The sequence below is a fragment of the Pseudorca crassidens genome, chromosome 3 (assembly GCF_039906515.1).
Source record: "Pseudorca crassidens isolate mPseCra1 chromosome 3, mPseCra1.hap1, whole genome shotgun sequence".
Lineage (NCBI taxonomy): Eukaryota > Metazoa > Chordata > Mammalia > Artiodactyla > Delphinidae > Pseudorca > Pseudorca crassidens.
Genome location: NC_090298.1, coordinates 40,699,262 through 40,987,619, shown reverse-complemented (window position 1 = coordinate 40,987,619; position 288,358 = coordinate 40,699,262). Strand labels below are relative to the sequence as shown.

The 288,358-nt window shown below is 39.5% G+C and overlaps 2 protein-coding genes and 1 pseudogene across 4 annotated transcripts; 2 read left to right on the top strand and 1 right to left on the bottom strand.

The window, feature by feature from the left end:
* Window positions 1-156,854: 156,854 nt before the first annotated feature.
* Window positions 156,855-158,595, top strand: LOC137221279 (elongation factor 1-alpha 1 pseudogene; annotated as a pseudogene).
* Window positions 158,596-162,803: 4,208 nt separating this feature from the next.
* MOCS2 (molybdenum cofactor synthesis 2) lies at window positions 162,804-181,678 on the top strand. 3 transcript variants are annotated; one of them, XM_067730660.1, is made up of 7 exons: window positions 162,804-162,925; window positions 164,100-164,244; window positions 167,177-167,304; window positions 167,861-168,011; window positions 168,882-169,005; window positions 179,778-179,908; window positions 180,313-181,678. In XM_067730660.1, exons 2-7 carry the CDS (start codon window positions 164,147-164,149, stop codon window positions 180,389-180,391), a joined length of 711 nt encoding a protein of 236 aa, XP_067586761.1. In that variant the 5' UTR covers window positions 162,804-162,925; window positions 164,100-164,146; the 3' UTR covers window positions 180,392-181,678. The 3 variants fall into 3 exon arrangements, with proteins under 3 accessions (XP_067586761.1, XP_067586762.1, XP_067586763.1); XM_067730661.1 differs by lacking the exon at window positions 180,313-181,678 and adding an exon at window positions 170,900-171,005 and having other exon boundaries at window positions 179,778-180,112; XM_067730662.1 differs by lacking the exons at window positions 179,778-179,908; window positions 180,313-181,678 and adding an exon at window positions 170,900-172,286.
* Window positions 181,679-182,737: 1,059 nt separating this feature from the next.
* Window positions 182,738-287,881, bottom strand: ITGA2 (integrin subunit alpha 2). Its single transcript, XM_067730658.1, has 30 exons — window positions 287,720-287,881; window positions 262,599-262,719; window positions 237,684-237,793; window positions 235,981-236,072; window positions 232,765-232,879; window positions 232,476-232,603; window positions 229,977-230,125; window positions 225,078-225,228; window positions 224,618-224,783; window positions 222,642-222,718; window positions 220,235-220,373; window positions 218,984-219,129; window positions 217,253-217,396; window positions 214,764-214,967; window positions 213,453-213,589; window positions 211,924-212,063; window positions 208,454-208,605; window positions 205,943-206,053; window positions 205,269-205,351; window positions 203,259-203,400; window positions 201,850-201,942; window positions 200,794-200,870; window positions 200,624-200,707; window positions 197,271-197,373; window positions 195,676-195,786; window positions 194,598-194,702; window positions 192,429-192,542; window positions 187,628-187,717; window positions 184,815-184,931; window positions 182,738-184,358 (listed from the first exon to the last, which is right to left on the bottom strand). Exons 1-30 carry the CDS (start codon window positions 287,775-287,777, stop codon window positions 184,278-184,280), a joined length of 3,540 nt encoding a protein of 1,179 aa, XP_067586759.1. The 5' UTR covers window positions 287,778-287,881; the 3' UTR covers window positions 182,738-184,277.
* Between the last annotated feature and the right edge of the window lie 477 nt (window positions 287,882-288,358).

Here is a 288,358-nt window from a genome sequence, read left to right as displayed (position 1 = left end):
AAAGATTTGTATCCAGAATATATAAAGAATAGTTACAACTCAATAATAAGAAAAACAGCTCAGTTAAAAATGGGGAAAAATATATAGACACTTCAAGAAAGAAGCCATAAAAATGATGAATAAGCACATGAAAAAATGTTCAACAACATTGTTTATCAGGCAAATGCTAAATAAAAGCACAGTGAGATACCACTACACACCATGTCCCAGTTAGAGTGGTTAAAATTTAAAAGACGGACAATACTGAGAGTTGGTGAGCATACTGAGGAACTGAAACTCTCACATTGCTGGTAGGAATGAAAAACAATAAAACCACTTCGGAAAACAGTTTGACAGATTTTTATAAAATATGGATATATTTACAACAAAACCCAGTTATTACACTGCAAGAGATCTACAGGGAGAAATGAAACTATGTATCCACACAAAGACTTGTCTGTGAATAAAGACGTCTTTGTTCATAATAGCTCAAACTGGAATTAACACAAATTTCCGTGACCAGGTAAATGGATAAATAAATTTTGTTTATATCCATACTATGGAAGACTCAGTCAGAAAAAGAATGAACCATTGATACATGCAATGATGCATGAGTCTCAAAATATGCTGAGTGGAAAAAGTCAGACACAAAAGAGTACATGTTGTATAATTTCACTCCTCTGAAATTCTGGAAAAAGGAAATCAGGTAAATACTGATAGAAAAAAAATTAGTGATTTTCTAGGGCAGATGGTGGGGTTGGGGTTGACTGTAAATGGTAATGAAGAAACTTTTTATACTGATATATTTTATATCTTGATTGTGGTTATAGTTACGTGGGTATATTTGTCAAAATGCAGTTGTTGAAACTCATTGAAGTGTACACTTAAAATTGGTGCATTTTATTGTTAGTAAATCAGATCTCAGTAAATCTGAGAATTAAATATGTATATCATTTGAAACAATAATCTAATTTCTCAGACTATATCATAAGAAATTGGAGGACTGTGGTAAGATATATGAACAATATTATTTATTGTCATTGTCTTTAAAATCCTTACAAATTGAATTCAAATCCATTTCTGTCAACAGGAGATGGCTGAGTAAGTCCGTAGAATAGGATATTCTGCAGACATTGGAAAGTATGAACTAAAGCTATGTGTATGGACAAAAGAAGTTGTCCATAATAGATAAAGAGGGAATAATGCAGAATACAGGATGGATTTGTACATAAATTATAAATTGTGTTTATCTCTGTCTATATACACATATATGCATGTGTATTAAAGTTCTCCAGAGAAACAAATAGGGTATGTGTTTATACACACACAGACACACACACACACACACACACACACACACACACAATGAGATTTATTTTAAGGAATTGATTCACACAATTGTGGCTGCTTGGTGACTGCACAATCTGATGGGGGAGGCTGGCAGACTGGAAATTCATGAAGGAGTTGCAGTTTGAGTCTAAAGACAGTCTGCTGTAGAAACAAGAAGAGCCAGTGTTACAGATGAAGTCCAAAGGCGGTCTGGTGGAGAAGTTTCTCTTGCTCCAGAGAGGTAAGCCTTTTGTTTGTTTCGGGCCTTCAACTGATTGGGTGAGGCCCACCCACATTGTGGATGGCAAACTAATACTTGGTGTCCACTGATTTAAATGTAAATCTCATCCAAAAACACCCTTGCAGAACATCCAGAATGATATTTGACCAAATATCTGGGCACCCCATAGCCCAACCAAGTTTACATATAAAATTAACCATCTCAGTACACATGTGCTTATCCACAGAAATATCACTTCGTCTTTTAATGGTAGTGTGGTGACTTTCTTAAAAATCAGGAGCATTTTTTACATTTGTAATCAGAAAAATCATTAAGATAGTTCTATTTTTTTAAACTGTTTTCATTGCATTTATTTTTATTGAGGTAAAGTTGATATATTACACTGCATAAGTTTAAGGTGTATGTGTTGATTTGATACATTTATATATTACATTTTTTTTACCACACTGATTTATTTATTATAGCTTTACAACTTTTAAAAAATATTTGATGGGACTATTGTTGCTTCATGTTGGTTATTTTTATAAATAAATAAATAATTTATTTTTAAACATCTTTATTGCAGTATAATTGCTTTATAATGGTGTGTTAGTTTCTGCTTTATAACAAAGTGAATCAGCTATACATACATATATATCTCCCCATATCTCTTCCCTCTTTCATCTCCCTCCTCCCACCCTCCCTATCCCACCCCTCTAGGTGGTCACAAAGCACTGAGCTGATCTCTGTGTGCTATGCGGCTACTTCCCGCTAGCTATCTATTTTACGTTTGGTAGTGTATATATGTCCATGCCACTCTCTCACTTTGTCACAGCTTACCCTTCCCCCTCCCCATATCCTCAAGTCCATTCTCTAGTAGGTGTGTGTCTTTATTCTCGTCTTGTCCCTAGGTTCTCCATGACCATTTTTTTTTTCTTAGATTCCATATATAAGTGTTAGTATATGGTATTTGTTTTTCTCTTTTGGACGTACTTCCCTCTGTATGACAGACTCTAGGTCCATCCACCTCACTACAAATAACTCAATTTCATTTCTTTTTATGGCTGAGTAATATTCCATTGTATATATGTGCCACATCTTCTTTATCCATTCATCTGTTGATGGACACTTAGGTTGCTTCCATGTCCTGGCTATTGTAAATAGAGCTGCAATGAACATTTTGGTACATGACTCTTTTTGAATTATGGTTTTCTCAGGGTATATGCCCAGTAGTGGGACTGCTGGGTCATATGGTGGTACTATTTGTAGTTTTTTAAGGAACCTCCATACTGTTCTCCAGAGTGGTTCTATCAATTTACATTGCCACCAAAAGTGCAAGAGGGTTCCCTTTTCTCCACACCCTCTCCAGCATTTATTGTTTGTAGATTTTTTTGATGATGGCTATTCTGACCGGTGTGAGATGATATCTCATTGTAATTTTGATTTGTATTTCTCTAATGATTAATGATGATGAGCATTCTTTCATGTGTTTGTTGGCAATCTGTATATCTTCTACGGAGAAATGTCTATTTAGGTCTCCTGCCCATTTTTGGATTGGGTTGTTTGTTTTTTTGACATTGAGCTGCATGAGCTGCTTGTAAATTTTGGAGATTACTCCTTTGTCAGTTGCTTCATTTGCAAATACTTTATCCCATTCTGAGGGTTGTCTTTTGGTCTTGTTTATGGTTTCCTTTGTTGTGCAAAAGCTTAGAAGTGTCATTAGGCCCCATTTGTCCATTATTGTTTTTATTTCCATTTCTCTAGGAGGTGGGTCAAAAAGGATCTTGCTGTGATTTATGTCATAGAGTGTTCTGCCTATGTTTTCCTCTAAGAATTTGACAGTGTCTGGCCTTACATTTAGGTCTTTAATCCATTTTGAACCTATTATTGTGTATGGTGTTAGGGAGTGTTCTAATTTCATTCTTTTACATGTAGCTCTCCAGTTTTCCCAGCACCACTTATTGAAGAGGCTGTCTTTTCTCCATTGTATATTCTTGCCTCCTTTATCAAAGATAAGGTGACCATATGTGCCTGGGTTTATCTTTGGGCTTTGTATTCTGTTCCATTGGTCTATCTTTCTGTTTCTGTGCCAGTACCATACTGTCTTGACTACTGTAGCTTTGTAGTATAGTCTGAAGTCAGGGAGCCTGATTCCTCCAGCTCTGATTTCTTTTCTCAAGACTGCTTTGGCTATTTGGGGTCTTTTGTGTTTCCATACAAATTGTGAAATTTTTTGTTCTACTTCTGTGAAAAATGCCAGTAGTAGTTTGATAGGGATTGCAATGAATCTGTAGATTGCTTTGGGTAGTAGAGTCATTTTCACCATGTTGATACTTCCAATCCAAGAACATGGTATATCTCTCCATCTATTGTATCATCTTTAATTTCTTTCATCAGTGTCTTATAATTTTCTGCATACAGGTCTTTTGTCTCCTTAGGTAGGTTTATTCCTAGATATTTTATTCTTTTTGTTGCAGTAGTAAATGGGAGTGTTTTCTTAATTTCACTTTTAGAATTTTCATCATTAGTGTATAGGCATGCAAGAGATTTCTGTGCATTTTGTATCCTGCTACTTTACCAGATTCATTGATTAGCTGTAGTAGTTTTCTGGTAGCATCTTTAGGATTCTCTATGTGTAGTATCATGTCATCTGCAAACAGTGACAGCTTTACTTCTTCTTTTTCAATTTGGATTTCTTTCATTTCTTTTTCTTCTCTGATTGCTGTGGCTAAAACTTCCAAAATTATGTTGAATAAGAGTGGTGAGAGTGGGCAACCTTGTCTTGTTCGTGATCTTAGTGGAAATGGATTCAGTTTTTCACCATTGAGGATGATGTTGGCTGTGGGTTTGTCATATTTGGCCTTTATTATGTTGAGGAAAATTCCCTCTATGCCTACTTTCTGGAGGGTTTTTGTCATAAATGGCTGTTGAATTTTGTTGAAAGCTTTCTCTGCATCTATTGAGATGATCTTCTGGTATTTATTCTTCAATTTGTTAATATGGTGTATCACATTGATTGATTTGCATATATTGAAGAATTCTTGCATTCCTGGAATAGACCCCACTTGATCATGGTGTATGATGCTTTTAATGTGCTGTTGGAGACTGTTTGCTGGTATTTTGTTGAGGATTTTTGCATCTATGTTCATCAGTGATATTGGCCTGTAGTTTTCTTTCTTTGTGACATCTTTGTCTGGTTTTGGTATCAGGGTGATGTGGCCTCGTAGAATGAGTTTGGGAGTGTTCCTCCCTCTGCTATATTTTGGAAGAGTTTGAGAAGGATAGGTGTTAGCTCTTCTCTATATGTTTGATAGAATTCGCCTGTGAAACCATCTGGTCCTGGGCTTTTGTTTGTTGGAAGATTTTTAATCACAGTTTCCATTTCAGTGCTTGTGATTGGTCTGTTTGTATATTCTATTTCTTCCTGGTTCAGTCTCAGAACGTTGTGCATTTCTAAGAATTTGTCCATTTCTTCCAGGTTGTCCATTTTATTGGCATATAGTTGCTTGTAGTAATCTCTCATGATCCTTTGTATTTCTGTCGTGTCAGTTGTTACTTCTCCCTTTTCATTTCTAATTCTATTTATCCGAGTCTTCTCTCTTTTTTTCTTGATGAGTCTGGCTAATGGTTTATCAATTTTATTTATCTTCTCAAAGAACCAGCTTTTAGTTTTATTGATCTTTGCTATCATTTCCTTCATTTCTTTTTCATTTATTTCTGATCTGATCTTTATGATTTCTTTCCTTCTGCTAACTTTGGGGTTTTTTTGTTCTTCTTTCTCTAATTGCTTTTGGGGTAAGGTTAGGTTGCTTCTTTGAGATGTTTCCTGTTTCTTAAGGTAGGATTGTATTTCTATAAACTTCCCTCTTAGAATTGCTTTTGCTGCATCCCATAGGTATTGGGTTATCATGTTTTCGATGTCTTTTGTTTCTAGCTATTTTTTGATTTCTTCTTTGATTTCTTTGATTTCTTCTTTAGATCTCTTGGTTATTAAACAGTATATTGTTTAGCCTCCATGTGTTTGTATTTTTTATAGATTTTTTCCTGTAATTGATATCTAGTCTCATAGCATTGTGGTCAGGAAAGATATTTGATACAATTTCAATTTTCTTAAATTTACCAAGGCTTGAATTGTGACCCAGGGTATGATCTATCCTGCAGAATGTTCCATGAGCACTTGAGAAGAATGTGTATTCTGTTGTTTTTGATGAATGTCCTATTAATATCAATTAACTCCATCTTGTTTAAGGTATCATTTAAAGCTTCTATTTCCTTTTTTATTTTCATTTTGGATGATCTGTCCATTGGTGAAAGTGGGGTGTTAAAATCCCCTACTCTGATTGTGTTACTGTCGATTTCCCCTTTAATGGCTGTTAGTATTTGCCTTATGTATTGAGGTGCTCCTATGTTGGGTGCGTAAATATTTCCAATTGTTATATCTTCTTCTTGGATTGATCCTTTGATCATTATGTAGTGTCCTTGTCTCTTGTAATAGTCTTTGTTTTAAAGTCTATTTTGTCTGATATGAGAATTGCTACTCCAGCTTTCTTTTGATTTCCATTTGCATGGAATATCTTTTTCCATCCCCTCACTTTCAGTCTGTATGTGTCCCTAGGTCTGAGGTGGGTCTCTTATAGACAGCATATATATGGGTCTTGTTTTTGTATCCATTTAGCCAGTCTGTGTCTTTTGGTTGGAGCATTTAATCCATTTGCTTTTAAGGTAATTATCCATATGTATGTTCTTATTACCATTTTCTTAATTGTTCTGGGTTTGTTATTGTAGGTCTTTTCCTTCTCTTGTGTTTCCTGCCTAGAGAAGTTCCTTTAGCATTTGTTGTAAAGCTGGTTTGGTGGTGCTGAATTCTCTTAGCTTTTGCTTGTCTGTAAAGGTTTTAATTTCTCTGTGAAATCTGAATGAGATCCTTGCTGGGTAGGGTAATCTTGGTTTTAGGTTTTTCTCCTTCATCACTTTAAATATGTCCTGCCTTTCCCTTCTGACTTGCAGAGTTTCTGCTGAAAGATCAGCTGTTAACCTTATGGGGGCATTCCCGTGTGTGTTATTAATTGTTTTTCCCTTGCTGCTTTTAATATTTTTTCTTTGTATTTAATTTTTGATAGTTTCATTAATACGTGTCTTGGCGTGTTTCTCCTTGGATTTATCCTGTATGGGGCTCTCTGTGCTTCTTTGACTTGATTAACTATTTCCTTTCTCATATTAGGGAAGTGTTCAACTATAATCTCTTCAAATATTTTCTCAGTCCCTTTCTTTTTCTCTTCTTCTTCTGGGATCCCTATAATTCGAATGTTGATGCGTTTAATGTTGTCCCAGAGGTCTCTGAGACTGTCCTCAATTCTTGTCATTCTTTTTTCTTTATTCTGCTCTGCAGTAGTTATTTCCACTATTGTATCTTCCAGGTCACTTATCCGTTCTTTTGCCTCTGTTATTCTGCTATTGATCCCTTCTAGATAATTTTTAATTTCATTTATTGTGTTGTTCATCACTGTTTGCTGTTTAGTTCGTCTAGGTCCTTGTTAAACGTTTCTTGTATTTTCTCCATTCTATTTTCAAGATTTTGGATCATCTTTACTATCATTATTCTGAATTCTTTTTCAGGTAGACTGCTTATTTCCTCTTCATTTGTTAGGTCTGGTGGGTTTTTCTCCTGCTCCTTCATATGCTGTGTATTTCTCTGTCTTCTCATTTTGCTTAACTTACTGTAATTGGGGTTTCCTTTTCACAGGCTGCAGGTTCATAGTTCCCCTTGTTTTTGTTGTCTGTCCCCAGTGGCCAAGGTTGGTTCATTGTGTTGTGTAGGTTTCCTGGTGGAGGGTACTAGTGCCTGTGTTCTGGTGGATGAGGCTGGACCTTGTCTTTCTGGTGGTCAGGTCCACGTCTGGTGGTGTGTTTTGGGGTGTCTGTGGACTTATTATGATTTTAGGCATCCTCTCTTCTAATGGATGGGGTTGTGTTCCTGTCTTGCTAGTTGTTTGGCACAGGGTGTCCAGCACTGTAGCTTGCTGGTCGTTGAATGGAGCTGGGTCTTGGCGTTGAGATGGAGATCTCTGGGAGATTTTTGCCGTTTGATATTACGTGGAGCTGGGAGGTCTCTGTGGACCAGTGTCCTGAACTTGGCTCTCCCACCTCAGAGGCACAGCCCTGACGCCTGGCTGGAGCACCAAGAGCCTGTCATCCACACGGCTCAGAATAAAAGGGAGCAAAAAAAGAATGAAAGGAAGAAGAATATAAAATATAATAAAATAAAGTAAAATAAAATAGTTATTAAAAAATTATGAAAATTTTTTTTAAGTAATAAGAAAAAAAGAAGAGAGCAACCATACCAAAAAACAAATCAAGCAATGGTAACAAATGCTAAAAACCATACTTATAAAAAAAAAACCAAAAAAACTAGGGACAAATGGTAAAAGGAAAGCTATACAGAGAAAATCACACATAGAGGCATACACATACACACTCATAAAAAGAAAAAAAGGGGAAAAAACATGACTTTGTTCCCAAAGTCCACCTCCTCAATTTTGGGATGATTCGTTGTCTATACAGGTATTCCAGAGATGCAGGGTACATCAAGTTGATTGTGGAGATTTAATCTGCTGCTTCTGAGGCTGCTGGGAGAGATTTCCCTTTCTCTTCTTTGTTCTCACAGCTCCCGGGCTTCAGCTTTGGATTTGGCCCCGCCTCTGCATGTAGGTCGCCTGAGGGCGTCTGTTCTTCGCTCAGACAGTACAGGATTAAAGGAGCCGCTGATTCGGGGCCTCTGGCTCACTCAGGCCTGGGGGAGGGAGGGTTACGGATGCGGGGGAGCCTGCGGTGGCAGAGGCCGGCGTGACGTTGCAACAGCCTGGGGCGTGCTGTGTGTTCTCCCAGGGAAGTTGTCCCTGGATCACGGGACCCTGGCAGTGGCGGGCTGCACAGGCTCCCCGGAAGGCGGGTGTGGATAGTGACCTGTGCTTGCACACAGGCTTCTTGGTGGCGGCAGCAGCAGCCTTAGCGTCTCATGCCCGTCTCTGGGGTCTGCGCTGTTAGCCGCGGCTCGCGGCAGTCTCTGGAGCTCCTTTAAGCCACGCTCTTAATGCCCTCTCCTCGTGCACCAGGAAACAAAGAGGGAAGAAAAAGTCTCTTGTCTCTTCGGCAGCTCCAGACTTTTCCCGGACTCCCTCCCGGCTAGCGCCCGAGCCTCAGCTCCCAGCCCCCACCCATCCCGGCGGGTGAGCAGACGAGCCTCTCGGGCTGGTGAGTGCTGGTTGTTGCCGACCCTCTGTGCGGTTACCTCTCCACTTTGTCCTCCGCACGCCTGTGGCTGCGCGCTCCTCCGTGGCCCCGAAGCGTCCCCCCTCCGCCACCCACAGTGTCTGCCCGCGAAGGGGCTTCCTAGTGTGTGGAAACCTTTCCTCCTTCACAGCTCCCTCCCACTGGTGCAGGTCCTGTCCCTATGCTTTTGTCTGTTTTTCCTTTTTTCTTTTGCCCTACCCAGGTACGTGGGGAGTTTCTTGCCTTTTGGGAGGTCTGAGGTCTTCTGCCAGCGTTCAGTAGGTGTTCTGTAGGAGTTGTTCCACATGTAGATGTATTTCTGTTGTATTTGTGGGGAGGAAGGTGATCTCCATGTCTTATTCCTCATCCATCTTGAAGCTCCCTCTCTACATTAGTTTTTAAATTCCTTTTTATTGTGGTAAAATATACAATACATATTTACCATTTTAACCATTTTTATGTGTACAGTTAAGTGGCAGTTAAGTACCTTCACATAATTGTTCAGCCATCACCACTGGCCATCTACAGAACTTTTTCATCTTCCTAAATTGAATCTATATTTTTAAAAATCTATTTGTTTTTAAGGGTGGCATAAATCAGGTAAAAGATACATCTGTATAATCCCAAGATCTGATTCTTAAAGTGAAAATCGTGTGTCAACAGCTTAGATTAACTAGATTTCAAAAATCCTATTTGCTTATATTGTGTCTCACCTGCTTCCCAATCCCCCTTTTAAATTAGATAGTCCATTGATATATGTATAATTTTCCAGTAACAGAAATTGAGAGCCTGCATTAGGTTTTATTAGGGGTAAACATTTGTTTCTCATTTCTGCTATTTCTTTTCATGTGAAAGAATCTTCTATGAAAATAATCTTGGCCTCTCTCTGCCCTTTTCTTCACTCTTCCCCAGGGAAGGAGAAGTTATTTTCTTATCTGATTGGTATATTTTGGGAGAAGGACCTCTCCCTATCTTTCTTTGAGATCTGCCTGTCTGCAGAGAGCACATGTTCTAACCTTTGCCCACTTGATAACCTGTGCTTTTCCGCTCTAATTATGGAGTTCAGAAATCAGTTTTGTAGCACATCTAAGCCATGTTCTCCAACATCAGCTTTAATGGTAATAAAACTTACATTTTGCTTTTCCTCTGTCTGATGTCTATCTCTCAGTTGGTTTTGAACACCTGTGCGGAACTGAAGGGGTGTTATTTATTTATTTATTTACTTACCTCCTTAAATTCTAACAGGGTACAATAGATTCATCTTCACTATGAGTAGATACGCTCTACCCCCATTCCTCACCATAGAGCTTCTTTGATGCATATTTGCTGATGGGTGGTAAGTTGCCACATGATTACATTGTTCATGGATGTATCACAAGAATGCTCTGAACCATGGTTCACTTGGTTTTTAGGATACATGAAACCTAGTGAATGGCAATAATAAGTCATCACCCTTTACGTATGAGTTCCTCTGTGAATATTTGTACCTGTAAAGGGCATGCATTGTGTTCTTGAATAAAATGGTTAGAATATGAATTCAGCAGTTTATATATAGGATGTCACCTAATCAAAGCATTCAAAATTGAGGTCAGAATATTAAAGTCCTAAATTCATGTATAACCCATTCAACTACTCTGTTTTTCTCAAATGGATGTTAGAATATTTTTAATTTCTATCTGCATTATTTTATGCATTCAGGAAAACTTGCCAAATCTTATAAATAGACATCTAGTTTTATTAGCCCACTACATTTTTTCGAGCAACCTACATTCCAATAAAAATGTCCCTAGGTGCTAAAAATAAAAATTGATATTCATAACTAGTCATCCAACAGAAATCATTATTAACATTAGAAAATCAATGAGTGGCTATTGGTATGGCAGTACACAGATTTAAAATGGCGAAAACAATGAAATCAATTTTTGTATTGTTAGTAATTGAGATGGATGCTGGGAACTATGTTCATATTAAATGTCAAATCCCATTATAAAATATGTCGTTAGAATGGAAAGGTACATAGCAAAAAGCATGTCCACACCCCTGGCCAATGGCCCATTTATTTCAAACAACATTCAATGCAAAACAGAGACATTTCCATTGTCTTTGGAATTCACTAATAAAATTTGGCTTTTATTGCCATATACCTCCTGCCAAAGGATTCACGTCTAGTGCACATTTTCCTGTGCATTGATCCTAGAACTGCATTCTTCATGAACCCTTTCCACACTCTCTTGAATTCCCTCTCCACATTCCTGCTAGACTCTTGAACTAGACCATGGATTTTAATTCTGTTGAACTTTTCAAAATGAGTGAAAAGTATTTAAGGCAAGCCAGGAATTCTCTAAGAACTTTGCTGAGATCTAATTATTCCAGATGATAAAGCATTGCCTTCCAGTACATGTCAGGATTGGGTAGCATAATCTGCTGATATCTAAGGAATGCAGCTCAGCAAACACTTTGGTCTTAGGGCTTTCAGAGGATTGATTTAGATGGGTAATCGTTCTAATGCTGAATCAGAATCCAATTTTAAAGACAATTTCAGCATCTCTGGGAATATAATGGAGCAAAATATAATACAAATGTCCAGTTGTACAAATTCCCAATATAGGAAGTAGCAACTAATAGTTGCTGGGAACTTAAACTTCTTCCTTAATCTACTGATTTTACGTACGAAGGTTGTCACTTAATTTGTAAAGTGTCTCAAGTGGTATATGAGGAACTAGATCTCAAAGAGAGAAGTATTCCTTGGTATTCAAATGGGTACAAATAAGAAAACACTTGAATGATATCTGAGAGGCTGGATTTGTTTTTTTTCACCTTTTTAAAATTTTTTATTTTTTATTGAAGTATAGTTGATTTACAGTGTTTCAGGTGTACAGCAAGGTGATTCAGTTATATGTTTTGTACAGGTCCTTATTGTTTATCCTTTTTATGTATAGTAGTGTGTATTTGTTAACCCCAAGTTCCTAATTTATTCCTCCTCCCCTTTCCCTCTTGGTAACCATAAGCTTGTTTTCTGTGTGAGTCTATTTCTGTTTTGTAAGTTCATTTGTGTCATTCTTTTAGATTCCACGTATGAGTGATATCGTATGATATTTGTCTTTCTCTGTCTTACTTCTCTTAGTATGTATGATATCTCTAGGTCCATCCATGTTGCTGCAAACGGCATTATTTCATTCTTTTTTATGGCTGAGTAATATTCCATTATATATATATTTATATATATATATATAATTACCACATCTTCTTTATTCATTCATTGGTCAATGGACATTTAGGTTGCTTCTACGTCTTGGTTATTGTAAATAGTGCTGCTATGAACATTGGGGTGCATGTATCTTTTTGAATTAGAGCGTTTGTCTTTTCTGGATGTATACCCAGGAGTGGGATTGCTGGATCCTATGGGAACTCTATTTTTAGTTTTTTAAGAAACCTCCATACTGTTCTGCATAGTGGCTGTACCAATTTACATTCCCACCAACAGTGTAGGAGGGTTCCCTTTTGAGAGGCTTAATTTGAAAGAATAGCCAAAGCATGGCTGTAGCTGCTCAAGACAGGTGTTGTACTTGCCAATGCTAACTACAGGATGCTTTCTTGAATGGAGATTATTTTTAAAAGCGGCAACATATTGGAAAAATAAAAAGTATTGACTAAATCCGAATTTAGATTTATCAATCCATTGTGCCATTCTCAGCAAAGCATTGAGTATTTGCTTGTCAAATGCATCTAAAGGCTCTCTTGGTAAAGGAATAGAAAATTTGAAGGTATCTGGTAGTTGTAAGTGGTTCTTGTTGGAGGAAACAATAGAAAAAAAAAAAGAAGCCCTTTTTTTGATGTTGCTTTTGTGTATGAATCTTCTATTGTATCATGTTGAAGCTGTGTGAATAGATTTTCCTAGGGAGAATAGCTCTGTAGCTCAATTCAATAATGTTCCAGAAGAAAAATGGGTAGGAGAGTTAAAAAAATATTTCCAGGCACCCATTGGCTCCGGTAGGATATTATGCCTTCCACTCTCTGTGGGGTCCCAAGGTTTTGCCCTTCAGTTGGTCATAACATGATTTAGTGCTTTTGATGCCCCCCCCAAAGTTTTGTCCTAGATTTCTTGTCCAACAGATAACAATGGTTCATTGTGTCACTCCTGATATAAAAGGGACCTTGGGAAGTTGCAATCCTACTTATTTATCAAAGACCAGTTCAGATGCTTGCCATGAACCTGAAAGTCAAAGATTCAAATTCAACACCCAAAGTCCTTTATTTTAGTACCAGAGGCTTTTTAAACAGACCCTTGACAGCTCTCAAAAGACAGCAGGGTAATAGCAGCTTTTGTCCTAAGGGTTTGTCTATTTTTTTTTTTTTTTTGTGGTACGCGGGCCTCTCATCGTCACGGCCTCTCCTGTTGCGGAGCACAGGCTCGGGACGCGCAGGCTCAGCGGCCATGGCTCACGGGCCCAGCCGCTCCGCGGCATGTGGGATCTTCCCGGACCGGGGCACGAACCCGTGCCCCCTGCATCGGCAGGTGGACTCTCAACCACTGCACCACCAGGGAAGCCCCGGTTTGTCTATTTTTTGTTGTTAAAAATCTTATCATGGAGATTCTGCTGAGCGCACATTGCTCCTTAGCAACCTGTTCAGTTGAAATTAGAATTTTCTTTTTCCAATAGCACTTAGTATGACTCCTTTGGATAGTTACTTTGCTTTTATTTTTCTTATTTGTACTTTCAAACTTCCAATTTAATCACTAAATTTCAGGGCATTAGGCCATTCTCTATCTCTCTCTAAAAACCGCCAGAGAACAACCTTCATACAATGTTTCACTTGCCAAAGGAGGTAAATCATGTCCTACATATCACACTTTGGTTATTCATTAGTCTCAGAATTGTTTAGGGGTTGGTTACAGTCCATAAAACCTATTTATATATGGATCCAGATTAAAAACCACTTTCCTTATGTACATTTATATTAATCAAATAGACCTTTGTGCAACTACTGCAGATTCCAAAATACAAATATCGGGCAGCTAAGGGTGGAGCCTACATCCATTGCCTTGCAGTGATGTACTGTCCAAAGCAGTAACCACTAGATATCTGTGGCTTATTGAATATAACTTAATTAAAATTAAATACAATTAAAAATTTAGTTCATTGGTCACATTTACCACCCCGTATGTTTAGAGTCTACCATGTTGAGCAGTGCAGATATGGAACATTTTCAATCATAGATCAGTGCTATTCTAGAACACTACATATAACATAATCACAATTTTTACCTTTTAATAAAAAGAAACAAACCCACATTATAATGTGTTTTTATTATCTCAAAGGGCAAGTGATATATGTCCCATTGCAGAAATTCTAGGCAATCATATAAGAAGTCCTTACACAATCATGTGAGTTTTACTCTGCATTGTTTATCTTATTATACTTCAGAAAACACCAAGAGGTCACAGGACTTCTTCTGTCATCCTCACAAGGTTAGTGAGTGGCTCAGGTAGAATGAAATCTGACAGCCCAGACCACTTAATCTATGGAGAATCCAGGTGCCAGACACAATGGGGATAAGCATCACAAATGAAGACAATCTCAAATGAGCCTCTGAAAACCCATCAATACACTGTGCAAGTGTTTGTTTTACAGACTGAAATGGAAGCGTGTTTATTGGTTTTCTTTTCAAATTGTCCTTGGAACTGAAGGCTTATTCACTTCATTTCCTCCGGTGGACTTGCAGTGACTATAGAGTTTATGAGCAAGTTATTTAATATGGAAATATGCAAATGTAGGAAATGGTTTTACATTTTTCAACTTGAAGGAGGACATTCAGACACTACGAAAAACTAATTAGCTCAGCCCTTGGTAATAAAATAACTGACATGATTTAAAACTGAGGCAGTGGTATACTGGAACTGGCTTGTATGGGCTCACAAGAGCCCAGTGTTAAACTTTCATGAATTCTGCAAACTGGTTGTTAAATACAGCCATTAGTAAAAATTAAATTATGTAAGCTTATTTATAATATAAATAAATTGTATTAAACACAAAGGTAAAAATACTCAAGAATAATTATTTCCTAATTATTTAACTACATTTTACTATGATCTGCACTCTTCAGGTTATTTATATTTAATATATCTGTACGGTGGAAATACTATATTATGGTGTGCTACTGCACATCTTTTCCCAACTACCTGTAACTGAAATGGTCTATCTACTTGCTGTTTCAACTCACACTACATCTGGTGCTCTTTTGTCAATGAGTCATGACATACAGAGATGAGGAAGAATTAGAAATGCTTTCTGGAGTCCTATATCTGCTGTTTCTTTTTGTAAGTTCCTAGAGAGCAAAATGAACATTTGAATTGAGTCACCAAGCATACGGATGATTCTAGGAGTCAGAGAAAGGATTAAGGATGGTCTTCCAGATTGAAAAAAATAGTATGATTATAAAAGTGAAGGAAAAGAAACATAGAACATGAGTAATATTCAAAAAGATCTCTGTAACCCAGAGGTCATCTAGATCTTCCCACCGTTTTGGACGTGCACACCCCTCTCTCTCTCTCCGTCTCTCTCTCTCTCTCGCTATATGTACATATCTATATATCTATCTATATCTATCTATCTATCTATCTATCTATATATTCTCGCCGCCACGTACCCTTCATGCTTCTCAAATTTTAATGTGCATATAAATTGAATTCTAATTCTGTAAGCTAGAGTTGGTGCCTGAGATTCTGCATTTTTAACAGACTCCCAGGCAAGGCTGATTTTATTCATCTGTGGCTCACACTTCACATAGCAAGGACCTAACATATACATGCATCCAGATAAATATACATATAGGTTTGACATAAGTGTTTGTTGTTGTTTTTGGTAGAATTTATGGGAAGGGGCTAAATAACACTCTTGGATGATAACATGTGCACCGGGGAGTAACCTGCACAGGTTGGAAAGAAAAATCCCTAAACTCAGCTACTTTAAAAGAAATAGAGACTCAGATCATCCATGATACTGTTACTATCTTGGAAATTCAAAGATTTATTGGAGTAGAGCATTGGACTTCTAGATGATGTGGACTCAGGTGTTGAATCTATCCAAAGGAGTAGAAAGAACTAGATGACATCTGGGTTACAGAAACTTTTTGACCATCATACATATTCTGTGTTTCTCCTTCTCCACTTTTATGATCATGTTATTTTCTCAGTCTGGAAGACCATCCTTAATCCTTTCTCTGACTCCTGGAATCATCAATATGCTTGAAGACTCAATTCAAATGTTCACTTTGCTCTCTAGGAACTTACAGAAAGAAACAAATATAGGACTGCAGAAAATATCTCTAATTCTTCCTCATCTCTGTATGGCATGGCTCCTTGACAAGAAAGCACTGGATGTAGTGCAAGTTGAAACAGCAGGTAGACAGACAATTTCAGTTACAAGTAGTTGTATGGGTCCTATTTAAAAGTGTATTTGCTGAGTGGATGTAAATACATAAGCCTTGAGTATTGACAACCTTTGAGAAAAGTGAGATCAATGATTAATTTACATTTGTATCTCCTTAAATGAGGTGGTCAGACCATTAGCCTAAAAACATCTTTATGTGGAGAGACAACTTCTCTTTAGTCTCTTTGTCTGAAGTTGCTTTAGTAAATTATTCATAGACAATGATAGGTAGTCATGGAGAGCATTTGGGAGAATGGCTTTGACTTTGTATTCCTAACGAGTTAACAAGTAGGACTAGGTTCCATGCAGAGTCATTCAAACTGTGAAGAGAGGGCAGTTATATGTCAGGGAATGTGGGAATAGGGGAAGGGTGTGAGCAGAAACAGCACTGGCCACACAGTAAGAAAGTTCAGAATCTGGTACTGGCTCCAGCACTGAGACTGTTTGGACGCTCTGCTTATTTGCCTCTGCGTCATATCCCCTCTCAAAATCAATCACAGGACCACAGAATTTCCTAATTCACCAAGAGCCCTCAGTATTATTTACTTTGAGACCTGATGGGACTCTCAGAATGGCTACAGCTCCTCTGAGTTTACGCAGTATTGAATGCAACACGTTTTTGTAACTTAGAGACCAATGATTTTTTTCATCTGCCCATTTGAAAAAAAAAAGAAAAACCTCTTTTCCCTGAGTACCTACAACACTTTACTCTTATCTGGGCTCAGTTTTATCAGCACTGCTACTTTGTTTCATTTTTTGGGATAGAGTGGATGCATTAGTTCCCTGGATTTGAAATAAAAGCTATATAAAGACATTTTTCATTTTTTTCTTGGTGGCGCTATAACCTGGAATAACCTGTTTTCTTTCCTGGTAACAATATTACAGGAAAACTAAGAATAATTATCAGATATCAGGAATAATTCTTACCCTCCAGAGTGAACTGAGGTTCCTTCTGAGTCCAGCCTACCAAAGTAAAAAACAAATGAATTATTGTCGAAAATCTGGTGAGGTTTACTTTTGACTTCCTTTTGCCTTCCCACAAGGATATATCTAATGATGAACCTTTTTCAAAGATGTGGTTTCCTCATATTACATTTTGCTTTTCTAAATCTTCCTCAAGGGCCTGTCATCCTAAAGTTATTGTCTGTGTCTCAAATCTCCCTCCTTCTCCCTCATTTCTCCTTGAATATCTGTTCGAATACTGGTCCAGTTAGAAATACCTGATAACAGAATTCACAATAAAATATTAATGACTTTGATCCTGTCTAGAAAGTTTACATTTTAGGGCCCTTGGATTTAGCCAAAACAAATGAATACCTACGTTAGAATAATCAAGAGACTAGTTAGCACTCCTAAAATCCAAACCAAACCTCCAATTTCTCCTACATTTAAAGGTGATCCTTGTCCCAAATGGCAATTAAGGACAACCCGGTGTTTAATAGGACACAGGGTCTAAAAGGCATGAATCAGAGCCCCTAGGAGACTGCTGCTCAGTTTAACTAGCATTATTTCTCCAGCATATTCAGATATGTAGTAGACTCTTGGTACCCACCCAGATCCCATTTACCACGCTAGTGTATACCCATCCTTCAGCTACTATGAGTGTTAGCCCCTAGCAACTCACAGCAGGCTTCTTCTCTAAAGAATTGCTCTCAGACTAATGGGAGCTGTTTCACCTTGGATGTTATACCCCTGGAGGGAGTGGGGGTGTTGAAGAAGGCAGCCCACAGACCCTTTGCCTGGAGGTAGGAAAAGATCTGTGATATAGTCATGCTCTAGAATTCCTTATAAATCAGGCGAAGTTGGTCTGCAACTGAGACTACATCTTTGTTTAGTTTTACCTTGGCAGTTCCTGCTTCCTTTACTCCTCTTCTCCTGAAAGTAATCCCCCAATAAATCATTCTTATAAGAATTTTCATCTCAGGCTCTGCATCTAGGTTATTTGGTACTAGGAATAGTTCTAAGAAGCAAATGCTACAGATGGGATTCTAAAATTGGATCTCTGGCCAGGTGGCAGTGAAAACCCCATCCTGGCTAGGTGAAGCCCCGGTAGTTCCTGACATACTGTAGAAGTACACTTGATAAAATGTTTACCAATGGTAAACTGGCATGGGATATAGATGAAAGCAGGTGCACTAACTGATTCTGTGTCTCTGGCATTTGAAAGGTACAAGGAGAAGAGTAACTCTGTGGACTGTGGAGTGGTTTGCTTTTGCTAAATGGCATTTATGTGTTGAGTAGAGTTCATGATAATCTTCAGTCTATTAATCAAGTTTAAAGGAAATTGGGACTTCCCTGGTGGTCCAGTGGGTAAGACTCCACACTCCCAGTGCAGGGGGCTCAGGTTCGACCCCTGATCAGGGAACTAGATCCCGCATGCATGCTGCAACTAAGAAGTCTGCATGCTGCAGCTATGAGCCCTCATGCTGCAAGACCTGGTGTGGCTTATATAAATAAATAAATAAATATTTTTTAAAAAGATCTTTAAAGGAAATTATGTGTCAGAGATCCTCCTTGGTAGCATTTAAAGAAACGCTAATTTCTAATTTCCTAATTTCCATAGATGGAGGGCAGACAAAGCTGATGGCTTGGAATAGGACTTAATTGTAAGTGGCAGAAAACTTTAGAGAAAGTTGAATTCTCAGCCTAGGTTAAGTCTCCTAAGCTAAAGTTAAAACTCTGATAGGAAAGGAGTGGGAGACTGAGGTGGGGATATCTGGGTAGATGCACTTGAGTACCTGAAACTCCAGATTTCCCTGAACCTTTTTGGTCTTTCGACTTGACTATTACCTTTCATTGGAAGATAAAATTTCCTCTTCCCTGTTATAAAACCATGTAGAGGTCTCAAAGGAGACAAGCATCTTTAGGAAAATCTTCCTCATGAGCTGTTCTCTCCCTGCCTACCAGACCCATAACTTGGGGCAAATTTTGGGAAAATTAGATTGGGGAAGTGTCAGACTCCTAAGGGAGAAGAGGTGCTAAATACCAAAAGAGCTACTGGATTTAGTTAACATGTACTGGGAGGATCAAAGAGATAGTGCCTGGGAGTAGATCCTGCAGCTAGCAGGGAGTAATCACAGCTGGATGAGGGACAATGTATTGGTATGGGGACACTCTGGCAAGGGACCCAAGAAGCAGTTTTAATACTCTATGCGTATGGCTTGTAAAAGATTAGAAAAAGCAATGCCTTATGTCAAATGTCAGCAAACTTTTCCTGTAATGGGCCAGATGGTAAATACTTTACACTTTGAGAGTCATATGGCCAATATATAAACAAATAAGTGTGGCCAACAAATTGGGTGTTTCAATAAAACTTTATTTACAAAAAAAGAAGGGCACTGGATCTGGCTCAAGGGCCATAGTTTGCCAACTGCTGCTCTACAGTTAATGAAATAGAGGTGCCAACACTTCTGTGGCAGACGATGAAGCAATATATTAAAAGGTTCCGGAAGTAGGCATGCTAGAATGGACCTATCACATAAGAATGGAAAAGCCACCATCTGACTCTATTCCTTGGGAGGTCTTAAAGGAGACTTTATTTATTAAAACAATAGGGAATGTGCTGGTGAGGGAGAACCAGTATCTTTAAGAAGCATTGAGATGGCTGTCCTCTGTGTGTGTGTGTGTGTATTATATATACATGTATGTGTGTGTATTATATATACATGTATGTATATATATATAAAATATTCATATGTACTGATGGCTATACTTACCATCACTTCCATCGACCCATTTGGGGAACTTGTGCTTCTCACTCCTGAAACTATAAGCTCTGTAGGTCTGGAGGTCCTGCTTCCCAGAGGAAGGACTCTTCCTCCAGAAGACACAATAAGAATCCCAATAATCATTTGTTATATGGTCATTTTGGGGCTTCTAATGCCAGTAGATCATCAGGCTAAGGAAATAGTTACATAATGGTAGGATAACTGACTATAGTCATGAGGAGGTAGGACTGCAGCTACATAATGGGAGCATGAAGATACTTTTGTCTTAAGTTAATCAATTTTGGCATTTTGGGTTTTCCCATGTTCAGTTCTAAGTGTAAATGCAACCACAGCAATCCCGGCCTGATAAGGACATGGTCACTAGGAACTTTTATTCTTAGGGATGAGGACCCACCAAGCAAACCACCTAGCCCTCCCCTCACCCCCTGAATTTTGCAGTTAGAGCTATTACATTGATATAATAATTTGTGAAGAGCTGAAATGAAAAGGAGAGGTAAGATCATCTGCCCTACAGTGCATGCCTTATTCTCTGTCTCCTGACATCACCTTCTCAATAAATTGTTGCATAAGAATCCGCATCACAGGCTCTCTTTCTAGGGAACCTGACCTAGGATTAGGTGTAAAGCAAACTTCCAAGAATCTTACTGGTTACTAATTTCAAGCACAGTTATAACAGAAGGATTTCTCCATAAAGGAAAGTTTGATCCAGCAGCTATCCCAGAGAGTTGTACACACACACACACACACACACACACACACACACACACAAGTATGTGTGTATACAGATGGGTGTATGTGTGCATAAATCACAGATATTTTGTATGTTTCAGTGGGTGAATAAGCCAAAGTCCTCCTCACCCAAATGGCTTGGGAACCTTTACCTTTTAGCATCCAGGAAAAGTAAAGGCTCAAATCCTGAGTGGTGGGCATGCTTGTTTTAGGGACTTGTGGGCACTTGTATCTTCTTCTTAGAAAGGAATGTAGCCTGTATGCCTGCATGGGAGTGCCTGGGATGAATGCATGACTCAATCGCATGTCTTGGAAAAGAACCAGTAAGCACATGGCCTGCTGAGTAGAGCACAGGTGAAGTAGTTTTGATTTATAAATGTACTTTGGGAAGATTTTATGTTAGGCAATAATTGTGACCATTAAACTAGGCCTGGATCTAATTCTTTGGACTTGGATATAAGTGGATGTTTGAAATTAGAGATATTACATTAATACAATACTTTTTAAAATAGCTGAAGTGAAAAGAATAAGGTCATGTGCCCTGTTGACACAGATACATGTATACCTTAAAAGTTACGATAAGAGAAGATACTCAATGACTTGCAAAAGTCGACATCTCAGCAGGAATAAACAAGATAGATCAGAAGATCTGAATCTGAAAACTGTCCCAAATAAAAAACGGCTTTATTTGCATGCTAGAAGCTTTACTGAAGCCACATGTGTGGTTATTGAAATATTTGATAAACGTCAACATGAATCTGGCCCAACATTTTAGTACATTTAGTTTAGTTTCATTAACTATTTAATTTTGAAGTTGGCCTTGTCAGCAATCTCTCATATGCCAAGAATACCAAAAGAAAACTGAGACATTTGATTTTATCTAATAATAAATGAAAATTGCTCAGGTCCTTTTCTGTGAAGGCAGAGATTCTTCAAATCCCTTGGGGGATTTACCAACCAAGTTACTTAGGATGAGAAGAACAGATGAAAAGAATGTCAAAGAATGGCTGGTGTAGAGCATGAATCAGAAGGCTCCATAGGTATGAGAAGGGGGCCGGGAGAACAATGTCTGAACATTTGCTCTAGAAGGGTGAAAATTTGCAGCACAAAAAAGGAGTTATGGGTTGCAGTCTTTATAGATTCTACTCACTAAGGGCCTGATGGAATTTCTTTCATATCTTTGAAATCCTTTGAAATAGCATTTCCTCCAAGTTCAGCTGTATGTGGTTGCCCTGTTATTCCTTCCTGCTTGACTGTTTCTCACAAACTTGACCAAGAAAATATCACTCAGGAAGATCACTGTGGCAGGCTTTCCTTTTCTATTGCAGAACGACTCAGATAACACAACCCCTGTCCTGAGTCATCCAGCATGGGTTGGAGGTTTGGAATCTGGACAGGAAATGATCTAAGCAAGTGATAAGCTGACATCAAAAGACTTGGCGCTCAGGTCTATGGAAGCACCTAAGAGGATGGACAATTCTCTGAACCCAAAATGCTCTTGAGAGCCAGCAAATCTGGACTGGAAATCTTACAATAGGATGATTTCCCATGAAATTTCTGGTCCTTTGTTTCCTCTCAGGTCATAAATGTCATGAGAACAGCTTTTCTTGCTATATTTAAGTTAATCCAGTGCCAGTTTAGGTCTTGGCCAAGAGCCAAACACTCAGAAGGGAGAGACATTGGAAGAAAAGAAAGTAATTGACCATTTTGGAAGAGCCCAGAGAATTTTGTGCACGTTCTGATCTAGGAGCTGCTGGGAGTTATTCTTAACTTTTGTAAGCTGGTTGCCTTATCCCTCTAGCAAATGAAGAGATGTGTACAGGTGGTGGTTATGACAGGCATCTAGCTGAGGGCCTCTACCAGAGCCATCCCTCTGCTGAGGAGCAACTGTTTCAAGTGAGCCATTTTGGAACTCTTAATAGAGGAATCTCAACTGGCACATGTACTTAGACTTGTAAATCCTTAGTCATGAGTAAACAGCCAAGAAACACACTCCAGCTGAAGATTTAAGTTGTCTTCTGAAATGTGAAGAACAACTGGGCTTGCAATTTTGGAACATACAGGAATAAAAAGACAAGGCCAGATTGTGAAGGTGGAACATTGTACTGTGAAGGGTATAGATGGGACCCTTTGGGTACAGATGACTCCCCAAAGAGTGATGGGTGTGGGAAAAGGGAGACTGTGGTGGCAAAGAGGGGCCTGAGTGTGGAAGAAGTATACCTTTGCTATAAGCCCCCTAATTCTCTAACGACATATCAGAATCCAGTCTCTTGGAGATTGACATCTGTTGGGATCCTCTTTTACATATGAATTTTAACTTTTTAAAAGCCTCTGAAACAGGGCTTCCCTGGTGGAGCAGTGGTTAAGAATCTACCCGCCAATGCAGGGGACATGGGTTCGAGCCCTGGTCCGGGAAGATCCCACATGCCACGGAGCAACTAAGCCCGTGCGTCACAACTACTGAGCCTGCGTGCTGCAACTACCAAAGCCCATGTGGCTAGAGCCGTGCTCTGCAACAAGAGAAGCCACCGCAATGAGAAGCCCGCGCACGGTACCGTAGAGTAGCCCCCACTCGCTGCAACTAGAGAAAGCCCGCGTGCAGCAACGATGACCCAACGCAGACAAAAATAAATAAATAAATTTATATAAAAAAAGAAAAGCCTCTGAAACAAATAGATAAGAGGACTGTAGATGTGAAGGTAGCAAGCATCCTCTAATTGATTTAATTAACCCCTCGTTTCGTCTACTGGAAATTCCAAGTAAAGTAACTGTACAAAATGGCACATTCTTATTTTTCATTGCAAATGAATTATACTTTTCTCTATAAGATACTGGAAAATGGTAGGGTCTAATTGTTTATTGGTTCAGTCTTTCAGCATTCATTTCCTGAGTGTTTATTCTCAGACACTGCAATAAGCTTTGGGGCTACAAATGTGAATAAGACATAGATGGTTGCCCTCAGAGCAGGGCTGGCTGCCTGGGTATGCGTCCTTTGCAGTGACATAGGGCTCCACTCTTAGGGGGCCCAATGCTTGGCTTGATGCTCAGGTGTTACTGTCCTGACATTCTTAAAAATTTTTGAACAAGGGGCCCTGCGTTTTCATTTGAACTGGACCTTGAAAATTATGTAGCTGGTCCTGCCTCTGAGGCTTGTTTGAGAAAAAAACCTTGTTAATAAATAACTACAGTACAATAATATCTCATACAATGTGATCATGTTTTAAGAAAAAGAAAGCAATAAGCATATACTGAGTGCTACACTGTGAATCCCAGAAGACCATGTACATACACGTGTTTTGGGGAGGTTATATGTTTTAATTTAGGATGTGTTATTGTAGTGAGAATTTAATACAAATTTACACCTTATAACTGTTTCCATTTTGCCAAGACACTGCAAAGTTGTATGAATTTCCACTGATTAGTTTAGTCTAGCAAAGTCCATAGCACAAAGAGCCAGAGATTATGATTTGTTAAATAACTTTACGTGTACCTTGTCACAGACTGTTTTTGCTTCTTATTCCCTGTCGTATGCAGCAAGCCTTGAGGGGAGGGGGCAGAGAATATGATGCAAAGGAATGTGAATATGTGTGTGTGTGTGTAAATGTGCACACAGCATTTCAGCTAGGGACAGATAGACATTTGGTTATTAATTGCTTTGCTTTGAGTTGGCAATAAGCATAATTTAGTAAACTCCAGTGACAGGATTATTGGAGGGAACTGGTAAGTGTAAGTGAAGGTAGGGATTGGGTGCTGATAAAGATCTGTATTTAGCGACAGAAATTTAGGATAGATAAGGATAAAGATAACAAGAAACTAAAAGTAATGAAATTACCATATGTACAATAATATAGTAACTATGTTTTGTATTCTAATTAGTTTCTTCAGCAAGTTAACAACAACAGCCTTTTGTCCTTTCCTCAAGGATTTTTTTTTTTTTTTAGGAAGCAATTTAAATGTCAGAGTTGAGCACTGGAATACCAAAAATTTCCATTCTCTTCTAAGATGTTTTTTGAAGCTGTTGGCATATATCAATAGATTGTCTTTAAAGATGTTTTTACTACATTATATGAGCAATGCTTTTTTTTTATTATAGGAGTTTCCCCTTCATCCAATGTCATCCCTCTTTAAAACTGAGCTCTCCTGCACTTCATCACCTAAATTAAAAATTAAAAAAAATTTAAAAGAAACAGTCAACCCAATTGCCATACCATTCATAAAAGAAGAGTAACATTGCTTTTTCTTTTCTTTCCATTTATTTTAAGAGGATTGGTTCTTGCCTAAGCTGTAGACTACACATCTAGAATTATGTTTGGTAAAAGGAGGAAAGAATAGATTTTGAAAGAGACGACAGAGGCCTTGGTAACAATTTAATATGATAAAAATGGAGAAGAGATTATAAACCTGCAGGCTTAGGCAGGAGAGAAGAGGTAAAATCAGATACATTGGGACTATTGTGTTTTGGTTACAAGCATTATGATAAAATGAGCATTGTCACCTTCAGAGCAACATTTGCAGATCCAAGTTATGAAGTGAGATGTTTCACAGAGATAAAAAAATTCAACATAGATACATCCTACAGAATGTTGTTATGTCACACTGAAGTGTGTCTGTGCAGGTATCTTCTCGGAAAATAAAGCCCATGAATAATTTTTACAGTTTTGTATATCAGAAAGATGATTGATTAAAATGTGTGTTGATTTGAATAGGCCAGGAGTATCTGTCCCAGTTTCATATAGATAAGCATATATAGGTTTGTCATTTTAAAACCAAGGTGCCCACAGGCAAGAGCATACAGCTGGCTTGGTGGCTCTTCAGCCTTTCTCATTATCACCATCATCATCATTGGGCAATAAGGACACTGTACATTTTGGGATGTTGAGCCCCCACAAGTGTGATACAAATATCAGCTGCTTGGATGTTTCCAGTACTGAGGTCACCCTGTGCAGTCTTGATGTCAGCCGGGAAACCAACATCCTCGACTACATTCCTTATCTCCGAAATCTGTAATGATTCTGGGGGGTGCTATTTCTTCTCATTAGTACTACCTCTGCTCTGAATCTTGCCATATGTGACTGCTGCTCTCTCTCTTCTCCATACCACTTTGCCCCATTCTGGACATGGCCTTGATTATTTCAGTTCCCCAAAATGCCAATAACACAAAGCTGAGTGTGTTTTGCTTTGCAGGTAATTGATATGGACTGAATATTTGTGTCCCATGAAATTCATATTTTGAAATTTTAATTCCCAATGTGATAGTATTTGGGAGGTGGGGCCTTGAAGATGTAATTAGGTCATGAGGGTGGAGCCCTCATGTTGGGATTAGTGCCCTTTTAAGAAGAGACCCAAGAGAGTTTGCTTCTTCTCTGTATGCGTGCACCAAAGAAAGGCCATGTGAGAACATAGCCAGGAAGAGAGGGCCCTTACCAGGAACCCAACCATGTTGGCACCCTGATCTCCAGAAGAATGAGAAATAAGTATTTGTTTAAGCCACCCACTCTATGGTAATTTGTTATAGCAGCCCAAACTAAGACAGTAATGGATTAATGGAGTTGATTACACAGTATAATTGTGGAGACAAAACAAGAAATAGAATATTAATCATCACTGCTCTAACATTCATTAGCAATTTCCTATCCTTCCACATTTTTTTCCTATCTATATGCCCTCCTTAAGTTTTGACTGCCTTCATCTTTTTGTCTCTGGTCCCACTGTACCTGCTAGCCTCCAGCCCCCAAAATCCCATTAATTTTTTATGAAATATAATTTAGCTTTCTGCCCCTACTCTAAGCTACGCTATGATTGAGCACATTTTAATATAAAAGACATTCTGTTGTGCGTGACTACCATTTCACAGCACAAAGTTTTAAGGAGCTCTGCTAACCTAAAAGACTTTCTGTTGTGGGTGTCTAAAATTTAGCAGTGCAAACAACAAACAGATAAACAAAAAACTAGCAGAAGCTGTGAAATTTCACTTTTTTCTTTTAACATGATCAAAAGCTTAGACAAGATTCCGTCTTCCTGGTTAGAGCACAGACATGGGGTATTTTGTTCTCCTTCTTTTAGAAGCACAGATTAAATACAAGTGATGCTTGTAGTCTTAATGATTACAAACTGAGACAATTCAGTGTAAATTGAGTAAATAGAAGAGTCTATTCATACAAAAAACTTTAATTAACTATCAAACATTTAGAGAAGAGTTAACACCTATTCTTCTGAAACTATTCCAAAAAATTGCAGAGGAAGGAATACCCCAAAATCATTCTGTGAGGCCACCATTACCCTGATACCAAAACCAGACAAAGATACCACAAAAAAAATTACAGGCCAGTATCACTAATGAACATAGATGCAAAAATCCTCAACAAAATACTAGCAAACAGAATCCAACAATACATTAAAAAGATCATACACCATGATCAAGTGGTATTTATCCCAGGGATGCAAGGATTTTTCAATATCTGCAAATCAATCAGTGTGATACACCACATCAACAGATTGAAGAATAAAAGCCATATGATCATCTCAATAGATGCAGAAAAAGCTTTTGACAAAATTCAACACCGATTTATGATAAAAACTATCCAGAAAATGGGCATAGAGGGGACCTACCTCAACATAATAAAGGCCATATATGACAGACCTACACCTAACATCATACTCAGTGGTGAAAGCTGAAAGCATTTCCTCTAAGATTAAGAATAAGACAAGGTTGTCCACTCTGACCATCTTTATTCAACGTAGTTTTGGAAGTCCTAGACATGGGAATCAGAGAAGAAAAAGAAACAAAAGGAATCCAAATTGGAAAATAAGAAGTAAAACTGTCACTGTTTGCAGATGACATGATACTAATATATAGAAAATCCTAAAGATGCCACCAGAAAACTACTAGTGCCAATCAATGAATTTATATATAGAAAATCCTAAAGATGCCACCAGAAAACTACCAGTGCTAATCAATGAATTTAGTAAAGTCACAGGATACAACATTAATACACAGAACTCTCTTGCATTCCTATACACTAGCAACAAAAGATCAGAAACAGGAATTAAGGAAACAATCCCATTTACCATTGCAACAAAAAGAATAAAATATGTAAGAACAAACCTACCTAAGGAGGCAAAAGACTTGTATGCAGGAAACTATAAAATATTGATGAAAGAAATCAAAGATGTCACAAACAAATGGAGAGATATACCATGTCCTTGGATTGGAAGAATCAGTACTGTGAAAATGATTATACTACCCAAGGCAATCTCCAGATTCAATGCAATCCCTGTCAAATTACCAATGGCATTTTTTCACAGAACTAGAACAAAAAATTTTAAAATTTGTATGGAGACACAAAAGACCCTGAATAGCCAAAGCAATCTTGAGAAAGAAAAAGTGAGCTGGAGGAATCAGGTACCCTAACTTCAGACTATACTACAAAGCTACACTCATCAAAACAGTATGGTACTGGCACAAAAATAGAAATATAGACCAAAGGAACAGGATAGAAAGCCCAGAAATAAGCCTACACACCTATGGTCAATTAATCTACAACAAAGGAGGTAAGAATATACAATGGAGAAAAGACAGTCTCTTCAGTAAAGAGTGCTGGGAAAACTGAACAGCTACATGTAAAAAAAATGGTACTAGAACATTCTTTGACACCATACACAAAAATAAGCTCAAAATGGATTAAAGACCTAAATGTAAGACCAGATACTATAAAACTCTTAGAGGAAAACATAGGCAGAACACTCTTGGGTGTAAATTGCAGCAATATGTTTTTTGATCTGTTTCCCAGAATAATGGAAATAAAAACAAAAATAAACAAATGAGACCTAATGAAACTTCAAAGCCTTTGCACAGCCAAGGAAACCATAAACAAAATGAAAAGACAACCCTCAGAATGGGAGAAAATATTTGCAAACGAAGCAACTGACAAGAGATTAGTCTCAAAAATTTACAAACAGCTCATGCAGCTCAATATCCAAAAAGCAAGCAACCCAATCCAAAAATGGGCAGAAGACCTAAATAGACATTTCTCCAAAGAAGACATACAGATAGCCAAGAGACACATGAAAAGATGCTCAACATAGCTAATTATTAGAGAAATGCAAGTCAAAACTACAGTGAGATATCACCTCACACCAGTCAGAATGGCCATCATCAAAAAATCTACAAACAATAAATGCTGGAGAGGGTGTGGCAAAAAGGGAACCCTCTTGCACTGTTGGTGGGAATGTAAATTGGTACAGCTACCATGGAGAACAGTATGGAGGTTTCCTTAAAAACTAAAAACAGAGCTACCATATGATCCAGCAATCCCACTCCTGGGCATATATCTGGAGAAAAACATGGTTTGAAAGGATACATGGACCCCAATGTGCATTACAGCACTGTTAACAATAGCCAAGACATGGAAGCAACCTAAATGTCTATCGACAGATGAATGGATAAAGAAGATGTGGTACATACATACAACGGAATATTACTCAACCATTAAAAAGAATAAAATAATGCCGTTTACAGCAACATGGATGGACCTGGAGATTATCATACTAAGTGAAGTAAGTCAGACAGAGAAAGACAAATATGATACCGCTAATATGTGGAATCTAAAATAAAATGATACAAATGAACTTATTTACAAAACAGAAACAGACTCACAGACTTAGAGAATGAATTTATGGTTACCAGTGGGGGAAGTGTGGGGGGAGGGATAGATTGGGAGTTTGGGGTTGACATACGCACACTGCTATATTTAAAATATATAACCAACAAGGACCTACTGTAAAATAAACAAAACTTTAATTAAGAAACTATATAAGTCAGACCTTGTGCTCAAGACTTTCACGTACATTTACATTTGCATACATTTACATATACATACATTTCTCTTTAATTTTTATAACACCCTGGTAGATAGTTTTTAGTCATCTAATTTCACATATTGCTAAGATATTGAGTGTCATGTAGTTGGAGGTGTTGAATAATGGGTCACTACATTTCAGGATGTGTACTCAGTTTAACAAATTAATAATCTATACAATTTAATATACTCTGAAATGATCAGGATTATACCACCTAAATCCACAAAAGTCTGATAAATAATCCAGAATGCCAAAATTTTAATTTATAATAGGACACATCTATTCCCAATGACCATACCTTTGTGTATTTCATCCTTGGAAACTATTTTCTCCCTCCTGGAATAAATATATTTGGGGATCAGGCTATTAATCAGAAATATGTAATTGGAAAATAGAAAGAAAAGTTGTTTGGAGATATTTTACCTAAATTCAGAAAACCTTGATGAACTATTACTACCCCAATGTTTCTTCCAAGGATTTTCCAGTGCAGGCCACCCTCTTTTCCTTGATACATATTTTCTTAAGATCAATTATATATTACTCGTTTATACGTAATCAGGTCATTAATTCATGGGACTGAGAAAGAGGTCATTCCTCCGACTCTGGATTACCCCCAAATCACAGTTTATATACACTACAGAGGAAACGGAAGGCTGAGATTAAATGACTCATCCAGTGTCCCACAGATAACAGGTGCCGGTGCTTTTAGCTTCTACACAACAGAGGGAGAGCCACTGTTTAGTTAACTAAGAGAGGCTGCAGCATCAAGAGCTATTCTGAGGGATAAATGAAATCAACACAAGTGAGTAGCCCTTGATTTATAAGAGGAATAAAATTATTAATATATAATTGGGGCACAAAGCATTGTTTTTGTAGTCTGTCCCTCCTCTCACTCTCATGAGAGGAAAAAATTCTTACCCTCTGCATCAGTTTCTGGGCTCCCCTTTGGGGTAGAGAACCTTAGTAATGGGCAAAGCAGAGGAAAAAAGGAACAGAAATCCAAGAGGCTGAACTGATTTATGCAAGAGCTGGGGGAGAAGTGGGGGGAGCGAGGAAAAAGCTTTATGGGCTTGGTGTCAGGGAGAACATTTTTTTGATGCAAAATGGCAAGTGAGAAACAAAGAATAAGACTCTACATCAGCTTCTATGCAGGAGGACTGGAGAACAGAAACCAGGAGCTTAAAAATTCTTGCTTTGAATTATGAATTAGGTTCTCCTTATTAGTCTTTGCATAATGCAAGCAAAGAGTGGAATTATTCTTAATTACTCTTGGTTATTTTACTGTACTGTTTCTTTGAGCAAGACACCTTGGCAAGGATGGATCACTTGGAGCCCCGGGGTTTTGGGATCACAGTTGGAGGAGACACTTTGTTCCTGAAGACATTCATTTCAAGTAGGGTTAGGGCTGTCTTCATGGGCATGTGGTCAGTGCAACAACATAGGTTCCTGTGCTCAGAGGACACCATGTTTGCCAACTGTAGTGTGAAATTCTTGATAAATTTATGATGTATGAATTTGTGTCTTGCGAGTGAAGTCTGATGGGACATTGGAGCATGAGTGTAGAGAAAAGAGGGCTGGTGGCGGTCAGGCAGCCTCTGGGAGCGGGGCATGGTGTCTTGGTCCCAGTGCCTGAGATCTAGAGCCACTAGGTGGCACAACAGAGTTTAACTGCTTGCCCACCGCGATCTAGAAACTGAGTGATTCCTGGTGCAGAAGTTTAAAGATCCTCGGGGTCTGCCCAGAGTTGGGCCAGTGGGAAGGGGAAATGCCCGACCTGACTTCCTCCAGGATAGCTGGTAGGAGGGAGAACCTGGCAGCGTGAGACCCAAGGGAGTGCACGCTGTGCTCCATGTCGCAGGGCCGGATCCCCAGGGCCTGGGGTTGGGGGTGGGACTAGGCTGGGGTCTGCTGTCTCCTGGCAGGTATCTTTGTGGCCTGGAGTACTCCCTTGACCAGCTCTGTGCTTTTGGGCATACTCTTCCTACTTCCAGCCTTCCTGAGTCTGACTTGTGTTTGTTTCTTCTGGTCAGCTCAGAGGGCCACTGGGGAGGCATCACTGAATACAAATTGGATAATTCTGGTGATTCCCCATACCAGTTAAATCTCTAATATTTCCATGTAATACTGGCACTGCACAATATAAATGGATGGTAGTATTCATGCCAGTAATTAAAAAATTTTTTTTTTTTTTACTTAGGATGACATTAAATAGCAAATAAAAAACAACATAGCAAGTTGAGAGAGATCATTTGGAAGAAAGGACAAAGCTTTATATTTTAGTACCTTCAGTAGCATTTCCCCCCTAATTTTTGAGCAGGGGGCCCTGTTTTTTTATTTTGCACTGGGACTCACAAATTACATAGCCAGCTTCCAGGAGGGAAGTTTGTAAGATGTCATTGCTAGAAGGAGGGAGAGCTAAAACTGATTCAGGCTTAAGATATAAATAGACGCAACATGCTTTACCGCTAGGAATGATGGAATTACTTTGGGTGGATAAAGTGCTGCAGAACTCAGAATCTCTCTAGGATTCTATAGTATAGCAGATTTTATCTCAAACCATGACTTCCTACAGTGTATTTAAAGAACTTCATATTTTTTGGGAAATGAACCATTTCATCAGTTGCAGCATGGGGCATTGCTTGAGTATAGGGGCCATTTGCTTATATTGATATTTATTGAATTTTCCCAAGATCTTTACTTCTTTATATAGAGCCACTGTCTCCTTTTAGGATGGTATCTGTTGGATTTTCCACCAAAACTTGTGTTCCCCCTTCCAGTGTCAGCCCAGCCAGGGACTACATTTCCCAGTCTCCTTGGATCTAGGTGGGATCATTCTGGCCAGTGGAAAACAAACGAGTGAAAATACAATGTGTCATTTCTAGGCAAATGTGTTTAAGAAGTGGGTGTCCTTTCCTTGATTCTTCTTTATACTTCGTGGATCAGCTGCAGAGGAATCCAAGGCTTAGAGAATGGTAAAGCCATAAGATGGAGGAAACTTCTCTTCCCCAATTGACACATGGAAGAAAGCTACCTGGAACATGCCCATTGAACCTGGTCATGTAATAAATACGAAATAAACTTCTCTGGCGTTAAGCCTCTGAATTTGGGAGATTTCCTTGTAACAACTAGCCTGCTCAAGTAGCTCTCACCAAAATCCAAAACAGACTGACTTAAGTGACCTTTAAAAAAATTGCATCTATGCTTCTAATTTTACAGGTGAGGAAATCAAGGTCTTGGAAGTTAACTTATTTTCTCACATAAGTGTAAATAGCTGGTAGCAGAACCAGAGAGCCTGTCCTTTAGTCCAGCTCACTTTCTACTTTGTTGGTGATAAATTCTAAAGGGCACACTTAGTAAACATCTATCTATGACATTCTTTTGGAAGCATTATTAGGTAGAGAACTGTAGTAGCATTTCTTACTTAAAAATCTCAATAGAAGCAAACTAGTCAATATATATTTTTTTCATGATGTGATATTGAGTATTATTCAATGTTGTTAATTACAAAATCAATCTTTTTCTTTTTAATATAACTTTAAAGGTTTCACAAAATGCTAATCTTTTGGTATGCGTGTTTAATTTTTTTTTTTTGTGGTACACGGGCCTCTCACTAACAATTTTCTTTATAGCAAACTTCTGTTAGAACATATTCATTAACATTTCCCAAATGAAAAATGAACTGCCAATCATGAATGCTATAGTTTAAAATTGAATGGCATTTTTGGAGAATGTTAGGAGATTTCTATGAACTCTATCACCAAAGACTCTGCTCCATCAAACAAAGGAATCAGATCAGGAAGGGAGAAAAGCACAAGAGAAAGAATGTGGAAGTTCTCTCCCTGTTTGAAAATTGAATGGGGAAGGGTGAAAATAGTCTTGTGCTCTGGCTTTTTCATAAAAATTGTAGTCAAAGAATAATTTTGTAGAGACTATAATATATGTTAGTGTAACATATTTTGGGTGAGAAATAGTGATATGCAGTGAATGTTGAGAGTGGTTCTCTTTTGGGTGGAACGATTAGGAGGTTTTCATCTTCTGTGTTAAGTATTTCTGTAATAATAGTATTTTGAGAATTAAATAACTGCTTCTGTGAACACCAGACTTCAATTTTGCACAGACCTGAATCAGACCATACACCATGTCAATTCTGCAAGATATTGATTGAAAGGTACTGAAAATCTGTTGTATCTCATAGTGAAGGAAACTGTCAAAGGCAAGATTTTAAGGCATAAAGTTGTCCATATGGGAGAATTTACACAGTGGTGACATATGGAGGCTTCTATGTAAATAAAGTTTGTTAGAATTGTGTTTGTGATATGGATGTGTCATCCTCCCCTTTACTCAGGTCTCCTTTCCCGGTTATTCGAAACTTTCTCATAACTATTTTCATAGTTAACATTAGTTTCACTACATTTTTAGAATGGGGGTGGAGGTGGAGACAGGAAGGAGAGTATTAACCAGGAGAGAAAGCACTCTTCAAGGCAGGCCATGATCTGCGGAAATCTCTCAGAGGTATCTCTCTAAGGCACTCCTGTTCTTAATTTTTGTTGAAACCATGCACACCCCTTTGATGTACTGGGTCTAGTAATACACACCTTCTTCCTTTGCAGCCAGCCATATGAACTTATTTATATCACAAGTCTCTGCCAAAGGCCAGGAAAGAGATCTGTACAGTAATTCCAAACATGGTCAAAAAAGGAAGTGGCTCAGTAGTTTTCATAAAATTCAATGACACCTATCAAATGGCATTAGAAATATTTAGGAAGGACTATTCACAGTTGCTTCAAACTGACATGATAGTACCTGTCTCAAATGAAATTGCACATTACTGGATAGTTTTTAAAACATTCATCTGAAGTCATGCAGTCAGAAAGACAGTTTCAACTGCCCAGAAAAACAGATGTTAAGTGGGGATTGTGCTTTGAAATAGAAATGAAGTCAAGGGTCTTCCATTGCTTTTGAGTAAGTCAAGCTGTCTAAAAAGGAAAACAATTTAAATGAAAAACATTCTTTTATATTGTGGTTTTTTACTCATAACTAACATTGTGTTGTCTTTGTGTGCAATCCTATCTCTATAATTAGGAGAAAATTCTAAAAGCAAAGACTCTACATACTATTGCTAGTAGAATCAGCTGTATAACCTTAGGCATCCACTCACCTTGTTATATTTTATTAAAGGTAGACTTGGTTATAAAAACAACTGTATGAGGGGCAGGCAAGCATAAGATTATTAACTGTTCAATTTATAAATTAAACAACAATAAGTATGCCATAATATATCACACATTTGTGACTCAATTTTTAAAACCAAGTCTTTTTTATCTAAAAAAGGAGAAATTTTTGGATTCTCAAAATAATACTGCCCTTTTAAATTTCGTCACTAATCCTTATGTGCTGAATTCAGACATGTTCAATAGTGTCAAGAAGCATCTTGCTGTCAAAGCATTTATTTTTGCTCAGTTGCATTCTTTAAACCAGTCTTAGGGTACAAGCCTCTGAAAGGCAGTTTGCTCTCATAATCTGTACCCCTGCAATATTTCAATCCTCAGCTTGGAATGTCTTTCATTCACTCTCTCTTGTGGAGAAATCACCATCCAGGCTTCCTAAATGAGGGCAGAAGGCTCACTCAAAATTTTATCCCTAATATGAGATATTAGGGAAAACAATATTCCTCATTGTTTTGAGGGCAGTCCAACTTCATTATTAAGATGAGATCTAGTACGAATATAGGACTCGGGCTTCCCTGGTAGCATAGTGGTTGAGAGTCCGCCTGCCGATGGAGGGGACACGGGTTCGTGCCCCCGGTCCGGGAGGATCCCGCGTGCCGCGGAGCGGCTGGGCCCGTGAGCCGTGGCCGCTGAGCCTGCGCACCCCGAGCCTGTGCTCCGCAACGGGAAAGGCCTCAACAGTGAGAGGCCCGCGTACCACAAAAAAAAAAAAAAGAAAAAGAAAAAAAAGAATGTAGGACTCATGTCTTGTTCTAGCATCCTGTGGAGTTTGGCCAACTCATGTGTGTATGTGTATGTATGTATGCATACATGTTGTATGCATGTATTTGTATCTTTAGAAGAGTGATATGGATTTACATAGCACACTGATTTTAGAGGACCAGTTGGTTTTTAGATAGTAACGAGTATGTTCTCCATAAGTGTACAAACTTGAGGTGCAATTTAGTCAAGTACTGTCTTAGCATGCAGAGCACTGACAGCCAAAATCCTGTTTACCAAATCTGAGGCTGTTGCTCATGTGTTTCAAACAGTTTTGAAAAATGAATTAGGGCACTTCCTTAGAGACTATATTAACGACTTTCTAATATTTGAAAACCAAAAATTTAAAATAATCTGCTAATATATCCAAATACCCAGATATTTGCCATTATACATTAACATGCCTGGATATTTTTGTAGAGAACCCTTAAATCCCAATGTTTGAAATCAGGTAGCTATGGTCTATGCCAACTATGAAAATAAGCATTGGTCCACAGTGGACTTGACTTTGCACAGAGCTTATAAATGATCATTGTAAACTCAAAGGAATCAGGCAGTGCGCTTAATGGAAATCAGGTGTCATGCCTTAGAGACTTTAATAAAGTAGCCTCTCTTCATCACCTAAACATGGGATTTTATGTTTGGAAGAATCCCATAGATACTAGTATTTCCTTGGACTAGGATCCACTAAATGTAAATATATGATGTTTTGTTTTACTTCTTTTTCTTTTAAAGACAGGCCTCCTCTCTTTTTATCTCCCCTTCACCAAGTTTCATTGGATATTTCTGCTATGTTCTAGCTTCCAAACGTAGAGAACTGAATGTGCTTCCTCAAAGGCCAGCCCTAGGCTCTTTTAAAGAACTTAAGCTGACTACTTTACCTTAATCAACATTAATATTTTATGGCATTACCCTTTCCAGTTAAAATTTGCAGAATTTTAACGATGACCTTCTTTACATCAGCTTTCAGACTGGTAATGTGGTCGAACTGAAAAAAATGTAGAATTTATAGCCAAAATGTTTGGGTCAAATGCTGATTTTTCTACTTTAAGGAGGCAACCTTCCAGAACTTCAGTTTTTTCATCTATAAAATAGAAACAGAAAGAAGAAATTTCTGTAATATGCGAAACATGGCTGAGCCTTGAGGACATTATGTTAGGTGAAATATACCAGTCACAGAAGGACAAATACAACATGGTTACACTTATGAGAGGTACCTAAAATCGTCAAACTCATAGAAGCCCAGTAGAGTGGTGGTTGCCAGGGCCTGGTGGAGGGGGAAATGGAAGGCTGCTAATAGCAGGGACAAAATTTCAGTTATGCAAAATGAATAAGTTGTAAAACATAGTGCCTATAGATAATAATACTGTATCACACACTTAAAAATCTGTTAAAAGGATAGATCTCATGATAAGTGTTCTTACCACAGTAAAATAAAAAATTTAAAAAGCCAGGAACACTTACACTTGCCTCAAATGTAGTGGACACATTTTGGGATGATCTGCTTAACTTATTACAATCCAATTGCTCTGAAATCGCTCCTTGCCCACAGGTGGGCCTTGGCAGCCATGTTGGCAGTACAAGGCCCCACTCTGCTGGCCAAAGACGGTTGGACCAGGAAGGGGTATCTTTTCAAACTGGGCTGATCAGAGCTACGCTCTCCTGGGAACTTGGAAGTAAGACCAAGTAATTGTAGTTCAGCTGGACTGGTCTCTTGATCAGAGGTTAAGTAAACTGGGAGTCTTGATGGTCAGGTTGGACACAATGAAAAAGATGTATGAGAGAAGCAGAGTAAGTGATGACAAGTACTGCCCTTCATTCCTCCTGGCCTTCCAGGTCCTTGTTCTAGCCTTATCCTGAGGCTGGTTGCCCCTTGGATTTTATGAAATGATGATGATGATGATGATAAAATGTCTTTTTCTTAAAGTTTGACATTGATTTCTGTTATTTGCTTCTAAGAGGATTGACTAAGCCACCTAAGATGTGCTATGAGTATTAAGCTATAATATTTGGAAGACTTTGTAAGCCATATTGAACTATATAAATACTATATGATTGTTATTGGAAACCTAATTTAAGGAGGGCGAATATTAGGTAGGACAGTGTAGGAGGTACTTGGGAGCAGATAGGATCCTTAGTTAGAACCTCTTTAATATGCTATGTAGATGGGTATTACTCTACTACCTCTGGTCAATTTTGCTTTTAGTCAAGTGATAACATGAGAAGTAGAAATAAATTTGGCCTAAATGTGAAGGAAAGTAACCCTGAAAAATTTGAGAAAGGACTAATTCAACATTTTTAAGCCAAATAATTTTTGTCCTCTAAATATTGTTGAAAGTGACTTACAAAAATCCAGTAACATAATAACCTAAGAGAATTAGTGGAGATCCTGAATCTTCATATATAAAAAGAGATCAAGCAATAGAACTGAAATTAATGATTCAGAAATGGAAGTATAATAGTAATTACTAACAAATATTCTTTTTTCTTATTTTTCTCTGTGACATGTAAATATGTACTTTTGTCAGTGGTTTCTGACCTGAGGGCCAAGGATGCCTGGTCTGAAGGTGTGGGGTTGCAGAGAGATTTAGAGAAAATGATCCTTAAGTTCATATATACACCTGACATTATCCATAGATGTGATAAATATATTAATTTGTATTAAAATAACTAATACTTATTAAATAGTTGCATGGATTATATAATTTAATTCTAACAACAAGCCTAGATATTATCCCCATGTTATGAATGAAATATCTGGGATTTAGAATGATTTAGTAACTTGTTCAGTATCAAACAGGTAGTGAGTGGTAGAACTGTCAGTATGACTCCCGAGGTCTTAACGACCATAGTCCTTTACTTCCAGTATAAATATTATTAGGTTGAACCATAAGAAACTGCCGTTTGTTTAGGCTGAGGTTGAGAACCTGCAAATATTAGCAATTTCAGGATTCAACCTTATTCATTTTTAACTATTAGCTTATATAAAGCACTAATTCACTTAAACACATAATTGAATCTAATATATTTTAGCAATATGTGTTTTCTTATAATGCAGAAGTCGAAAATATTGTCATATGGAGGATATCTTAGCCTGGGTTTCCTAGAAAATAGAACTGGAGACAGAGATTAAGTTCTTTGGCTTTACTGAGAGGTGAAAACTCAGAACAAGAGTAAGGGAAAAAAAGAAGTAAAGCAGGGAAGAAAGAAAAGCGAATACTAGACTGTAAATTTCTGAGCTGGCCACAGCTTAAAACACACACACACACACACACACACACACACACACACACACACACACACACACAGCTGGCTACTCAGGCATACAGGGCATCTTCTTCTGCACACTCTGCCAGTACGTACAGTTTTTCAGAAACATGAAGGCAAAGGAGTTCATCCACTGGTTCCTTCCTGTTTTTTGACTCTCACTGGTCAAAGCTCTTTCTTTCCAGGTTAATTTATCTGGTCTCTGTGGGCAGATCTCCCTCTTGTCATCCGAGTGTGGAAGTTGTAGAAGCCAGAGCCTATCATGGGTTCGGTCTGCTGGACTATATCTGCTATGGGTGCTGACACAGCAGGTTGACTGAAGGTGGTGCTGACACCCAGTTCTCACCCCAGGGGATCCTGAGACATAGCATTGGTACATGAAACCAAGGCAGCAACAGCTGAGGTGCTTCATTGAGTGAGGAGTTGATGCCCAGAGGGCAGGGTGAACCAAGCAGATCTGGGCAGGGTCATAAACTAGACCTGGTATGGAAGAACCTCAATTTTATTGGAAGGTTTGAAGAATTCCTGGTACTCAAACTGAAAAATCACAGAAAAACAGCATTTTTCTTCTGCAAATATGTTGATAATTTTTTTCTACTTTTTTGGGTTGTCTTATTATAAGTCATTCCTAATGAAACCACAAAGTTTTGGCGTTATGCTTTTGGAAAGCGGACTCCTCCCACCCCCAGCCCTGCTCCCGCCACAAGAACAATAGCAAACAAAAAAACCTAGTTTGCTATTCAGGAAAGATTGATTAAGAATCTTATCTGGTACGAAAAGGGAAATTGTATCATTTCTAAATATCTAGGGCTTATCTCTATTTGAGAAAAAATGTTTGTAATTTTTAAAGCCCTCCAGTGACCATGACTTTGCTCTTTACTCCCATTGGAAAGACAGTACCTTCCATAATACAGTGCCCCCAGACACTGCTATATGGACTAGATCTCAAGAATACTCAATTCCCCAGGCCACATTTCTATTGTTGTTGGATGAGTCTCATTTCAATATTGGCCAGAACTGACCTTTCTTAGTTGATCCATTCTGAACAGCCCATGGCTTGAGGTATTAGGATGTCAGCCAAACTGAAGGAAATATAATCTTAGAACACAGTGTATTGCTAATTTTTTCCTCTCTTTTAGATAGGTTTTCAAGAAGAGGCTAGCAATAGGAAAATTGAGTGGGGAAGAGGAGGCAAGGGGAAGAAGATTTTCCGTAATCCCATGTTCTGAGGTTGCCATTGTAGTGTGCAGCTGCATGACAGCTGTCAGTAGTATTGCCCCTACTGTCCAGCTCAGTGATAGTAGGACATTCCGTTCAGGTGGAGAACAAATGATAAGATGATGTGTTTGCCTGAGTAAGGAGCCTATGTGCGAATACAACAGAGCTACTCACTTCATGAAAAATCTTGCTTGTTCTTTTTTTCATGAGCAAAACCCCGTTTTCTACCTAAGACCTGCCACAGAACAAAGACATGATGGAAAATGTTTCTACACCAGGGAGTTTGGGGTCCCTGGAAACCTATTTGGAGTGTACCTCTCAAAACTACCAGGTTTTGTAGTTTTAAGACTCCTTGTTAACTTTAATTGTAATTCACTGTGGAGCTGGCTAAAATTCAATAGCTAAAAGGACTAAAATTCAATAACTAAAAGGTCAAAATATAATTTCATAAAGAATGGGCAAACTAGGTCAGTTTGGAATTGGCTCAGATTTTCTATCTTATTCTTTCATGGCCCCAGATTTGAGTACTTCTTAGAGAGGAATATTTAAAAATATATATATAAGAGGAAAATGAAATTAATTCCCAACATTCTATGGTGATATGACAAGCTACAGCATGATTTTTTTTTTTAAAGTTAATAGTAGAAACTTGGACAATATATTATTTCCCCTGTAATTTCCCATTCCTCCATCCCCAAAATTATACTGCTTAGTTCCTCTGTATTTCATTTTTGAAATTTTAGAAACACGGAAATGGTCAAATGCATATAGGTTAAAAAAAAGACTGAAATGTGAATATCTGGCTACAAGTTTATTGATTAGACTGTAACAAAAATTAAGTCTTAGAAATAGCTTAGGTCAAAGTCCTGGAGTTTTTATATAAAATGCCAAACCTTTAGAATCATTTAACTCAGTACAATGTTAATATTTTTTCTTCTTCTTTTTTTCTTAATATTTATTTATTTATTATTTTTTTGTCTGCGCTGGGTCTTAGTTGTGGCACATGGGACCTTTGTTGTGGCCCGCGGGATTTTAAGTTGCGGCATGTGAACTCCCAGCTGCAGCATGTGGGATCTAATTCCCTGACCAGGGATCGAACCTGGGCTCCCTGCATTGGGAGCACAAAGTCTTACCACTGGACCATCAGGGAAGTCCCCAATTCAATGTTATTATTTTTGTTAACACTTGATGCCTGGCCAGCGATAGGCAATTTGGAAGAGAAGGTATCTGACTTTGTCGCTGCCCTTAAATGAAGCAATATGCAAAGATAATTAGTGACCCTAGGGATGCTCTTCTACATTTCTAAAGCAGTTCACACTTTCCCAAGACTCTTTCATTTCACAGCAACCCTGTGACCTAGGTGGGTCAAATGTTGTTTTCCTCATTTACAGATAGGAAAACGGAAATTCCAAGGAAATACTTTACTTGCCTAAGATTATACAAGAAGTAAGTGCTGTGTGGGACTTAGATATAGGCAAGGTAACATATTTTTCAGTGTGGAACTCCAGTGGTAATGGACATAGATGTTGTTATGAACCACAGGGCAAGACACAAACATTTATACAAAGCTACAAACATAAAAACAGTAAGTAGGTTAATGGCAGCTATTTATGAATAATTCTGAGTAAGTTGTTTCCTCTGCTGAAGCTAGAGCTGCTCAGCTGGTGCTCTAAAGTTCTGGCAGGTCCACTGCTAAAAAGAGTCATGAAAATTGACAATTCATGTACTCTGTATATGTGTGTGTGTGTGTCGGTGTATGTAAACATGAGCATATACATACATGCATATATTCAATAAGCTCAAACATACATTTTTGTGCCTTATCAATCATCTACATTGTGTCAGACATTCTAAGTGCCAAGAGTACAGTGCTAAACAGTAATAAAAAATATATATTAAATTTACAATAAGATATGTTTCTTTTTGGCCTCTGTCAAAAATTTTGAAATTATGAATTTAAAAGTCATAATGGGGCTTCCCTGGTGGCACAGTGGTTGAGAGTCCGCCTGCCGATACAGAGGACATGGGTTCGTGCCCCGGTCCGGGAGGATCCCACATGCTGCGGAGCGGCTGGGCCCGTGAGCCATGGCCGCTGAGCCTGCGCGTCCAGAGCCTGTGCTCCGCAACGGGAGAGGCCACAGCAGTGAGAGGCCCGCGTACCGAAAAAAATAAAAAAATAAAAAAAAATAATGGACACTCAGGTTACCGGTCTTGAAAACATCAAGAGGTACCAACTTTAGGGAAAGAATGTTGGTAATATGTATCTAAAGCATTAAAAATATGCTGTAGAGCCAGCAGTTCAACTCCTAGAATCTATCCTAAGGACATAAGGATGCACTCAACTATATTGTCCATTTAAAAGTTGCTAAGAGAGTAGATCTTAAAAGTTCTCATCACAGGGAAAAAAATTGTAACTATATGTGGTGATGGATGTTAACTAAACTTATTGTGGTGATCATTTTATAACATATACATAGATCATTTAGGTGTCATACACATAAAACTAGTACAATATGGCAGTTATATCTCAATGAAATTTTAAAAAATGAGGCTGTAGAACAGATCAGAAATTGCATATCGGTGGCCTGAGGAACACTTGAAGCCCACAGGCTGCATGTTTTGGTTTGGTTTGGTTTTTTTGGGCAGTGGGTTGTATTAAATTTCTTAATCTTAATTCCTTTAAGATGGCCAGTTCAGACACTGGCCCCACGATTCCTTATTGTCTTAAGTCTGATTCAAACATTTATGTACTCGCCTGGTCCCTATAGGCTTTTGAAATTGCAAATTTTGGATTAAATTATCTTTGAACCAATGTCAATTATGTTTATTTCCCACTGGAACGCCCATGTCCCCTCCCCCTAAAAATGATGTGCTCAAGATTTAACTTCTAGGACGTTTATTTTAGTAATGTTTATAAGAGAGGAAAACTATAAATTTGAATGTAAAACAGTAATAATAATAACAAAGATAATGAGAGTTATATTTATTATGTGTCAGCAATATTCTAAATACTTTACATATATTAATGCATTTAATACATGCAGCAATCCTACAGTTCTAACAATAGTGGTAAGAACTATTATAACCCTTATTTTATGGATGAGGAAACTGCCACATAGATAAGTGAAGTATCTGGCCAAAGATTTAGGTAAAGGGTAGGATCAAGATTTGATTCCAGAGAGCCTGCCTCCCTTTGTAACCAATATACTTAATTCTGGTATGTTCATAAAATAGAATTCTATCCAGCCATTAAATATGTTAGGAAAGTGTCCAGAAGAACATATTTTAAAGTGTTTAAAGTAGTTCCCTTGGCATGTGAAATTCTGAGTATTATTTCATTTTTTTCTCTTTTAGATTTTCTAATATTTGATATGTATATAGTATTTTTAAAATCAGAAATAAGAAGTTATTTAAAGGGGAAAAAGAGCCAAGAGAAGGTTTTGTATTAAAACAACAATAACAACTCAAACTGGGCTGCCTTCTCTGGTCTCCACTGTGACACGCCACCTTTGAATGTGCACAAGGCAAGTGCAAGGGAATCATCCCTTACAAAGCTTTAAGCCTAGTCTGAAACAGCCCAAATGCTCGTATGCTTTTTCTGATCCAAACCATACATTTTGTTACACCATGAACAATAGCATATGAATGTCCCAAGTAAAGTTTAGAGAACAAACTGAAACACTTAATACTCCCCTACAGAAGAAGGAGGTGGAATCAAAACTGTAGGATTCACCAGAAGTCCTCATTTTATTATGATAGACACTAAAGCAGTGACCCTGTAAGTCATTGTATCTGAGGTTCCAGCCACAGCACACTGAGGACACTACCTTGAAGCTTTGCTTATTTCTGGAATATTGCTGTATTCAACTTAGGATGTGGTAACCAATATTAATGTCCTTTGTGTCATCCATGGCATATGGGTATATGGGAATAATAGACAACCTCAGGGAGACGTGTTTGGGATGTCCAATCTCATATATATGCTCAATCCCTTCAAGACTAGGACCCTCTGAGTATGGTTTATCAAGAACCACTGCTAAACAGTAACATCAGAAAGTAATACCATGGATCCCAGCAGGTAGTAGATTCCAAGTCTCCAGAGTTTGGAGGCATGTTTGCCTTCAAAAACAGAATATCCGGATTGAGCAGAGCACCAGTGAAGTGGAAGACGTGGCTGCATAGCAAGAGAAATGTGCAAGTCTGAAAAAAGTTGTCTATGAGTGGAGCACAAATACAAACAACTGGGATTGTGTGAAGAGCCCACAGTGTTGGGACCACTGCTGTAGACTTAGTTATATTTCAAGGTCTGTGTTGTTATACAAAATTTAGGGGTGAAAAATACCATTCAGAGGAGCTGAGTGAGTTTACTTTTAAAACAGTGGGCATGTGCTAATTTGTGTCATATACCAGTGAGGTACCCAAAAGTAGGCAAAGGCTAATTCTTAATAACTATCCTCCCCCATTCAAAAACAGTAAAAAGGGGGAAATTTGGTGCATCCTGAAGGAATTAGAGCAGAATTGGTTCATGCTAATTGCTTAGTCCTGTACCTAACCACCTGTGAGATCAGGCCCCATCACATGGAAATGTGCTAGACAGTCCAAAGCAGAGAGATTGAACTGTGTTACCTTCTACGTCACCAGTGAAGAGTGCTAGTACTCTACTGATCCTGAAACCACAAACAGCCAAGCATGACCCTTTCTTGAACTTCTGTGTTTGTTATATGCCCAAACTACTGCTTGGAAAATCATAGCAACGGTCCCTGTTTAAACGCAGATTTTTTTTTTTTTTTGGCGGTACGCGGGCCTCTCACCGTTGTGGCCTCTCCCATTGCGGAGCACAGGCTCCGGACGCGCAGGCTCAGCGGCCATGGCTCACGGGCCCAGCCGCTCCGCGGCATGTGGTATCCTCCCAGACCGGGACACGAACCCGTGTCCCCTGCATCGGCAGGCGGACTCTTAACCACTGCGCCACCAGGGAAGCCCTAAACGCAGATTTTGATGATTCCCAAGGTAGTTGATGCTCACTGGAGAACCACTCACCAGGTTTGACAGAGACCTTTGGTTTTGCTTGCACTGGGGTCACCTCCATGAGCTGGATTCTTCTGTGCATAAGTAGAAATATCCTGAAATGTTTCACTAGGTTCACTGGAATACTAATATATAGGAATTTTGGTAAATCTGTGAAACATCCTGATACACTGTCTATTATTGATATTTTTGGAAGGTTCAGAATGTTCAACCAAACCTTTAGAAAATCATTACTGTCCTGGAGTCTGTTAAATAAGTGGTGAGATCTCTGAGTTCACCAACTTGGAGGCTCATCACTTTCTTCCTGAAATCTTTGGGTGTTAGACATACTCAGGCTCATTTTCTGGGAACATGTGGCCTAGACTGTATCCATTGAACCCATAAGTGTCAGCAGCAAATGGATGTCTAAAATCAATTTCAGCAAGGAAGGTGAATTTAAGGGGCTAACAGAAAGCAATTAGTGCCCCACTTAGTCACTAAAAATAAAAGGCAAATTAAAGTGACCTTTAGATAAGTTCATCCCAAAGCTGTGGGCATATCTTAATACTTCGGGGGAGTTCTGCTCTCACTAAGCACAAATCAGCCTTGGCAATCTAGCACTGTTTCATCTTGCTTTCTATTCCCTTTATCTATACACCTGAGATATTTACCAGTGAAGTGTGAAAGGCTATAGAAAATGTACAGCATTCTTAACAAAGAGGGACCATTGTAGTCTATGTGTCATACTTGATAAAATTGTGATGATTGGTACTTTGGCTATGGTAGCACTTTTCCTATAACAGATTATAACTAAAAGAGGAATATAATTAGCAGCACCTCCTTTGCAGGATGTAGGACTCATGAATACCTTCCCTTGTTTACTTAAATGCTATTCTTAAATCAGAGGAAAACAGAATGGTTGACAGCAAATCTCATTAGTTAGGAAAATTGAATTATGCAAGGAGAATTAGGTAAAATGAATAGTCATGATCCCAAGATCAGGGAAATTGAGGTGTAAACATCAAATTCTTAAAAATTCCCTCTACCTTCAAAACCAGGTTTGGAGTCTCCACCCTAAAAGCCTCTGGACTCATTCTGGAAATGGATCTACCACATCCCCCATGACTGACTTCTCACACCAGCTCTCTCACATGATGTACCAGGCTTGATGGAGTTCAAAAAGATTCTGTAATAGCGAATCATGGGGCAGTGGGCATCTTCTTGCTCTCAAGAGAAGTAACCAAGAAGGCCGTCCACGTGTGTGACCCTTCACAGGATAATAAAAGGTCAGTTTTTCTCATTTAAAACAATACATTACTCAACAATAAAAAGACAAATAACCCCATTAAAATATTGGCAAAGGGTTTGAATAAACATTTCTCCAAAGATGTACAAATAGCCATTAAGCACAAGAAAAGATGTTCAACATAATTAGTCATTAGAGGAGTGCAAATCAAAACCACCGTGAGGTACTACTCACTACCCATTAGCATGACTGTAATAATAATAATTAAAAAAAACAATAACAAGTGTTGGTAAGGATGTGAATAAATTAGAACCCTCGTATGCTGCTGGTGAGATTGTAAAATGGTGCAGTCAGTTTGGAAAATAGTCTGGCAGTTTCTCAAAAATTTAAATTTAGGGTTACCATATGACCTAAAAAAATCTACACCAAGAGATGAAAATTTAGGTGCATAAAAAAGCAGTTATGCAAATGTTCATAGCAAGTTATTGATAATAGCCAAAATGTGGGAACAATCCAAATATCTGTCCACTGATGAGTGGATAAATAAAATGTGGTATGTCTGTAAAATGGAATATTATTCTGTCATAGGTAAGAGTGAAGTATTGATTAATGCTACAACATGTATGAACCCTGAAAAATTGTGCTAAGTGAAAGAAGCCAGACACAGAAGGACAAATATTGTATGAATTCATTTACATGAAATGTCCAGAATAGGCAAATCTATAGAGACAGAAAGTAGATTGTTTACAGGGGCTGGGAGCAGAGGACGTGGGGAGTGGCTGCTAATAAGCATGAATTTGGGGGGTAGTGATGAAATGTTCCGGAACTGGATAGTGGTGATGGTTGCACAACTTTGTAAATACAGCAAACCACTGACTTCTATACTCTAAAAGGGTGGATTTTATGATATGTGAATTATATCTCAATTTAAGAAATATATTATGGTGCTTCAAGTCATTAGATAATCTGGCTTTAGTTCAAGATTGGTGAGTTGTTGTTAGTGAATTTTTGGAGATGATGTTAAACCTAGAATGAGAGAAAGCGGGAAATGCTCTGCAGAAGGTAAATTTTGGTTTGTTAAATATTCCCTTACCCTGCCCCCACCCCCCCATACACATGCACACACACACACTGTGCAGATTTTATATTATACTTCCATCACATGTAATTTAATTTCTTCTTTTCAGATTAGTCTATCCAAGTAATCCCACTATAACATGACTTTTTCCTTTAAAAAAAATGCTTATAAAATAGGTAAATCTTTAAGATTAATTATTGTCATTTATTTTTCTAATGTTTCCGTTAAACAGTGAGATTATTGTGATTTAAAATATAACGATATTCACAAAATTTTATTTGGATGTACCTTAAGACATGTGACAAAAAGGTCACCACTATATTATAATTGATCTTTTTTTTTTTTTTTTTTTTTGGCCATGTCAGGTCTTAGTTGTGGCACGTTGGATCTTTGTTGAGGCATGAGGGATCTTTCATTGCAGCGTGTGGGCTCTCTCACTGAGGCATGCGAGCTCAGTAGTTGTGGGGCGTGGGCTTAGTTGCCCTGCGGCATGTGGAATCTTAGTTCCCCGGCCAGGGATCAAACTCACGTCCCCTGCATTGGAAAGCGGATTGTTTACCACTGGACCACCAGGGAACCTATAATTGGTCTTCTAAAAGGAGTTGCAAACTGGCACCTTCTGAGCAATAATATCTGGCCTGCAAAGGTATTTGGTTTGGATTTGCAGAACATTTTGTAAATCAAAAATCTTCATAAAAATTTTGAATTTCTAGTTTCTCAAAAAAAAATTAGAAGGCTTGGCATTGCCAACTTCATTTTTCTCCAAGGAAATAGTAGACTGGAGCTAAGAGGTGGTTGCCCCCTTTGGATGGGGCCTTCAGTCTCTATTTTGTCACAGTCCCTGCCATTGCCTATTGCATCTCACATTCCCCTCCATGTCATACGTTTACAGCAACTCTCTGATTCTATATGCATTTGAATTTATGACTTTTTTGAAAATTTGAGTTTATCAGAATTTTTAGTTCTTTTCTTTTTCTCCCTTCTATTTTTCTTTGTTTTCTTCCCTCCTCCCCTCCTCTCCCTCTCTCTCCCTCTCCCCTCTCCTCCCCTCCCTCCCTCCCTTTCTTTCTTTCTTCCTTCCTCTCTCCCTCTTTCTTGTGCATGCAGATTTGTGCTTGTCACCTAATTAGCTCAAATTCAGAGATTGGATTTAGGTTCATTAATTCCTTTATTTTTTGGTCAGCATAGCTCAACTTGAGTGAGGCCGTATATACAGAAACTCCCCAGTGTAGGTTTCCATATATATCAGGGTGATTCATCCCTTGCTGTATTATATTAAATTACTTACAACTTTTATTATAATGGTAGTGATAAAGGCATCACCATTTTCTCTCCCACTTTAACTAAATCAGTCACAGTAATGACTTTCTCTGTTATATTATCCAAACAGAAACACAAAGCAGAGGCATTGGGAGCTTGGAGTGGCCAATGAGTTTAAGAATATTGGACAGTTTTCATAGGGAAAGATGGGCTGTTCTTTACTTACATTTTTCACATTATTTGGTTTAGTAAGATAAAGGACACTTAAATGTGAATCCAACATGATCACATGTTTGGTCTTTCTGGAGGGAGACTCTGAGACTGAGTGTGGTGTGTGGTGTATTTACTGAGGAGTGCCTTGGGATCAACACCCATGGAAGGGAGAAGTCAAGCTGTGATGCAGCCCAGGGACAGTCATGGTTGACCCTGATGGAGCTCTGGAGCTAGAATGGCCCTTCAAAGTTGTTCCCCATTTAGCCAGGATGGCCAATCCCGTATACTCCCATATCAATAAATTATTAGATGTCAGTTGTCCTGGGAAAAGGTGACCTTGGGTGGGGTCACTGCAGCTAAGACAGTCCCTGAAAAGACTGACAGCAATAAGCGTCTGCTGACAGAACACCCAGCAGCTGGGGCAGTAGGTCCCTCATTGAAGGGGCATCTGGGTGATGCATTATGGTCACCACCACAGTTCACACATAGAGTATCAGTTTCAAGCAATCAACGAATCAATTAATAGATGGTTTATGCACATAGTAGGTATTTAAGAGAATGGACTTTATTTTGCTTTCAAGTTTGCTTTCAATCACTTGGTGATTGAATTTTAAGTCTGTTTCTCCCTCTGTCTCTGTCTCTGTCTCTTTCTTTCTCTTTTTCATTTTTAAGCTGGGAGTAGAATGTGCAAACCAGTGTAGACAGAAATGCCAACAACCTACACGTCAACTCTTTTGAAATCATAATAAGCCAGTCCAGGAATCCTCTCACCTAAATACCAATACCTTTAATAGGACTGGAAAGAAAAGCAAAATGAAGCCAATAAAAGCTGCTCTGAGAACATCCCAGATCTTTGGAAGCATGAGCTCTTCAGGATGTGTCTCAGTCATGATACATCTGCTTTACGTCTTCAGTAACTGACTCCTTGCGAATTTGAGTGATACTGTGACAGGCTCCTCACTGATGTGCAAAAGACTTGGTGAGCTAAGGAAGGACCATTTACTTCTGTGCTCTTTTTATCCCTTTCTCCCTCTTCTCATTTATTCCAACAGTATGTTTTGATGTTCTTGTTGCGTTTGGAAAACTCAAACAATAACTCACAAATTATTATTTATAATTTTTTTCCTTCTGTGCTTCATTTGAAATGATTTACACAGAATTTTCTTCAGTGGTAATCTTCACGTTTCAAAGAGTGAGATACTTGTTTTGGTTTCAAAATAGTCTCACAGTCTTTTTCTTTATAACCATGCTTGGTGTCTTTGCAAAGGTCAAGTCTTTTTTTTTTTTTTTGCGGTACGCGGGCCTCTCACTGTTGTGGCCTCTCCCGTTGCGGAGCACAGGCTGCGGATGCGCAGGCTCAGCGGCCACGGCTCACGGGCCCAGCCGCTCCGCGGCATGTGGGATCTTCCCGGACCGGGGCACGAACCCGTGTCCCCTGCATTGGCAAGCGGACTCTCAACCACTGCGCCACCTGGGAAGCCCGCAAATGTCAACTCTTTTACATAGGCTTTTCCTTATTTTATTGAACACCAAATATGCATGCATAAATAAAGTCTTCATATTACATTTTGAAGTATTATTAAGCTTTCTAAAGCTTTATTTCAAACATACCCTGGACATTAGTAGGTTCAGTATGCACACAGTCATTTAAAATAGCCCCTAAAACAGATTTATTTTCAAATTCAAGACTGCCAAAATCACAGTATGGACTTACAGTATGGAATATAGTTTAAGCCAGATAATAGGCTTTTTACACCTTCTTTGCAGCAGATTTTGCTCTGCATCATTTTTTTCACTTTATTTCTTTAGGTGTGGACTTCACGTGTCTTTTTTTTTTTTTTTTTTTTTTTTTTTTTTTTTTTGTGGTACACGGACCTCTACCGTTGTGGCCTCTCCCGTTGCGGAGCACAGGCTCCGGACGCGCAGGCTCAGCGGCCATGGCTCACGGGCCCAGCCGCTCCGTGGCATGTGGGATCTTCCCGGACCGGGGCACGAACCCGTGTCCCCTGCATCGGCAGGCGGACTCTCAACCACTGCGCCACCAGGGAAGCCCACGTGTCTTTGTTTTTAGCTCAGATGCCTCTGATACTTAAGAAGAAATCATCTTCAACAGGAAAAACTGTTATATTTTCCCCCAATTTACATTTTGTACCAACTAGTTCCTTTGTATAGCCATTACTGTTGCATTCCAGACTACTTGTAAACTTTCATTAACCAGCAGTCTGTTCTCATTTAAAATATTTCAAAATTTAAAAATAATAAATCGGTTTAGAGTGTACATTCCTCTTTGTGCTTGAAACTTTCCTAAATATTGACAAAATAGAACTTAAAGACAGTTTTGTCTACTATAAACTTATTCATCTAATTACAATACATGTAGTTGTGATAGTCATAAATGTATCATGACAGAGAGAATAAAAAGGTAATATTGATTAAATACAGATCAAAAATGCCAATGAGGGCTTCCCTGGTGGCGGCGCAGTGGTTGGGAGTCCGCCTGCCGATTCAGGGAACACGGGTTCGTGCCCCGGTCCGGGAAGATCCCACATGCCGCGGAGCAGCTGGGTCCGTGAGCCATGGCCGTTGAGCCTGCGCGTCCGGAGCCTGTGCTCCGCAAACGGGAGAGGCCACAACAGTGAGAGGCCCACATACCACAAAAAAAAAAAAAAAAAAAAAAAAAATTGCCAATGAACACTTGCTTGCCATAGGACATTTGAAGCTGAATTTTACTTAAGTATTTTACTTGGATTTGTTAGTGGGCTGAATTGTAATGGGAGCATGTACCTTAAAGGGCATGGAAAGATTGTTAGAGACTCGTTTGAGAATGGAGAAATTGAATGACAAATAGAAATCACTCACCTATTAAGTTTTTTTCATGTGCAAAAGGCAACATTTAAAAATATATGACTTTTGGGACTTCCCTGGTGGTCCAGTGGGTAAGACTCTGCACTCCCCATGCAGGGGGCCTGGGTTCTATCCCTGGTTGGAAAACTAGATCCTGCATGCATGCTGCAACTAAGAGTCCGCGTGCCGAAACTAAGACCCGGTGCAGCCAAAATAAATTTAAAAAAAATATGTGACTTTTATTACATCTGCTAAGTTAGAATAACATTTCTTCACTCGATGTCACGGTACCATATCTCTGCCTTTCCCTTTCTTGCATGCAGGGAAATTCCAGATAAGTTGAGGGAAATGAACCTCCTACTCTCCATAATCAGTGATCATGGAGGGAAGAGGAAAGAAAAGATTGACTTAATCAGTGAGAAAATATTTCATTTCCTAGAACACTGACATAAAAAGAGAGCAAACTCATGTACTGCTGCTGACTCAGTGTTGACAGGAAAGCCTACAAAGGCTTTTCTAACAGTGAATCATATGGTAATGTCATGTTAGGTAGCAAATCATTTAATTGCCCTTAATAATTTACAATTCCAGTGGTCAGCTTATATGTTGCAGATGTGAAATGCATAAAAACACATTTTATATTATTGCACATTTTTAGTTTGCTTTTTTCATAAAATCCTGAATGCTTTTCTCTGTCTTCTGTGCATTAGAGTTGAGTACAAAAATCCACTGTTTTTGTAGTACTGTGTCTTCAGTCCCTGCCTTAGTCTGTTCAGGCTGCTATAACAAAAATACCATGAACTGGATGGCTTAAACAAGAAACATTTATTCTGTAGTCTGAGCAGCCCAAGATCAGGATGCCAGCATACTCCTTGTTTGGTGAGAGTCCCCTTTTTGGTTCATAGATGGCTGTCTTCTTGCTGTGTCCTCACAAGGGAGCTCTCTGGGGTCTCTTATAAGAGCACTAATCCTGTTCATGAGAACTTCAGTCTCATGACCTAATTACCTCCCATAGCCTCTACCTCCAAATACCACATTGGAGATTAGTTCTCAACATGTGAATTTGAGGGTGGAGGGGACACACAAGCATTTATTCTACAGTAGTCTCCTATACATCTACTTTTTTTTCTCTTCACCGGAAAATATTTCAAAGAACAAAGATTGTTGTTTTTGAGGTACTCTCTGGAGATCCACCCCCCTCTAGTTTGTTTGGAACTGTGTTAGATGCTGTGAAAAATGTAGTAGAATTAAAACATGTGTTTCCTATTGGGGCTGCCCACAGCCTATAAAAATTCTTTGTGTAAATTTGAAAAAGGTGCCCCTTCCCCTGGCAGCCACAGCCCCGCAGGGCCCAAGGCTGGAGGGCAGAGCACCAGCTAGATTTCAGCCTCCACTCAGCTCTCATCTGGGTGCCTGCATGGGACGACCTGACCAGGAACACACAGGGCCTTGTTCCTATCTTCCCTTCAGGAGTCTTCACTGCAGTTGGGGAGAATGATAGATAGGCAACAGCTAGAATACCCTGTGGTGTGTAACTAAATGTGGGATAATGTGGTATGAACTTGGAGTGGAAACCTGGAGAAAATAAAAACAGTGGAGAGGAAGAGTGGGTTTCTACTCTGAGTAAGAGCTTTTGATTTCATTTCAAAACATGGAAGTCCATTTGGGTCTTGCTAAGCATGGTTCAAGATTACCCTGGCTACCACTTGTTGAGAAGCAAAGGCCCCTTTCTAAAGCGTAGGATCTCCTGAGGTTCATGTGCTTTCCAAGGGAGAAGGAAGGGGCTTTCCAAATGACTGATACTGGATTTTCCACCACGTTTTGGCAGATGGAGGTTCAAGCTGGTTCTAATTAAATCTGAGAAAATCAAGAAATGTGCCAGGCATTATGCTAAGTATTGAACATACATTTGAACATACACGTGATCCTCACAATACCCTTATGAGGAAACTGCTTTTCGTGTCATCTGCATTTTACAGATGAGAAAACTGAAGTTTAAAAGAGTTCAGTAACTTGTTGAGGGTCACCAGCTGGTAAATGGCAGATCCTGAATTCAAACTGGGGCAGCACCCACAGGTATCACCACGTGGCCACACTGCCTGGACTCACTAGGGCTGATTCCACAAGTCTTACACTTCACAGCAGGCCTACAGGCTCAGCAAGTAACTTTATGAACTAGTAGTTCTGGCACAAACTGAAGGACTTATGTTAAAATATTGGTATTGTGAATAGAGGAAAAATAGCAGTAACACATGACTGATATCCATATCGGTCATGTGCTTGTTATTCCGTGAGGTCAACAGAGACTAAACTGGATGTAGTTATGGCATGTAATACAAGATAAGCCTGTGTACATATGACAGATGTGGAGCATGTCATCTACACATGCTAATGATGACATACATAAAAACAGCTCAAGTGTTTTTCAAAGCCCTTAAAGGCTTCCTAGGTCCTGTTTGTTAATTGGTGATCTTTTGAGTTAACATTTATTTTATATCTTTCCCACATATATTTTCTTTTCTTTTTTTAATTTTTAAAGTTAATTTTATTTATTTATTTTTTATACAGCAGGTTCTTATTAGTTATCCATTTTATACATATTAGTGTATATATGTCAATCCCAATCTCCCAGTTCATCCCACCACCACCACCTCCCCCCACCACCACTTTCCCCCCTTGGTATCCATACGTTTGTTCTCTACATCTGTGTCTCTATTTCTGCCCTGCCAACTGGTTCATCTGTACCACTTTTCTAAATACCACATATATGCATTAATATACGATATTTGTTTTTCTCTTTCTGACTTACTTCACTCTGTATGACAGTCTCTATGTCCATCCACGTCTCTACAAATGACCCAGTTTCGTTCCTTTTTATGGCTGAGTAATATTCCATTGTATATATGTACCACATCTTCTTTATCCATTCATCTGTCGATGGGCATTTAAGTTGCTTCCATGACCTGGCTATAGTAAATAGTGCTGCAATGAACATTGGGGTACATGTGTGTTTTTGAATTATGGTTTTCCCTGGGTATATGCCCAGTAGTGGGATTGCTGGGTCATATGGTAATTTTACTTTTAGTTTTTTAAGGAACCTCCATACTGTTCTCCATAGCGCTGTATCAATTTACATTCCCGCCAAGAGTGCAAGAGGGTTCCCTTTTCTCCACACCCTCTCCAGCATTTGTTGTTTGTAGATTTTTTGATGATGGCCATTCTGACTGGTGTGAGGTGATACCTCATTGTAGTTTTGATTTGCATTTCTCTAATAATTAGTGATGTTGAACAGCTTTTCATGTCCCTCTTGGCCATCTGTATGTCTTCTTTGGAGAGATGTCTATTTAGGTCTTCTGCCCATTTTTTGATTGGGTTTTTTGTTTTTTTAATATTGAGCTACATGGAGCTGTTTATATATTTTGGAGATTAATGCTTTGACCGATGACTCATTTGCAAATATTTTCCCCCATTCTGAGGGTTGTCTTTTCGTCTTGTTTTATAGTTTCCTGTGCAAAAGCTTTTAAGTTTCATTAGGTCTCATTTGTTTATTTTTGTTTTTATTTCCATTACTCTAGGAGGTGGGTTGAAAAAGATCTTACTGTGATTTATGTCCAAGAGTGTTCTGCCTGTGTTTTCCTCTAAGACTTTTATAGTGTCAGGTCTTACATTTAGGTCTTTAATCCATTTTGAGTTTATTTTTGTGTATGGTGTTACGGAGTGTTCTAATTTCATTCTTTTACATGTAGCTGTCCAGTTTTCCCAGCACCACTTATTAAAGAGACTGTCTTTACTCCATTGTATATTCTTGCCTCCTTTGTCAAATATAAGGTCACCATATGTGTGTGGGTTTATCTCTGGGCTTTCTATCCTGTTCCATTGATCTGTATTTCTGTTTTTGTGCCAGTACCATATTGTCTTGATTACTGTAGCTTTGTAGTATAGTCTGAAGTCAGGGAGTCTGATTCCTCCAGCTCTGTTTTTTTTTTCCCTCAAGACTGCTTTGGCTATTTGGGGTCTTTTTGTATCTCCATACAAATTTTAAGATTTTTTGTTCTAGTTCTGTAAAAATTGCCAATGGTAATTTGATAGGGATTGCATTGAATCTGTAGATTGCTTTGGGTAGTATAGTCATTTTCCAAGAACATGATATATCTCTCCATCTGTTTGTGTCATCTTTGATTTCTTTCATCAGTGTCTATTGTTTTCTGAGTACAGGTCTTTTACCTCCTTAGGCAGGTTTATTTCTAGGTATTCTTTTTGTTGCAATGGTGAATGGGATTATTTCCTTAATTTCTCTTTCTGATCTTTCGTTGTTAGTATATAAGAATGCAAGAGATTTCTGTGCATTAATTTTGTATCCTGCAACTGTACCAAATTCATTGATTAGCTCTCATAGTTTTCTGGTGGCATCTATACTATACTATGTATAGTATCATGTCATCTGGAAACAGTGACAGTTTTACTTCTTCTTTTCCAATTTGTATTCCTTTTATTTCTTTTTCTTCTCTGATTGCCATGGCTAGGACTTCCAGAACCATGTTGAGTAATAGTGGCGAGAGTGGACATCCTTGTCTTGTTCCTGATCTTAGAGAAAATACTTTCAGTTTTTCACCATTGAGAATGATGTTTGCTGTGGGTTTGTCATATATGGCCTTTATTATTTTGATGTAGGTTCCCTCTATGCTCTTTTTCTGGAGAGTTATTTTAATCACAAATGGGTGTTGAATTTTGTCAAAAGCTTTTTCTGCATGTATTGAGATGATCATATGGTTTTTATTCTTCAGTTTGTTAATATGGTGTATCACATTGATTGAGTTGCATATATTGAAGAATCCTTGCGTCCCTGGGATATATCCCACTTGATCATGATGTATGATCCTTTCAGTGTGTTGTTGGATTCTGTTTGCTAGTATTTTGTTGAGGATTTTTGCATCTATATTCATCAGTGATATTGATCTGTAATTTTCTTTTTTTGTAGTATCTCTGTCTCGTTTTGGTATCAAGGTGATGGTGGCCTTGTAGAATGAGTTTGGGAGTGTACCTTCTTCCCCAGTTTTTGGAAAGGTTTGAGAAAGATGGGTGTTGGCTCTTCTCTAAACGTTTGATAGAATTCACCTGTGAAGCCATCTGGTCCTGGACTTTTGTTTGTTGGAAGATTTTTAATCAGAGTTTCAATTTCATTACTTATGATTGGTCTGTTCATATTTTCTATTTCTTCCTGGTTCAGTCTTGGAGGGTTATACCTTTCTAAGAATTTGTCCATTTCCTCCAGGTTGTCCATTTTATTGGCATAGAGTTGCTTGTTGTAGTCTCTTAGGATGCTTTGTATTTCTGTGGTGTCCATTGTAACTTCTCCTTTTTTATTTTTAATTTCCTGATTTGAGTCCTCTCCCTCTTTTTCTTGATGAGTCTGGCTAAAGTTTTATCCATTTTGTTTATCTTCTCAAAGAACCAGCTTTTAGTTTTATTGATCTTTGCTATGGTTTTCTTTGTTTCTATTTCATTATTTCTTCTCTGATCTTTATGATTTCTTTCCTTCTACTATCTTTGGGTTTTGTTTGTTCTTCTTTCTCTAGTTCCTAAGGTATAAGGTTAGATTGCTTATTTGAGATTTTTCTTGTTTCTTGAGGTAGGCTTGTATTGCTATAAACTTCCCTCTTAGAACTGCTTTTGCTGCATCCCATAAGTTTTGGATTGTCGTGTTTTCATTGTCATTTGTCTCTAGGTATTTTTTAATTTCCTCTTTGATTTCTTCAGTTATCTCTTGGTTATTTGTAATATATTGTTTTCCCACATATATTTTCCATTCATATCTCTATTACCGAGCGGGAATAAAGCTTCGGTGTAGGAGTATGGGCAAGAATTATATATTAATTCTGAAGCCTGGGCAACCTGTACAAGGGCCGTTGGAAGGTGATGCTCAGCCAGGCTGAAGGGTGTTGCTGGCCTGCATGGAGAGCTTGAGGGGGCTTTGACACATGAACCCATGAAGTTTTCATTCTGTCCAAGGTAAGAGGAGAAGGGCTCTCAAATGACTGATCCTGAACTTCACATCAATTTTTTGTCAGAATCACATTCAAGTTGGTTTCAATTAAATCTGAGAGAAGAAGGAAAATGAAAGAAGGTGAAATTACCTCCATCGTGAATGTCATAGGAAGGGAGACCACAGAATTTATCATCCTAGCTGAGATCCTTTTGAGGGTAAAAGGGGATTCTATAGGCATGAACAAGTATGTGGAGCACAGTGAGAAGTGCAGCTCACATCTGCCATATCTATAGTTATTTTCCTTTGTACAATATTTTAGAGTTTGGCAGGGTATCCGTTTCCATATATGGAATGTAATAAGCATCCGCCACCATCGATGGCTGATGCTCAGGTGAACAGCTATCATATTCTACCTGGGATATTCCTTTTTTAAAAACATTTTTATTTGAAGCTTATCAAGAATCCTCTATCTCACCCATATGTATATTTGTCTGTTTTATGAATTGGGATATCCAAGATTTGGGCTAGAAAGTCAAAGGTAAGAGGAAGAGCTAATCAGGGAAGTCAAGTGCACTGCTCCTCCAAGTGAACTCCTTAAATGGATACTCCCCAGGTGGGTCTTCAAAGCCCTCAATAATGTATCCTGTCAGTCTTCCTTCTGCTTCTCTGCTCTCTCCACTGCTCTGCCCCCCAACCCCTACCACACTTACCTTAATCTGCCTACTAATCTCCAAAATGTCATACTTCTACCTTGGATCTTTGCTCAGACTCAGAACTGGAATGCACTTCACCCCAAATCTCACCTGCCCCGCTATCTCCCTAGCAGAACGCTGTATTTTAAGTTTTAGTTCCAATGATCAAATCCTGTTAGTAGGATTATTTATATCTCCCCAATGCCATATGTGTCTCCTGTACTATTTATCATACCTTCTCTCTGTAGGGTAACTGTGTAATTTATCATCCAAACCAATATACTTCTGAAAGTGAAAGGATGTGCTAAAAATAATTAACAGGTGTGAATGAATATATAACAAGTTTGAAAAAAGTGAGATGTATCATCAGCCAATTGGAAGTTTTTAGATGTGTGACTATTTGCTCTCGCTATTATGTGAGCTCCAGAAAGGCAAGTGTGTTGGTCAAGATAGGTCAGGTTTATTCTTCAGTAACAAACTACTCCAAAATGTCAGTGGCTTAATTGAAAAAAAAAAAAAAGATTATTTATCATACTATATGTCCAGCATGTGGCAGTGGGAAGAGCCCATCTATCCAGTTACTCGAAATTCCAGCTGATAAAGGCTCTACTGTGGAACTGCACCATCTAGAACAGCCTTCTTGGTTGTCAAGGAAGGGGAAGAGAAACAGGGAAAGTAATGAGCCAGCTCTTCTATGCTTTGGCCTTCCTTCCACTCACAGATCTTTGGCAGAGCTGACCACATGGTCTTGCCTAACTCCAGGGAGGCTGATAAATGCAGCAGAGCAGATCAAATATAGGGTGCACACCATTTTCTCTGTTAACGAAAAGATCCTTGAGGGCGCTGTTATTGTGTATTTATATCCCCACAGTGCCAAGCATAGTGCTGTATATGTGGAAAACAGTCAATAATTATTTGTTGCCTTAAATATGTTAAGTAGTTTGCCTTGCCTTGCTTTCCCTTGTATATTATTTGCCTACATTAAGAGGAAACCTGACATATTGAAAGTCAGGTTTATGTCTGGAAAACTTACCTCTGTATATCAGAAATGAATGCTTTAACATAAAACTGAAAACAAAAATGAGGAAAGGGTGGGAATTGGTTCTTACCATGAGATACTGCCACTAATAAACATATGGAGACTCCTCTCTTTGCCAAAACATCTGTTTGCTGTTGTGTAGACATGGCCTCTCCGATGTGATCTACATTTAAAAGTATGTTATTACATATTGATCTATGACTAAAGGTTACATGTGGAATCTTGTAAAATTTACTGATGGCTTTATGACTGGGAGGTAGAGAGTAAAATCCATTCAAGTAACCCTCAAGCTGAATCTTAGAGATAGCAGGCAAAGAGCTGGAGATAGAAACATGTACTTGTTCTTTACACATGGGCAGAGGTATTTCATGTGGGGGGCAGGATTTCTGGTGCATCTGACTGTGAGAGGACCACATCTATGCACACTCTTGGATGGGACTGGCATGGGAAGTGGAAGGAATTGTGAAAGAAACAATCTTTGATACTGTTGACAGCCCCTTACCCCTTGATCTTCAAATTTTTTCCTCTTTTTTCTTGTGACTCTCCTTCTCCCTGTTTCTCCTCTTATCTCTCTAGCCATTTTCTCTCTTTTTTCTTCCCTAGCTCCTCTTCCCCCAGCTGCACATTTAATATAGTCCCCAGGGGAATTTTATCAGCTTCCATAGTTTTACGTGTCACCTTTCTGCAGTAGATCCAATCTATATATTTGCAAACAATAAATGAAAAATTCCAGTTTCCCAGTGCTCAGTGTCTAGCAGATATCAGCATAATTCAGAAGGTGTAAGTCTATTTCTGGTCTTAGCATTATCTTCCAATGTGACCTTGGGGCAAATTAGTTAACATCTCTGAGTGTTGGTTTCTTTTCATATACAATGGAAATAAAATTTGTTCTGCTTACTCTTGTAGAACTGTAGCGTGGGTAAAATGTGAAAATGGTGAGGATGTACTTTGATGTACAGAACTATTAAAAACATCACTCTAAATATTACCAAGGAAAACAGATCTAAAGCTATAGTCCCAACTACTCTCCTCACCATTAATTCTGAATTTTTACCTACTTGCTGGACACTTATCTCCACACCATTGTATTCCAGGCAATTTAAATTCAACATTTTCGGAAGCAAATTCTATCTTCCCTTCCCATGGGGCTTCCCTTCACCTTGTCCTCTGCATCCTGCATTTCCTCTATTAGTTCTTGGCCATTTTTCTCAACTGGGAGCTTTGGGGTCATCTCTAACACATGTCTGTATTGAATCTTCATACTTGCTTCATCCAATCAGTTTACACATCTTGTTGATTCTTCCTCTAAAATGCCTCTTGAATCCACCCCACCGTTCCATTTAGAATGCTGCTAGTCTTCTGCCCTGTTCAGATCCTGATCATTTTTCTTCTTCTTCCAATCTATCAACAGTATATTACCTCTATACCAGTTATGGCTCATTATGAGAGAGGATCAGTAGATGTTCCTGGGCCCTTCCCTTTGGCAGTGCTGTACACAGCCTGGCACTGCCAAAGGGAAGGGCCAGGTATTTTGGTCCTTTCTGATGTGACCATCTGCCTCAGAGTCTGCAGTCATGATATATTTCAGCCAACCAAAAAATATTCCCTTAAATAAAATACAGAGGCATCTTTGAGGCCCTGGTCCAGGGGATTTGGTGTGTAGTGAACCTATTGAGGGAAGAAATGGGCTGGTACGTTTCCTGTAGTGCAACCAACATCTTACCTACAACCAAGGACAACAATGATGGGATAGCAGCAAAGCTACAAAACTACACTAGTATCACTTGTTTCCAAGTTCCTAATGTCCATGAGTTACAATGGGGGTTTTGGTTACTTAAGTTCAGGCAATGCTTTCTACATCTTACGTTTTAAGCCATGCATCTTTGTGCCCTGAAATAAGTGTTCGTTGTAAAAAAATCTTGTGTTTACTCTGTGAGACGAGCAACAAATGAAGATAAAACAAAACCAGCCTCAAAACTTTTTAGTGTGTTTATTCTTTCATCTGTATGTCTTCTGAAAGGCCTTGTTTTTCACTTATTATATAAAAACTTGTGAATCAATTAAAAACGTCAGGTCTCACACATGTAAACAGAAGAATCATTCTTTCTTCTCCACATGTTTCAAATTAGTCCAGTTTGTTCAATCGGTGAGAAATAAAGCAGTAGACTGAGTTCCTGGCAGAGGATAATCTAGGAATATCAAAGTACTGAAAGAATAATACAACATTAGGACTCAGAGTCAATAAGATTCCTTTCCTGGGAATTTCACTTGAGATTTTCCATAATGATGTATATTGGTATTTCTGAAATGCTATTTTTCCCACTTTAGGTTTAAGTGAGAGACTGTAAAGGCACTGACCTTTCCAGTTTTATCTTACTGCTAACGTTGTGTTAAGTATTTATTTCAGAGTTAAATTTGTCATCTTGAGATTGGTTCTGTTTTCTAACAAATCACAAAATTATAAAAATTAATTGTAGCTTTAAAGCTTCTTAGATAATTTATTCATTTACTTTCCAGAAAAAAGCCTTCTCTCTTTACTAACAAAAAGGAGTTGAGAAAAATTATAAATAGAGAATACATAGTTCTGATTCTGTGTCAGTTCTAAGCCTTTTACATATATGAACTCATTTAATAGTCACACTAACTCTAGAAAGTAGATACTGTTACTATACCCATTTACCTATGAGGAAACTGAGGCAGTGTAAAAAATGAAAAGTGATGACTCCCCATCTTGCATCTCACCTTGCTTGAACATGGAACTCCAAAGACCCTCACTCTCACTAATGTAAGCTTATTTATTCTTGTGTTTATTTAGGTGTTAATGTGACATAATTCATTCATTCTACAAATATTTTTAAGCACAGACACTTACCAGACACTAGGTAGAGCTGGAGATCAAAGATAAAGGCACAGACCCTGCCATAGGAGAGCTTATAGTCTAGCGAGGAGAAAGACGAGCCAAAAGACAAGTGCATGAGTGAGACCAGAGTAAAAGAGCATGTAAATGGGACCCTCAAACCAGGGGTGGGGGTCAGGAAAGAGGGTGAAGTGACATATGTCTTTAAGGTCACGTATGAGAGGGCATCTGGTGCAGGGAGCAAAACATGGATAGTGGGGAGATGGGAAAATGCATTTGAATAAGTCTGTGGGGCTGGCATATAGAGTGTGAGAAAAGAGCTTCAGCTTTGGAATTCAACTAAACTTGACTTGTCTACCACTTATGTGTCAGGTGACTTCAGATACTTATTCTGACCCTCAGTTTGCTCATCTATAAAATAGGGATAGTAGCTACCACAAAAGGTCATGAGGATAAGTGCAATAGCATATTTGTGTCCTGTAGCTGTTATAAAAAGTTACCACAAATTTGGTGGCTTAGAACAACAGAAATTTATCCTCTTACAGTTCGGGGAGGCCAGCAGTCTGACATCACTATCACTGGGCTGAAATCAAGGTGTCAGCAGAGCTGCACTCCCTCTGGAGGTTCTGGAGGGAATCCATTCCTTTTTCTCTTCTGACTCCTGGGGATGCTGGCATTCCTTGGCTTGTGGCTGCATCACTCCAATCTCTGCTTCCATGGCCACATTTTCTTATCATCTTTGGTATGATCTCCCTCTGCCTCTCTCTTATGAGGACACTTATGACTGCATTTAGGGCCCACCTGGATAATCCAGGATAATCTTCCCATCTCAAGATCCTTAACTTAGTTCCATGGGCAAAGACCTCTTTCCATATAAGGTAACATTTACAGGTTCCAGGGATTAGAATCTGATTCTTTAGGGAGCCACTATTCAGCCTCCTCCAATATGTAAAGGATATTGGCAAACCAGAGGTCCTTCATACATTCAAATTCCTACTGTCCCACTATTATGCGTCCGCTAGGCCACTGATGGGCCTTAATCTCAATGGTCAGACTTTATATCTGCTGGCCTTTCTATTTCTAAGCAAGGGATAGACAGCTTGGTCTTCTAGACAAGTCTGGTCACTACACAAATAAAAAGAACACAAAAATGAATAACTTCATGTTAATGCAGGAAATAATTTTGTTTGTTGTGCTAATGAAGTCTAAACTATTAAGATTATTGTGTTGAGGACCCAGTGATACATTTCAGAGAGGGCTTCTCTTCCAGGCTTCATTTTGCCAGATATGGCAATGGGCTTTGTGTACAATTTAGAGTAGTTGTATATTGATCTTTTTTTCTCTAAGCATTACTCATTCTCCTTTGCCTGTCAGTGTATGGGAAGAATAGTCACTGCAGAGGTCAAGTAGCACTTAGGAGCAATTTAAGAGTCATAGCCCTTGGCTATGAACTTTGGGATATTGCTCAACTTTATAGACTCATCAACTTACATTTATTTTGACAAAGAGACAAATATTTTCATAACTCACCAATCCTAAGTCAAGAGGGAAAATCTCAAGGATTTGAAATAAAATATTCATTGCCCTGAAAAAGTAAAAATTTGAATTCACTTACAAAATTACTGTTAACGGAATAAAAAACAATTGGGTATCTGGAATGAATAATGACTAAAAGAATATATATGTCAAGGATGTGATCCATTCTAGGTTCCAATGGTTGGCTGACTTGAAATTCTTTTACTTTGGCCAGTGGGCCTAACTCACCACATTAGTGCTTTAATAGTCATCTGTTTACTCAGAACTGTACCATCTAACACATTTGTCTGCCCACATACTTGTCCCACTTTAGTAGTCATCTTTATCGGTCACTTTTTCCTTTCACTCAGATTATAACAATGGATATATCTTGGGTACCCTCACGTACTAGAGATGTTGAGCTTGCCTCTGAAGAACAGTTAGTCTTAACCTGATTTTCCCCTGAAAATAGAAGCTGAGGCAGGGGCTTGAGGACAAGTGGTTTATTTGGGCAGCTGATTTCAAGGAGCAGGAATGAGGCATTGAGAAGTTAAAACAGGAACTGAGGGAAAGTCAGTCCAAGAGTTGTGATCAGCTGGTTACTACTGTGGGCAATTGGGGCTCAATCCTCTTTAGAACCAGCTGAGAATTCATGTAGAATGTGCATTGGAATTTTTGGCTCAGGAGACAGTAAAGGGGGATATTTATGTGTTGGCTGCTGTCCCCTGTTGGTCAAGGATCCCTTGCACTTTCCATGTTGACATCAGGATGGCTGAGTGGGTCCCTGCTGCAAGGATCCAGAGTGATCATGGCAAAGGGGCCGTGGGGCTGAAAGTGAGCTAGTCCATTTAGCTGAGATGCATGAGGTGCCGCCAGGTTATACTGGCCATAGCTGATGGCTGCACCAGTGCCTGGTCTGAAAAGGTAAGCCGTGAGAACATGAAGTTGGGCACAATATCTAATACCCACATGTGAAGCTAAGAGTACAAAGTATAAATAGTAATTTATGACAGCTAGGGTATCGCATGCTGTGCAGAAGTTATTGCCAAAGGAGTGATAGAGACAGTAAGTATATTTGGGGGTTCATTATAGAGTCCTTCAGGCCTGCATGTTCAGAAAAGCTTACCTGGAAAGGATGGGTTTCAATCTAGGATCTGAAGGAGGGGTAATATAGTGGACATCAATTGTGTCCGCCACTCTGCATCCATTTGCCCTTTTTCTGATAACCAGATCAAAATCCCTCTCAAGATGACTTCTCTCCCCTCAGCCTTGGTGCTTCAGCTTCCTCCAGCTCAGGGGTGGAGCATGTGGCTCGAGCCTATGAAAATCGGAGCATGGTGCTTCCTGGCCACTGGTATTGGCACGTGACCCGGTGAGAGCTGTTACAATGAAATGAGACTTTTGCTGAAATTGCTGGGCTTGCTCTTATTTGCTGGATTGAAAGCAAAAAGGATGCAAAGTTTAGACATGTTAAAGTTGTCCTGCTCCTTCAAGGTGTGAGGCTGCCTGAGGAGGTGGAGTTGAGAAATGGAGAGAGAGAAACTAAGACATAGAGACGATGTTTGAGCCCTGGCATTAAGCACTATTTGAAGCCAGAAGTTCCTCTGGACTTTTCAAGTCTATGAACAAATAATTTCCCTTTAATGTTTAAGCCAGATTCAAAGGGGTTTTCAGTTGCCTCCAACAACAAAAGCAGCAACAGATCTAATAACTTAGGTAACTTTTCGGCAATTTTGTCTTCTCTATAATTTATTCAATTTTTCTTACTTTACTTACAACGATGCCAGTGTTTTCTTCCCTAACTTTTTCACTGGAGGATGAATAAAGAGAGGAGAATGTAAACACAAAGAATCAAAATAGGGTAGGGGTAGTAAAGTGTGACTTGAAAGTTTGATTCTATAAATACAGTAGATAGGTCCGTGTGTGTGTGATATTATTAAATTATCTTGTAGCTTTATCATGTAGATGATAAATGCAGTAAGACTATACTACCTTGCTCCATATGCACTGACCTTATAAATTTGTTGTTGGCTTTATTTGAAAACCGTGAAGGTTATAGTATTGACCAAAAGTCTAAACCAGACTGTTTCTGAAGGAGCTATGGTACAAGAGCTATGGTTCCAAGTGGTACACAAGAAACATGAAGATGAATTTTCAGAAAAGAAAATTTAGCCTGCATGCCAGGCTAGACATTCTAGACAATGAGATGGTTATTACTTATTTATCATATTTGTTGGATTTGCCATCACTTACTAGCTTGTAGGCAAAGTTGTGTATCAAAAAATCTAAAAGGTTGAACGTCCATGTCTGACATTATAGCTCACAGTCTATAGTACACATAAAAAGTAAATTCAGGATGCAAACAACATTTCAAATAAAGCCAAGCAGAGCCAGAGGCTTCAGGAAGGCAACTTGCAATGACAGTGCTGGTTTGTCAGCATTCCTTAGCTTAGGATGCTAAGTGGAAGGCAGCCTGGTCAACCTCACCTTTGCTGTAATTTCAGATTCTTAACATGAACTGGAAACGCAGCTGCTTTTGTATTCAGACATTACTTTTTCATCAGAGTTATCTAAACACTTAATAAGCCATGACCAGTCTACATAATCCTGACCTTCGGCCCCTATAACACACTTTGCTCTTATTAATATATTATAAACGAGTGAAATCACATGAGCGGCCATTTGTGCTGATCACACTTATAGCCTTTGTCTTATGGAAAACAGATATTGTATGGTCATTATTTTTGCCCAAAGTCATATTCGAAGCAGGAATATTACATGTAAATATCTACAGAGTAAACATTAAATTAGAAGGTTGGGGCTGTTTTCTTGGATCTACAATCTCTGGTTTGAAAGTTTAAACTGTCCAAATCAAGCTCTATCCATCTTTTCTTTACCCACCGGATCTTTGCACGTACTTAGAGCTTAATACATATTTCTCAAGTAAATTAATGATATAAAATGTGAACCTTCTTTCAGTAGTAGAAATTGATATGGTGTTCAAGCCTCGAATGACACGCAGCATTGTTTTTTATTGAACTATAGTTGATGTACAATATTATATAAGTTATAGGTGTACAATATGGTGATTCACAATTTTAAAGGCTATGCTCCATTTATAGTCATTATAAAATATTGGCTATATTCCCAGTGTTGTACAATATATCTTTGTAGCTTCTTTTATAGCTAATAGTTTGTACCTCTGAATCCCCTACCCCTATTCACCCCTCCCCCCTTCCCTCTCCCGACTGGTAACCACTAGTTTGTTCTCTGTATCTGCGAATTTGTGTCTCTTTTGTTATATTCACTAGTTTCTTGTATTTTTTAGATTCCATATATAAGTGATATAACACAGTATTTGTCTTCTCTAGTTATTTCACTTAGCATTAATACTCTTTAAGTTCATCTATGTCATTTAAATGGCAAAATTTCATTCTTTCTTATGGCTGAGTAGTATTCCATTGTGTGTGTGTGTGTGTGTGTGTGTGTGTGTGTGTGTGTGTATGTGTGTGTGTGTGTGTGTGTATGTGTATGTGTGTGTGTGTGTGTATATATATATATATATACACACATACACTACATTGTCTTTATCCATTCATCTGTTGATGGACACTTAGGTTGCTTCCATATCTTGACAATTGTAAATAATGCTGCTTTGAACACTGGGGTACATGTATGTTTTCAAATTAATGTTTTTGTCTTGGGATTATTTTTGGTATATATAACTAGGAGTGGAATTGCTGGGTCATATTGTAGTTTTATTTTTAGTTTTTTTGGGAACATCCACACTGTTTTCCACACTGGCTGAACCAATTTACATTCCCACCAACAGTGTAGGAGGGTTCCCTTTTCTCCACATCTTTGCCAACATTTGTTATTTGTTATCATCTTTTTGATGATAGCCATTCTGACCAGTGTAAGGTGATATCTGATTGTGGTTTTAATTTGCATTTCCCTGATGATTAGCAGTGTTGAGCATCTTTTCATGTGCCTGTTGGCCATCTGCATGTCCTTTTTGGAAAAAATGTCTGTTCAGGTCTTCTGCCCATTTTTTAATCAGGTTGTTTGTTTTTTTGATGTTGAGTTGTATGAGCTGTATATTTTGGATATTAACCCCTTATCAATCATATCATTAGCATATATTTTTTCCCATTCTGTAGGTTGTCTTTTCGTTTTGCTTATGGTTTCCTTTGCTGTGCAAAAGCTTGTAAGTTTAATTAGGTCCCATTTGTTTGTTTTTGCTTTTCTTCCTTTACTTTAGGAGACAGATCCAAAAAAATATTGCTGTGATCTATGTCAAAGAGTGTTCTGCCTATGTTTTCCTCTAGGAATTTTATGGTTTCTGGTCTTACATTTAGGTCTTTAATCCATTTTGAGTTTATTTTTGAATACGGTGTGAGAGAATGTTCTAATTTTATTCTTTTACATGTAGCTGTCTAGTTTCCCCAGCACTGCTTATTGAAGAGACTCTTTTATTTTCTCCATTGTAGATTCTTGCCTCCTTTGTCATAGAGTGATTGACCCTAAGTGTGTGGGTTTATTTCTGGGCTCTCTATTCTGTTCCATTGATCTATGTGTCTGTTGTAACACACAACATTTTGTTTCTGTTTAATCTTAAAATCCCATGAAAAAATAGATATTTTAGAGACAGTATTGTCAATCCTCAAACCTGACATAGTGTCATCTAATATGTCTCCAATTATTCCAATATGAAGCAAGAAAGTCCTAGAAATGATTTCTGAAACAGAGTAAAATTTCATTTTAAAAAAGGAATGCCATACAATATTTGGGATTAAAAATAGAAGGTCACAAAATCAAATAGCATGCTTCCTTCTAAAACAGCAAAGAATCATTGCCCTGAACCAATGAGGAGGTAGCTTGGTTAAACAAAAATATTTGGGATTATTTTGGCTTAATTTAGGATCTCAGAAATACCATGTTAACATGGGAATCATTTTGAAGATGATTTGGGTATTTAAAATTGTTCACTGGGGCTTCCCTGGTGGCGCAGTTGTTGAGAATCTGCCTGCCAATGCAGGGGACACGGGTTCGAGCCCTGGTCCGGGAAGATCCCGCATGCCGCGGAGCAACTAGGCCCGTGAGCCACAACTACTGAGCCTGTGCGTCTGGAGCCTGTGCTCCCAACAAGAGAGGCCACGATAGTGAGAGGCCCGCGCACCACTATGAAGAGTGGCCCCCCACTTGCCGCAACTAGCGAAAGCCCTTGCACAGAAACAAAGACCCAACACAGCCAAAAATAAATTAAATAAATTAATTAATTAATTAAAAAATATTAAAAAAAAGAAACTGCCAAAGTGTTTAAAAAACAAATTGCTCACTGAATGACTTTAATCCCTTCTGATGGGATATTTCACTACATCTGAGACCAGCTTGATTTTGTTAAACTTCTATGTCCCGTGTTTGGCCACATTAACCTGAGAACATGATTAGAGTTAGAAAAGCGACTCTGTACAAGATGTCACCTTCCTACTGAACCATATCTGCAGCTCCCCGTGTGTCTCTGGATCACATCTGTTTACTGACAGTGATCCAACCAATGTCCTCATTCACTCACACGCAACATCAATGAGGGTTGCGTGCATGTTCTGACAGTACATGTTGACCCCAAACACAAGTTGTTCAACTGTTAGCCTTGGAGTCCATACAAAAGTGACCTGGATTCTATCTACTCACCTCTGTACATCATCAAAATAATGCCTATCCAAGTTCCTACCCCTGAAGCTTTACCTTCATGGTAGGAGGAAAAACAAATACTGCAGTATGCTTTTATTTTCAGATTTCAAGGAGGGCTATTTTAAGTTGGCTGAAATAATAAAGTTTGTCTTTCTAGCAAATTAAGTTACTTTGGTACAGGGGTAAAATTTACTGGTTAAAAGTATTTCTTTCTTCAAAATGTATAAAGGTACATTTCTCCATAGTTTTTTCCCCACCAACCCTTGACACCCGCAAATAGAGTTAAATTTTTTTTAAAAAAAGAGGAGTTTTTGGAGTTTAAAAAAAAGAGTCTGAGACTTTGCCTCAGATAATCTCAGCATATTTTACAGAGAAAGGATATAGGAGTATTTGAATGATGATAGATGTGGAATCCTACCCTTATCTTCAAATGAATGGTTTGTTTAATGTGTTTTTCTTTATGATAGACAAAAGTAAGATTATGCCTTTTCCTTTCAAGACTGGCAAAATTTTCTCTTCTTTGGTAACTTTTTCTAGTTTTAAAAGTTAGCTTTTCAAAAATAATACCAAAGCATGACTATATAACTTTTACTTTGGTAACTTTACTTGCAGAGCAGCAGTGGATACACATGATTAACATTACAGTCGGTGACCCAGTTTGAGCCAAATTCGTTCTTTTTGCTTACAAGAAAGAGAGGTCTGCAAATCACCACAGACTCATGGGCAAATGTAAGTAGGAGTCAAATGAGAGCTATGACTACACCCAGGGCACTGGTCACACACCAGTCTTTGCAAACACATTTATTTATGTGGGAAGTAGAGCAGACAAAAGCATCTTTTTTCAACATAATATTTCCAAGCTAGAAATAATATGCTACATAAGTAGTAAATATATGGAAGAGTAAATTTAGGAATTGAAATTTTTTTTTTGGCGGTACGCGGGCCTCTCACTGTTGTGGCCTCTCCCATTGCGGAGCACAGGCTCCGGATGCACAGGCTCAGCAGCCATGGCTCACGGGCCCAGCCGCTCCGCGGCATGTGGGATCTTCCCGGACGGGGACACGAACCCGTGTCCCCTGCATCGGCAGGCAGACTCTCAACCACTGCGCCACAAGGGAAGCCCAGGAATTGAAATTTTTAGATGATTGACCAATTTTACTTTTTTGTTTATATATTGGTTTCTCAAAACTTTATGAATTTCTTAAGGCTAGGTACCACATTGACTCACCATTTAGTGTGCAGATTACTAGTTAAGGATTTACAACCCATTCAGGTATTCACTGTGTATTTAGTAAGCACCTATTATGTGCCAGGCACTATGTTAAGTGATGGGTATAGAGTATTGAATGAGGAGGATGAGGAAGAAGTGCCTACCCCAGGTGATGAGGTTGTAATCTGATTTATAAATTTGGAAGAAAAAGTCAGACATATCTAATGCAATGTCTTCCATTTGGGGTCAGCCTACTGGCAGAGACAATGTTTTATGGTCTACTCTTTCATCTCTACGTAAAAGTCCCTATTAGGGACTTTCACCTAGAGGAGGAGGCCTGAAGTTGCTCACCCAATGACTAGGTGAGATTCCTAATTCAGGAACAAAAGTATTGGCCTGCCCATTTGGTCTTATGCTTAAGATTTGTTTTCCCCAAAGATTCTCATCATTAATAAAGTTAACATTTTATCTGCATAACTCTTAAGTCTATCTCTCACTTGGTTCTAAACTTAAGTGGTTAAGAGCAGGGTAGTAATATTGACCCTTTAAAACACTAAAATAGGCTTACCTCTGCCATTAACTAGCAGGATGACCTATGGCAAATTATTTAACCTCTGAGTTTCTCTATCTGTAAAATAAGACTAGGAAGTGATTTCTAAACGTCCTGGTTGTTCAAATATTCTGTGATTCTATGATTGTTTTTAGCAGAAATTGTTTAGAAATTTGATTGAAATTATTTTTTATTATTGAGAGTTTAGAAAATTTCTAGCTTCAAAACTTATTGGTTATGCAGTGCAAGTGTTTAAGACCATGGTCAACTTTGGGAAAATACCTATCAAGTTTCTTTCACATGTGAAATGTTACAGATATACTTGATTTTTGTTGCATTGCTGCTGGTGAGCCCTATAGACACAGGAATTCTGATAAATTTTGTTTTGCATGATTTCCATCAAAAAACTTTCAAAAGTACGGTGCATTTATCATTGTATTCACTGTATTATTTAGTATATTCCTAAAGGAAAGAACTTCCCTTTTGATGAAGCATCAAAGAGAACCAAATCTTCTGCTTCCAATTTACATGTATGATGATTAGACAAATTTTCCACAGACTAGCTTCTGGGTTCTCTTGAATTGTCCAAATACTTCCAACTGCTGTTGGAAGTATGTGAAATTGACCTTCCCGTGAATAGTACTCACGAAGTGACTATGAACTTCCTAATTATATATCACTAAACCCTAACTAAATATATCCCCAGATTGGGTTCACTTCACCTAGATCTCAGGTGTGCCCAGGACTACCCCTGCTCCATGTAACACAAGGGTAAATGTGACAGAGGGTGTCATGGACTGAATTGTGTCTCCCCCAAATTCATATCTTGAAGCCCTAACATCCAACATGACTGTACTTGAAAATAAGGCCTGTAAACAGGTAATTAAGCTTAAATGAGGTCCTAAGGGTTGGGCCCTAATTCGATAGAACTAGTGTCCTTATAAGAAGAGGAGGAGACAGCAGGGATACTCGTGTGCATACTGAGGAAAGACTATGTGAAGACATGACAAGAAAGTGGCCATCTGCTCTGAGAGTCAGGAAGTGATGACTCAGGAGAAGCCAGGCTGCCGACACCTTGATCATGGATTACCAGCTTCCAGACTGTGAGAGAATAAATTTCTGTTGTTTAAGCCACTCAGTCAGTGGTATTTTATCATAGCAGCCCTAGCAAACTAAGTAAGACTGTGGGGAAAGTAAAGTGGAAAGAGTCAGTGATCTTAACTGATTTTGATTAAAATGTCTTAATTCTGCAACTTCTACAAAAATACGTGAGTGGAGGTTCTGCTTCCACTTAGGATGTAGGAAGATGCAGGAGAACATTGATCTCAACCTAACAACAGGTAAAATCTATACAATCTACATACTCACAACTTTTCTGGGGCCTATCAAGGAGTGAGATTGCAAGGCAACCAGGTGGACTGAATTCCAGTGGGTGACAAGCTCCTCTTATAAAAGATGGACACAGGAACTATTTCACCTTTGACAGAGCATTGGAGGAAGAGTCAGGAACCATAAAAGAGGGTAAGAAGGAAACAGCTGAAAATTCAACAAATTCTCCATGGTAGAGTCCAGGCTAACATGACAGTATAGAGCAAGGGTTAGCAAACCTCGACCCATGAGGTAAATCCAGCTTTCTGCAATTTAAAATATTTTATATTATTGGGAAAAACTCAAAAAATAATATTTCGTGACACATGGAAATTATATGAAATTCAAATTGCAGTGTCTCTAAATAAAGTTTTTGGGAACATAGTCACACTTATTGTTTATACTTTGTCTGTGTCTGCTTTTGCACAATGGCAGAGTTAACTAGTTACAATAGACCATATGGCCTGCAGAGCCTGAAATATTTACTGTGTGGCCCCTTACAAAACATGTTTTTTGATCCCTGATTTAGAGTCCTGTAAACCCAAGACACAGGAAAGTTGCACTTACTTGTCAGCTCTCTTCCATGCCAGGTCTCTACCATGTTCTCATGAGAAAGGTTGGGGGCAGGACAGGAGAGCTGAGAGTTCCTTGGCAGTGCACAGACATAAAACCACTTCCTCATCCCCAGAACTTTCTCTCATAAGAAGCAAAAGCTGCAAGCCACCATAGAAGTGCAAGGAAATACTTCTACACACTAGGCCAGGAGAAGATCTAACACCTATGGGGGAAGGGTAGGAGTAAAACCCACAGGACAGTATGGAGAGATAGGAAACTCTCCTTCTCCCCTAGTCTTCCCACTGAGGAAGAGGTAGAAGTCTGAGTGCATTGAAAGGAACTAAGTCAATGGCAAATCCAAACTCAGCTCAGGAATTGAGTAGATTGACTCAACTCCTTATACTAACAGCCTTTCAGAAGAAGAAATGTTTCCTTTTCCAGGTGTATATACTATTGACCTCAGTCTCTACTGCTTTTTTCCCCCACAAAATAACCAACATATTGTACTACAAAAAAATTGTCAGACATTTAAGAAGAAGCAAGGAAAAGAAAACCTGACCTAACAGTCAAGAGAAAAGTAGTCAATAGAACCAGATGAAGAGATGACTTACATGTTAGAATTCTTATTATTTTTTTTACATCTTTATTGGAGTATAATTGCTTTACAATGGTGTGTCAGTTTCTGCTTTATAACAGAGTGAATCAGTTATACATATACATATGTTCCCATATCTCCTCCCTCTTGCGTCTCCCTCCCTCCCACCCTCTCTATCCCACCCATCCAGGTGGTCATAAGCACCGATCTGATCTTCCTGTGCTATGCGGCTGCTTCCCACTAGATATCTATTTTACGTTTGGTAGTGTATATATGCCACTCTCTCACTTTGTCACAGCTTACCCTTCCCCATCCCCATATGCTCAAGTCCATTCTCTAGTAGGTCTGTGTCTTTATTCCCATCTTACCCTAGGTTCTTCATGACATATTTTTTTCTTAGATTCCATATATATGTGTTAGCATACGGTATTTGTCTTTCTCTTTCTAACTTACTTCACTCTGTATGACAGACTCTAGGTCCATCCACCTCACTACAAATAACTCACTTGCATTTCTTTTTATGACTGAGTAATATTCCATTGTATATATGTGCCTCATCTTTTTTTTTTAACATCTTTATTGGGGTATAATTGCTTTACAATGGTGTGTTAGTTTCTGCTTTATAACAAAGTAAATCAGTTATACATATACATATGTTCCCATATCTCTTCCCTCTTGAGTCTCCCTCCCTCCTACCCTCCCTATCCCACCCCTCCAGGTGGTCACAAAGCACCGAGCTGATATCCCTGTGCTATATGGCTGCTTCCCACTAGCTATCTACTTTACGTTTGGTAGTGTATATATGTCCATGCCTCTCTCTCGCTTTGTCTCAGCTCACCCTTCCCCCTCCCCATATCCTCAAGTCCGTTCTCCTGTAGGTCTGTGTCTTTATTCCTGTCTTACCCCTAGGTTCTTCATGACATTTTTTTTTCTTAAATTCCATATATATGTGTTAGCATACAGTATTTGTCTTTCTCTTTCTGACTTACATCACTCTGTATGACAGACTCTAGGTCTATCCACCTCATTACAAATAGCTCAATTCCATTTCTTTTTATGGCTGAGTAATATTCCATTGTATATATGTGCCACATCTTCTTTATCCATTCATCCAATGATGGGCACTAAGGTTGTTTCCATCTCCAGGCTATTGTAAATAGAGCTGCAATGAACATTTTGGTACATGACTCTTTTTGAATTATGGTTTTCTCAGGGTACATGCCCAGTAGTGGGATTACTGGGTCATATGAAAGTTCTGTTTGTAGTTTTTTAAAGAATCTCCATACTGTTCTCCATAGTGGCTGTACCAATTCACATTCCCACCAGCAGTGCAAGAGTGTTCCCTTTTCTCCACACCCTCTGCAGCATTTATTGTTTCTAGATTTTTTGATTATGGCCATTCTGACTGGTGTGAGATGATATCTCATTGTAGTTTTGATTTGTATTTCTCTAATGATTAATGATGATGAGCATTCTTTCATGTGTTTGTTGGCAATCTGTATATCTTCTTGGAGAAATGTCTATTAAGGTCTTCTGCCCATTTTTGGATTGGGTTGTTTGTTTTTTTGTTATTGAGCTGCATGAGCTGCTTGTAAATTTTGGAGATTAATCCTTTGTCAGTTGCTTCATTTGCAAATATTTTCTCCCATTCTGAGGGTTGTCTTTTGGTCTTGTTTATGGTTTCCTTTGCTGTGCAAAAGCTTTGAAGTTTCATTAGGCCCCATTTGTTTATTTTTGTTTTTATTTCCATTTCTCTAGGAGGTGGGTCAAAGAGGATCTTGCTGTGATTTATGTCCTAGAGTGTTCTGCCTATGTTTTCCTCTAAGAGTTTGATAGTTTCTGGCCTTACATTTAGGTCTTTAATCCATTTTGAGCTTATTTTTGCGTATGGTGTTAGGGAGTGTTCTAATCTCGTACTTTTACATGTACCTGTCCAGTTTTCCCAGCACCACTTATTGAAGAGGCTGTCCTTTCTCCACTGTACATTCCTGCCTCCTTTACCAAAGATAAGGTCACCATATGTGCGTGGGTTTATCTCTGGGCTTTCTATCCTGTTCCATTGATCTATATTTCTGTTTTTGTGCCAGTACCATACTGCCCTGATTACTGTAGCTTCATAGTATACTCTGAAGTCAGCGAGCCTCATGCCTCCAGCTCCGTTTTTCGTTCTCAAGATTGCTTTGACTATTCGGGGTCTTTTGTGTTTCCATACAAATTGTGAAATTTTTTGTTCTAGTTCTGTGAAAAATGCCAGTGGTAGTTTGATAGGGATTGCATTGAATCTGTAGATTGCTTTGGGTAGTAGAGTCATTTTCACAATGTTGATTCTTCCAATCCAACAACAAGGTATGTCTCTCCATCTATTTGTATCATCTTTAATTTCTTTCATCAGTGTCTTATAATTTTCTGCATACAGGTCTTTTGTCTCCTTAGGTAGGTTTATTCCTAGATATTTTATTCTTTTTGTTTCAGTGGTAAATGGGAGTGTTTTCTTGATTTCACTTTCAGATTTTTCATCATTAGTGTATAGGAATGCCAGAGATTTCTGTGCATTAATTTTGTATCCTGCTTCTTTACCCAATTCATTGATTAGCTCTAGTAGTTTTCTGGTAGTATCTTTAGGATTCTCTATGTATAGTATCATGTCATCTGCAAACAGTGACAGCTTTACTTCTTCTTTTCCGATTTGGATTCCTTTTATTTCCTTTTCTTCTCTGATTGCTGTGGCTAAAACTTCCAAAACTATGTTGAATAAGAATGGTGAGAGTGGCAACTTTGTCTTGTTCCTGATCTTAGTGGAAATGCTTTCAGTTTTTCACCATTGAGGATGATGTTGGCTGTGGGTTTGTCATATATGGCCTTTATTATGTTGAGGAATTTTCCCTCTATGCCTACTTTCTGGAGGGTTTTTATCATAAATGGGTGTTGCCTTTGTTGAAAGCTTTTTCTGCATCTATTGAGATGATCATATGGTTTTTCTCCTTCAATTTGTTAATACAGTGTATCACGTTGATGATTTGCGTATATTGAAGAATCCTTGCATTCCTGGAATAAACCCCACTCGATCATGGTGTATGATCCTTTTAATGTGCTGTTGGATTCTGTTTGCTAGTATTTTGTTGAGGATTTTTGCATCTGTGTTCATCAGTGATATTGGCCTGTAGTTTTCTTTCTTTGTGACATCCTTGTATGGTTTTGGTATCAGGGTGCGGTGGCCTCGTAGAATGAGTTTGGGAGTGTTCCTCTCTCTGCTATATTTTGGAAGAGTTTGAGAAGGATAGGTGTTAGCTCTTCTCTAAATGTTTGATAGAATTTGCCTGTGAAGCCATCTGGTCCTGGGCTTTTGTTTGTTGGAAGATTTTTAATCACAGTTTTGATTTCAGTGCTTGTGATTGGTCTGTTCATATTTTCTATTTCTTCCTGATTCAGTCTTGGCAGGTTGTGCATTTCTAAGAATTTGTCCATTTCTTCCAGGTTGTCCATTTTATTGGCATAGAGTTGCTTGTAGTAATCTCTCATGATCTTTTGTATTTCTGCAGTGTCAGTTGTTACTTCTCCTTTTTCATTTCTAATTCTATTGATTCGAGTCTTCTCCCTTTTTTTCATGATGAGTCTGGCTAATGGTTTATCAATTTTGTTTATCTTCTCAAAGAACCACCTTTTAGTTTTATTGATCTTTGCTATCATTTCCTTCATTTCTTTTTCAATTATTTCTTATCTGATCTTTATGATTTCTTTCCTTCTGCTAACTTTGGGGGTTTTTTGTTCTTCTTTCTCTCATTGCTTTAGGTGCAAGGTTAGGTTGTTTATTTGAGATGTTTCCTGTTTCTTAAGGTAGGATTGTATTGCTATAAACCTCCCTCTTAGAAATGCTGTTTCTGCATCCCATAGGCTTTGGGTCGTCGTGTCTCCATTGTCATTTGTTTCTAGGTATTTTTTGATATCCTCTTTGTTTTCTTCAGTGATCACTTCGTTATTAAGTAGTGTATTGTTTAGCCTCCATGTGTTTGTATTTTTTACAGATCTTTTCCTGTATTGATATCTAGTGTCATAGAGTTGTGGTCAGAAAAGATACTTGATACGATTTCAATTTTCTTAAATTTACCAAGGCTTGATTTGTGACCCAAGATATGATCTATCCTGGAGAATGTTCCATGAGCACCTGAGAAAACTGTGTATTCTGGTTTTTTTTGGATGGAATGTCCTATAAATATCAATTAAGTCCATCTTGTTTAATGTATCATTTAAGGCTTGTGTTTCCTTATTTATTTTCATTTTGGATGATCTGTCCATTGGTGAAAGTGTGGTGTTAAAGTTCCCTACTATGTGTTACTGTCGATTTCCCCTTTAATGGCTGTTAGTATTTGCCTTATGTATTGAGGTGCTCCTATGTTGGGTGCATAAATATTTACAATTGTTATATCTTCTTCTTGGATCGATCCCTTGATCATTCTGTAGTGTCCTTCTTTGTCTCTTCTTATAGTCTTTATTTTAAAGTCTATTTTGTCTGATATGAGAATTTCTACTCCAGCTTTCTTTTGGTTTCCATTTGCATGAAATATCTTTTTCCATCCATTCACTTTCAGTCTGTATCTGTTTCTAGGTCTGAAGTGGGTCTCTTGTAGACAGCATATATATGGGTCTTGTTTTTGTATCCATTCAGCCAGTCTGTGTCTTTTGGTGGAAACATTTAATCCATTTACATTTAAGGTAATTATCGATATGTGTGTTCCTATTCCCATTTTCTTAATTGTTGTGGGTTTGTTATCGTAGGTCTTTTCTTTCTCTTGTGTTTCTTGCCTAGAGAAGATCCTTTAGCATTTGTTGTAAAGCTGGTTTGGTGGTGCTGAACTCTCTCAGCTTTTGCTTGTGTGTAAAGATTTTAATTTCTCCATCAAATCTGAATGAGATCGTTGCTGGGTAGAGTAATCTTGGTTGTAGGTTTTTCTCCTTCATCACTTTAAATATGTCCTGCCTGTCCCTTCTGGCTTGCAGAGTTTCTGCTGAAAGATCAGCGGTTAACCTTATGGGGATTCCTTTATGTGTTATTTGTTGTTTTTCCCTTGCTGCTTTTAATATGTTTTCTTTGTATTTAATTTTTGACAGTTTGATTAATATGTGTCTTGGTGTGTTTCTTCTTGGATTTATCCTGTATGGGACTGTGTGCTTCCTGGACTTGACTTGATTAACTATTTCCTTTCCCATATTAGGGAAGTTTTCAACTATAATCTCTTCAAATATTTTCTCAGTTCCTTTCTTTTTCTCTTCTTCTGGTACCCCTATAATTCGAATGTTGGTGCGTTTAATGTTGTCCCAGAGGTCTCTGAGAGTGTCCTCAGTTCTTTTCATTTTTTTTGGTTATTCTGCTCTGCAGTAGTTATTTCCACTACTTTATCTTCCAGGTCACTTATCCGTTCTTCTGCCTCAGTTATTCTGCTATTGATCCCTTCTAGAGTATTTTAAATTTAATTTATTGTGTTGTTCATCATTGCTTGTTTCATCTTTACTTCTTGTAGGTCCTTGTTAAATGTTTTTTGCATTTTCTCTAATCTATTTCCAAGATATTGGATCATGTTTACTATCATCATTCTGAATTCTTTCTCAGGTAGACTGCCTATTTCCTCTTCATTTGTTAGGTCTTTGGGTTTTTATCTTGCTCCTTCATCTGCTGTTTGTTTTTCTGTCTTTTCATTTTGCTTATCGTACTGTGTTTGGAGTCTCCTTTTTGCAGGCTGCGTGTTCATAGTTCCCGTTGTTTCTGGTGTCTGTCCCCAGTGGCTAAAGTTTGTTCAGTGGGTTATGTAGGCTTCCTGGTGGAGGGGACTAGTGCCTGTGTTCTGGTGGATGAGTCTGAATCTTGTCTTTCTGGTGGGCAGGTCACATCTGATGGTGTGTTTTGGGGTGTCTGTGGACTTATTATGATTTTAGGCAGCCTCTCTGCTAATGGGTGGGGTTTTGTTCCTGTCTTGCTAGTTGTTTGGCATAGGGTGTCCAGTACTGTAGCTTGCTGGTCGTTGTGTGAAGCTGGGTGCTGGTGATGAGGTGGAGATCTCTGGGAGATTTTCGCCGTTTGATATTATGTGGAGCTGGGAGGTCTGTTGTTGACCAGTGTCCTGAAGTTGGCTCTCCCACCTCAGAGGCACAGCACTGACTCCTTGCTGCAGCACCAAGAGCCTTTCATCCACATGGCTCAGAATAAAAGGGAGAAAAAGTAGAAAGAAGGAAACAAAGAAAGAAAGAGGGTAAAATAAAATAAAATAAAATAAAGTTATTAAAATAAAAAATAGTTATTAAGGAAAAAATTTTTAAAAACTGAAAAACAAAACAAGAAAACGGATGGATAGAACCCTAGGACAAATGGTGAAAGCAAAGCTATACAGAAAAAGTCTCTCACAGAAGCATACACATACACACTCACAAAAAGCGGAAAAGGGGAAAAAATAATAAATCTTGCTCTCAAAGTCCACCTCCTCAATTTGGGATGATTCGTTGTGTATTCATGTATTCCACAGATGCAGGGTACATCAAGTTGATTGTGGAGATTTAATTTGCTGCTTCTGAGGCTGCTACGAGAGATTTCCCTTTCTCTTCTTTGTTCGCACAGCTCCCGGGGCTCAGCTTTGGATTTGGCCCCGCCTCTGCGTGTAGGTCACTTGAAGGCGTCGGTTCTTTGCTCAGACAGGACGAGGTTAAAGGAGCAGCTGACTCGGGGGCTGTGGCTCACTCAGGCCGGGGGGAGGGAGGGGTACGGAGTGCTGGGCGAGCCAGCGGTGGCAGAGGCCGGCGGGACGTTGCACCAGCCTGAGGCGCGCCATGTGTTCTTCCGGGGAAGTTGTCCCTGGATCCCGGGACCCAGACAGTGACTGGCTGCACAGGCTACCCGGAACAGAGGTGTGGATAGTGACCTGTGCTCGTACACAGGCTTCTTGGTGGTGGCAGCAGCAGCCTTAGCGTCTCATTCCTGTCTCTGGAGTCCGCCCTGTTAGCCGCGGCTCGCGCCCGTCTCTGGAGCTCCTTTAAGCAATGCTCCTAATCCCCTCTCCTCGCGCACCAGGAAACAAAGATGGAAGAAAAAGTCTCTTGCCTCTTCGGCAGGTCCAGACTTTTCCCCGGAATCCATTCCGGCTAGCCGTGGCGCACTAACTCCCTGCAGGCTGTGTTCACTCCGCCAACCCCAGTCCTCTCTGTGTGCTCTGACGGAAGCCCGAGCCTCAGCTCCCAGCCCCGCCCGCCCCGGCAGGTGAGCAGACAAGTCTCTCGGGCTGGTGAGTGCTGGTCGGCACCGATCCTCTGTGCGGGAATCTCTCTCCGCTTTGCCCTCCACACCCCTGTTGCTGTGCTCTCCTCCGTGGCTCTGAAGCTTCCCCCCTCTGCCACCCACAGTCTCCGCCCGTGAAGTGGCTTCTAGTGTGTGGAAACCTTTCCTCCTTCACGGCTCCCTCCCACTGGTGCAGGTCCCGTCCCTATTCTTTTGTCTCTGTTTATTCCTTTTTCTTTTGCCCTACCTAGGTACGTGGGGAGTTTCTTGCCTTTTGGGAGGTCTAAGGTCTTCTGCCAGTGTTCAGTAGGTGTTCTGTAGGAGCTGTTCCACGTGTAGATGTATTTCTGATGTATCTGTGGGGAGGAAGGTGATCTCCGCGTCTTACTCTTCCACCATCTTCCCCCTCTCCTTTCCATGTTAGAATTATCTAATGAAGGCTTTAAAATAATTATAATTCACATGTTAAAGGCTTGGTGGAAAAGATAGACAAAATGCACAAACATATAAGATATTACAGTAGAGAGATGGAAACTATTTTAAAAAGTCAAATGGAAATCCTAGGAATAGTTGGATTATTAGAGTTGAATAATTCTTTTGACAGGTTAATTAGCAGAGCAGACACAGCTGAAGAAAAAGAAAACATGGTTAGTCAATAGAAATTATCCAAATTGAAATACAAAGTGGGGGGGAACAGGAAAAAAGGTAGAACAGTGCCCACCATCAAGTGGGCTGACATGAGTAACTGGCCTCTCAGAGGGAGAAAAGATAGAGAATGGGTGGAAGAAATATTAAAAGAGTTAATGGCAAGAACTTACAAATTATGAATCTCAAGAATGAAATAGAATTCGTTGATATAGATCCTACAGACATTTAAAGGATGATAAGGGACTATTTTCTACCTTCTCCATTTCTGCTATTTCATGTACATATACCTTACACCTTAGAAGAAAAGTATAAATCCACTTAAAGGCACAAATTCTCAAAGCTCTTTCAAGAAAAAAATATACAATCTGAATAGACCTGTACTTATTAAATAAATTCGATTCATATTTTTACAAACTCTTTCATTGGTGAACTTTACCAAGCATTTAACGTTAAGGCTTCAACTTGGGGAGGGGGTCGCAATTCAGTCCATATCAAGGATTAGGAAGGGCACTTTGTAGAGGTGGCATCTAAGGATCTGAGGTTTGGGGTGGAGCCAACCATGAAGAATGAGGAAAAGAGCATCGTGGGTGGGGGGAACTATGGACATAGGACACCTTCACGTATTAGAATTTCGGGTTATCAGGAGAAAAAAATAAATCCAGCTATTTCTAGCCTGTCAGTGGTGAGAATTTACAGTCAAACCTCTTGTCTTCAGATTTGTATTCAAAAGTGACTGCACCAGCATTTGAAACTGGCATTTGGACAAGGTCAGGAAGAATACAAAGAGACTAATTATGGGCAGATGGGAATTGCAGCTTTATTTCCATCCCAAACCAACACTACTACTCACTGAAACCGGTTCACTTAAAAGTCACCTCAGTGAAGAATGACTTCTTGGGATGTCTCAATAAGTCTTCAGTGGCTGTATGCCTGCTCCACTGATGGTGATTTTAAAGCATTACCCAATTCCACTGTGAAGGAAGATGCCTCAGAAAGCTCTAAAGTTCTCGTTGGCTAATGTTTACACAGATTCTTAATCTCAGTCTTTCTAAGTCAACTGAAAAATATTTGACATCACATGTTGGCAAAGACTTCTTATGGGCACCGGTTGAAGATTTTAGCTGTAGTTTCCCACTCTTTACCAAGCATCAGTGCCCAGCAGATTATGGTTGAGACGTGCTCCAGGCAGGAATGGGGAATGTGAAACACTGAAATCCTTCCACATCTATTCAACCACACCCCATTTTTATTATCTCCACACAGGGAGGTGAACAGAGAGAACTACTAAGTACAACAGTAGACATGGTTTGTGTTTGATTCATTCTTTCCTTCCTCTGATGGCATAATTATCAACAGTAACATCAGGGCACTATAAATGAGCATCTTGTTGAGTTCAGGCCCGAGGCAGTGTTCCTTTGAAGACAGGCCTTTAAAGGCTTGAAGTCTTAGCTTAATTCACTCAGACTCTTCATGTAACCTTGCGGTATTACTTTTTAGCAATCCTCTAATCAAGAATTATATCTTTAAAAAATTATCTTAAATATCTTTACAGTGCATGGGATTCTGTTGTTTGTTAAAAAGAAATATACAGTATAGTACAGGGATCTATATTCAATATCTTGTAATAACCTATAATGGAAAATTATCTAAAAAAATACATATATATATATATATATATATATATATATAACTGAATCACTTTGCTATACACCTGAAACTACTTTGCTATACACCTGAAATTAACACAGTATTTTAAATCAACATACTTCAATAGAAAAAAAAAGAAATATACAAATATAATGCACACTATATGTTCTGTTACCAATGGGTAAATTGTATTCTTGTTTGATAGATTCTATAAGTCATACTCCTTTGATATCCAGGAAATGGGTTGGTTTCTTTAAGTAATGGCCAAGGAAAATTAAAATTTAAGTTTCTTTACATTGCATTTTGTACTTACACAAATGATAAATAGAGTAATTGCTTATCTAGTTTTCTGTGGTTTAATTTGTACTTGTGGTTTAATTTGATCTTTACTGGCAAATTGGAAGAGACTTTTAAGAATACTTCTGAAAATCTGTTCAATCGTAAGTATTACAATCAAACAGAATCTTACATTTTCCATCAAGAGATATATAAAAATATTTACTTACACATGAACATGAACCTTTAAAACTTGAGTATGTATGTTATAATGTATACATTTATTTAAATTTAGCTTCTTTTTAATGGACTATAATTTTTCTTTCTATTAAAATCATTAAGAATCATTTAAGCAATTATTTAGTGAGTTACATTGCCCTAAAACTACTACTGTGGATTGATCAATTGTAAATGACAGTTATTTAGTTGAAAAATCCACTTGCTGTAAAGGTTGTCAACAAAACCTGAATATTCTAGCTTTTCTCGAAGGACCAATTTTGGGATCTTTTTCTGTTTTTGGTTAGTACTAATAATCTTTTCTTCTTACAAATAATTCCAAGTTTACTTTGTTACAGATGGTATTTGTCTATAGCCAAAAACACTTTCCAGAATGCACCCTAGCTTAATAAACTAGTTTAAAAAGCATCTTTAATAAAATAAACAGAGATTAACAAGAATCAAAACCCCTAAGAGCATCATAAATGGCCGTTCCCACATTACTAGTCCTAGTTTTTTTTTAAAAAATCTAATCTAGAATACAAACGTATAAAAAAATAGAAAATTGATTGTGTGACTGTATACATGATTTAATGGGGCATGGTCACTTGAACGGCTGCCACCTCTGCAGTTTTAAAAACAGGATCTTGCACATCTCTCTAAGCAGTGCCAGATAAAAATGATCACTGAATTTACTACAGTTTAGATGGTTTAGGCTGAAATCCTGGACAGTTGGTTGAATAGACAGGAATAATAATTTTTCTGAACTCAGAATTTTTCTTTAGATTTTTTTTTTTTTTTTGCTGTACGCGGGCCTCTCACTGTTGTGGCCTCTCCCGTTGTGGAGCACAGGCTCCGGACGCGCAGGCTCAGTGGCCATGGCTCACAGGCCCAGCCGCTCCACGGCATGTGGGATCTTCCCAGACCAGGGCACGAACCCATGTCCCCTGCATCGTCAGGCAGACTCTCAACCACTGCACCACCAGGGAAGCCCGTGTCTTTAGATTTTTATATTGGCAGAAAGTTGTGTTTTTAAAAAACATTTTGAATGCCCACTACTTGCCAGGCACTGAACTAGATACCCATAAATAAAATATATATGGTCTCTGCAATCATTAATTAAATATATAAAAACATCTGAAAGATAGTTTCATTCCTGATCATCTTTCATCAGTTATATGGCCAATGAATGGACTTTATAAAGAGATTGTTATTAGAATTTAAGAAAATGAAGTACAAACTCCATCTAAAAAATAATATGTTAAACTAGCAGTGTTAGGTTGTTCTGAACATGTACTGCCACCCAATGGAGATGTGCCCCAATGGCACCAGTTTGTAGGTTTGGAGACCATACATCCTTCTGGATACCATTGTGCAAATCATTCAGTGTGGTGGATGCTTTACCCAGAATGAACTGGATTGTCCTGGGAGAGAGGGGTGGGGTGTGGAACTTTAGCTAAAAATGTTTTCCACTCTAAACCCAGCAAAAAAAAAGCTTCATTCAACATCTAATCTGAGATGACTATAGTGAAATAGTGAAATTGCCTATGAATATCTTGAGTGATAGCAAGTAACAGTAACCATTTCATAGAAACATTACTAACATGCTACAGATAACCTTTCCACGTTATGTATAAATTGTATCATGAATTGAGGCTGGAAATAAACAACAGAATAGACCACAGTTTTTATGGTCTGCAGGACTCTAAATTTTCAGCCTTATTCCTGTTTTGTTTTGTTTTATTTTTGTGGAATCACCCTGATTCTTATGTATCAAGGGCAGTTTGTTAGGAGTCCTGAGTACTCAAGAGGAGGAATGGACTAGAATGTTCCTCAGTGTCCCTTCCACCCTTGTGATTACATTATCAATGTCATTGTTCAAACCTCTGATAAAAAGTATTTAAAGGGAGGGAATTTGTAACTTACCTCAAAAGTTCTTGAAATCACTTGTATGTTAGGTGCTTTTAAAAAGATGTTAAATAGGCATTTTCATATTTTTATTGATTAAGAAATTGAGATAGACTGTACTACCTAAAGCAATCTACAGATTCAATGCAATTCCTATCAAACTGCCAATGGCATTTTTCACAGAACTAGGACAAAAAATTTCACAATTTTTATGGAAACACAAAAGACCCCGAATAGCCAAAGCAGTCTTGAAAAGGAAAAACGGAGCTGGAGGAATCAGGCTCCCAGACTTCGAACTATACTACAAAGCTACAGTAATCAAGACAGTGTGGTACTGGCACAAAAACAGAAATATAGATCAATGGAACAGGATAGAAAGCTCAGAGATAAACCCACGCACATATGGTCACCTTATTTTTGATAAAGGAGGCAAGAATATACAGTGGAGAAAAGACAGCCTCTTCAATAAGTGGTGCTGGGAAAACTGGACAGCTACATGTAAAAGAATGAAATTAGAACACTCCCTAACACCATACACAAAAATAAGCTCAAAATGGATTAAAGACCTAAATGTAAGGCCAGACACTATAAAACTCTTAGAGGAAAACATAGGCAGAACACTCTAGGACATAAATCACAGCAAGATCCTTTTTGACCCACCTCCTGGAGAAGTGGAAATAAAAACAAAAATAAACAAATGGGACCTAATGAAACTTCAGAGCTTTTGCACAGCAAAGGAAACCATAAACAAGACCAAAAGACAGCCCTCAGAATGGGAGAAAATATTTGCAAATGAAGCAACTGACAAAGGATTAATCTCCAAAATTTACAAGCAACTCATGCAGCTCAATATCAAAAAAAACCCAACCCAATCCAAAAGTGGGCAGAAGACCTAAATAGACATTTTTCCAAAGAAGATATACAGATTGCCAACAAACACATGAAAGAATGCTCAACATCACTAATCATTAGAGAAATGCAAATCAAAACTACAATTAGGTGTCAACTCACACCAGTCAGAATGGCCATCATCAAGAAATCTACAAACAATAAATGCTGGAGAGGGTGTGGAGAAAAGGGAACCCTCTTGCACTGTTGGTGGGAATGTAAATTGATACAGCCACTATGGAGAACACTATGGAGGGTCCTTAAAAAACTAAAAACAGAACTACTGTACGACCCAGCAATCACACTACTGGGCATATACCCTGAGAAAACCATAATTCAAAAAGAGACATGTAGCACAATGTTCACTGCAGCACTATTTACAATAGCCAGGACATGGAAATAACCTAAGTGTCCATTGACAGATGAATGGATAAAGAGGATGTGGCACATATATACAATGGAATATTACTCAGCCATAAAAAGAAACGAAATTGAGTTATTTGCAGTGAGGTGGATGGACCTAGAGTCTGTCATACAGAGTGAAGTAAGTCAGAAAGAGAAAACCAAATATCTTATGCTAACACATATATATGGAATAAAAAAAAAATGGTTCTGACGAACCTAGGGGCAGGACAGAAATAAAGGTGCAGACATGGAGAATGGAGTTGAGGACATGGGGAAGGGGAAGGGGAAGCTGGGAAGAAGTGAGAGAGTGGCATAGACATATATATACACTACCAAATGTAAAATAGATAGCTAGTGGGAAGCAGCCACATAGCACAGGGAGATCAGCTCGGTGCTTTGTGACCAACTAGAGGAGTAGGATAGGGAGGGTGGGAGGGAGACGCAAGAGGGAGGAGATATGGGGATATATGTATATGTGTAGTTGATTCACTTTGTTATAAAGCAGAAACTAACACACCATTGTAGAGCAATTATACTCCAATAAAGATGTTAAAAAAAAAAAAAGGAAAAATTGAGATAACCAGTATATTGTTCCATGGCGAGTTTTTAAATAAGATAGTTTGGTGTCAGAGGCTTGCTTTGTTAAGGGAATTCATCATTCAGGAAGAGTTAAAGTAATTTCCAGTTCAGTGAGAATGTTGCTATGAAGGCTCTTTATGTCCAAAACACCACTTCTGCTTTTCCCATAGGAAGTAACAGAGGAAATTGGATGGGACCCCAATGCATAGGAACCAGAGCTCCCTTTTTTTAAAATAGATTTTATTCATTTATTTATTTTTGGCTGTGTTGGGTCTTTGTTGCTGCGTGTGGGCTTTCTCTAGTTGCGACTAGCAGGGGCTACTCTTCGTTGTCGTGGGCGGGCTTCTCATTGCGGTGGCTTCTCTTGTTGCGGAGCACGGGCTCTTGGTGCATGGGCTTCAGTAGTTGTGGCTCACGGGCTCTAGAGCACAGGCTCAGTAGTTGTGGCACACAGGCTTAGTTGCTCCGCGGCATGTGGGATCTTCCTGGACCAGGGATCGAACCCATGTCCCCTGCATTGGCAGGTAGATTCTTAACCACTGCACAACCAGGGAAGCCCACAGAGCTCCCTTTTTAACTTTAGCTGTTAAGAAGGTATGAGCATAGTAATATCCTGATGGGCATGCTGAAAATTTTTTCAGGGCAGCAATTACCTTACTGAATTTATCATTTGATTACCTTAACACCCCAGTCTCCAAAGGGAATAATTACCTAACAATGTAACATGTGACTATTCAACTTATATTATGAAATGTGACAAGAGAGATTAAGTTGGTTTAATGAAGAATGTTAGAATGTTAGGTAAATTTCTTGTATGGATTTCCTGAATAGGTGATTAAAGCTAGGCTTCGTGGGGGCTTTGCAGAGTTTTCCTGTTTATCGAGGTGTCAGAAGTGATAAACATCATTTAGTCATTCGACAAACATCAGTTGCACACTTACTATGTGCTCTGTGTAGATATCTTGCTGTACATGTAGATATAAAGATAAGTAACGAGACAGAATCTTTGCCCAGTCAGGGTGGAGCACTACCACGTCTTGGCCAGCATACGCTGACTGATGGTCTAAGACAGAAGTTAGTTCAAAATATGAATCCCACCTACTGAATGGAAGAGTGATGGGACATTACATTAATTGATCATCACGCAAATTAGTACAACATTGCTATAATTAGGAGCTACTCTGTTCCATTAAAAAATACCTATTAAATTTTTAACAAAAATTGTACCAAGGATAGCAGCTTTTAGTCAGCAGAAAGTTTCTGTGATCAAACCAGATTACTTTAATAATGATAAAGTACTCTGCTAAAAAAGTTATAAATGTTGTATGTATGTCAGATACATAGTGATACTCTAATGACAAACTAAACACATGGGAGTACAATTGCTCTGCTGGGTCCTCATGAATAAATTTGTCTCAAAGGAAGTTGCTAGAGGGCTACAGGGGAATCTACAGGCCTAGTCAAGAGAAAGGCTCTTCTGTCTCACTTGTAATTCATTGGGATTGAGAATCACTAGAGAAGTGCATGTAAATCATGACCCTACTTTTGACTTGCACGAGTCACAAAAGGATCTGTCTTACCCGCTATTTGTCTTACTCTTGGCCAAATTCTCCAAGTACAGAAGTCACTTGCATCTTAATTCTTATAAGCTCCTCAGGGTATCAGTTAGCAAATTCACTCTTTCACTAATAGCTCTCAAATGACATTGCAGTTGAAAACTTTCTAAAGTTGCCCAGCTGACTCCCAGGGAGTAATTTATGAACAGGAAGTTACTGGTTTTGATCTGTGTGGGGGCCCACTCTATAGATCAGAAGATGAATGGATGAATAAATATCTTCATAGACTGTTCATATTTTGGATCTTGATTTACAGTGTTAGAGTTACTTTAATTTGCCTAATTTTATTCCGTTATATCTAACTTTGTCATCCATCATTAATAACATCAACTACACATCCACTGTTTGTAGAACCCTCTGTTATCCTTTTAGTTTTCTAACTCCTTTTAAGGGAGATATTTTGTTTTCTTTTGACAAAATTTATATCTGTTCTTCTCCCTTCAAGTGGACTGAGGAAACAAACTGTTCTGTGGGGGAGAAATATTTAATGTGAAAAGATTTCTATTCTACGACCTCATCTGGACTTTCTAATTTGGACAGTATACAATAAAACTTGATTACTTTGGAAAATGAAAAGAATGTCTTTGGATTGATTTCATTTATGATAAATCAGTGCTTTATGAATGGGTAAACCCCTCAAGTAGTTAATTAAGGAATAGCAGTGGTTCAAAAACCATGTCATACTTCATATGCCCTTAGTGACAAAATGAAAACAGCATTTTGAGTATTTATGATTTCTCCAGAGCCACCCTCATCCTTTATTCTCCACGGACCCACTCATAAAAATCACCTTGTCCTTTCTTTTGATTCTGAGGCTTTTTCTGTGTCTTTAAGACCATGCAGTGTTTCTTGTTTGTCTGTTCCTTCCTATGGTCATTGCCCAATGACACCAGGTCCAGCAAACTTCCATCCACAAGGATCTGAGTTTGCCCACAGCTATGTCTCTCATCTGTCCCTGATTTCTGTTCTCAGTTCTGTTTTCTGTCCTCAGCTGCAGCTTGTCCCTGGAACTAGTCCCAGTTTTAGGAACTAGTCAGAAGACGCTGACCAACAAAATGAGAGGAATAGAAGAGAGATTTCCTCAGCTCTCTCCAACTCTGTGGACCCGGGGCTGTGGTGGTAGGCAGTGAAGGGTATCAACTTCCAGCAATGCCCTTCCATTCTTATTATGGGCATTAGTCCCTTGAATCTTCACAACAACCCCATAAAGTAGATAATCCTTTTATAGATAAGGAAACTGAGATCTCAGGAGGTTAAATCACAGGCCCAGACTGGCACAGCTAGTAAGGATCAGAGCCAGCATTTGAACCTGACACTGGGTATCATGCTCTTAATCACTACAGGTCAGATACCCTATCATGTAAACAGCACCTATGACATTTGGGTTTACCAGCTAAAACAAATGAAATTTAATACAAATGACCTAATCAATTATGTTTTATGTTTGGACTTTAGAGACTCTTGCATTAATATATGAATTTATGGTAGCTAATATTTTTGAGTAGATATGTGCTAGACACTAGAGCTTTACATATATTTTCTCATTTGAATCTCACAAACATGATGTAGAAAGGCAGGTACTACTGTTATTTTTTTAATAAATATTCTACTGAAATAACACATATGGAAAAATGTACAGAATCATAGATGTACCATTCAATAATTTTTTACACATTGAAAGCACTATCCAAGTCAAAAAAAGAACATTACCATCATCCAAGGAGACCCCTCATTCTCTCTTCCAGTCACTATCCCCCCACCCAGGTTGCAGTTACTACTGCTCTTTTGCACTTAAAATAATTGAAAACAGAGGCACAGGGTGCTTAAATGACTTGCTCCAAATCAAAGATCTGGGAAGAACTGAGGGTTGAACTAGATATTTCTTCTCCACTGTACTTTACCCCTTCTGATAGAATTTTATGGCTTCAATTGTAAGTGCTTCCTATGAGTAGGTATTAGGCAAAGACTTGTTTACTCATAATACATTGAGTCCTCAAATCAATCCAAAGAGGTAATAACTATAATTCACCTTTTACAGCGGAAGAAATCAAGGATAAAAGACTTGCAGTGATGCCTTCATAGAAAGTAGTAGAACTAGGATTTGAACCTAAATCTGATTCATTCAGAGTTGATACTTATGGGAAGTAATCTGAAAAATAAATAATGCCGCCCAAATAACTTAAAATTTCTGAAGAGGAGATTTCAAAAGAACTCCTTCATTCTCCTGCGAGTCCTTTCATCTCAGGTTTCACACTTGAGACCTCCACAGCACTTTTTCCCATGAGCAGCACCATTTGTATCATAAAAAAATAAAACTTACTCGACTGGATTCTGCCTATTGGTCATAGTTAAGCAGTTGTGGCATTAGCATGTTATTTTTATCTTCTATTTAAGGGATTGTATCATCCATTTTAATGCTTTGAGTCTTAATTGCACACAGGTTGATTGTCATAGGCAGACCATTAAAATGCCTGTCACTTGCTACCTATTCCATGTTCCCGGAGTCCGAAAACCTTTCTACTGTGTGTGGAAAGGCTGAGGCTATCGAATAGATTTGCTAATGCAATTCTGGCTTTTCTGGAAGTGCTACCAGCTCATTCTGTGTTGCTATTAGAGTGGCCTCACGTGGTTCTTGACCTGATGTGCCCTTCTGTGGTCTTGCTACAACGCTCTCAGCTACACACTCTGGCTCATATAATATTTGCAAATATGTGAAGTGGCAGATCCTATCCGGGAATGCAAAGTATTGTGATTTTTGTTACGTGCTCCATTTTCTCCCTTCAGACCAGATTTTGGACAGTTTCCCTGTTTTATATTATAATTCCCAATTGTATGGGCATTCATATTTCCAAGTTGAATCTCATTTCACGACTTTCTGCCATATTTCTAACCTCTTTTTTCCATGGTGCATTATATCATCTATTGTTACAAGTTCATACAGCTGCCAACTTTACACATTTATCAAACTAGCAGGGGATACACTTTACCCCCACCCTCTACCAAAAACAAATAAAGATATTAAATTAACCTGGTTCTACTCCAGTAGTATAGAGGCCTTACTGGACACCATCCCCTGTCTGGGGATGGCCATTTATCACTGTTTTTGGATGCGATACTATGGCTTGTTTCCAGCCCATGAGACAGGGCTTCCATACGAATAAATCTACTTCAAGGGAGATTTTTGTGCTGCAGTATATTAGCTGTGATATTAAAGATCGGTTCTATTAGATCTATTTAATACTTTCCTTTACACTAATTTTGGTAATTCATTCAAAAGAGGGATTAAGTGTGCCTGGCGTTATGCACACTGTATTTTGTTTAGAGTTCCATTGTTACAGATGTGTAGAATAAGCAGATGTGGGCACTTTGGAAGAGAAAAGTAAAATATTTCCAGGCACCCCATTATGTGCATAAATGCTGGAAATGGTTGATGGCATATATATGTGAATCTCTCTATATACATTCATAGACATGCTTGTCTGAGAGAGCATATGGTGGTGTGCGAAGAGGAACCACAAAAGAGAGAAAGCACTGAACAGTTTGTCGCGAGATCTCTCTTCTACACCAGGCTCTGACACTGTTTCACCCAATTTAAAATAACTGATCTTATAAAGTCTCAGTTTCTTCATAAATGAAGTGTCTAGGTGGGTCAAAATTATTTCTAATGTCCAATGTGGCATCTAAATGTGTGTTTTTTTTCTTTTAATCTTCAGTTTTTATATCGGAACAAACAATATTCCTTTGAGATAGTCTGAGCAAACTTGTATATTGTACGACTCTGTGTCTTTTCTCTGCAGTACTAGATTAGGGGATTCAGGCTTTCTTGGTACATGAGCAGAAAATATTTGATTCTGGAACCAAACTATAGGGAATAAGTGGAGGAATTGCCAATAGTGTTATTTGCAGAACAGAGGAGTTACATCGCATACCCTGGACTGGAAGATTCAACCTTAAGTTTGCTCCTAAAGGTTCCTGACAATAAAATGGAAACTTCCTTGCTTCTGCAGAGCTTCTGCCTTAGAGATGCACAGAATTTTAGACAGGGAGGATATTTGAAGGTCAACTATCCAGTCCCTCATTTTAGGACAGCTAACTGCTCTTAACTTTCCTCTGCATGCTAGAGAGGGAGAGGCAAAAGTTCATAGCAGAGAGGTGGGCCTGCCTTTAAATTCCACTTGGAGCAGGAACCGGGGCCTGCCTCCCACAAGTGGGTCAGCAAGAGGCACAAAGCAACGCGTTAGACACCCTCCACATCTCCGGGGCACGGGTAGGGAAGACAAGGCCAACCAACCCACCTCCAAAGCCAGAGGACAAGACTTTGTCCTTGGATTTTCATCAGGCTTTAATTCACAATTTGAAGGTAAGACAAGTGGCCATGACCTCCCACCCTGGTTCATCTCTCAGAGCTTAGAGTTCAGTGAAAATACAGGTGAGGCAAACACTGAAGGGACATGTCACCCGCAAAGCATAAGAGAGTTGCGGAGTTGTTTATTCACAAAAGTGCTAAAACCAAAGAAAAGTCTGTACTTTATTTAATCAAATGCATGTCATTTAAAGCCAAGTTTCCCAGAGTAAATTATGTCAATTTCTATTACCAGTGAAATCTCTCTATCCTTTAATTAAGTGATCTGCAACACATGAAGTAATGAGATGCTGAATGTTTCAAAAATTATGCAAATACTTTGCAATCACTGGATCCTAAAAACAGTTCCATAAACTATCAAGTGTGCAAACTAGAAAAAGAGAAGTAATCTCCTATTTTCATAAAAATGTATAATTGCATGGAAAGGTTACTAGGAGAATGCTCACCAAAAAATAAGGTGTTTACCTCAAGGTCACAAGATTTTGGATGATTTTTTTCTTTCTCTTTAAACTTTTCATGTATGGCTTAAACAGTTTAAGTAAAAAATTCTTTTGTACTCTAAAAAAGACAAACTTGTATTTTGAGAAATGTTAATGTAGAGCTAACTTTCGAGTATCTATAGAACACCTGAGCTTGCTGTTTGTGGCATGTACTTCCATTTCTCATCAATTCAATCTCTTCTTTTCTTTTCTTTATTTTTTTTAACATCTTTATTGGAGTATAATTGCTTTACATTGTTGTGTTAGTTGCTGCTGTATAACAAAGTAAATCAGCTATACGTATACATATATCCCCATATCTCCGCCCTCTTGCGTCTCCCTCCCACCCTCCCTATCCCACCGGTCTAGGTGGTCACAAAGCACCGAGCTGATCTCCCTGTGCTATGTGGCTGCTTCCCACTAGCTATCTATTTTACATTTGGTAGTGTACATATGTTAGTGCCACTCTGTCACTTCGTCCCAGCTTACCCTTCCCCCTCCCCGTGTCCTCAAGTCCATTCTCTACGTCTGCGTCTTTATTCCTGTCCTGCCCCTAGGTTCTTCAGAACCTTTTTTTTTTTTAGATTCCATATATATATATGTTAGCATACAGTATTTGTTTTTCTCTTTCTGACTTACTTCACTCTGTATGACAGACTCTAGGTCCATCCGCCCCACTACAAATAACTCAATTTCGTTTCTTTTTATGGCTGAGTAATATTCCATTGCATATATGTGCCACATCTTCTTTACCCATTCATCTGTCAATAGACACTTAGGTTGCTTCCATGTCCTGGCTATTGTAAATAGTGCTGCAGTGAACGTTGTGGTACATGACTCTTTTTGAATTATGATTTTCTCAGGGTATATGCCCAGTAGTGGGATTGCTGGGTCATATGGTAGTTCTATTTTTAGTTTTTTAAGGAACCTCCATATTGTTCTCCATAGTGGCTATATCAATTTAGATTCCCACCAACGGTGCAAGAGGGTTCCCTTTTCTCCACACCCTCTCCAGCATTTATTGTTTGTAGATTTCTTGATGATGGCCATTCTGACTGGTATGAGGTGATACTTCATTGTAGTTTTGATTTGCATTTCTCTAATGATTAATGATGTTGAGCATCCTTTCATGTGTTTGTTAGCAATCTGTATATCTTCTTTGTAGAAATGTCTGTTTAGGTCTTCTGCCCATTTTTGGATTAGGTTGTTTGTTTTTTTGATATTGAGCTGCATGAGCTGCTTGTATATTTTGGAGATTAATCCTTTGTCAGTTGCTTCGTTTGCAAATATGTTCTACCATTCTGAGGGTTGTCTTTTCATCTTGTTTATGGTTTCCTTTGCTGTGCAAAAGCTTTGAAGTTTCATTAGGTCCCATTTGTTTATTTTTGTTTTTATTTCCATTTCTCTAGGAGGTGGGTCAAAAAGGATCTTGCTGTGATTTATGTCATCAACCTCTTCTTTTTCTGTTCCTCTTCAACCCCACTCTGATGGAACTCTCTTTTGAATCTCACCAATGATTTGTCCGTTTTAAAGACCTGATGTTCTTTTATCTTAATTCTCTCAGTTTTCTACATATAGCCAGAAACCAACTGGCTATATATTCCTTGAATATCTCTTCCCATAATTTTCAATGACACTGAAATTTTCTCTTTCTCCTTCATCCTATGTGAACATTCCTTCTCCATGCTACCACTGAAATGAGCTATTTTTTTCTCCTGCTCATCACTCCCTTCTTTTGTAAATCCATCCACTTCCACGAGTCTAACTGCTCAAGATTCCACCACATGGAAAGTGAGAGCCACTGAGTGCCAGGCATTGTGCTTGGTGATGAAGATTCAATCCCCAAGAAGACACAGTGTCTTCAAGGAACTCACAAAAAATGCAGCAGGAGCTATCAGCAGCATGGTGTTGATGAGCCTGGAAGGCAGGGATGCCCTCAGAGGGCAGAAAGTGGAGGACCTTATGTGATGTGCTAGTGCTATGGGCCGAATTGTGTCTCCACCAAAATTCATATGTTGAAGAACTTACCCACAATGTGACTGTACTTGGGGACAGGACCTTTATGGAAGTAATTAAGGTTAAATGAAGTCATAAGCGTAGGGCCTTCATCCAATAGGATTAGTGACCTTATAAAAGAGACACTAGAGGGCTTGCCCTCTCTTTCTTTCCACGATGTGAGGGCTCAGTGAGAAGGCAACCTTTTGTAAGCCAGGAAGAATGTACTCATAGAACTGCTGACACCCTGATCTTAGACTTCTAGTCTCCAGGACTGTGAGAAAATAAATTTCTGTTGTTTAAGCCACCCAATCTCTGATATTTTGTTATGGCAGCCCAAGCTGACTAAGGCAGCAAGGGAGTCTGGACTTCATCCTGCAGACCCAGGATTCTTCGCAGGGAAGTACTGCTGCCAGGGGCATTTTGGAAATTTGAGATAGGGTTTTTTGTTGTTGTTGTTGTTGTTTTTACTGTTACAGTGATTGCCAGGTGCTATTGGCATTTACTCAGTAGGGGCCAATGGTGTTAGGTGTTTTCTGCTTCATGGAACATTCCCATGCAGTGAAGAAATGTCCCACATCTACCAGACATTTATGTAGGTGAAAAACATGTTTATCCTTTCTGGGTCCAGAACCAATCTCCATTTTACCCAAAAATACCTAGTGTTTTTATATAATTTAATATACATTGAAATTTTCAGGAATGTCACTACCTGTAAATTGAAAAAAAAATTTTTTTAAATGTCTAAACATTATTCAGAATTTCAGAAAATCATGTTGCTACAATAAAGCGACTCTTGGTGTTCATGATTCCAATATGTATGCCTGTATCAGTCGGCATATATAATTGTCACATGTGATGGCTGAACACATAGATGTAAACATCTGTCTGCTTTATTATGTCTTTAGTGTTTGGTGTCTGGGCTTTGACTATTGAAATATATATTATTTTGTTATAAGTACTTTCTTTATGTTTCTATTTCATAATACCATTAGAAACAATTCTAGATTTTTGCATTGTTTTGTTTTAAATAGGTACAGGAAGGTTCTACTTGTCTATAAATTTTATTTCAGGGTAATGAAAAGGACATTGCAAAATATTTGTTATAAAAATAGGAGGATTAAGAACTACTGCTGAGGAAGATTGGGACCTTGTGAAGAATTTTAAGACAATGATGTAGCTTTTTTTTTTTTTTTTTTTTTGGTGTATCTTAATCTATTCAGAGCCCTTAACTTTCTCCTCTCTCCCCAAGGGGTTCAGAGGTGGACAAGACATAAAAGTCCCTCTTCCTGCCTCCCTCCCACCCCAGGGTGCTGTTGCCACAGGAAATCTGTCCAAGCTCCCACTTTGGAAGTCACTGAATTAAGGCCTTGGGCTTGACTATAGTGCCATAGACCAAACCTAGGGAGAGGCCACCACCCATTTCAATACTATGTCAGCCAGCTTCTTCAAAACCCTGCTCCCTGCTACTGTCAACCTCAGAGGGATGGTGGTAACCTGAAGAACCTTCTGTCCCTTCTGAAGATGTACTTATTTCAGGATGAAGCAAGTTCTGGGCTCGTGGGAGCCAGAAGGATATGTGGCCACAGTGGCTTTGTGTTTGGCAAGGGTACTAAGGATCAGGGTGTCTTTCAGCCACACTAAGTCACACAGCAACATCTCTGTGAATTGGATACCAGTACTACCTGAGGGTCCTACTGAGGTCACCTCCCAACCACATTGCATAATTCAGCTTCTTTGCCCAAATATAGCTCTGTGACTGCTGCTCTAGGAAAGACTTAGAACTGTCCATGCAATGACATAATAAAGCTCTGAAAACCCCACTTCTACGGGCTGATGAACTTTGCCTTGATGTCAGATATGAGACTGGCAGAAGTATCACGTTTTGCTCACCACCTCTTCCATCCATACCAAGAGGAAGAAGATGCTTTGATGCTGGGGATTCTGCCCCCTCCCCTCCCCTCTCACCAGATTCTGCAGCTGGAGCCACTTGTGCTGCATGCTAGGCCTCAACTCCCTGAAGGGGGAGTTACAGTTCCAGTGGATTTCCAGGAGATGGGGGTTGGCTCCAGGTTATGACAATAGAAACATTGGCATGGGCTGAACTTTGATTGCTAGTCCAGGCTGACTGTCTACATCAAGACTGTAGCATTTGGGATATACTTCACTAATGGTTGGGTTAGTGACCCAGGAGACCACATCCATTTAGAGAGGTGCGAGGAAAATCCTGAGATGTTAGGACCATTGATCACATACTCCCTACACCGTACTTCAGTCTTCACCTGCTTGGCTAGAGGTCCATGATTTGACCTTCTTGTAAATGAGCTACCCTTTCTGCTTCTTTTCAGACTTCTGCTAGCATGGACTAGGTTCTCCCACAAAGCCCCATGCAACCTCTGTTCCATAGGTTGTGAACAAACATGCCACTTATGAGGAAGCATATTCCCCAATGCTGGTCGCCTTGCCCTTATTTTCATCATGAATAAAACTGTGTGATTGACTTAGGGTCCATCTTCAAGGCAAGAAGATATACAAACTCTTTTAGACTTCGCAAGTGCATTGACACAAATTTAACAGAGTTTCATTGAGGTTCCAACCACTTTTGGGAGAAACATAGTATTCTGTTTGAAGAAAAATTTTGTGCAGCTCTGCTTCTGGAAATAGACCATGGCCTAAACATGGTCATACTCTTTTAACTGGTATCAATTTCCCTGATTCCTAAGCTCTTGGATCAGATCTTGGGATGCCCTCCAGAGATTTTTCAACCTCATCTAATTTTGGAACGGTGATAAATGGAAGGTCTTGCAGACATGCCTTGTCTAGTATGAGTATACTCTAACACTGTGTGTGGAGACTGTGGTGCCCCACCCAGATTCCCCTTCAGGAATGAAGGATTTATTACTCTAGCTGCTGGGTGTGCTATCAAAAATACTCTTTGGCTGTTAGCCTCCTTCAAGTTTGCCTCAGCTGAAGAAAACAGCCTCACTCAGTGCCATATGCCCTTCCTAGGGTGGTCAACATTCAATGTGGCGAAGAGATAAGGGCCTCGCCCTTTCTCCCCAACTTTTTATTGCTAAGGGAGGATCCCATCTTCAGAGTTACCTAGAGGATCAGCTGAGGCTTCTCTTGAGACTATATCCCAGTTCAGCTTTTCTGTCTGACCTATCTTGCTCCTTTCCACAGGTCTTGGTCCCAAGAGCACTACCTAATAATATCCTATTTGCCAATCTTAGACTCAGGGTCTGCTTCCCAAAGAACACAAACTTCAGTAGTTGGTGCTAGGAGGGCTCTGAGAAAGCAGATGCTGAGATGTGATTTTTGGAGCTGGGTCACCCACGATGGTCCTGAGCCAGGAGCGTATGCATTGGGCTGGATTCTGAGGCTGTTGATCAAGGGAGGAGGAGCATAGGTTTAGAAAAGAGAGAGATTATCAATTTGGGATCGTGTTCCTAAGATACAGCATTTAACATCCAGGAGATGGTGTACACTAGTTACTAGGACAATCCTTAAGAGTTTGGGGAAAATGATGGCCCACAGTAAGTGAGGCAGAAGGGTCAAAATGCCATGGCTTGTGGGGAGAGAAGAGATTGAAAGGCTCAGAGAAGTGGGCATGCTGGAGTGGATATACCATCAGGCAAAAAACCCACCAAGACTGTGTTGCACTGGAATGTCCAGAGGATACACCATTTACTCAAGCAGTAAAGCATGTACTGGTGAAAGGAGCACCAGCGTCACTCGAAAGCTCCATCAATAGTACCCCTTTGTAGCCTGGGGGGATGGTGGGTAATGCCATTACAGAATTAGACCCAAAATAGTGATGTGGATGACAGGACTCTGAAACAATATAGGTGAGATAGATCACTTTACCAACAGAATCCTAGTAGTTGAAATGACTGTCATGAGGGGCAAGGAGGGTGCTAACCCACAGAGAGTTACGGATATGGTTAAAGGAACATAGTGTCCTTAATGACAGATAAAATCCAGGATGGGTAATCAAGAAACTGGGCAGTTTCCCAGTTTTCACATCTGGGGCTGTTCTCGGAACTAGAATCCATTGACTGAAGAAGAGATCAGGTACCCAGGAGGAAGGCTTTGCAAACAATGTAAACAATAATAATTCCCTAATCTTGCCCAAAGGAACCTACAGCCATTTCCTGAGGTAAATATATTCTGGGGAAAGAGTAATACACGTATATTTTGAGGACTTTTGGATACAGTGTCCGAGCTGACATTGATATCTGAGGTGGCTTTATGGGCCCTGGTTAAAGTCAGGGCATGTAAGGGGCAGGTGATAAATGGAGACCTGGTCCACATCTGGTTCCCAGTGGGTCTACTTAGGGTCCATGGACTATCCGTGGCCATTTACCTGGTCTCAAGTGCATAACTGAAATAAACAAATTGGTAGTTGACACAATCCATATTGGTTCCTGGGCCTCTGGGGTAAGAGCAGTCATAGTAGGGAAAGCCAAGTGGAGCCTCTGAAACTACCTTAGCTTAAGCCAAGAGAGTAAATCACAAATAATACATCTGGGGGTTGTAACAGAAACCAATGCCACCCTTAAAAACATAAACGCTGCTATATTTAAAATACATAACCAACAAGGACCCACTGTATAGCACAGGAAACTCTGCTCAATATTTTGTAATAACCAAAATGGGAAAACAATTTGAAAAAGAACAGATACATGTATATGTAATACTGAATCACTTTGCTGTACACCCGAAACTAACACAACACTGCTAATCAACTATATTCCAATATGAAATAAATTTTTTTTAAAAAGTTGCAGGGGTAGTGGTCCCCATCGTATCTCTGTTTAATTCAGGAGCCTGGCTCCTGCAGAAATCAGACAGATCCTAGAGGATAACAGTAGAGTACTATGGAATCTTCCAAATAGTTGCCCCTATTGAAGCTACTGTGCTGGTTGTATTATTATCTTTGCTAGAGCAGATAAACAAATCCAGGAATATGATAATTCACCATTGATTTTGTGAATGCATTATTTTTTCATCCCTATCAGAAAAGAAGTTCAGAATCATTTTGCATTTATTTGGAACAAACCACACTATACATCTTCAGTCTTGCTTCAGGGCTATATCAATTCTCCTGGCCTTTATCATAATATAAAGAGACCTGGGCTTACTAGACACCCTGCGGAACATCACATACGGGCATCATGCAAATCAGACCCTATGAGTACAAAGTAGAAGGCCTTCATAAAATACATGTACTACAGAGGGAGAGAGATGAAACTTAACAAAAATTCAGGGGCCCACCACCATTTTAGGTTGCTAGTGGTCTGGGGCATGCTGGGACATCCCCTTCAAAGTCAAAGCCACATTATTGATTATTGTAGCTCCCACCCAGTGGCAATACCATGCCTATTAATACTGCTTCAACTAATATAGGGGGTGACAAAAAGACTGACAGGTTTGAGGGAGGCCAGAGCAGGAAAAGACTCGGCATCAGTTCCAGGTTGCAGTGCAAGGAGATCTCCTCCTCTAATCATATGATCAGTAAGACATTATGTTATTAGAAGCATAGCTGGTGGGAACAGACACTGTTTAGAGTTTATGGCAAACTTCAATGGGGGATTCATAATACAGATATCTTCAGTTCTGGGGCAAAGCCATGCCATCTGCAGTGTAAAATTATATACCTTTCAAAAAATAAGGTCTATTGTTGAGCCCTGGTAGAGACAGAGCACATGACCATGGGACATCAAATAGCCACATCACCAGAACTACTCTCATAAGTATTATCAAGCCTACCAAACCTGAGAGTCAAATGAGTACAGTATCAATCAGTCTTAAAATGGAAGTGGTACCTCGAAGATAAAGCACAAGTGGGACCAGTAGAGGAAGTGCAAGCATTGTGAGCGGGTAGCCCAGACTCCCATGTCATCTAACACTGTTGCACTTGGGCCTTCCTTGGTTTGCACCTATGGGGGAATTCCTTATGGCCAGGAAATGAAGGAGAATAAAGGCCCAAACTTGGTTCATGGATAAATCAGGTTAGGAATGTGAGCATAAGCCAAAAATGGATGGTGGCTACACTATAGCCTCACTCGGGCATGGCTTTGAAAGTCAGTGGTAAAGGAAAATCTTCATGATGGACAGAACTTTAGGCAGCAGGTCCACCTTTTTTAGAAGGAGAAGTAGCCTGAGGTTAGAGTATACACAGTATACATGGACTTACTGGCAGTGCCAAATGGTTTGCCTCAGTCTGTAGGAAGCTGGAAATGAGAAAGTTTCAAGCCAGAGACAAGTGGACCTATGGGAATGGACATAAAGGGTGAATATCTTTGTAGTTCATGTTGCTGTCTACCTGAGAGCATCTCTCACAGAAGAGGCACTAAACTGTTAGGCAATCAAAAGGACTTGGCAGTAGACATCAGCCAGACTGTGTCATTGGCCACCCCAGTGCTATCATAATGGACATGTGAATCGAGTAACCACATTGGCAAGGATGGAGGCTATTCATGGGCCCAACAACATGAGCTTTCAAGGCTGAACTAACTACTCTTGCTAGTAACAAAGATTAATGGTGAGTCCCCAGTGAATTATTAGATGTATGGTCTGGAACTTAGGAAAGAAGTGTAGGTTGGTGGTATACCTTTAGTACTTATTGGGATAGGATTAGTGTGTTATGGGGGAGAGAAGATGGTAAAGCCTAGGGAGTAACAATAGGTAAATTTATCTCCCTTGGCCTGCTAAAGGGCAGGCCAAGGGAGATAAATTTTAAAGGGAGGCCGAAAAGGAGAAGTTAGAAAAAAAATAAACGAAGAACCAAAGGAGGAGAGCTTTATAAGGAAAAAGGTATAGACAGGTAAAATTGGGATTAGAAAATATCCATTGGTTTTAGCAACAAAGAGGACATTAAAAAAAATTGGCGAGACCAATTTCAAAGCAAACTAGATAGAGCGCATGGAAGTTGAGATGTGATTGGGAACTGAAGAAAGGGATACAGTGAGCGTTAGTTGAATTTTAAAGCATCCTACTAGTATGGGAAAAGAACAGATAAGGTGATACATATAGAGGAAAGTAGTATAGGTTTAAACTAGCTGCTACGGAAAAATAAGAAAGATAGCCAGCTATGTGCACATATAAAGATCATCACGTAGGCATGAAGCCAAGACAAAGTTGAAGTCCACAAATCAGCACTGGCACCAATCAATATCATTTATATACTTTTTCTCTGGGGATGCTTGACTCCCGGGGGTGGGGGGCTGGAATGTATATGGTTGGATTGGCCTAAGAATTGATATAAAGGTAAAGGTTGTCACTGTGAGTGTAGTGGAAAAAATGGGACCAAAAATGTTCAGGGTGCTGGCAAGTGAGATTATAGTGTGACTCACTGTGGTGGGAAGGACAGGAAACCACGAGGACGTGACAGTCTAGGAAGAAGAGGGAGGGCCCAGATGTCTAAGACCAAGAGCTCTGGAAGCTAGGGAGTGAAAGAGATGGCGAGATGAGAGGTTATGGTCAGTTACTGATATACCAGAGTTCATGCTTTCATAGGTCATTCACTTCCAACTGATGGTAATGCCTACCTGAGGTACCAGTATCCTGTGAAGAAGAGCCTTTTATGGCTCACCAGCCCTGGTAGTCTGTGACTGAAGTACAACAAATTCAAAAACTATTAAAAGTGAGGAAGTCAATAGAGGTTGAATAAATCTTAAATACAGATGCTGATGACACCGAGTAATTGAGCTCTGAGCATCCCAGCACCTAAGGCACAGTGGAGAGTCCATAAGGTTATTTAGCTCTTGTCTTATTTTAAAAAGTTATCGTATTAATCTGAAAAGATACTGAATTCTAGAAAGAATGTATTGGGTAGGTAACTTTCAGCATGACTCAGATGAAGCTCATGAAATTGTTCCAGGAGCAGCTCCTGAGCTCTGTAACAGGCCAGGACAGTACCACTGCTACCCCCACCATGCCCAGCAACTACGAGTACACTGATCTTTTTTTCCCTAAATATTCAAAGTGTAAAATTGTCATTTTTCTGTGAATTCTCCAAAGACAACAGTAGAGTGTGCAGATGAGGTGTCAATCATGTGACTCAGATGTCATCAAGAGCCTCCCTGCTGCTTGAACCTTCCAAATGCCATGATCTGTGGGAATTCAAAGCGTTCCCAAGAGTGTCTGCTAATCCACAGGTGGTTTCTGTCTTCTAAACCTCCCTTAACTCTTAGATTTTTCATTCATCACCTTTATCCTACACCATAATGACCCCAAAATGAAAGTCAGTCCTTTCTGCAGTTTTCAGTATTAAGAGACCACAAAGAAATTACTCAAATTAATCACTCTTTCTTAGGAGTCAAAACTTACAACTTAAGTCAAATAATGGATAGAAAACCAAGAGATAGCACATAGAATGCCTTTCCAAGTCAACCAAGCCATGGCCTAAACAAAACTTTATTTTGTCAACTCTAAAATATCATGTTTCTAAACTCTAAAACTTCATCATAGCTGTGATGATATCCAACTTTGTCAATAGTTTCTTTCTTTTTCTATTTTTTAAATCTTTTTTTATTGAAGTATAGTTGATGTACAATATTATGTTAGTTACAAGTGTACAGTATAGTGGTTCACAATTTTTAAAGGTTATACTTTATTTATAGTTACTATAAAATATTGGCTATATTCCCCGTGTTGTACAATATATACTTGTAGCTTATTTTATACATAGTAGTTTCTACCTCTTAATCCCCTACCCCCATATTGCCCCTCCTCCTTCCCTCTCCCCACTGGTAACTAGTTTGTTCTCTATTCTTTTTTTGTTATATTCACTAGTTTGTTGTAGTTTTTAGATTCTACATGTAAGTGATATCATACAGTATTTGTCTTACTCTATTTGACTTATTTCACTTAACATAATACCCTCCAAGTTTGTCCATGTTGTTGCATATGGCAAAATTTCAATCCTTATCATGGATGAGTAGTATTCCATTGTATATATATACCACATCTTTTTTTTTTTACATCTTTATTTCAGTATAATGGCTTTACAATGGTGTGTTAGTTTCTGCTTTATAACAAAGTGAATCAGTTATACATACACATATGTTCCCATATCTCTTCCCTCTCGCGTCTCCCTCCCTCCCACCCTCCCTATCCCACCCCTCTAGGTGGTGACAAAGCACTGAGCTGATCTCCCTGTGCTATGCGGCTGCTTCCCACTAGCTATCTATTTTACGTTTGGTAGTGTATATATGTCCATGCCACTCTCTCACTTTGTCACAGCTTACACTTCCCCCTCCCCATATCCTCAAGTCCATTCTCTAGTAGGTCTGTGTCTTTATTCCTGTCGTACCCCTAGGTTCTTCATGACATTTTTTTCCCTTAAATTCCGTATATATGTGTTAGCATATGGTATTTGTCTTTCTCTTTCTGACTTACTTCACTCTGTATGACAAACTCTAGGTCCATCCACCTCATTACAAATAGCTCAATTTCGTTTCTTTTTATGGCTAAGTAATATTCCATTGTATATATGTGCCACATCTTCTTTATCCATTCATCCGATGATGAACACGTAGGTTGTTTCTATCTCCAGGCTATTGTAAATAGAGCTGCAATGAACATTGTGGTACATGACTCTTTTTGAATTATGGTTTTCTCAGGGTATATGCCCAGTAGTGGGATTGCTGGGTCATATAGTAGTTCTATTTGTAGTGTTTTGTTTTGGTTTTTTATTGCAGTACACGGGCCTCTAACTGTTGTGGGCTCTCCCATTGTGGAGCACAGGCTCCGGACGCACAGGCTCAGCGGCCATGGCTCACGGGCCCAGCCACTCCGCGGCATGTGGGAACCTCCCAGACCGGGGCATGAAACCATGTCCCCTGCATCGGCCTGCGGATTCCCAACCACTGCGCCACCAGGGAAGCCCCCTATTTGTAGTTTTTTAAGGAACCTCCATACTGTTCTCCATAGTGGCTGTATCAATTTACATTCCCACCAGCAGTGCAAGAGTGTTCCCTTTTCTCCACACCCTCTCCAGCATTTATTGTTTCTAGATATTTTGATGATGGCCATTCTGACTGGTATGAGATATCTCATTGTAGTTTTGATTTGCATTTCTCTAATGATTAATGATGTTGAGCATTCTTTCATGTGTTTGTTAGCAGTCTGTATATCTTCTTTGGAGAAATGTCTATTTAGGTCTTCTGCCCACTTTTGGATTGGGTTTTTTGTTTTTTTGTTATTGAGCTGCATGAGCTGCTTGTAAATTTTGGAGATTAATCCTTTGTCAGTTGCTTCATTTGCAAATATTTTCTCCCATTCTGAGGGTTGTCTTTTGGTCTTGTTTATGGTTTCCTTTGCTGTGCAAAAGCTTTGAAGTTTCATTAGGTCCCATATGTTTATTTTTGTTTTTATTTCCATTTCTCTAGGAGGTGGGTCAAAAAGGATCTTGCTGTGATTTATGTCCTAGAGTGTTCTGCCTATGTTTTCCTCTAAGAGTTTGATAGTTTCTGGACTTACATTTAGGTCTTTAATCCATTTTGAGCTTATTTTTGTGTATGGTGTTAGGGAGTGTTCTAATCTCGTACTTTTACATGTACCTGTCCAGTTTTCCCAGCACCACTTATTGAAAGGCTGTCTTTTCTCCACTGTACATTCCTGCCACCTTTATCAAAGATAAGGTGACCATATGTGTGTGGGTTTATCTCTGGGCTTTCTATCCTGTTCCATTGATCTGTCTTTCTGTTTTTGTGCCAGTACCATACTGTCTTGATTACTGTAGCTTTGTAGTATAGTCTGAAGTCAGGGAGCCTGATTCCTCCAGCTCCTTTTTTCGTTTTCAAGATTGCTTTGGCTATTCGGGGTCTTTTGTGTTTCCATACAAATTGTGAAATTTTTTGTTCTACTTCTGTGAAAATTGCTAGTGGTAGTTTGATAGGGATTGCATTGAATCTGTAGATTGCTTTGGGTAGTAGAGTCATTTTCACAATGTTGATTCTTCCAATCCAACAACAAGGTATGTCTCTCCATCTATTTGTATCATCTTTAATTTCTTTCATCAGTGTCTTATAATTTTCTGCATACAGGTCTTTTGTCTCCTTAGGTAGGTTTATTCCTAGATATTTTATTCTTTTTGTTTCAGTGGTAAATGGGAGTGTTTTCTTGATTTCACTTTCAGATTTTTCATCATTAGTGTATAGGAATGCAAGAGATTTCTGTGCATTAATTTTGTATCCTGCTTCTTTACCCAATTCATTGATTAGCTCTAGTAGTTTTCTGGTAGCATCTTTAGGATTCTCTATGTATAGTATCATGTCATCTGCAAACAGTGACAGCTTTACTTCTTCTTTTCCGATTTGGATTCCTTTTATTTCCTTTTCTTCTCTGCTTGCTGTGGCTAAAACTTCCAAAACTATGTTGAATAAGAGTGGTGAGAGTGGCAACTTTGTCTTCTTCCTGATCTTAGTGGAAATGCTTTCAGTTTTTCACCATTGAGGATGATGTTGGCTGTGGGTTTGTCATATATGGCCTTTATTATGTTGAGGAAGTTTCCCTCTATGCCTACTTTCTGGAGGGTTATTATCATAAATGAGTGTTGCCTTTGTTGAAAGCTTTCTCTGCATCTATTGAGATGATCATATGGTTTTTCTCCTTCAGTTTGTTAATACGGTGTATCACGTTGATGATTTGTGTATATTGAAGAATCCTTGCATTCCTGGAATAAACCCCACTTGATCATGGTGTATGATCCTTTTAATGTGCTGTTGGATTCTGTTTGCTAGAATTTTGTTGAGGATTTTTGCATCCATCAGTGATATTGGCCTGTAGTTTTCTTTCTTTGTGACATCCTTGTATGGTTTTGGTATCAGGGTGATGGTGGCCTCGTAGAATGAGTTTGGGAGTGTTCCTCCCTCTGCTATATTTTGGAAGAGTTTGAGAAGGATAGGTGTTAGCTCTTCTCTAAATGTTTGAAAGAATTCACCTGTGAAGCCATCTGGTCCTGGGCTTTTGTTTGTTGGAAGATTTTTAATCACAGTTTCAATTTCAGTGCTTGTGATTGGTCTGCTCATATTTTCTATTTCTCCCTGGTTTAGTCTTGTCAGGTTGTACAGTCCTAAGAATTTGTCCATTTCTTCCAGGTTGTCCATTTTATTGGCATACAGTTGCTTGTAGTAACCTCTCATGATCTTTTGTATTTCTGCAGTGTCAGTTGTTACTTCTTTTTCATTTCTAATTCCATTGTTTTGAGTCTTCTTCCTTTTTCTCTTGATCAGTCTGGCTAATGAATTATCAATTTTGTTTATCTTCTCAAAGAACCAGGTTTTAGTTTTATTGATCTTTGCTATTGTTTCCTTCATTTCTTTTTCATTTATTTCTGACCTGATCTTTAGGATTTCTTTCCTTCTGCTAACTTTGGGGTTTTTTTGTTCTTCTTTCTAATTGCTTTAGGTGCAAGTTAGGTTGTTTATTCGAGATGTTTCCTGTTTCTTAAGGGAGGATTGTATTGCTATAAACTTCCCCTCTTAGAACTGCTTTTGCTGCATCCCATACATTTTGGGTCGTCGTGTCTCCATTGTCACTTGTTTCTAGGTATTTTTTAATTTTCTCTTTGATTTCTTCAGTGATCACTTCGTTATTAAGTAGTGTATTTTTTTAGCCTCCATGTGTTTGTATTTTTTACAGATTTTTCCCTGTAATTGATATCTCGTGTCATAGTGTTGTGGTCGGAAAAGATACTTGATACGATTTCAATTTTCTTAAATTTACCAAGGTTTGATTTATGACCCAAGATATGATCTATCCTGGAGAATGTTCCATGAGCACTTGAGAAAAATGTGTATTCTGGTTTTTTTGGATGGAATGTCCTATAAATATCAATTAAGTTCATCTTGTTTAATGTATCATTTAAAGCTTGTATTTTCTTATTTATTTTCATTTTGGATGATCTGCCCATTGGTGAAAGTGGGTTGTTAAAGTCCCCTACTATGAATGTGTTACTGTCGATTTCCCCTTTTATGGCTGTTAGTATTTGCCTTATGTATTGAGGTGCTCCTATGTTGGGTGCATAAATATTTACAATTGTTATATTTTCTTCTTGGATCGATCCCTTGATCATTATGTAGTGTCCTTCTTTGTCTCTTCTAATAGTCTTTGTTTTAAAGTCTATTTTGTCTGATATGAGAATTGCTACTCCAGCTTTCTTTTGGTTTCCATTTGCATGAAATATCTTTTTCCATCCCCTTACTTTCAGTCTGTATGTGTCTCTAGGTCTGAAATGGGTCTCTTGTAGACAGCATATATAAGGGTCTTGTTTTTGTATCCATTCAGCCAATCTGTGTCTTTTGGGGGGAACATTTAGTCCATTTCCATTTAAGGTAATTATCGATATGTATGTACCTATTCCCATTTTCTTAATTGTTTTGGGTTTCTTATTGTAGGTCTTTTCTTTCTCTTGTGTTTCTTGCCTAGAGAAGTTCCTTTAGCATTTGTTTTAAAGCTGGTTTGGTGATGCTGAACTCTCTCAGCTTTTGCTTGTGTGTAAAGGTTTTAATTTCTCCATCAAATCTGAATGAGATTGTTGCTGGGTAGAGTAATCTTGGTTGTAGGTTTTTCTCCTTCATCACTTTAAATATGTCCTGCCACTCCCTTATGGCTTGCAGAGTTTCTGCTGAAAGATCAGCTGTTAACCTTATGGGGATTCCCTTGTGTGTTATTTGTTGTTTTTCCCTTGCTGCTTTTAATATGTTTTCTTTGTATTTAATTTTTGATAGTTTCATTAATATGTGTCTTGACATGTTTCTCCTTGGGTTTATCCTGTATGGGACTCTCTGTGCTTCCTGGACTTGATTAACTATTTCCTTTCCCATATTTAGGGAAGTTTTCAATTATAATCTCTTCAGATATTTTCTCAGTCCCTTTCTTTTTCTCTTCTTCTTCTGGAACCCCTATAATTCGAATGTTGGTGTGTTTAATGTTATCCCAGAGGTCTCTGAGACTGTCCTCAGTTCTTTTCATTCTTTTTCCTTTATTCTGCTCTGCAGTAATTATTTCCACTACTTTATCTTCCAGGTCACTTGTCCGTTCTTCTGCCTCAGTTATTCTGCAATTGATCCCTTCTAGAGAATTTTTAATTTAATTTATTGTGTTGTTCATCATTCCTTGTTTCATCTTTAACTCTTCTAGGTCCTTGTTAACTGTTTCTTGCATTTTCTTTATTCTATTTCCAAGATTTTGGATCATCTTTACTATCATCATTCTAAATTCTTTCTCAGGTAGACTGCCTATTTCCTCTTCATTTGTTAGGTCTGGTGGGTTTTTATCTTGCTTCTTCATCTGCTGTGTGTTTTTCTGTCTTCTCATTTTGCTTATCTTACTGTGTTTGGGGTCTCCTTTTTGTAGGCTGCAGGTTCGTAGTTCACGTTGTTTTTGGTGTCTGTCTCCAGTGGCTAAAGTTAGTTCAGTGGGTTGTGTAGGTTTCCTGGTGGAGGGGACTAGTACCTGTGTTCTGGTGAATGAGGCTGGATCTTGTCTTTCTGGTGGGCAGGTTCACGTCTGATGGTGTGTTTTGGGGTGTCTGTGGACTTATTATGATTTTAGGCAGCCTCTCTGCTAATGGGTGGGGTTGTGTTCCTGTCTTGCTAGTTGTTTGGCATAGTGTGTCCAGCCCTGTAGCTTGGTGGTTGTTGAGTGAAGCTGGATGTTGGTGCTGAGATGGAGATCTCTGGGAGATTTTCGCCTTTTGATATTACGTGGAGTTGGGAGGTCTCTTGTGGACCAGTGTCCTGAAGTTGGCTCTCCCACCTCAGAGGCACAGCACTGACTCCTGGCTGGAGCACCAAGAGGCTTTCATCCGCACAGCTCAGAATAAAAGGGAGAAAAAGTAGAAAGAAAGAAAGAAAGAAAGAGAGAGAGAGAGGGAGGGAGGGAGGGAGGGAGGGAGGAAGGAAGAGGATAAAATAAAATAAAATAAAGTAAGGTCAAATAAAATAAAGTCATTAAAATAAAAAAATAATTATTAAGAAAAAAATTTTTTTAAAGTAAAAAAACAAACAAACAAAAAAAACGGACAGATAGAACCCTAGGACAAATGGTGAAAGCAAAGCTATACAGACAAAATCTCACACAGAAGCATACACACACACACTCACAAAAAGAGGAAAAGTGGAAAAAATAATAAATCTTGTTCTCAAAGTCCACCTCCTGAATTTGGGATGATTCATTGTCTATTCAGGTATTCCACAGATGCAGGGTACATCAAATTGATTGTGGAGATTTAATCCGATGCTCCTGAGGCTGCTGGGAGAGATTTCACTTCCTCTTCTTTGTTCTCACAGCTCCCAGGGGCTCAGCTTTGGATTTGGCCCCGCCTCTGCATGTAGGTCGCCGGAGGGCCTCTGTTCTTGGCTCAGACAGGGCGGGGTTAACGGAGCCGCTGATTCGGGGGCTCTGGCTCACTCAGGCCGGGGGGAAGGAGGGGTACAGAGTGCGGTGCGAGCCTGTGGCGGCAGAGGCCAGCGTGACATTGCACTAGCCTGAGGCGCGCCGTGCGTTCTCCCGGAGAAGTTGTCCCTGGATCCCGGGACCCTGGCGGTGGCGGGCTGCACAGACTCCCTGGAAGGGAGGTGTGGAAAGTGACCTGTGCTCGCACACAGGCTTCTTGGTGGCGGCAGCAGCAGCCTTAGCGTCTCATGCCCTGTCTCTGGGGTCTGCGGTATTAGCCGCGACTTGCGCCCATCTCTTGAGCTCCTTTAAGCAGCGCACCAGGAGACAAAGAGAGAAGAAAAAGTCTCTTTCCTCTTCGGCAGGTCCAGACTTTTCCCCAGAATCCATTCCGGCTAGCCGTGGTGCACTAACCCCCTGCAGGCTGTGTTGACGCTGCCAAGCCCAGTCCTCTCCCTGCGCTCCGACCGACCGAAGCCCGAGCCTCAGCTCCCAGCCCCGCCCACCCCGGCGGGTGAGCAGACAAGCCCCTCGGGCTGGTGAGTGCTGGTCGGCACCGATCCTGTGGGCGGAAATCTCCCCGCTTTGCCCTCCGCACCCCCGTTGCTGCACTCTCCTCCGCGGCTCTGAAGCTCCCCACCTCCGCCACCCGCAGTCTCCGCCTGCGAAGGGGCTTATAGTGTGTGGAAACCTTTCCTCCTTCACGGCTCCCTCCCACTGGTGCAGGTTCTGTCCCTATTCTTTTGTCTCTGTTTATTCTTTTTCTTTTGCCCTACCCAGGTACGTGGGGAGTTTCTTGCTTTCTGGGAGGTCTGAGGTCTTCTGCCAGCGTTCAGTAGGTGTTCTGTAGGAGTTGTTCCACGTGTAGATGTATTTCTGATGTATCTGTGGGGAGGAAGGTGATCTCTGCGTCTTTCTCTTCTGCCATCTTCCCCCCTCCACCACATCTTCTTTATCCATTCATCTGTTGATGGACACAGGTTCCTTTCATATCTTACAATTATAAATAATGCTGCCATGAACATTAGGGTGCATGTGCTTTTTCAAATTAGTGTTTGTTTGTTTTAAGATATATACCCAGGAGTGGAATTGCTGGGTCATACAGTATTTCTATTTTTAGTTTTCTGAGAAACCTCTATTCTGTTTTCCACAGTTATTCCACCAATTTACATTCCCACCAATAGTATAGGAGGGTTCCCTTTTCTCCACATCCTTGCTACATTGGTTTTTCGTGTTCTTTTTGATGATAACCATTCTGACTGGTGTGAGGTGATATCTGATTGTGGTTTTGATTTGTATTTCCCTGAGGATTAGCGATGTTGAGCATCTTTTCATGTGCTTGTTGGCCATCTGCATGTTCTCTTTGGAAGAATGTCTATTCAGGTCTTCTGCCCACTTTTTTTTTTCTATTAGCATATGTTTTTTGTTTTTTTGAATTTTATTTATTTTTTTATACAGCAGGTTCTTATTAGTCATCAATTTTATACATATCAGTGTATACATGTAAATCCCAATCACCCAGTTCATCCCACCTACACCCCCCCCCCCGGCGCTTCCCCCCTTCGTGTCCATACACTTGTTCTCTCCATCTGTGTCTCAATTTCTGCCCTGCAAACCGGTTCATCTGTACCACTTTTCTAGATTCCACATATATGCATTAATATACGATATTTGCTTTTCTTTTTCTGACTTAACTTCACTCTGTATGACAGTCTGTAGATCCGTCCACGTCTCAACAAATAACCCAATTTCGTTCCTTTTTATGGCTGAGTAATATTCCATTGTATGTATGTACCACATCTTCTTTATCCATTCATCTGTCAATGGGCATTTAGGTTGCTTCCATGACCTGGCTATTGTAAACAGTGCTGCAATGAACATTAGGGTGCATGTGTCTTTTTGAATTATGGTTTTCTCCGGGTATATGCCAAGTGGTGGAATTGCTGGATCATATGGTAGTTCTGTTTTTTTTTTTTTTTTTTTTTTTGCGGTACGCGGGCCTCTCACTTTCGTGGCACCTCCCATTGCGGAGTACAGGCTTCGGACACGCAGGCTCAGCGGCCATGGCTCACGGGCCCAACCACTCCACGGCATGTGGGATCTTCCCGGACCGGGGCACGAACCCGTGTCCCCTGCATCGGCAGGCGGACTCTCAACCACTGCGCCACCAGGGAAGCCCTGTTTTTAGTTTTTTAAGGAACCTTCATAGTGTTCTCCATAGTGGCTGTATCAATTTACATTCCCACCAACAGTGCAAGAGGGTTCCCTTTTCTCCACACCCTCTCCAGCATATGTTGTTTGTAGATTTTCTGAGGATGCCCATTCTATCTGGTGTGAGGTGATACCTCACTGTACTTTTGATTTCTATTTCTCTAATAATTAGTGATGTTGAGCAGCTTTCAAGTGCCTCTTGGCCATCTGTATGTCTTCTTTGGAGAAATGTCTACTAACGTCTTCTGCCCATTTTTGGATTGGGTTGTTTCTTTTTTTGTTATTGAGCTGCATGAGCTGCTTGTAAATTTTGGAGATTAATCCTTTGTCAGTTGCTTCATTTGCAAATATTTTCTCCCATTCTGAGGGTTGTCTTTTGGTCTTGTTTTTGGTTTCCTTTGCTGTGCAAAAGCTTTGAAGTTTCATTAGGTCCCATTTGTTTATTTTTGTTTTTATTTCCATTACTCTAGGAGGTGGGTCAGAAAGGATCTTGCTGTGATTTATGTCCTAGAGTGTTCTGCCTATGTTTTCCTCTAAGAGTTTGATAGTTTCTGGACTTACATTTAGGTCTTTAATCCATTCTGAGCTTATTTTTTTGTATGGTGTTAGGGAGTGATCTAATCTCATACTTTTACATGTACCTGTCCAGTTTTCCCAGCACCATTTATTGAAGAGGCTGTCCTTTCTCCACTGTACATTCCTGCCACCTTTATCAAAGATAAGGTGTCCATATGTGCATGGGTTTATCTCTGGGCTTTCTATCCTGTTCCATTGATCTTTCTGTTTTTGTGCCAGTACCATACTGTCTTGATTACTGTAGCTTTGTAGTATAGTCTGAAGTCAGGGAGCCTGATTCCTCCAGCTCCTTTTTTCGTTCTCAAGATTGTTTTGGCTATTCGGGGTCTTTTGTGTTTCCATAAAAATTGCGAAATTTTTTGTTCTAGTTCTGTGAAAAATGCTAGTGGTAGTTTGATAGGGATTGCATTGAATCTGTAGATTGCTTTGGGTAGTAGAGTCATTTTCACAATGTTGATTCTTCCAATCCAAGAACATGGTATATCTCTCCATCTATTTGTATCGTCTTTAATTCCTTTCATCAGTGTCTTATAATTTTCTGCATACAGGTCTTTTGTCTCCTTAGGTAGGTTTATTCCTAGATACTTTATGCTTTTTGTTGCAATGGTAAATGGGAGTGTTTTCTTGATTTCACTTTCAGATTTTTCATCATTAGTATATAGGAATGCCAGAGATTTCTGTGCATTAATTTTATATCCTGCTTCTTTACCCAATTCATTGATTAGCTGTAGTAGTTTTCTGGTAGCATCTTTAGGATTCTCTATGTATAGTATCATGTCATCTGCAAACAGTGACAGCTTTACTTCTTTTCCGATTTGGATTCCTTTTATTTCCTTTTCTTCTCTGATTGCTGTGGCTAAAACTTCCAAAACTATGTTGAATAAGAGTGGTGAGAGTGGGCAACTTTGTCTTGTTCCTGATCTTAGTGGAAATGCTTTCAGTTTTTCACCATTGAGGATGATGTTGGCTGTGGGCTTGTCATATATGGCCTTTATTATGTTGAGGAAAGTTCCCTCTATGCCTACTTTCTGGAGAGTTTTTTATCATAAATTGGTGTTGAATTTTGTTGAAAGCTTTCTCTGCATCTATTGAGATGATCATATGGTTTTTCTCCTTCAATTTGTTAATATGGTTCATCACATTGATAGATTTGTGTATACTGAAGAATCCTTGCATTCCTGGAATAAACCCCACTTGATCATGGTGTATGATCCTTTTAATGTGCTGTTGGATTCTGTTTGCTAGTATTTTGTTGAGGATTTTTGCATCTATGTTCATCAGTGATATTGGCCTGTAGTTTTCTTCCTTTGTGACATCCTTGTCTGGTGTTGGTATCAAGGTGATGGTGGCCTCGTAGAAGGAATTTGGGAGTGTTCCTCCCTCTGCTATATTTTGGAAGAGTTTGAGAAGGATAGGTGTTAGCTCTTCTCTAAATGTTTGATAGAATTCGCCTGTGAAGCCATCTGGTCCTGGGCTTTTGTTTGTTGGAAGATTTTTCATCACAGTTTCAATTTCAGTGCTTGTGATTGGTCTGTTCATATTTTCTATTTCTCCCTGGTTTAGTCTTGTCAGGTTGTGCATTTCTAAGAATTTGTCCATTTCCTCCAGATTGTCCATTTTATTGGCATACAGTTGCTTGTAGTAATCTCTCATGATCTTTTGTATTTCTGCAGTGTCAGTTGTTACTTCTCCTTTTTAATTTCTAATTCTATTGATTTGAGTCTTCTCCCTTTTTTTCTTGATGAGTCTGGCTAGTGGTTTATCTATTTTGTTTATCTTCTCAAAGAACCAGCTTTTAGTTTTATTGATCTTTGCTATCGTTTCCTTCATTTCTTTTTCATTTATTTCTGATCTGATTTTTATGATTTCTTTCCTTCTGCTAGCTTTGGGTTTTTTTTGTTCTTCTTTCTCTAATTACTTGAGGTGAAAGGTTAGGTTGTTTATTCGAGATGTTTCCTGCTTCTTAAGGTGGGCTTGTATTGCTATAAACTTCCCCCTTAGAACTGCTTTTGCTGCATCCCATACATTTTGGATCGTTGTGTCTCCATTGTCATTTGTTTCTAGGTATTTTTTTATTTCCTCTTTGATTTCTTCAGTGATCACTTCATTATTAAGTAGTGTATTGCTTAGCCTCCATGTGTTTGTATTTTTTACAGATCTTTTCCTGTAATTGATATCTAGTCTCATGGCATTGTGGTCAGAAAAGATACTTGATACAATTTCAATTTTCTTAAATTTACCAAGGCTTGATTTATGACCCAAGATATGATCTATCCTGGAGAATGTTCCATGAGCACTTGAGAAAAATGTGTGTTCTGTTGTTTTTGGATGGAGTGTCCAATAAATATCAATTAAGTCCATTTGGTTTAATGTATCATTTAAAGCTTGTGTTTTCTTATTTATTTTCATTTTGGATGATCTGTCCATGGGTGAAAGTGGGTTGTTAAAGTCCCCTACTATGAATGTGTTACTGTCGATTTCCCCTTTTATGGCTGTTAGTATTTGCCTTATGTATTGAGGTGCTCCTATGTTGGGTGCATAAATATTTACAATTGTTATATCTTCTTCTTGGATCGATCCCTTGATCATTGTGTAGTGTCCTTCTTTGTCTCTTCTAATACTCTTTGTTTTAAAGTCTATTTTGTCTGATATGAGAATTGCTACTCCAGCTTTCTTTTGGTTTCCATTTGCATGGAATATCTTTTTCCATCCCCTTACTTTCAGTCTGTATGTGTGTCTAGGTCTGAAGTGGGTCTCTTGTAGACAGCATATATAAGGGTCTTGTTTTTGTATCCATTCAGCCAATCTGTGTCTTTTGGTGGGAGCATTTAGTCCATTTCCATTTAAGGTAATTATCGATATGTATGTTCCTATTCCCATTTTCTAAATTGTTTTGGGTTCGTTATTATAGGTCTTTTCCTTCTCTTGTGTTTCTTGTCTAGAGAAGTTCTTTTAGCATTTGTTTTGAAGCTGGTTTGGTGGTGCTGAACTCTCTAAGCTTTTGCTTTCTGGAAAGGTTTTAATTTCTCCATCAAATCTGAATGAGATCCTTGCTGGGTAGAGTAGTCTTGGTTGCAGGTTTTTCTCCTTCATCACTTTCAGTATGTCCTGCCACTCCCTTCTGGCTTGTAGGGTTTCTGCTGAGAGATCAGCTGTTAACCTTATGGGGATTCCCTTGTGTGTTATTTGTTGTTTTTCCCTTGCTGCTTTTAATATGCTTTCTTTGTATTTAATTTTTGACAGTTTGATTAATATGTGTTTTGGCGTATTTCTCCTTGTATTTATCCTGTATGGGACTCTCTGTGCTTCCTGGACTTGATTAACTATTTCCTTTCCCATATTAGGGAAGTTTTCGACTATAATCTCTTTAAATATTTTCTCGGTCCCTTTCTTTTTCTCTTCTTCTTCTGGAACCCCTATAATTCGAATGTTGGTGCGTTTCATGTTGTCCCAGAGGTCTCTGAGACTGTCCTCAGTTCTTATCATTCTTTTTTCTTTATTCTGCTCTGCAGTAGTTATTTCCACTATTTTATCTTCCAGGTCACTTATCCGTTCTTCTGCCTCAGTTATTCTGCTATTGATCCCATCTAGAGTACTTTTAATTTCATTTATTGTGTTGTTCATCGTTGCTTGTTTCATCTTTATTTCTTCTAGGTCCTTGTTAAGTGTTTCTTGCATTTTGTCTATTCTATTTCCAAGATTCTGGATCATGCTTACTATCATTATTCTGAATTCTTTTTCAGGTAGACTGCCTATTTCCTCTTCATTTGTTAGGTGTGGTGCATTTTTATCTTGCTCCTTTATCTGCCGTGTTTTTTTCTGTCTTCTCATTTTGCTTATCTTACTGTGTTTGGGGGTCTCCTTTTTGCAGGCTGCAGGTTCGTAGTTTCCGCTGTTTTTGATGTCTGTCTCCAGTGGCTAAGGTTGGTTCAGTGGGTTGTGTAGGCTTCCTGGTGGAGGGGACTAGTGCCTGTGTTGTGGTGGATGAGGCTGGATCTTGTCTCTCTAGTGGGCAGGTTCACGTCTGGTGGTGTGTTTTGGGGTGTCTGTGGACTTATTATGATTTTAGGCAGCCTCTCTGCTAATGGGTGGGGTTGTGTTCCTGTTTTGCTAGTTGTTTGGCATAGGTTGTCCAGCACTGTGGCCTGCTGGTCGTTGAGTGAAGCTGGGTGCTGGTGTTAAGATGGAGATCTCTGGGAGATTTTCGCCGTTTAATATTATGTGGAGCTGGGAGGTCTCTTGTTGGCCAGTGTCCTGAAGTTGGCTCTCCTACCTCAGAGGCAGAGCCCTGACTCCTGGCTGGAGCACCAAGAGCCTTTCATCTACACGGCTCAGAGTAAAAGGGAGAAAAAGTAGAGAGAATTAGTAGAAGTATGAGGAAACAAAGAAGGAAAGGAGGGAAGGAAGGAAGGAAGAAAGAAGCAAAGAAGGAAAGAAGGCAAGAAGGAAAGAAAGGAGGGAGGGAGGGAGGGAGGAAGGAAGGAAGGAGGAAAAGAAGGAAAAAAGACAGAAAGAAAGAAGATACAGTAAAAATAAAATAAAGTATAATAAAGTTATTGAATTAAAAAATATTTAGAAAAAAAAAAGGGACGGATAGAACCTTAGGACAAATGTTGGAAGCAAAGCTATACAGGGAAAATCTTACACAGAAGCATACACATACACCCTCACAAAAAGAGGTAAAGGGGGAAAAATCATAAATCTTGCTCTCAGAGACCACCTCCTCAATTTGGGGTGATTCGTTGTCTAAAGGAGGGAAGGAAGTAAGGAAAGAAAGAAAGAAAGAAAGAAAGAATGAAGGTAAAGTATAATAAAGTTATTACAATTAAAATTAATTATTAAGGAAAAAAATTTTTAAAAAGCCATGGACGGATAGAACCCTAGGACAAATGGTGGAAGCAAGACTATACAGACAAGATCTCACACAGAAGCATACACATACACATTCACAAAAAGAGGAAAAGGGAAAAAAGTCATAGATCTTGCTCCCAAAGTCCACCTCCTCAATTTGGGATCATTCCTTGTCTGTTCAGGTATTCCACAGATGCAGGGTATATCAAGTTGATTGTGGAGCTTTAATCCGCTGCTTCTGAGGCTGCTGGGAGATATTTCCCTTTCTCTTCTTTGTTCTCACAGCTCACAGGAGCTCAGCTTTGGATTTGGCCCTGCCTCTGCGTGTAGGTCCCTGGAGGGCGTCTGTTTTTTGCTCAGACAGGACGGGATTAAAGGAGCCGCTGATTCGGGGGCTCTGACACACTCAGGCAGGGTGGTGGGGGGGAGGAAGGGGCACTGCATGCGGGGCGGGCCTGCGGCGGCAGAGGCCAGTGTGACGTTGCTCCAGCCTGAGGCCCACCGTGCGTTCTCCCGGAGAAGTTGTCCCTGGATCCCGGGAACCTGGCAGTGGCGGGCTGCACAGGCTCCGCGGAAGAGGGGTGTGGAGAGTGACCTGTGCTCGCACACAGGCCCCTTGGTGGCGGCAGCAGCAGCCTTAGCGTCTCCCGCCCGTCTCTGGGGTCCGTGCTTTTAGCTGCGGCTTGCGACCATCCCTGGGGTTCGCGCTTTTAGCCGCGGCTCGCGCCCGTCTCTGGAGTTCCTTTAAGCAGCGCTCTTAAACCCCTCTCCTCGCGCACCAGGAAACAAAGAGGGAAGAAAAAGTCTCTTGCCTCTTCGGCAGGTGCAGACTTTTCCCCGGACTCCCTCCCGGCTAGCCGTGGTGCACTAACCTCTTCAAGCTATGTTCAAGCCGCCAACCCCAGTCCTCTCCCTGCGCTCCGTCCGAAACCGAAACCCGAGCCTCAGCTCGCAGCCCTGCCCACTCCGGCAGGTGAGCAGACAAGCCTCTCGGGCTGGTGAGTCCCGGTCGGCACCGATCCTCTGTGCGGGAATCTCCCCGCTTTGCCCTCCGCACCTGTTGCTGTGCACTCCTCCGCGGCACCGAAGCTCCCCCCTCCGCCTCCCGCAGTCTCCGCCCGCGAAGGGGCTTCCTAGTGTGTGGAAGCTTTTCCTCCTTCACAGCTCCCTCCCACTGGAGCAGGTGCCGTCCTTATTCTTTTGTCTCTGTTTTTTCTTTTTTTCTTTTGCCCTACCCAGGTACGTGGGGAGTTTCTTGCCTTTTGCGAGGTCTGAGGTCTTCTGCCAGCGTTCAGTAGGTGTTCTGTAGGAGTTGTTCCACGTGTAGATGTATTTCTGTTGTATCTGTGGGGAGGAAGGTGATCTCCACGTCTTAGTCTTCCGCCATCTTCAAGGTCCCCCCCTGTTTTTTTAATATTGAGCTATATGAGCTGTTTATATATTTTGGAAATTAATCCTTTGTCCGTTGATTCGTTTGCAAATATTTTCTCCCATTCTGAGGGTTGTCGTTTCGTCTTGTTTGTAGTTTCCTTTGCTGTGCAAAAGCTTTTAAGTTTCATTAGGTCCCATTTGTTTATTTTTGTTTTAAATTTCATTACTATAGGAGGTGGATCAAAAAACATCTTGCTGAGATTTATGTCAAAGAGTGTTCTGCCTATGTTTTCCTCTAAGAGTTTTATAGTGTCCGGTCTTACATTTAGGTCTCTAATCCATTTTGAGTTTATTTTTGTGTGTTGTGTTAGGGAGTGTTCTAATTTCACTATTTTACATGTAGCTGTCCAGTTTTCCCAGCACCACTTACTGAAGAAACTATCTTTTCTCCATTGTATATCCTTGCCTCCTTTGTCATAGATTAGTTGACCATAATTGTGTGGGTTTATCTTTGGGCTTTCTATCTTGTTCCATAGATCTATATTTCTCTTTTTGTGCCAGTACCATACTGTCTTGATTAATGTAGCTCTGTAGTATAGTCTGAAGTCAGGGAGTCTGATTCCTCCAGCTCCGTTTTTTTCCTTCAAGACTGCTTTGGCTATTCAGGGTCTTTTGTGTCTCCATACAAATTTTAAGATTTTTGGTTCTAGTTCCATAAAAAATGCCATTGGTAATTTGATGGGGATTTCATTGAATCTGTACATTGTTTTGGGTAGTATAGTCATTTTCAGAATGTTGATTCTTCCAATCCAAGAACATGGTATATCTCTCCAGCTGTTGATATCATCTTTAATTTCTTTGATCAGTGTTTTATAGTTTTCTGCATACAGGTCTTTTTTCTCCCTAGGTAGGTTTATTCCTAGGTATTTTATTCTTTTTGTTGCAGTGGTAAATGGGAGTGTTTCCTTAATTTCTCTTTCAGATTTTTCATCATTAGTGTATAGGAATGCAAGAGATTTCTGTGCATTAATTTTGTATCCTGCAAATTTACCAAATTCATTAATTAGCTCTAGTAGTTTTCTGGTGGCATCTATACTATACTATGTATAGTATCATGTCATCTGGAAACAGTGACAGTTTTACTTCGTCTTTTCCAATTTGGATTCCTTTTATTTCTTTTTCTTCTCTGATTGCCATAGCTAGGACTTCCAAAACTATGTTGAATAATAGTGGTGAGAGTGGCCATCCTTGTCTTGTTCCTGATCATAAAGGAAATGCTTTCAGTTTTTCACCATTGAGAATGATGTTTGCTGTGGGTTTGTCATATATGGCCTTTATTATGTTGAAGTAGCTTCCCTCTGTCCCCACTTTCTGGAGAGTTTTTATCATAAATGGGTGTTGAATTATGTCAGAAGCTTTTTCTGCATGTATTGAGATGATCATATGGTTTTTATCCTTCAATTTGTTAATATGGTATAGCGCATTGATTGATTTGTGTATATTGAAGAATCCTTGCATCCCTGGGATAAATCCCACTTGATCATGGTGTATGATCCTTTTAATGTGTTGTTGGATTCTGTTTGGTAGTATTTTGTTGAGGAGTTTTGCATCTATATTCATCAGTGATATTGGTCTGTAATTTTCTTTTTGTGTAGTATCTTTGTCTGGTTTTGGTATCAGGGTGATGGTAGCCTCATAGAATGAGTTTGGGAGTGTTCCTTCCTCCGCAATTTTTTTTTTGCCATACATGGACCTCTCACTGCTGTGGCCTCTCCCGTTGTGGAGCACAGGCTCCAGATGTGCAGGCTCAGCGGCCATGCCTCACGGGCCCAGCCGCTCCACGGCATGTGGGATCTTCCCAGACTGGGGCACGAACTCATGTCCCCTGCATCGGCAGGCAGACTCTCAACCACTGCGCCACCAGGGAAGCCCCCTCCACAATTTTTTGGAAGAGTTTGTGAAGGATAGGTGTTAGCGCTTCTCTAAATATTTGATAGAATTCACCTGTGAAGCCATCTGGTCCTGGACTTTTGTTTGTTGGAAGATTTTTAATTACAGTTTCAATTTCATTATTTGTGATTGGTCTGTTCATATTTTCTATTTCTTCCTGGTTCAGTCTTGGAAGGTTATACCTTTCTAAGAATTTGTCCATTTCCTCCAGGTTGTCCATTTTATTGGCATAGAGTTGCTTGTAGTAGTCTCTTAGGATGCTTTGTTTTCTGCGGTGTCTGTTGTAACTTCTCCTTTTTCATTTCTAATTTTATTGATTTGAGTCCTCTCCCTCACTTTCTTGATGAGTCTGGCTAATGGTTTATCAATTTTGTTTATCTTCTCAAAGAACCAAGTTTTAGTTTTATTGATCTTTGCTATTCTTTTGTTTGTTTCTATTTCATTTATTTCTGCTGCGATCTTTATGATTTTCTTCCTCTGCTAACTTTGCGTTTTGTTTCTTCTTCTTTCTCTAGTTCCTTTACGTGTAAGGTTAGATTGTTTATCTGAGATTTTTCTTGTTTCTTGAGGTAGGCTTGTATAGTTGTAAAATTCCCTCTTAGAACTGCTTTTGCTGCATCCCATATGTTTTGGATCATCGTGTTTTCATTGTCATTTGTCTCTAGGTATTTTTTTATTTCCTCTTTGATTTCTTCAGTGATCTCTTGGTTGTTTAATAATGCATTGTTTAGCCTCCATGTGTTTGTATTTTTTACATTTTTTTCCCTGTAATTCATTTCTAATCTCATAGCGTTGTGGTCAGAATAGGTGCTTGATATAATTTCAGTTTTCTTAAATTTACTGAGGCTTGATTTGTGACCCAAGATGTGATCTATCCTGGAGAATGTTCCATGCTCACTTGAGAAGAAAGTGTAATCTGCTGTTTTTGGATGGAATTTCCTATTAAAATCAATTTAATCTATCTGCTCTATTGTGTCTTTTAAAGCTTCTGTTTCCTTATTAATTTTCTGTTTGGATGATCTGTCCATTGGTGTAAGTGAGGTGTTAAAGTCCCCCACTATATTGTGTTACTGTCGATTTCCTCTTTTATGGCTGTTAACAGTTGCCTTATGTGTTGAGGTGCTGCTATGTTGGGTGCATATATATTTATAATTGTTATATTTTCTTCTTGGATTGATCCCCTGATCATTATATAGTGTCCTTTGTTGTCTCTTGTAACATTCTTTATTTTAGTCTATTTTATTGGATATGAGTATTGCTACTCCAGCTTTCTTTTGATTTCCATTTACATGGCATATCTTTTTCCGTCCCCTCATTTTCAGTCTGTATGTGTCCCTAGATCTGAAGTGGGTCTCTTGTAGACAGCATATATATGGGTCTTGTTTTTGTATCCATTCAGCAAGCCTGTGTCTTTTGGTTAGAGCATTTAATCCATTTTAGTTTAAGGTAATTATCGATATGAATGTTCCTATGACCATTTTCTTAATTGTTTTGGGTTTGTTTTTGTAGATCCTTTTCTTCTCTTGTGTTTCCCACTTAGAGAAGTTCCTTTCACATTTGTTGTCGACCTGGTTTGGTGGTGCTGAATTCTCTTAGCTTTTGCTTGTCTGTAAAGCTTTTGATTTCTCCTTCGAATCTGAATGAGATCCTTGCTGGGTAGAGTAATCTTGGTTGTAGTTTCTTCCCTTTCATCACTTTAAGTATATCATGCCACTCCCTTCTGGCTTGTAGAGTTTCTGCTGAGAAATCAGCTGTTAACCTTATGGGAGTTCCCTTGTATGGTATTTGTCGTTTTTCCCTTGCTGCTTTCAATAATTTTTCTCTGTGTTTAATTTTTGCCAATTTGATTACTATGCGTCTCGGCGTGTTTCTCCTTAGGTTTATCCTGCCTGGGACTCTGTGTACTTCCTGGACTTGGGTGCCCATTTCCTTTCCCATGTTAGGGAAGTTTTCGACTCTAATCTCTTCAAATATTTTCTCGGGTCCTTTCTCTCTCTGTTCTTCTGGGAACTCTATAATGTGAATGTTGTTGCGTTTAATGTTTCCCCAGAGGTCTCTTAGGCTGTCTTCATTTCTTTTCATTCTTTTTTCTTTATTCTGTTCCACAGCAGTGAATTCCACCATTCTGCCTTCCAGGTCACTTATCTGTTCTTCTGCCTCAGTTATTCTGCTATTGATTCCTTCTAGTTTAGTTTTCATTTCAGTTATTGCATTGTTCATCTCTGTTTGTTCTTTAATTCTTCTAGGTCTTTGTTAAACATTTCTTGCATCTTCTCGATCTTTGCCTCCATTCTTTTTCTGAGGTCCTGGATCATCTTCACTATCATTATTCTGAATTCTTTTTCTGGAAGGTTGCCTATCTCCACTTCATTTAGTTGTTTTTCTGGGTTTTATCTTGTTCCTTTATCTGGTACATAGCCCTCTGCCTTTTCATCTTGTCTGTCTTTCTGTGAATGTGGTTTTTGTTCCACAGGCTGCAGGATTGTAGTTCTTCTTGCTTCTGCTGTGTGCCCTCTGGTGGATGAGGCTATCTAAGAGGCTTGTGCAAGTTTCCTGATGGGAGGGACTGGTGGTAGGTAGAGTTGACTGTTACTCTGGTGGGCAGAGCTCAGTAAAACTTTAATCTGCTTGACTGCTGATGGGTGGGGCTGGGTTCCCTCCCTGTTGGTTGTTTGGCCTGAGTCGACCCAACACTGGAGCCTACCTGGGCTCTTTGTTGGGGCTAATTGCAGACTCTGGGAGGCCTCACACCAAGGAGTACTTCCCAGAACCTCTGCTGCCAGTTTCCTTATCCTCACGGTGAGCCACAGCCACCCCCTGCCTCCGCAGGAGACCCTCCAACACTAGCAGGTAGGTCTAGTTCAGTCTCCCCTTGGGTCACTGCTCCTTCTCCTAGGTCCTGATGCCCACACTACTTTGTATGTGCCCTCCAAGAGTGGAGTCTCTGTTTCCCCCTGTCCTCTCAAAGTCCTGCAATCAAATCCTGCTAGCCTTCAAAGTCTGATTCTCTAGGAATTCCTCGTCCCGTTGCCAGACCCCCAGGTTCGGAAGCCTGACGTGGGGCTCAGAACCTTCACTCCAGTGGGTGGACTTTTGTGGTATAAGTGTTCTCCAGTCTGCGAGTCACTCACCCAGCAGTTATGGGATTTGATTTTACTGTGACTGCACCCCTCCTAGCATCTCATTGTGGCTTCTCCTTTGTCTTTGGATGTGGGTTATCTTTTTTTGTGAGTTCCAGTGTCTTCCTGTTGATGATTGTCCCGCAGCTACTTGTGATTCTGGTGTTCTTGCAAGAGGGAGTGAGAGCACGTCCTTCTACCCTGCCATGTTGGTTCAGGGCCCTGCCCACTTTTTAATCAGGTTGTTTGTTTGTTTGATGTTGAGTTGTATGAGCTGTTTATATATTTTGGATATTAACTTCTTATTGGTCATATTAGTTGCAAATATTTTCTCCCATTCAGTAGGTTGTCTTTTCATTTTATAAATGCTTTCTTTTGCTCTACAAAAGCTTTTAAATTTAATTAAGTCCCATTTGTTTAATTTTGCTTTATTTCCCTTGCTTTAGGAGGTAGATCCAAAAAAAATTGCTATGATTCATGTCAAAAGTGTTCTGCCTGTGTTTTCCTCTAGGAGTTTTGTGGTTTCTGGTCTTATATTTAGGTGTCAACAGTTTCTTTATTCACTTGGTAATGCAAAGGAACTTCCTTCTTTGTGAGTAAGAATTTTGTTCTTATTGATTGAAAGCATACATGTATATCATTTTGTCACTAAGAGGGCAATTTACAAACCTGTTACTTTGACTGTCCTCTTATCTAGCCTAACTAAATGGGACAGGGGTGGACTGAGGATGCTGTGTGAGGGCATAATAAAAAATTTCTATAGGGGCAAGAAAACTTCACTGTATAAGGTAATTATAGCTATTATCGTTATAGGAATTGGCAAGGGGCAAATGAGTTGTCACAAATTGATTCTTTCAGTTCTATTACAGTAATAACCTTCTTGACACAATTTACAGGGCAACAAACCGTACTCCAAAATTTTTTTTTAATTTACTGATTGATGATTCCACACATTCCACACATAGAAAATGGTGGTGTTCCCTCCTATGTATCAGGATAGATAACCATATAAAAGATAGTGTGATGAAGAGGAAATCTCCTGTTACCAAGTGCATATTACTTTCAACCCTTTCCCTAATCATATTCCCTGAAACTAACCAGTGGTACTTCTGTTAACTTACGTAGGTGGATATTATTTGGCAAATTATGAAACAGTTTGTTATACTTTTTAAAAAGTCAATAGCACAGCATCTGATTCTTTTTAACAAAAAGTTTGTTCCCTTGAATACTTTTATTACTTTTGTCTGTAGATTATAACCAGTTGTTATTTCCATTGAGTAACCCAACTTTTCTAGTTTCTGGTTCCACATAACTGGAGCCCAGTAGACTTAATTATATTAAAAGATGACTTCAGTTAAGTAGCTGAACTCTGCCTTAGCTTGAAGATGTGAGTTTAACTGTGCCTTGATATGTATTAGCTGCCTAATCGATCACTCAGGGGGCTACATATTGTACTGTAGGAGAGTTTGGCTACGTGTTCATGTGAAGATTAATGGAACTGGGTCCAAAAGAATACCCAATGGATTCTCAAATCATTAGTTTTTGGATTATGTCTTTACTTTGGCAACATGTTACAAATAAGCAAGCATGACTGAAATTAATTTATTGTATTCAAGAAACATCTGTAATTCTGCAGTTACTCGGCAAGAAAGAATTAAACAATTTCATCTTTGACCATTTCCCTTCTTATTCCAGCTAAACAAACCTCTCCTTCCCAAATTACTCAGATCCTCTCTTCCAGCTAATAGGAAAACAAAGGGCCTCATAAATAAGCCTCTGTATTGGGTTGGCCAAAAAGTTCATCCGGGTTTTTCTGTAACATCTTACAGAAAATCCCGAAAGAACTTTTTGTCCAACCCAGTATTTATAAATATTAATACATATAAAAACACAAGGATGACATTAAAGTGTCATGAAAAGCCAGCTTAGAGACAAATTAAAGACAAACGCTTCTCGCTTCAAGTGAATCAGGGGCATGTGTGCCAAAGTGTTGTAGCACATGCTATGTGAGAGAACAGGAAATGAGCTCATCTCTTTCTAGTTCTGAAATACGAGCACTGGGGTACAAATCACTTTTGAATATCTTATGGATCCTGGGGAATTATATTCAACAGGACTTTATTTCAATTTTTTTTCCTATTTTATTTTCCTTTCCTTTAAAAAAAGAGAAAAACGATGACTAAAGGAAGCCAAAAAGTACAGTCTATGAAATTGTCATAATGCCTTCTGTCTCATTAGGAGTACTCTCAGCAAAGCTGCAGGGCTAGCTGAGGGATGGGTCGGCCTCTTCTGACCCAGGAACAGTAACCAAAGGCCGAAGGGGATGAGAAATAAATCCTAATAAATGATAATCCTGCTCCAATAACTGACCAACATAATGTTCAAGGGTATTTACTGTGGACTTAGAAAGAAAAGTCTTGAGATTTCGCCAAGGTCAGAAAACTTTTTAATCCCAGCTGATTAACTAGGAAAATGTTCATGGAAATGTTCATGAGTATGTGTTATTGGAAGGTCCATAGGAAGAAGGGAAAAGGAAGAGAAGGAAGAAGATAAATCCAGGTGGTAGGATAAAAAAAAGGGGTGGGGAGCCATTTAATAATAATAATAACAATAATGGAAGGAAACAACAAAATAAAAAGGCAACCTTTTTATTGGTAGAAAATATTTGCAAACCACATATCTGATAAGGGGTTAATATGCAACATATATAAGTCACTCATACAACACAATAGCAAAAAAAAAAAAACCCAAACCCAAAAAGCAAAACAAAAACAAAAAATCGAAAACATCCACACAACCTTATTTAATAATGGGCAAAATACCTGAATAGACATTTCTCCAAAGAAGATATACAAACGGCAAACAGATATATGTAAAGATGCTCAACATCACTAATCATCAGGGAAATGAAAATCAAAACCACAATGAGACAGCACCTCACACCTATTAGGATGGCTTTTATCAAAAAATCAAAAGATAACAAGTGTTGGTGAAGTTGTGGTGGAAAAGGAACTCTTACACGCTGTTGGTGGGAACATAAATTGATACAGCCATTATGGTATATATGGTTTGCAGCCATTATGGAAAACAGTATGGAGGTTCCTAAAAAAATTAAAAACAGAATTACCATACGATCTAGCAATCCTACTTCTAGGTATATATTTAAAGGAAATTGTCAGTATCTCCAAGAGATATCTGTACTTCCATGTTGATTGCAGCATTATTTATCATAGCCAAGACATGGAAACAAGCTAAGTGTCCATCTACAGATGAATGAATAAAGGAAATGTGATATATCACAGTATATATATGCATATATATGCATATATATGTATATATAAATATATATATGCAGTTTTTTCTTTCTACACAGAAACCTTTTTGCCACTTGGTATTGTTTTGAGAGTTTTAAAATATATATTTATTTGTTTATTTATTTGGTTGAGCCGGGTCTTAGTTGAGGCAGGCAGGCTCCTTAGTTGCGGCTCGTGGGCTCCTTAGTTTTGGCATGCGAACTCTTAGTTGGCTCCCTAGTTGTGGCATGTGAACTCTTAGTTGTGGCATGCATGTGGGATCTAGTTCCCTGACCAGGGATGGAACCCGTGCCCCCTGCATTGGGAGCGCAGAGTCTTAATCACTGTGCCACCAGGAAGTCCCCTGTTTTGAGAGTTTTATGGAAGTAAATTGAATGGAATAGGTTCCATTTATTGAATACCTAATATATACTTCCTTTTACAGCAAAATCTGAAGGGGTCTTATCCGGATTTTATAGATAAGGAAACTAAACCTCTGGAAAGTTAATATATTAAGAGATTTGCTCAAATCACACATATAATAGGAAGAGAGTTGGGGTTGAACTTGGGTCAGGCTTTAAAGCCTGACTATCTTACATTACCCCCACCAGAGATCCAACTTCCCCAACCACAAATTGAAGTCTCTGCATTGGTATTTAATTTTTTAAGATTATCTTTCTTTAAATAAGATTTATTATATGAAAATGTCATCTTCTTAATGTAGTTCTTATTCCATAGAATGTTATTTTCTAGGTTCATTTAGGACTTGGTTGACAACAAAATGATGTAGAAGACAGACATAGGGTCAGAAAACAAAGGCTGTGATGTCTGTTGAGCATTGTTTAGACAACCTCATGGTATGTTATTTATGCTTTTATTTTAAATTATGTTTAACTTATAGAGTTAAAGATATGAAATTAAATTGACTTATGGAGTTAAAAATAATTTATAACTCATCTTGTTTTAGAAAGTATTTCAGGTGCCATGAATCAGAGTTAGCTAAGTGTTTCTATACTTCTTCATCTCTTCAAACTAGATTGTCCAATTCTTGGGGCCAGAGACTGTTCTAGCCATCTTTGTTTCTCCAGCAGTACCCAGCAGTTCTTGATGTGGTAAGTCACAAACATTTGTTGAATTCATTCCTGCTGAGATCGCCTGACATGTGGAGTGTACAATGAGGGACTTGTGTAGAAAAGAACTGTGCTGAGTGTGTCCCAAATGAAGTAGGATAGTTTAGAATCAAGGCTAGATGGAATGATTCAAGTTCAAAAATCAGTACTCTTTTTGGATTAGTAGATGACACTTTTGAGTCTTTTAATATCAGTAACATGTTGAATGAAAAACATTTCTACATTTAAAAATCTGTCACTTTGTAAGTATTTTCCTGGGCCAGCAACTGTCATCACTGTACCCTTATACAGTAATAGGTATTATTTCTTCTCTTTTATCAGGGGACAAAAGAGGCAGGTGCCCTGAAAGCACATGGGCTGTTTTTATCCATAGGTTGTGCTTTTATCTATCTACAAGTTTGTGGGTGTTAATGGTTGCCTTCTGCCTATATTCCTTTTATTTTTTCATTTGTTGGCAGATTTTATTTATATTTTGAGAAAATAAAAAGGGCACTTCAAAGACTTTGGTTTTACCTTATTCTTGTATTATTTTTTCACTTGCACGATATGAATGCTCTAGTTAAAATGGAAATTAAAATACAATACTACATTATATATATTTAAAGCTCTATTTGCGACAGTGCAAGGTACATAATAAATAGCGATGGATTAAGAGATTGATCATCATAATTATCCTCTGAAGCCCTAGTTCTGCAGCTCACTTGCTGTTGACTTTGGACGAGTTATATCATCCCTCCAGGTTTCAGTTTTAACATCTGAAAAATGAAGAGAATAAAGCAAACAATATATAAGGACCGTTGAAACTTTAGCATCCTCTGATCAACTGTGGGGCATAGTTAGTTCATTACCTCTGATTTTCCACTAGGAGAGTCAAGTTATATGTATTTTTATGGGGTAGATGAGTTTAGAATCTAGCTTTATATACTTTCTGCTTTTCAGAGAAAAGGCCAAATTCAGGGCAAATTATATTAAGATGTTTTTGATAGTATCATAAATGTTCTTTCTTTTTCAACCACTTAGTGTAGGCCTAGGCCAGGAAGCATGGATTCTTTCTGGAATATCATTTCACTAATGGCATAAAGCCTTTCAGAAATATCACTACTCCCACTGATATTCAAGCTACCCTGACTATAAAAAAATTTCTTAGCCTGCTAAAACTGCCCAATAAGGAAAAGAAATACCCAGCATGAACCTGACTTTAGATGAAAACATAAACTAATCCAAACACAAGTTAACTTGGAAAGAAATTAAACCCTGTCACAGTGAACTCCTAAAGTCTGTGAAAGTGGTTGCTTTTTTTCAGAAGGGTGTTGGGTGGGGAGGCCACCAAGCTACAAATTACAGTATAAGAGTTTGTGGGCCTGTAAATTATTTCTAAAGGATTGATGGTGATATTCTTCTGTTACACAAAACAAATTTCCAGCAAGAGGATTACCAGAGTTGATATCTGATATCAAGCAAGATGAAAAGAAAAAACAGAAAACTTATTATAAGTGCCAGTAAAATACTCAGCATTTCCCCCTTCTTTTTAAGATGGATAATTTAAGTGTGATTTCTTTTACTTTTTTTGTCCCTGGGAATCATTTTTCTGACTCTGGTGATATGTTGATCAACAATGTCATGTGCTCTAAAGATGGAGATGAATTGCAGAAGTCAGACAGGCATTTATTTTAAAAGCTTAGACTACCCAGAGGATCAGAAAATATATCTTGGGTTTCTGGGGATTCTGGAATAAACTTGGATTATACGCTGCTACCAGTAAGTAACTAACACTCTGCATACATTACTACTATATGCTGACATCTTTACTGAGTTATAGAAAAATCTCCAGATAGCCCCTTAGGTACCTGCTTGCTCTCGCACACTTACTGTTGCTCCCCACAATTAGCAATAAAATAGTTGCTAATCACTGGTAGATGATACTAATCAACTCTGTAAAATATGTTTTAAATCCATTTGAGTATCATATGGAAATCAGTATGTCCTGAGTTGCTCCCTTCCATGCAAAGTGTAACTATCTGAGTTGGGAATTAATGTTTAAGTATATGCTTATGGGTTAATATTTAAATTTTTAAAGAAAAATCTATAAATAATTTAAATTAAAATATCTCATGAATAGATGAAAGAAAGGCTGAATGAATGGCTCTCTGTATCTTATTAAAAAAAGATGTGTTGTAGTCTTATAATCTGCTCCAGTATCGTGTGCTACTATTGAAAGAAAACAACAAATATTCGGAGATGGCCATTGCCTTCCCTGGACAGCCTGACTTTGGGAGATTTTTATTCTCAAAGGTTATATACAATTCTGGAAGTTTATCCCATGAGAAGGTTAAGGCCTCTGCAGTCTCTCAAAAACAAACAAAATAAAGACCACTTTCTAAACTGTGGTCACAGAGAGATTTGCAACCACTCAAGTCTGTTTGAATTGATTAGCAGGCTCTCTGTACTCTGATTCCAGCAGGCAGCCCACTCTGACCTTGACTCAAAGAGCAGAAGGGTGACTTGCATTTATATCAGAATTTGGATGCCCATGGATGGATTTAGTGTGTAAAACATTGAACATGATAGAGTTAATAGAGAAAGATGGGTGGAGAGGTAGGTAGAGAGAGTCATAAATGGACAGAGATCACCAGAATTTATTTTTGTGATATTGATTAAATTCACCACAAGGAGAAAAAATTATTTGTAAGAATACCTTCTCCAGCCAATCTGTAGTTTCTGGTATTTAGTAGAAATAATAGGTGCCTGGGACTTTCCCATGCCCTCACTGGTATCAGATGTTAGGAGACTTTTGCACCTGAGTGAACTTGGCTGCAGTTCTGCACCAGGAATTCTGCTAGTCTCTACAGAAAACTGCCCAGGTTTGGCTGGTGCCCGTAATACTGTCGTCAAATTGGACTTGACTTTTAAGTGCTGGTTTGACCTAAGGCATGGCTTCTCCTATTTGTAGTGATCTTAATGTGGCTACAGGAGAATCACGATCGAAGGTTATGTTGCGTGCATCTGCTTTGTATAAATGCTCTATTTCACTTGGAAAAAGTTCAAGTGTTCGAGAGACCACAATTTTTGATTATTATAGACAGACAAATGATGCTCTGGAACTTCAAGAGATAATAAGGAAGTGTTTAGTTTTTCAGGGATAATTGAAAGCCGTCCCTCTTCTTTACATAAGACGTAGTTATCTTAGAGGCACACGTTGCTTTCTTCCTGCTTGGAGCCAGCATACGCATCACTCTGATTTCCTGGAGTTTCTTCACTCCTCCTTCTGCCAAATTACATCCCAGGCTCCTTTCAAAACGCTGCGTAAAACACACATCCTTTGGGGAGCTTTGTGGACTAACCCCACGAAGCTTCAGTCACTCTCACAATATTCCTGTTGGGCTTTACTTTTTAAGACTCAGACATTCATTCATTGAGTCATCTAACATGTGCACCAACTTTATGCTAGGCCTAGTTATAGGCACTTGAGATATATTACTGAACAAAATAAAGATTTCTTTCCTCGAGGAGGCTATATTTCAGTAAAAAGAGTGTGATGCTTAATTTTATGTTACTTTGGCTAGGTCATGGCATCCAGATATTTGGCCCAATACCAGTCCGGACATTGCTGTGAAGATGTTTTTAAGATGAGATTGACAGACTTTGAGTAAAGCAGATTACCCTCTGTAATTTGGGTGACCCCATCCGATAAATGAAGGCCTTAAGAGGGAAAGACTGAGGAAGAAGGCATTTTTGTCTCCAGACTGCCTTTGGATTTGAGCTGCAACATCAAATTTTCCCTGGGTCTCCAACCTACCCTGCAGAATTCAAATTTGCTAGCCCCTACCTCACATGAACAAATTTCTTAAAATAAATCTTCCTCTCTATGTCACTCCTTATATATATATATATATATATATATATATATATATATATATATATATGTAAATTATATGCTATATTAGAAGATAGCAAGTGTGAAAGGAAAAGTGGGGAAAGTAGAGTAGGATAAGGGGGACTGGGAATGTTGGGAATGGGAATAAGACTGTTTTATTAAATAGAGGAGGCTTCATTGAGAAGATGAGATTTGAGAGAATATTGGAAGATACTGAGAGGGTTAGCCGAGTGGCTCTCTGGAGAAAGAGCATTTCAGGCAGAACAACCAACTGAAGTAAAGATCCTAATGCAGGAGTGTGTTCAGGTAACAGCAAGGAAGCTGGTGTGGCTGGAATGGAGAGCACAAAGGGTTGAGTAGTAGGAGATGTGAGCAGCATCGTAACAGGAAGCCAGGTGAAGTAGAGCCTTACAGGTTCATTGTAGAGTGTTGAGCCAAAGCGAGATGTGACTCTGATTTTTTTTTTTCTTTTTTTTTTTGGCTGTGTTGGGTCTTCGTTGCTGCGCGCAGGCTTTCTTTAGTTGCGGCGAGCGGGGGCCACTCTTCATTGCAGTGCACGGGCTTCTCATTGCAGTGGCTTCTCTTGTTGCGGAGCACAGGCTGTAGGCACGCGGGCTTCAGTAGTTGTGGCACATGGGCTCAGTAGTTGTGACTCATGGGCTCTAGAGTGCAGGCTCAGTAGTTATGGTGCACAGGCTTAGTTGCTCCGTGGCATGTGGGATCTTCCTGGACCAGGGATCGAACCCGTGTCCCCTGCATTGGCAGGCAGATTCTTAACCACTTGCCACCAGGGAAACCCTGTGATTCTGATTTATGTTTTTAGAAAAGTTATTTCTGTCTGCTGTACTGAGAATAGACTTTAAAGCCCAAGGGTAGTAGCAGGGACATGTGTTAGCATGTGTTAGCAAAGTGTATCCCTCACCTATTTTTTAGTTGCTGAAAACAGGAACCATTATTTAGCTCACAATTCCTTGGATTGGCAAATTAGACAGGGCTCAAATGGGCAGTCTTCTAGTCTTGTCTGCAGTCAGCTACAGGTCAGCTAAGTGTCTGTGTTTCAGGGAGCTGCCTAGCTATTGGCTTGGACAATGAGGGTGACTGGACCATATGCTTATTCACATGATGGCAGCAGGATTTCAAGAGAAGGAGCAGAAGTGTTCAAGGGCTTTTGGGGTCTAGGCTCAAAACTGACATACCATCACTTGGGGTATATTATATTAGTTGAAACAAGTCATGGGGTGTTCACAGATTGAAGGATTAGAAGGAGCAGATTACACATCTTGATAGGAAAAGCTACAAAGACAGATTATGAAGGAGTATGATATAGTGAGGGAAATAATTGCTGCCTTTTGGCAAACCATCTGCCACAGAGACTATTTTGGATGTCCAGGTGAGAGATGATTGTTGCTTGGACCAAGGTAGTAGCGTGGAGGTGGTGTGAATTGGTCAGAGCCCACATCTACTTTCAATGTTGGGACAACAGGATTTCTTGATGAACAGGTGTAGGGTGGAGAAGAGGAACGGAGAAGAGTCAAGGATCAGTCTAAGGTTTTTGGCTTGAATGACTAGAATGATGGAGTTGCCATACACAGAAATAGGGAAGATTGTGTGTGGAGCAGATTTCTTGGGAGGAGATCAGGAATTTCATTTTAGTCATATTATTTCAAATGTCTGTTAGACATCAAAGTTGAAATGTGAAATAAGCAGTTTGAAATCAAGACTAATGTTTGATAGCTCACACAACTTAATAATAAAAAACCAAACAACCCAATCAAAAAATGGGCAGAAGACCTAAATAGACTTTTCTCCAAAGAAGACATACAGATGGCCAGTAAGCACATGAAAAGATGCTCAACATCACTAATTGTTAGAGAAATGCAAATCAGCACTACCATGAAGTACCACCTCACACCAGTCAGAATGGCCATCATCCAAAAGTCTACAAATAACAAATGCTGGAGAGGGTGTGGAGAAAAGGGAACCCTCCTGCACTGTTGGTAGGAATGTAAATTGGTGCAGCCACCATAGAGAACAGTATGGAGGTTCCTAAAAAACTAAAAATAGAGTTGCCATTTGCTCCAGCAATCCCACTCCTGGGCATATATCTGGAGAAAACTCCAATTTGAAAAGACACGTGCACCCCAATGTTCATAGCAGCACTATTTACGATAGCCAAGACATGGAAGTGACCTGAATGTCCATTGACAGGTGAATAGGTAAAGAAGATGTAGTATTTATATTTATATATATGTGTGTGTGTGTGTGTGTGTGTGTGTGTGTATATGTATATGTATATATATATATATATATATATACATATACACACACACATTGGAATACTACTCAGCCATATAAAAGAATGAAATAATGCCATTTGCAGCAACATGGATGGACCTAGCGATATCATACATACTAAGAGAAGTAAGACAAAGACAAATATCATATGATATCACTTATATGTGGAATCTAAAATATGATACAAATGAACTTATTTACAAAACAGAAACAGAGACATAGAAAACAAACTTATGGTTATCAAAGGGGAAAGGGGGTGGGGAGGGATAAATTAGGAGTTTGGGATTAGCAGATACAGACTACTATATATAAAATATATAAACATCAAGGTCCTACTGTATAGCATAGGGAACTATATTCAATATTTGTAATAAACTATAATGGAAAAGAATATGGAAAAGAATCTATATATGTATAACTGAATCACTTTGCTGTACATGGGAAACTAACACAACATTGTGAATTAACTATACTTCAATTAAAAAAAATTTTTTAAAGGGCTAACATTTGAGAGAGAGGTTTGGGCAGGAGTCCTCAGCAAATAGCTGATATTTAAAACCATGGGACTGAACAATATATCTTCAGGAATGACTACAGATACAACGAAAGAACCAACTATTGAGCCCAGAACTAATACACTAATACAAATACTAATACTGTAGTGTACTAGGAGTTCAGGAAGAAGAAGAAGAACCAATAATGGAGGCTGAGAAGGAATAGCCAGTGATATGGGGGAAAAACAGACCAAAAGAGTGCAGTGTCCTGGAAGCCAAGAGAAGACAGTGATTTGAGGAGTAGGAAAGGACTACGCCGGATCTGCTGACAGGTCACCTGAGGTCATTGCCAGCCAGATCATTGGAGGATTTTTTTTTAAAAAAAGCTTTGGGATTCTCTTGTTATTTTTTCTATCAAGAAATGTTTTCACCTTGGCTGTCACAGGAGTGGCAGTGGTAGTAGTAGTTGTAGTAGTGGTGGTGGTAGTAATATAACAGTGGTTGTAGTGGTGGTAGTAGTAGCAGCAGCAGCAGGAGCAGCACTAGTAGCAATAGTAGTAGTGGTGGTGGTGTAGTAATAGTAATGTAATAGCAGTAGCAGTGTAGTAACAGTAGTAGTAGCAGTGCTGCTGGTGGTGGTGGTTTTGGGGTAGTAGTGTGGTAGCAGCAGTAGTGGTAGTGGTAGTTGTGGTAGTTCTGTAGTAGTAGCAGCGCCATGTTAGTAGTAGTAGTATGTTAGTAGTAGTGGTAGTGGTAGTTGTGTAGTAGTAGCAGCGCCATGTTAGTAGTAGTAGTATGTTAGTAGTAGTGGTAGTGGTAGTTGTGTAGTAGTAGCAGTGCCATGTTAGTAGCAGTAGTATGTTAGTAGTAGTGGTAGCGGTAGTCGTGGTAGTCGTGTAGTAGTAGCAGCGCCGTGTTAGTAGTAGTAGTATGTTAGTAGTAGTGGTAGCGGTAGTTGTGGTAGTTGTGCAGTAGTAGCAGCAGCAGCGGCACCCTGCTCCAGCCACTGTTCCTCGGGCTCCATGTGGATAATCTCATTGCATCCTCACAGTAATCATTTTCTTTATGGATGAGGAAATTAAGTCACAGAAAAGTTAACTAACTTTTCCAGAGTCACACAGCCATAATGTAATGGGTCCAGAATTCAAACCCAGCCCTTCTGATGCCATAGCCTTTCTGCTCACCACTCTACTCTACTGACACACAGGGAGCAGGACAAGTGCTGTTGTAGTGCTGAGGTTCAACAGATTACATTTTAGGCATCAGATTCCGTCATCCTTTTTTATGAAAACCAGGCTTCTGATCCCATAACCATTTTTCTAGCATATCTTGTTCTTATTTATTTACTTAATTATCTCCATTTCAATCTAAAACCAATTTGAAGCAGCTTATACAAATTATACAGCATAATCACATAAAGAATAAGTGATGTGATGGGGAAGACACCTTGCTTCCATCAGGCATTCTAATAACTGGCATAGTCGTGGTAAGGAAATTATAACTTCTATTGCCTCAAAATTTGCTTGCCAACCAGATTCAGAAGGTAATATGCAAATTTTGAGAGACTCTTCGTAATTGTCTATTTTTTTAATATGGTGAATGGTAAATTTCCTATGTCATTTAAGTATAAATAGCATGTTGAACTTTTTGCACTGTACATAATCGAAATATTATCTTTGAATTTAAACACATTATAATTGTGGATAGCACAACAAATGAATACAGTTTATTCCAATTCAAATTTAGCCTTAGAGTCATTTGTGTCTATTTCATGTTTCTCTAAAATAATACAAACAGACTTCCTATTCTTTCTAATAATGTAAAATGCTATAACACAATACAAAAATATGCCTTTGGCCACGAATTATTTTAGTCATAGTGGCCATTTAAATTCATTGTTGGAAGTAATAAATTGGATACGGTTGGTGGGATATTCAAGTGGAGATGCCTGCAGACAGGCAGGTAAGCCTCTGTAACTTTGGTCCAGTGATGCCCCCCTACAGCACAGTGTGGTGGACGAAGTGTGAGTGCAAACCCAGTCAAAGGCAGGAGACACAAACTGACACAAATCCACTCCCATCATCAAACTGTTCCACTTGGGAATGGATATACATGTACATATGTGTGCATGTATGTATGTGTGTACAAAAAGACCTCAAATTCAACATGTTTAAAATGGGGTGTGCTCTGAATTTTTCTTTTTGCCTCCAGTCTCTCAGCTTTCTCTCCATTCTTCGTACCACCACCAGATCAATCATATTAAAGCCTGTGTGTTGTTTTTCTTCTGAAATCTTTAATGACTGTCTATTGCCAGTAAGACCCACGGAATCCATCCTTGCTTGGGCAGGTTGGCTTGCTAAAACAACAGCCATTCCCAACACTTTTCTTCTTCGCCACCCCACTACAAAAGTTGGAAAGCAGATACTTTTTTTACTCTGCCTCTGTTTCCCTTGCAAGTGGCCATTGACTCATTTTTAGATAATGAGATATGACTACCAGAGATTCTTGGAAAGACTTTGCTTTTCTGATAAAAAGAACATATGTGGTTGTTGCTGTTCTTTCTCCCTGCTTCCTATATTGAATATAGTTATAATGCATATAGATTATGCATCCATTTTGCCACCATGAGGAGACAGATATAAGGATAAAAAGTCCCTGCAGATGGCAGAGTGGTAGAAAGACTGTGTTCTGTGAGAACTCTTGAACTGCTGACACAACCCTGAGGCTGCCTACTTCTGGATTTATTGTTAAGAAAACAATAAATTGTCTTTATGTTTTAACCAGACTTTCTGTTTCTTGCAGATGACATTATTCCTAATTCAGCTTTGCATTCAAACATTTACACTATCTGATTTGAAGTTGTCCTTCCATACACATCTGTGTTTTCTTGGCTACTTGATCACCATGTTTCAGAAGAATCTTCACTGTTCCCATTTCTAGAACACTCTCTGGCCTTTCCTGCTTCAGTGACTTAGCTCATGTTATTTCTTCCATGTGGAATTCATTTTTTGTATTCTTCTACCAACACTGCCCTCCTTTCTTTGCCTCTAATCTTGCTGTATAGTCTTGGATATCCAGCTTACATGTTACCTCCTCCATGAAAACTTTCCTGCTCTTCCTGGAGGTGATAGCTTCCTTCTTGAATTCCCCTGAAACTTGGCTCTGTACAACAAAGATCATACCAAGCCCCAGAATATAATTATTTATGTTCTAAATTGTAATCCTTGACTAAAATTTGACTTATATGTCATTATTTCTCCTTGGGAATGGGTTGAACGTAGGTGTTTATTTATTTATTTATTTTTCTAAATGAGTAGATCAGTGAATAAAGGAAATGGATTTTAGGTGTCTACCATGTAAAGTAGGTTGGGAGCAACAGAAATTCAGAAGTTTTGAAATAGAGGGGACTCCATAGATAGAGTCGAAGAGTAGAGTATTCACTTACTGTAAAGAGGCCATGAAAAGTTCCATCCATTTCAGGACAACCTAATGAGGTTTTTGTCGATTGCAAAGAATGAAGCAACTCTTGTGTCTCAAGGCCCATTTTGACTGTTGAGTGGTTGTGCTTTCGTACATTGTTTTTGTTACGTGTAATGAGATTTGGGCACATAATTCTATATATGCTACAAGGAATACTGGGCCCATAAAATATTCTAATAAAAAATTATACTCTTTGAGGTTTTATTCACATGTTTTCTTCATGTTATAACCTAATATGCTTGCTTAGAAAAACACATTTTATTGTTTTTGAGTCATTTCCCCATCTTGAGTTTATTAAACTTGAATTAAAAGAAATTATTCTAAAAACAAAGCTGTTTCCTACACTGCAGCTTGAAAAACTTTTGAAACTAAATAAAGTTAAAATTCAAAACATTAAGCAAATATAAATCTTAAAATTGATAAGGCCTTTCCCATATCAAATATAGACATTTATTATAGCAACATGAGAGTTATTTTTGTCCCTTGGTCTTTTCTAGTTGAGGCCATTTGATTAAAGTGATGTTAAATGCCTAATATTGGGTAATGAACTAAGTTACTCATCCTGTGCCTAGCCCCTTCCCACCCACTTCTAGAAGCAAAGTGTGGATGAGGATAAACAATTCCATGAGGGGAAATAAATATACTTACACATATGTACAGACAGACATATCTATGGCCTTAAAGAGAGAGAGAGAGTAGACAAAAAAAGCTTTGGGAGAAAATATTTCAAATATTTGCCTCTCTCTCCCCATCATGTTTTATAAATATGTATTACAGAGGAAAAAATGCTTAGCAAATAAGGAAAGCCCACTAGCACTCCCTAAAGACTGCTGTCACTACTAGGTCTTGATGACAGCCAGCATTCTGAAGCAATATATCTAAATCATGGACTTTTTTTTTAAAGTTAAGAAATCCAGAAAAGTCACAGGTCCTGATTACAGATTCTGGCGCAATCTCACTAACAGTTTTTAGACATAATGTCCTCTGAGTTGTAAACCCACATATGGGTCCTTTCAGAGCCAATTTCTTCATGCAAGCCTGGAACTCTATCTGCTCCTTTCAGATCTCTCAACAGTTTTCAAGGAGTCAGCCTTCCTTCTTTCCAGAAAGGAACCACCCATTCTTTCAACTTCGTGTCACTAACATTAGTCATCACAGTGGAGGAATAGACAAGGGTAATCATGTTTTTTTAAATTTGGAAACAGCCCAAAGGTTCCAAATTTCTTTCAGAATTAAGTCATTTCCTCGTCTATGACTGTCAGTCTTCTCAGATGTTATTGGAAGTTTCCCTACTTTGTTCACTCACTCATTCACTTCTTCATTCAATAACTTTTTATCAAGCACCTACTATGTGTCAGGCAGTGTTCTGGACTCTGAGGTTACATCAATGGACAAAATCCTAATGGAGTTTGCATTCTAGTGGGAAGAGATGATTATAAACAAATAAATGAAAAACAATATACCAGGTAGTGATAAGTGATACAAGAAAAATAAGCAGATTTATGGGGAAAGAGAATGCTAGGTGGGAGGGCTGCTGTTTTGCCTTGGGTGGTCAGTGAAGGCTGCTCTGAGAGTGCACGCTGAGCAGGAAGTGAGGGGGTGCACAGTTTAGTTATCTGGGAGAAGAGCCCTTCGGGCAGAGGAAACAGGATGTGCAAAGGTCCTGAGTGTGTTGGTGTGTTCAGGGAATGACTGGGGGTCAGCATGGCTGGAGCAGAACGGGCAAGGTGTGTGGGGCTGGAGGAAATGACATTAGATAAGAGAGAGCTGAGGCCAGATCAAGGCCTTGTTGTCCATTTTAAGTGTTCTGGCGTTTATTCCAAGTGACTGGGAAGCAATGGAAGATTTTTTCGAAGAGTGATATCAGATTTAAGTCTTAAAAAATCACTTTGGCTTGCTATGTTGAGAACAGACTGTAGAGGGCCAAGTTCATAAGCAGGGAGACAAGTTAGGAGGCTATTACAGTAATTCAAATGCTAGATGAGCTTTTGTCTTAGAAATTTATGACTCCAGCCTTGTCTGGGTTAGATGTCTAACCAAGATGCTCACCTCACGGCCAGCGTCTGGGCATAGCATTTTCTCAGAACAGTTCATAACCCGCTCTGATTTCATTGCTGTACATATCCCCTATCCACCTACACCACATTCAGCTTCTGTGATGCTCTGCTGGGGGAGGAAGACATTTGGCCTTTGGGCTTTCAAAGATTCTTCCTCTGTGCTTCAGATGTTTTTGCAGGAACTTTGCATTTGTATATTTCTCCTCTTCCAAGGTGTCTCTCTCTCTCTCTCTCCCCCTCTTTTTCTGGGTAATGTGTTTTTTGTCTTTTTTAAAAATTTTTATTGGAGTATAGTTGATTTACAATGTTGTGTTAGTTTCTGCTGTACTGAAAAGTGCATCAGTTATACATATACATATATCCACTCTTTTTTAGATTCTTTCCCCGAATAGGCCATTACAGAGTATTGAGTAGAGTTCCCTGTGCTATACAGTAGGTCCTTATTAGTTATCTGTTTTATATATACTAGTGTGTGTATATGTCAATCCCAGTCTCCCAATTTATCCCTCTCCCCTTTCCCCCCTGGTAACCATAAGTTTGTTTTCTACATCTGCGACTCTATTTCTGTTTTGTGAATAAGTTTATTTGTACCATCCAGGGTGTCTCTGATACCTCTGTCTTTGAGAAATTCTCTTACATCCCTTGGTCCATTTAAAAACAAATCTTCTTGGTCTTATCTGCAGCACATTCATTTATATGTTACCAAAGCAGGTTCTAGCTTTAGCTGGATCTCAGTCTCCTCACCTGTTCTGAGTGGTGCTTGAAATTAGTCAGTAGCTGATTTGCAGCAGATGACATTGTCCTAGGGGCACTAGTGCCTCATTCTTAGCATGAGCAGAATTTGTCCTGCTTTCCTGTACCCCTCAGACCTCCTACAAAATTCCTATTTCCAGTCTGAGAGATGCCTCTGGTCCAGAACTCATTTTAGGAGCAATAATGATTGATAGGCCCTGAGCCTTCATTCCTTTTTCAGTTCCGACCACCTTCTCACGTTACCTATGGCCTAGGTTGCTAGCAGCCCACCAGCCATATCAGCTCATAGATAGGTTTCTTTTAGCCCATACAGCACTGTTTAAAATTTTTTGAATAATTGCCAATACTTAAAAATGATGAGATTTATATAATAACCTGAATTTTTCATTTCTCTTAAAAAAGTGTTAGACTTGGCCAAACTGAGTATGCACGCTCACATGGCAACACCACATTGCAGTTCAGCAGCCGCTGCGTCATAGGATGAGGCATGCGCACTGTGCCCCTCCCAGCCCCTTTCACTGCCACGTCCCCTGCTTGGTGGTTCCTCTGGATACCTGAGTGCAAAACCTTGGTCAGTGCTCTCATTCTCCCATATCCCACTAGCCTTTAAAATTATTCTAGAGGTTCCCATTGCCCATGCAGAATTTTTAAGGATGAGAGTAATCTTTTAAAATTATACAAAAGCAACAACAACACATCCGAACATATAGAAAATAAGAGACAACTTTCACATAGGAAAGAGCAGCTGATTTCTTATGGCTTCTCAAAATGAGTCTCAATAGATTTTGGCTAGTTATCCAGTTTAATGCAACCTGGGTAGCCACTGGATATACACCTTGACCTTCCCCTTGGCCTAGCCTTCCCCACCCCAAATCTGTTCTAGCAAAGTCTTCTGAAATAGGATTTATAGGAAGACCCTCAGTGCAGTGCAACCGTGGACGGAGATATTGGTGCCGCATTTGCCATGGCCACTTCTGACCTAATGCCAAAGTTTCTATTGCCTCTTGGTCCGTTTTCAGATGTCTGTATGGTGAGGGAGGAATTCTCCAATATCCCATTAGAGTTTCTGAACAGTCTCAACTCTGTGGAGTGGAAATTTATAAAGAGTTTATTTCTTCCAGTCACTGCCTTGAACTATGCCTCATTCATTCTTCATTTCTTGTCACTTAATACCATCTGGGATCGATCACATAAATTTCCAGTCACTTCGAGTCATTAAAACTCATTTATTTTAAAGCATCAATCTCAAATTTGATTTAAATCCCATCCCTTCCTTGTAATCTTTCTTGTGTGGTCCGTGGATGAGTCCTTCAGAGGGTCCTGTAGGACCTGTCCACTCCGCAGTTCCCTGACCAGGAGATCCACCTCTCACTCCACTTCTCCCACCTCCCATCTGCTGGTGCCAACACCCCACAGCTTCTCGTTACTGGACTCCCCTTGCCAGGAGGCCACCACTGTGGGCAGAGCAAGATGCCTAAAACCTGGCTACTTTCTGTGGTACCCACTTGACCCACAGTCAACTCGCTCATCTTTGCTACCAAACAGTGGAAGAGGAGACCGCCCCCTCTCTCCCTTCTGCTGTCTCTCTTTCGGTCCCCCACCCAGATAGGCACAGGGACAAATCAGCCAGTTCACTGCCTAGGCAGACGTCTCACCAGGGCATCCATCCATTCTGCTGGGAGTGTGAGTCACGCAGGCCCCAGTCTGAGCTGTTCTCTTGCAGCCTCACTCTCACTTGTCTTGGTGACAGGAGTACCCTCCCCTTCTCCCTGGGGAAGGGGAAGAATCATCTTTCATTTAAACCCTACAGTTTCCCTGAGGACAAGCAATCCATTGGCTCTCACCCATTCCTCTCCGCAGTCCTCTGCCCTCCAGACTGGAGGGCCGGGGACAGTCGCGTGTGGGTGGGTCAGTTCTGCGGACTCTTCGTGCGCCCTGCGGGAACTGTCTGGTCCATTGTTGGCCGCTGTCTTCAGAATGCAGGCACTTCATGATTTCACATGTGGTGTTTTCTGTTCTTGGTGCCAAGCTTGGGAAAGTCTGCTCAGTGTCTGCTGCACTGTTGTATTTGAGCTGGATGAATCAGCTCAAGCACATCGAGGTATGAGAGGCAGAAAGCTCAACCCAAGATGGCTCTGCCAGTGAGGAAGTGTATTGTGTCACCTAACTTCGGCTCGTATGGATTCCTGGTTCACGTGGTGTCCTTAGGTCCCCAGCTCCACTGTGTTTTCTCTGGGTGAGAAATGGTGGATGGAGGAGTCTTGGGGTCCTTATGGAGGCTCACTCAAGGCTCACCTCATCAGACGCCAGCAGAGGAGAATTCACTTTCCCAGGTGCTCAAACAAAAACCCTGGAATGTGACCTAGGTCACGTGCCCATTCCTGACCCAGTAACAGTGTTTGGAGGTGGCTGATGCCACTCAGATCCACCTGAAGTTTGGAAATGACTTTCTTCCATCTCTCCCACATCCTATGACATCCATCAAAGGAGGTCATAGATTTTCCAGATCTACCCTTGTTCAAACATTTCAGAGGGGTATGAAGAATAATGGTTTAAAGTTTAGGACCTTGGAATAGGATAGAACTGGATCCAAATCCTGGCTCTACCAGAGCAAGGGAACGTGACCAAGTACTTAAATTCTCTGAGACTCAGTTTCTCAGTTTTCCCAGCTGTAAAATGAGAGTGTTAATAATACCTAAGTCATTGGGTTGTTAAGAGGATAAAATAAATTGTGCCTTGTATGATTATTATTCTATAATGCCTGACACAATTAGGTGCTCAATAAATACTATTTTTATTGCTAAGAACTTCCTCCTTTGTGGACAGAGACCAACACTATGGAAAAACATACTAAATTATGAAGATTCTCCTTGCATTTCCTAGAAGGGACCAATTTGACACTGTTGTCCCAGGGAGTAAGCAGATTTTCCTGTCAAGTTTCCTGTTATTCTTTGTATGCAGCAAGTGGAGGACTCAATGTGAAAGATGGAGGGTGGGGGAAAACTAAGTATATGAAATGTCTTAAGCATCGGTGTGAGTGTGTGTGTGTGTGTGTGTGTGTGTGTGTGTGTGTGAACTAGGAAGCTTATGCTAGGAGTAACTACCAGAGATTCATTAATCATTTCCAAAGAGCAACATAGGGCGCTTTGGAGAACCTGCCAGATTTTGAGCCACCTCTGAATTTAGCAACACCCCTAGACATTGCCCAGACCTTCTCTTAGATTTGTCCATAAAATGGGGAAAATTGAGGCATTTTTGTTTTGTCATTTAAAGCAAAGCAATCTTGCCCAAATTTCATATTTTAAGGAAATTGTAAAAATATTAATAACATGAATTCAGTTGTAAAATGCATTTTGTATTTATCTTAAAGAATTAAACAATACTGGAATTAAAGGTGAGAGAACATTTTTTTAGTATCAACTAGGAACTGCACCTTTCTGAAAAGTAAAATGTTATTTTTTTGAGAGACAGCAACAGTGGAGGTAATTTCCCAAGTAAAATATGTGAATTACGTTGAAATATATGGTGTGACTACGTAAATATAAAATGTGACAGCCCGTTTTGTATTCCAAAACTGAGCTCCCGTTTGTTGAGATTAAGATAGCTACTGGCGCCCTCTTGTGGAAATGATTATTTTAGCTATTATTATTTTAGGTGTTTAGTTAGAAAGGAAAATCAACACAATTATTAAGGCATACCTGTCATAAATGTGTTTTTTCCAGGCACTTTTGATGACTTCAGATTAATCATATAGTTTTGTTTATACACGAAGTCCAGGAGGAGATTTTAATATGTAGCGTAATGATGGTCTTTGCAGATTTACATTATGACTGTTTTTTTCTTAAGTAGATTTTGATCTGTCATCTGATTCAGCTGTTCTAAGAACCTTCATCAGACCTGGTTTATGTACATTTATATGTCACCTCAAAAGGTTGAACCAGATAGGTACATTAAAATAAAAATACTTTTCACAAGCTTTAAACTTCCGTCCAGCATCTGCCCTGCCAAAACTTCTCTTGATGGCCCTCCTCCAGAGATAGGTTTTGACCCAGCACCTGAACCAGTTTCGATCAAGTGGGAAATCCTCTGCCAACTTTAGCTGCCATGGCCACCTCCATCTCCTTAGCAGCTGGCTATCCCTGCTATATGTCAGAACATAAAGAAGAACGGTCACACCGGTCCAAGACTGAAAGGAACTCTTGGGCTACAGAGTTCTCTGGTATTCAGGGTATTCAAGGAGTGGGTGGCCAACTGCTTGGTAGGCGCACGGCAGAGTGCATTCAAGGTCATTTATTTGGACTCAGTGATCTTCGTCATCCCTTCTAACTCTGAGATTCTAAAGCTCCTCTGTGTAATGTGATGTCCAGCCCTGCTGAATGAACTAACTGCAGATTTGAACCCACTCATTGCAGGTCTCTATGTCCCTCTGGAATTACTCTATCAAGTAAACTCTCGGAACCTCCACAGGACCATTCAAAGTGCACATTAATCAGGGCACTGGAGCATAATAGACATATGATGCCCTTTCACCATTATTTTTAAACAGTTGTGAATAATTATGGAATATATAAGTTATTTTTAGCAGAAAACTGTCAAGCATAATAACTGGTGGATGCCAGTTAAGATAGGGAAATGGTAGAAGGTGTAGGGTCACATATTCAAGGGAAATGTTAAGCATCCTGAGTGAAGGTTTGAATGTGTGGGTTTGGGAGCACAAAGGAGCCGGATTCAAACCCTGCTTCTGTTATTTACTAGATGAATGACCCCAGATAAATGTCTGAGCTTCCTTCATCTATTGATAGAAGAATTATTATGCTTACCTCACAGGGTGGCAGTAAGAATTAAATGGCATAAGAAAATGTGAAGCACTGAGCATGGCATGTAGAAGGCTCTCGTAAAATGCTAGGTATTCTCATTAAGGGACAGAAACAATACAAAAGGTGGAGCCATAGCCAGAAAGGGTCCTTGGTGTTTAAGGCCCCTTAAGCATGGAGAAAGCACACTGAAGTGTTTCCTGTATATAATTAAATTGTGTTCATTGGTTATCCCTGATAAGCTTACCTTATGAATCAGGGGACTATCTCCATCTTCCCTGATATTTTATCTTTGATTATTGACCGGGACACATTTTAATCTCTCAGCATTTGGATTCACACAGTAAGCACTCTTATCTGACTTAATTATATATCGATAAGAGCAGGGCACTGTAATCTGTATAACTCACTGGGCTTTTCATAAGGACATCTCTAAACTCGACAGCAAAAGCTTTTAGGAATCAACAGCTTCAGGTCCCCACAGTGAAGGATCTGTGGAGAACCTTGATAGATTAGCCCTGACTGTTCCATAGTTCAAAGTCAAACTGTTGGATTGGTCAGGCCTACAAACTGGGCGATCACAGTTTATATATACAAAAGGATAATTTACAAAGATAGTAGCATTCAGAAGATGCATAATTTAAGACAAAACTCTTTTGGAGAATGATATTTGTAATTATTAGCTAAAGTGATGCCATCATGTGGCAAAAGCAAAAATCGCATGCACTCAGAGCCAATTCTAAGAGTAGCAATCTTGGACTGATTTTAGTTCATTCATTTTGATAATTGAATTAATGGATTTTCATTAATTTATTTTCATTTACATTATTGTTATTTCAAATATTTTACAGAGTGAAACTTTATTACTGTCATTTAGTTGGATGACTTCAAATGCATGTAATTCAGATGTGCATAAAATGTGTATAAAAGTGCATAAGATATGTAAAATGATTAAATGGACTCCTGAAGCTAAGTGAAACGTGAGGAAGTCCGGACTTGGATAATGTTAACTGAGCATTAGATTGCTTTGCTATTTTTAGAACTCTGTTAAATAATTTGATTCCCTGAGTAAAAATAAATATATAGAGTGCTAAAAGAATTGACCAGCATTAAAAATATAAAGGCAAGGTCTTGTCAGTATGGCAGGCTGAGTGCATGCAAATGTAAAGAAAAGTGAGAAAGATACAGCTGAGGAGGTTTAGATTGGGCGTCAGAAACCTGGAGCTGGGGAAAATGGTGTGTGGGAATGAGAACAGAGAGAAAAACTAGAGTTTTAAATTAAAATATATACTTAGAAAGTTGACCCCTGAATTCCCAGCCACCACACCCTCTGTATGCACAGAACTCCAGGCAGCCAGACTGTCATGCCCCAAGAAACAAACTGGAATATATTGATACCTCTCTGGCTTTTATACCAAAATGGTATGGAAAAACCCTCTTCTTCTGGTTAAGATTAACATGGGCAAGATTTATCCTTCCAATTGAAACAGCTAAAAAACAGGACAAAACATATGAAACAACAGTTCCCAGGACACTAAAGCAGAGAAAACTAAAAAGCAGACAGAGGCAAAAAAACAAACAAAAAAACATTAGGTAAAGAGGAAGAAAGGTAAAGTAACAAGCAAAAATAAAAACAAGACGCTGTAGAGAAATGTCTTTAAAGTACCTAAAGAAAAATAACTATCAACCTAGAATTAGGTTGGATATAGTGTTCTATATGTTAATGAGATCAAACTGATGAACTTGTATCCAAATCATCTCTATGCTTACTGATTTTTGTCTGCTCGTTTGTCTATTAGTTGATAGACTTGTGTTCATAGACGTTGGTTAATATCCTCAACTATGATTGTGGATTTATCCACCTTTGCTTTAATTCTGTCAATATTTGTTTTATGTATTTTGAAGCCATGTTTATGATATACACTAATTTAGGGCTGTTGTACCTTCTTCTTGAATTGACCTTTTTATTATGATGTATTATCCTTCAGTTCTTACACTTCGTGCCCTGTATTTTGTTCTATGTGAATATAGTCACACCAGGTTTCTTCTAGTTAGTGTTTTATTTTTGATTTGCCTGTTCTCTTCTTGAGCTCTATTTCCTTGTGCCAGGGTGTGGAGAACACCCTCAAAGAGAAAGCTGGAATTAAAGTGAGGCTCACCACATGTGCTTTCCTTCCCTCAAGGACCTTAGCCCTTTCTATCTAGTGCCTGTAGAGAGCTGTTTAATGTGGCTGAATTCTCTTTCACTCCATTCTTTTTTCCTTACTTTATAAGTGACACTGCAAGGATCAGCAAATATGGCCTGAGGGACAAAGTGGCCCATCTCCAGTTTTTACAAATCATTTTATTGAAACAAGCCCTACTCATTCACTTACATATTATCACCGGCTGCACGACAACAGAGTTGAGCAGCTGTAATGGAGATCATATGGTTGGAATGTCTAAATATTTACTATCTGGCTCTTTACAGAAAAAGTTTGTTGACCCCTGAGGTACAGAGAAGGAAAAATTATGTGTAGCCTGAGGGCATGGGGTGGGGTGTCAGTTAGGGCTGGAAGAGATTTTTCTCAGCTAGGCCTGCCTGCAACCTTCATTGGCCAGAACAGGCTCTGTTCTCTCTTCTGGGGCTTTATTAAAGGTCTTCAGCCGGGTTTACTTCATAATGCCAGGGGTGTCCTCTTTACATCTAGGGGTAAACTCGGGCTTCAGATCATCCTCAACTTCTAGCTGGATTTGGGCCTCTGGAACTTTTGTTACTTTTAAGGAAATGCAGCCCCGCTTGTGCTCTTGCCGGGTATTCAGGCGTCAGTCATTTCTACTCTCATACTGCTGACAGGTGTGTGAAAAGTGAATTGGCTCCCTTCTTGAGCGCCTTTAAGACGAGGAGGACTTTTCCTGGCCTGTCTACCAAGGACTCTGGGCTCAGCCTCTCCCTGCACCTGCAGCTGCCTCAGATCTCTTTTTTATTTCTGAGGGCGTGGGTCTTCCAATTCTATAGGTTTCTGCTTCACCAAATCCCTTTTGGTAATGTTTTTCAGATTTCTGTTTCCCTCAGCCCCCTCTCTTAATGACTCCAGAAAGTGAGTTCTAGGAGCTGTCCTAGAGCCCATACCGCGCTCCTTAAGGGAGCTTTGCTTTTCATTGGTTATCAACCCTTATTGGGGGCATTTTTCTCTGTTTTTTAACCAATTTGTTGTGTATGTCTTAGATTTTACAGTAATGAAACTTTGAGATCTGGTTTTCCTCTACCATCTGAAACTGGGAGATTCTATATTGGTTTCAGAATATGGTCGGTAAAGAACATATTTGCAAAAAGCTCTTTTGTATCTAATTTCTTTCCACTTGTAAGGTGAAGGATTTGCAATTGGAATAATTAACCACAAGGGGGAGTGTTTCTTTTGATTTTCATTTCCTTCAATAAAACTAACAAATACATATAGTTTATGCTGGGTTTTATGTTTGTGACCAGTGAATAAAACTACACCAGTAGAGGGCTTCCCTGGTGGCGCAGTGGTTGAGCGTTAGTCCGCCGATGCGGGGGACGCGGGTTCGTGCCTCTGTCTGGGAGGATCCCACATGCCTCGGAGCAGCAGGGCCTGTGAGCCATGGCCACAGAGCCTGCGTGTCCGGAGCCTGTGCTCCGCAACGGGAGAGGCCAGAACAGTGAGAGGCCTGCGTACCGCAAAAAAAAAAAAAAAAAAAAAAAAAAAATTACACGAGTAGAATGTGATATTTTGTAAATAATTCTATCCAATCACAAAGCCTAATCAACAATTTTTTTGTACACCTACAAGGTGCAAGGCTCTCCGCTAGGCTGTTAGTAGATGCTACAATCGGTCTTTACAAGCCAGATATATAGAAAGGAGCTTGAAATATTGGGTGATTTGTTAAAATGAGCAATTCCAGTTGGGTTTATGTTGAACTAATAATTTACACAATAACTACTGCATCATCTTTTTTTTTTTTTTTTTTTTTGCGGTACGCGGTCCTCTCACTGTTGTGGCCTCTCCTGTTGTGGAGCCCAGGCTCCGGACGTGCAGGCTCAGCGGCCATGGCTCACGGGCCCAGCCGCTCCGCGGCATGTGGGATCTTCCCGGACCGGGGCACGAACCCGTGTCCCCTGCATCGGCAGGCAGACTCTCAACCACTGCGCCACCAGGGAAGCCCGCATCATCTATTTTTAATGAGAAATTCAAATACCACCAAAAATATCTTAAAGATATGAGTCAAATGTCTACAGATCTCCTACCACACAGTTCAAACTTCCTCATAGAGAGATATTTTCACTTTCCATAAATTCTGCTACACTTAATAAAAAGGTAAATGTGGACTGAGATTTGAAAATCTATTTCCTCTATTTTTTTAACATAGCATACAGGCTTCAACTTGCTTAAAGTCACTGAAGCTAAGTAGCATTTCATGGAGAGTTCCTGATAATGGGCCCAAACATATGACAAGTTACCTGGGGCTAGATACCATTTAATAGCTGAAAATGATGACAGAAAATATTTGAGCAAAATAAGGAATTTATTATCTTGCATAAGTGAAGTGTCCAGGGATGAGGCTTTGTTGGCTTCCTTTTCAGAACTGTTTGAGCTCAGGCTCCTCAAAAATGGCTCCAAGCAGATGCAGTCATATCTGAAAAAGCGTGTGTGTGTGTGTGTGTGTGTGTGTGTGTGTGTGTGTGTGTCTTGCTAATGAAAGTGGAATAAAATCCAAACTGGCTTTCAGGACCTCCCAGGTTCTATATGTTCAGATTCCCTTTAATCTCTTAAAAATCATCCCACCAAGCTCTCTCCCTTATATTTCAGACACACTAGCCTCTCTTCTATTCTTCAAATGTGCTGAGTCTTTTCCTACCCCGAAGCCAGGTTGCCTCTGTCCAGAATGCTCTTCCCCCAGCACTGCACAGGCTGGCTCCTCTGCTGCTTCAGGTCTCAGCTCAGCTCAATGTTCATTCCCTCCTGATCCTAACGAATGTGCACTCTGCTCCTCCCCTTCTCATTTCCTTCATATCACTCATCATAAACTACCCTTATTTGTTTTCTTACATATAGTCTGTCTTCCTAACTAGAAAGCAAGCTCCGTGATGCAAGGACTTTATTTTTATAGTTCACAGTGTATCCCCAGTGCTTAAATAACAATAAACACTCAATAAATATTTATAGAATAAACATATTACTTTTTTAAAATGTCTTTATTGGAGTATAATTGCTATAAATGTTGTTTTAGTTTCTGCTGTATAACAAAGTGAGTCAGCTATACATACACATATATCCCCGTAACCCCATGCTCTTGACCCTCCCTCCCACCCTCCCTATCCCACACCTCTAGGTGGTCACAGAGCAGTGAGCAGATCTCCCTCTGCTATGCGGCTGCTTCTCACTAGCTATCTATTTTACATTTGGTAGTGTATATATGTCCATGCCACTCTCTCACTTCGTCCCAGCTTACACTTCCCCCTCCCCGTGTCCTGAGCTCCATTCTCCCTGTCTGCATCTTTATTTCTGTCCTGCCTCTAGGTCCATCAGAACCATTTTGTTTTTTCTTTTACATTCCATATATATTTGTTAGCATACGGTATTTGGTTTTCTCTTTCTGACTTACCTTACTCTGTATGACAGACTCTAGGTCCATCCACCTCACTACAAAAAACTCAATTGCGTTTCTTTTCATGGCTGAGTAATATTCCATTGCATATATGTGCCACATCTTCTTTATCCATTCGTCTGTCAATGGACACTTAGGGTATTTCCATGTCCTGGCTATCATAAATAGTGCTGCAATGAACATTGTGGTACATGACTCTTTGAATTATGGTTTTCTCAGGGTATATGCCCAGTAGTGGGATTGCTGGGTCATGTGGTAGTTCTATTTGTAGTTTTTTAAGGAACCTCCATACTGTTCTCCATAGTGGCTGTATGAATTTAGATTCCCACCAACGGTGCAAGATGGTTCCCTTTTCTCCACACCCTCTCCAGCATTTATTGTTTGTAGATTTCTTGATGATGGCCATTCTGACTGGTGTGAGGTGATACCTCATTGTAGTTTTGATTTGCATTTCACTAATGATTAGTGATGCTGAGCATCCTTTCATGTGTTTGTTGGCAATCTGTATATCTTCTTTGGAAAAATGTCTATTTAGGTCTTCTGCCCATTTTTGGATTGGGTTGTTTGGTTTTTTGATATTGATCTGCATGAGCTGCTTGTATATTTTGGAGATTAATCCTTTGTCAGTTGCTTCATTTGCAAATATTTTCTCCCATTCTGAGGGTTGTCTTTTCATCTTGTTTATGATTTCCTTTGCTGTGCAAAAGCATTTAAGTTTCATTAGGTCCCATTTGTTTATTTTTGTTTTTATTTCCATTTCTCTAGGAGGTGAGTCAAAAAGGATCTTGCTGTGATTTATGTCAAAGAGTGTTCTGCCTATGTTTTCCTCTAAGAGCTTTATAGTGTCTGGCCTTACTTTTAGGTCTCTAATCCATTTTGAGTTTATTTTTGTGTATGGTGTTAGGGAGTGTTCTAATCTCATACTTTTACATGTAGCTGTCCAGTTTTCCCAGCACCACTTATTGAAGAGGCTGTCTTTTCTCCACTGTACATTCCTGCCACCTTTATCAAAGATAAGGTGTCCATATGTGTGTGGGTTTATCTCTGGGCTTTCTATCCTGTTCCATTGATCTATCTTTCTGTTTTTGTGCAAGTACCGTACTGTCTTGATTACTGTAGCTTTGTAGTATAGTCTGAAGTCAGGGAGCCTGATTCCTCCAGCTCCTTTTTTCGTTTTCAAGATTGCTTTGGCTATTCGGGGTCTTTTGTGTTTCCATACAAATTGCGAAATTTTTTGTTCTAGTTCTGTGAAAAATGCCATTGGTAGTTTGATAGGGATTGCATTGAATCTGTAGATTGCTTTAGGTAGTATAGTCATTTTCACAATGTTGATTCTTCCAATCCAAGAACATGGTACATCTCTCCATCTGTTTGTATCATCTTTAATTTCTTTCATCAGTGTTTTATAGTTTTCTGCATACAGGTCTTTTGTCTCCCTAGGCAGGTTTATTCCTAGATATTTTATTCTTTTTGTTGCAGTGGTAAATGGGAGTGTTTCCTTAATTTCTCTTTCAGATTTTTCATCATTACTCTATAGGAATGCCAGAGATTTCTGTGCATTAATTTTTTATCCTGCTACTTTACCAAATTCATTGATTAGCTCTAGTAGTTTTCTGGTAGCATCTTTAGGATTCTGCAAAAAAAACATGTCATCTGCAAACAGTGACAGTTTTACTTCTTTTTTTCTAATTTGGATTCCTTTAATTTCTTTTTCTTCTCTGATTGCTGTGGCTAAAACTTCCAAAACTATGTTGATAGTAGTGGTGAGAGTGGGCAACCTTGTCTTGTTCCTGATCTTAGTGGAATTTTTCACCATTGGGAACGATGTTGGCTTTGGGTTTGTCATATAATGACCTTTTTTATGTCAAGGTAGGTTCTCTCTATGCCTACTTTTTGGAGAGTTTTTGTCATAAATTGGTGTTGAATTTTGTTGAAAGCTTTTTCTGCATCTATTGATATTGTAGTATGTTTTTTATCCTTCAATTTGTTAATATGGTGTATCACATTGATTGATTGCATATATTGAAGAATCCTGGCATTCCTGGGATAAACCCCACTTGATCATGGTATATGATCCTTTTAATGTGTGTTGGATTCTGTTTGCTAGTATTTTGTTGAGGATTTTTGCATCTATGTTCATCAGTGATCTTGGCCTGTAGTTTTCTTTTTTTGTGACATCTTTCTCTGGTTTTGGTGTCAGGGTAATGGTGGCCTCAATATATTTTAAAAATCAAAGAAATTTACAAGAGGAAGCAAAATATTTTTTTATATTATCCACAGTTCTACCACCCAGATACAGTAACTGTTGTTATTTGGTGAATGTTATTCCATCCCTTTTCTTTGGGCATTAAAGTTATATATATATAATATATATGTAATGCAATTATACTATATATACTTCTTCTTTTCAAATTTTACTCTAATTTCACTTTTATTTTTACTTTTAGTTTATTTACAACAAAATAACTGAAGTGAAACTGAAGGAAGTAATAATCATCAGATTATCTACTCACAAGACATAGTCACCCCTAAAATACCCTTCTAAACTTAACAAGACTGTGAGAACTATTAAGAGGCTTGAACCAATGTTTTGTTAACTACATGTTCCAATTTGGGGCCGTTTCTATTATTATTTTTTTAATATTGTGATGTCACTTACATTTTATTCCATAACCATAATCTGACAATTGTTTTTGTTTTATATTTAAAGGGATTAAAATCTCACCTCCAGTTTTTGTTTTTGTTTTTGTTTTTTACCATTAACTTCCTTATCACTGAGTTTTAAAGTTTGATTACCCTCTTGATTGACTGGATTTTTGCTGAAGGAGATTTTTAAAAAAGAGCTCTTGGTTATTGTATTTTTGAGTTTTTGTGGGTTTAGGAATGTCAGTTTGCCCTTTGTCAACACCAGCTTGGCTGTATGTAATAATTTGGGTCATGCTTTTGCTCTCAGCCTTTTTAAGATATTTCACACCACCATCTTCTGGCATCACATGTTTCAGACAAGTCTAAGTTCGTTGTCATCATTCCCCTGTTTTTCTGTCTGGATGGGAAGAAAATTCTTTATCCTTGACAACTTTGCCAGAACATACATTTGTGTTAGTCCTTGTCAATTTCTTCTGCCGTGGGCTACTACTTGATATCTCCAGCCTCATTTCCCACTACTTCCTTGCAGGGGGCTTGCCCACCTTGCCAACTTTTTGCCCTTCTGTGACCTCGTTATGCTGCTTTAATATTCTTCTGGCTTGGCACAGGCTAGTAAAATTCCCTCATCCCTACCCTCCACCCTGCTGTTTGCTGCCGCTCTTTCCAGCAGATTTAGCTCAAGCAACTCTCTCCTCCATGAGGACTTCCAGAGCACACTCCTCAGGTGACCGGCCACTCTCCCCTTCCACCCCTATGAAATGTAACATGTACCCCTAGTATTACATTTGGTGCACTGATCTACCATCACTGGTTTATGACTGTCTCACATCCAGGACTGTGAGCTCCAAGGGGAGTGCCACCTAGTTTATACCCACATAACTATGCAATTTAAAAGAGTTTATCTTTTTTCGCAAAGGGTTTGCCGCCAGGATACAGGTGTCGTGAAAACCACCGCTAAACCTAAGCAAAAATGGGAAAGGAGAAGACGCACATCAACATCGTTGTCATCGGAAACGTAGATTTGGGCAAGTCCACCACTACTGGCCATCTGATCTACAAATGTGGTGGGATCGACGAGAGAACCATTGAAAAGTTCGAGAAGGAGGCTGCCGAGATGGGGAAGGGCTCCTTCAAGTATGCCTGGGTCTTGGACAAACTGAAAGCTGAACGTGAGCGTGGTATCACCATTGATATCTCCCTATGGAAGTTCGAGAGCAGCAAGTACTATGTGACCATCATTGATGCCCCAGGACACAGAGACTTCATCAAAAACATGATTACAGGCACATCCCAGGCTGACTGTGCTGTCCTGATTGTTGCTGCTGGTGTTGGTGGATTTGAAGCAGGTATTTCCGAGAATGGGCAGACCCGTGAGCATGCCCTTCTGGCCTACACTCTGGGTGTGAAACAACTAATTGCTGGAGTTAACAAAATGGATTCCATCGAGCCACCCTACAGCCAGAAGAGATACGAGGAAATTGTAAAGGAAGTCAGCACCTACATTAAGAAAGTTGGCTACAACCCCGACACAGTAGCATTTGTGCCAGTTTCTGGCTGGAACGGTGAAAACATGCTGGAGCCAAGTGCTAACGTGCCGTGGTTCAAGGGATGGAGAGTCACCCGTAAGGATGGCAATGCCAGTGGAACCACACTGCTTGAAGCTCTGGATTGCATCCTGCCACCAACTCACCCAACTGACAGACCCTTGCCTTTGCCACTCCAGGACGTCTACAAAATTGGTGGTATTGGCACTGTCCCTGTGGGCCGAGTGGAGACTGGTGTTCTCAAACCTGGCATGGTGGTCACCTTTGCTCCAGTCAACGTGACAACTGAAGTGAAGTCTGTTGAAATGCACCATGAAGCTTTGAGTGAGGCCCTTCCTGGGGACAGTGTGGGCTTCAATGTCAAGAACGTGTCTGTCAAAGATGTTCGTCGTGGCAATGTGGCTGGTGACAGCAAAAATGACCCACCGATGGAAGCAGCTGGCTTCACAGCTCAGGTGATTATCTTGAACCATCCAGGCCAAGTCAGTGCTGGCTATGCACCTGTGCTGGATTGTCACACAGCTCACGTTGCCTGCACGTTTGCTGAGCTGAAGGAGAAGATTGATCGTCGTTCTGGGAAAAAGCTGGAAGATGACCCCAAATTCTTGAAATCTGGTGATGCTGCCATCGTTAATATGGTTCCTGGCAAACCCTTGTGTGTTGAGAGCTTCTCTGACTATCCTCCTCTGGGCCACTTTGCTGTTCATGACATGAGACAGACGGTTGCTGTGGGTGTCATCAAAGCAGTGGACAAGAAGGCAGCCGGAGCTGGCAAGGTCACCAAGTCTGCCCAGAAAGCTCAGAAGGCTAAATGAATATTATCCCCAATACCTGCCACCCCAGTCTTAATCAGTGGTGGAAGAATGGTCTCAGAGCTGTTTGTCTCAATTGGCCATTTAAGTTTAATAGCAAAAGACTGGTTAATGATAACAATGCATTGTAAAACCTTCAAAAGGAAAGGAGAATGTGTTGTGGACCATTTGTCTTGTGTGTGGCAGTTTTAAGTTATTAGTTTTTAAAATCAGTACTTTTTAATGGAAACAACTTGACCAAAAATCTGTCACAGAATTTGAGACCCATTAAAAAAGTTTAATGAGGAAAAAATAAATAAATAAAAGAGTTTATGTTGGTAAAATATTGGAGATTTTAGATCAGGAGTCCCTAACCCCTGGACCAGGACCAGTACTGGTCCGTGGCCTGTTAGGAACCGGGCCGCACAGCAGGAGGTGAGCAGCGGGCGAGCTGATAGAAGAAAGCTTCATGTGTATTCACAGCCGCTCCCCATCACTCGCATTACTGCCTGAGCTCCACCTCCTGTCAGATGAGCGGCAGAATTAGATTCTCATAGGAGCGCAAATCCTACTGTGAACTGCACATGTGAGGGATCTAGGTTGCGAGCTCCTTATGAGAATCTAACGCCTGATGATCTGAGGTGGAGCTGAGGTAGTGATGCTAGTGCTGGGGAGCGGCTGCAAACACAGATTATCATTAGCAGAGAGGTTTGACTGCACAGAGACCATAATAAATCAACTGCTTGCAGACTCACATCAAAACCCTATCAGTGAGTGGCAAGCGACGACAATTAAGCTGCATCTGGTGGCAGGCTTTAAGTCAGAATCCGACACTTATTTTAGTCTGCGCTTGGCCCGCCCATTATTTTATTTACCACTTCCATCTGCGCCTCTTTCCGGCACTGCACACTTGTCTCAGTCACAGTTTTGGTAAGCCCACAAGCTAACCCTACCCAAAATGTGTAAAAAACAAACATCACTGGAGAGCTTCTTTGAAAAGGGGGAAAGACCCAATGATGACACAGCAGAAGACTCTAAGACTGCCAACAAAAAGAAAGCTGCATTTAAAAGAAAATACCAAGAGTCCTACGTAAATTACAGGTTCATTGCCACAGGTGATTCACATTCTCCAAGCCAGCTTTGTATAATATGTGGCGACTGGCTATCCAAGGAAGCCGTGAAACCTTCAAAACTGCTTCACCACGTGGAGGTCAAGCATCCTGCATTAAAAGACAAGCCTGTGGAGTTTTTCAAAAAGAAAAAAAGCGTGAACACAAATAACAGAAGGAATTATTGAAGTTCATCAAATGTGTCTGCCCTGAAAGCATCATTCTTAGTGGCTAACCGCATTGCTAAAGCTAAGAAGCCCTTTACTATTGGTGAAGAGTTGATCCTGCCTGCTGCTAAGGACATCTGTTGTGAACTTTTAGGAGAGGCTGCAGTTCAAAAGATGACACGTATTCCTCTTCTGGCTAGCACCGTAACTAGATGAATTGATGAAATAGCAGAGGATATTGAGGCACAATTGTTAGGATTAATGAGTCACTGTGGTACACAATCCAGGTTGACAAGTCTACCGATGTTGACAACAAGGCAACAATGCTTGTTTTTGTGTAATCTATTTTTCAGGAGGATGTGCATGAGGATATGTTATGTGCACTTTTGTTGCCAACACCACAGCTGTAGAACTATTCAAGTCTTTGAATGATTACATATCAGGAAAACTGAATTGGTCATTTTGTGTCCGTATATGCATGGACGGAGCTGCTGCCATGACTTCACGGCCTTCTGGTTTCACTACTCGGGTCAAAGAGGTCGCTTCTGAATGTGAGTCTATGCACTGTGTCATCCACAGAGAAATGCTGGCTAGCTGGAAAATGTCACCTGAACTTAACAACGTTTTGCAGGATGTGATTAAAATTATGAACCACATTAAAGTACATGCCCTTAACTCATGTCTGTTCATGCAGCTCTGTGAGGAGAAGGACGCAGAGCACACACGTCTTCTCTTATACACAGAAGTGAGATGGCTTTCTAGAGGTAGATCACTGGCCAGAGTTTCTGAGTTATGAGAGCCACTCCAGAGATTTCTTTTAGAAAAACAGTCACCCCTGGCAGCACATTTCAGTGACACAGATGGGTCGCAAAACTTGCTTACTTGTGTGACACATTCAACCTGCTCAACAAACTCAACCTGTCACTTCAGGGGAGAACAACAGCTGTGTTCAAATCAGCAGATAACGTGGCTGCATTCAAAGCCAAACTGGAATTATGGGGGCGATGAGTGAACATTGGGATTTTTGACATGTCTCAAACATTAGCGGAGATTTTGAGAGACTGATCCAGGGCCTTCTTTCTCCCAGCTGGTGCGTGATCACTCTTCTCAGCTTTCAAGAGTTTGAGCATTACTTCCCAACCACAAAAGACCCCCGAACTGGGAAGGAATGGATCTGAGACCAATTTGTGAATAAGCCAGGTGAATCAACTTTGTCCGTGCTAGAAGAGGATCAGCTGCTTGAGATCGCAAATGACGGTGCCCTTAAAAGTATGTTTGAGACAACTTCAAATCTCCATACGCTCTGGATTAAAGTCAAGGTGGAATATCCTGAGATTGCCACAAAAGCACTGAAAAGCCTGCTTGCATTTCCAACATCCTGTCTTTGTGAAGCAGGGTTTTCTGCAGTGACAGCAACGAAAACGAGATCACAGAGGAGACTGGACATTAGCAACACACTTGGGGTGTCACTGTCTCCCATCACCCCCAGATGGGACCATCTAGTTGCAGGAAAACAAGCTCAGGACTCCCACTGATTCTGCATTATGGTGAGTTGTATAATTATTTCATTATATATTACAATGTAATAATAATAGAAATAAAGTACACAATGAATGCAATGCACTTGAATCATCCTGAAACCACCGCCACACCCCTTCCGTGGAAAAATTGTCTTCTACAAAACTGGCCCCTGGTGCCAAAAATGTTGGGGACCGCTGTTTTAGATGGCGTGTGGACAAATTACTAAGCAGGCAAAGTGTAAATGTGATACAGTTCGAGTGCTCAGATACGTTGAATGCTTTAAGTCTTTAGGGAACAGTAATAATTAAGCAGAAGGTTGGGTAGTAAAGTGTTAAAGAGAACCCTGCAGTTGAGCGGCGAAAACAGTCGAGCTTCTATAAGGGAGGTGGCAGGTGTCCAGGAGAGTCCGGGGTCAGCTCTCTCACACTTCAGCCTCTCAGCTGAGGGTAAAGACATGCGTGGCCAGCCCTTTTCCCATTTAGCGACACCTACACCTCTCGCCCGCCACCGCGACCCATCTCCGCGAGTGAACACCAAGTTCTAGGAGCCTGCTTAGCAAACGAAGCGGGGAGAACAGCGGGGAGGAGCTAGCTCTGCGCATGCTCTTTGTGGGCGGGGCGGGGCGGGGGGGGGGCGGCGGCAGGCAGGTTGCGCCTGCGCGCTGCGTCGATCAGACGCCTCGGCTTCCGCGCCGGGATACCCGGCTAGGGTTCGCTGGCGGGATGGTGCCGCGGTGCCAGGTAAGAATGGGGAAGCCCTCTGGGCTTGTGTCTGTCCTCGCCTTTTCCCTCCACAGACCCGGTCCTGCTCGGCCAGACCCCGGCGACCGCCACCGCCGCGGTAGGCCCTCCCGACTTCGGAGGCTTTGCTCTGGTCTCCCCAGCGAAAGTCAAGTCCATAACGCGAACGCTTGTTCTGCAGGTGACGGCCTGGAAGACCAGCTGGTTTCTAAATCACCCTTGATATTTGCCCTTGCTTCTCAGATTGTTCGTTTCTAAGACAAGTTTTCAATATAGAAAGAAATGCCCTTAACTAAGCATTCTTTGATGAAATGTGCTCCATCTGTGCATTTGCGAACCTTGATTATTTGCAGACCTCTGATTATTTCGTAGAGAATGATTTGCTTTCATTCACAGGTGGGTTATTTTACTTGGTCGGATCGCTTAGATACCAGGCTGTCTGCATAGGTTTGTCCTAGGAAATAGAAGTTTATCCTGTTTTTCAGACTCATCTGCTTTTGTAAATATCAGGGTTTGTATGTTGCATAACTTAATCCTGGACAGCTGGGTTCAATGTAATGTAGACTGGAATCAAAGGTCATACGACAACCGTGAAGGACGTGTCTTTCATTTATTTGGTCATTTATTTGTGTAATTCATCTCTTGACTCAGACATTTGTTCACTGCTTAAGTATAAAAGGTGCTATAATTTTATGTCAGTTAAAGGCCAACCTCATGGTTTCTAAGAAGATATTGTTAGGATTTTAGTTGTGGCACACATAACATTTATAAAACTAAAAAGCATCTGGAAATTAGTCTGACTTGTACTTAAAACATAAAAATTTTTCAAAATTTGAGCTTGTAGGTATGCTGAAATTTTTATGGGCACTTTAAATTTTTTCTGATTTATAAAAAGTGTCTTTGATTAAAGTAATATATTTGAAAAACAAAACCCAGCGTGGACAGTCAGAAAAGGACTATGGGTTGTTATTGTTAAAAACATATCCTTTCTTTTCAGGTGGAAGTGTTGTATTTTGCAGAAAGTGCTGAAATAACAGGAGTTCGCTCAGAGACCATTTCTGTGCCACAAGAAATAAAAGCATTGCAGCTGTGGAATGAGATAGAAACGCGCCATCCTGGGTAGTTAAAAATTTGCAGAATGTATATGATTAACACTTTTTAATATTTAAAAATGTGTGAGTAAATGATAAAAGTAAAAAGTTAACTTAGATTTCCATGTTTAATGTCCAAAGGATCATTAGTTGTATTTTTTCCTGAAAACTTAAGTTCTAGTATTTAAAAATGCAAAATTCCTTAATAAAGGTTAAAGATATTTTACTTAAAATGCACAGTGAGCTGTGATACTCCCAAAGGGACATGATTATATTTGCTTTTATAATTTACAAAATACTGAAAATGTAGATTCTGCATTTTTGTAACATTAAATGAAACTGTTACGTATTCTGTTAAAAGTGTGTGCTTTAAACTTTGATGTCCTGCCCCTTCTTTAGAGAACTCAAAATAGAAATTTTTAAGATTGAAAGAAAAATGAAAGATAACAAACAGCTGCTGCTGAATTTGAGTTTTTACAATATTTGATTTTTTTTCTGGTTCTTGAAAATGTATCATTTTACTGCTGTTGTTCGTACCTCACTGAGCCTTTTTTGAAACAAAATATAAAAGTGGCCTGTTTGAACGTGTTCAAGGTATATTAGTAGTGTCACTTAAATTGTGTGAATGTTTAACTTGGAAGTCTTAGTGCTGTGTAAAAGACAGCCCACAATGTATGTTCATAAAGAAAATTATTCCTTCTTGATTTCATATCTTTTTAAGTTCTTAAAATGCCCTGATAATCAATGAAACGTAGTGGGGCCTCTTCCTACTTTCCCTTTAACGTTATACCTACTGAGAGGCACCTGGTGTTTTGGAACCTTTCAGGGTATACTTAGTATACTTGTATGCTTAGATGGAAAGCTCCTGGGGAGGGCATGTACTGATTAAGAAATTGTCCTTTTTTTTTTTTTTTGACCTGGTCTGAATGTTGTCTCCAGTCTAGTGTTTTTTTGTTTGTTTCTTTAATTCCCCAAGACACCCAACATCCAGTAAAGAGTTGTTAGCAGTTTACTGCATTCTTTGTGGTGAATAAGTATGTTCTTCAGTGGATATATCCTTTCTCTGCAAAATATGAGTTTAATTAGTGATTTTGCAGATGATGCTTCATAAAGTAATATTTATGTAATTTTGATTGCAGCTAGCTGAGGAGATTTGGAGTCTAACAGCATTGATACATCTAATTATACTTTTTTCCCTTCAGATTGGCTGACGTCAGAAATCAGGTGATATTTGCTGTTCGTCAAGAATATGTCGAGCTTGGAGATCAACTCCTCATCCTTCAATCAGGAGACGAAATTGCCATTATCCCCCCCATTAGTGGAGGATAGTGCTTTTGAGTCACCTGGGTATGTGAGATAGGTTTTTCTTAGCCAGTCTCGTGGAGAAGGATCATACAGATAATAACTTATATATGGTTTCCTTTAACTGTATACTCTTTGTCAGGCTGTCTGTACCAACTCTTGGTAAAGCAGCAACTCTTTATTGGTGCAGATGGACTTATAAATACCTATCATCTCTGCATCAGTTGTGTTGTAAGCAGTTTAATGTCATCTTGATTTGTTCATTCTATTGATTTAACATGGTTTATTGAGATTTTGTGTCAGGCACAGCGCTAGACACTGGAGTTTTAATACTCCTATTTTGCAGGAGGGAGAAGTTAAGAAACTTGTCTAAGATCACATAGCTAATAAGTGGCAGAGCCAACATTTGAGCTCAGATTATTATTGGACTCTCTGTGTAGTTTTCCACAAATATGCTTGTTAATACTGGATAATAGCTCTCCTGGGCACAGAGAAATGTAGAAAAATTGCATAGCTGGAAAGTAAAAAGATCACTCTTCCTGAAAAACGCTTACCATTTTCCAGGTATAAAAAACAGCTTTATTATTGCTAGTGGCTCTAGGACCCATGTCATCTTTCCATCTTTCCAAATAAAGTAAGCCATGCCTGAGTAGGATAATGTGTAAGAACATTTCTGTTTTTTTAAATTTAACCCATTATTATTTTTATTTATTTTTTTAACATCTTTATTGGAGTATAATTGCTTTACAATGGTGTGTTAGTTTCTGCTTTATAACAAAGTGAATCAGCTCTACGTATACATATATTCCCATATCCCCTCCCTCTTGCGTCTCCCTCCCACCCTCCTTACCCCACCCCACTAGGTGGTCACAAAGCACCGAGCTGATCTCCCTGTGCTATGTGGCTGCTTCCCACTAACTATCTATTTTACATTTGGTAGTGTATATATGTCCGTGCCACTCTCTCACTTTGTCCCAGCTTACCCTTCCCCCTCCCCCTGTCCTCAAGTCCATTGTGTATGTCTGCGTCTTTTTCCTGTCCTGCCCTTAGGTTCTTCAGAACCTTTTTTTTTTTTTTTTTAGATTCCATATATATGTTTTAGCATATGGTATTTGTTTTTCTCTTTCTGACTGACTTCCCTCTGTATGATAGACTCTAGGTCCATCCACCTCACTCCAAATAACTCAGTTTCGTTTTTTTTTTTCTATGGCTGAGTAATATTCCATTGTATATATGTACCATATCTTCTTTATCCATTCATCCAATGATGGACACTTAGGTTGCTTCCATGTCCTGGCTATTGTAAATAGAGCTGCAATGAACATTGTCGTGCATGACTCTTTTTGAATTATGGTTTTCTCAGGGTATATGCCCAGTAGTGGGATTGCTGGGTTGTATCGTAGTTCTGTTTTTAGTTTTTTAAGGCTCCTTCACACTGAGGAACATTTCTTAGTATGGTCTGGAGAGGCAGACAGAATGAGGCTTAATTTGTCAACTGAGAAATAAATAATGTAGAAATTAATAATCATCCCTAATTGAAAACTCTTATAAGTTAGGAATGAAAGAAAACTTCCTTAATTTGATAATGTTTTTCTCCAAAATCAAGTAAATATCATATTGGATGACAAAACTTTGGTTTTATTAAAGAAAAGAACAAGCCAAGGATGCTTATTTATTTTTTTCACCCATTTCTTCCCCACTCTTCTGGAGGGTAGTGCCTCAGAAGTGAAGAATAAATATTGTAAAGCCAACTGCCTGGCATTGATAGAGATTGGATTTTCTTAGTCCTATTATTTGGAAATAATAGAATTCTCCATTAGATATGTATCTCAGTTTTATTTGGAAACTGTGGTCACCATATCACCACCATGATATAGAAAAATACTATTGTTTTTGATTTTGTAATTTATTCAGAAAACAATGGGCTGCCATAGGTGTGTGTTTGTGTGTGATGGTTAGAGCTGTTCTTTGGGAAGACTAGGAAGATACTCAGCAACATTGTGTATGATTTGAGTGTGTTTGACAGGGTTTGTAACATGCAGTTTTAGAATCTATGTTATTGTAGAATCGAGTTGTGGGAACTCAGTGTGGTCTGAAGTTCATAGACGATGCTTGGGTTACCTATATCGTATTGCAAGATGAATTGGAAGAAGCTCAGGTGACATGTACAGGAGGTTGAAGCATCTTGGAATCCAGTAGCATCTGAATGGTTTTTTTTCAGTAGCATGGTCCTCTTATCTTAAACACACCTTCCCCAGCCCCCATGCTCTGTCTTAGAACGCTGTTTGTTTCCATAAGTTATCCCTATTTGTAATTCCTATTTATTGCTTTGTTCCTCCTCTAGCATAAGTGCCTGAGCACGGAGCCAGGTCTTTTGTTCCCTGGTCTGTATCCAGTGTGTGGGCTTAGTCTCTGACCCTTAGTGAGTACGAAATAAACGCTTGATGAATGAAATGAGAAGTGCATGGCAAAGGACTTCTACAGCATCTGGTGAATAGGTGTGCAGTCAATTCCTTTATTTCCTCAGTTACTTAACTGAGGTTGTGCCTGATTATGAAATGAACCCAGTTCCTGTGGAGTCATCATTCTGCTTGCCCTCCTTTTTTGGGTAAAGAAAAAGGCAGTTCTGAGTGTGGTGCTTGGTAATCCAGTGGTTAGAGGTGATGTGTGTGTGGATGCAGGAGATAAGACTAGCAATTCCAGAGTTTGGAATGTGTTGGCAAATGAAATAGATTTCATTTTAAGTGATCATGTTAATGGTAAGTTCCTTTTTATATCATGCTTGATTCGTTAGGGATATTTGTAAAATTACTGAGTTTTGCTCGAACTTTACACTTGCTTATTTTTATCATTCAGATCAAATCATGCCTCCTAACGCATCTAATGTAGAAAAAATATATAAATTGAAACATAGCCTATAAGTTGGGTGTTTTTACTCCAGTACCAATGTTAAGGTTTGGTAATATTTTATTTCCAGGAAAGATATAAATGAAGTTGAAGAGAAATCAAAAGATATAATAAAATTCACATCTGAGCAACTTTCAGTAGATGAAGTCTCACAGCTGGTGATTTCTCCATTCTGTGGTGCAATATCCCTATTTGTAGGTGAGTTGTAATTTTCATAGCATCTATTGACTATACAGGACAGTAGAAATTAGCAGGTGTTTCTCATGTTCAGTGTTAATAGTAAGAGGATTTTAAGATACGGAGCAGTTAGCCAAGATTACCCATGGTGGTGAGTAGAAATTTTTTTAGTTCTTGTTTTGTGTTAGTAATCTTCAAATTAACATATGTTAAAGGCAAAAAAGAAAAAAAAAGTAGACTAAAAGTCATTATTAGCAGAGAGAATTCTGGTAATCCTGGGAACATAATATTTTCCTTTTAAGGGTCAAATTCTAATTGTTACAGAGGGCATATATACTGGTTTGTCATTTGAATGTTTTCAGTAAACCTGGCTAATCAGTGTCATTTTATTTCCTCATCTTTGTGATGATTATCTTGATTTTCTAATCAAGTTTTTGTGTTTAGAAAATTTCAAAGTAATTTTTATACAAATTGGTATGCTACTTGTCTATTCAAAAATAATCCTTTTTTATTCTATTAGTGTGCTTTTTCTACTGTAGGAAGAAAGCTTATTTTGTAATTTTGTTTTTAATTTTAGGAACTACAAGGAATAACTTCGAAGGGAAAAAAGTCGTTAGCTTAGAGTATGAAGCATATCTACCAATGGCAGAAAATGAAGTCAGAAAACTTTGTAGTGACATTAGACAGAAATGGCCAGTCAAACACATAGCAGTGTTCCATCGGCTTGGGTATGATTTCCTTTATCAGTTTAAAAGTTTAAGTGTAGTCGTTTTCCGCCTTTGTACTAATTCTGTTTCTGGAATCCTTCATTGGCATCCTGTGTTACCCTGAGAGGGAGGTTTGTTTATCATTCTGGCAGACAGTGCCTTTAAGGCTGCTTGTTACATTGTAACATTTGGAGAATGGCTGATGCTGTAACAAAGTCCAAATGTGCAAGATTCTTTGGCCCTGTGCCCAACAGCCTGTGCTGATGTGTGTTCAAGGCCATGAGACCTTTTCAGAACTGTTTTGTAGTCTGTACCCTGTTTATATGACAGTCTGAGATTGTTTTGATGTAAAAGCCTTTTAAGGTCATTAGATTAGTTTGCTGTTTTGTATCACTAAGAAGAGTGGAGTTCCAGGCTTTGAAAAGAACCCAGCAATGGGACTAAATCTATCATCTATTAGTTATTGGTAACTATAATTTTATTAATGTTATCAATTCTGTTATTTACTATTCATTGCTATTTAATATTTTAAATTCTACCTTATATTCATCATGCGATTAGTTTGTATTTCTAGGCATTACCTGGCACTGTGCCTTGTTTGTTTGATGAGATATTTGTTGAATCAGTGAGGTACTTTTCATCTTGTTGCCCATTCGATAAATTTAGTGGATACATGCTTACAGATTAGTCACAAGCTTGGTACTTCCTGCTAAATGCAACTGGGATGAATTACTGTTTTCTAACTAAATGGGATGTTCAGGTAAAACAGAACTGGATATTTAGTTCTAGGAATGCTTCACTGGAATTTTTATTTTTTTTCACATGTCTAGTAGATTTCTTAACATGTAGCTTCAGAGGAGATGATGAATTTTTTCCTTCATTTTGTTAAAGCTTAGTTCCAGTGTCAGAAGCAAGCATTATCATTGCTGTGTCCTCAGCCCATAGGACTGCATCCCTCGAAGCTGTGAGCTATGCCATTGATACTTTAAAAGCCAAGGTGCCCATATGGAAAAAGGTAAGTTAGGAAAATATCTAATTTTGTCTTTGGACATGATTTTTCTCAGGAATTTTTAAAGAACAAGGAAGAAGAGTACATACAGAGTATGTACTTCCCTGACTTTATAGAATCTTGTTTTCTTTTTCTAGGAAATAGGATGTTTATGTAATAATCTCCTTTCCAGGGTTTATTAAGCATGAAAAATATGTGCCCCAAAGAATGCATGGCCTGGAGAAGACCTCAACAAGTGGTAACAGTTAGAATTCCTAGTCTAGAACGTTCCAGTGGTTCATATATGAAGTATTATCCCTTATATTAGAATTCCCTTGAGTTAGAGGGTCTTTCCTTTGGAGAGCAGGAATAATGCATGGCTATGTAGTCACTGGCTAAAATAGAGACTTCTCAAGGCAAAAGAGCCTTCTCCTAGAACTCCTTCATTTTAGGAAAAGAAAAGTGGGATATATTCCCTCCTTGGAGAAAATGCATAGTAAGTGGACTTAAAAAACCTAAGTAGGAAATTCTAGCTTGTTTTCCATCCATACATCAAACCCATCAATAAAAGCAAACAAGTCCCTGCTTAAATAGAGCATTCTGAAGATAGGAAAAGGCCCAGCTCCCTGATTTCTCCCTTGGTGTAGTAACCTCAACAGTGGGATCACTCTGTATTCTCAGAAATGTGTAATTACACTTAAGAGCCTCAAATTGCCCACAACATTGTGGCTGATAGCAAAGCTGAGGAATGGATTCACTGCCCAGTATAGCAGAAGGCCAGAGTGAAGGACCAGTGGTGAGATGAGCAAATTGGACTCTGAACCAGCACCTGTGAAATTTAGTGACCATATTTTCTGGATAAAAACTGAAACCCATTGTTATAAGGGGATACTTAGGGATTAGAGGATAGGATATGTGAAAGGAATCTGTCTTAGTGAAGCTCAGATATCTGGTTGCTTTGCTGTGAACAAGGCTGCCACAATTTTGATAGACCATGAGACCCTGGAGAGAGCAAGGTAGGAACAGTATTCCAGAATGAATTGTGAGCCTGGCTGGAAGAGATTCTTTGCCTTGGAGCAAAGAATGGACAGCCAGCTGACAAAGTAGATGAGACGGTAGGCCCCCCAAATAAGGGAGTGGGTAGGAGTTGGGGGTATACTCATTGTGGTGCTTCAAGAACTGGCTGGGCTTTCTATTTACTTCTCTGTGTGTAGAGGGTGGGAGGGTGTACAGGTGTTCAGAGGATAATTGAATTTGGATTTCTACCCCTGCAGAAATAGAACCTGACTAGAGAGTGAGAAGAGAAAGTGATATATTCTTATTCCCCTTCTGTCCAAAAATTATCTGAATTCTAGTCTGGTTCTGGTTTCAGCCTGTGCTTTGAGATCATCTGTGATACAGGCAAGGGATGGGCAGGTGGGTAGGGCACGCACTTACAGGGTGTTTGCCAACAGCCCGCAGCTCAGACCTGTTTAGGAACCTTTGGGGTGGTCTGTTAATTTCAAAGCTAATGGAAATACCCCTTTGGCCTTTGGAAACGCATATTTAGAAATGTGGAAGTAGTAGGTGTGTCTGGAAAGAAAAAAGTGTTGAAAGACCTTCCATCTTCCGTACATAACCTTGCCCAGGCTGTCTCCTGTCATGATCCCAAGTGGAATTAATTGTTTATTCCTTTCTGTGTTTGCCCCTTGTCTTGTTAAGGCTTCTTATCTGTCGTTTCTCCTACTTGACTGAGTCCTTGAGTGTAGGGAGCACGTTTATTCCTTTGTTTGCTCGTAATGCCTTATGCAAATGGCCATTGGATTGTTAAAAGAGGAGCAGATATAAATAGTTGTGATGTTCATTTGCCTGATTTATTCAGATATATTTGCATTTATTAAAATGCTCTCCTTTAAATTGTTATTATCGTTCTGCTTTTTAGGAAATGTATGAAGAATCATCATCATCTTGGAAAAGAAACAAAGAATGCTTTTGGGCAACCGATGATTAAACCACTTAGGTTTTTAGAGTCTTAGAATTTGAACTTGGTAAATTCTTTGATCATGTTTTGATTTTTCTTCTCCAGAAGATAGTTTACTGAACATAAACTCTTATGTTACACCAGTGGAACAAGAGAGAAAAAAATAAATAAATGAGTGTTCAGGATGAGGGCTTATTCAGGAACTAGAGATAGAGGAAAGAAAGGCTTTAGGGAAAAAATGGAAGAATAATTTAAATTTAAGGAAAGATGCCTGTGGTAGACATATTATTCTATGACTAAGCTCTAACTGTAACTTGACTCACATTGAGGTGTGGCCCCTCCTCAGTGACTGTCTCAGAGGCTGCCCCCAACCCCCTACGCCCAGTGATATCATTGGTGTCAGGGATGCGTTTTGGGAATGTAGGCAGAACTGGAAGGTGTAAAAAGTCCTTATCGGTTACTCTTGGTATGATATATTTTTAGAATTTATATATTTTTAAAATAAGCTAAATAAACATGATTTTAAAAGTTTAAAAGCAATATCCTGTTTTTAAAAATTCAGTGATAATACCTAAGATTCATCATATGAAGCTTTCTAGTATTTCAGAATCAATAATCTTACCATAATACTTATATTTTATTAGTTATTAGTATTGTATCAATATATAAATTAGCATAAAATTGTAAAACAAGGCAGACTAGCAGCAAGGGTGCTTTGTGTTATAATGTTAGTTATAAAATTGTACCCACAACCAATTAAAAGGGGAAATTATATGATTATTTGGTAAAGTATTTTCAGATAGTTTTTTTTAGCTTAAGCAACATTATCATTAATAAAGTTATGTTTTCTGCAAAATCTTTATACTAAATAATGGTCCAGTTTTTGCTTGGTCGACCTATATACTATCTTGGTAGATCTTAGTGTATAAGTTCCATATAGTTCTTTTTTTTTAATTGAAGTATTGTTGACTTATAATATTTTGTTAGTTTTATGTGTACAGCATAGTGATTTGGGGGTTTTTGCATAATATATTCCATTATAGGTTATGACAAGATTTTGGTATAATTCCCTATGCTGTACAGTAAATCCTTGTTTCTTATCTGTTTTATGTATAGTAGTTCGTATCTGTTAATCCCATACTCGTAATCTATCCTTCCCCTTCATCCTCTCCCCTTTGGTAAACATAAGTTTGTTTTCTATGTCTGTGAGTGTTTCTGTTTTGTATATAGATTCATTTGTGTTATTTTTTTAGATTCCATATATAAGTGATATATAGCATTTGTCTTTCTCTGTCTGACTTATTTCACTAAGCATAAGATTCCATAAATCCATCCATGTTGCTGCAAATGGTGATTTTGTTTTTTGTGTGTGGTGAGTAATATTCCATTGTATGTGTATGTGTGTATATGTCACATCTTCTTAAGCCAGTCATCTGTTGGGTTGCTTCCCTGTCTTGGCTATTATGTAATAAATAGTGCTGCTGTGAACATTGTGGTGCATGTATCTTTTCGAATTAGAGTTTTCATGTTTTCTGGATATATACCCAGGAGTGGAATTGCTCAATCATGTGGTACTTCTATTTTTAGTTTTTTAAGGAACCTCCATACTGTTTTCCATAGTGGCTGCACCAGTTTACATTACCACCAACAGTGTTCAAGCGTTCCTCTTTCTCCACATCCTCTCCAGTATTTATTACTTGTAGACTGTTCGATGATAGCCATTCTGACTGTGATAACTCAGTGAGGTGATACCTCATTGTGGTTTTGATTTGCATTTCTTTAATAATTAATGGTGTTTCATGTGCTTGTTAGTCATCTGTATGTCTTCTTTCGAAAAGTGTCTATTTGGGTCTTCTGCCCAATTTTTGATTGGGTCATTTGTTTTTTCGATATTATATGAGCTGTTTATAAATATACTTTTGATATTAACACCTTGTCAGTTGCATCATTGCAAATATTTTCTCTCATTACGTAGGTTTTCATTTTGTTGATGGTTTCCTTTGTTGTGCAAGAGCTTTTAACTTTCATTAGGTCCCATTTGTTTATTTTTATTTCTTTTGCCTTGGGAGACCTAAGAAAATAATTGCTGAGATTTATGTCAAAAAATATTTTGCCTATGTTTTCTTTTAGGAGTTTTATGGTGTCATGTCGTATATTTAGGTCTTTAAACCATTTTGAGTTTATTTTTGTATATGGTGTGAGGGAATATTCTAATTTCATTGTTTTACATATAGCTGTCCAGCTTTTGCAACACCACTTGTTGAAGAGATTGTCTTTTCTCTATTGTACATTCTTGTCTCCTTTGTTGTGGATTAACTGACCATAGGTGTGTGGGTTTCTTTCTGCGCTCTCTATTTTGTTCCATTGATCTATTTGTGTGTATTTGTGCCAGTACCATGCTGTTTTGAGTACTGTAGCTTTGTAGTATAGTCCGAAGTCTGGAAGGGTTATACCTCCAGCTTTGTTCTTTTTTCTCAGGATTGGTTTAGCAGTTCTGGGTCTTTTGTGGTTCCTTATAAATTTTAGGGTTTTTTGTTCTAATTCTGTGAAAAATGTCATGGGTATTTTGATAGGGATCGCACTAAATCTGTAGATTGCTTTGAATGATTTTTTTTTTTTTTTTTGTATTTCTGTGGTATCAGTTGTTACTTCTCCTCTTTCATTTATTATTTTGTTTGTTTGAGTCCTCTCTCATTTCTTCCTGGTGAGCCTGCCTAGAGGTTTGTCACTTTTGTTTATCTTTTAAAAAAAACCAGCTCTTGGTTTTATTGATCTTTTCTATTGTTTTTGATCTCTATTTTATTTATTCCCTCTCTGATCTTTATTATTTCCTTCCTTATGTTGACTTTGAGCTTTGTTTGTTTTTCTTCTAATTCTTTTAGGTGATAAGTATTTATTTGAGATTTTCCTTGTTTCTTGAGGAAGGCTTGTATCACTATGAACTTCCCTCTTAGAACTGCTTTTACTGTATCCCATAAATCTTGTAAGGTTGTTTTCATTGTTGTTTGTCTTCAGGTATTTTCTTACTTCTTCTCTGATTTCGTCATTGACTCACTGTTTTTTTTAAAAACATGTTGTTTAGTCTCCATATCTTTGTGTTTTTCTCGTTTTTCTTTCTGTAGCTCATTTCTAGTTTTATACCATTATGTTCATAAAAGATGCTTGATATAATTTCTACGGCCTTAAATTTTTCAAGGCTGTTTTGTGTCCTAGTATGTGGTCCAGCCAAGAGAACATTCCATGCATGCTTAAAAAGAATGTGTTTTCTGCTTTTTTTTTTTGGATGTAGTGTCCTATACATATCAGTTAAGTCCAGCAGGTCGTTTGTGTCATTTAGGACCTCTGTTGCCTTATTGATTTTCTGTCTGGATGATCAGTCCTTTGATGTCAGTGGGCTGTTAAAGTCTCCTACTGTTACTGTGTTCCTGTCAATTGCTCCCTTTATGTCTGTTAGTATTTGCTTTATATAGTTAGGTGCTCCTGTATTGGGTGTGTATATGTTAACAAGTGTAATATCCTTTTCTTGTATTGATCCCTTTATTATTATATAATACCCTCCTTTGTCTTTTCTTATGGCCTTTGTTTGATTTTTTAAAAAATTTATTTATTTTATTTATTTTTGGGTGCGTTGGATCTTTGTTGCTGTGGGCGGGCTTTCTCTTGTTGCAGCGAGCAGGCTTCTCATTGCAGTGGCTTCTCTTGTTGCAGAGCACAGGTTGTGATTTTGATCACAAAATGTGGAGGAGGGGAGTAAGAACTATATAAGCAGTAAAAGAATAAGCATAAAGACGTAAAATAGTAGTTATAATCGCTTTTACATTTTCTGTTTGTTTTTTAATCTATGTACTGATTTATTTAAGTGATCTTCAATCCTTACTTTATATTTGCCTTTCCTATTGGTATTTTCCCTTTCCTATAGATTCTTTTTTTCCATTTAGAGAAGACCCTTCAGTATTTTTTGTAGTGTAGGTTTAGTATTGCTGAATTTTTTTAGTTTTTGCTTGTCTGAGAAATTCTCTGTTTCTCCTTCTATTCTAAGTGATAGTCTTGTCGGATAGAGTATCACAGGTTGCAGGTTTTACCCTTTCAGGAATTTGTATATGTCATGCCACTCCCTTCTGGTCTGCAAAGTTTCTGCAGAGAAATCAGCTTATGATGTTGGGGGGGGGGGTTCCCTCGTAACTGACTCTGTTTTTCTCTCATTACCTTTAGAATCCTCTCTTTATCTTTAACTTTTGCCATTTTAACTATGACATGTCTTGGTGTGGGTCTCTTTGGGTTCATCTTGTTTGGGAACCTCCATGCTTCTGGTACCTGGATATCTGTTTCCTTCTTCAGGTTTGGGAATTTTTCAGCCATAATTTCTTTAAGTACATTTTTGGTCCCCTTCTCTCTTTTTTCTCCTTCTGGAACCCCTGTTATGTGTAGGTTGGCCTGTTCTATATTATCCCATAGATCTCATATGGTGCTTTCATGTTTTTAAATTTTTCATTCTGTCTGCTATTCTGATTGGGTGATTTCCATTATTCCATCTTCCAGATCACTTATTCGTTCTCCTGTGTCATTTAGTTGTCTATTCATTGCTTCTGGATTGTTTTTCATCTACGAAATTGAATTATCTATTTTTGATTGGTTCATCTTTAGGGTTTCTAGTTCCTTCTTAATGTGTTCTGTGTTTATAGCAATAATCTGTCTTAATTCAGTTAGTATTTTTATTACCAACTTTTTAGACTCAGGGTCTGGTAGACTGATGAACTCTGTTTCATTATTTATTCTTTCAGGGAATTCCTCTCTTTTAATTGGTGCTACTTCCCCTGCCTTTTCATTTTACTTAACTTTCTCTGTCTCTATGAACTTAGGAGAAAGTTATCTATTTTGGTCTTGAAGGGGTGTTTTTATGTGGGAGCACCCCTGTGTAGACTGTGTGTGTCCAAAGTCTTGGGTGTAGGGGCTGGTTTTGATATGGACGCCAGCCACGTCTTCCCTCAGAGTGTGCTGGCCACTATCACGTTGATAGGGGGTGTGGTTGGTGTCGGAGGATCTAAAGCCTGTGCAGGGTGTGAGGCAGGACTTCCTCTCTGCCCTGTGGCCATCACCACACTGATAAGGGTGGAGTCTGACCCCCAGTTGCTGGAATAGAAGCTCTGAGGGTCAGGCTCAATCAGGCTCCCTTCCCCTTGAGTGTGTGCTCTGCCCCAGAGGAGGGGAGTGCTGAAGCAAGTGAGAGGACCGAGGTGGTGTCTGTGTAGGTGTCTGTGGCTCTGCTCACACACAGCCCAAGGTTCCGTCTCTTCCCCCATTGTGTTTGTCCCAGATCTAGTGCAGGGCTGTGGCTTGGAGTGGGTGGGGCCGGAGCGTTTGCTAAGCTGGGGCTGGAGGTTGGGGCGTGTGGCTGCAGGAATTGAGGTGGCTGTTCTGCCACCAGAGGTCTGGGCTGCCTCAGTGGCAGTCTTCCCAGGACCTGTCTGCCCCAGATCCAGTGCCAGGTTGTGGAGTGGGTGGGGCCAGGGTGCTTGCTCGGGCGGGAGACTGACTGCAGCGTGCTCCAGTGGCACTGCCTGTGCATGTGCTTACAGTGGCCGTTGCTGCCCCACCTGGATCACCCCTGGACCCCCGGACTGTCTCTGCATAGCAAGAATGAATCTTTTCCCAGGGTCCGGCTGGCTGAGCTCTTGTGCCAAGATGTGATGTGGAGTGAGCAGGGCCCAGGGTGTTCACCCTGCTTGGACTGGGGAGTGCAGCGAGGGGGCAGCCACCGGTGCAAGGCCCTCTCCACCCTGATTGTTGGCAAGCCAGCACGCGTGCACTCCTCAAGAACAGAGTTTAGGCTTCTCCAGCCCTTCTGTCTGCCCCAGCAGTTTTCCCAGCAACCAACCAGGCAGGACCCCGGGACTGGGATGCCCAGTCTGTGGCTCAGCCTGCTCGCACCCCAGGAGGAGGGTTCACCTGTGCGGACCTTATCTTCCTTTCAGATCCCTTCCACGGGCGGAGGCCCCAACTTTATGCTTCTTTTCCATCCTACCCAGTTATGTGGAAATCTTTCTTGCCATTTCAGTTGTATAGGAGTTCTTTTGCCAAGTTTCCAGTTGGTTTTCTGTGTGAATTGTTCCACATGTAGATGTATTTTGATATGTTTGTCAGGGGAGGTGAGCTCCATGTCCTCCTACTTTGGCATCTTGATCTGACCTCCATATAGTTTTTAAAGTAATAATATATTGGCATAATTTTGGGCAGTTGACATCATCATAAAATTTTCATTATGCATTTTGGGAACAAAGACTTATACTTTCACACCCAAAGATTTTTTTTTCAGTAACATCACTAGTTACATCTAGTGAAGCATTTTTTACCTAAGGAATTCATTTATTCAACAAATACTGAATGCCTGTTCTGTGCCAGGCACCCACCAGTGGTCTTTGTCTGCCAATTTTAGATACCATGGGGAAGATCCTGCATCCTGTCTTTGGCTGGGACCTATGGAACAGCCTTATGGACACTAGGAATCTCCTGCTTATTTGGTGTTTATTCCTTCACCTATTCAGACATTGGACCAGAAGAATCGTGGGAAGGCTGACAAATCCTCCACCAACTATTCCTTTACTGAGATGGGGTTGTCTGCCTGGTCTCAACCTTACCCTTTCTGAATCCATTGCCTGCCTCCCTCCCACCAAACTTTGTCCTGCTCCTGTTTGAGAACAGGGGCTGGTGGTTGGACGACAGTCAGTTACATTCTGTGTGAAAGCACAGTATCATGAGATTACTGGGCCACCAGATACTCCCGGGATTTTGTACCCATGTTGTTCATATGTTGTTTATTATGCCATATATGTCTGTATGAGGTATATGTGGATTTCAGGATTTTTCTACTCAAATATTTAGAGGATCTTTATTGATGGTAATTAAATATTTAAAGAACATAAAGTATTCTCTATGCATGTTTTATTAAAGAATCATGTCTTAATTTTGAGTAGGTTTTGTTCTAAGTCAGGAACACAGACTATTATGCTTTTAAGTCTCCAGTACAGAGGTTAAGGAGTTAATCTGGGGCATGCTAAAACTGGGATGGAACATCTCTGACAGTTTTTAGCGCATTGCACTGGATTTAAATAGGGTCTTTGATCCCCAGTTTCTTAGGTGTGGCAGTGTTAATTGGTGGTGAGGTAATAAGGGGCTAGCATCACTTTGACACAGCCTTTTTATACCTGTAACTTAGTTGCTTCACTAATTAGAATAGTAACCTAAAAAAATCGGCCTTTAAGTGGATTGTAATGTTTAAAGTCACTTTGGAACTGTGGCTTTGTATGACAGCCTATGTAAATTCACCCAAGAAGTAGGAAACTCAGATTACTTGTGTTTCAAGTTTTTTAACAGGTAGCAAAATTTAAAGAATTTTATCTTTGAATGAAAGTAATAGCAGATGGTCAACAAATGAAGTGTTTTGGGATTTTGTGGATATTTTTGTCCTTTAGATATGATGTTGAGCCACTGTATTCTCAGCATGTTTTGAGAAATAGTGATTAAGGAGCCAGAAGTTTGAATCTTGATCTTAGATCCCTGAATGAACCTACTGGAGAATTAGAAAACAATTCCTGGATATCTTTTGAATCCACTCATTTCTTTTTTCCGCTGCTACATTTGTCATCCAAGCCACCACTCCATTTCTCTTGGACTGTTGCTGTGGCCTGGTGGCAGTCCCCCTTCCTTCTCCCACTTAGGTCACTTCATCATCCTACTTGAACCTTCTGATAGGTAATCACATCCTAGAACTTCAGTGTTCTCACCATGACCTACAGCCTACATGATCGGGCTCCTGCCTGCCCCTCTCACCTCCTCTCTTGCACCAGGCTCCCTGCTTTGCTATGGTGCCTTGTGGCAGGCTTATTCTCCCTAAGAGTCCTTGCCAGTCTCTTTGTCTAGAATGCCCTTCCTCCAGGAATTCCTGTAGTCTGCTTCCTCACTTTATTTCCTCACTTCCTCCCTAATTAAGTGTCACCTCCTCAGAGAGCCTTCTCTGACTACCCTATTTAAAACGGGATTCCTGTTCCCTTCCCTTGCTCTACTTTATATCTTGCAGTGGCACTTAACCACTACCTCATGTACTCCATCTGTTCGTTTATCTCCATCACTAGACTGTCAGCTTCCTGAGGCCAGGGATTTTTTGTCTCCGTCACCACAGTGTCTAACCATGACATGCACTCAAGAGTGCTCAGAAGTTCTGCCCGTGTTAAGTATTGTGTGTGTAGTTGTAGTGCTTACAGATGTGTAAAAGTATCTGGCTAGATGAATGAGTGGATAGGTGCAGCTTTTTCTTCTGCACTCTCTTCCTCACTCCCATCCTGCAATGTCTCTCCTACATAGTTCCTGAGCACCTAGCTGTAGTAAAGGCCTCTCTTAAGGCAGTAATGATTTGTGTGGTGTAGTTAGGTAGCTCACCCAGCAGAGGGCAGTAGAGCTAGGGCTATAGTAAGAACAACTTGAGTTAGCTTTTTACCTTCATTTTGCACAGAATCAAGAAGTTCAGTTTAGTCAGTAGCCTTTTTCTTTTAGTTAGGTTGGAGTGGTCCTAAGATGAAAATCAGTCCCTCCTTTTGAATAAGATTATTTCCAATCTTTAATTGGTATCTTAATTTAAAATATTAAAGGATTATGATAGGATGAGGAATTTTTTTTAAATGTTCTGTGTAGTTTTTAAAAGATGATATAGAATGAATAAAAGGAATTACTTTTTAAAAATACATAAATATAAAACTTCCGATTTGGGACAGAATGGTAGATTTGATACAGGTCTTTAACCTACTCTGTGACAATCCAAAGAAAAATGAATGTTCTTTTTCTTCAGAGTTGTATTTTAATGTACGAAGCATACCAGATACGCTTACTGGTGGTGGTTCTGCAATCAGCTGCCCTTATGATGTGCTTCACCAGAACTGAGATGGGCCAAACTGAGGAAGGCACGTGGGAGTTCACCTGGTAGGAATTGGAGGTGTTTGTGCATAGGTGTGAAAGGCGACACGTACCCAGCAACCTTTGCACTGATGTGCCAGCTATAGAATGAGGGCCAGTCTACGAGCCTGATATGTATCTTGTTTTATAATTTCAGCACGTTCATCTCAGCATATTTAATCCTTCAGATATAAACCCTCTAGCTCACTATTAAAATTTTTTTAAAAACTATGCAGGTGACTACTCATATAGGCTGCAGCGGTTTGACCGATTTTTTTTTTCTATACCAAGCACATATTTATATCTAGAGGTAAGTTGTGCTTTAGAGTAGTGTTTCTCAAACTTTAACATAATATGAATCATCTGGTGATCTTAAACTTCCAATTGGAATTCAGTTCTGTGTGGCAGCTGAGATCTGCATTTTGTAACAGCCTCCAGGTGATGCAGCGCTGCCTGCCCATCGACCACATTGTGAGGAGCAAGCCTTTACACCTAGTCTCTAAGCTATGAAGGCGGTTTAAGGTTCCTGCAAAAGCATCCTTGTGGCCACTGCTACTGGCGGAAGAGGTTAGATACATCTTCACTCTTCTACTGAGTCTTGAATGTGTTCTGAAGCACAGTGAGTGCATAAGATAAATACAGTGAAATACGTTAAGTCGTAAAATTCAAATTCCAAAGTAAATAGCTTTATTTTCAAAATGATTTTAATTGTATTCAGTAATGTGGTATTTAAAGAGGGGTTTACAATTAAATAATAACTTTTCTGTTTGATTCTTATACTTTAATAGGAGAAAAGCTCTTAACTAGTTTGTTGATTACTGCTCCAATTTGATCTTTTGCTTCTCAAAAATCAAACGAATTGTGAAACTTCATATACAAACATGCATATTCATTTTTATATTTTTGGTGGAGAGAAAAAAGACAAAACCCAGTTTATCAAAAAAGCAAATATACTTAACAAAGATTTATACATTATGTGTGAAGGAAACTATCCTAGACAATTTGTCTTTAAAAAAATAATACAATTTAACATAGTTGTGCAATATATACATTTACATTTTGACTTTATCTGCCAAAATAAATCAGGTACGAATGAAACCATTTTTTAATATTTACATAATGGCTACATTTTCATTCTTTAAGGTTCAAAGAAATAGTTAATATTTTTGTTTCAAACTTTACCCCCATGTATACCTTTTACCTCTAGAGGTCTAGTCTTTCGAATTGATTGAAATGAGTATGCGTTAATGAGGGCATAGTTCTAAGAGCTGTGTCTATAATTATTTACTGTGTGCAAATTGTATTCATGATGGACCAGGGAGCTCAGTTTGAGGAATCCTGTTTAATGCTTTCTGCTTAATGATGTCTTAATTTATGGGACTGTCATATTACATTATAGCTGTATATCAGAATAGATTATAAAATTATACCTTCTATAATAACTTGTAGTATAATCACTTGTGTGATTATGATAAAATGGTTTTAGTTTTTTCACATTTAATAACTTTTACTATTTTATAAAAATAGCACAGCCAGCTAGGAATCTGTCCAGTTCTCATTTTGCTGCTAAAATGGACAATGCACAAATTCAAATCTCAATGCAATTTTTTCACAGGCTGTTTCTACTTTAGTATTTTGTAAGGCTTGTGTGGCAGCCATGCATGAAGCAACTCAATTCTTATCACATTCTATACATATTGTCTATACACCATTTATGAAATGGAAACTTTGAAAGATGACATCTTTTAAGCCCCATATTCTACTTACTTTTAAAATAAAAGTATGGCTGAATAGGAATACAGAGCTTTTTTTCTCAATTTTTTAATTTCTTGGATGAATACTCAACCTTTGCTTAAAAGTGCTTGAGAAATACTCCTCACTAGAGCCTCTGCCTCAAATCTGTGATCTGGTAACAGAAGTTGTATATTTAGGCCACTTGCTTAGTGCAGTGGTTCTCAGTCGGGGTGCTTTTGCCTTCCAGGAGGCGTTAGCCAATGTCTGGGGACACTTTTTGATCACCACGATGAGGGGGAGAGGGAGCGTCTGGTATTCGTAGGTAGAGGCCATAGCCAGAGGCCAGGGATGTTGCTGAACGTCCCACAATGCACAGGTCAGGCCCCCCGCAAGAAAGAATTACCTGGCTCCAAATGTCAGTAGTGCCCAGGCTGAGAAACCCTGCCCCAGTGTGATCAATGGTGCAGAGACAAATGGCTAATTTTTTAGTTTATAGTAATCCAACTCCTTCGTGGAAACAGTGCTGTCAAGGCGGCTCATCCAAGGCAAGGCTTGCCAGAGCTCGCAAGCTCCCTGTGAGTATGTGACCTCAGATTAGGGTTTATCATCTAAGGAAGGGGAGGCAGAGTAAAATAAAAGGATGACTTCCAATGTTCTCAGTATATTACATTAAAAAACTAGTAAATATATACAGCAGTTACCCAGTTTATTAAATAGTCTTTATCAACTTAATGACCAGTTTCCCCTCCACTCTTTTTTTAAAACAATTTTTCTTGGAATGAAACAGTGTTTGAATCAAGCTGTTAAAAGAATTGGGCTCTAGCACATGTAACTAGAGAATACCATGCTGTTTTTGCTGTAAACCCCTGATGTTTTATTTCTAATTGTGTTTTTTTCCCCCCTTTGTCAGATGCAAAATAAATTCTGTAATTGTGCAGACAGCCCTGCACTGCCATCACAGGCACCCATGGGCAAAATACCTGTTTTCCTCCAAATTCTTTTCAGTGTCAGATTCTTGGAGGATTGTCTATTTGTGTTATAAGAAACCCAGATAGTAGGTTTTTAAAGTTAAAAGCGTCGCTACTGAGCTCCGCCCCAGTCTCCCCATTTTATAACAAGGACACTGAAGTTTACAGAGGCTAAGTGACTTGTCTGAAGCTTTAGGTATGTACTTTTTGACATAACTGCCCTTTTTCTCCCAGTCCCTCCTAGAGGATAGGTGGGCTCAGAAGTAGAGAAAAGGTGCAGAAGGAGAAATGGGTGGTGGTCCTCACAGTGGCCCATTTACATCATAGGACCGGGATGCTTGTAAAATACAGGTCACCAGGCTTCATCCCGATCTGATGACTAAATAAGACTCTGAGGAATTGGGGCGTGAGACTCGACCAGGTGAGCAAACTCCCAGGTCCTTCTGGAAGTGTAAGTTCTCCAGAAACAGACAAGCACAGCAGGTGCACATGCTGATTTGGTGGTTTCTAATGTCTCCTTGTAACTTCTTGCAAATTCCTGAGATGTTTATACTTTGCCTTGTTTACCCTGCCTGAAATCTCAACAATTAGAAATTCACTTGGGCTTTTCTTGCATATTTAGCAATAAATGAAAATAGCTCCCTGAAGTTAAGGGGATTATACAGTAATTCACGCAAGTGTGGAAGTGAAACAGATGACTTCCTTCTCACACCTGGAGAAGAGCAGCTGCCCTGGGAGTGGGAGATTTGGACAAGGAGGGTGGAAAACTCCGGACTCCTGGAGAGGAAGGTGGGCAGCAGCAGGCATCGAGAATATGGGGGCATCAGGAGGTGGGAGGGGTTCATTGTGGAAGGAGGAAGGATTCCAAAGAAATTACTCATCTTTCAAAAATTCACAAGGTCCCCCCGCAGCCCGTCAGGGTCAGCCAGTTAGTTATGCATCCTAAAGGAGAAAAATTTCCTCCTTCTTCCAGGCGGGGCCTCCAGCAGACAAGATTCTACCATAAATGATGTTACAGAGTTTAAACCAAGGTTTGTGCTTTGGCCTCTAAGTCCTTTAGGCCCCTAACCCTCCCCCAGTGAAATGGAGATTTCCTCTGCAGGAGGCCCCTACCAGTCATCAAGCATGTTTTGATAAGTACATCATCTCAAGAAAGGGACTCTAAGGAAGCAGCTGTGGGCTGACAACAGCAAATTTTACCTAGTGTATCAACAAAATTATCACTGAAAATATCCTCTGTGGCAACTTTGGATAAGCAGCATTAAGTTGAAGACCTGTGGGGGTTTTTTTGCCCATCAGCATCAATATATCCAAGCTAATTATATACCTATACCGAGTACTTCCACTTCTGTTGTTTAAAAACAATCATTTTAAATGACTGGGCTTTTCCCCAAAAAATATTCTGAGAAAGGTTATATTTTTCTTTAAGAGTTCTCCTGTTAGGAAGCATTTCATGTAAACTCTGGACCAGCCAACGTAAAGATCACTTTCCCCCCAACATAAAATAGTCTTTTACCCTTTATACTCCTGCCCTCCCAAATCCCTCACAGTTTCTTTCCAAACTGACCTGCAGTTCTAGTTTACCTATTACATTATTAAGTTACACTGGGATTTTTAAGAAACCCATTCATGCGAATAGTAAACCCTGGCTGTGATGCTGCCCCTTCCCACTGCAGTGGGAACTGCTGGGTGATTCAGCTGTTGAGTTCTGTGGTCTCATCAATTTCATCTGGATTTTTGGTCATTTTTTCATATTTTCTTTTGAAGAATCCAAGCTGTAAGATGATGATGTAAAAACATTACCACTTCTGGCTTATTTTGAATGGACCCAGACTCTCCCCTCCTTGCACCTCTGGGAATCGTGGGGAGCTGGATAGGTCAGTGTGCAGAGTATTGACCTGGCATCAGCCCTTCAGTGAGGAGATTAATACCCAGAGTTGAAATGAATTGCATAAAGTTAAATTTTTCAGGGTCTGCTTACTTGCAGGTGAACAAAACATTCAGTGTCTGGATGAAAGAAGGTTGGAGAAAAGGGACCAAGACCAAGGAGATAAAATCCTTACTGATTGTTTTCAAGAACATGAGTGAGAATTTGCAAATAAACTTGCATTTCCTTTTTTCTTATGATAGACGAGGAGGTACCATATAAAACAGGTTTGCTCTGTGATAAGGAAATTCAAGACAGAGGTCTTCAGGACCCCTGTATCTTTTAAATATGAAACATTTCTTACCTTCCATAAAACTGCAACCAGAGCTAATAACAAAAGGATTCCAGCAATTGCACTTCCTACTATAACTCCGGTTGGTACTTCAGCTTTCTCGTGGGGTTTCATTATGGTAATGGGAATCTGTAAGTGTATATACAAAACAATTGCGTTAATTTTAGCACTGAAAAAAAGTGAGATGGTCAAATCCTCTAATTTTATAAGTGACGGTCTGGAAAGGGGATGTGACTTCCTCACGATCACATTCCTCAGTTAAATATTGTACAGTACAATCTCGAGAGAAAACGCTCCTGCAAATACAGGCAAGGCATGCAAGTCTTCCCATTTCCTTCCTTTAACTGCACTGCATCAGTATTTAGTGGATATGTCATCTCTGACAGTCTCAGATGCTTTAATCACTTATGAAACTTGGAACTTTAGTTTCTGGCATCCAGCCTCATCATCAAGTGAAAGCATTTGGAACCCAGTCTTGGGGAGGCGAGTCAAAAAATTAGCAACACAAATCCCTTGTGATTAAACAGTAACAACAACAACTACTTTGAATTGGGCTCCTAAAATGTTGATTTACTTGATATGGATTGTTAACAAGTAGAAGTAATGTCTCAGGGCTCAAGGTGACCTTTTCAGTGATAAATTGCCCTTGAGGTTACACATGATTCTTAACGTCCACTTCCTGGCAGTCTTTGTGGCTTTGTAATAGCACGGCTGCCGTAAGAGTTCTAACAATAAAACTGTATATTCTTTTTTTGTTGTTTTAATTGGGGAAAGAATCACAACCATTTTTAAAGAGTTAATTTTGGAGCCAAACAAGGGGAGAAAACCTAATTTATTTACTTGATTTAACACTGAATTACAGTGGCAGATAAGCTGCTTTTCACCACAGAATTTATGAGTTGGGCTAAACTTGAGTCTGGCCTTTTGGTGACTATATTTCTTCTCATTTGGATTTTTAAGAGCTAAACTAAGGCTTTATAAATTTAGGAATAAAATAACTAGACTCATGTAGTTCACTGCTTAGTGGCAGTCATATCCTTACTTCTCTCTATTCTAGAACTTCCTAATCCAGGCTCCATGGATCTTTAGGGAACTATGAGTACATGATTTTTGTATCGGCTTTTTAAGTGGGCTTGGAATTCAAATAAATTTAAGAATCACTTGTCTACCTATAGGGATAGGTCAATTTATTATTTGGATTCCAAAATATAATTTTAAAATTTATTTAATTTATTTGGATTCAAAAAATATTTTTATAGACACAAGTAATAGTTGGCCTCGGGCTTCCCTGGTGGTGCAGTGGTTGAGAGTCCGCCTGCCGATGCAGGGGACACGGGTTTGTGCCCCAGTCCAGGAAGATCCCACATGCCGCGGAGCGGCTGGGCCCGTGAGTCATGGCCGCTGAGCCTGCGCGTCCGGAGCCTGTGCTCCGCAACGGGAGAGGCCACAACAGTGAGAGGCCCACATAGCGCAAAAAAAAAAAAAAAAAAAAATAGTTGGCCTCTATTACTTATCAATATTGCTCAGAGAAAACCATGAAAAGAAAAATCTCCCAAAAGGTTCACTGAAATTGTTAACTTGAATTTTTAATTAATGCATTTATTTAATACTGCTTTCTAAAAAAACCCAGATTTCAGCAGAGGTCCAGGTATTGTCTGAACACTACATTTTTCTGAAATGAACTTTTAAAATATCTATAGTACTTCCCCCCTCCCGAGGCTTAGTTCATAGCACTCTGAATTTGAAGGCCATGTTTCCTTTGGCTCCGTTTCTGATTTTCCGCACCCCAGCCTCTGAAGAGAAGGTGCGGGCCTTCGCTGATAGTCCTAAACCAGAAGCAGAGCAGCATCCTCTGTGTGGCATCATTTTTGCTGGGGCAATAGCGGGACAGCAGGGCTGTGAGCTCCACTCTCAGGCATCGAGAGAGGTCCAGAGTTCACAAGGCCATTGGCTTTTTAGCCAAGTCCATAGACTGCAGCAGTGGACTAGTGGCCTGGGGCCAGCTGCCAAGCTGTCCTCGGGGCGGAGCCTTGAACTGGCTTCCAATTCCTAACAAAAGCGTTGGGAGGAAGATGCCCAGGGCTCTGCCAGCAGATTAGCTGAGCATGGAAATCCTGCTATATCTAAATATGGCATATTCTAACCAGAGTTCCAGTGCAAAGGAAGGTTGTCCCGTGCCAGCTCTTGGAACAGTGAGCCTTTGTTTTCTGTGAACGTACATTTCTTTGCCAAACGCTTTTTTTTTTAAAATCAAGAGAAGCATTTATAGTTTTCTAGACTGAAGATCTAATGAATGAATGGATGTTTCACAGTGTCAGTGTCTAGTTTTAAGGAGTACTGCTAAAAACAAGAAAAAGCCCTCTAATAAATGCCTTATTTATTAAGCACACTTAAGCACTTTCAAAAATGCTCTAAAATACTATGTATGATTCAAAGGAGCATAACTTAGATTTCATGGCCGAGGATGTAAACTGCTTTGTATAAGCATGAGCAGAAAGGAGGAGCCATGGTGCTGGTTGACGCCTGGAGCAGGGAGGAGGGAGCCACAGCAAGATGGGGCCCCTTGTGCCTCCTGTCAGATCATCACTTCTGATCCAGCTTTGCCAGCGTGGGCACGAGGGGGAGGGCAAGTACACCAGGGGCCTTTTTTGAGTAGCAAACAAACACCCTTATCAAAAGCTCAGCATGATAAACATTAGCCTTTCAGAGTTTCAGTAAGATACTTCTATATACATGTAGATGCGAACGTGACCGTTGTAAATGGTCAGAAATGGAATGCCCGTCAGAGACTCCAGCGCCCACAGGTAGGGATGTGATGCACTCACCGTGACGGTGTTTTCTTCGATCGCATATATCTGAGGGTTATAGGTGTCGATTTCTGCTGCTGCCGTCAGCTGTACTGTCTGAAAAGTCGACTGGAACATAAGAAGAATAAAGAGTATATTTTATCCTAGCAGAAGTTAATGTATAAAACTTGGCATGTTCCTTATTTATGTTCTTGTGGAAAGTGACAAGAGCAAATGCCAACTCTGAAGACTCAAGCATCTGCGTGTGCTTAAATCGCCGATATGCTGGGACCCATGTGGGAACTTAAACCGTGCGGGTGACTGGGCCCTGCCGTAGCAAATTAAACGAAGTCTCTTCTTTTCCAATTTGGATTCATTTCCTTTTCTTCTCTGATTGCTGTGGCTAAAACTTCCAAAACTACATTGAATAAGAGTGGTGAGAGTGGGCAACCTTGTCTTGTTCCTGATCTTAGTGGAAATGGTTTCAGTTTTTCACCACTGAGGATGATGTTGGCTGTGGGTTTGTCATATATGGCCTTTATTATGTTGAGGAAAGTTCCCTCTGTGTCTACTTTCTGCAGGGTTTTTATCATAAGTAGGTGTTGAATTTTGTCAAAAGCTTTCTGGCCTAACCCTAAATGTAAGGCCAGAAACTATCAAACTCTTAGAGGAAAACATAGGCAGAACAATCTATGACATAAATCACAGCAAGATCCTTTTTGACCCACCTCCTAGAGAAATGGAAATAAAAACCAAAATAAACAAATGGGACCTAATGAAACTTAAAAGCTTTTGCACAGCAAAGGAAACCATAAACAGAACCAAAAGACAACCCTAGAATGGGAGAGAAAATATTTGCAAATGAAGCAACCGACAAAGGATTAATCTCCAAAATTTACAAGCAGCTCATGCAGCTCAATAACAAAAAAACAAACAACCCAATCCAAAAATGGCCAGAAGACCTAAATAGACATTTCTCCAAAGAAGATATACAGATTGCCAACAGACACATGAAAGGATGCTCAACATCACTAACGTTAGAGAAATGCAAATCAAAACTACAATGAGATATCATCTCACACCAGTCAGAATGGCCATCATCAAAAAATCTAGAAACAATAAATGCTGGAGAGGGTGTGGAGAAAAGGGAACACTCTTGCACTGCTGGTGGGAATGTCAATTGGTACAGCCACTATGGAGAACAGTATGGAGGTTCCTTAAAAAACTACAAATAGAACTACCATATGACCCAGCAATCCCACTACTGGGCATATACCCTGAGAAAACCATAATTCAAAAAGAGTCATGTACCAAAATGTTCATTGCAGCTCTATTTACAATAGCTAGGAGATGGAAGCAACCTAAGTGTCCATCATCGGATGAATGGATAAAGAAGATGTGGCACATATATACAATGGAATATTACTCAGTCATAAAAAGGAATGAAATTGAGTTATTTGTAGTGAGGTGGATGGACCTAGAGTCTGTCATACAGAGGGAAGTAAGTGAGAAAGAGAAAGACAAATACCGTATGCTAACACATATATATGGAATCTAAGAAAAAAATGTCATGAAGAACCTAGGAGTAAGACGGGAATAAAGAGACAGACCTACTAGAGAATGGACTTGAAGATAAGGGGGGGGGAAGCGTAAGCGGTGACAAAGCAAGAGAGTGGCATGGACATATATACACCACCAAACGTAAAATAGATAGCTAGTGGGAAGCAGCTGCATAGCAAAGGGAGATCAGCTCAGTGCTTTGTGACCATCTAGAGGGGTGGGATAGGGAGGGTGGGAGGGAGGGAGACGCAAGAGGGAAGAGATATGGGAACATATGTATATGTATAACTGATTCACTTTGTTATAAAGCAGAAACTAACACACCATTATAAAGCAATTATACTCCAATAAAGATGTTTAAAAAAAAAAGTCTCTGGGGGGTGGGGTTTAGATACCAGCTGGTTAAAGCGTCTCTCCCGGTAACTCTAACTTGTAAACGGGGGTGAAAAACAAGGGTTTAGAAACGAAGTTTTTAATTGGGAAAGATCATAGTTTAGGTTTTTAAAAACAACGAAGTTTGTGACATGAGAGAAAATTGAAAACTTGGTGTTTTTAAATATTTACCTGAATCACAAAACAATGTGAAATCAGATTCAAAAGGAAGAGAATTTCTCTTCTGGGTACACATGTGTAAAATAATACTGTTTAAAGGCCATGCATGTCAGTGGCAGACATCCTAAACCTTGTGTCCGTGCTAGATAACATGAGTAATAATTTCAGCTTTCCTAATCTAAGCATTTTTATAAAAAATACTGGATTGGGGGCAGGCATGTAGGAAGGACATACATTTTATGCTGATGTTATTAGTAACCTCCAAAAATGAAATAATTTTACATGCATTCCTGAATCTAGTTACAGAAAAATAATCTTTTTTTCAGTGGATACATTACTGATGTGTATATTGTTTTCTCTATAATCAAGTATTGGGACTGACACTACTTCGAGATGGAATACAATGCCCAGATCTGAGAACTGCCTTCACGTGATCTGGCTACTAGGATTTAGTTTTTGTGGTTACTAGGGCACATAATTCAATACACTCCATGAGGTAATTTGCTAAACTATATCTAGGAGCCAGAAAGAGAGAATGCATATCCAAAAAGTGAGCAATTTATTTCCTTTCCACTGGCTCAGTCTCTGATTAGCCTTAATTTTCTCAAGATGGAAGATTGCAGTAGAAGTTAACCCTGATCACTGGTGTCTCAAACATACATTATTTGGGGAACATTAGGAGTATTGATGATGGTTTAAATTTAAAAAGGAGTAACAGTTAAGTGAATGTTCTTACTTAATAGTCCCTGCAGACTAGAGATGAAAGAATTTCCTTACAACACTGATATATCTGCCCTCCTAAGTCTGGCCCTTTGCACGGGTACGCAGTATCCTGCAGGGTTAACAAGTAACGGTAGGGGTACCATGCACACCCAGGAGATTGAAGTCACACACCTGCTGGCATTCAACAAGCCTTTTCCTTACAAAGGGCAACCAACAATGCCACTGATTTGGAAGCCTGAGCAATCACTTTGTGATGAAATTACTTGAAATGTTGACTTGCACTGCCTCAGAAAAAGGGCAAAAGGTAGTATATTCATGGGCTCTAATACAGGCAGTATGATTCGTATTTCAGACTGGATCTCCTAGATGGTCTGAGAACATCCACTGTTGAAATGGTTCAAAACAAGATGGGGATAAACATTTGACCTTTCATGAAGGAGGAAGATGTGTAGGACATGATATGCAATAACTCTCATGGGTGTTTTTCAGCTTAACTATCATAATAACCATGTTGAAAAAGTATAAATAATACACTTCTTCAGAATTTTGCTTCCAGATATGAAACTGCTGCTTCTGAAAACCTTGGGGAAGGTACTATAAAAAGTCTTACAGTTAAAATGATGTAGCTTTAAACAAACTCAAGAAAAACCAGATGCTTTTTACAGAGCTGGGGTGATTGCCTTTTGATTTGCAACAGTGAGTTTTCCTTCCCAGCTGGCAAAGGTTACTATGAAAACATTTGTTCCTCAAATCCAAGGAGCCAAGATCCAATGGGTAAAACTGAGCGCCAAACTGCAGCAGCTGGGATGATGGTATAACTGCCTGCTTTGCAGTCTTACAGGACTTAGAGGCATCCTGAAGGCTTGAAAGCAAATGCAACTAACAAGAAAACCAAATAAAGGCAAACAAGGAGAAAACCCAACTCCTCACTCCTCCACTTCTCTAGTTTTTCACCTGCCTTTCACCATTCCTCTTTCTACTGTGTCTTTATCGAAGAATATTGCTTATATTTTGGTTCCGGGGCCAAGTTCGGAGGGAGCCAAGTTCTCTGATGTGACATAGAACTCCATAGCAGGGAGGGGTTTGTTGGAGAGATCATGAAGTGGTTAGAAAATAGGGAATAGGGTACGGTTGGTAAGCACCTTGAAGACTGATTTATGCGTTTAAAAAAAATTCACTGTGAGCCACAAGGCCCCCTGGAGGTTTCAAACTAATTTCTGTTTTGCTGCCTCGATCACAGCCAGTGTTAGTAAAATGAACAGCTCGCCGCTTATGTAGTCAGACTTAAGGAGCTCTGTCCATCCTTACTCTTCCCGTGCCAGACTGACATTCTGGCTACCGAAATCTCTGCTGAAAGCAGGTATCACTACTGCCAAGTCACACCTGCCAAGTGCAAAAACACTCTGACATTGTTCTGGCACATTCCTCAAACTTGTGAGACTGAAATGACTTAAAAAAAACTGTAAGCACACTGGGGCTTTCACCAGAGAAGGGATTAAAAACAGGAGAGCAGAGTGGTTACACCTGGCTCTAATAGAGGACGATGGATTCTTAGGTTAGATTCATCTACCAGGTAGTTTGAGATCAATCAACAGTCACCTGGGAGCACAGGGAATGGAGGCGCTTTGATCTGGGTGTGGTGGAGACCATAAGTCAGAAGAGTCAAGAGCAGGGGGAGGAAGACAGAGCAGGTGGCCCACTGCACCCCAGGCAGCTGAGGGGATCCTGACACCATTTCCAGAGATTCTGCTCTAGTAGGTTGGCATGGAGTCTAAGAAGCAGATGCTTTACCAGCAGCCCAGGTGATTCTGAGGCACAGCCAGGTTGGGCAAGCTTTGGAAAGGGATGGAAGCACACTGCCTTCCAAGGTAAGACTGCTCTGGGTCACTGGGCACGGCTGACATTAGTCAGAATGCTGATTTTGTCAGAGGGCGCGACCTTATTGACGGTGAAGGCTTATGTTTCAATGCTATCAATGAGCCGAATAAACAAAGCTGATACTTACTACTGCGAAAGTCCCGTTCCAGATTCTGGTAGACACATTAAGGAAGTATTCTCCTTTCACCTGAAGGTCTTTCAGCCAGCAGGTGATGTTACTACATGAAGCGGTTCTGCAGTTCTTTCAGGTTGGAGTCAAGGGTAAAAGAAGAGAGAGTTAGTACAAGCTTTAAAAAATAAACACCAAAATTTTACAAAGATAAAACCCAGTACTGGGAAGGAGCTAAGGAAATGAGCAATCTCATGAACTATTAGTAGTAGTTACAACCCTTCTTCTGGAGATTTTAGCACTTTGCCTCGAAATGTAAAAAGTGCATGTCCTTTGCCCCTGCCGCTGCCCATCTGTGTGGAAGGCCTCAGGAGATAATAAGTGTGTGCAGAAGAGTACAGCAGGCCTGTTTATTGAACTACTGTTTATCAGAGTTAAAGAGAAACAACAACCCTCGCCAAGACTGTTAATCAACTATAGTGTAAGATTAAAAAAAAACTCCAAAGACTAAACAATCCGTGTTTATCAACAGTGTACTAGTTAAGTAAATTACTGAGTATACACACACAAAATGTAGTACAATTTAGTCAGTGACCTCATGATACAGATGCATTCCTTGAATTTTAAAAAAGTTGTCAGTAAAAGAGTCAGTGGTTGCCAAGAGTTAGGGGGGAAGGAGGGATGAATAGGGGGAGCACAGAGGAGCTTCTGGGCAGTGAACTGTTCTGCACCCCGTAATTGTGGATCCATGTCATCATACGTCCATCCAAACCGATAGAACACGCATCCAGGGTAGCCTAACGTAAACCATGGGCTTTGGGTAATTATGATGCGTCAGTGTAGGTTCATCAATTGAAACAAATGTACCACTCTGGGCTGGGGGGGGCTGGTTCATAGTGTAGGAGGCTGTGGGTAAGTGGGGCAAGAGGTATATGGGAAATTTCTGTAATTTAAACTCAATTTTGCTGTGAACCTAAAATTGCTCTAAAAATAAAGCCTATTAAAAGATCTGTGACATACCGGCCAATGAAAAAAGGCAGCTTGGTCCATTTATGTAACAGTGTACACATGCTTATATGTAGGTTAATGATTAGAGGTAAGGAAGAATGTTCATAAATGTTAAGGGCCAGCTGTTAGATTTCTGGAGAACTTTAGTGTTTTCTTTGTTTTTCGTCTTATGTTTCCTCTATACTGTTCACAGAAGTTGCCTTTGTTACAAAATCAAAACATTTTCATACCCTGAGATGAGTTTCTCCTGAGCATTTTTACATACCTCTGTTCACATTTAGACCACATTTGCACTGTAATTACACTATAGTTACTTAAATAAGAAACTGTTCATTCTGTTTTCCCACCCTTCATGAAATAAAATAATTGCAATAAAAGAAAAACAGGAGAATTTCAATGTTGTTCATAGGGGAGAACTGAGGTTGGGTTAGGTTTTACTGTTTACTAAATGTTTGCTTATTTGAATACTTCATATGTGCCAAGCGCCATGCTAGATGCTAGACAAGTGTCTTTCCCAAAACAGTGGCATAACTCTCGAGCAGGAGATGAGAAAATATTGAAAACAGAGAAGGGTGGTCAGAGAGTCAAATTTAACAGCTCAATAAAAGACGTCAGTGATTATGTGGAGGAGGTGAGGGGGGCTTCACCTCCCACACATGCCCAGCTCCCGCTCAGCTCTTTGCAACGTTTCCACTGTGCACGACACAAAACCAGTTGGACATGGAGTCCTGTTAATATCATGAAATTTGGAACATGTATTTTATAATAATGGCATAAATAATAATTCCAATAACCTAGATTTCAGCTTTTTTTTTTTTTTTTTTGCCATACGCCATACGCGGGCCTCTTACTGCTGTGGCCTCTCCCCCTGCGGAGCACCGGCTCCGGACGCGCAGGCTCAGCGGCCATGGCTCACGGGCCCAGCTGCTCCGCGGCATGTGGGATCTTCCCGGACCGCGGCACGAACCCGTGTCCCCTGCATCGGCAGGCGGACTCCCAACCACTGCGCCACCCGGGAAGCCCATCAGCCTGTATTTTCTTGATTCACACAGATCATCAAAGGCAAAATAGGAAAGTTCTACCACCTGAGGTGGCAGGAAAAAAGAAGTGCCTCAATTTCCAGGTAAAACAAACAATGAATCACTAAAGGAAGTTTTCACCCCATTAACCTGTCCTCACCAGTTCTTTTACATGGCGGAAATTTTCACTCTTGAAAGATACAGAAGAAGATGTCTGTCCTATTTTCAGTGGATTTATTTCGGCTTTGCAACTGATGTCACCAGCCTACAAAGAAGGACATCAAATCAGTCTTAGGAAGCAAGATGGTTTACGATGTTATTTTTTACTCGTTAGGAAATCCTATTGTCACATGTTGGGGCAGGGGAGGGGCTCCCAGGATTCTCTGCACTGTGCTGACCTGGCCACACTTCTGTTCATCACTAATGTAAACCCTGAAGTATTCAGATCCTCCTGGCGTGACTCGATGGCATGGCGCTGGTTCTTGCAGCCCACATGTGATGACACAAATTTGTAATAACAGTTGTCTGTGAGTGGTTTATTTAATTCAGGGTTTTTTCCTGTGGAACAGTTTAGGATTTTGCTTTCCTGTGGTCACCTATAAACAGCGCAGAAGTAACACTGCTGTAGCATTAGCTAAGTGCTAGACCACGGCTGAGCCACTGTCAGGGGTTTGCCTACAGCATCCCTGTAGCCGGAGGGCTTTTAGAGAAATACCCAGAGGGCTTTTAAAGAAAAACACGGGTCCTACAGCCTTAGCCCTGGAGATTCTGATTTAATTGCCTGGGGTAGGTCTGGGCATCACGTATTTAAAAAGCAACCCAGGTGATTAAATGAGCAACCAGGGTTGGCAACTACCAGTTGAAAGTCCAGGCTGGCAGCTTGAAGACCAGCTACTGACTGCAGCTGTGTAGACCAACTACTCTCCCACTATGGGTTCAACCTCTCACTTCCCAGCCAACTAACTTCTCTATAAACAGGGCTCTGACAAAGTCAGATGTTCAGCTGGTCAGGAGGTTTTAATAATTTCTGCCATCTGTACATCCCTAGACTCAGACATTTCTTATAATAATATCCTACTTCTAATATGAAATTAACTGCTTGTTTCCTAGCACCCAGGGTGCATAGGGGTTATCTTTTCAGTTTCTTGTCTGTATGATGCAGACATGACCACCCCCACTTCATGGAACATTTCCGTATGGAAGGTACACGTTCTTATAGGCAGTTTGGCTGCACGTACCTGGTCCGTGTGCACCCCAGTCAGGTACATCAGCGGGTTCTTGCCTCTGGTGTATTGAGGGATATGGATGATTACAGATGCCATGCTGACTGGAACACTTCCTGTTGTTACCTATGTAGTAAGAACACACTCTGATTGCCGCTACATCATACACACGTTGGAAGGAATGGGATCAATAACCCCAGTGTTGATGAAGGGCAGCTATTAAGTGGTAAGAGTGAGTCCATATGAAAGGGAGTCCTTACTTTATGGTCACTCTTTGGCTCACTGTGTTTTACCTCTTGGAAGAATCTCAACATCTACAGTTTTAACTGGTAAATAATTTGTGACTCAGGAGATGATTAAAAACACCTACCATCTGTGGGTTTGGTCTGCTAGGGCATGAAGTCCCACTCTGCCCCTGACTAGCAGTGTGGCTTGGGCAAGGTACTTCACCTCTTTATGCTTCAGTTTTCTCATTTGTAAAATAAAGATAATTGGCATATCAGTAGGTATGCACAGATACAGCCTCTGTTCTCGCTGTTGGAAAGTCTGTCCTAATTGTCCAGGGCTCATGCCCTACTGGTTGTTAAACATTTTAAAGAACACTCATAGGAATAATAATCCTATCAATCTCATAACTGATCTGGGAATTAAATGGGTTAACATACATAAAGCACTTCATACAAAGGCGGATACTTATTACATGTTCTCTGAATATTATATACTACTAATTGACTAAATGTTGCATTAAAGAAGTAGTTGCCAAATACCGTGTACATTTTATAAATTCCAGTATCTGGATCACAAATCAAGACTCCTTTAAGAACTTTTTAAATCACTGAATTATAGAGTTGCAACCATGTGACAGACTTATAGGAAATGTACAAAAATAAAGTGGTAATGACTAAGGGTGGTGGACGGATTCTTCCCTTTTTATTTTCCAAAGTTCATGCAATGTTATTATAAAATATCATTCTCTCATAAATTCATTTCTCTTTATATAACTGAAAACAAACTTTAAATTTGTACTTTGTACTTTACTAATAGCCAATAGAAACTGATTTTAAAATATTTTTATATACTACTTAGCATGACTGTACGAAATAAATATTTGTATACAAATGGTGAGCTTCTCAAATAGAAGTGGTTTCCAAGGATAAATTGGCATACTGATTATATTTCAGAGACTTTTGTCCATAGTAATATTATTATATTACTGCTCTGTTGATTAATGTGCAACATTTGCTTTCAAAATACATCAATTATCTCTTACCCAGGACACATAACTATGTACAAAGCCCACCTGTTTACTTATCAATGGTCTACCTTAGTAGTTCTCAAAGTATGGCACCCGGACCAGAAGCATCAGCGTCACCTGGGAACTTGTTAGAACTGCACATTGTTAGGTCCACCCCAGACCTTTTGAATCAGAAACACTGGAGATGGAGCCCAGTGACATGTGTTTTAACAAGACTCCAGGTGATTCTAATGCGTGCTCAAGTTTGAGAACCACTGGTATATTTCAACTTCTTTTTACTTTCTTCTTCTCCTCGTGCCCTCATTTTTTTACCCCCTTTCTCTTGATTTTCCATTCTTATGTCAGATTTACCAACCTTAATGAAGAAGATGAATTTTGGACCAATATCTTCAAAACTGTTCACAATAGAAGGAATATTCCCATCCGAGGAGACTTCATAAAAATTTATGTTGGTAGATCTGTTGGATGATGTTTGTAAAGCCGAACATTTTAGTTATGCTATTGTTCTTGAAGTTTAATATTTCTTTTATCTAAATATCTTCTAGCTTATTTTACAAGTGAAAGAGTTTACATTTAGGTACAAAACGTTAAATGAAAACAAATGCTTATTATGGACTTATGATCCAGTTATACATTTCTAAGGCTAAAACAAGTTCCTTTCAAAACATATCCCTTAATGATCACTCTGCTGAGATTCTTTGTGTTATATGTGTATCAGTTGTAAAGTTTCTAAAATAAGTACAAATGTATTAAGAATTTGTAGTGAAACTCTTCTCAAGATATTATATCTTGACAGGTATGTCAAGATATATTGACAGGTGTGTTAATATAGTGGACACTTGGTCCTTATTGATTGGATGAATGGATTTATAAGGCAGGGGATTTTCCACTTGGTATGATGGCTGAAATACCATGATAAGATATCGGGCATTAGCTCCTACACTACTCATCACTGGACGCCTGTGAAACGGGGTATACATTTTATTTATTATTCCTTCTCCCTGTCTTCCCTAGTTCCAAACCAGCTCTGACACTTTGGTCTGAATTGGGGTTGGTCAGTCTGTTTCCACCACTGACCATACAGACCATCTCTAAGGTGGCTGACCCAGGAGTTTTATTAGACTAGGCCTAGAGGCACTGGCCTAATTGGACTTCTTTGCTTGGGGCTGCTGAGTAGGGTTTGCAAGTGAAGTGATGACCAGGCCAGAGGGAACCCCACAGGACCACTCAGACTGGAAGGTAACTGAATACCATTCCCTCTCTTCACTCATTTCTGGGAATCTGAGGATGGATTTCAACTAGGGTAGCTTCATTGAGGGGTGGAGGGTAGATAGCAGGGATGGGAGTCTGAGAAGCAATATTTATTCCCAACAGAATTTATCCTAACTACAGGATGTTGATTCTATTTCCTTAAAAAAAAAAAAAATTGGACTGGATATTTTCTGAGATAGAGTTGTTTGGTTTCTTTACTGAAAATCTTGCCTTTTTCTTTTTTTATGCCTTAGAATTTTTTCCCAAATTCTCAAAAGGAAAATATGCCATAGGGACTTAAATAGATGTAGTATTTGTCAAGGCTATGTCTATGAGAGGAAACAATGATTTGTCAGCCTTACATGGAAAATGGGAAAATGGACTAGGATTTAAAACAGAAAGCCTGACCCCAATAAAAATTAATTACAATAAAAGAAAATAAAACAGAAAGTCTGGCTGTGTGTCCATGAATTATTCCCTTTGCCTTCCAGAAGATCTTTGTGTGAGCCCCTAAGTATGGCCAGTTTTTAAATTGATTAATATGCTCTGTTTTTGCATTTTAAAGAGATCCAGTATTTTTCCATGTTACTTAAGTGCTCCTTCAGTTACTTAAATATTGATCAATATATTTATATTAGCAGTTAGCTATACTAGGCGGATCTTGTTTTAGAAGTAATTCTACTGTCATCTATTTCCATCCATCATATTTGCACAAAATAATTACACACTTAGTATCAAAGTGATTCCTAAGGGATATACTCAATAATTGGGTAGGACTTGTTTTCAAAAAAGTAAACTCTGTGTGTGTGTGTGTGTGTGTGTGTGTGTGTATGATGTATATATCCTGGTAGATAAATAAACCCTGTATCTGGAAGGTATTCTGAAAACAGTCAAGTTAGTCATCTACAAAATGACCAGAGGAGATGCGGAGGGATGACTTCACTTTTCGTTGTGTACGTTTCTGTCATGTTTGGATTTTCTATCCATGTACATTTAATATCTTTTTTTACAAAAGACATTAAGAGAAATTACCTGAGAGGCAGGATTAGGAGCCACTTTAGCTTTAGTCTTTATAATTCTCCATACTTTTTTTAACTGCATGATATAATTAAAAGAATATGAGAATGTCTGAGAATCCAATTTACCATCACAAAAAATACATAGCTAAGATGTTAGTAAAAGTGAAGTCCCACTTCAGTATTTTATTTATTTCATCTTAAAATATCTGAAAAAATTGGCCATGGTGGGAGAATGGAATTAGAAAAAGGCTCTATTAACAAAAAGCATTTAGGATGAGAAAGAAGCATTGAAGGTAGGAAGAAAAAGAATCAGGTAATGTGGTGCTATCAATCTCTTTGGCTGCATCTGTTTTCAGTTACTTATTTTAGCAGCTGAGGGCCCTTTGAAATCTGCAGTTACTGAATAATTTTTCAGGGATGGATGACTTGGGCTATACTTCGTTTCTGCTTTTGCTGTTTGCAACTCACTCGATAAGGAAGCATTCTTTTCATCTTCGCTCATGTGTCTCTAGCTCTAGACATAATGACATATTTTCCTTTTTGTTTTTGCTCAGGGATCTGTTGGATGATCTACATATTCCATGCTGTAGGGGCTGGAGTGATGTTAGAGAAATCTGCGGTCACTGGACACTTTGAAGTGTGGCTCCTTGGGGATACGCTGCTGCGTGTTTTCCAGGGGTCACTGATCTGTGCTGCGAAGCTGCCTCAGTGTTTCAGCAGGTAGAGAACTCTGGTTCCCAGGCTCGGAAATGGGTGTCCCCTGCAGCCTGTGTACCTGCATAGCTGTGCCCCAATGTGTCTGTGCCCGTGAACCCACTTCCCTTCTCGAAGGTGATCCTATAGCACCTGTGGTGTCTATACGTTATTCACCTCTCAAGACACAGGTCTCTGAACAATTCAAGATAACTGGTATCAACTAGTACCATTTTGAAACATGCCTAATTTTCTCCTGGTTGGAAGAAACCCCTAGTCTGCTATGTCAGGAATTTTCCAACCAGAAACTAATTTTCTGTAACTAGATTCAGTATTTGTGTTTGGGGCTTCAACGTCCAGGAGTGGGGACATTGCTTGAGATCTCACGTGGACAGTAGGACACAGGCGTGGAGAAGGAAGTGGTGGCAGCTCCTCGGGGCCCTGCGAGTTCTGCTTTGACAGCTTGTCCGAGGGCCTGCGGGGGAGTTTCGCTTGGCATGTGACAGAGGATTATTCCTTTGTCTTTCTGGTGTTGCTCTTAGTCAATAAACCTAAAGGGTCCCTCAAGATTCCCCTAGGCACCAGTTTGTCCCTGGACTTCTGTTTTAGTTGACAAGGAGGAAATATTTTAATTCAAATTCCCCAGTTAAGAATGAGCATATAGAGGACTTGTTCAGTCATGAACCAAATATGTTAAGAGCCAGAGTGATGTCCATGTTCACAGGCTGCCCACTGTTTGACCTACCTTGTTATGTGAATTTCGGCATCATACAGCAGAGAGAGTTTGAAGTTGACTGAATTATCTGCCTTGTTTTCCTCGTAGCTTTCACTATTGAAAGGAACATGAGGAAATTACTGAAAGAGAAATATTAGAAAAGCCTCCCATCATTAATTCATGACTTCATCATGTTTTACCTTAAGGCTTGGAAACTGACAGAGGCCTGATTCTGAAGGTTTTGAAGATTGAAGTCGAAGTTAATAGTGAAAGTCACCTATACACAAAATGAAAATTCATCAATCTATGACGCTTTGTGCTCCGGGACCAACATGAAAAAAAAAAGTGGCCCATAAAAGTAAACTCACTCCCATTTGATTCTGAATTTTATAAACCTTAAGCTTTATAATTTGTAGAATATCTATGTATTTGTCCACCTTGCCTTACCTTCAGAATAGAACTGAATTCACCTGACATATATATACAACACATCACAGGCACTTACACTTATCTGAATTTGAAGGCTTTGTGCTGATGTAAAATTTGCTTACCAGGGGTTAAAAATGATATCCATGACTCTGTAAAGCACTTTGACCAGTGTTGGTCAATGTGTTCAGAAATAAAGAACTTTCTATATCATATGTGCCTTTGGGAATGAACTGCACAGGGGAAAATCCCACTTTTATTAATAACTTAAGGAAAACATGCAGATATTTAAAAACTTCCTCTAAATATGCAGGCAACGTTGATAGTCAAATGGATAAAGAAGATGTGGTACATATATACAATGGAATATTACTCAGCCATAAAAAGGAACGAAATTGGGTCATTTGAAGAGATGTGGATGGACACAGAGACTGTCATACAGAGTGAAGTAAGTCAGAAAGAAAAACAAATATTGTATATTAACGCATATATGTGGAACCTAGAAAAATGGTACAGATGAACCGGTTTGCAGGGCAGAAACTGAGACACAGATGTAGAGAACAAACGTATGGACACCAAGGGGGGAAAGCGGCGGGGCAGTGGTGGTGGGATGAATTGGGAGATTGGGATGAACATATATATACTGATGTGTATAAAATCGGTAACTAATAAGAACCTGCTGTATAAAAAATATAAATTAAAAAAAACACATGCAGGCAGTTATTTTGTGGTGCCTATCAAATGACGATACCTAATAAAGATGGTTCATTGGTTAACACCGATGGCAAGGAGGGGTCAGCATGGATTTAAAGATAAAATGCAAGGTGTACCTGTTGTTCCCTTTTTAAAGCAGGGTAGCCCACATTGCAGGTAACAGACTTCTGAGATGAAGCAATCTGGCATGTCACTTCTGTCCCATCAACCTGAATGAGACCAAGGAAACAATTATCAATTAGTATGCAATGTGTGTATGCGCACACACATACATGCTGAAGGATGTATAAACCACCTGGAAATTCCAGCAGAAAGGTTGGTTCACACCAAGACTTGAAAATTTTATATGAATTGTCCAAGTGGCTAACATACTATTTTTTTTTTTTTGCGGTACGCGGGCTTCTCACTGTTGTGGCCTCTCCCGTTGCGGAGCACAGGCTCCGGACGCGCAGGCTCAGTGACCATGGCTCACGGGCCCAGCCACTCCGCGGCATGTGGGATCTTCCCGGACTGGGGCACGAACCCGTATCCCCTGCATCGGCAGGCGGACTCGCAACTACTGCGCCACCAGGGAAGCCCCTAACATACTATTTTTTATTGCTAAGCAGGACACCCAACAAGACAAAGGAGAGGTCAAATACTGGAATTTTACCCAGAAATAAATCATATTTCTTATATTTTAGAAGCACAAAATAACTTTAATCCACTATTTAGAAATGCTGTCTTTAATGCATACTTTTCTCTCAGTATATTTTCAAAGTTGTAGTTTCAAGAGAAAGACAAATACAGTTTTGTTTATACCTTAAATAATTTAAAGAATCATTTTAGTTTTCCTCAGGATTTTTTCTCTTTAAAATAAGTTGTCATTTGGCACAAGAAATTTAAACACTTAAGTCAGAATAGGTTTAGAACACTAAATCTATTAAGTTCACATTGACTTTAAACTGGATGAAACTATTTTTTAATCCTTTCATCAAACAGTGAATTTGGAAAATCTCAGCTTTTTCCTTCTCTCCTTTTCACTGCTTGGTGGCAGAGGAGGGACCAGAGGGACATTCATGGGCAAGTGTGTTCCTGCTATAGCGATCAAGTCAACATGATTAACTGATCTCATTGGAATGCGGCATCTTGGCAGCAGCAAGACCTGTGGTTACTAAGCTCTGGCTGAGCTGTGGGACTCTAATTTCTCAGAGCAAGTGCAGCTCCCAGCATCTGTGCGGCACCGAGGAAGCCTCATCACACAGATGGCTTGAGGAGAGTTTATGGTAGAGTCTGGCTACTACTGCCAAGTGTCAGGGCAAAGGAAAACTGACCCCAGCTGTGAAGCAGAATTGGTCTAGATACACAGCCAGGATATGTTCCCAAGTGGTTAAACTAGTTGGGAGCCGCAAGTCAGGACTGATCATGCTCAGGGTTAAGGTGTTTCTTCAGAAAACACAGAGGACATGGAGATCTGAGTATAAGGGAGACGGTAATTGACAACAAGTAGGAAACAGATCAGTTAACACAGGGTGCTTTCACATACCGGCATGGACCAGGAAGCAAAAAACAGATTTTCTGAAAAATCAACAACAATCCCACTGTTGTATGCACTTTCCTTTTTGTTTTTCAGTGTTACTGAAAATGTTAACCTTTTGTTTTGGTTGCTGACAATGAAGGGCTGTTGTCTGTTAAAAGTAAAAAGGAGAAAAAGAAAGTCATTACAGTTTTTTTTTAAAAAAGCTAGTATTCAAATACTTTACTCATTAAAAAAAAACTCTTTAGATTTACTATTTAGAAGACTGAGAAAATTGCTTAATCATAAATTATCTTCATAGTAAAATAATATTGACAATGAATGACTAAATGCTACTGGATTTTCTTTTTTGTTGCTTTTAATTACATTGCAGAAAAAAGCACCATCCAAATACAAGTGGTTTTATATTTCTTAGTGTTTTACTTTTATATGGATGAGAGAAATTGAAATTTATGTTTTTATTTAATTTTTTTATTGACGTATAGTTGATTTACAATATTATATTAGTTTCAGGTGTACAACATAGCAATTCAATCTTTTCAGAGATTATACTCCATTCAAAGTTATTACAAAATAATGGCTATATTTTGCTGTGCTGTACAATATATGCTTATTATTTATCTATTTTATACATGGTAGTTTGTATCGCTTAATCCCCTACCTCTGTCTTTCCCCTTCCTCCTTCCCTCTGCCCACTGGTAACCACTAGTTTATTATTTTTAACTGTGAGTCTATTTGTCTTGCTATATACGTTTGTTTTATTTTTTAGATTCTCTATATAAGTTAGAACATAAAGTATTTGTCTTTCTCTGACTTATTTCATGAAGCATAATATGCTCTAGGTCCATCTGTGTTTATTACAAGTGGCAGAATTTTATCCTTTCTATGGCTGAGTAATATTCCACGGGCCCAGCCGCCTCACGGTATGTGGGATCCTCCCGGACTGGGGCATGAACCCGTGTCCCCTGCATCGGCAGGCGGACTCTCAACCACTGCACCACCAGGGAAGCCCCAGTTGTTTGGTTTTTTGAGTTGTATGAGTTGTTTATATAGTTTGGATATTAACCCCTTATTGGTCATATCATTTACAAATATTTTCTCCCATTCAGTGAGTTGTCTTTTTGTTTTGTCAGTGGTTTCCTTTGCTGTGCATAAGCCCTTAAATTTAATTAGATCCCATTTATTTATTTTTGCTTTTATTTCTTTTGTCTTAGGAGACAGAAAAAATACTGCTACAATTTATGTCAAAGAGTGTTCTGCCTATGTACTCTTCTAGGAGTTTTATGGTTTCAGGTCCTTACTCCATTTTGTGTTTATTTTTGTATATGATGTGAGAAAATGTTCTAATTTTATTCTTTTACATGTAGCTGTCCAGCCTTCTCAGCACCACTTATTGAAGGGATTGTCTTTTCTCCATTGTATATTCTTGCCTGTGTCATAGACTAATTGATCATAAATACATGGGTTTATTTCAGGACTCTCTATTATGTTCCAATGACCTATATATGTGTTTTTGTGCCAGTACCATGCTCTTTTAATTACTGTAGCTTTGTAGCATAGTCTGAAGACACTTCTAACTTTGTTTTTTTTCTCAAGATTGCTTTGACAATTTGGGGTCTTCTGTGGTTCCATATAAATTTTAGAATTATTTGTTCTAGTTCTGTGAAAAATGTCATGGGCATTTTGATAGAGATTGCATTAAGTCTGTAGTTTGCTTTGGGCAGTATGGACATTTTAACAAAATTAATTCTTCCAATCCAAGAGCACAGGATATCTTTCCATTTCTTTGGATCATTTTCAGATTCCTTCATCAATGTTTTATAGTTTTCAGAGTATAAGTCTTTCACCTCCTTGGTTAAGTTTATTCCTAGATACTTTGAAATTTAGATTTTAAAGGTTTTTAAGAGTTATAGATGTTTCTTTTATAGAAAAAAATCTCTATAAACATTCACCCAAATGAAGTAATCTAATGTGTCTTTTATTTCTACAGTTTTCACTGAACTTTAAAGGAAAACTTACTGAGCTGCTGGCAGCTGTTGAACATCTAGAACTAGATCAGAGATGCAAACTCCATCATCACCACAATCTTTATAGAAAGGGATCTACAAAAAAGGAAAAATAATCCCAGAAATTTACTCTTGAGTTAAGAAAGCAAATTGTGGAAGAACACATATAGTATTACTCCATTTACATAAAGTTCAAAACCATGCAAAACTAAACAATGTTTTAGGAATATATACATGTTTAGCAACATCAGAAAGAAAAGCATTGATAAATGCAAAATTCAAGATGATGATTTGCTTTAGGGGAACAAGATAAAAGTGGGTATGATGGGGTGGGGAGTGATACAGAGAATTTCAGAGGTATTGGTACCATTTTATTTTTTTTAAGTGGGTGGTGAGCACAAGGTGTTCACTTTATTGTTATTTATTTCTTCAACAAACATTTATTGAGCACCTGTGGTGGGCCAAACACTGCTCAAGGTGCTGGGAATAGAGCAGGGAACAAGGAAAACAAAAATCCCTGCCTTCATGGAAATTACATGCTGGTAAACTTTACATATAAGTAACTGTATTTCAATTAGAAAATTAACAACTTAAAGGCTATGTCCTAAGTATCCTTCAAACACTAAGGCAGTGACTGTGAAACTTTGTCAGCTAGTCTGAATTCCAAGAACGGCAAACCACACTTACACTGAAGACCTTGACTGTCTCAGAGTAGGCTTCAAGGGCAGGGTTAGTGCCAGGGTTTTCCAGACTGATGTTCACACACAGATCCAGAGAGCTAACAACATCAGAGGGCTCCTAAACACACACATACACAGAGTCAATTGATTAGGGCACGGCAGCTTCAAAACAAGAAAACAACCACAAATGTGTTCATGATTAAGGACACAGTCTACTCTCAATCATGCAGAATAGCTCTGTTTTGAATTTTCAAGGGTCTTGCTTCTTCACTTCTGTTCTAAGTCTGCTCTTAGCCTCTCCACTTCTAAGAGACTTAAAAACCTGGGCTCAGTAAAAATTTGAAGCAATAAGTTCTTAGTTAAGCTCATCAGTAATCTCATTATTTATACACAAGTAATTATCAATATTTAGATGAGATGTCCAGTTTTAAATGCTCAGAAGACCCCTCTGTCATTACCAAGCTCTGGGGCTGTTGGCCATGTTCTTCCAATTCCTATTGCCAAGACTTACGGAGTCCTTAGGTGTCCTGACCAAATCTCTGGAAGAGAATATTAGGACCTACAAGGGAAAGAAGTGCCCAGGGTTGGCTGTCAGGAATGGACAAGGGGACTCCCTTCCTTAGAACCTATAGTCTACAAAACCAGATAAAGTGTTTCCCACACTTCAAACCAAGCTCCCCAACTTCTGGCCTAGCTGACTGTTAGTGGCTGAACTGCTCTTTGCACATTGAAGATGATGCACGTATCACTCCACAGACATTAAAACCAACACTGTCCAGCTACAAGTACGACATTTCCTCTTTGTCTTTAGTAAAAACAGTGGAGGATTTGCAGTGTTCCAGGAGGCCTGGGCCGCTTCCGATTTTTGAGGTTTCCTGTCTATTGAAAAATGAAAATAATGCTAAAACAGGGTTGCAAATGCCATCTAGCATTCTTCTTCAAGAAAGAACAATGTCTGTACAATGGTAAGCACTAAAAATGAAGTCTGCATTTTCCTAGAAGTGGTGTCTTTATTATCTCTTAGTTCATTCACAGGCAGGACTTACTCCTATCTTGAGCCCTTTTGGAGGGGCCTGACCACTACAATGGCTTCCTGACTACAAGGAAATGTGTCCTCGGCTGGCTGTAGGGTTGGCACATAGGATGGACTTTGGTATTGATAGCAAATGTGGTGTGTTACGTGGAACACCTGTGGTCTTAGCTGACCACAATAACATCTCGTAAAAACTTCACCAATATACATGTCAGAGAACAGGAGATATATCTATATACACACATACATACATACACCACAGCCTGGCTGTCTTCATTCCCCCACAATGGATTACACATTTAATTTGATCCACCACTTAGCACAAGGGTAAGAGAAAATGGAATCTGGCTTTTACTCCTTTAAAGAAGCTGTATAATTGGCACATTAACAACAACAAAAAAGTCCAGGCCTTCACAAAGAAGAACACTTCAACTTGAATATAAATAACTCAACTGATTTTAGTCCATCCGACCATTAACTTTGTTTTCCCAACTCTTATACTTAGCATTTCTTGAGATGTTATCTCTGTACCATCCATCTACATCAGAAGTATTTGGGGATGCCCCTTAGACCTACGCATTCCTTGGACCTTCAAACCCAAATTTCTGGTGGTGGGGTTCCAGAATATCCATTTTATAAAAGTTTCCTAGGGCTTCCCTGGTGGCGCAGTGGTTGAGAGTCGGCCTGCCGATGCAGGGGACACGGGTTCGTGCCCCGGTCCGGGAAGATCCCACATGCCGCGGAGCGGCTGGGCCCGTGAGCCATGGCCGCTGAGTCTGCGCATCCGGAGCCTGTGCTCCGCAACGGGAGAGGCCACAACAGTGAGAGGCCCACGTACCGCAAAAAAAAAAACAAAAAAAAAAACAAAAAAAAGTTTCCTGAGTAAATTACACTTTCAAATACCATTACATGGTTTCTAGGGGGAACTATTCATGTAATTTATAAAATAGATTTTCTTTTAGTTTTCTCCTGAGAAGCACTTTTCCTACTTGGGAGAGTTTCAAAATCCATGTGAACTGTAGTAATTATGGCATAAGATTATAGCCAATAATTTTTACCTCATAATCTACCATCCTTCACCTATATCAATTTAATCCAATAATGGAAAGGACAATTAGAATTGTCCTTTTCAGTCGTTTAAAAATAAAATTTCTCCTCATATGAAAATGGCAACATAAAATTTATTGTCAACTAAAAGTTCTTCCTGTTAAACAGTTAAGAAAGCACTGTCCTTGATTTCTTTAAGAATCTTATTTTCAGCCCTTTTACTTGCAATCCCAAATAAAATTTAATGCAACTAACTTACACAATAATAGAATGTGACCATATATACTAGTATAAAGGAAATACACTCCTGTTCATAGGTAAGAAAAGCATTAACTAGAAGAACAAGCATTTATCTAACCCATAAGCTTCCATTTTAGGCTTTCGCCATTCATTAGTCTTTAAGAAGAAATGAGATGAAAGGGATGACTGAGGCCTCACCTGTATGTGGATGACGTACTCAGAGCAACTCTCTGCTTGACTTACTATCATGGTCTTCTGCAAGCACCTTTCATTATTTTCTTTAAATAATCCCCTGGAGGTTACTCTGGGTGAATATTGGTCTGCATCAATTGTGATGTTATATACAATGGCTGTAATAAAAGTCATAAAGAAATGTTATTACAAATAAACTTCTAAGGAAAAAGCATCCCTGTTTTATCGTGTCTTACTGGGTAAAGTCTTTGACTTCAAGAAAACAAAAACCAGTCTTTCTATTGATGGCCTGTGAACCATGGATGGCCTATGATATTTGTAATTCTAGTTCTGGTATGATGTGTCAATACGTGACTATGGATGCAAAGAAATGTGATTCAAAGAAACATGGCTTGATGCAGTGGAAGGAAAAGTAGATTCGCCCCCAGGAAATCTACTGAATGAAGTTGGTCAAATTACTTCCTCAAATACCGGTTTCATTGTCCATAAAGTGGTGACGTGAAAAGGAAAGGAACTGTTGAGTGCCTACAATTGAACACATTCTTATATGTTATCTTATACAAGTTTTACAATAAACCTGGAACGTGGATATTATTATCCTATTTTTCAGATTATGAGCAGAATATGATCCTATTTTTCAAAATAATTCACCTCAGTTCATACAGCTAGGGCATGGTCAGAAATAAAGTTTGGGTAATTTTGAAATCAGATCCCATGTTCCTGCTGTTTCTATGCAGTTTTGAGGATTCACTGTTATTTGAGGATGAAGTTAGATACTCTAAGGGGACATGTATAGTGCCTGGCATATTCTAGATGCCTACTTGGGGAAAGGCATGTAACACTGCAGTAACAAGTTTTGAATCAGACGGATGCTTTGAATCCTAATCCCACCATTTACGAGCTTTAGGCAATTTGCTTAACCTCTTTGAACCTCCATTTCCTCACCTATCAAACAGAGATAATAATACTATCCTAGGGAAATGGAAATGAGAAATGTGATAAAAATTGAGGTCAGTAGCCAATGTCCAAACTATCAGAACCTTCAATAAAGTCTGCTGGCTACATGTCCAAAACTGAGAGAGAATATCTGATACTATTAATAGCATCAAATGCCTTATTTGGGAGTACTCTGTCTTATTACTTCCACTATTTTAAAGGTTGAATATACTTCCAAAAGCATTCTATGTGTTACCTTTCAAATATCTGTTAGAAGTGATGTATAATTTTTCTTGCTCCGATGACTTAATGAGGTTAACAAAGATAAAACACAAAGGAATCAAGAACTAAAAATAAATGGTGAAAATAAAGCAAAGGACAAGTTATGCTGGGGAAGTGACTGTGGCTAGGACAAAGTTAGTAGGTGTGGTAATTATACTGTTTTTTTTTTTTTCCAGCAGCTTGGTAAAAATGATACATAGTCACGTAGGCAATATAATAATCCTTCTAATGTTATTAGCTTTAAACTGGAGTGTGCACCTGACGCAATAAATAATAGAAGCCACACGCTTTATAAATTCACTTTTCAAAGTCACAGAGTTGGGATTCCTGTCTTACATACTATTATTGCCAGGTAATTAAGTGACAAATGATCATGACTGTGTGGACCTAAGGCATTAAGAAGAAGGATTCAAAGGGAAAGATGCCCAGTAGCAGGAGACCCTAGACAGTGAGTGGAAGGGAATGAAATTCTCGAAGCAAAACGCCCTTTTTGAGTGTGTGGCAACAGAAGAGGTGAAGTACAGTCAAAAATTGGGAGGAAGGGCTTCCCTGGTGGCGCAGTAGTTGAGAGTCCGCCTGCAGATGCAGGGGACGCGGGTTCGTGCCCCGGTCCGGGAAGATCCCACATGCCGCAGAGCGGCTGGGTCCGTGAGCCATGGCCGCTGAGCCTGCGCGTCCGGAGCCTGTGCTCCGCAACGGGAGAGGCCACAACAGTGAGAGGCCCACGTACCGCAAAAAATAAAAACAAACAAACAAACAAAAAATTGGGAGGAAGATACATGAGACAAATCCATGCTTCAGGGCCAGGAGAGGTGACCTACCAGTCATTTCTGCCAACTAATAGATTTTCCAAATTTATCTTTTATATTTAATGTTTTATTCCCCCAGATTCATTGAAATATCATTGACATATAACATTGTGTAAGTTTAAGTTATACAACATAGCGATTTTATATATTGCAAAATAATTACCACAATAAAGTGAGTTAACATACCCATCACTTCAAACAATTACAATTTTTTTGTGTGTGGCGAGAACTTTTAAACTCAGCAACTTTCAAATATACAATACAGTATTGTTAATGAATATCACGATGCTCTACGTTCCATCTAGCCACTTCATGTTTATACAGTAATGGTTTCTGACTCAACTATCACGGCTACTGAGATGGACGTGCTACAAGGCAGGTCTGTGAGATGTGCTACTCAGAGTTGGGTCTGTGTTTGAACACCTGAAAGGAAAAATGCCAGATGAATATGAAAAGTAGGAAATATGGAAAGCGTGCCAAGATGTGAATCTAACTTTCTTTGTTCGTAAGCTACTTATTTCTTGGTATGAATCGTGACAAATAACCTACCTCTTATGTTTTTACCCTTTAAGCTAGTTTATTTGTTCACCACCTAATGAAATAGCTGTAGGAACTACGGGTTTCTAAATTTTAGAGCCAAAAATCTGATGAAGGGGGATTAGGACCCATGAAACAGTAGCAAATGAAAGAAGGTAGTGTTGGATCAAGGGCTAAATCAATGGCTACGTATTGAGGGAGCTGAGACAATTGGAGCAGGAGAGATGGAGGTGAGATGCAGTGGTTAGAAAGACGTCAGAGAACTTGTGGGACCTCAGTCAGGCCCTGGAAGATGACTGGACCCATCCAGGGAGAGAAAACAACAGCTTCTGCTGACATCTGCACACAGCCTTCCCTACTCTCTCCTGCTGACAGGACATGCTTCAGACTTTCACTCACTTCTTTGGATTATTTAGAAAATGTAAAACATTGGGCACAAATTATATATTGTTTTATACTTTCTCATTATTTCATGCTTATTAAATTTTTAAGAATAGGAATATTTGATCCTTGTACTGAACACACTCTATCGAGATCATGGCAAAGCCAACATACAGTGTGCTCATTTCATACGGGCTTGAGCTCAGTGTAATCTGTGCGTGCCCATGGTTTTCAGTTAGGAAGGTGTGGGTAAGAGAGACTTAAAGGACAGATTGGGAGAGCCTATGATTATGTCATTGAAATTATGACCTTCAGCAGCAGAATGTTATGTTCTAGAGATGACGGACGAAGGTCTAAACAAACCTTCCACGCCAAATTAACCGTTCTCAGGCACCTCAAATACGTGGCAATTCAAATGTCTGCAAGACCCTTATTTCTTTCGGTTTCCAAATCCAAAGTGTGGGTTATGTTCAGGACTAAAACTCTATAAGCAAACCTATCTGTTGTATAGATTATTTCAGGTTTACTCACCCACTTGATTGTTTTGCTTAGCAGGTCTAAACTTGGCGCTGAAACAGAGTTTAAGGTTTATCTCAGCGTTCTTGTTGAGCAAAGTGATTTTTTCTGGTGTGAATGAAGCAACTACAGATACATCAGCAATACTCTGTGACCTGAAAGACATAAATGTTAAAAAAGTTATTCTCAGGAAGTTACCCAGAAAAACCAGTCTTAGCACCTTATAGGAATGTGACCAAAAAACGGCATTAACCTAGCTTAACTGATCCCCTCAATAAACTGATTTGACTCCATGTGTCTTGACTTTTTAGAAGAATCAAATTCACCTTCAAAGAAAAGAGTTTGGCCACCATGGACTATCTAAAAAGGGAATGTCATAATATAGTAAGTATACAGCCTACCAAGCGTGAGGCCAACCAAGGTGGCTACAGGGTGATGTTCACTGAAAGGTATGATTTCTTACAAAATTGTTTACAAATCAGCCATATACTTATGTGTAATCATACCTTGTATTACTTTAATGCTACTTTTAACTGATTTTATTCAGTAAATATATTTTCTTTTTTTCAAAGTCTTAAATATTATCCTTGAGTTTTATTTTTTCCACATGAAGTTTTCATTAAAATGATGCACTAAGGGACTTCCCTGGTGGTCCGGTGGTTAAGAGTCCGTACTTCCACTGCAGGGGACATGGGTTCGATCCCTGGTTGGGGAACTAAGATCCCACATGCCGCGCACAGTGCAGCCAAAAAAAAAACCAATGCTGCGCTGAAAACAATGCATTTCATCCTTTAAAAGCACAAGTGAGATACTGTAAATAGCTTCATTGAACTCAATGTAATTTACTCAATAGGTAATTTTTTTTCTGTTCTTGATGTATTTGGACATTTAAAAAAGCACATTTTTCAGCAGACATGAATGGATAATTGAACTATATTTTCTTGGGGACTCTTGATCAAATTCTCTATTTCTTTTTGATTCCAGTCCTTCGCCAGCCCAATGTATTTACTTTTGTCCTTGACTCACATGAACCTTGAATCCCTTATTGTTCCCCACATGCTCTTAAACTCCTCCTGAGGTCAACGAGAGGTCAGCTAAACCTAAATAATGGCTTCTTGTTTATGACCAATAATTGTAAAAGACACCTTTTAACCACATGAGAAGTTGCACTTTACTTGTGTGGTCTCAGTGTTCAGTATTTTTAGAGCATTCTCATGAGAATTCTTTTCTGCAAGCTGAGGTAAGGCTATTTGGAAGGTAGTAATCAGAAATATCCTGAATACCATTTCAAGACCTTTGTCTTTTCATTGTACTTTTCCTGCTCACTATATAGAGAAGAGAAACTTGATTCTAATGTTAAGCAAATATTTTTTTCCTCCCACCAGGAAAAACATATTCCTTCCTCTATGCAAACTATGACACATAAATGCCTTAGAGTCTTATATAACGCATGTGACGTTTCAATAATACTGGCACAGCAATCTTCTCTACTTAGCAGCCCATTTGTTCGGTAGCTAATTTGTGTCTGTCTCTCACTGACTCACCAGAGCTGAATGACCTGTCCAAAGGCACCAACAGACACATCAGTGATGGAATCCCCATTTAAATCTCCATAGCCATCCAGGGATCTCCCGAAGTACTGGAGGTGGCTCCTAAAGGCGCCATCAGACCCCAAGATTTTCTAAAAGAGCAAGTTTGAGACGAAATCATAGTGCATGACGACTGAAACAGAAAAAAGGCAGCATCGACATTGCCCTGGTATGTTTTTTTTTAAATTTTATACTTTAGATTTATTACAAGAATAATCATACTTTTAAAATTTATTTATTTACTTATTTTTAACATCTTTATTGGAGTATAATTGCTTTACAATTTTGTGTGTGTTTGTGCTTTATAACAAAGTGAATCAGCTATACGTACCCATATATCCCCATATCCCTTCCCTCTTGCGTCTCCCTCCCTCCCACCCTCCCTATCCCACCCATCTAGGTGGTCACAAACCACCGAGCTGATCTCCCTGTGCTATGTGGCTGCTTCCCTCTAGTTATCTATTTTACGTTTGGTAGTGTATATATGTCCATGCCACTCTCTCACTTTGTCCCAGCTTACCCTTCCCCCTCCCCATGTCCTCGAGTCCATTCTCTGCTTCTGTGTCTTTGTTCCTGTCCTGCCCCTAGGTTCTTCAGAACCATTTTTTAGATTCCATATATATGTGTTAGCATACGGTATTTGGTATGTTCTTTATATGGCCGTTTCTCAGGTTGTTTTATTCTCCACAGAATTCCATTGACTTTTCAATCACATCTTATCTGATTATCATTCTTGCAGCCACATTTTCTTCAAAGAAATAGCATGAATCTCTCACATAAAATAACAAAGCAGTGAAAGATCAGTGGACTGGGAAGGAGCTGATGCAAGTTTGGGTCCTGACTCTTCTCCTCGCTCACTTCCTTCAGGTCTTTATTCAAAAGCTGCCTTCTCAGTGAGGCTTTCTTGGTCACCCACTCAAATACCTGATATCTCCCAGCCCTGAAAATTTATTCCCTATTTTAGTTTTTTTAAAATTCCTTATCATTTATTATTATCTGGATTATTTTATCTTATTTATCTCATTTTCCCCGTCTCCTCCACAAAAATGGAAGATCTACAAAGAGCACAATTTTGTCTGTCCGGTACTTCGCAGCATTCCCAGAGACTTATCAGCACTTGACACACAGCAGAGGTTCACCAAGCATCTGATGAATGAGTGCATGAAGTTATAAAACAAGAGGGGTGGATTGGATGGTCCGCACGATACTCTCTAGCTCTAAAGGAATGATACTCACATGTAAATAATCACCACGAAACTGGATTACCTGGGAATACCTCAGGCGAATGGTGCCCTCACGACCATTGTAGATGTACACAGCTCCAGAGTTCTGATTTTCCAAAGGTGAACCAACGATCACATCATTAAAGCCATCCATATTGATGTCTGAAAGAGCTGCAATCGCTGAACCAAACCGAGCATTTTCAGCACCCTCGGGGCCTTCCAGAAATTGGTGCCAATTCAAAACGCCCTTGCAAAGGGGAAAGGGGACAATTAAAGCAAACCTTACGTTAACATATACACACTACTATATATAAAATAGATAACCAACAAGGACCTACTGTATGGCACAGGGAATTATACTCAATATTTTGTAATAACCTAAAAGGGAAAAGCATCTGAAAAAGAATATATCTATATCTGTTTATATATGTATAACTGAATCACTGTGCTGAACTGAAACTAACATGACATTGTAAATCAACTATACTTCAATTAAAAAAAGAGAAAAACTTACAATTTTTATAATTAAAATTCACAGCAAATGATGCCCAAACCAATTTGCAAACCGTTAAAAATGGATAGGATTTTAAACCTAGAATTCAAAATTCTCTATTTATGATGAGACATACAAAATATTTTTTTAGCAAGTAAGGTCATAGGCAATCGATCTGCTCATAAAGCAAGGTGAAAGGAAGCAACTCTCTTTACTGTGGCTGCACAACCTACATAAAAGTGTCCATTTCTTTGTCTTTTTTCCCCCTTAGTATTAGAATCCTCACTCATCTGTTTCCAAATTTTTTGATTTAAAAATTTTCTGGTAAAAATCTACTAATCTCTTCAATAAAATTAAGGTAGAGACAAAATAAAACACAGTATCTTAATTTAGTCCTTATTTAAAAACTACTGAACAACAGAGGCATAATTATAATGGCACAGAAAGTGAAAAATGAGGTTGTTAATATCCCATTATAAGACACACTGAATAATTCTGCCAAAGAAAAGACATTTTCTTGTGAAAGACACAGTCGTGTGGTTTTTTTCCTTCAGATTTTGAAATCAAGAATGGAAATATTTCATGACCTCATAAGAAAGCAATGCTTCTCACCCATGAAACTGGGTCAGTGTTGATTCCTTCTCCTCTATAATAACCTTATGGAAATCAATTTGTTGCTGAGTCTGGTAAAATACTGGAAGATCTTCTCACCTTCAACAATTAATGATAATTCAGACTGACTAGCAAGAAACATTTAAGAAATTGGGGATTTGTTAAATTTCCAAACTAGTAGATATGCTCTTCCCTTATTAAATACTCAATTGCACATTCTTTATATGCTTTAAAGTTGTTTTAACTGCTTCTGATAAAGGGCTAACTCTTACATTAATTTAAATAAATAAGGTAGGACAAACTATCACAACAGATAAATATAATATTTACTATATTAATATTAGCTTCTCTTTTTCCGTCCTTTCTGTATCTGGTCACCTAATTTTCTAGGTCAACCTGTGCCTTTAATTTTGGTTTTCTTTCAGGTTTCACTAAGTTCTCTATACTTATGTGCATGGATTTAGAGAGTTCAGTCTGCAAGTTGGAAAAACTGGGCTTTTCCATGTTAGAGTATGCTTAGTTTTATGTGCAAGAACTGGAATTTCCAAGACTTGGATATATACCTAAATGTTACACTAAGCAATGGAATTTCCTGACAAACTACTGTAGAAAGCATCCAGGAATATATGGAGGTTTCTAAAGTGCCTGGTAAAATTTGTACTTACCACTGTAAAATATTAACAAGGTAGCTTTGCCCTGTTATTGATATACCTTTATAGCAAAGTAGAATAATTGAATGGGATACTTGGGAAATACTCAGATGTTTGTGCGCGCGCATGTGTGTGTGTGTGTGTGTATTTCAAAAAGCAGTGTGCATTTATAATGACTTTATTTGTAAAGAGAATATGTATTCAAAGACCTCGTGGAAAATGGCAGGGCACTATACGTTAAGCTCTAAGTTATGATTATCAATGTGATTTTTAACACTATAACTTAATGGTGACATCCTCAAAATGATGAAATATAAACCATACTCTAGGACTTCCCTGGTGGCTCAGCAATTAAGAATCCGCCTGCCAATGCAGGGGCACAGGTTCGATCCCTGGCCCGGGAAGATCCCACATGCCTCGGAGCAACCAAGCCCGTGTGCCACAACTACTGAGCCTGTGCTCTACAGCCTGTGGGCCACAACTACTGAAGCCCACACACCTAGAGCCCGTGCTCCACAACAAGAGAAGCCACCGTAACGAGAAGCCCGTGCACCACAACGAAGAGTAGCCCCCGCTCGCCGCAACTAGAGAAAGCCCGTGAGCAGCAACCAACGCAGCCCCAAATAAATAAATTTATCAATAAACAAACCATACTCTATATGAAAATTATCATTCAATAATAAATTTTCTTAATTCTGCAAGAATGTAGATTAACTTTTATCTACCAATACTAAAGCAAATCAAACAAAGTCAGTTTAATAATTTTTTCTTTTTTACCTTTGTGATAGTAAACAGGTAGACTCTTCCTTCCTCTTTCTTTAGGTCATTCATGTACATTGGCGCACCTACCAAGAGCACATCTGTAATGGTGTCTTTGTCCACATCGACTGCACACAGCACACTACCAAAATAGGAGCCAATCTGGAGTAACAAAGCATACCGGCCTTAGGATTCCTATACTCCTAGTATCACGCTGAACTTCTGTGTACTCACTCAACAAGCAAAACTCGAGCATTCGTTGCCTGCAAGGTGCTAGGTACCTAAAGATGGATAACATAGCCCCTCCTCTCCGGTTGTATCACAATCTAACATTTGGTTCTTAGACCTCAGGGTGCACAAAAAACACCAAAAAAGTATCTGTAAAATACAGATTCCTGAGACCCATTTCCAGAGATGCTGATACCATGTCCATGGGGTGATCAAGAAAACAGTATTTTAAGTAAGCACTCCAGGTGCTTCTGATGCTGGTGGGTAAAAGACCACATTTAAGCAACACTTAGAAACTTTGTGAGAGGTTGTACACAAAGGCAGGAGGGGAAGAGGGAGGCGGAGCAAATAATTGTGCTTCCGTGGTAAAATATATGATAATAGAGGCAAGTAGCAAATGCTGTGTGATCAGAGTGCACAGGAGTCAGAAGGGCTTAGAAAGATTAAGTATTATTTGAATTGCATCTTAGAAGATGGCAAGGAAGTCGCTAGGTGGAGTGGAGTGGGAAAGCATGAGCGACGTAAGGTCCATGGCATGATCTGGGACAGTGGAGTAGTTCCCCGATAGATTGGGCTGGAGAACTAGTTGCTGATAAAAGGAAATGAGAGGCTGGGAATCTGAATGATCATCATTCCATCCAACCAAGGTTCAACGTATGCCTACGTGAATGCCTCTTGAGGATTCAGAAATGAATCAGAAATGATTCCTTCCATAACACTTGCATTACTTTTCTCAAAATAAAAGCACCCTTCTTTAAAATATTAAAGAGGAGGGAAAAGTATGTGACCATAGCTGGTTTGTGGTCAAGGAAGTCAAAGACTCAGATCTTCTTACTCCTGGAAAGACCATAGAGACAGTGGATCAGTTTTAATCCCAGAGAAGGGAAATCTGTGGATAGTCGGTTTCTCTGATTTAAGGAAGAAAATTTTCTGTTGGCTGTTAGAGTTCAGTGATGCTCATTTCAAATATGTGCTAAGTCCGTGAGTCAAAACTACGTCGCAAGGAAATAGGAATCTATCAGCTGGCCTTTGCTCTCGTGGGCCATGACTGGGCGGCGTCACAGGTTCTGACTACCAAACCGTCACACATCAGAAGAAAGTGGCAGAGAAGGGAGTTGTTTTACTTTTAGAAATGTCAAAGCCACAGGACACCTCGACAAGCCCAGATGTCGCAGCTCAGTCTTTATAATGCTATCCTGCTCCCTTCTCCTTATTCCTCCTTGTAGGGGTTTTCCTACAAAGCGCTGGTTAGGTGCCTGTCATCACTGGGCTTTAATGACAGCTTCACCCCATGAAAGCTATGTGGCCTTAGAAAGGTAGTTAAACCCTCAGTAACCTGTCAAAAGGGGATGGTAGAGCTCAGTACCGTTGTGAAGATTTAAGGAATATTCAAGTAAACACAGATTACAGAGCCAGCTACAGGATAGGCACTCAATAAATGTTAGTTTCCATTTCTACTAACTCCCCACCTGTCCTGTTGTCCCTGAAATTAATTTCATCTTCTTAAACAATGGAATTTACCTGGTCACCTCTGTGAGACTGAATAACTGTGATATTGCCACTCTCATTAACACTGTACAGCACTATCTGGCCGGTATAATTTGCCCGAGGAGCTCCAGCAACGAAGTGGACACTTTTTCCAGTAGAAATTGAAGCCACAGAGTAACCTAGGAGAGAAGGGGTCACAGAGTAGGTACTACTGAATATCTTGGCCAGATAGGCTTGTGAATCTAGCAGAGATGATCAGAGGTCCTCTTCGTTAGTGTGACACACAGTTGCTAGTGATCCTGAGCGCACATCATCCTTTTTCTAAGATAAACTGCTTCTGCCCCTTGGCCACCAGCACTGCCCAGTGGAGGCGGGGCATCTCCCTATAAAGCTGGCCCTAGATTCTGGGTTGTCCCCATCAGCCACTCATGAATCTGACACTCAACCAATATTTCTTGAATGAATAACTAAATGAATTTTAAAAGGTGGAAATTTGCACAGTTGAAAGAACATAAGCTTTGGAGTCAGACAGTCCCAGGTTCAAATTTTGGACTTGCCACTTAGTAAGTTTTTTATCTTTAGGCAAGTAATTAACCTCTTTGGCTCTCAAAGGTAAAATGAGGATAATAATATTTCCTTCAAAGGGTAGTTGGGGCTTCCCTGGTGGCGCAGTGGTTGAGAGTCCGCCTGCCGATGCAGGGGACGCGGGTTCGTGCCCCGGTCTGGGGGGATCCCACATGCCGTGGAGCGTCTGGGCCCGTGAGCCATGGCCGCTGGGCCTGTGCGTCCGGAGTCTGTGCTCCGCGCAACGGGAGAGGCCACAACAGTGAGAGGGCCGCGTACCACAAAAAAAAAAAGAAGGGTAGTTGGAAGGATTAAATGTTACGTAGATAGAACAGCCAACTCAGGAGCTGTCCCGTAGTAGGTGCTCGAAATTGGTGGCTGCTTATTACACGAACAAAAAGACTAGGAACTCCAAATTGATATAAGACTACCACTTACTGTATTGATTCTTAGGAACTATTTCTATTTTGGAGAAACACAATCATGTCCCAGGAATAACAACTGCTGGAACAGCCAGAAGAGATTAATGAGTCAAATACGCAGCGTTTCATGAAGTAGTTACGGGCTAAGGGCTGACTGGCAAAGAGGCAACAGAAATACGTGCAACAAATACACCAATTAGAGGATAGCTCAAGCACTTTGCCGAACTGACCCTGAGATTCAACAAGACGCTAAAGGATGGGATTTAAATTTGCCGAGCCAAAGGCTGCTAGGCCTTACCTAAATATGAACTGTGATTTCTGTCTTGCAGAATTTGGTCAAAGGCTTGTTTCGGAAAGATCAAATGTCCATGAGGTGTCTGCTGGACAACAGTCCCACTCCAGTCATAAGCTCCTACTGCACCCAGCATCAGAATATCCTAAAATAATCGAAAAATGGAAAGCATTAACATCACCTGTAAAGCGTAAGAGTGTAGTGTGTGCCAAACACTGAAACAAATGGTCTAAATTTAAAGAAAAAAAACTAAGCATGATGAAGTAGAATGTATAGGAATTGCTAAGAAGAAAAGAGACAACAGCCCCAAAATGGAAACACTTGTGCCAAGCCCACATCACCAAACCCAGACTTAATACCGAACCTAATTGCAGTTTCAAAGGCCCCCCTCCCAGGAATGTGATCTTAACGGGTCAGTTTGGAATTTCCCGGTCAGCACTAGTGAGGTAATCCACCCGATAGAGCCCTTCTGTCCCCTATAGGAAGGCGAACTTGCCTGAACCAACTGTTTCCCCTTCCGCCTGTAAAAGCCTTCCATTTTCTACAGCTCCTTGGAGCTCCTCTCTGTCTGTTAGATGGGATGCTGCCTGATTCATGAATCATTAAATAAAGCTGCTTAGATCTTCACATTCACTCAGCTGAATTTGGTTTTTTTAACAGACTGTGTGTTGATATATCTCTGAATTGTTTTGATACATTTTGTGCCGGAAGAAAAGCCTTCCCACGGGCCACGTTACCTTGGGCTTCGTTTAGTACAACACATTTTAAAGATAAATCTGCACCACAGCACAGGAGGGGCACATAGCCATCTTCAAATTTCCATGCAAAGGCACATGTTTGCAAATGCCAAACAGTTGTGAGCATTTAGAAAGGAGTCAGAAGCGAGCCTCCAGCCTCACATACTCCTAAGAAGAGCTCAGGATGTGAGGCATCCTCCAGAAACAGGAAGTGCTGCTGCCAGAGGAGGAGAGGTGGGCGCTGCTACCCCAGACCCGTCCTGCTGGCCCTCTTCTGACCCGGTCTATCTTCAACTTCTTTCTCTTCTTTACTCCTTCTCAAATGTTCCTCTAATCCTCTCTATCCTATCCCATCTATTTGAATATGGCACCGCTACAAAAGGAACCTGAAGCTGTGACACTGGATATGAGAAGAAACTGCCATTGGTCAGCACCAGTGGGGAGGGGCCAAAGAGGACAGGCCACTGGGGATTGACTCAAAACCCAATCTGAATATTCGAAGGTACAAGTCATCGCAGAAGGTAGGGTTGGTCAGGATGGGACTTCTTATTTTTAAGTTTTTGATCTTAGATCTTAGAAAACATCAAAGATACGATTTGGGGGGTTTTTTTGTTAATTTTTTTAAACTTATTTTATCGAAGTATTTACAATGTTGAATTAATTTCTACTGTACAGCAAAGTGATTTGGTTATACATACATTCTTTTTCATTTTCTTTTCCATTATGGTTTATCAAGATATGATTTTGGAATGAAAAATACAAAGCCATTAAAAACATAGCAAACAGGGAAATAATGTGTCCCATTTTGAGGATAAGAGACCATGAAATTATGTGAATGATTGTCATAAATCCAGGACTCTGAATCTGGGTGCAGGAAGGGGCTTCAGGGAGTGTACAAAACCTCAAGAAATTGTGTGAAAAATTCTCTCTGCGTGGGTTCACTTAGATTTTTTCTGAGGGAAAGACCTGTAACTTTAATCTCTAACAATTGATACAGAAAAGGTTAGTACACCTTTTATTATAGAGAGAAATAAGGTAATCCTGGTCCTTTATTCTGCCAATCAAATCCTCTGAGTTCATTCTGTTCCCCGAGCATTTCCCAGTGTCACCTCTTTTCCTCTTTTACTATTATTACTACTGCACTCATATCCTGAGTAGAATTAGAATCAGAGGCCTGCGAGATGGATGTTTCTAAGAAAGAATGGACTTCCCTGAGCTAAGAAGATGTCCCATCTCACTCTTTTCCTAACTCCTTACTTTTTCAACTATTTTTTTCTGTCTCTGCTCTTAGAAAAAAGATACGCCGGCAACTCAGAATTCAACAACAGTGATGACAAGAGTGTGTGTTTTTAGCAAATTTTTCCAGTAGTTAATTGATATAAAGAAAACTCCTGCAGTGATAATACCTTGAATTAATATAGTGCCTGTTCCCTGGAGCACTCAAAAGCTTTCTTGTATATTATCATTTTTCTTCCCATAAAAAAATCCCTGTGAAATACGGAAGGGAAGGCATTATTAACCCCTGTTTTTCAGATGATAAGCCAGCAGAGCAAAGAAGCTAAATGACTGTGACTAGAAATGAGCACTGCTGATCACTAGATGGCTGTTTTTCCCACTTTAGTATGGTGGTTACTGCACCCAGAAGTATTAAGGCAAATGTTATCTGATATACACACATTTTGAGGAGAGTAATCTGCACTGAATCCCACTTGTGACATTTCCATTTGGAAGTTGTCTCCTCCTTGAACAGTACCTAGGAAGCAGTTTCAAAAATCATATCACTGTTATCAGTCTTAAATAAAATTTTGAAACACATGTGCACGCACGCACGCACGCACGCACACACACACACACACACACAGTGTTCTGATGTCCACTCAAAAATATAGAGCTGGCAGATTCTGAGAGAGAGGCATCTCTAAGGAAGGGTTCTAACAGATGTAGAAATCCATAATGCTTCTGAGGTAGTGTCTGAAGTTGTTATTAATCTTGATCATACATTAATGTATTTGTTGGCATACTTATGAAATTTCTGATATCAGAGAACACTCAGCATAGGGGATGAGGTAAGATGAAAACTGACATGATTATCTTTTTTAAGAAAATTATCATTACTTGCTAAGAACCTAACTGAATTTTTAGCTTTTAAATATTTGTAGTAATAAATGCACATATATCTCAGATGCAGTTGGAGGAGCCAGGCAATTGCTCTGTAGTGAAGACTGTGCTGAGAGATATTTGGATTAGGCTTCAGGAACTAGGATTCAAGACTGAGTAGGAATTTTACCAATTGGGAAGTTGGTCCAAGTTCTACATATGTGCTTGCCTCTGACACTAGCACCATAAGACTCAATTAGAACTCATTTTCCATACATGTGGCCAAAGCGGTTACATTTCACTAATCTTCGCAAAAAGGAAGCTAAATTTCTGGACTGCCACATTAATGTAGAGAAGAATAAAAGTTTTTAGATAGACCCTTCCAGTGGATAATCGGGAGATAAAGATCTGACTATAGGGATTAATACTTAATTTACACAATCCCCTTGGATCCAGCTTCTGAAGCAGTACTTGATCATAGTAGATGCTCAATAAAATATGAGAGTTATTTGGGTTAACCATCAGGAACCAGGATTTGGGTCATGTGGGACTTTTTACCAACTGGGAATTGTGTTCTAGTCCTGCTTATAGTGAGCTCTTGAACACATGATATTTCTATAGAGACTAGACCTTCCAAGGCCATAGAAGTAAATTATTGTAGATCTGGTTAAGTAAAACGTTTCCTCAAAATCTGAACTATTAAAAATCTTCACTGTATTTTTCTAATTTTAAAAGTAGACATGTTTGTTGCAAACAAATTCAAGAATTTCAGAAATTATGTAGCAGTGTAAAAAGGTAACATTTTTTATGATTACAAAAACTGTTTACAATATGGAAAGGTAAAACTATTTACGATTATAATAGATATTACTAAGTTGCCACCCCAAAAGGTTATACAGTTTATAATCTTATAGTGTATGAGCTTTTTTGCTTCCCCATAATCTCTCCCAGATTAAACATTACTAATCTTTGTTATCTTTTAGACACAAAGTAACATTGATTTCATTTATACTTTAAAATAATTACTAAAATTGGGAATATTTTCTTATGTTTATTGGCCATTTGTATTTTATCTTTTATAAACTACTTATTCATCATTCTTTGTCTATTTTTCTTACTGATGCTATTTAGGAGTTCTCTTTATATAAGGTATATAAGTTAACATTAATAGAACAAGTATGGTAATAAAGAATTCTTTTTTTTTAAGGTTTTTGAAGAACATGTTATTTTATTTTTAATTTTTATTAGAGTATAGTTGATTTACAATATTGTGTTAGTTTCAGGTATAAAGCAAAGTGAGTCAGTTATACATATACATATATCCACTCTTTTTTAGATTCTTTTCCCATATAGGCCATTACAGAGTATTGAGTAGAGTCCCTTGTGCTATACAGTAGGTCCTTATTAGTTATCTATTTTATATACTGTATAGTAGTGTATATATGTCAATCCCAATCTCCCAATTTATCCCTCCCCCCCTTACAACCTGGTAAACATCAGTTTGTTTTCTTGAAAAAAATTTGAAAAAAATTCTGGAAAGGAGGAGTTCATTTACCTTCAATGCTGAAAATTTGTTCTCCTAATGTCCCAGCCTTTTCTAGTAGAGCTGCTTCATCAGAAACATTGAAAAAGTATCTTTCTGTTGGAATACTGGCAATTGCTTTAATTTCTTTTATTAAATTTTTAGTATCAAGGGCATTTCTGTTTAAGTACCCAAGAACCTTGAAAATAGAGGAAGAGGGGAGAAGGCCATTAGTGTTGTACTTCAATTTTCCTATTCGTATTTTCTAGGCTATTTCTGAACACAATAGGCCCTCTAGAGAAGTAAATCAAGTAACACTTCCATATCCTCTTCATTGACAGGACTGCAAATCAGCAAGAAGCAGAGGTAGAGAAAAATATTCTTTTATATTAAGCTATGAACAGCCAATAAGAAAGTGCAGTCTTCAGAAGTGATGTTATAAAGGAATATTAACCCATCAACTGAAAGACAAGTAAAAAGAAAAGCCACTTACTGCTATGCCAAACCTCAGTATATTGTCATTGTTACATTGATCAATTACGGCTTTCAACATTGAACCATCATGGGATTCACCATCAGTTACAACCACCATGACTTTGGTAGCACCTGGTCGTCCACCAGCAGCTGCTGAATAAGCAGAATCTCTGTGGCAGATAAAAGAAAAACTCAATCAAAAAATAAACTAAACACGTGGACCTCTGGTTAGAAATATAAATATGAAACTGACTTCTTTGAGCATAACCTATTGTGATTTAGAATTTCTCTATCAGTGCTGGTGACTTCTGAACTACGTTCTATTCGTAGCTCGTAGCGAAACATATAAAAATATAAATCTTGCTTGGCATTAAAAATAACTTCCATGGTTTCCATGGTGTGTGGGTGTGTGTGTATTTACATCAGGAATCCTTAGAATTATCTTCTGCTAATAAGATTAAACTCATTAAAACTAATCAACAGGGTAAAGATATTCATTCCTGTCATAAATACTACTCATTGGATCTGCATTTATTTTTTTCAACAGTAAATTCTTTTTTAAAAGGTAACAAATATACGTGGTAAAAGAAATCCAAAGCATTTGGAAATGTGTAAAACAAAAATTTCACACAAAGCCACTATTGCAAAGGTAATCACTATTATCAGTTTATGTTTCCTTCTAGAAAATGTTTCATCTAGAGAAATATATGCAAAAGTTACTCCTTAAACTTCTATAAAAATGGGAACATATTCTCTGCAGCTGTTTTTCATTTTGATGGAGACCTTTCCATATCAGCAAATATAGAACTCTTTGTCTTTGATTTTCTGATTTTATTTCTATACAATTTTTAAAGGTTAATTTCCATTTACAGTTATTACAAGATATTGGCTCTATTCCCCATGGTGTACATCCTTGAGCCCATCTTACACCCAGTAGTTTGTGCCTCCCCGTCCTTCACCCTTATGTTGCCCCTCCCCCACCACTGGTAACCACTAGTTTAGACTTCTCCTTTTTTAATGGCTACATAGTATTTCATTATTTTGAGGAACCATAGTTTATTTAACCAATTCCCATTATTATGCATTTAGGCCATTTTGAGTTTTACAAATAATGCTATAATGAATGTCCTTGTGTATCTATCTTGGCATACTTTTTTGAATGTGTCAGTAGGATAAAATCTTAGCAGAGAAATTATTTAGACAAAGTATTTACGCATTTCAAATTTTGATAAATAAAATACTAAATTGCTCTTCAAAAATTCCACCAATTTAGGGCTTCCCTGGTGGCGCAGTGGTTAAGAATCCACCTGCCAATGCAGGGGACACGGGTTCAAGCCCTGGTCCGGGAAGATCCCACATACCATGGAGCAACTAAGCCCGTGCGCTACAACTACTGAGCCTGTGCTCTAGAGCCCACAAGCCAAAACTACTGAGCCCACATGCTGCAACTACTGAAGCCCGTGTGCCTAGAGCCCGTGCTCCGCAACAAGAGAAGCCACAACAATGAGAAGCCCACGCACTGCAACAAAGGGTAGCCCCTGCTCGCTGTAACTAAAGAAAGCCCGTGCGCAGCAATGAAGACCCAATGCAGCCAAAAGTAAAAAACAAACAAATAAATAAATAAATTTATAAAAAAAATAATTCCACCAATTTATACTGCCATCAGTGTACAAGAATGCAATTTTCTCCACCTCCTTTCCATAACAATGAGAATTATTAACTTTTTAATCTGGGATATTCTTATAAGTGAGAAATAATATATAATTGTTATTTTAATATGTACTTTTTCACTATGAAGGATGATGAGTATTTTTAATATGTTTATTAGCCATTTATATTTCTTCCTTCATGAACTCTTGATTTTTCTTTATCTTTGCCCATTTTTCTTTGTTTTTCATCACTTTCCTGACAAGTAAGACTTCTGTTAATAAAGAAAATTATCCTTGGTCATATATATTGTAAATAATTGTCAGTTCATCAATCACTGTTTGAAGTTTAGTGATATTAATTCTGTACAGAAATTTTATATTTTGATATAATCAAATCCATTAACTTTTGCGTGTGTGTCTTTTATATTTGACATGGTATTTTAAAAGGACTTATCTCTAAGACTTTTCTCTTTAATCACCCAAGTTTTCTCATAGTCTTTTAATGGTTTCATTTTCTTAGATTTAAATTGGTGGTCCAGCTGAAATTTATTTTGATTCAAGGAGTGAGGCAGGGATTCAGCTTTATTTTGTTTCCAGATGTTTAACAAGTTGTCCAACAACTTTTTTTTCTGTCTGTTGGATTCTCTTGTTGCACATTCTTTCTGGGGTCATCATATAGGTTCACTGCCACCACCTACATGATGGCAATTTAAAGTCTATATTTGCTTCCATTCATCCCTCCTATCTTCAAGTTTGTATATTCAATGCATTGAATATTTTCACCTGAAAGTATAAGGAGCTCTTTAAATTCAACATGTGTAAAACTGAGACTATCATTTTATTTCCTAAAGCTTTTTTTGTATTCTATATAGCAGAATATAGAAATATGGAAAAATATTTCTCAGCCAAATCTGAATTCTTGTACTCACATCAAATAATTTTTGAGTGAATTATACTCTTCATGACATACAGTAGAGCTCATGTAGGATTATAAGTTTGCTGAGGGTAGAAACTATGCCTCATTTAGTTTTGATTCCCTGCAGGGCTTGGAACAGTAAATTGTAAGTGTAGGCACTCAGATAAGATCAATGGAAAATGGCAATATTTACTAAAAGAGTATCGGAATGCTATTTGTTCTTATAAAGAAACCGATGAAGGGCTTCCCTGGTGGCACAGTGGTTGAGAGTCCGCCTGCCAATGCAGGGGACACGGGTTCGTGCCCCGGTCCGGAAAGATCCCACATGCCGCGGAGCGGCTGGGCCCGTGAGCCATGGCCCCTGAGCCTGCATGTCCGGAGCCTGTGCTCCGCAACGGGAGAGGCCACAACAGTGGAAAAAAAAAAAAAAAAAAAGAAAAAAGAAACCGATGAAGAAGGAGGAAGAAGAAGAAGAAGAGAAAGAAAATAGAAGTAATTAAATTCCAGAAGGCGTGAGAAGTTAGGTGACTCTCCTAACAATGGAAAGAGTCCTGTTAGCTCGGGAAATTGTGGTGAGACAGGGATGCTGGGGAGAAAAAGTTTTGAAAAGATCATGAAAGCCATATGAGTCCCATTTTAACAGAAAGTGGCCATTCTCCTTGAGAAGGAAGCTTGCCAGGCCCCAGGGCTTTTACCAGGGAAAAATGGCAACACCCACATTCCCTGCGAAAAATACAGGCCCTTTGCTGTTTCTAACTCCTACGAGGCCATTTTTCTACGTCATCTTAGTCTTCCCCTAAGTCTACTTTACTGGAACAGGACGGGTACTTCACATAATGGCAATTGGCCAGCGGCCTCTGAGATGGCTTGGCTCCAAAGGACATCTTAATAGGGACAAAAAAGGTTAACCAAACCAATCATATCTTCTCTTGTAGGGAATCTACTTTTGAGATATATAGGGAGAGTAGGCAGTTGATAGAAGCAGCAACTAGAACACAGAATATACTAAAAAAAGAAGGGACAGATAAAATAGGAAATTCAGAAAAAGAAAGGACAGGATGTGGTGACTGACCAGATATGTGACCTAAGGAGGAACAGAAAGAGTAAAGTAAACCATCAAGTTTTTAGTCTGAATGACTAGGGGCAAAGGTGGACACATGAATCAAAATGGTAGAGTCATGAGGAGGGGCAGGGAAAAGAGTAAGGCCAGTTTCGAATGCACTGAATTTGATTAGTGAGCCAACACTCCAAATAAGGATTTTCAGCATCAGCTGTATGCCTGTGTGCATTGTAGGAGAGAGGTCAGGGCTAATGACAAAGCAATGGGGTAACCCAGGCAGGGCTGATGGCTCATGTGTATACAATGGATACAATGCCTAAGAGAACAGGGCTATAGAAGAGCGGGCTCTGTTTGGTGAAGACAAATTAGGAAAAGGAGCCAGTGAAGATGCAAACTTGTTGACAAAAAGTTGGCAGGTTTTCTAGAAGTGTGTGGTGTCATGGCAACTGGAGTAGAAACAGCAGTGCGTGCTCCTTATTGTCAAATGTTCAGGGAAGCTAAAGAGGATGAGGCTTAAGGCAGGACCATGTTTACCTGATGGCAGAGCCATAGGTTTCAAGGATGTGGAGAAGGGAGCATAGACACTTCTTTCAAGGAGTTATGACAGTGGAAGGAAGGAACTCACAACTCGATGAAAAAGGGCAGGAAGTAGGTTTAAGGGAAGGTGAACCTACAGTTCTCATTTCTTTTTTAACAGTAGGAGAATAGTTAGCATTTTTTGTAAAGGTATCTGATTAAAGCAGAGTGAAGATGAAGGTCAGCAGTGCTGAGAAAATAAGAGACACTGAGCAAAGAATTAGGAGAATGTTACACAGCTGTGAAATTCACACCGCCCCAGCCTGTTATCAGTAGAATGAGCCCTTCAATTCAATTCAGACTTCTAGGTCATTAACACTTAGGAATCTATGTGTTATCAAATTTATCTTCTAAATTTGCATGAAGTGCTCCAGTAGCTCAAGTTGTCTGTGGCCTTGATAAATATTAACAGATAAATGCAGATTGCTCCATTGCCAACTTAAACTAAGGTCTTTTAATTTCACTGTACTTACTTCATGTAAAATCTTAAAAAATTATGTAATATCTTATAAAAGTTCTAGAAATCAAAGATTTAAACATGTCATCCCCTACTGCCTTCTCAAAGTATTCAAGTAACAGAATGTTCAGACTTTTCTTCTCTACTAGTTCTGATTTAAGTGTAGGTATCACATATTTACTTTTCTTCGTCTTTCCTTTATAGTACTTACGAGCACCTCTATTTTATCAAAATATTAGCCTATTAGCAACATAACTTACCTTGCATACTGAATTGCTTTGAATGTATTTGTGAGGTCTCCACCATACTGGGATGTCTGGGATGTTGCTTTAATCATTTCATCTTTGGTTTTAAAAGTGTTCAGGTTAAACACCACTCTTGGATAATTGGCATATTGAATTAAACCCACCTTCAAGAGAAAAGAAGTTTATTACAGGTTTGTCATTAAGTTATAAATCACTCCTATTTAACCAATATAATAAAAATCGAAAGTGCATTTAGACATGGGCTGATAGCTTAAGGGAATCATTTCCAACATTTTTCTTAAGAATAGTTATTTTTCTTCCAGTGGAATAACTTCCTGGTCAGAGGCCATCAGTGCAGGGCAGCCTTACTTACTGACAAGCAAGATAATGTGCCATTTGTGTACCATTTGATTCTCAAGAGTAATAGTTGTAGATTTTTAAGCACTGCCATATGGATGAATATTAAGTTCTTAACAGGAAGATTCAAATGATATAAATAGATTTTCTAGTTACCAATGGATATAAACATGTAAACAATTATAAGCAGTCATGGACGGAACAGAACATCTCATCAAGTGAGGATAATTATATAATAAACAAAGAATTATAGTTGAATACAAGAAAAAGTGATGTGCTAATCAATGCGGTCAACATGAATGTTTTTGTTGTGCTGGATTTCCTCTAATCACAGACGTTAGAAAGAAAGCTGCTCTATGTGCATTTAGGGCAGGAAGTTTCTGGTCTTCAGGGAAAATGCCATTGGAGAGGGTCTTATTTGAGAGGGCCGAGAGGCAGAACAACTTCTGACCAAGATGTTTGGGCACATACCCTAATCCTTCAGATCAAGGAGGTCAGACACTTCTGTTAACGTCCTTGTTCTCAGCACTGAGATCACCCTCTATGCCTAGGATTTGGGGCTTCCAGAATAGGAATGGTGATGAGGGATCAGTGGTAAAAAGGTCTCTGAAATAGAGGTCAATGTGTAAGGAAGACAGGAAGGGCAAGGCCTGGATTTCTGAGTTCAATCAGCTACTTTCTCTAGGAAGGCTGTTAACTAGGCACTGGAAAAATGACAAAAAATATATTACTGAACCCTCCTCTTTAGGATAGGATGTAAGATTTGAGAGAGAGGAAACGATCAAAAATAACTCTAAGGATTTCAAAATCTAAGGTGATAGGAAGAGAATGGTGACCCCCTGACACAGCCCCATAACTTCTATGTGTAAAAAATAAAGGTGGAAGAGAAGATTTAAAGGAATGTGGTATAGTAGGGCTTAGAGAAAGGTCACATTTAGAACGGAAGAGAAGATACTGAGTAAAACCGCCTCTAGAGATGAAGAAGGTGCATCGGGATTGGAAGATAGAAGAGGAAGGCCAGGAATTCCACACAAGAGACTATTAAATACAATAAGTCACGTTATGGGGGAAACCCATTCAGAAACAGAGAAAATAAGCAGATACAGATGAAAACTTCTCTTATGAGGGCCTTAACAGTGATGCTCTCCAGAAACCAGTACTATACCTAGTCTTATTTAACAGAAATTTTATTTTATTTTCTGGTGAAAGCCCACAGTGAAACCTCCAAAGTTTTGACAGATACTAATGTCCTCTTGGTATTGAAAAGCAATGTCAATAGGGAAAATATATAACAATATTTTATAATACTGTATAGGGAAGCAGAAAAGCAAATTTCAATATAGATAACTGGAAAGCTTTTCAGAAAAGTGTTCCAACAATTGTTGGCCCCTGGAGCACCAGATGCAACCCAGGAACTAGTAACTCTGTGAATTGATTCCTGTTGATATTGGGTCAATGTCCTGCTACAACCAGGATGGCCCACGAAATAGCAGATCCAACAAGAAAGAAAGAAAGAAAAAACCCTGAAACTTAAAAAATGCTATTCAGCGTTATAAAAGCATGACGTTTCTGCTCCTGAGTTTTGCTTGCCTACCTCAGGAAGACAGAAAACCAAATTAAAGACTCTTTAAAACATAAAAAGTTATTCAAAAGTATTGAAAAGACTTGTCCTGTGTGAAAAATGGAAGGCTAGACTAGAATATGACAAAAGACTATAAAATAATAAATGGTAGAATTATGCTGTCTATGAACTTACTTATAAAAATTCAAAGATAATTTTTTCACCAGTAAAGAGTAAGTAAAAGAAAGTCATCATTCGTCCAAGCGTGTGTAAAAAAAATACATATTGGATTTCTAAATGTATTGATTAGTTCATGAGTTAGTGGAGGAAAAAATAAGCATCTAAAGAGAATTAAGATGCTATACACATATCTGATGCCTGAATCAGGAATAGAAATCCAAGCTTAAAGACTAGCATTAGGGGAAGTCATAGATAGAATAACTCAGTGTAGCACAAATTTCAGTTAACTTTCAAGATTACCATTAAATGCCTTTAACATGGGGATTTGACAAATGCAAAGATAAAGACCTCATCTCTAATAATATTTTCTCAGAATGAAAGCCGTGGGTTAGTGTATATATAATGGATGTTCATACCTGTGTCTTTGTGGGGCCTATATCCAGGCCTTGCACAAATTTTTCCAAAAAGTTCTTTACTGCATCCCAGGGGTAAATACTGTTTGATTCATCACATACAACCACAACATCTATGAGGGACGGGCAGGCTACACAGGAAACGACGAAAGAAACATATATCCATAGGTAAGGCAAAATCACATCCACATACAAATGAGACAAAGTAAAAAAGGATGGCACTTGTTGATACAATTTTTCCCCTCCTTTAAGGTAAGGCATTGCTCAGACCCTCTGCACATTCATAACTTACTCTGAACTGCAGGTGAAAAGCTGGTCAGGAGCTGAAAATTGGGACTGACATCAGAGCATAACCCGGTTGTGTAAAACTGACTTCCGCACTGCTGTGCCCACAGGGGACCACAGGTCTTAAAAGAAATGAAAACAATGACAAAACACATGGAAAACGTTAACCCTCCACCTCGCCATTTGTGAAACTCAGGACTATTTCTATTCTCTTATAAGACTCTAGGAATCGTCAACTCTTGAAACTAACAAGTCAACAGTGCCTTTGAGAGAAAGTGCACTGGAGCCCACAGACGGGAGGGAGAGGGTGGCAGATGTGCTGTGCCTGGTGTCAGGCGTCTTGGGGACCGGAGCACTGGGACTGTCAGTGTAGGGAGGAGCCCATCAGGTCACCCACCAAGCTCGACAAAAGGGGTGCTGTCCTTCCAGAGAACACCCAGGAGAAAAATGCATGCAAAGTTCATTTTTTGTCTCTCAGATACCTGGGTCTCAGCTGCTTCATCTGTAAAATGAGGATGACCAGACCTCCTCCTAACTTAAGGCTGCTGTGAAGACGAAATGAGTCTATAGCTATAAACACTTAGAACAGTGCTGGGTAAATAGCAAGGGATATATAATTGTTAGCCAGCATCATTATCAGTGTTATTCCTTGAACATAGGTCTCCTCCTGTCCCTTCCATTTATACTCTTCAGCAGAAACCCTAAGTCCTCATGTCCCCATGGGCCAGGCAGGCAGCCTGGAAGAGAGCTCCAGCCAGGTGTAGACACCATGGTGAATGAAGAGCCCACGCTTTCTGTGCAGGGCAGACCACTGTGGCTCCTGCCTGTGGGCTGGTATGCAACAGGCCCCGTGTGGCCAGACCTCCCAAATTCTCAAAGAGAGTCAAAGAGAGAATTTTGTGTGAAAATTTATAGTTAACAAAAACCTGAAACACTCTACATGCTAAACAAACACAAAGGAGGTTCATGAACTGCCAGTTTTTAACTCTGTAGTTATCAAAGTATTTCTTTGAGGACTTCAGAACCCCATACTTCTGGCCCCTAGAACCTTCAGTTATCAAAGCTGGCGTTTGTCTTCTTGTGCACATCATACTCCAACTATTAATATCTCCACTGACCTGACCCCAAAGCTCTCCCTTTCAGCAGCCCTTGAATGCCAAGAACTCCTGATTAAATCATGATTAAATCACGTGGGAAACATTAGATTAAATAATATTCAAATTGTTAGATGTGAAAGGAGAAAAAATGGCGAAGAGAAGTCTAGTGATGATCTTAAAAACAAATCTGTACAGTTTAACCTTATGTAAAGCTGTGGAACAATTATTAAAACTTAACTGAAAAGTGTGGACTTGCAAAGAGTGATTGGAAGAATGAAAGGGAACTTATTTGACCCACTTTAATTGTTGGTAGCTCAAAGGAGAAGCAGCTGTGGTCATATTTCATGCTCAATGAACAAGGCATAGTTTTTCCCTTATAAAACTGGTTCATTTTGCCAATTAGTTAGGGAGAAATCACTATTGATGCCTTGGGTTAGTATACCGAATAAGATACCAACTACTGATTCCTATATCCCCACCCCCAAGTTGGTTTATCTTAATCACCCTTAAAAATACTAACTCATGAAGTATTAAAAAAGATTTTTTTGTTTTAAAAGCAATGGAAAACAGCATTAAGGAGTTGAAATTAGAATATGCCAATTGTTAATGCCAGAACAACATTCCTGCTTTAAGCCCGGAACTTAAGAAGGTTCAAAAAAAAAAAAAAGTGATGATTGTCAGTCTTTTCCACAGAATTCTTAAGAGTATCTTAAGATTTTGACCTTTTAGGTATGGAAAGAAGACTTTGGCTTTTTTCTTTTCTTTTTTTTTCTCTTTCCCTCCCTCCCTCCTTCCTTCTACTTGCTACATTGACTGTTAATCTCTCAAATTCTCTTGCAATTTTATTTTATAAATAAGATTTACAAAATGTTTTATTTTGCATATAAAAATCTATAGTTACACATTAAAAATCTGAAGTTACAGACTAAAAACTTTGAAGCACATTCTATAATCCCTGTATCTTAATGTTTTTCTTTCTTAATTTATTCAACTTAAAAAAAAAAGACAAAAGCAACCTTATGATAAAGACTTCAGAAGATCATAAACAGGAAGATTCATTGCAATATTCATTTATGCATTGATCTAACACGTATTATAAGCAACACTTAATTCAGTTAGTGGTACCAAGGTCTCTCTAATATCTCTCAGTAAAAACAGAATGATATTGTTCAAAATTGATTACATTTTTAGAGCAATCTGGTTATACACCCAGGCTTTTAAGTTAGCATATCAATGTAGCATGTCGTAACCAACGTAAAGTTAAAGTAAACTTTCTAAGACTACTTTAACAGGGCTATACAACTAGGTTACACCTACATGGACTGGCAGAAATGTCAAATGAGGCTGGGTTTTTGTTTGCCTTTAAACACTTTTTTCTTTTTTTTTTTTGGCGTGTGATGGTTTTCATTTTTTTACAGTTGCATCTTTTCAACAGTTTTCTGTTATTTTTTTGTTAGTCCCAAGCTCAGGAATTATTCTCTCTTTCAGAAAACTTCCATTTTCTTCTAGTTTTTTATATTAACTTTTTAATTCACTCAGAATTATATTTGGATATGCAAGTTATTCACCAATTAATTGTCCCCGGACCTCTTGTTAAATAAGGCATTCTCTTTTACTGATTTGTGGTGGTCTTTTCACAGCTTTCTAGAAACTAAATGAGAGTACACATTAACATGAAATAAGATGAGATCAAGCCATGCCTTAAATAATATCAGATTGGTCAATGATTATCAGAAACGATTAAAAATAAAAGTACTTTATAGCTTTGAAACCTCCTTTCTGAATTTGCAGTACCTATCCTGAATGTTCCTACAGGAAGGAGAAATGAGAGCTAGAATTCTGCTGTTATCAACAAATACAAAGCACATTTTCCAAGGGTAAAGAATCGGTGTTCCTTCTGATCCCTTTTTCCAAAACATTCTGTGGCAATGGTTTTACTAAATATCTTAAGACATCTACATATCAACATATTGTTCTTTCATGTTGGCTCTCCATCTAGCATGTCTTATCCAAAATCAAGCTCAAACATTTAAACCTCAAGATCTGGCTTGCTAGGAGGGATGGTGAGAAGACACTGACTTCATCCTTTCTTGAGAGGAATGAGGATTTGAAAAGTAAACACTCACGAGAAATCCACCCGTTCCCACGTTCCTTGTCAGTGTCAAGCCAAGGCTCATGTTGGTTTTCATCTCAGTAACGTTGGAAATGCTCGTGGAAGCTTTCAAAGGGGAGAAGATTTTTAAGAGTGGTTAAATCATCATTTATTTAAAGCCATTTTTTTTCAACGTACACTCAGGTTTACATGTAGCATTGAATTTAGTGCTCGTGTTATATAATGAAGTGTATGGAAATGAGATGCCTTCAGTGATCTGGCAGCTCATTTAAATATGTGATCACATCTGCAGAATGTGATCCTAGGGGGTGGAGTCTGCAAAGGTCATGGTGGCTCCAGCTAAAGCTTTATTCTGGATCGGAAAAAAATATCCTTAAAGTGTTATCAAAGGATGCTGTATGGTAGAATCTGGCTCAAAGCAATAGTGAATGAACTTTAAGAGGAAATCATGACACTAGCATGTAGAATAGTAGACAAATCTCTCCAACCTTCTCTCTCCCACTCAAATAGGGCGTCATCTGCTGCATCCATTCTTGAGCCACTGAACACTGAAATTCTTCTCAATAATATCATTATTTTCTCATATCCTCTAATCTCTGCCAAGGGGTATACATATATGTACACATACAGGTATACATATACATAAAATTACACTGTTTATGTATATGTGTATACACATAAATTATGCTAAGTCATCTGCTCATATGTATATATACATATGCATAAAATTTCTAAAATAATAAAAAGATATATATTAGGGGTGAGTATTCAAAAGTTTTATTATATAGTTTATGCCCCATTTCCCAGGATACCTGTTTTAAAACTTCACCCTTCTTCTCAAGCCTCCAAACTCAACCCAGATCCCATCACTCTCTACTGCAAAGAAGATAATCACACTTGAAAGATAATCTCAACTTCTCTCATCTTTACCTAAAGGTCCTTCTAGAATTCTGACTCCTCTCTTTCCTTTGTGTTTCAGAGAAGAGAGCATTCTTCCTAAGACTCATTTTCCCAGGTACCAGAGACATTAATTCCATCCAGTTAACTTTATTCTTGACCAGGAGTCACTCCCTTTTTATTGCCTCCTTCCACTCTCCCTACCAATAGGATCATCTCTTTTTTATTAGAAAAATTGTCTCTTAACTCTGCTACCTTATCCAACTATTTTCCCAATTCTCCTTCACTACTTAACTTCTGGAAACAGAGGTCTACTTTTGTGGATAATTAAAACAGCAATTGCAAACAATTACAAAGAATTCCAAACTGTGAATTTTTTTTAGTAGAATGAAATCATTTAGACATGACCAGAAATAAAGAGTGTTCCTCAGCACGCCCAAAATCAGCCCTAGTACTGATGTTTCTATACTTAATGGTTTGTTTTGAGGAGGGAGAGAAGTATGGATAGTCTCAGATTTCTGTAAGTAACCAGCAAAATAATCCTACATGTCGGTGGAAACCAGTCCACAGTCTGGGGATAGATGGCCCAGGAGGCAGCACATTTCCCATGCAACCATCTTTCTTAATCAGGTCATCAAACTGTGTTGGAAATTTGAATACAGTTGGGCCCCATATGACTACAGACATAAAGGCAACAAAAGCTGTCTACATTCCTTAAACACAAAACTATGATTGGTTTTGTTGTTATTTTCCAGCTGGGTATATAACAAATGAGATTTTGTTACGTGTAAAATAATCACATTGTTAATTATAACTTACTTTGCAAATTCAGTTTTTCACATGTAGTGGTGGATAGATCAACAGGACATTTATACACATCTCCCATTCGGTTCTCAGGAAAGCCACTCCATGGTGAACCAACCAGTAACCTAGAAATAGGGATTTTATTTTCCATTAGACATAAAATGTTAGCTATAGTTTCTTAAAGATAAAGCTGACCACAAAACAGTAAAAAAAAAACAAATTTAATTTCAATTTTTAATAAGTGAACAGTTTCTATTTGCTCAGCTATAATTTGCTCTCCTTCTTTTCCTCTTAGATGATCAAGATCCCTGATGAACATCTACAGTACAGCTGTCTTGCCACACACCTGGGAGTCTCTCTAAAGCAGTTCTGTCCAACAGAAATATAATGCAAGTCATAAGTGTGGGCACATATGTAATTTTAAGTTTTCTAGTGGTCACATTAATAAAACAAAAAAGCAACAGGTGAAATTAACTTAAATAATATATTTTATTTAACTCAATATATCCACACTACCATGCAATCAATATTAAAGTTATTAATGAGCTAGTTGATATCCTTTTTTCCATACTAAGTGTTTGAAATTCAGTGTGTATATTTTGAGCACATATCAATGTAGACAAGTAATATTTCAAGTGTTCAGTACCCATGGGCGGCCAGTGGCTCTTTGGTCAGCATAGCTCTAAAGAACGAAACGATATTAAAAGCTAAAGTGAAAACTAATATTTGTCCAGTGCTTTCTATGCCCTAAGCACTTTTATATGTTATTTAGGGAGCAGATGAGCTATCTAAATGGCTTTATGCTTACCGTCTATATAAGGGAATCCTCAGCAAAAATAAAGAGCAAGTGTACTGTGGGGCTCTCCTTATGTGTATCATAATGAAATCATGATTTCATTGATGTGTATCCTATGTGTTTATAGCCGGAATACAGAACACTGAGGTCAGAGACGGGTGCTAACATCTTCCCTTTGGTTAGTTCACTCCCTACAGAATTTTTCCAGTAAGAGACTATGCATTTCCCTGTAGAACCACTCACTCGACATTTCTGGCCACAGAAGAATGGACAGAAAGAGTCCATGTAACAGCCTGATCTTTAGAAACTCCTGTATGTTAATTACTCAGCAGCATCCAGTGACTAAGGAAGCGTATTTGACTCAACATTTTTTCCTTGTCAAAGTTGGGAAGGATTAGATTATTGATCTATGAAACTTAAATTCTTTCATGTCGGGCTTCCCTGGTGGCGCAGTGGTTGAGAGTCTGCCTGCTGATGCAGGGAACACGGGTTCGTGCCCTGGTCCGGGAGGATCCCACATGCCGCGGAGCGGCTGGGCCCGTGAGCCACGGCCGCTGAGGCTGCGCGTCCGGAGCCTGTGCTCCGCAACGGGAGAGGCCACAGCAGTGAGAGGCCCGCATACCGCCAAAAAAAAAAAAAAATTCTTTCATGAGGCTTCTGTCTAAATATTTTAACATTACTGATTAAACAACATGTGCCCAATTAAGTGCTACAGTGGATAAAAAAGTCTACGGTACATTTCTACTAACTTAGTAAAACTGTTTAAAATACATAACAAGTAAAATAATAATCATACAGGGCTTCCCTGGTGGCGCAGTGGTTGAGAGTCCACCTGCCGATGCAGGGGACACGGGTTCGTGCCCCGGTCCGGAAAGATCCCACATGCCACGGAGCAGCTGGGCCCGTGAGCCATGGCCGCTGAGCCTGCGCGTCCGGAGCCTGTGCTCCGCAACAGGAAAGGCCACAGCAGTGAGAGGCCCACGTACCACAAAACAAAACAAAACAAAAAATTATAATAATCATACAAATGAGTAGAAAGATACGAATAAGTTCCCCTTCCTGAAAAAAAGTAAAATGGTCTAAGGAAGCAAAAATGGACATCAAAGGATGAGGCTGGTAGTCAGCATTCTTAACAGAGGGAACACCATGAACAATCATGGAAAGAGGAAAATACAAATTATTTTGAAAGAGAGTTAATGATTCAGTAATAGTCTTCTCCCCTTATTCATCTTATACAATTATTTTCAAACTAATATTTTATAGAGCATTCTAGGATACTTTTTTTGAATATTCGTTTTATTTATTTTCTTTATTTTTTTGGCTGTGTCAGTTCTTAGTTCTGGCACACGAGATCTTTGCTGAGGCATCCAGGATCTTTCATTACAGCGCATGGGCTCTTCATTGTGGTGCGCGGGCTTCTCTCTAGTTGTGTCATGCGGGTTTTCTCTCTCTAGTTGTGGTGTGCAGGCTCCAGGGTTCATGGGCTCTGTGGTTTGCAGCACGCAGGCTCTCTTGTTGAGGTACACAAGCTCAGTAGTTGTGGCACAAGGGCTTAGTTGCCCGGCTGCATGTGGGATCTTAGTTCCCCAACCAGGGACTGAACGTGCATCCCTGCATTGGAAGGCAGATCCTTTACCACTGGACCACCAGGGAAGTTCCTAGAATACTTTAAAACAGCTAACTTTGATTAAGGTTACAGTTGAAAGTTTTTTTCTTCTTCTGAGCAGATATTTTACCTAATTTACCTGTTAAAATACTGCCTATAGAAATCATCAACAAAACAAAAAGACAACCTACTGAATGGGAGAAAATATTTGCAAATGATAAGACTGATAAGGGGTTAATATACAAAATATATAAACAGCTCATACAACTCAACATCAAAGAAAAAAAAACAATAAAAAAAAAGGGGAGGGAGGAACTTCAAGATGGTGGAGGAGAAAGACATGGAGATCACCTTCCTTCCATAACTACATCAAAAATACACCTACATGTGGAACAACTCCTACAGAACACCTACTGAATTCTTGCAGAAGACCTCAGACTTCCCAAAAGGCAAGAAACTTCCCACATACCTGGGTAGGGCAAAAGAAAAAAGAAAAAACAGAGACAAAAGGATAGGCACGGGACTTGCACCAGTGGGAGGGAGCCGTGAAGGAGGAAGTTTCCACACACTAGGAAGCCCTTTCACTGGTGGGGATGGAGGGTGGGCAGGGGGGGAAGCTTCGGAGTCATGGAGGAGAGCGCAGCAACAGGGGTGCAGAGGGCAAAGTGGACAGATTCCCGCACAGCGGATCAGTGCCGACCAGCACTCACCAACCTGAAAGACTTGTCTGCTCAACCGCTGGGTCGGGTGGGGGCTGGGAGCTGAGGCTCGGGCTGCGGAGGTCAGATCCCAGGGACGGGACTGGTGGTGGCTGCATGAACACAGTCTGAAGGGGGCTAGTGCACCACAGCTAGCCGGAAGGGAGTCTGGGAAAAAGTATGGATTTGCCTAAGAGGCAAGAGACCATTGTTTCGGGGTGTGCAAGGAGAGGGGATTCAGAGCACTGCCTAAATGAACCCCAGAGACAGGCATGAGCCACAGCTATCAGCGTGGACACCAGAGACGGGCATGAAATACTAACGCTGCTGCTGCAGCCACCAAGAAGCCTATGTGCAAGCACAGGTCACTATCCACACCTCCCGTCCTGGGAGCCTGTGCAGCCCGCCATTGCCAGTGTTCCGTGATCCACGGACAACTTCCCTGGGAGAACACACAGCGTTCCTCAGGCTGTTGCAATGTCTTGCCAGCCTCTGCCACTGCAGGCTCACCCTGCATTCCAGTTATAACTACCATACCCCTCCCTTCCCCCAGCCTGAGTGAGCCAGAGCCCCGGAATCATTGCTCCTTTAACACCCTCCTGTCTGGGTGAAGAACAGATGCCAAAGGGCGACCTACCTGCAGAGGCAGGGGGAAATCCAAAGCTGAACCCCAGGAGCTGTGCGAACAAAGAAGAGAAAGGGAAATCTCTCCATGCAGCATCAGGAGCAGCGGATTAAATCTCCACAATCAACTTGATGTACCCTGCATCTGTGGAATACCTGAATAGACAACGAATCATCCCAAAACTGAGGCGGTGGACTTTGGGAGCAACTGTAGACTTGGAATTTGCTTTCTGTGTCTAATTTGTTTCTACTTTTATGTTTATCTTAGTTTAGTATTTACAGCTTATTATCATTGGTAGATTTGTTTATTGATTTGTTTGCTCTCTTCTTTTATATATATATGTATATATATTTTTCTTTTTCTTTTTGTGATTGTGTATGTGTACGCTTCCTTGTGTGATTTTGTCTGTATAGGTTTACTTTTACCATCTGTCCTAGGGTTCTTTCTGTCCGTTTCTTTTTAGTATAGTTTTTAGTGCTTGTTATCATTGGTGGATTTGTTTGTGGGATTGGTTGCTCTCTCTTTTTTTTAAACTTTTTATTTATTTATTTTAATAATTTTTTTATTTTAATAACTTTATTTTTAATTTTTCTTTCTTTCGTTTTTATTTCTTTTCTCCCTTTTCTTCTGAGCCGTGTGGCTGACAGGGTCTTAGTGTTCCACCCAGGTGTCAGGCCTGAGCCTCTGAGGGGGGACAGCCAAGTTCAGGACACTGGTCCACCAGAGACTTCCTGGCCCCTCATAATATCAATCGGTGAGAACTCTCCCAGAGATCTCCATCTCAATGCTAAGACCCAGCTCCACTCAACAATCAGTAAGCTCCAGTGCTGGATATCCCATGTCAAACAAGTAGCAAGACAGGAACACAACACCACCCATTAGCAGAGAGGCTGCCTAAAATCATAATAAGGTCACAGACACCCCGAAACACACCACTGGACGTGGTCCTGCCCACCAGAAAGACAAGATCCAGACTCACCCATCAGAACACAAGCACCAGTCCCCTCCACCAGGAAGCCTACACAGCCCACTGAACCAAACTTACCCACTGGGGGCAGACACCAAAAACAATGGGAACTATGAACTTGTAGCCTGTTAAAAGGAAACCCCAAACACAGTAAGTTAAGCAAATTAAGAAGACAGAGAAATACACAGCAGATGAAGGAGCAAGGTAAAAACCCACCAAACAAATGAAGAGGAAATATGCAGTCTACCTGAAAAAGAATTCAGAGTAATGATAGTAAAGATGATGCAAAAAATCTTGGAAATAGAATGGAGAAAATACAAGAAACATTTTAACAGGGACCTAGAAGAACTAAAGAGCAAACAAACAATGATGAACAGCACAATAAATGAAATTAAAAATTCTCTAGAAGGAATCAATAGCAGAATAACTGAGGCAGAAGAATGGATAAGTGACCTGGATGATAAAATAGTTGAAATAACTACTGCAGAGCAGAATAAAGAAAAAGAATGAAAAGAATTTAGGGCAGTCTCGGAGACCACTGGGACACATTAAATGCACCAACATTCCAGTTATAGGGGTCCCAGAAGATGAAGTGAAAAAGAAAGGGACTGAGAAAATATTTTGAAGAGATTATAGTTGAAAACTTCCCTAATATGGGAAAGGAAATAGTCAATCAAGTCCAGGAAGTGCAGAGAGTCCCATACAGGATAAATCAAGGAGAAACATGCCAAGACACATAATAATCAAACTATCAAAAATTAAATACAAAGAAAAAATATTAAAAGCAGCAAGGGAAAAACAACAAATAACATACAAGGGAATCCCCATAATGTTAAGAGCTGATCTTTCAGGAGAAACTCTACAAGCCAGAAGGGAGTGGTAGGACATATTTAAAGTGATGAAGGAGAAAAACCTACAACCAAGATTACTCTACCCAGCAAGGATCTCGTTCAGATTTGATGGAGAAATTAAAACTATTACAAACAAGCAAAAGCTAAGAGAATTCAGCACCACCAAAGCAGCTTTACAACAAATGCTAAAGGAACTTCTCTAGGCAGGAAACACAAGAGAAGGAAAAGACCTACAACAACAAACCAAAAACAATTAAGAAAACGGTAATAGGAACATACATATGGATAATTACCTTAAAGCAAGTGGATTAAATGCTCCAACCAAAAGACACAGACTGGCTGAATGGATACAAAAACAAGACCCATATATAAGCTGTCTACAAGAGATCCACCTCAGACATACATAGAGACTGAAAGTGAGGAGATGGAGAAAGATAATCCATGCAAATGGAAATCAAAAGAAAGCTGGAGTAGCAATTCTCATATCAGACAAAATAGACTTTAAAACAAAGACTATTACAAGAGACAAGGACACTAAATAATGATCAAGGGATCAATCCAAGAAGAAGATATAACAATTGTAAATACTTATGCACCCAAGATAGGAGCACCTCAATACATAAGGCAAATACTAACAGCCATAAAAGGGGAAATCGACAGTAACACAAACAGAGTAGGGGACTTTAACACCCCACTTTCACCCATGGACAGATCATCCAAAATGAAAATAAATAAGGAAACACAAGCCTTAAATGATACATTAAAAAAGATGGACTTAATTGATATTTATAGGACATTCCATCCAGAAAAACCAGAATACACGTTTTTCTCAAGTGCTCATGGAACATTCTCCAGGATAGATCATATATTGGGTCACAAATCAAGCCTTGGTAAATTTAAGAAGATTGAAATCGTATCAAGTATCTTTTCTGACCACAACGCTATGAGCCAAGATATCAATTACAGGAAAAGATCTGTAAAAAATACAAACACATGGAGGCTAAACCATACACTACTAAATAACCAAGAGGTCACTGAGGAAATCAAAATATATCTAGGAACAAATGACAATGAAAACACAACAACCCAACACCTATGGGATGCAGCAAAAGCAGTTCTAAGAGGGAAGTATATAGCAATACAATCCTACCTAAGAAAAATCTCAAATAAACAACCTAAACTTACACCTAAAGCAATTAGAGAAAGAACCAAAAAACCCCCAAAGTTAGCCCAAGGAAAGAAGTCATAAAGATCAGATCAGAAATAAATGAAAACGAAATGAAGGAAACGATAGCAAAGGTCAATAAAACTAAAAGGTGGTTCTCTGAGAAGATAAAGAAGATTGATAAACCATTAGCCAGGCTCATCAAGAAAAAAACGGAAAAGACTCAAATCAACAGAATTAGAAATGAATAAGGAGAAGTAACAACGGACACTGCAGAAATACAAAGGATCATGAGAGATTACTACAAGCTACTATATGCCAAAAAAATGGATAACCTGGAAGAAATGGACAAATTCTTAGAAAAGCACAATCTTCTGAGACTGAACCAGGAAGAAATAGAAAATATAAACAGACCAATCACAAGCACTGAAATTGAAACTATGATTAAAAATCTTCCAACAAACAAAAGCCCAGGACAAGACAGCTTCACAGGCCAATTTTATCAAACATTTAGAGAAGAGCTAATAACTATCTTTCTCAAACTCTTCCAAAATAGAGCAGAGCGAGGAACACTCCCAAACTCATTTGATGAGGTCACCATTACCCTGATACGAAAACCAGACAAAGATGTCACAAAAAAACGACAACTACAGGCCCATAGCACTGATGAACATAGGTGAAAAATCCTCGACAAAATGCTAGCAAACAGAATCCAACAGCACACTAAAAGGATCATACACCATGATCAAGTGGGGTTTATTCCAGGAATGCAAGGATTCTTCAATATACGCAAATCTATCAATGTGATAAACCATATTAACAAATTGAAGGAGAAAAAGCATATGATTATCTCAATAGATGCAGAAAAAGCTTTTGACAAAATTCAACACCGATTTATGATAAAAACCCACCAGAAAGTAGGCATAGGGGGAACTTACCTCAACATAATAAAGGCCACATATGACAAACCCACAGCCAACATCATTCTCAATGGTGAAAAACTGAAACCATTTCCTCTAAGATCAGGAACAAGACAAGGTTGCCCACTCTCACCACTATTATTCAACACAGTTTGGAAGTCCTAGCCACGGTAATCAGGGAAGAAAAAGAAATTAAAGGAATCCAAATCGGAAAAGAAGAAGTAAAACTGTCACTCTTAGCAGATGACATGATACTATTCACAGAGAATCCTAAATATGTTACCAGAAAACTACTAGAGCTATCAATGAATTTGGTAAAGTAGCAGGATACAAAATTAATGCACAGAAATCTCTTGCATTTCTACACACTAATGATGAAAAATCTGAAAGAGAAATTAAGGGAACACTCCCATTTACCACTGCAACAAAAAGAATAAAATACCTAGGAATAAACCTACCTAGGTAGACCTGTATGCAGAAAACTGTAAGACACTGATGAAAGAAACTAAAGATGATACAGACAGATGGAGAGATATACCATGTTCTTGGATTGGAAGAATCAACATTGTGAAAATGACTATACTATAGGATTCAGTGCAATCCCTATCAAACTACCAATGGCATTTTTCACAGAACAGAACAAAAAATTGCACAATTTGCATGGGAACACAAAAGATCCCAAATAGCCAAAGCAATCTTGAGAAAGAAAAACGGAGCTTGAGGAATCAGGCTCCTGGACTTCAGACTATACTACAAAGCTACAGTAATCAAGACAGTACAGTACTGGCACAAAAATAGAAATATATATCAATGGAACAGGATAGAAAGCCCAGAGATAAACCCACCCACATATGGTCACCTTATCTTTGACAAAGGAGCCAAGGATATACAATGGAGAAAAGAAAGCCTCTTCAATAAATGGTGCTGGGGAAACAGGATAGCTACATGTAAAAGAATGAAATTAGAACACTACCTAACACCATACACAAAAATAAACTCAAAATGGATTAGAGACCTAAATGTAAGACACTATAAATCTCTTAGAGGAAAATATAGGCAGAACACTGTATGACTTAAATCACATCAAGATTCTTTTTGACCCACCTCCTGGAGAAATGGAAATAAAAACAAAAATATACAAATGGGACCTAATGAAATTTAAAAGCTTTTGCACAGCAAAGGAAACCGTAGAGGAGATGAAAAGACAACCCTCAGAATGGTAGAAAATATTTGCAAATGAAGCAACTGACAAAGGATTAATCTCCAAAATATACAAGCAGCTCATGCAGTTCAACATCAAAGAACAAACAACCCAATCCAAAAATGGGCAGAAGAGCTAAATAGACATTTCTCCAAAGAAGATATACAGATTGTCAACAAACACATGAAATGATGCTCAACATCACTAATCGTTAGAGAAATGTAAATCAAAACTACAATGAGGTATCACCTCACAGTGGTCAGAATGGCCATCATCAAAAAAATCTACAAACGATAAATGCTGGAGAGGGTGTGGAGAAAAGGGAACACTTCTACGCTGTTGGTGGGAATGTAAATTGATACAGCCACTATGGAGAACACTATGGAGTTTCCTTAAAAAACTAAAAATAGAATTACCATACGACCCAGCAATCCCACTACTGGGCATATATCCTGAGAAAAACATAATTCTAAAAGAGTCATGTACCACATTGTTCACTGCAGCACTATTTACAATAGCCAGGACATGGAAGCAACCTAAGTTTCCACTGACAGATGAATGGATAAAGAAGGTGTGGCACATATATACAATGGAATATTATTCGGCTATAAAAGGAAACAAAATTGAGTTATTTGTAGTGAGGTGGATGGACCTAGAGTCTGTCATACAGAGTGAAGTAAGTCAGAAAGAGAAAAACAACTACCATAAGCTAACACATATGTATGGAATCTAAAAATAAATAAATAAATAAATAATGGTTCTGAAGAACTAGGGGCAGGACAGGAATAAAGACACAGACATAGAGAATGGACTTGAGGACACGGGGAGGGGGAAGGGTAAGCTGGGATGAAGTGAGAGAGTGGCATGGACATATATACACTACCAAACGTAAAATAGATAGCTAGTGGGAAGCAGCCACATAGCACAGGGAGATCAGCTCGGTGCTTTGTGCCCACCTAGAGGGGTGGGATAGGGAAGGTGGGAGGGAGACGCAAGAGGGAGGGGATATGGGGATATATGTATATGTATAGCTGATTCACTTTGTTATACAGCAGCACCTAACACACCATTGTGAAGCAATTATACTCCAAAAAAGACGTTAAAAAAAAATAAAGGGCAGAAGACCTGAATAAACGCTTTTCCAAAGACATACAGATGGCCAATAGGCACATGGAAAGATCCTTAACATAATCAATCATCAGAGAAATGCAAATTAAAACCACAATGAAATAGCACTTCATACCTGTCAGAATAGCTATCATCAAAACCCCCACAAATAGCAAATGTTGGTGAGGATGTGGAGAAAAGAGAGCCCTTATACACTCTTGGTGGGAATGTAAATTGGTGCAGCCACTATGGAAAACAGTATGGAGGTTTCTCAAAAAACTAAAAATAGAACTACCATATGACCCAGCAATTCTACTTCTGGGTATTTATCTGGGGAAAAAACAAGAACAAAAACCCCCACTAATTTGAAAAGATATGTGCACCCCAATGTTCAAATCAGCATTTTTTACAATTTCCAAGATATGAAAGCAACGTAAGTGTCCATCAACAGATGAATGGATAAAGAAGATGTGGTATACACACACACACACACACACACACACAAACACACACACACACACACACACTAGAATACTATTTAGCCATAAAAAATGAATGAAATTTTGCCATTTGCAACAACATGAATGAACTTGGAGGGTATTATGCTTAGTGAAATAAGTCAGACAGAGAAAGACAAATACTGTATGATATCACTTCTATGTGGACTCTAAAAAGTAAAACACACTTGTGAATACAACAAAAAGGAAACAGACTCACAGATACAGAGAACAAACTAGTGGTTACCAGTGCGGAGAGGGAAGGGAGGAGGGGCAATATAGGGGTAGAGGATTAAGAGGCACAAATTACTATGTATAAATAAATAAGCTATTAAGGATATATAGTACAACACAGGGAATATAGTCAATATTTTATAATAACTATAAATGGAACATAACCTTTAAAAATTGTGAACCACAATCTGTATACCTGAAATACAAATAGAAATAGGATTGAAATATTGGCTATTAGTAAGTCCCAATATTCACTTTAATGGAGGGAGAGAATCATAGAGCAGGATTTGAAGTGCATGTTTGAACATATCTGATGTTCTTCAAATTCATGACAACTCGGAGGAAGTTAGGAAACTTATGAAGACTCTGTATTGTAATAACTATCTTCTAGGGCTTCCCTGGTGGCGCAGTGGTTGAGAGTCTGCCTGCCGATGCAGGGGACACGGGTTCGTGCCCCGGTCCGGGAGGATCCCACATGCCGCGGAGCGGCTGTGCCCGTGAGCCATGGCCGCTGAGCCTGCGTTTCTGGAGGCTGTGCTCCGCAACGGGAGAGGCCACGGCAGTGAGAGGCCACGGCAGTGAGAGGCCCGCGTACCACAAAAAAAAAAAACCAAAAAAAAACTGTCTTCCAGCAGCTCAATTTTTCTCCATTTGTACAAATCTCTGGTCTTCATTCCATAGTGGAAATACACAGTATTACCTCTGATCTTTGTGTGCAGGATACATCTTAAAATTTAAGAAAGAAAGAAAGAGACTGAAAAAGAATATACATACACACACACACACACATATATAATCACTTAGCTGTACACCTGAAACTAACATTATAAATTAACTATACATCAATAAAAATTTCTTTAATAAAGAAAGAAAGAGATAATCTGGCCCTTGCTTACTTTTCCAGCCCTGTTTTCTCCTGGTACGTTCCTGAAATTCTGTATTTTAGTCGCTAGATTCTGATCTGGTGGAGGAGCTGAGTTCTTCTTGCTTCTAAACCTTCACACATGCTGTTCCCTGCCTGGGAAATTCTGCTCATTAGTTATGTCTCCCATTAGACAACCACTTCTTCCAGGAAGTCCCCTGGTTCTTCCACATTTGAGCAAGGTGGATTTCCTGAAGACTTTCATAGCCTCTGAGCTTTCCCTGTCCCAGTTTTCATCACGTTACCCTGGAAGTGCTTGCCTCCTGATTAAATCCCCCCTAGAGAGGAAAAGTCCATGGGGACTAGGAATTGAGACTATAGCACTGAGTGACTAGGTGTTGAACAAATGAATGAAAACACAAGTGAACAAACGAATGGATGATTCTACATTATTTTTAAAAAATTTTTATTGGAGTATAGTTGATTTACAATGTTGTATTGATTCTACATTATTACCTAAGAGAATTCTCTTACTTGAGGAAAAGTTGAGTAGAAAATTTTTAGTTCTGTTTTTATTGAGGAGCATTTCTTTCTGTCCAAATTGAAGAAAAAACAGACAAACAACAAGAGGTGAAAAAACTCCACCAAGTTGAGAGGAAAGCATTATATGGTCACTGCTCTGTCTGCTGTTCCTGATTCAGTCTCCACATATCCATGATGCGTCTAACTTGTGTCTTTATTTTTTAAACAAAAGCTGACTGAGGAGTCTGTAGGGAACAACATGGCACCTGATAGCAAGAAACTATCATAGGAAGTGTGGCTTTGCCCCTTTACATGCTGGGAATTGATATTAATTACAGCAAATCTTACGACAGCTGGTACTGAATGAGAGTCTTTCTGAACATTATTAACTTCCTGTGCAAAACGAGTCTGAGATTATGTTATCTCCATTTTCCATACAGAATCGCTGAGACACAGAGAGATGAGCAACTTACTCATATTCACCTAGGTCATGAGAGCCAAGCATAACTGATTCTGACGCCCAAGCTCGTGACCCTTTCCTATTAGGGGCAAGAAGGCCTGGCAAAGGGCCCAGGTTGGGAAAACTGTCTGAACAGATGGGTTGGGCTCCAGAATCATCAAGGAGTAGGAACTGGAACTTGAGGGTCAGGCCACACCTACTGAGATGGGGGTCGTACTGTTTACAGACAGGGAAGAGCAGCGTATGTTCAGATGGTCCCAAATGTGGCCATTTGCGCGGCTTCTGCTGTGCACCTTTCCCACCCACCCTCAGCATATTCCAGAGAAACACACTGAGAAACAAAAGTTTAGTGTTTCTCACCTAAAATTGAACCATTTTGTTCCTCAGAGCCTCCAGCAGTAAAGCTGCATCACTAGCTACCTGTTTTCTCAGTGAGAAAGCTCAAAAGCCCACTTGCTGTTTCCTATCGACATTCCCTGGACACTCTCCCCCCACCCCCTCCTATCCCCTCCCAGAATTCATGATTTGACAACCTCGAGGCTCTGGGAGATGATATCTCCACCACCACCGTGAAAGTTACCCCCATCCCCACCCCATTCATCAGACAGGAAGAAGAGAAGGCAAGCATCTGTGCAGCTGTGTGCCCCTCAACAAGGAATTTATGAAAGGACCTGAGATTCTCACACAGAACACATAAATCTCTGGCAGCGTTATGCCATATTGAACTCTTAACCCCAAACAATGGAGGACGGTGGCAACCAGACCATTTTGGTGACTGCTGAAGAACAGCAAGGATATCCTCATCGTGTATGATTCATTCTTTAAATACTGTGAACCACATTGGGAAGTCACAGGTCATACTAGTGACTACAGAGAATGTTTGTAAAACCATTGCTCACCTCCTTTATTGGCAGTGTTTCCAGTAGATTCTCCTCCTCCCTTGCACCTAGTGAAATCCTTGTTCCTGACAACTCATCCTCACAAGGAAAGGCTATGATATCACCCATGGTTACTCCGAGGGAACTGTGACTTTCTCAAATTAATCAGACAGAAAGATGAGGGAGGCAGATATATTTATCTATAAAATTTTATGTAATCAGCTGTAGCAGGAAGAAACATGCCAGGAGAGAATGTTATAAAGGTTTGGAATAGGATACGTTGGTAGGTAAACCCTGCTGAAATGCGGCAAAGCCTCTTTGAAGTTATGGATTTAATTTAATCACAACCAGACAAAGAGCTGCGTGAACAGTCGTGCGTGCTGATTCTCAAAACAAAACAAAATCCCAAGATATAAACTCCTCTTTTCCTACAGTGGAACTGGGAATTCTTCCAAGACGACTTAAAATAACACTTACTGTTCAATTATCTTGTGGGAAAATAGTGATTATATAGAGTTCCAAAACATAGCAAATCTGCCCACCTCCAGTGGAATTCAAAATACTTTGTTTAGTTAGTAAACAGTATTTACGGTGGTGTAGGTAGTTTTAAACCCACAATCCGGGGGCTGTTATAAATATCTTCCTTTGGTCTGTGATTTTCTAAACTCTCCAAGCGTTCCTTCGATACTAGAGACTTTTCCAGAGATTATGGACAGAGGTGCACTTAAAAATATTGACTAGGGCAAAGCATGTTTTGTTTGATTCAATAAATGTTTTTTAAGATCTTTGGGGGCTGACATGTTGCACAGCTCTAGCAGGTACCATTCCCACATGCATGGTGTGCCCTGGCCTTGTGCAGTATACAACCTGTGACGCTGTACCTGGTGGCCAGGCCAACTGTGTGCCAGACTCAATTCTAGGCACTGGGGAGATATTAGAGAGTAAGTCAGTCAAAAATTTATGGCCTCACAGAGGCTACATTCTAGTGGGAAAAGACAGACAATAAGTGTAATAAGTAAGTAAAACATATGGTGATAGTGATCAGTGCTTTGTGGGAAAAGTGAGGAGGATAAAGTTAGGAGCGTGAGGTGGAGGGTGTTATAATCTTTATTAGGAGGGCCAGGGAAGGCCTCACTGAGGTGACATTTAAGTAAAGAGTAGATGGAGGGAAAGGAGTAAAACCGTAAGAGCCAGGAATAGTCCTGGCTATGGGAACAGCAAGTGCAAAAGCCCTGTGGCTGGACCAGAATGCACAAGGGGGAAATTGTAAGAGATGAGGTCATGCTGGTAATGGGCCCAGATCTTGCAGAGCCTTGTATGAAATCATAAGGACTCAGTTTTCCCTCTGAGTGAACTATGAGAAAGAAAGTCATTGGAGTGTTCTGAGCACAGTAGCGGTATGATCTGACATATTTTAGAAGGATTTTGAAGGCTTCTCTGTTGAGAATGATTGCATGGGGGTAAAGGCAGAACAGGTGAAGCGCTTAGAAGGCACCTGGGATAGTACAGGCAAGAGGTGATGCCAGGCTCCTACGGGGCTGGCAGAAGGGAAGGTGGTGACAAGTGTCCTTATTTCAGATATATTTTGAAGGTAGGGCCAGCAGGATTTCTTGAGAGGTTAGTGTTTGAATAATAATAAAAAAAAAACCCCAAAGGATGACCCCAAGGTTTTCAGCTAGAACTAAAAGCAACCGAGCGGCCATCATCAGATAAGGGGGATACGGTCAGTAGAGCAAGATTTTGAGGCAAGGGAAGCTCAGAAGGTCAGGAGGAGGTGTTTTCAGTTGGCGATGTCTATCAGCCATCCATGGTGGTATTTTGTTTGCCATTAGAAGCTTACTACATATAATACCCACATTAAGATGAGAAATTTCAAAGCCTACAGCTTATAAATATAAATACTATTCCTTATATTTAGTTCCAGGCCATTGACAACACAAGGAGTCCGCTGAGTTCCATATGGCTACCTGCTTGGAACATAAAAGGAGCTGGTGATGGGAAGAATTCACCTGTAAGACTTCACATCTCTAGGAAGGGAGAAGATGGGTAAGAGAGTTCATTTTCAGCTCTTGGCTGGGAAACACTGCAATTATAAATTTAATAGCTAAACTCTTTGGCATACGTTGAAAGGCAGTTTCAGTCTCCTGGCCTCATCATGCTGCCTCAGACTTCTGTGGCCGCCAGATCACTTCCTCAAACAGTGGGACGGCTACACTCTCAAGGTCTTTCAGTTCCCCAGTGCGAAGTCCACCGACTTCATTACTGCTAGAACATCTTAAGCCTACTGTTCTGTCTCACAAAAATCCTGGAAATTAGCTTTTGCACTGGAAGCAATTGAATCCATAAAAACTGATTCTGTTACGTTGACTCATCCAACATGCAGTTTTCCTGAAGTTAAACTCAAAAGCCAAAATAGTCCATTTAAAGTCTTGTGATGGTATAAATTCCACATTCTTGTGCCCCGGCGGGGAGGAAAGGAATGCTTTTAAGGTCACACATTTTTATAAGTCAAAGCCCATGAGATAGTACCTTTTAAATAGGTGCTTCGGCAGATGGCTATCAGTGCTAAGAACTGGAAAAGCAACCATATTTGTAAACTACTTTACACTTTATAAAGCACATTTTATCCTTTATTTTATAAGGATCTTCTTTGATCCTTATAAATACTCTGTGAGATCAAATATTATGACTACTCCTGTTTTCATATAAAGAAACTGACTCTGTCTGATGAGCAGCAAAGTCTAGATCTGCCCTTTCACTGCAAACCTCCAATTCTTTCTGCCGTATTAAGCTGACTTAGAACTCTTCCAGGAGAGCTACTCACTGTTGTCCTGTCACCTGGGCCCTAAGTAAATTAACAAATAGGTTCCACCTGTGCCACTTAGCATTAACCAGATCCTTCTTCGGACGGAGTTGATGGATGGAAAAGTTTCAGACAAGTAGCCGCCAGGAAGGTGTGGTGTGTGTGTGAGTCCCAGCACCATCGTGAATGAACTCATTCTAAAAACAGACATTCAGGCATTAACACAGAGGAAAGCTTAAAATGATAAGACTAGCTGGTGAGGCACAGAGGAGTTCCACAGATCACTGAAGGTCTCCAGATACTCCGGAGCAGCAGATCTATTCCACACGCAAGTCACAAAAGATGGGCATACAAATTTGTGTCCAGAGCAGGGAACATTTCAAGTGCCCTTTCTACTATAATGCAAACCATTTAAAAAATTTAGCTATAAAGATAACCTTAACTTAGTGGAAAAAAATTAACAACTATGATGTGACAAAGGTAGGTGAATCAACTAGAATCAACTCAACTAGAGTGGTCCATGGGGGTCTAAAAGGTACTTGGTTCCCTACTTACCCTGCCCCTACTGCCAGCCAAGGGAAAGTCATTGTTGATAGGAAACACGCCACTTTGTATACCTATATTAATAGTGTTGGTTTAAGTACATGACAATAGCATAATAATTAGTTATAAAAATGTTAACAGTAAGTTTTTTAAACTTAAAACTGCAAGGATATATTACAGTCAGACTTCTAATGCCTTTGCGGAATCAAAAACATGACTAAGTTAGAAGTTGGTGAAAATAACTAAAATGTAATGGAAGAACAGAAAGGAATATATATGTCATGGATTTAAAATAAAAGCAAACCTTGTGAATAAGCAACGTAAGCATGTTAAATGGCACTACCAGGAAAACCTGTCAAGAGAATTTTACCTTTGGAAAGAGACATAAAGGAGGATATTGGCTAACATTTAAAGGCTACATAATGAAAGACGAAGACATGATTATTTTGGAAAAGGGATCAGAATAGCATCCTTGGCCAAGAAGAAGAAGAAATGGACCAAAGCTAAACTGACAGATGAGAAATGGCTGAGGATGAGGCAGTGGGGGGAGGTGGGGAGGAACTAGTTATTTAAAATCCTGATTTTCCTCCTGTATATTTTTACAAGGAGCTAATGAGAGTACCTCATACGTGCACAGTAGTTTAGTTTTTGAAGTGTTTTATTCTCTCACAAGGTGCTAAAAACTTCTGGTTTGGTCAGGATGGCATTTTCTTTGTGCTCTAGAGAGGTTGTGTGACTTTCCCAAAGTCACCCAGCTAGTGATGGGGAAGCTGAGGGTAAAGCCCTTCTGTTCTGGCTCTTGATTTATATGACAAATCCCTGTCTATGAGAGAATGAAAAGACAGATGGGAACTGTCATCCCAGGCAATCCTTTTCTGTAACAATTTTTCATTCAAAATGCTAAATGAAGTTTATCTTACTTTATAAAGTTTATATGAAAATTATATTTAAATATTATTTATAAATGCCAGTTACATTCTGCCACTTTCTTCCCTGGTCGCTTATAAAAATATGTCCACTTGGAGCACCTTACCTCTGTTTGCATTCATCTATCCTATGCTTATTACTTCTTAGCTCTGTAAACTTAGGCGAACTAATAAAGCTTTCTAAGTCTCACTCCTCTCCTCTCATTTGTAAAATGGGTAATCATTTGACAAAGCTCTTAAAGATTCATCATGAGTATTAGGTGTTTGGCAAAGAACTTACCAGTATTGGTATTACCAATGTACTATACAACATGATCTTTGATGTCTGTTGCAGAATTGAATGTTACTTCTTTAGTATGTATCTAAAATTCTCTACAAGAGATATTTTGTACAATCTGTTATATTTGTAACACACATAATGCTTTACTACAATTTTTCTTAATTAAAAAGTAAAAATGGGGACTTCCCTCATGGCTCAGTGGTTAAGAATCCACCTGCCGATGCAGGGGACATGGGTTCGAGCCCTGGTCCAGGAAGATCCCATGTGTCGTGGAGCAACTAAGCCCGTGTGCCACAACTACTGAGCCTGCGCTCTAGAGCCCATGAGCCACAACTACTGAGCCCGCTCCGCAACAAGAGAAGCCACCGCAATGAGAAGCCCATGCACCTCAACAAAGAGTAGCCCCCGCTCAACGCATCTAGAGGAAGCCCATGTGCAGCAATGAGGACCCAATGCAGCCAAAATAAATTAAATAAATAAATAAATTTAGAAAAAGTAAAAGCTATACTATATATAGATGGAAGGTTTTTTTTTTTTGGCTATGACACTTGTTCATTATATTTCTCCTCTTAAAGAACAAGCGTGCACTGGTCCTCAATAGAACAAGAAAATACATTTCTACAACTGGAAATACCCTCAATTCCCAGACAGTCCTCGTCACACAAGCGATTACAGTGTCCTAAGGTTTTTGAGTCATATAATGAGCTCAAACGGTTCTTGGGACAGGCCCTCAGATGAGACAAACAGAAAGAGTGCATATCACCACAAGATTCCAGGAAATGACTTTAACCATATCACGATCCTTTGTGTAACTGTTCGTGATAAGGATTGCATCACCTACATTCGGACATCCTGTGTATAAAGCGAGGGCTCCAAAGCGGAATGACCCTCTGTGGGTCTCACTCAGGGGAGAAGAGACCACAGCTTTCCACACAGGTAGAGTGCTCTGGTGCTCTATTTGTGAGGTAATCTTGCTCTTAAAGTCATCCAGCTCATGGGAGACCATGAGAAAGTTTCAAGAATTTGCAAAGCCGTATTACTACTGTTTTTAGAATAAAAGTCCACAGTGTAATAAAAGTATAATAAATAAAACTAGCAAAGGAGTCAAGATTATTTTGTTAAAATCTTGTAGATCCCAGTGCAAAATATGCCTATAAATTCTTAGAAAAATGGGACATATGGAACAGCTAAAGTTGTACTTTAAAAATAGTGGAGTGTGATTTAAGAAAACTCAGACTAGAGCTCTAAACGAGTTGTCAGAAGGCAGGAAAGGGCTGAAAGATAGAGTCAGGGCTCAACAAGACAGATTGTAAAGAAAGTCCAAGCGATCAGAGGAAAACACGGCCAAGATAGCAGCTTCACAACAGGCAGTAGGGAGTAAAAAAAATAAAGGGATGTGTGTGTGAGTGTGTACTACGTATATAAAGTCTAAGGGAAAAACACTCACAGTTTATTAAAGAAATTCATAGTAAAATCACTTTCTGTGCCCGAGGTTAACTTGATTAGTATCAGAAGAAAAGTTAATGTTTAAACAGTCTTTCCCACATCTGCTACTCCCATAATGTCTGTGCAATTGTCATAAATTAGGAGTGGGGAAGGGCACGGTGCCAATTGTCAAAGCAAACAGGCAACTCTGGATTCCAAGTTTCGTGTTATGTTCCTTGAGCCGCAGGATTGTGAACGCTGCTGGACCTACCCACGGCCACCCCAGCACTGGAGCGGGAAAGCCCACTCACCTGGATCGTGCTCATCCCTGCCCTCTAAGCAAGGCACCTTAGCAGGGCCAGCTAGTGAGAGAGGTCAGGATGGAACCCTGTCCCTTTAGTGTCCCAGGACTTGGTTTCTGTCTACTGGCTTCATTCTAAGTCAGCGTTCCCTACTCCAGGTGACAAAGGGTCCTCACAAGCATTCATGCTCCCTTTTGCAGCAGAAGGCTCCAGACAGACCCTAGCTCAACTACAACTCTTTCCAAAGAATAAATGGGCTGTTGTTGGCTTATCAAATAAGGGCTATAATTTATACCTGTCAACTAAAAAAATTATTCACACCCTAAAAGATGAGAGTTATGTTTTATCCGGTGGGAAATTTGAGGACTTCAAGCCCTGGAGGCCGCATCTCAAGTAACCCTGAGAGCACTGCTCCCAGGAGGCGAGGGGGGAGCCAGGATATATAAGAGTTTTGCAACAAAGGGCAGGTAGTCTGAACGTGAAAAGATGACTGTTCATTAAAGAAAACCAGATATGTCAAGTTAAAGAATTTAGCTTCTTTAGAGAGCTAGATCTTCAGAAAATTTAGCTTCACTTTCAGAAAAGGAGCTTTTAATAGGAAGTTAATATAGCAAGTGACACTAAAGGCACACACATGCTGTTGACTATGGGGTTGGCACTTATGCCTCTGGCGCTATTCACGACTGCCTGCTCTGCACATCCATCTTCCTCACTGACTCCACTCCACGTGCCTTAAAGTCAAGGTCTCTGTTTTGTACTTCCTGCACCTCACATAGCATCCAGCCTGTGGTGCGTTAGAAAATCATGTCCGTGACTTGGATGTTACAAGGCCAGATCAGTGAGGGACCCAGGCTGGCATGCCAGGCCAAGTTCTGTTCTCTTTCCCTTCTGCTTCACACCTTCACAGGCTGTAGCCCTCAGGTAAGATGCTCCCTTCTCTTCTTCCTGGGGGTGGGGTATGCACATACCAGCTGGTGGTTATACGGAGGCTTGAGGGAAGGAAGGCCTCAGTAAGCCTCATACTACATCTAACCAGAAAGCTCTATAGTGGAGCTAAAAGCACAGCCCAGCCAATAGTAGAGTGCTACCTTGTTGGCCACTAACCATTGTCTTGTGTTTATGTATCTTTCCAGAATGTCATGAGAAGGTCAAGGCTGGATTTAGGAATGCCTGGTGTCCCCGGTCTTGACATAACACCATCAGCACCAGAATCTCACCATAAACTGTTAACATATTTGTCTTTTAGCAACACTTTGTGCGCTTAGAGGGAGTCCTGGAAAGAGAAAGGAGATGTGGCTCACTTTGCCAGGACTCTGCCTGCTAGGTTCCTGTCAACTTTGTCCCTTTTGGTCTTAACTTCCAACCTGCAGTGTGGCCAGTGCTTGAGTTGCCTACAATCCTTGACAGACTTATCATCCCTATCAGCATCTATTGCTAATGGTGCCTCTTTCTCTGTCCCAGAAAAACTGTTACTTAAAAAGAATAACCTCAAGTTTAATGCCAGGTTGTCCTCAGCAAGGCCACACTTATGAAGTGGACCATGAGAGTGCGTCTGAAGGTCTTGTCCAGCGCCTACGTAAGTCTGTCTGCTAGAGATCACTTTGTAGACTACCTCGGGTGAATCAGTGGGGACTAGGGCTTTCATTCAGTAATTCAACAAGTAGTTAGTGACCCCTCTACTCGATGCCAGGTGGTACTCTGGGTTCTGAGCACGTACCAGTGCACAAAGCAATGTCCCTATCCTCGGAGACAGAGCAGAAGATGCATAATGAGCACACAAACATATAAAGATAATTTCAGATAGTACTAACTGCTATTTAGGAAAAAAACCAACATAAAAGGCTAGAGGGTGACTGGGAGGTGTTGTGAAGTGCTAATTGCTGGCTCTGAAAGGTCTCTCTGAGCAAGGCATTTGAGCAAAACTGAGAAATAAGAGACAAAATCTTGGGAAGACTGTCCCTTCCAGGAGAAAAGCGTGTGCACCGAAGCTCTGAAGCAGGAATGAGTTCACAATATTCTCCCACCTGTTCATCTCCACTCTTAAGACCCACCTCATGATTCACCTCCTCCAAGATGTCTTCTGTGACACACTACCCGTATGAGTGATAATTTCATTTTGCTTCCCCATCATACAGACAGGCACGCTTCAAAATGTGGATAAGTGTTTCTTTGAATTCCATTTTTTACATAAGTTCACACAGGAAAAAGGGTATGAAAGATGGAATACTGCCTGCCATGTCAGTAAACAAAGGATGCCACAGTCATCAGCATTGCAGCCACAGCCGATGATGAGCTGATGAGCCCTGAGGGCACAGGAAGGAAAGAACACCTGCCATCTGGCAGCCAACAGACTGCAGCCACTCCCTTCCGTGAGCCCTGAGGAAACTCAGGGTACGAAAACACAGGATACTGGCCCCAGATAGCTGAGGTGCACATCAAAGGAATGATTTCAGTGAGTTCAGATTCTTGCATCTTCCCTACATAGAAAAGCGCTAAATTCTTTAACTTGACATATCTGGCTTTCTTTAATTAACAGTAATCTTTTTTTTTAATTAAGTTTTTTACATCTTTATTGGAGTATAATTGCTTTACAATGGTGTGTTAGTTTCTGCTTTATAACAAAGTGAATCAGTTATACGTATACATATGTTCCCATATCTCTTCCTTCTTGCGTCTCCCACCCTCCCACCCTCCCTATCCCACCCCTCTAGGTGGTCACAGAGCACCGAGCTGATCTCCCTGTGCTATGCGGCTGCTTCCCACTAGCTAGCTATTTTACGTTTGGTAGTGTATATATGTCCGTGCCACTCTCTCGCTTTGTCACAGCTTACCCTTCCCCCTCCCCATATCCTCAAGTCCATTCTCTAGTAGGTCTGTGTCTTCTTTACTCCCGTCCTACCCCTACGTTCTTCATGACGTTTTTTTTCCCCCTTAGATTCCATATATATGTGTTAGCATACGGTATTTGTCTTTCTCTTTCTGACTTACTTCACTCTGTATGACAGACTCTAGGTCCATCCACCTCACTACAATTAACTCAATTTCTTTTCTTTCTATGCCTGAGTAATATTCCATTGTATATATGTGCCACATCTTCTTTATCCATTCATCCGATGATGGACACTTAGGTTGCTTCCATCTCCTGGCTACTGTAAATAGAGCAGCAATGAACATTTTGGTACATGACTCTTTTTGAATTATGGTTTTCTCAGGGTATATGCCCAGTAGTGGGATTGCTGGGTCGTATGGTACTTCCATTTGTAGCTTTTTAAGGAACCTCTATACTGTTCTCCATAGTGGCTGTACCAATTCACATTCCCACCAGCAGTGCAAGAGTGTTCCCTTTTCTCCACACCCTCTCCAGCATTTATTGTTTGTAGATTTTTTCATGATGGCCATTCTGACTGGTGTGAGATGATATCTCATTGTAGTTTTGATTTGCATTTCTCTAATGATTAATGATGTTGAGCATTCTTTCATGTGTTTGTTGGCAACCTGTACATCTTCTTTGGAGAAGTGTCTATTTAGATCTTGTGCCCATTTTTGGATTGGGTTGTTTGTTTTTTTGTTATTGAGCTGCATGAGCTGCTTATAAATTTTGGAGATTAATCCTTTGTCAGTTTCTTCATTTGCAAATATTTTCTCCCATTCTGAGGGTTGTCTTTTGGTCTTGTTTATGGTTTCCTTTGCTGTGCAAAAGATTTTAAGTTTCATTAGGTCCCATTTGTTTATTTTTCTTTTTATTTCCATTTCTCTAGGAGGTGGGTCAAAAAGGATCTTGCTGTGATTTATGTCATAGATTGTTCTGCTTATGTTTTCCTCTAAGAGTTTGATAGTTTCTGGCCTTACATTTAGGTCTTTAATCCATTTTGAGCTTATTTTTGTGTATGGTGTTAGGGAGTGTTCTAATCTCATACTTTTACATGTACCTGTCCAGTTTTCCCAGCGCCACTTATTGAAGAGGCTGTCCTTTCTCCACTGTACATTCCTGCCTCCTTTATCAAAGATAAGGTGACCATATGTGTGTGGGTTTATCTCTGGGCTTTCTATCCTGTTCCATTGATCTGTCTTTCTGTTTTTGTGCCAGTACCATACTGTCTTGATTACTGTAGCTTTGTAGTATAGTCGGAAGTCAGGGAGCCTGATTCCTCCAGCTCCGTTTTTCATTCTCAAGATTGTTTTGGCTATTCGGGGCATTTTGTGTTTCCATACAAACTGTGAAATTTTTTGTTCTAGTTCTGTGAAAAATGCCAGTGGTAGTTTGATAGGGATTGCATTGAATCTGTAGATTGCTTTGGGTAGTAGAGTCATGTTCACAATGTTGATTTTTCCAATCCAAGAACATGGTATATCTCTCCATCTGTTTGTATCATCTTTAATTTCTTTCATCAGTGTCTTATAATTTTCTGCATACAGGTCTTTTGTCTCCTTAGATAGGTTTATTCCTATATATTTTATTCTTTTCCTTCTTTTGACATTCAGACTACCTGCTCTTTGTTGCAAAACTCTTATATATCCTGGCTGCCCCCTCGCCTCCTGGGAGCAGTGCTCTCAGGGTTACTTGAGATGCGGCCTCCAGGGCTTGAAGTCCTAAAATTTCCCACCAGATAAAACGTAACTCTCATCTTTTAGGGTGTGAATAATTTTTTTAGTTGACAGGTATAAATTATAGCCCTTATTTGATAAGCCAACAACAGCCCATTTATTCTTTGGAAAGAGTTCTAGTTGAGCTAGGGTCTGTCTGGAGCCTTCTGCTGCAAAAGGGAGCATGAATGCTTGTGAGGACCCTTTGTCACCTGGAGTAGGGAAGCCTGACTTAGAATGAAGCCAGTAGACAAAGCTTTGCTCAAGGAGAAAATTTAGGGAACAATTCTACCACCTAGAAATGTTCCAGCGGCAGCACTAGCCAGCTGAGCATTTACAAGGCCTAATGGATACCAGTTTACAGAGTAAGAAAGGAAGACAAATCTATTTATCTATCTATCTATCTAACATCAAATGGTCAAAACCTGGTATTATGAATTTACTATGGAATATTTATAGAAAAGTTTCTATCCAGGTTTAAAAAAAGTACCTTTATGCCATCCCATCAGTTATTAATCTGAGAGTTACCGACTCCCAAAGAAAAATCCTTCATTTAAGGATATTTGAGGACTACCCATTAATAACATATACATGCACCAATCTGAACAAGCAATTGTAGTCAAATATTAAATTTATTTAGTGTTTTTACTGAAGTCATAAAGAAGAGACTATTCTTACCAGTTGCCTTCTGGATTTACGAACTGCTGCACTGCATAGCCAAACTGTTCACTTGAAGGACCAGAAAATATCTTTGCTTCCGGGAGACCAACATTGTACGCCACACAGCAATTTAAAATGCCTATGAAGGAAAAAATGAAAACGTAGTCCATATTTACAATTTGTGAATAAAAGTTTGTAATATAATTATCAAAGGCCACTTAAAAAAAGTGTTTGAAGTAATAATTATTCTCTTTATCAATGTTTACCAAGAAATAGTGGCTACTGATTTTTAAGTACTAATTTGGGGCCCTGACACCATGCTAAGTACTCTACTTCCATGATTCATTATTTCATTCATCTTCATAGAAATCCTAAAATATGATTGGTTTTTTTTTTTTTGGCCACACAGCACGGCTTGCAGGATCTCAGTTCCCCAACCAGGGATCAAACCTGTGTCCGCTGCAACAGAAGCATGGAGTCCTAAGCACTGGACAGCCAGGGAATTCCCTGATTGCTAATATTATATTTGTTTTGCAGAAATTTCTGAGGTTCCTGGAGATAAGTGTGTCTCACAGGTAGAAAGTGATAAGGGAAGGGCAGGATTTGAACACAGGGCTGTCTGACTGAAGAGCTTGAATTCTTAAACAACATATTACCTCTAGGGATTAAGTAACTTCAGTTCTATTTGTCCTTCCTAATGCAAGACTCTAAACCACCCAAGGGCAGGGTTGGAAGGTTATCTTCTATTTCTTCTGAATCTCCCTGAAGACCTTGACACGAACTCTATATGAAATGTCTGTTGAAAGAGCATTGCTGAATACATCAAAGGAGGTAAAAAAAAAAAAATCACAGCTGCTTGAAAATTGTATCATTTTTTTCAGAAAGGATCATTTCTGAGAATGAAATGTAAGGGAAAGGGGTCATATCTTTTATTCCAGCAGGAACTGCAAAAGTGGTTTTGCTTTTTGATGCTTCTTTCTGAGTGTTCGAGAAATCATATTCATTTTCAGAAACAACAAAGGCCTTGATAGGATAAAGCCTGGATAGACCTTTTTAAAAAACCTTGTTTGTGATGGAAAGGGAAAGAGGGGAAAGAGTAAGGTTGATGAAGTCTCCCCCTCTGACACTGATAGCATTAATGCTGGTCATCCTATGTTCTAGAGAAAGAAGATTGTGTGGATATTAACATTCTCTATGGAGATGGGAACAGACTTCAAGCTGTTTGAGATCAGGAGTTACCTTAGCAGACACTGAAGGCAGAGTGGACTTTTCAAAACTGACATCGAAGTTCCATCAATATGTGTTTTCACAAAGGAATAACCCACTTTCTGGGCCACATTGGAAGTGCACAGTATTTCATAAATCTATTGTTTCAGGCATTGAAAGGATGGAGGAAAAGGGCTGGCTCTTCCATTATGCCCGTGTACTTCTGGGGACAGATTCTGAAATGTGCTCCAAAGGAATAATGAGGTCAGTGATGAAGCTTTGGGGACTTAAAGTAGTTGACGTGCCTCTTTACCTGCCAAAATCATTCTACTGTGGATCTGTTCACTCAAGAGCGCTCAGGTCACTATTATTTTTTAGAAATAAATGTGTTGCCAGGAAGAGAAGGACAAATCATAATTTTCAAATACTCTGTAGCAAAATCTACACGGCTTCACATGTGCACATTTTCTCCTTAATATCTATTTTTGATATGCACCACTGCTTCTTTATACTTTTCAGGAAATAAAATGCAAACGAAAATAATGTAGCAAAGTAAGCAGAGAACCAGAACTGACATTCAGAATATTGGTGTTTCCAATCAACAGTTTAACTTTACCCCACAGTGCAGAACTCAATAAATCCTATTTAAATACGTTACCAATTATCTAACAAACTAGTAAAAGCTTGGGGAGGTGATATCAAACTGTCTCCTCTTTTAAAATATCTTTTGCTAGAAAGACCACATATGGTTATATATATAATGACCTCATTTTTTTCCCTATTAATTAGACCTTGGCAGATCATGGCATGACATGAAATCACGATGGAGTCCATTTTATCACGTAGCAGTTAAATTTTATTATATATACGCCCAAATGTGTACATACATACTTATATGTATATACTATGTGTTTACATACATATATACATGTGTCTATACATACATATATAAACTATTAAAAAATGTAAATCATATTATTTCATCTCTCTGCTTAAAATACCCCAATGTCTGAGAATAAAATCCAATTTCCTTACCACAGTTTCAAAAGCCCTTCATGATCTGGCCCTTGTGTATCTGGTGACTTTCACTTTCCACCACTGTCCTCGCTCACTGTGCTCCAGCCACTCTGGCTCTCCTTCTGTCCCTTGAACACATCCGGTTCATTCTGCTTATGGCCTTTGCAGCGGCTTGACCCACTGCCTACAGCACTCTTCCCCACTCGGTATTTGTGTCCTGCCACCTATTCACCATTTAAGTCTTTGCTCAAGTCTCTGCTGTTCTCGTAGAGACCTCCCCTCACTCCTCTACCAGCAACATCCTTCTCCATCATTACCCCAACATCGCAGCGCTTATCATCTGAAGTGATCTTATGTATCTGTATTGTTCTGTGTCTCTCTGCCTACTAAAATCTAAGCGACTTGAGAGCTCAGATCTTATTTCTTTTATTCACTCCTACTTTCCCAGCACCTAGGGTAATATTTGTTGAATGAAATGAATTTTTAATGAATATGTGTTCTTTGATAATGATATGGAATATAGACAAAATTAGGGGGAGAAAGATCACTCATAATCATATCATTCTCATGCAAGTGCAGTTAATTTCCTTCCAGTATTTTTTCCAATATTTAAACCATAATGTATATTCCAATTTGTAGCCTACTATTTCTTAATGCTTATGTTTGTCTGCCTATGTCAGAATCATCTTGATTCATTTGATCCCCACCAACCTTGTGAAACAGCAAAACCTAGCTATTATTACCAATGTACAAATATGGAAACTGCAACTCATGGAGATTAGATGTCTTTCTTGCTCAGTGTCACACAATTGGTAGCTGATATCTGAGTCTTGGTCTGGCTCATCTTCTCAAACTTATTGTCCAGAATTTCCATTCATAAACGGTCTGCTCATTTTTCTCACAAAACATGTCCTTCTCCATCACCACTCCTTCATTCCTTGATACTAAATCTCTTCTTTCCTGTACTTCAATCTTTCCCTCAAGAGCCTGCCACTTTTGATAAATCTGGACAATCTCAGTTCACTATACTTATTTTTCTCAAATATATATTTAAAACTCACTATGTCACCGTTTCACACTTTGCCTATGATAGCTAATTAGCTTCTATAAATTTAATGTAAGTATTCGGTCTAATTCAATGTCTATTTCCTCTTTACAATCCCACTGGTCATAGTAATGTGTTCCTATGTCTGTTCTCATAAATTAACTGAATCATATGGAAAATAACAACCCTATTTGGTTCATTGTGTTTCCTTACCCCCCAAACATGCCCACACACTAAGAAATGAATCATTCAAAAAATATTTATCCAACTCCTTTGTGCGAGGCATTTTCCTAGGTCCTGGAGATATAGCAATGAACAAAACAGACAAGATCTCTGCTGTCTTTGAGCTTTCATTCTGGTAATTGGAATAAAATAATGAACAATTATATCATCATGGGATAAGCATTAAATTTCAGAAAGCTAAAAGAACCCTGATCCAAAAGTTGAGAAGAGGGTACATCTGAGTTTGAAGCCTTCATAGAAGAGGTGGCAATCCATGGACCTTGGAGGATGAGCTGGAATTCACTGCATAAAGAGGAAGGCCAAGGTCATTCCAGGCCCAAGGAACATCCTGCTCAGTATTATGGAGAAGTGAAAGAGAAGAGTATGGGGATGGTGAGAAACTGGCCCAGCAAGTCATAGATTATTAATTTATACATTCCAGGTCTATATTAGATGCAGTGAGTTTCAAGGTGACTTCAGCCTTGTCCTGTCAGGGTCATGTCAGAGTGTAACTCTTCCCCCCTGTCCTCATGCGGATGCCTGTGAACGCAGTAATAGTGCAGCAAAGTACTTATCCAAGGTGACCTTGCTGTATATTTGTTGATAGTAACCGAGCCCAAGTATTCAGTGAATCTCACGAAACTTTACTGCCATGTATGTCCTGGAGGGTTAACTAATTTCCTCTCTGTCCACAATTAAAAGGGTGTCGTGTTTCATCCTTGATTATAACCTGGCTTGCTGTCATTTTTATATCCACAGGCAAACCAGGTAGTTAATTGCACTGATTAATGCAAACTTCTTTTTTCTTCCACTCATTTAAAAATTTTATAGCACCTCCTGCCCTGAGAGTTCCTGCTCATCTCTGAAACAGATTTCTGGGAAACTTTAATAATTAAGAATTAGTTTAAGTAAAAATGGAGTTCATTCTCCCACTTTATTCTGGAACCTGATTTTAAATTATAAGATAATTCAAAAGAGAAATAAATATATGTTTGGTAATGAGATATAGTTAACCCAGTTTTGTTCTCAATATGTAGTGAAGCTCAGAAAGGAACAAAATCTTTGGAAAACAAGGGCAGAAATAAATGTATTAAACAAAATATATCATTCTATATGCAACACAAGATTTTGTCAGGAAGTGTCTTGATTTCCATGATATCACTGTCAGAGCTCAATGACACATATTTGTAGTAGAAGATGGTAGGAAAGTCTAATTTGTGTGGCTAATGCAAAACTTAAGCATATCTACATACGTTGAAGGGCAGGTGGGGCTGGCTTTTCACGGAAGGGGTTCATTTGCAAAAAGATCCAGAGAGTTAAAGGGGAAAAAATTTCATGTTAAGAGAAGAGAATTAAGGCCCAAAGCAAGAGGTAGAATTGGGAAGAGAGGAGTATTTTTAACTAGGACTCTCTTATTGCATTCTAGCCCATTCCTGCAGATGTATGCTGGCATTTTTGGGAGGAAATGTCTGTTAAGTAGTAAACAAAAATACAAGAACTCTTTTAGTTATAAAATAAGTCAGGGGGGTGTAAGGTACAGCATGGTGACTATAGTTAATAATACTGTATTGTATGTTTGAATGTTGCTAAGAGAATAGATCTTAAAAGCTCTCAACACAAGAAAAAAATCTGTAATTATGTGTGGTAATAGATGTTAACTAGTCTTATTGTGGCAATCATTTTGCAATATATACATGTATCAAATCATTGTGTTGAAAACAAACAACCTAATCAAAAATGGGCAGAAGACCTAAATAGACATTTCTCCAAAGAAGACATACAGATGGCCAAGAAGCACATGAAAAGCTGCTCAACATCACTAATTATTAGAGACACGCAAATTGAAACTACAATGAGGTATCACCTCACACCAATCAGAATGGCCATCATCAAAAAAATCTACAAACAATAAATGCTGGAGAGGGTGTGGAGAAAAGGGAACCCTCCTACACTGTTGCTGGGAATGTAAAGTGATACAACCACTATGGAGAACAGTATGGAGGTTCCTTAAAAAACTAAATATAGGGCTTCCCTCGTGGCGCAGTGGTTAAGAACCCGCCTGCCAATGTAGGGGACACGGGTTCAAGCCCTGGTCCGGGAAGATCCCACATGCCATGGAGCAACTAAGCCCGTGTGCTACAACTACTGAGCCTGTGCTCTAGAGCCCACAAGCCACAACTACTGAGCCTGTGTGCCACAATTACTGAAGCCCATGCGCCTAGAGCTCGTGCTCCACAGCGAGAGAAGCCACCGCAATGAGTAGCCCGCGCATCACAACAAAGAGTAGCCTCCCCTTGCCGCAACTAGAGAAAGCCCGCATATAGCAACAAAGACCCAACGCAGGCATAAAAAAACAAAACCAAAAACAAAACTAAATATAAAACTACCATGTGATCCAGCAATCCCACAACCAGGCATATATCCGGAGAAAATCATAATTTGAAAAGATACATGCACCCCGATGTTCACTGCAGCACTATTTACAATAGGAAAGACATGTAAACAATCTAAATGTCCATCAACAGAGGAATGGATAAAAAAGGTGTGGTACATATATAGAATGGAATATTACTCAGCCATGAAAAAGAACAAAATGATGCCATTTGCAGCAACATGGATGAACCCAGAGATTATCATACTAAGTAATGTCAGACAGAAAGACAGATATCATATGATATCACTTACATGTGGAATCTAATAAAAAATGATACAAATAAACTTATTTATGAAACAGAAACTCACAGATCTCGAAATCAAACATATGGTTACCAAAGGGGAAATGTGGGGGGAAAGTGATAAATTAGAAGATTGGGATTAACATATACACATTACTATATATAAAATAGATAAGTAATAAGGACCCACTGATTAGCACAGGGAACTCTATCAGTATTCTGTAATAACCTACATGGGAAAAGAATCTGAATGGAGATATATATATATATATATATATATATATATATATGTGTGTGTGTGTGTATATATATATATATATATGAATGTGTATATATATATATATATAAAAAACTGATTCACTTTGCTGTACACCAGAAACTAACATAAGATTAAGTCAAATATACTCCAATAAAAATTCTAAAAGTTAATTGTGCTGTACACTTGAAGCTAATATGTCAATTATATCTCAATAAAAAATAAAATAAAATCCAAATTACTCATATACATGAACTCTAAGGTCTGAATGTCTATGAAAGTGCAAGCACAGGGTGTCACTGATTTAAGAATGTGGAGCAAATCTCTATCCCATGGCTGGTGGGGACTGGTCCTCAGAAGCTGCAGAGGTATTGGCAAAGGCAGGGGAGCAGGAAGGTCCAGTTATCACCAAGACGTGGGGGAACTCTCTTAGGGGACAGCAAAGGTTCCCAGAAGAACTGTGCTTAAGAGTCCAGGAGAAACACTCTCATCTAAATCAGGGATGGGTGAAACTCCAGGTATGATCTGTCTTGGGGCAAATTTCTCCCTATCTGGGGGTCTGTGAACCTAGAAAATAATTTCTCTGCTTCTAAACAAGGATGGTGTGACAGGCATGTGAGAGACATTTCCATTTAAAAGGGAGATTAGAAGGAATAAAGGAGTCGCTGGTACCAAGAAAGTTTAACATAGCAGGTCAAATTCCATTAGGTTTTCAGGCCTGAAAGTAGTCCTCTGTTGCTCAAGGCTCTGTCCTCTGGGCCTGCAACAGCTCTATTGGCCTCTTCTTCTTTGTCCCCTTCAGTTCAAGAGCAGCATTTCTGCTGAGACAACATTCCTAAAAACCTTGTAGGTCTCCTGTGTATGTCATGGGGATCTGTGCCATTTGACAAGAGAGCTCTCCACAGATCTTTCCTGGATAACTCTTTCTCTCTTCCTGGCCTCTGCGGAGACGGTTGAGAGGATCCAGGAATCACACGCCTAATCCATTTAGCAAAACGTTTTCCGACGACACTCTTGGCCTTCCCTTCAGAGCACACTTTCCTAACAATGAGTCCCCTAATATTTGCTCTTTTTTTTTTGAATCTGGATAGACTAAGGATTTCTCAAATCATTAAGTACTGTTCTTATTTTGTTTAATGCTTCCTTCCTCAGTTTATCTCTTTCCTCTTGCACTTTACTACCTTCAGCAAGGAAAAAAGCAGCCTGCACCCTCCGCATTTTGCTTGGAAATCTCCTCAGCTAAATATCTAAGTTAATTGCTTGAAAGCTTCCCACACAACAGCAGGACACGGTTAGGCCAAACTTTCTGCCACTATATAACATGGATCACCATTCCTTCAGTTTCCAACAACATGTTCCTCATTTCCTTCTGAGCCCTCACTGGAAGTGGCTTCGACATTCATGTTTCTGCCAACAGTTTCCACAAGGTAATCTTCAAAGCCCCTCTATCTAAATAAGGTAATATTCACAGATTTTGAGGACTGAGATATAGAAATATCTTTGGGGGACCACCATTCAATTCAATATGACGGGTATGCCAGTAAAGTTAGATCCTGCCCGATGTCTACCTGGGCCATTTTTTCAGGGTTGTGTTTGCAGCAAGAAAGCTTGAGGGTAAGGTAAATCTCACCTCCAGGACAAAGAATGGGTTTGCTGAATTCTTGCTGTGAAACAGCAGGTCACCAAACTCAGTTTTCCTCTCTCATAATGCAACCTACTCAACGTGTGCAGGCTTCCATTTGCATCCCTTCCCGTTGCCCTCATGATACTTTGTGGGGAAGCGCAGGGAAACGGACGTAAACATGCTCGTGCTACCTGTCATGCTATGAGTAATAAAGTCCTTGGTCTCTGACTCAGGCACCTCATGTCATTTGTCAGCATCCATGAAACTGTAACGAGCTAATGTATTAGTTTTTACAGAGCGTAAAATCAAATATCAGACTTGTCAGGGTGGAGAACAAAAACTCCCCCGTCTGGGTATTGAGGGCTGAATGACAATGAAAATGGATAACTCCTGGGGGTTCAGAGAAATCTTGGGAGAGCACTATATTTTCCTATAAGGGTGGAATAGGGATCCAAAAGAATTATATTTCAATTTTAAGAAGCAAAGAGATTACAGCTAATATCTGGGTAATGATTTCATAATTTGTTCTGCTTCATAATTCATGACCACTTTTTTAAAAATGATGTGTGCATGTATCATTTATTTGACATTTACTCTGCATGCATATTAAAGAAACATGTGCATCACTTCCGTGCAGAAATAAATGCATTACTATGTAGTTAAGCCTAAAGGGGCATTATGGATGAATTACATCTTCCCCCAATTCCCATGTTGAACCCCTAATTCCTAATGTGACTATATATGAAGATAGGACCTTTAAGGAGGTAATTCGGTTAAAAGAGGTCATAAACGTGGGAACCTAATCTGATAGGACTGGTGTTCATATAAAAAGAGGAAGAGACACCAGATCTCTCTCTCTGCATGTACATACAGAGGAAAGGGCACATGAAGACACAGACAAAAGGCAGCAGTCTACAAGCCAGGAAGAGAGGCATCACCAGAAATCAACCTTAATGACCTCTTGATCTTGGACTACTATCTCCAGAGCCGTGAGAAAATAAATTTCTGTTGTTAAAGCCACCCATTCAGTAGTGTCTTGCTACGGCGGCTCCAGCAGACTAAGATGGGGGAAATTGGATAATATCAGAAATTTTCAATTTACTATGCTGCGTTTCAAAGATAAGCCTGTCAATATACAGATGTGCATATATAAATACAGGAGAGATATATACTAATTCAAGTTATATCATTTAAGGTTCACATTTTGTATGAAAAAAATACAAGTCGTTCTTTTCTGACAAAGTAACTACATCAAGTATTAGAGTATTGCGCACATTGTTGGGTGATTTTGATGCCCTTTCACAACTTTTGATCTTGCAGGCAATGAACATCTTCAAAAGTCTATAGCAATTGCTTCTGAAGTCCATTTATTATGACAGTGCTTCCTAACAGCTCAATATATTCTCTTTTTTTCATGAGGATGTTGGAGGATGAGTTGCCATCTGGCAGACTCACTGGCTCCCAATGGCCGAGAGGATGGGGTTAAGCAGTGGAATACCAGCTCATCAATTCACTTTCTATTTTAACAGTATCTTCCTAAATTCCTTTTATGTGAAAGGAGAAACTCCTCTCTCTTCCTCTCCCTCTCAGAATAGCATTTTTGTGCATTTAGCAAGTCAGCGCCTGTTGAATAGCTTGCTCATTAACAAGATATGCCTGACACATCTCAAGGCCATGTATGGAAACAATAGACATAACTGAGGTAGTATTTCTTCTATTATATCTCTGTTCACAGGCCACTTCTCTATAAACTTTTGGTTTGTGTCTTCCCCTATCATTTTAGCCCGTACGCACCCATCTTATAATTCACCATCTGCATCTCTTATTGTGATGTACTACCTCGAAATGTTACTTACTGTTCTCTTGTGTATGTTTTGTCTCTTGATAATTGCATACTCATTGCCTCCCCACCCTGCCTGACCTCACCTCCTATCCTATCTTTTTAGCTCACTCACCTGGCTCTTCCTTAAACTCACTCTGACCTTAACCTTTTGCCTTTGTTTCTTCTGCATGAAACACTCTTCCCAGAGAGTGTTCTGTTTCTACATCAAACATCAACCCATCAGAGCTGCCATTCCTCGTTACCTGTGGTGGTCAGGGGGCTCCCAGGGATCCCCCTCTCCTGTTATCCATGCCTTTGTGTGATCCTCTCTCCTTGAGGGCAGGATCTATGACTTCAAACCAATAGAAATGAAGATTCAAAATGCAGAATCAAATATCACAGAGTATCACTTCTGTAATTACATTACATAAGATTGTAACGTCCGTCTTGCTAGTAGATGCCTTCTCTTCTTGGCTTTGATGAAGCAAAGAGGCCCACACGGCAAGGAACTCAAGGCAGCCTTCCACTGAGAACCAATGGGGAACTGAGGCCCTCAGTCTAATAGTCCTGGAGAAAATTAATTCTGCCAACAATTAAAATGAGCAGAAGTGGATCCTTCCTCAGTTAAGAATTCAGATGAGACCCCTGCCCTGGCCGACACCTTGTTGCAGCCTTATGAGAGAACCTGAAGCAGAGGACCTCAGTGAAGCCATGCCCAAATTCCTGACCCACAGAAATTGTAAGATAATAAATGTATATTAAGTTACCCCATGTGTGGTAATTTGTTATATAGCAATAGATATAATATAAGCCCAAGCAAAAAAATATCTTCCTGCTTCCCACTCCCTGCCTAGCATTCTCTGTCCCCCTTACTGTGCATTGCTACCTCTTATGTGATGTATTTATGTTTTTAATTTGTCTTCCACCCTCATTAGAACCTGTATTAGAAGAGTTAAGTTTTGTAGGGATTGACATGTCTACAATTTGGGACAGAATGTCTCTTTAAGGAAAAAATTATAAAATTGTGAAACAAATTCAGGTATAAAATTAACTTTTGTTTAGAATGAGAAAAGTAATCCTAGCAAATAAATAGTTTTAAAACCTGAAAAATATATTTTTTAAAAAACATACCTTTTACTGATTGCCTGACATACTTCTGTAATACATTTTGCCTTGGCCGGTACGCGGGCCTCTCACTGCTGTGGCCTCTCCCGTTGCGGAGCACAGGCTCCAGACGCGCAGGCTCAGCGGCCATGGCTCACAGGCCCAGCCGCTCCGCGGCATGTGGGATCTCCCCGGACCGGGGCACGAACCCGCGGCCCCTGCATCGGCAGGCGGACTCTCAACCACTGTGCCACCAGGGAAGCCCAGCTCTACATCTTTTGATCACCTCTTTACTTGATAACTTTATGAAATCATACTCTCTAAAAAGTAATTTTTTTGGCATGATAAAGTGAATGTTTAAAATTATTATTATTTACAGTTAAGGAAAGTTTCTTTCATTTTCATAACACCTTATTTGTAATGTCATGTAAATGTTTAGGACTGTTTTCCAGTATCATACAGGAGCTATAATATTTCAAGGTACCTCAAATTTTCTTTTAAAGGGATTAATCCAGAAACTTTTTGAACTGATGACGTTGATCAAACAGTTTGCTGTTGATGTCTTTGTTGAAATATGTTATTTTAGGGTATAAAAGAGACAATGATCTGAACTTTTGCATATTTAATAAAAATATCAGGCATGTGAATACATGGGAAGAGGCCTGCAGAGTGAGGGTGCCTGAAGCTTAAGCTTCCCCTGTTTTATGGTAAAACTGTCTTTGTCCCGAAAAGTAGGGACTTTGTTTTGTTTACTGCTATATTCCCCCCTACTCAGAGTATCTACATGGTTGTAGATCAATAATCAACTGAATTAACAGATGGACTGCTGATTGTTTCACCTTTCCACATAATAATAAGTTATACATATAATGGGATATCAGTAAAGACCAGGTTTATCAATAAATATAAGTTCTGGACTGATTCAAAGGAAGATGCTTGAATGCAGTTTACTGAGAAGATACATATAGAGGTAGATTAAAAGATTAATAAATATGTACATACATATGTATATACAAATATACACACATTTTATTTTCTATTTAGAATTTTCGAGGACATTTAACTTTGCTCTTTATCTAGCTTTAGGAGAACCCTATATTTTGGGGTGATGTAGTAGCAGAAGTATGCCAGTGCTGGAAGTACAAGGATTTTTTTTTTTTAACTGAAACATCCACATACCGGGCAAGACCAACAGTACCTTGTAGAGCCTAAAAGCTTGGCCTCTGAGGTTGGAATAGCTCTGTGACCTTGGACAAGATCCTCATCCTATATAAGCCACTGCTTTTTCACCCGTGATATAGACCTAATCTATGAGCCTACCTTATTGTGATGAGACAGTATATATAAAACCCTAACCCAGTGTCCAGCAAATGATGAGCACTCAGTAAAGACAGCTTGTTTTCGTTATTTTCTTTTACTATTCATATCATTATATATTACTGATAATGGCATACTTTTTGAGAAATTGTAAAAGGCATGTTAATTTGTGATCCTACTTTCACCTCTGGCATAAAAAAATATATCCTAAATAAGTTTCCATTTAAGTTTCTGAGAACTGCTGTGCAATGGATAGGAGGACAGCATGTCTACATTTTGCTGAGACACACTCACCATGAGAGCCAAGAAAACATTATCAGCCCATGGACCCTCCAGGAAACCACAAACGCAGGAAATGGGGTTACTCAGACCCTGACTTTGAAACTAAGAAAACAGACTTCATGGGACTTCCCTGGTGGCACAGTGGTTGAGGATCCACGTGCCAATGCAGGTCTGGGAAGATCCCACATGTCACGGAGCAACTAAGCCCGTGAGCCACAACTACTGAGCCTGTGCTCTAGAGCCCGCGAGCTACAACTACTGAAGCCCATGCACCTGGAGCCCGTGCTCCGCAACATGAGAAGCCACCGCAAGGAGAAGCCCCAGCACACCGCAACTAGAGAAAGCCCGTGCACAGCAAGGAAGACCCAATGCAGCCAAAAATAAATAAATAAATAAATAACAGTACATTAGGGAAAAAAAGAAAACAGACTTCAAACTCTCAAGTGTAGCTAATCATTACCGAGAATATGTACAACAGAAAATGGTCATAGGTTGCATTAGATCCTTTGAACATGTACAAAATTACAGGAAATCATTCTCAATAGCATTGTCTTCATGCTGAAAGGACAATACTGCAGAAATAATTTAGAAAGCCCATCCCCCCTCCTCTCAAAAAAAAATAAAGCAACTAAACTTAGAAACTGTAGGCCCTTTGAAAAGAACCACACATTCACTGTACATACAGATTTAAGCTCTAGAGTGTCTGGCTTATAGCTATAGTGCTTAAAAGAAAAAATAAAAGTAGTGCAAAAGCCAAAAGCATAAAACTGCGTTTGGAGTATAGCAGCATAACATTCTCCTGCTTTTATTAAGAAAGAAAAATGCAACTTTTCCTTAAAAGTCTTTGTTTTGAGTGTTAAATTTTACATTCAGTAAGGATCTAGATTCTCCTCCACAGGTAACATTAGAAATGGAAAGCAGAGCTCCTGGAGGGACTGCCTTGAATCCTCCAGTTCCTCCCATGTCTGACACTCTACTACCCTCTGATAGACACTCCACTGGGGTCCCTTAAAATAATGAATGATGATAAAAATGGATGAATACCAAGGATATGAATTTTGAAAAGTAACATTATATACGCTTTTACAGTGCACAAAATACTTTTCCATTCATAATTCCATTTGATCCTCCCAATGACCCAGCAAGGTAGGGAAGAGTCTGACTGTGATTTATCCAAAGTCAGCCAGAAAAATGGCATTAAAATTAAAATTTACTCTTCAGAGCTAGAGTTCCTTTCAGGATGCCATGAACATTAATACATGTTTGTTTAATGTAGTGCTTCTCAACTGGGAGCAATTTTGTCCCTCAGGGGGCTTTTGGTAATGTCTGGACAAATTTTTGATTGTCACACTGTTGCAGGGAAGGGGAGTGTCTACTGGCATTTAGTGGGTGGAGGCCAGTGAAGTTGCTCAACATCCTAAAGTGCGAAGGACAGCCCCTCCTGCCACTGCCACTGCTCCATCCCCCAAAAGAATTATCTAGTCCCCAAATGTCAATAATGTCGAAGTTGAACAACTATGATATAAACAAGCAACAGTCTTGTAAACACCATTAAGTTGACTAAGTCACTGTGGTGGTTTCAAAACATGTCTGGGACTTACTTGACATTCTTCCCATCAAGACGCTGAGTAAGTCTCCTCCCCTAGAATCTAGGTATGGCTTGGTAATTTCTTTGATGAATAGATGTAGTTGTATGATTTCTGAGTCTAGGTTAGAAAAGACAGTGCAAGTTTCTGCCAGTTTTGAGGGGGACACTTGCCTTTAAATCCCTGAGTCGCCTTGCAAGAAATCAGGCCACCCAGAGGGCGCCATGCTGAAGAGACCCCTTGATGGGACCACATGAAGAGAGAGAGCTGCCTACCCTCTGAAGGTAACTACATGAGAGATCTCAAGCCAGAACTGCCCAGCCAAGCTCTTCTCAAAGTCCTAAGCAAGAAACCAGGAGAGATAACAAATGATGGGCGTCATTTTAAGCCACTAAGTTTTAGGGTGATTGGTTACATGGCAATAGTTAACCAGAACAATCTCCAGATTTGGAGACTCAAAGTCAAGTGCTCCGGCAAACAGAATGTCTTCTCTTTCCCCCTAAAAGGTTCTGACCCACGGAAGTATGGAAATCTTAACCGGAGGACTGCCACTCCTCAAATGAAAATGGACTGTGATCAATCTGTGGGAAATAGCTGACAAGGAGAAGTTTGACAAAGAGATTTTCAGAGGAAATTCTGAAGGCTATCTTGAAATGATGGACTGCAGGTTAGAGTCCTGGGCTTTAGTCATTTTCAAAAGCTGGTTACTGTAAAAATGAGGCATTTACTAGATGATCTCTTGAGGTTTCTTCTAGGCCTAAATTCTACAATATCCTACTCTACATATATTTTTCAAAAGATAGGCATTTTAAAATTGTAACTTAGAAAGACACCCTGATGAATATAAAGCATGAGAATTAAAATAAATATGAAGCACCAGGTTACACTCATCAACCTATAAGAAGTTAAAAAAAAAAACCTACAAAAAGTAAATTAAAATCTAATGTTGGTAAAATTGGTAAAAATCACACATTACTGATGACCACAGTGTTCAGTATGCAACAGGAGCTAAAAAATACAGATAATCTTTGATCCAGTAATGTTGCTTTTGGAAATTGTCCAAAAGGAAAAAAGAAAGAAAAAGCTTCTTGTACAATGATATTTATAGCCACATTACTTGCAGTAGGGGGAAAAAAAACCCACAGGAAACAACCTAAATATACAACAATGGGACAATAGTTAACCATGACATGGCAGGATGTATTAATGTAAAGTTATAAATATGAGGGCCACAGGGAAAAGTATATACAAAAGATACCAAGTGAAAAAAGTAAATGAGTCATTTTCATATAAATGGCAAGTATATCTATGAAAATTTACATTCACACTTACGAACATCAAAAGGAAGAAATATAAATATTTTTTCTGTTTACGAGAATGTTAGTATATGTCATTTTCTATAAGGATATTGAAATATTCTGCTTTATAAAAAAAGCTATAAACTGAAAGTATTAATCAAGTTTAGTACTTTGATGAACATACTTACCTCATATTATCAAAATTCTATTTTTATTTTAAAATTTTTTTACCAACCATTTTCTGGGTGCTTACTATATGCTAGGTCCTGAGAATACAATGATAAATAGGATGAAAGGTGATCTTAAAAATGTATTCAGTGGGAGAGAGCGTCAAGCTGAAGATAAATTATGGTACTGCTTTATGAGGACAGAAGAGGGGAACAAGAGGGTTTTTTAGGGGAAAAAAAGATGTCTGCACTGTCCTAATACTTTTATTCATCTTATTACTTGTCAATAGCGCTATCCTAGTTAGACATTTCAAGACAAAGGAGAAATATTCCAAAAGCAAACAAACTCTCTCAAGGAAGTAAAAAAATAAATAAATAAATTGATCAACTAAAGGAATATTTTAGCAAATTTGGATTTAGCAAACAGAAGCATTTTGGCATATACGAGTTGGAAAGAACTAGGAGGTTTTTGGCTTGGCATTCATTCGGAAAGTGTGCCTTTAACCCGTGTTACAATAGCTGTCATACGTGTTTCATTCATTCAACAAAACTCAACTTGGCACAAGTGAAGAAGACATGGCCCCCGTCTTCTCAGAGTTTGCGATCTATAGGATTTAGAGCCAAGTAAACATATCATTGAGGTAGAACGTGACAACTGCTATGAAAGGGTCCACGTGAGGAGGACAACTAAATTGGATTAGTGGTTGGGAAGGCTTCCTGGGGTGCATAAGCCTCAGTGAAATTGAGACTTACTTAAAGGATGTATAGAATACGGGTTGGGGGCTAAATTGTATTTTAAAAAGAGAGAACACAGATTAAGGTAAGAGACTAAGGGACTATACTGTTAAAAAGGGTTAAGGTCATATTTCACTGGAACCACAGCCAAGAAAAAAAATGATACTAATATGTTAAAGTCTGATTCCTTGGGGGCAAAAATTAGATACTGTAATAATAAAAGGGACTTCTTAATTACTACATACTATGGTCTGAATGTTTGTGTTCCGTCAGACTTCATATGGTGAAATTCTAACCCCCAAAGATGATGGTATTAGGAGGTGGGAGCCTTTGGGAGGTGCTTAGGCTTTGCCCTCATGAATTGGATGAGTGCCTCATAAAACAGGCTCCGGAGAGACCCCTAGCCCCTTCCACCATACGAGGACATCGCAAAAAGGCACCAGCTATGAACCAGGAAGAGGGCTCTCACCACAATGCGACCACGCTGGCGCCTTGATCTTAGACTCCCCAGCCTCCAGAACGGTGAGAAATACGCTTCTGTTGTTTGTAAGCCATCCAGTCTGCGGTATTTTGTTATAGCAGCCTGAAAGAACTACGACACTATGACATTTACATAAATTATTTAACCATCTTTCCACTTTGCATTAAGACTTTTTTATCTGGGCTATTACATTTTTATACTGAAAGGAAAATAAAGATCACATAAAAGTATCCCAATTACCAAGGCTATGTCCTCCCTCCCCACCCCCCCAAACAATAAGTACACAGAAAACTAAGTCAATTTCTCTGAAATATCTATTTTATGCACTAGTATTCAGAATATGGTTACAAAAAGGTTATACAATTCAGAAGGTTCATTGTCCATATTCTAATAAGCGTCCAAGAAGCTATTTGGTTAAAGGACCTGAAGGAAACTGGTAAACAATTTGGAATAGAGTTATCTTACTGAACTGGCCAAGAGCCAGCTTGCATTCAGTCTGCATTTCTACATGGTATCCATGGAAATGAGATCAGGCCTACACAAAGACAAACAAAGGCCACCTTCGAATGAATCAGGAGAATGACAACTGCCAATGTTCAAGGCATGCAGGGGCACAATAGCTTTGTACACGCTCTTCAGAACACAATGAAATCATCTCTTACACTGACAATACAGTGTCCGTCACTCTTTCTTTTCCCCTTTGCTCATTTAAACATTAACCTCATTTTTATACAGAAAGCCTTTCAATGATCAGGAGTTATGTACGGTTTCTGCAGTAAAAACTGCTCTAGTCCCTTTAAACTAATAAAAGGAAGAATTGCAGTTGCCCTTTCAGAACATGGAATAATAATGCAGGAATCTTCATTGACAAAGTTGCCCAGTTTCTATGAACTGTTTGGTCAACAGAACAGATAATTCTCTCCAAGGAGGAAAAAATGTATTTGAAAATTATGAACAGTTCCAATATTCAATGGACCTGAAAACATTACAAAAATATGCAGTTCGAGTTTATACTGGTTAGTAAATGTAATTTACGTGTACAAGAGTCAGCAGGCATAGACTGGATAAAACACTTGAACAGTACCTTGAACTAATTATAACTTTAACAAAATTAAGAGTAGACATTAATTTATTTCTAATTTATATTAAATAGAAATGTTTAAAACGCCTTGAAAAAAACCCACTGTTATGCAGAATAAAAGGCTTTAATATTTTATGACCAGAATCTTTCAAAGACAACACAATTCTCTGTGCTATATGGGATTGTGATTTCTGAAAAGTTTGTTTTGAGTTTTCTCTCTGTGTGCCTTGGTCAGCTTCACCTTTCTCTCATCAATTAGTATCCTCTCCATTTCATAGCCCAGAACCTGCTTCGACTTCCTTCACGTGATCACCTGTGGTTTCTAATCTGTCCGGAGCTGCTGCTCTTGTGGGTCATCCAGTTTCCCCCCTCCTTCTTCTTTCTCCCTGACAGCATCCTTTCCATGGACACGCGTGCCCCTTTTCTCCTCTTTGCTTCTCTCGTGTCACGGACTCCTGCCACATACGGATGCCTCAATGTAAATTTCAAAACTTACAAGTACCATGCAGTACGGTGACAGAAGTAAAAAAAAAAAACCACAATAATGTTTATGCAAGTTTCTCCAATGCTTGCTTGTTTGTTTTTAAGCAGCCCCTCCCACCTCATCCCTCTAGCTCCTGCCTTCCTGCCAAAGTTCTTGGCACTGTCCCCATCCCTCACCTTCCATTGACTCCTCAGCTGGCTCCACTCTGGTTCTGTTCTTTCCCCTCAGCAGAGACTGCCCTCACCCAGGAGGTCAGACCTGCCTGACTTCTGTGAAGAGTTTGATCCTGTGGACCGACTCTTCCTTCTCGAAACACTTCCGCGGTGCCCAGTCTGCGCTGTCCTCTTTCTCCTCCTCCAGCTGCATCTTCTCTCTCCCTTGGCATCTCCGTTTCCTCACCCGACCTTCTAAGGGAGCTCCTCAGGTTGCAGCCAAAGTCATCCTCTAGTCTCTCTTCGTCTGACTCATCAACGTCATGTCTTCAATCCCTCTCCAGATGCCCACGACTCCTAAATCTCTATCCCCATGTTGCTCTCACTCCTGTTCCTAACACCGCTACACATCACCATCTAGTAACTACACATATTCACATGGATGTCTCGAACTCAAGCTGTCAAGCTGAACTGCTCTCTTTTTCCTCTAGCCTTGCTGTCCTTTAGTGCTCCTGTCTTGGTGAATGGCATCCCCCGAGCTGTTTACATCAGAAACCCAGGTCTCAGTCTTAACCTTCTTCCTCTCTCCCTGCCACCCTCGTACATCAATCACCAAATCCTGTCCATTCTTCCTTAATACCTTTCACATCTGTCCTCAGCTATCTTTCCCTACTGCCACTATCTGGGTTTTTACCACTGCCATCTTTTTTTTTTTTTTTTTTTTTTATACGGGAGTATAGTTGAACCACCGCCGTCTCTAACACCGAACCTAGACCCAGTTCTTTCCTAAGTGGTCTTGGTGCCTTCAGTCTGGCTTCCATTCACTCCACCATCCCCCCTGCTGCCAGAGTGATCTGTCAAGGGGCCAACCGGAGCATGTCACTGTCCCTTAACAACCTTCAGAGCCTTCCCACTGTCCTCCAGATAAACTCCATGCTCCTTTCCAGGGTTTACAAGGCCTTTCACGGTTGGGCACTCACTCACCTCCCAGCTCTCGCTTTCTGTGAATACCTTGAGTAATGTGTTCCGGGCCTTCTCCTTTCCTATTTAAGTATCTAAAACATCTGGCCCCAGGAACTAGGAGACTTGGGGCCTATTAGTGATTACGTTACTGTATTACCACTTACAGTCATTTACAAAGAACTGAACTTTGATCTCTAAGGCCCTTCACAGTAGATCTGAATGGTAACAATTATTTCCTGCTCCCAGGACGGCCTCTCTAGAGGCCTGATACTTAAACGTGTCACAGTGATATTTCTCCATCCTCTGAACTCAACATCTAGTTCTGTATCATTCATTCAGCAATTAACTGCATGAGACCATATGACACCTATTATGTTATAGAAACTTACATTACATCTTTATGTTATAGGCATAGACAACACAACAACATAACAGGAACAACACAAGTTGTAAATTACACGGAAATTTTTCAAGACACCAAGATGTATGATGGCTCGAAATTTCAATAACTATCAATAAAAGACAATAGGAAGGACCCTCTTCTTCCTCTCTTTCCACTAGGCCAGTGTCCTGGCTTTATCTCCAAGCTAGTCCTGACATCATGGTTGCAAGATGGCTATAGCTGCTCCAAGATTTACATCTAGACCTGACAGTATGTTTATTAACTAGCATCTCCCTTAGGAATGAAAAATTCTTGCCCCAAAGTCCCTGAGCGGATGTCACTCCATATCTCATTGGTCAAAATTCCATTATATGCCCACGTCTAAATCAGACACTGGCGAGAGGTCTGGGACCACCAGCACTGCCTCAGTCCAATTACCGTTCAACATTCCCTGGATCTCCTAGCTGTGCAGAGGAGGGGTTAACCCAGTACTTGGGCTTCTGTCAGAAAGGAGGATGGTAGGGTATGAAATTGGTTAGGCAATCCCCAGGGACTGAGACAATGTCTTTCCCTCATGTGTGGACTTGTTTCCAAATGGACTGCAACCTCTCCGGACCACATTTCAAGTTTCCAGTGGTTCTACACTGGATCCAGCACGTTGCCTTACATAAAGCAAGTGTTGCATAAAGATATGATCAAAAACTAGTTTTCTGGAATTCACTGTATCCAGAGCAACAAAGCACCTATGTATCATCAGAAGGGAGAATCATAGGGGTCACTTTCACACAGGGGACCTATTGTTGTCTCGGGATTTGTGGTATCAAGATTCTTCTCTTTAAGAGTCATTATTCTGTGTGTTCCTCCAGGTAAATCATTAGTTACCATAAGATACAAAAGCACACACACATACACACACCATCCACATCTTTGACTTGTTGACTGGAGTAACAGCTTTCCATAGTTCTTTCTCTTATGCTGTGCTCGATCTTTCTGTAATGTCCCAAGTTAAGCGGGGCTGATAGTGACTTTAGTGGTAACATTTACATGATGTCAAGATGACACTTTCGGTCCCAAATATCTTTCCTATTCTTCCTGAAACTTTATTTTCAACACACAGACTGAATGGCCTTTATTTTGCTGAATGTCTAAAATTCCACCATTAGCAGCTCATCTCTTTGCATTAACAGGCTTTTCCCTTTTTATACACCCATGGCTTTCAGCACACTAAGAAAGGAGCAGTCATCACATACTTTAGAAGGAAGTCACTTGAACTGACGCATTCTCTGACTCTTGGTGGTGAAATACACCTGACTTGGTGGTCATCACAAAACAAGGTGGTACAGGCAATTCTGGAATTTTAATTTGCTAGGAAAGAGAAGGTGCAGTGCTAATATTTAAGCAGTTACTTCCAAACCTGGATGCACATCAGAAACGTATGAGTAATTGTTTTTAAATACTGAATCCAGAGCCCCAATCTATTAATGTGAATCAAAACAGTGGCTTGTGAACCAGTATGTAGGAAAGCAAAGCTTAGTCGAGGTTGGGCCGGTGTAGCTGGAGAGCCATGGGGGGGGGGAGTTACCATATCAGCTGGTGGTCTAAGGTGGTTGAGGGGCTGAGATGAGAGAGGTCGTTGAGGGTGGGTCCCAGAAATGAGAGATTACTTCAAACTTCCCTTTTTGTTATAAAAACTTCCCTACTTTATAATTTTACTTGGGGTCATCTCTTTTAACATAGGACAATGGTGAGTTGCAAAGGGATGAGAAAAAAAAAGGGGGAAAAGCATCAAGGCAGTGAAGGCCAAGAAAATAGTCTGGAAAATATTCTAACACCAAATATCGGATGATCAGGTGCAGTCAGAACACAGAAGGGTGTGTATAGGTGCATGTCCATGGCTCTGGGGTGTGTGTATTGTGAGTGTGCATATGTGCAGCGTGTGTGCTTGTGTGTAAGTGTGCACGGGGGAGTGTGGTAGAGAAGAAGCTGAACAGGCAGGCTGCGACCAGATGGCGAAGGACTTTTTCTGACGTGTCACAAAATTTGGACCGTGCACCACGTGAGCTGGGAAGCCACCGAACGTTTGACGCAAAGGGGTGATTGGATACAGATAAGTGTTTAGAAAGATACCATTGGTGACAAAGCAGAGAATGGACTGGAGGGATAAGAGACAAACACAGGAGAACCAGCTTAAAGACGGTGGGAGTCCAGACACAAAAAAGCGAGGGCCTGAACTGGGCAGTAGCAGAAGGCACATGAGTTGGGGAGAGCAGACAGAACTTAGAGACAGTTTGTGAGGTTGCAGACAAGGGAAGAGATCCCTGGTTTCCATGTTTGCAGGATAATGCTGCCATTAAACAATAATAGACAATGCAGGAAAAAATTTCAGAGGACAGATATCTACTTCGGTTGGGGACATGTGGAGTGGGACGTGCATAGAGGGCATCTAGGTGGAGATATTTGCTAACAGATGGAAACACTGATCTGGAGCTCAGGAGAGGAGTCTGGCTGGAGATGCTGACTTGAGTGGGGAGCAGGCCCAGAGGGAACTGGTAAAATGAAGAGGAGGATCCAGCATGGAACTCTGCAAACACCAACAAGGACCGGGCCAAACAGCTGAGCCTGGGAAGGAGACTACGAAAGAACAGCCAGGAAAATAGGAGACAAACAGGGAGAACAGAAGCCAGGGGTGGAGGGTGCTTCAGGAGGAAACAGCTGCCAGATTACACACTAAAGGAGGACCTGCTTACTAAGAGGGAAATTAGAATATGTACCGCCTGAGGGGAAATTAGGGATCTGAAAATAGGGGGTGATTCGGGCAGGGTACCAGAGATAACAAGAGATGAGGCTAGGCAAGTAATCCTTAGCCAAGCAACACACTAGACAGTGTAAGTGACGTCGTGCGTTTTAAAATCACATTTCCCTTTTCCCTATGGACCTATTACAGTTTATGGATTATCCAGGCCTCTTATGGTTTTTCTTTTCCATCCTCAACCTGCCGGTTACCATTTCAATGATTGCGAGCACTTAAACTAAGGAATGATCAATGAAAAGCGATAAATATGAAACCAAACCATGAGCACTGCTTTTTCTTAAATACCTGTGAGAATGTTTATAGAAAGCGAATTTGAATCTACGTGTTAAAGTGAGATTTGATGGTTTTAAGTTTCTACAGTGGTTGGTGTGTGCTAGATGTAGAAACGCATACACACATGCGCTTTTACATTTTAATTTTGGGTATTTATATTACACAAATATATATGGATATAACTTATAAGCAACTACATGTGTGTCTGTTTAGTAATGATGAGTACTCAAAATTTTATACAGATAGGGTCATGCCATAAAAAACTGCAGCTGTCACAAACCTAGAGCTTTCAATTATTCATTTTAATCTTGGATATTCATGGTATCAAAAAATGATGCTGTTTCCCTGGGAACTTGGGTTCAGATAACAAATGACAAAGTTTTATTATGATTACCCGGAATTAAGAGAAAACCTGTTCCTTGAGTATGTAAATATCTGGAGCAGGAGGAAGGAGGAAATATACAAACTATTTGGACAGATGTCATTTTAAATCACTTCTGCTGGCTTGCAGCGAGTTGCGCTTGTTAACCAACTCCAGGTAAAGTCTCTGTACCTGACTTCATGCCTTGCGGCACTACATTCCTCTGAAGTATTTCTCACTGCTGTTTAAAGAACAAGCCTCAACACTTCAAAGATAAGAAAATGATGTTATATTTCCATAGCTTCTGTTAATAATGGGTAATTAAAGAGTGATGAAAGGCTTGCATTGAAATGTCCATTAGCTCTTGGGAAGGTGGTGGTGTCCAGGAACTGATTCTCAAGGTGAATCCAACTTTCTCCGAAACCCCTAAGTTAGGGTTGATGGCCCCTCAAAACACTCTTGGGGTCCCAGGAGAGAATATCTGTGAAGCACCAGATCCAGGGTTAGACAGGAAAACTAACGATGCCTATTCTCCGCTGGGGTCGTGTTATTTCTCTTTCTCTAACCTGGAGAAAATGCTACAGGGTCTTCTGCATTAGAATTCTTTCATGATAACAACTGGTTAAATGCCTCATAGGAGGGCAGTCTAAGAAAGGTTTCTCCTCTTGGTAAAAACACTTGAAAATCAGAGACCACTTTTTTGTTTGGTTTGCTTTGATAGCTATTCAAACTATGATATACAAATGCGACTCCCCCCACCCCACCTGACCCCAAAAGTAAACTAAAGTTCTTGAAGTAAGCACACACGAGGCTCTGGAAAATGGTCTGGAGAAAGTAGCTTTTTTTTTTTTTTTTGGCCGCACCTGGCGGCACGCGTGATCTTAGCTCCTCGACTAGGGATCGAACCCGCGCTCCCTCCACTGGACCGCCAGGGAAGTCCCCTGGGGAAAGTACTCTTGATGGACTGTGGTTGCGCCGCAGCTGGGTACCCCCAGCCTCATTTCCCCACTTCGTGCAAAAGGAGTCAGGCGACGGGTGGGCCCGGCTCTCAACGCCCTGCCGTTGGAGCTGCAGCTGCGGGTAAATCTCTCGTTGCGGCGCCTACGATCCAGAAAGCGGAAAAGAACTTTTCCTGGCCTAAGTTTACATTCGTCGAACAGACGACGTTACAACAGTAAGAAGAAGGCAGAAGGGCGTGAAGAATTCCCCTCTGCCAAGTATTGAAGAGGCGCTTGGTTTTCCTACGTCCCCTAAGGGAAGAAACATCCGTGCTGCGTCCTGAAGAAATAGGGACATTATTCACACCCTGGGGTTGAAAAATAAGCATATTGGGCTCTCAGGCTCCTGCAAAGCCACCAGGCAGCGCCCTGAGGGGCAGGCTGTCGCCTAGGACCGGATTCCCGGGACGCACAGAACCTCCGGGTCCGGGTCTGGCGGGGCACCTGTCTGAGCCCGGCAGCAGGATTCTGGATCTCCAGGCGCTCCACTAATCTTTACTCCCCCATGCATGTGTGCGCGTGCGTGTGTACCTAAGAGCGAAGCGCGTATCGAGCTGACTTTGAAAGGTGCTTTACAGACAGGGTGAGCCGTGCCTTATGGGGACATCAGGCGAGGGAGAGCGGGAATGGGGAGTCTCTCTCCATCCTGCTGGGATGGCTAGGCGCCTGGGTCCACGTGGAATCAGAGCAGAGACGCGCGCCACCTGTGCCTAGCTGGCGCAGAACTCCTCGCTTTCGCCCCCAGGACCCACGCAAGTTCCTCCTGCAACTCATGCGGAGCAAACCCGTCGCTTACCTTGACTGAGCACTAACACCAGCCGCAGCAGTGTGCCGCCTGTCCGTCCTGGCCGCATCCTGAGCCCGCCGCCCCGGGCAGTGGAGCTGCTCTGGGTTTGCACGGGGGCCCAAGGACCCGGAGACTCCCCAGGAGCCGTCCCGAGGTCTTCTCTCCCGCGCCCGGGTGTGAGCAGGAAAAAGTTGCCGGGCAGCTCCCGGGGCGCCAAGGCCCGCCCCTTCGCCTCAGCAAACACCCGACCTGCCCCGGCCCCGCCCCAGCCCCGCCCCGCCGCCCGGAGAGCTGCACCTGGGCTCCTCCACACCCCCGCAGACCTCACCTCCACCCCCGCACACCCTCCCAGCCCAGGGATCCAGGAAGTGGTGGGGGTGGGAACCTCGCCCCTGGGGGCTTTTCCTGCCGGGCGCAGCAGACGGGCGAAAGCTAGCTGGTCTACTACCCCACCCCTGACAGCCTGACGCTGGCCCGCGGGGGACCCGGGGTCCCCGAGCGGCCCCGGCCGTCGTACAGGCCTTCCGGCTCCCGGCTCCTGGCAGGGGTGGGAGGGCTGGGGGGAGCCGTGAGCCTCAGCCACAGTTCTCAGGGGCTGCTCGGTGCATGCCTGCTCTGCCTTTCCCAAGTGGGTGGAAAAACGGACAA

Coding starts and splice junctions, on each gene's coding strand:
- ITGA2 (XM_067730658.1), bottom strand. CDS start 287,777: ATGCGGCCAGGACGGACAGGCGGCACACTGCTGCGGCTGGTGTTAGTG. Junction 201,943..203,258: donor TTGCTTCCTGGTCCATGCCG/GTATGTGAAAGC, acceptor GGTCTCATTCAG/GTTGATGGGACAGAAGTGAC. Junction 197,374..200,623: donor GCCGAAATTCACATAACAAG/GTAGGTCAAACA, acceptor ATCATCCAACAG/ATCTACCAACATAAATTTTT.
- MOCS2 (XM_067730660.1), top strand. CDS start 164,147: ATGTCGAGCTTGGAGATCAACTCCTCATCCTTCAATCAGGAGACGAAA. Junction 167,305..167,860: donor TGCAATATCCCTATTTGTAG/GTGAGTTGTAAT, acceptor TTTTAATTTTAG/GAACTACAAGGAATAACTTC. Junction 179,909..180,312: donor GGCACGTGGGAGTTCACCTG/GTAGGAATTGGA, acceptor ATTTTGTAACAG/CCTCCAGGTGATGCAGCGCT.